Source organism: Esox lucius, chromosome 8, assembly GCF_011004845.1.
Source record: "Esox lucius isolate fEsoLuc1 chromosome 8, fEsoLuc1.pri, whole genome shotgun sequence".
Taxonomy (NCBI): domain Eukaryota; kingdom Metazoa; phylum Chordata; class Actinopteri; order Esociformes; family Esocidae; genus Esox; species Esox lucius.
The window spans coordinates 1,425,795-1,713,427 of record NC_047576.1 but is presented as its reverse complement, the minus strand read 5'-3'; the positions used below and the strand labels follow the sequence as shown (position 1 = coordinate 1,713,427).

Here is a 287,633-nt window from a genome sequence, read left to right as displayed (position 1 = left end):
CACGTGGTCAGCTCTACATGCTACCGTGTGTGTCTGTTGTTCTGTCCACATGATTCACGTGGTCAGCTCAACATGCTACCGTGTGTGTCTGTTGTTCTGTCCACATGATTCACGTGGTCAGCTCTACATGCTACCGTGTGTGTCTGTTGTTCTGTCCACATGATTCACGTGGTCAGCTCTACATGCTACCGTGCGTGTCTGTTGTTCTGTCCACATGATTCACGTGGTCAGCTCTACATGCTACCGTGCGTGTCTGTTGTTCTGTCCACATGATTCACGTGGTCAGCTCTACATGCTACCGTGCTAATCCTCTTAGTGGGAATACAGTGACACAGTTCTCTTGGTATGTCAGGCTTGACCCTGTGACCTCAGACGCCTATGTGAGCCACCTCAGCGACGGAACATTTTCCCTCCCACCGTTTTTTTTTAGCCCTGTTCCGACCCTAAACTGACCTCCTTACTCAGTCCTCTGGTCCCTGGGTTCTGGTCAGAAGTGTACACTATGTAGGGAATAGGGGTTAATTTGGAAGACATGCAGGGCAGACTGTACTTATTGTGACCTGTCATCCCAGGGCAGACTGTACTTATTGTGACCTGTCATCCCAGGGCAGACTGTACTTACTGTGACCTGTCAACCCAGGGCAGACTGTACTTACTGTGACCTGTCATCCCAGGGCAGACTGTACTTACTGTGACCTGTCATCCCAGGGCAGACTGTACTTACTGTGACCTGTCATCCCAGGGCAGACTGTACTTACTGTGACCTGTCAACCCAGGGCAGACTGTACTTACTGTGACCTGTCATCCCAGGGCAGACTGTACTTACTGTGACCTGTCATCCCAGGGCAGACTGTACTTACTGTGACCTGTCAACCCAGGGCAGACTGTACTTACTGTGACCTGTCATCCCAGGGCAGCCTGTACTTATTGTGACCTGTCATCCTAGGGCAGACTGTACTTACTTTGACCTGTCATCCCAGGGCAGACTGTACTTACTGTGACCTGTCAACCCAGGGCAGACTGTACTTACTGTGACCTGTCATCCCAGGGCAGACTGTACTTACTGTGACCTGTCATCCCAGGGCAGACTGTACTTATTGTGACCTGTCATCCCAGGGCAGCCTGTACTTATTGTGACCTGTCATCCCAGGGCAGACTGAATTTATGACTGTAATTGCAGACCTCAGGCTGTTCATTTAACCCAGAGGCTCCCCACTCGCTCTCCAACCCTAACCCTCCTCACAGCCCCAAGTCCCACTCGCATTCCCAGAATCCCTCACTTCCCACAAGCCCTGGGCCTCGGTGCACCAGATTGGATGGATCAGGATGACGCTGTTCTTCTGTTTTATTTCCTCTCGCCACCCGAGACAAAATACCACCACCTATCAAGACGCTGGACACACAAACACACACACTTGTCCAAACACACACACTTGTCCAAACACACAAACATCTCCACCCTCCATGTGTCTCTGTTATGCCACACTCACATTTTTCCAGCAGGTAGGGGGTGGAGGGATTCACTGACTGGCTAGCTGACTGACTGGTTGACTGGCTAATTAACTTACTGGTTGAATATATGACAGATTTTGTGACTGACTGATTGGGTGTCTCACTGGCTGACTAGTTGACTGGCCAACAGACTAGTTGACTGACTGGTTGACTTGTTGACTGGCTGGCTGACTTGTTGACTGGCTGGCTGACTAGTTGACTAGTCTACTGGCCGACTAGTTGACATGCTGGCTGACTAGTTGACTGACTGGCAGACTAGTTGACTGGCTGGCTGATTAGTTGACTGACTGGCTGACTAGTTGACTGGCTGGCTGACTAGTTGACTAGTTGACTGACTGGTTGAACAGATGGCTGATTGGATGGTTGACTGACTGGATGACTGGCGGACAGGAGATGGAAACAGGAGTGGTTGAGCCCTGCTGGGGCCTGTTGTCATTAGTCTGTGGAGGCCCAGGCTTCTGCTGACTCAGTTGGTAGAGTGATGAAGAGGTTGAGCTGTCTGACCGAATGGAGAGTCGGGACAAAAACACAAATCAGAAAAAGGACATATTGCAGACCTTATTCCTGATAGCATTCGTTAAGACAAATTGTCCGATTTCCGTAGAAATGTGACTGAATTATATTGCTGAAATGAGTGACTTTCAACGGGAAACATTAATAAAAAAATAAAATAAAAAAATAAAATAATAAAATACAATGAATAAAATACAATGAAAGTAGTGATTTAGCTGTTGTTTAAAGACTAATAAATACAAAATCGCTGTAATGTTATAAATATATTATTTCTTCTGCCATCACATTAAGAATCGTTTTCATATCACCCGTTTTGCTACTAGACTATCAAGTACTGTGATTCTAAGTTGGCATTGTTGCCATGGTGACTCAGTAGCAGCCTGAGCTCCTGTACACAATTTTCTTTAATTGTTATTTTCATATTATTTTCAGTATACTGTTTTGTTTCTGATAGCACTGAGCATTATATCATATATATTTATATATATATATATATTTTTACATATATATATATATATATATATATATATAAATAATATTAGTATTTTCAAGCCTGGAGATCGGCCAGTGGGTTAACAAGTTTTGGCTCGACTAGTCATTGTGTATGCTCAACCATTTTTGAACCAGGGTTATGACCAGCTGGCTGGTTATTGCTGATCTGGTTCATCACAGTAGCAGCTTTTGGTTTCAATTGGCGGCCAGTTCCTGATCTTTTGAGAACATTATTTGAGGAGTTGCCTGAAGCGTTTAGAGGAATGGAGAATAGAGGATTAAAGCAGTATTGAGTAAGAGGAATTGTAGGGAGAACGACTAGCTACTATTTATTGTGAACTTTGTGTGGTGAGGTTCTTGGTGCCCAGAGCTTCCAAGGCCTCCCCCAAGTGGGGGCCACACAGAAGAGAAGATCAGGCTGATCCCAGACCTGCCCTCTACAAGATCATCAACAGACTCCATCACCATCTTCTACCATCCTCCGACCACCTCCCTCTGCTCAAGCCATGACCTGACCCTCTCCATCTTTGGAGGAAGCAGCATTCAAAGACTTGACCTCACTTGCCTGACCTCGCAATTAAGCATTGCTTGTTTGTTTTTAGTTCTGGAAGCACATTGAAGTCCTGCAAAAATGCTCTAGTTACTCTGCTTTCGGAAAGGTTTCAGAGGCATTCACATTCTCCAGAGTTTGTTGTGTTATAACCTGAATTTTATAATTGATTAAAAATTGACATCAATCTACACAAAATGCACCATAATCAGACCAAAAACATGTTTTTAGGAATCTGTACCAAATGACTGAAAATAAATATCTGAAATATCTCGTACATGAGTATTCAGACCCCTGGTTCAGTACTTTGTAGAAGTGCCTTTGGCAGCCATTGCAGCTTCAAGTGTTCTTGGGAATGTGTCTATCATCTCTGCACACCTGGATTTGGAAAGTATATTCGATTCTGCCTTGTAGATCCCCTCAAGCTATATCAGACTGGCTGGGAAGGGTTGTTGAACTATTGTCTTCAGGTCTCTCTCCAGATGTTCAGTGGAGTTAAATGGATGTTCAGGCTTTGGCTGGGCCACTCAAGAACATTCACAGACTTGTCCCAAAGCCACTTCAGTGTTGTCTTAGCTGTGTTCTTTGGGTTGTTGTCGTACTGAAAGATGAATATTCATCTCAGTCTGATATCCTGTACACTCTGGAACAGGTTTTTTCCATGAACTTCTGTGTTTTTCTGTTCAACCTTCCCTCAACCCTGACCAGTCTCCCTGTCATTGCCGCTGAGGAGCATTCCCATAGCACCATGTTCGCAGCACCATGCATCACTGTAGGGATGAGAAGTGTCTGGTGATGAGAAGTGTCTGGTTTTGGCAAGCTGTGGCACTTGGCATTCATGCCTAATTGTTTTATTTTGGACTTTAGGTAGTGTTTCGTGTTTCTATTACTCAGGCTTCTGACTAACCAATTTCTGAGTGCTGCAGAAAGGTTTGTTCCTCTGAGAGATTCTCCTCTCTCTGCCGAGAAGCTCTGAAGATCTGTTAGAGTGGCCATTGGGTTCCTAATCACGCAGCCGACTTTAGATGACAGGTGGTCCAAAAGACTGTCTGCCAAATGTCAATTAACTCTCTATTTACCAAAACAACTGACTGACACTAAAGCATTAAAATTCATACCTCTTTTTATCATCTAGTGACTGACAATATTTCACCAGGTCGCTGATCAGACAATCACCAGCCACCATCTTAGCCCCAGAAACTAGCAGCTCTGGCCTGATCAAGGTATCCTATGTGTGTGTGTATGTGTGTGTGTATGTGTGTGTGTGTGTATGTGTGTGTGTGTGTGTGTGTGTGTGTGTGTGTGTGTGTGTATATATGTGTGTGTGTGTGTGTGTGTGTGTATGTGTGTGTATGTGTGTATGTGTGTATGTGTGTATGTGTGTATGTGTGTATGTGTGTATGTGTGTATGTGTGTGTGTATGTGTGTGTATGTGTGTGTATGTGTGTGTATGTGTGTGTATGTGTATGTGTATGTGTATGTGTATGTGTATGTGTATATGTGTGTGTGTGTGTGTGTGTGTGTGTGTGTGTGTGTGTGTGTGTGTGTGTGTGTGTGTGTGTGTGTGTGTGTGTGTGTGTGTGTGTGTGTGTGTGCCTCTCAGTCCACACAGTGTTCCCTCCGCCACCACAACGTCTGGAACGCCAGAGCTTTTTCCACCAATTTAGGCAATTACCACTTGCAGTCACGGTGCTCAAAGTCAGAGTTCTTGACCCCAAGCAGTCTGCTCTGACCGCCTATAAGCCCAGCTGTGTCTTCGTCGTATTCGATAAAGGCCAGTGCTCTTCGATAAAGCCCAGCAGTCTTCGATAAAGCCCAGCAGTCTTTGATAAAGCCCAGCACTCTTCAAAAAAGCCCAGCAGTCTTCAATAAATCCCAGCAGTCTTCGATAAAGGCCAGCGGTCTTCGATAAAGGCCAGCACTCTTCGATAAAGCCCAGCAGTGTTCGATAAAGCCCAGCGGTCTTCGATAAAGGCCAGCACTCTTTGATAAAGTCCAGCGCTCTTCGATAAAGCCCAGCAGTCTTCGATAAAGCCCAGCAGTCTTCGATAAAGCCCAGCAGTCTTCGATAAAGCCCAGCAGTCTTCGATAAAGGCCAGCACTCTTCGATAAAGCCCAGCGCTCTTCGATAAAGCCCAGCAGTGTTCGATAAAGCCTAGCGCTCTTCGATAAAGCCCAGCGCTCGCCAACAAATGTATCTTTGACCTTTGACTGACAGGCTCTCTGGTTACTGATCATAGTGACCTCCGACTGGAGCAGAAGGAATGCAGTAATGTAATGAATGGTGGTTGGTTGTTACACAGTAGAGGGGAAATGCGATTTAGCACTTTGGGTAATCGTGTCATTGCTATTGGGTTTATGTTCACGCTGATAGAACGTGAGTCTCTCCGAGACTGCTCTCTTCACATCGGGATTGGACCTGTGAACATCTGACCAGGGACCGGACAGTTTCTGTATCCAATCCCCAAGTTGGCAAGCTGAAATAATCTGTTCCGGAATAAGGCATTTTTTTCTAGATTGTTTGGATAAAAAAATAGAAGCCTCTTTATGTGTGTAATTTCCATAATGCCAAATTGATTATATTGATATACTGTAGATATTGATGCTTGGTAGTTCTCTAAACTTGAAGATGTTTCTTTATGTTATATACACCCATCAGCCATAACATTATGACCACTGACAGGTGAAGTGAATAACACTGATACACCCATCAGCCATAACATTATGACCACTGACAGGTGAAGTGAATAACACTGATACACCCATCAGCCATAACATTATGACCACTGACAGGTGAAGTGAATAACACTGATACACCCATCAGCCATAACATTATGACCACTGACAGGTGAAGTCAATAACACTGATACACCCATCAGCCATAACATTATGACCACTGACAGATGAAGTGAATAACACTGATAGACCCATCGGCCATAACATTATGACCACTGACAGGTGAAGTGAATAACAGTGATCATTTTGTTATCATGGCATCTGTCAGTGGGTGGGATATATTATGGAGCAAGTGAACATTCTGTCCTCAAAGTTGATGTGTTAGAAGCAGGAAAAATGGGCAAGCATAAGGATCTGAGAGACTTTGACAGGGGCCAAATTGTGATGGCTAGACGACTGGGTCAGAGCATCTACAGATCAGCAGCCCTTGTGGGGTGTTCCGGTCTGCAGTGGTCAGTACCGATCAAAGGTGGTCCAAGGAATGGAAAGCGGTGAAACGGCGACAGGGTCATGGACGCCCAAGGCTTTTTGATGCACGTGGGGAGTGAAGGCTGGCCTGTGTGGTCCGATCCAACAGACGAGCTACTGTAGCGCAAATTGCTGAAAAAGTTCATGCTGGTACTGATAGAAAGGTGTCAGAACACACAGTGCATCACAGTTTGTTGCACATGGAGGCCCCACCTTGCAACTTACAGGATCTGCTAACATATTGGTGCCAGATACCACAGCACACCTTCCGAGGTCTAGTGGAGTCCAGGCCTCAACAGGTCAGGACTGTTTTGGCGGCAAAAGGGGGACCCACACAATATTAGGCAGATGGTCATAATGTTATGGCTGATCTGTGTATGTATACAGTGCCCTCTGAAACAACAGTAAGCATTTTTTCTTCTTATGGCTTGATTTGTTTGTGCTTTTTAGGTGTTCCTGGTTAGTTTCTGGTTATACAGATGTGTTCAGTCACATCATGTGTGCAGGCAGAAGAGATCTGTGAATATCTAGTCTAGATTCTTACTTTGTTATTGGTGTTTGTCAGTTCAAGGACCAAGGAGATGTCACAGAAGTGAGATCGATGTATAATATGTGAGAAAACCCCCCAGAAATATAGCCAAAACCTTTAGCATATTTAAAACAGAAATGTGGAATACCTTTATAAGAAGGAATGCATTGATGAGCTCAGCAATCAGAAACAGTCTGGTAGACCAACAAGACCTTTACAGTGAACCACCAACTGATTCTCACCAAAAATTATTACAATTAAATTGCCAATTTTGTTTTTGTTGACATACCAGGAACACTGGTAGGACAGTGGTATTTAAATCTGGACCACAAAGCCATATCCACTTTTCATTGCAACCCCATAATCGGGGACACATTTAGACTTGGGATAACTGGTGTGTGCAATTAATGATGAGGTAGAACAGAAAACCGGCAGACCCCGGACCTCATAGGGTACGAGCTGAATACCCCTGCTCCAGAAGGTAGGTGTGAATGTGTCAGCCTCTACCATCCACAGAATACTCACCAGCAGGACACCAGGGGCTGGGCTGCAAGATGGAAACAACTTGTTATCAACCAGGTAACTTTTTGGAAAAAGTTCCTAAAAAGCATTGCAAAGTCTTGTTGACAGATGATACATTAACATAAACCAGAGTGCACATGAAGTTTGTAAAGAAAGAAACAAACAGTATTTTTTCTTCTCACTAATTGTTTTAGGAGAGCAATATATAAAGCATGTATTGGAGTTTTAAACACTGTTGGCTCCACTAAATAAGATTATAACAGTGACCACAGGAAAACTCACTTTATCTCCTGTTTCAGACATACAGTCTTGTTTTCCTTTCAGCTGTCATATATTTGTTGAGTTGACAATCCTCAACCAGGTCGTTAGTTTGTCTCTTTATTCTGCTGAGTTTTGCTTTGCATATTAGGGTGGAAACATTCGGCACTTGACCTACAATCTAAAAAGTTAAAAAAGTAAAGAGGATTTTGAGATCTGTATTAATTACATAGATGAGGAAGATTCATCTGAACATTACCTTTTGGGGGGGCTAGAAGCACCCAGAGACAAGAGGAGGAGCTACAGACATCCAGAGACAAGAAGAAGAGCTACAGACACCCAGAGACAAGAAGAAGAGCTACAGACACCCAGAGACAAGAGGAGGAGCTACAGACACCCAGAGACAAGAAGAGGAGCTACAGACATCCAGAGACAAGAGGAGGAGCTACAGACACCCAGAGACAAGAAAAAGAGCTACAGACACCCAGAGACAAGAGGAGGAGCTACAGACACCCAGAGACAAGAAGAGGAGCTACAGACACCCAGAGACAAGAAGAAGAGCTACAGACACCCAGAGACAAGAGGAAGAGCTACAGACACTCAAAGATAAGAGGAGGGACTAGAGACACCCAGAGACAAGAGGAGGGGCAACAGTGACCCAGAGATAAGAGGATGGACTAGAGACACCCAGAGAGAAGAGGAGGAGCTACAGACACCCAGAGACAAGAGGAGGAGCTACAGACACCCAAAGATAAGAGGAGGGGCTAGAGGCACCCTGAGAAAAGAGGAGGGGCTAGAGGCACCCTGAGACATTCTACTTGTTGTATCAGATCTTACCAAGAATCCTTTGCTTCTGCCCTTTTCTCCCATCCTCCTTCCCTCCCTCCCTGCTGGGCTGCTTCCCTCCTCTCTGTCTCTCATATCACTGTTACAGCCAGAGAGGAGGTGACGTAACTATTACCTACAGCCACCTATCCAGGCTGCTTGTCTGGCAGTCTGTCCTGACAAACTCCCCCAGACGGGTACCAGCATTCCTGGTACCACCACAGGTCTCAGCCCAGTGCCCCGCTCCCCTCTTAGCCGCGTCCCAAATGCAGTGCTGTTTTGTGTTTAGTGTGCACTTCTCTTCACCAGAGCCCTCTGATTTTTGGCGCCCCGACCGGTGAACCCTGCCGTTTGGGATTCCAGTAAAGATACTGTTTCACTGCAGGTGTTGCATCAAAGCCCTGGCCTGGATGCTACAGCCGGGCTGGACGGCATGGAGCTGCTAAACGTCTGACTGGGTTGTGAGGGCCAGCCAATGGCAGGCCTGCGTCCCCTGTGTGGGCTGTCTGTGGCTCGTGCTGCGGGGTGGTGTCATCCCCGGGGGCGTCTCGATCTGAAGCACTCTAGGGGCCCCTCTCCTCCCCCTCCTCTCCTGGCCCCTGTAATTGAAAATGTATTTATTGCAGGGCCCGAGGCTGGCTACAGGAGAGAGGGAGAAGCGGCTGTACATGGAGATGTTGCTGAGGTTACGGCCGCAGGGACTGGCTTCTTTCCTGCACCACCGACTCACTCTCTCTTCCTCCTCACTCACACTTCTTAGCGCCTGTAGTGTTTAGATGCTTTGTTTACGGGCTCCTTTCTCTGCCTCTCCGTCTCCGTCAACTTGTCTCTTCTTTCTGTGTCTCCTTTCATTTTCGGCCTTCTTCGTTCCTTTCATCCTTTCTCTGCCTTTATGTTGGTTGATTGGCCGTGTACAGAATGCATTTTAAATGCAAATCTTTTCACTGAAAGATGGAGTCGTGGTTACTGTATGGGCAGATCTGAGTCATTTGGTCTGAAGGAGGCTTGGTCCATAGTTTGTTTACTGGACTGTGTGAATGGTTTGACATTTGTGCCTTTGAAGTCAGGGAAGCCAAAGGGAATCTTCACATTATTCTCACCGTATACTTTTCTCTTCTTAATTCTCTTCTTAATTTACTAGTGTGCATTAAGAGATCAGTCACTCATAGCATTGACTTTCGCTCAACACTTTGATTTAGTTTGTTTTAGGAAAGAAATTAAGAACATGAAACAATAAAAGAAAAACAAAAATGGGTAACACTTTGTTTTGAGATTCCCAAAAGGGTTTCAGTAGATGGTTAAAGATTTTCTACAGACTATCAGTAAAATGTTTACTATCTACTTACCCTAACCTTAACATTTATACTAACCTTAACATTTATACTAACCCTAACCTTAACATTTATACTAACCGTAACCTTAACATTATATACTTACCCTAACCTTAACATTTATACTAACCCTACCTTAACATTTATACTAACCCTAACCTTAACATTCATACTAACCCTAACCTTAACATTATATACTAACCCTAACCTTAACATTTATACTAACCCTAACCTTAACATTTATACTAACCCTAACCTTAACATTTATACTAACCCTAACATTAGCAAGCTGTTGCTTCATAACAGATAGTTTGTTGAAAGTTTCTTGATAGTATTACTATCTATTCAACATCTGCAGATGGAAATTGAGTCCAAAAAATTACATATTCCATTTATACCCTCTGGATTCCTTGAGATTTAAACTACATATCCCATTAATACCCTCTGGATTCCTGTAGATTTAAACTAAATATCCCATTAATACCCTCTGGATTCCTGTAGATTTAAACTACATATCCCACAATTACCCTCTGGAATCCTGGAGATTTAAACTACATATCCCATTTATACCCTCTGGATTCCTCGAGATTTTAATGACATATCCCATTTATACCCTCTGGATTCCTCGAGATTTGAATGGTGCCCCAGACATCACCAGACAGCTGCACCAAGCCACCATTTCCACACAGTTCTTCCAACAAAGAATTCACATGGTTCAATGTGTGACTTTATATGCCTGAGGAAGTAAATGTAAAGTTCTAAAAAATTTATATTTTATATTTATACATTTTAGTAATTTACCTGAAGCTATTATCCAGAGCAACTTACATACATTATAGTCAGATGTATTTTTATTAGGGGGGATGAGCGGATGAATGATCAGAGCCATGAGATCTGTAGTTACCACAGAGAGTCACAACCCCTGTTGAACGCCTTAAATGGAAAACCCCGTGGGCTTCCACAAGCCAATTACCATTTTCCACGGGGCTTCCCGGCCACATGGTAGCATAGACGTTCCTGTGTTGTTTTTTACCCATAGTCCTTCACACTTCATCATCTGGTGACTATACCGCAGGACAGAAGACTTGAATACACCACTGGTACACTACCATAATGGACCATGCAAAGGGCCCTGGGTGATAGGTTGTCTTGGGGTTATCACCGATGGGCCAGAAACACACAGGGCGCTAGATGGAGTCCCGAAGACATCAATGTGGCAAGAACTGTGTTTCTGCCCCTGAATGTCCTGTGGTTCTGCCCCTGAATGTCCTGTGGTTCTGCCCCTGAATGTCCTTGCATGCTACCAGTCAGATTGGTCGGTTGGTGCTTCTGTTCTATTCTCCAGAGTTCCTTGTTCGCCCTGTGACACGGGACTAGGTGTGAGTTGGCCTCCGGTCTCCGGCACCAAATTAGACTGAAGCAAAACAGGCTGCAAATGGTCTCTCCTCCACGGGCCTCTTAAGGAGAACTCATAAAATGTGATTATTTTTTACGAGTTTCCCTTCTCAATCGCAGCTTGGAGCTGTCATAGGAAGAGCCCCTGTTTATCGAGACCCAGGAAGGGATGAGGAGAGGTGAATGAGGTGCCAGGCGCTTCGTCCCCCGATCCCCTGCGTGCGGTCGGAATGCACAACCTGAGGTTGGTAATTTAATCCACATGCATTGTGTTGAATTTCTACTCCACTGGTATTACACATCCCAGTGAGATTCACGTCCACTGACAAACACGAGCAGGGTGCGTATTTACATTGAAGACATATTCTGGGGACGTTCTTGACTGCAAAAATGCTTGTTACATCAAAGAGTTTTTTTTTACTCTCCCTATCTAGCGTAGCATCGCACTTTGAAAAGCACTCAGGATTTACACACACGCTAACGCTAACTGGGCTGTGGCCTTTGAACATGAAACTCCGGTAGAAGCCACCGGGCATCAGTAGATTACACAATTACTGCCTCCCTACACCCCACACATCTGCCTCAGTTTGGACCCAATCTACTCCTTAACCGCTGAAAAAGATCTGCATGGTTTCTTCAGGCACCGTATCAATGGGATTTTCCCCTCCTGAACAGAGAGGAAGGAAATCTCAGAGGAAAGGTTGCAAATGTGTCCCTTTTGTGGAGTCGGCAGGAGGGCGAATGGCGCGGGATGGCGTGAGTGGGCCCTGAAATCACCCACAAAGGGAATCCAGGCACGACACTCGCCCGTGGCTGGGGATGGTTGACTGCCCGTCGTCCTCCACTGTCACCACAGCTCAAACAGAACCACTCCGGGAATCCACCGAATCTCTGCTGGAAACTTGGAAAAGAGGATAACTGGAGGGACTCGGGAAGAGAACCACTAACACGAATGAGAAATGAGAAATGCCCTCAACCAAACAGTTGCTGGGTCTTTTTTTTTTGTCAGGTCGGCCTGAGGTGGGCTGCTTGGCTCGTTGGCAGGCAGTCAGCATGACAATGGTGAATCGGAGATAAGATAGAGAGGCTGGGCTGGGATGAAATGGTGGCTGCTGGCGTTGTCTAGCCTGAGATTCTCTAACTCCCCCTGTGACGAATCCCGGTAACAGAGACACTTGGCAGACCAAAGTGGGCCGCTCCGCAATAGAAGGGCCTCCACTGGAGAAGAAGCCAAGAGAGAGCACTTGAAAAGGAGCAGGATGTAATGTAGCTTTTATATGCTCATTCTGGGCCTCTGGTAGCAGCAGTGGCATGGATTTGCATCCCAGTTACACTGAAAGGGGCCTGATGAATTGGATGGAGCTTTAAAGTGAAGCAGAAAAAAAGCTCTGGAAAATCAGCCCTCAAAGCACATTTCAACTGGAAAGCATTTCTTTTAAGCTGTCACTCCCTGGTGGTTGACAATCCTATTATGGCACCAACTTATTGTAATTAAGGCGATAGAAATACAGAGGAAAACATCTTTCACTGGGCTGACTCAAACACAGGGCTAACTTAGTCGTTGTTTTTGTGTTGTGAGGATCTGAAAGTGCAGTGTCCAAATCGCCTTATTTTTACATTGATGTGTGATTGACGGCCAGTGGAGTGGGCCAGAACTCCTGACTGTCCATCAGTTCAGCCCTGGGAAGTGCTTTAAAGAACAGACGTAATGGAAAATAGGTTTTACGGCTCCCTTTCTTCCAGTTTGGGGTCAAGTGAAATGAAACTCTTCAGAAGAATAGCGTTGGATATAGCGATCCTTCACGCCATCCATCTCTGAGCTTAAGTGGAAATGTGTTCCGCATCAAAACGGTGCCCAGACCTTGATATGGATCTCTTTTTGAGGGTCTCGGTGTGCTTCTCCAAGTGCCACTGTGTATTTGTCTGATAATAAGAGGATTCTTTCATTCACTGGCTCTCCTTTCTCGCTCTTCTCTGGCCTGGTTCTGAGCTGTAGGACAGACCATAGATGGCCATTGAGGTCAGATGTGGCCTCCCAGGGGGACAATGCTGTCTGACCTTTGACCTTTGACACCTGGCTTACTGAGTGCCTCTCACAGATTTCAGAGGGTCACGGCAAAGGCAGGTGAGAAAAGCACCATACGTGTTTCTTGTTTTCCTCTGCTTTTTCCGCTTGTCCTGTTTTAGCAGGTCGAGTAAAGACAAGGGCCCTTGGAGTATATGACCCTCTGTAGCCCCCCTCCTACCTTACGCCCGCCCAACATCTCCCCCTGTTCTCTACCCCCCAGGCTTGATTTGTGTTAGCACCATGGAGGTGTTGAAAAGGGCAGGTAACCACGGTCTGGGGAGAAATCTTACAAATGCGCGTCTTGACATCCCATGATCCTTCTGTTGTGCTTGCATATCCTCCCACTGCGCCTCCCAACCTCACCATGGGCTTTTGAGGCCTCCTGCTGTTGGTCAGTCACTGAAAACTCAGACAGACACAGGTAGGAGCTCACAGGGACTAAGGAAACATGCTTTTAATAAACCATTCAGTCACGCATTCAGGAAGTAAACAAACACACACATGTTATACTGTAGTCCATTACCAGTAGAATAAATCTAAAATGGCCACCTGTTTGCATGTCCTGATGTTAGCTCCACAGGGAGAGAGCAGACCTGGGGAAATGAACGGTACCATGGAAACCCTGGATCTCCACAAAAACACACATAAACACACATTAAAACTCACACACGCAGACGTGCACTTAAACTCGCAAAAAAAAGACACACACTATCCTTTAACAAACACACACATACACACACACTAACCCTTAACAAACACACACATACACACACACTAACCCTTAACAAACACACACATACACACACACTAACCCTTAACAAACACACACATACACACACACTAACCCTTAACAAACACACATATACACACACACACTAACCCTTAACTAACACACATACACACACACACTAACCCTTAACAAACACACACATACACGCACACACTAACCCTTAACAAACACACATACATACACACACACTAACCCTTAACAAACACACACATACACACACACTAACCCTTAACAAACACACACATACACACACACTAACCTTTAACAAACACACACATACACACACTAACCCTTAACAAACACACACATACACACACTAACCCTTAACAAACACACACATACACACATTAACCCTTAACAAACACACACATACACACACACTAACCCTTAACAAACACACACATACACACACACTAACCCTTAACAAACACATACACACACACACACACTAACCCTTAACAAACATACATACACGCACACACTAACCCTTAACAAACACACACTTACACGCACACACTAACCCTTAACAAACACACACATACACACACACTAACCCTTAACAAACACACACATACACACATTAACCCTTAACAAACACACACATACACACACACTAACCCTTAACAAACACACACATACACACACACTAACCCTTAACAAACACACACATACACACACACTAACCCTTAACAAACACACACATACACACACACTAACCCTTAACAAACACACACATACACACACTAACCCTTAACAAACACACACATACACACACACTAACCCTTAACAAACACACACATACACACACACTAACCCTTAACTAACACACACACACACACTAACCCTTAACAAACACACACACACACACACACTAACCCTTAACTAACACACACATACACACACACTAACCCTTAACTAACACACACACACACACTAACCCTTAACAAACACACACACACACACACACTAACCCTTAACACACACACATACACAAACAGGAGTGCATACTTGGACGGGTATACATGTCTAACGACTCCATCTCCATCAGACAGACAGACAGACAGACAGGTCCTCAGACACTCCTCCAGCTCAGACAGACAGAGAGGCTGACAGACAGATAAGCTAGATAAACAGAAAGGCAGGCAAACAGGCAGAAAGGCATACAAGCAGACTGACAAGCAGACAGACAGACAAACAAACATACAGACGGATAGACAAACAGGCAGACAGACAATCAGACAGGCAGGCAGACATGGTGTACAGTGGGAACCAGTGGAAGCTAGGGGCACAAACGCCCTCTCCCCCACTCCCCCACTCCCCCACTCCCCCTGCTGACAGTGAGTGGCTGTGTATAGTGCTGATTCTAAGACAGATAAGCCTGGTCTGCACTTCCTCACACACCCCCCCGCTCCAGCGTGAGAACCGCTTGGTATAGGGAGAAAGAAATGACCTGTTTGTTTTGATGTTACCAGCTCACCTGGGTGTGGGCGTGTCTGTGTCTGTGTGGGACTTTAAACCGGCCTGAGGTAAATCCGCCAATTAACGGAGCATGCTGTAAAGTGAGAGATATGAGGAGGAAAGGCGTCTAGCAGTGGGTGGCTTTACTACTAACAGCTGGGCCAGGTGTCAGCTAGCTGTAGTCAGTGCATCAACCAACTTACACACACACACACACACACGTATACAGAGGGAGCAACACACACACACACGTATACAGAGGGAGCAACACACACACACACGTATACAGAGGGAGCAACACACACACACACGTATACAGAGGGAGCAACACACACACACGTATACAGAGGGAGCAACACACACACACACGTATACAGAGGGAGCAACAGAGACACACACACACACACACCAAGTCTCCTTCATTAGCACTATCCATGTTTAGATGAGGGGGTTAGCCAGGGTTTATATCCAGCCCGCATGCGGACCAGTCAAAAGAAGGAAAAAAAGAATGGAGAGAAACAGGGAGGGGTTGAGGGAGAAGGACAGAAAGAAGTGAGAAAAGGACTGGGGGAAAGAAAGAAAAAATTGATGAGAGAGAGGAAGAGGGAGGAGGGAGAAAGAGAGGGAGAGAGTAAAAACAGAGAGTGAGAGTAGGAGGGGATAAGGGAGGAGATAATAAGGAGAAATAGAGGAGCTGAGAGAGTTGGAAGGAGAAAGAGGAGCTGAGAGAATTGGAAGGAGAGAGAGGAGCTGAGAGAGATGGAAGGAGAAAGAGGAGCTGAGAGAGATGGAAGGAGAAAGAGGAGCTGAGAGAGATGGAAGGAGAAAGAGGAGCTGAGAGAGATGGAAGGAGAAAGAGGAGCTGATAGAGTTGGAAGGAGAGAGAGGAGCTGAGAGAGATGGAAGGAGAAAGAGGAGCTGAGAGATGGAAGGAGAAAGAGGAGCTGAGAGAGATGTAAGGAGAAAGAGGAGCTGAGAGAGATGGAAAGAGAAAGAGGAGCTGAGAGAGATGGAAGGAGAAAGAGGAGCTGAGAGAGATGGAAGGAGAAAGAGCGATGAAGAGAGTATATTGGAGAAAGAGAATGAGAGAGAGTGATGGAGTGATGGAGTGATGGAGTGATGAAGTGACGGAGAGATGGAGTGATGGAGTGACGGAGAGATGGAGTGATGGAGTGACAGAGAGATGGAGTGATGGAGTGATGGAGAGATGGAGTGATGGAGTGATGGAGTGATGGAGAGATGGAGTGACGGAGAGATGGAGTGATGGAGTGACGGAGTGATGGAGTGATGGAGTGATAGAGAGATGGAGTGATGGAGTGACGGAGAGACGGAGAGATGGAGTGATGGAGAGATGGAGAGATGGAGTGATGGAGAGATGGAGAGATGGAGAGATGGAGAGATGGAGTGATGGAGTGATGGAGTGATAGAGAGATGGAGTGATGGAGAGATGGAGTGATGGAGAGATGGAGTGATGGAGTGATGGAGTGATGTTAACTTGTTCTTGAGGCTCTGACATTCTTTTCCTGATTGTTGTGGCATTTAAACTGTTAACCGCGTTTGTTGGGTAAAGTTCCCTGGTACCAAACCACCACAACCACCAAGTGTTTCCTTCACATGCTCCCTAAATCCACATATTAAATGGGCATAGGGCCTGACCATGGGGTTTTTGTGTGGCGGTGTCAAAGACTGTGTCAAAGACTGTGTCAGTGCGGGTGCATGTTCGTCCATACCCAGAATTCCTTGGGGTTAATTGAATGGGAGGATGTTGTTGCGACGTCGCATAGAGAAAAGGATTAGTTTTCTTTATTTTTTTACCAAGAATGTAATAAAAACCCCTGTGAGTTACTCCTTTAATGAAAAGCAGTTGATGCGCAATGAAACATTGATTATATGCGTATTAGAGGCACTTCATCAGGAAGTGCTTCCCAGAGCGGACCCGCCTCACCAGGGGGTGTGTGGGGGTGCAGAGGTTTCTATGGGATTCTCCTGCAATAATTGTAATTTGGGCGATAAGGAGCTTAGGAGCCAGTGTGGGGGGAGGAAATGAGGAGCACCATGGAGGGAGGAATACAAGAGATTATCATACGGAGGGTACCCCGCTCGCTCTGGTCCTCCCTCCCCTCTCATCATCCCTCCCCTCTCCTCCTCCCTCCCCCTTTCCTCATCCCTCCTGTCTCCTCCTCCCTCCATCTCTCCAACTCTCACTCACCTCCACTTGTACTGCTACCCAGGAAGGTTAGTTACAGGTCAGTCCCTCCTAATGCTGCCCGGCCTCTTCTGGGTTAACAAAAGTGTTCCCCCTTGTCCTGTCCTTCGGGGGATGGATGATGAACATTACGGCCCGGTTCAGTGACACGCTAAAACCGCACAGGCCTTGACGGCCCAGGGGGCCGGGCGCTAATGCTGCTACAAAAGGCTGTTTTCTTTGACAAGCCTTTCATTTTCTGAAGTGTTTGAGTGGTTATCCTGACAGGAATTGGCTGAAATGCTTGTAAGGGACTGATTATCTATCTGTCTGTCTGTCTGTCTTGTAAAGGAATGATTATCTGTCTGTTTATCTGTCTACCTGCATGCCTTCCTTCTGGCCTGTCTATCTGTCTGTCTCTTGAATCGGACAACTACTAAAATACTGTTTATTATGGTATGCAGGACTATCACATCTCAATCTTTTCAATCTCAGATGGCAAAATAATTGTTTTAAGTACAATTACCTTGTTGTGCTTTCTCAGGTCCTTCCTGATCCTCGGATGAATTCATCTGTGTGACCTTGTAACCTGCCAGTTGGGGTGACTGCCCAACACAGAATTTCCTCCCAGTAAAACCTTTATATAGCCATTTGTTGTTTGTGTTGAATATTGAATGTCACAGCCACTCCATATTTCCTCCTCTGCCCTCCAATCCCCCTCTTTATCATCCTCTATCCCCATCTTTATCATCCTCTATCCCCCTCTTTATCATCCTCTATCCCCCTCTTTATCATCCTCTATCCCCCTCTTTATCATCCTCTATCCCCCTCTTTATCATCCTCTATCCTCCTCTTTATCATCCTCTATCCCCTTTATCAACCTCTATCCCCCTCTTTCCCCTTTAATACTCCTCTCTCTTCCTCGGTATCTTCCTTTCTTTATGCTCCTCTATCCTCCTATATCCACTACCCTCTTTTATCTTTCGCTGCCGTCCCCTCCTTAGCAGAGAGGAGGATATTTTACTATCCTCTGTCTTATTCTATCCTCTACTATTTTCCATTCTTATTGATCCTCATATATACATCTATATTCTCTTTCTATCCTCCACATTCCTTTATCCTCTATCCTCTACATTCCTTTATCCTCTACATTCCTCTATCCTCTGCATTCCTTTATCCTCTATCCTCTACATTACTTTATCCTCTATCCTCTACATTCCTTTATCCTCTACATTCCTCTATCTTCTGCATTCCTTTATCCTCTATCCTCTAAATTCCTCTATCCTCTAAATTCCTCTATCCTCTACATTCCTTTATCCTCTATCCTCTACATTCCACTATCCTCTATCCTCTACATTCCTCTATCCTCTGCATTCCTTTATCCTCTATCCTCCTTCCCCTTTATGTATCGTTCTCTGTACTTTATCTTTCCCTCCACAACATAATGTAATTAATGATGAGCACCTTGATCCCAACAGGTTGTCAGATGAGTGGAATTGAGCTGCAGTCATTGGTCCCCTTCAGATGGGGGAGATGAAGTATGTCTTCATGTCTACAGTGTTGTAGGTGAGCATTTGAATGTATGGGGTGAAAGAACATGACAGAAAGATGGAAGGAGAAAGAGGCTCTGTGACAAGTTGTCTTTTCCCCGAGAACATCTCTGAGGTACACACACACACATGCGTCACCCAAACCCTCTTTACGCGTACTCGCACCCCCACATCCTGGACGCTGCCCAGGGACTGTGATACATTTCTCTTGCCGTGTACAACAGTAATCTGGTTCCTACGTTTAGAGCCGTGCGAAGAACGCTCCCGAAGCCTCGCTTCATCTTTCGTGCCGGCTCTCGGTGGGGCGACTTCGTCAATGGTGTATCGCAGCGTGGAAAAGAGACGGGGCCAAAGACTCAACCGAATCCCCTCTCACAAACAACAAAAACAAACTCACAAACGCCTTCTAACTGTGACGCCCAGATGGAAAGTCCATGTGTTCTGTTTGAATGTCCGCGGAGCCCATCCCCCTTCACAGATGTTGGCGCCGTTTGTTGCGGGTTAAGATGCTACTCTTAAAGACCATTGTGCCTCTTGTGTATCCGTCGTCATTCCCTGAAGAGTTTCCCTCTCCGTGCAAACCACCGTGCCCTGAATGCTTGGCCCTGGCCACGTGGGGGAGGGGGCACTGAAAGACCTCCGGATGGCTCCTGGAGCTCCGGGGGGTCTTTCTGTCCACAGCGGCCCAGCCAAAAGGGCCTCATTGTGGGTGTCAGCAGGCGGCCGCAGTGGGTTGCGTCCTGCCGTCATTGTAAAGTTCGGATGGAGCCTGAGTCCCTCTCCGCAGTGAGGGTCAGAGGTCAGAGGGCCTTTGGGCTGCTCCGTACCTGCCCCGCTCAACGCTCCTCTCCCAGGGAGTCAACCTGGCATGAAAGGGGACTCTTGACATTAAGAGGTAGCAGAGCGAACAGGCTAATTCTCTACCCTCTCTACTTTTGGATGAATAGGTAATTCAATTAATGGACTCATAAGAGGCCGTAACGAGTGGTGAGGTCAGAGTGGTGAGGTCAGAGGGGTGAGGTCAGAGGCCTGTCACTCCGTTAAGCCCATAAGAAGTCCACACCTCAGCACTTCTTGTTGTGATGAAACCCTCATCTGTGGCCAGCAACCAAACTCTGATGGCATCTGGTTCTGTTGTTGATATGGGTTGGGAATTGTGTGTGTGTGTGTTGGGGCGTGTTGGGGGGGGGGGGGGTCATGTAAAGTATTTGGATATGCTCTTAGCCAGAACTGTCCTGCGTCATTTTATCTCTCCATCTTACCGCTCTGCTGCAGGGAATGGTGGGTCTCATGCCTGCATCAGCAGGGAAACACACACACACACACACGTACACACACACCCACACACACGTACCCACACACACGTACACACACAGACACACGTACACAGACACACACACACACACACCCACACACTTACACTAGATGAATTGTTTGGTTAAATTTAAAGGGGTAATATGTAGAACTGATTCTCCATTTGAAAGGTGAATTGTTTGGTTACATTTAAAGGGGTAATATGTAGATCTGATTCTCCATTTGAAAGGTGAATTGTTTGGTTACATTTAAAGGGGTAATATGTAGATCTGATTCTCCATTTGAAAGGTGAATTGTTTGGTTACATTTAAAGGGGTAATATGTAGATCTGATTCTCCATTTGAAAGGTGAATTGTTTGGTTACATTTAAAGGGGTAATATGTAGAACTGATTCTCCATTTGAAAGGTGAATTGTTTGGTTACATTTAAAGGGGTAATATGTAGAACTGATTTGATATTTCAAAGGTAGGTGAAATGTTTGATTACAAGGGTTAATATATAGAAGGAGCTTTGTGAATTGCAGCAAAACTGTTTGCATTTCAACGGCTGTAACTCTTCCCGTACAGTGCACATGCTATACTGACTTACAGGTTTGGTCAAGCAGCTTATTAAACAATCTCATAGGTTTAGGTTCCCTACATTACTCAGTTGTTGTTTTCTCACTTCAACAGAAATTGTTTGTTTTAGGAGGGATGATCGCGTGTCTGAATTACATCAGAGGGAGTGTTCAGCTTTTCCATTTGATCAAAGGAAATTCTACATTTTAGGATGCACATTTGTATGTACTCAAAATAATTTCTAGAGAACAAGCAACGTGAAATACTATTCCATTATTACTGCAAATATATTTTGGACACTTTCTGATATTACAATGAAAAAACAATCAGCATAATGATAATTAACTATTAAAAATGACTCTATTTAGTGTCTTGCACAGACAGAAACTTCAAAGCTCATCTTCAGAACACTCTCTTGCATTTCTCCTCAACTTTGATACATACAGTTCCACAGGTGTTGCATACTGATCAATCAGCTGTTTTTGGTTCAAATGAGCCAGGACGTGTGACTCAGTCAAAGGCCCTTTTCTGAGGCCAAAAGCCATTAACTAGTGTTGTCACTGAGAGAGAAGAGAGAGCCTCATTCCCACAGGGTCCCAGGGTTTATGACGCAGGATTTGGTACGCTGAGCGCTGCTGTCACTCGGTGATGTATGAGGGTCCGAGGCGCGTCCCTGACCCCAGATTAACAGTACATTAACCCCCCCCCAGACCGGGGCCACGGTTCCCTTAAAGCCCTGACCCCAGGCCCCTCTCACAGCCACAGGGGTTCCCCAGTAGACTCTGCATGGCCACCACATTGTCTTTTTCGGCCTGACCACTGTGTGCCCCCCCCAGTTCCTGATTGGTTCCTACATTCCTGTACTGTAACCCCCCCCCCACTTCTAGGGCACTTCGTGTCGCGTATTATTTGTCGTTGTCGTAGCCCCCCACCCCAGACGGCAGCTCTACTGGGGTCGCAGGTGTCTTTCACACAGCCTGGCAGGCGGGCTCCAGCACCCTGCTGCTGGAAATTTGTCGTCCCCCTCTGGGTCTCTTTCTGGGGGTGTCAGGTCCTGGGCCCCTGATGAGAGATTTGTTGATATGATAACTCGATTAGGGCCCCAGGATGGATGACCTGGTGGCAGAGAGCCAGCTAGCAGCACCCAGGGAGGGCCTGATCCCGCTCCTTAACCTCTCCTCAGGAGACAGTGATTAGTGCCAGTAATTGGTTAATTAGCTGGCCAGGTCTTGGTGTCACGGAATGTCCCTCTGTCCATCCATGTGTGTGAGGAAATAGAACAAGTGGCTGAATGCTAGTGCTCTACGTGGCTGGTCATTAACTTGACCGATCGAAGCGTATAGATGATCTGAATGTTGATTTGGAGTTCTGACTGGCTGTCTGAATGAGAATGTCCTGTGATCTAGGTTCCCAACAGGTCCCAGAGAATGAGTGCAGGTCTGGAGCTAGGTCCTGATCAGGCTGTTCTGGCTGTGTCGGGCAGGTTGATGACTGTGCCGACCAGGCTGATTCAATAGAGCTCAGCTTGGCTCACAAAGGACACCCACAGCACGCCCAAGAAGACCAAGCTAGATTTTGTCATTGTTAATAAAAAGTCAAAATGGGATACTTTAAATCATGCACTTTTTTATCACAAATGGTAAATGTGATTTTTTTAATTCAATAAATATATTGGTAATGTATGTGTTATTGATGGAAGAGTCTGAGGACAGTGCTGAAATAGCAATGGGCTGGAATCAAACCACACAGCTGCAGAGTGTGTTCTAGAGGCAGCAGCTTAGACTGTTAGACAGACCTAGACCACTCTAGACAGATCTGGATCACCCTAGAGAGACCTAGACCACCCTAGACAGACCAAGACCACTCTAGACAGATCTGGATCACCCTAGAGAGACGTAGACCAACCTAAACAGACCTAGACCACCCTAGACAGATCTGGACCACCCTAGACAGATGTAGACCACCCTAGACAGACATAGACCAAACTAGACCACCCTATACAGATCTAGACCAAGCTAGACCACCATAGACAGACTTAGACCAGCCTAGACCACCCTATACAGATCTAGACCACCCTAGACCGACCTATACCAAGCTAGACCACCCTAGACAGACCTATACCAAGCTAGACCACCCTAGACAGACCTAGACCAAGCTAGACCACCCTAGACAGACCTAGACCACCCATAGACACCGTAGACAGGCCTAGACAGACCTAGACCACAATATTCACTCTTCTTTTGTTCACTAATGATATGCTACGGTGATAGATATGCTTGCTCACACTCCCCTGGCTGGTGAGATCATTGCAGTCCAAGGCCCATTCTAGTTGAAATGCTACTTGCAGATAAATGATTTCAGGCCAGTTTTTAAATGCATCAGGGTGAAAAGAAACTGATTCAAATTTTCTTCATAAATATAATTACTCCAATATAATTACTTTATTGAGTTCATCAGTTGACCCTTTTTCTAACACATTACAGTTATGTATGAAAGTTTATATAAAGGAGACTTCTAAAGTTATATAACCAGAGGCATGCTAAAATTATATTAAGTCATGAACACCATTAAGTATTTTCTTTCAGTTTTCAAGATTATTTAGGGTTTTAGTTTGTAAGAAATTGATATCCTGTAACTTTGTCTCCAAGTTGTTTGAAATGAAAGACGCTGTTTTTGTGTCTCAATGTACAGTATAATAACTAGTTCTATCAATAATAATTTTAATGCAAACAATACCAGCAGTTGTATGCTTGACTTCAGTTCTGATAAAGACATTACAGTTATTTAATCACATCTGGATTGAGCTCAATGTGCAGTTTTCAGTTTAGAGTCAACATTTGACTTTGGCAGGGTTTCCTCTTGCGTCTCCACAGTGAGGGGTCGTTCTGTGATGTGGTACCTCACATTCATCCCAGACTCAATTAATGAATCTCAGTTTTGCATCTCAAACTCTCTTACGATTTTCATTGTGAAACTGGAGCTTTCTGTTGCAGCCTGAGGCCTTGCAACTTCTGACCCGTTTAACAGTGTGAATGTGAAATATTCATCCGAATGTATTCAGCTCAACAATGACGTGTCCATGGCTTTAGCCCATTGAAACCCCACATATACACATTGATCCATCAGCGACAAACAGGGAATGTGATCACAAGCTAATGAACCAGTGGACATCAATACAGATCTACTGTTATTGCAGGTGCTGATTTTGGTCATTTAATGGTAGGTCCCTTTAAGTGAACACAAAACGATCTATAGATCCTCATAACAAACTGTTCTGACATACTAGGGAGGTTTTCTGGCCACTGTGCATCATTTCTTGTTGTTGTTCTTTGGGGTTTTATCTGGTTATCTGTAAAAGCACTTTACAACTGCTGATATAAAAAGGGAAATAAATGCAATTTGATTTTAAGTTAGGGTAGTGGTTAGAGTTAATAGGTAGTTCAGCAAAACATTACTAATAGCCTGTAGATTGTCTGTTGTTAGCCTGTAGATAGTCTGTAGATTGTCTGTAGAGAATCTGTAGATTGTAGAGAATCTGTAGATTGTCTGTTGTTAGCCTGTAGATAGTCTGTAGAGAATATGTAGATTGTCTGTTGTTTGCCTGTAGATAGTCTGTAGAAATCTGTAGATTGTCTGTTGTTTGCCTGTAGATAGTCTGTAGAGAATCTGTAGATAGTCTGTAGAGAATCTGTAGGTAGTCTGTAGAGAATCTGTAGATAGTCTGTAGAGAATCTGTAGGTTGTCTGTTGTTAGCCTGCAGATAGTCTGTAGATAATTTGTAGATAGTCTGTAGAGAATCTGTAGATTGTCTGTTGTTAGCCTGTAGATAGTCTGTATAGAATATGTAGATTGTCTGTTGTCAGCCTGTAGATAGTCTGTAGAGAATCTGTAGATTGTCTGTCGTTTGCCTGTAGATAGTCTGTCGATCAGCAAATTAAGTGTTACGCAGATCAAAAACATTATTGAGAACAAACAACTCAACAAGACATCTTGGATGGTGTTGAGAGAAGTCTGTGCCACCCTGGGCTCCTGGCACCATATGCCTCCACCTGGATTGGGACAGAGGAGGATCGCTGAGCTACTCTGGAACCTCCTTAACCATCCTCTGATAAATGAATACTGAATAACTCAACATTCCCATGTAGTTATTCCCACTGGGCAGGACCTGTCCATCCTCTGATAAATTAATAAATACTGAATAACTCAACATTCCTGTGTAGTTATTCTGACTGGGCAGGACCTGTCCATCCTCTGATAAATTAATAAATACTGAATAACTCAACATTCCTGTGTAGTTATTCTGACTGGGCAGGACCTGTCCATCCTCTGATAAATTAATAAATACTGAATAACTCAACATTCCCATGTAGTTATTCCCACTGGGCAGGACCTGTCCATCCTCTGATAAATTAATAAATACTGACTAACTCAACATTCCCGTGTAGTTATTCCCACTGGGCAGGACCTGTCCAGAAGAGGAATTTCTGTCCATTCACTGGACCAAGTAGTGAAATTACGTCACTTTTTCTATTTGAGTCTTCCCCAGTCGGCTTCCATTGAGGTCTGTGGAGCCTGTCGACTTTGGTGACCTCCGACCCAAGCCCCACTGTGGGTTTAGTTCAATGTATTCAAGGTGTTACCAGCTGTGCCCCCACTCCCCCATCACTCCCCCATCACTCCCCCATCACTCCCCTTCTACAGGCGACATGCTGTGTCCAGGAGACACACTGTGTCCAGGGTTGCTGGGGTGGAAAAGTTGCTTACTGTGGACTATTTAATTCGCCTTTGTCAACTCCTCAACCCAAAAAAAGAGGCTGCGTTGAAAATAAGCTGGCTCCCTTGAAAGCACTTGTATTTGTTTTGGGTTTTCCATACATGAAAGTTAACTTGGAAGAAAATAGTTTTAGCCTCTTTAACTCTTCGAATCCGTAAGAAAGCCAAGGTCAATTTGTGAAGAAATGTAATGGCAGATTCAGAGTGTAGAAGGGTAGTTAGTGTGCTGGGTGTGTGTGGTTGTATGTGTGTGTGTGGTTGTGTGTGTGTGTGAGATAGCTTGAACTTGAACGTGAATATTAAATGTAGTTGTAAACCAGTTGTTTCAGTCCAGGGCTTCGTTCAAACCGTCAAACCGTTGTGTTTCAGTCCAGGGCTTCGTTCAAACCATCAACCATTTATGTTTCAGTCCAGGGCTTTGTTCAAATCATCAACCAGTTGTTTCAGACCAGGGCTTCATTCAAACCATCAACCAGTTGTGTTTCAGTCCAGTTTTTGGATACGTTTTTGGATAAGAGTGCATACCAATTGACTCAAATGATAGTTTTTCTCACGGTTGAGGAAGCAGGCGTGTACCGGGATGAACATCGGCAGCGTGGGCACAAGATGTTGTCTGGCCAAAAAGCAACTGCCCAAGTGCCCTGACAATGTTGGAGAAACGTCCAGACCTGCAGGTGTGTGGTCAGAGGGTGTTGGGTCTGCACACCTCATTCACTTCCTCAATGCACCTGTACAACCCTGTTTCCCAAGAAGTTGGGACGCTGAAAGAAATGGAAATAAATGCAGAATGTAATGATGTGCATTCAAACTGAGAACTGTTACTGTTTTTGGAAAAATACATGGCCCTTTTGTATTAGATGCCAGCAACACGTTTCAAAAAAGTTGGGACAGGGGCATGTTAACCACTGTGTCTCACTGTACCTCTTCTCTTAACTCTGTACGCGTGTGGGAACTGAGGAGACCCATTGCTTTCTTTTGGAAAGTGAAATGTATTCCCAATCTTGTTTGACATAGGATTTCAGATGCTAAACAGTTCGGCATCTCCTTGATCAAATTTTTTTTCAATGGGTGACAGGTCTAGAGTTCAGGCAGGCCAGTTTAGCACCCAGACTATTTTACTGGCATTATCTTGCTGAAATAAGCAAGGCCTTCTCGGAAAAATACATTGTCTAGAATACAGCCTATGTTGCTCCAAAACCTGTATATATTCTTCAGCCTTAATGGTGCCTTCACAGATGTGCAAGTCACCCATGCCATGTGCACTAACGCACCCCCATACCATCACGGATGCTGGCTTTTGAACTGTGCGCTGATAACAAGCCAGATGGTCCCTGGGTTCCTCCCTGTAATTATCTTTTAATACCCTATCATGTTACTGACATGTTGCCAATTAACCTAATAAGTTGTGTGATATTCCACCAGTTTTTTAGCATTACACAACTTTTAAATTGTTTTGTTGTCTCTGTCCCAACTTTTTTGAAATGTGTTGCAGGCATAAAATTCTAAGTGGACATATATTTTGGAAGAAACAATAAAATGTCACAGTTTCAACATTTGGTGTGTTTGTACTATTTTGTAATATCTGTACTTCACTCTCTATTTATATTTTATGCAGCATCACAACTTTTTTGGAAACTGGGTTGTAGAAGGCTTTGTTGGGTTGCACCACACCAAGGTGGTTCAGACAGGGTTTTGGGCCAAACCACAGTTCCCCTTTCAGCAATCATTTTCAGCCTGGAGGTGAAAGGTCTACAACCACGATCACCATGAGCAGACCATTCTCCTTCAGAACACAGAGTTTTCTTGCATCGCATGAAAAAAAATCTTTATTCTTTTTCAGTATTTGTTATATTTGATTTGTCAGAAAACCGATGGGTAGTCTACATAAGTATTTTACCCATTGTGAAAATGATGTATAACTGATTACCTGCAGCACTTTAAATTGTCATTTGGAAACTCCTATCTTACATTGTTTGCGCATGTATGAACTGGCTACAATTACCAAATTGAGAGGATTGTGTTTTGATTAGTTAACCATTGTATTTCACAACAAACGTAGTGGTTGATTCAATGATCTTGAGATGAAAAATATGTACATGCCAAATTAAAGCACAATAATCCTTTAAAATGACCATAAAAAAAAAGTGCCAAACTGATTTAAAAAAAACAACACTTATAAATTATTAAAAAAGTGAACATTTCATTGTCTAACATGTGATGATCTTTTTGCTGACTGATTGTGACTGATGAAGCTCAGTCACAGCTGGATCATAGTGAAGGTTTCATGTGTGTGGATTTTTGTGTCTTTTGCTGTATTGTTTTTCCGGTGTTTGAACGGATGGCTTTGACATTGCAGTGGTTTTTCAGTGAGGAAGCAGCCCTGAATCTCTTTTGGATCTCAGCAGAGTATAGTACCACCTAGTGGAAATAACTGGAATGGGGACAGTGGTGTTTTTACTCGTTTAAAAAGTGAAATTGGCCTTATTGTGGGTACTTGGTAATATCCTAACCTAGCATAAAATCAGTACACTGGCTACAGCATTAATAATGGCTATTCCCAAAATGGAATATTACACAACATGTTCAAGAGGGCCTTGAAAGACCTGCATGTCACAAGACCATTAGCGTTGCTCATCACAGCCATTAGCGTTACTCTTAGTTTGCAAGTATGATCCAATTCTGCCTCCTAGTGGCAATTCTATATGATGACGCCTGAAAGCATTGAGAATCAAGAGAATGTTAGTGATACTTATTGGACACATTTGTTTGTACTATTTGAAATGCTTGACACATTGTCATTAAATACAAAAAACTGAAATTATGAAACATATATGCAGTTAAACATCCACATATTATTATTTGGCAATATTGTATAATTTTGTCAAAATGTAGGTATTATTTGGTCTCCCACAGCGACCTGAAGGATCTGGAGAAGGGAGGCCAAAATCCCTGCTGCAGTGTGTGCAAACCTAGTCAAGAACTACAGGACACGTATGATCTCTGTAATTGCAAACAACGGTTTCTGTAACAAATATTAAGTTCTGCTTTTCTGATGTATCAAATACTTATGTCATGCAATAAAATGCAATTTAATTATTTAAAAATCATACTAGGTGATTTTCTGGATTTTTGTTTTAGATTCCGTCTCTCACAGTTGAAGTGTACCTATGATAAAAATTACAGACCTCTACATGCTTTGTAAGTGGGAAAACCTGCAAAATCGGCAGTGTATCACAGTGTAGTTGTGAATATTTGAGTTTTAGTATGGAGGGCGCTCTCTCATTGTGCCTCAGTGAGTCCTCCCTCATTATTAAAGATTCAATAGAATAAATAAATATTGTGATATTTTAACATTTTATACCATTTGAAGATGCAGCCTCTACTGAGGCAGCGTGGAAAGGAATCTCGCTCACTTAAACGACCCCCTATTCCCGCAAGCTCCTAGTCCGATGTAGTGCTCTAAATAGTGAATAGGGTGTCATATGGGACGCAACCCACGCATCCTGTGACACCAGAGTGCTGTCAACGGCCACACAGATGACAGCCTCGGGCTCCTCCAATAGTTGGAGACAGTCGTAGCTCTGCTGCTCAAGAGGTCAGGACTGGTCAACTCTCCCTCTCCTTCACCTCACCCCCCCCCCCCCCCCACTCTCTCTCTCTCTCTCTCTCTCTCTCTGTGAGTAAGGACAATGGCATCATTCATTCCTCCAATAACATGTGACGGCAGTGGCCTCTTCGCTGATCTGTACCCTCCTCTTCCTCTCTAGTTAATGAGGCTAGCTTCCTGTCCTGCACCTGTGCTAGCTGTTAACTGAGCTCCTCATAAAGGGCTTAATTGACGCATTTAGCAGTTGGCCACCAGACGCCCTCACCTCTGGGCCTTGCCCAGGCACTGACCTGGGTAACCTCCAACATAACCCCCCCTCTGGGGCTTCACTCCGCTACGTTTGTGCTGACTGATCCCCGGCCGAGGTGATTGAGAGGTTGCTTCCATTCCCATGTGTTTGTGCTGTTCTGGCGTCTGTTTTTGTCGCATTATCTGTGTCGTTAAATGTGCTCAGTGAACTGAATTCCCTTTTCAGAGCTTAACTAGTCTTTTCATACAACACCTGGGCCTCTGAGGCTTCACTCATAAACAGTTCTAATGAGAGGGATTATGATGAGGCCAATTTCAGATGATAGACGGGTGAGTAGTTTGCTGTGCTGCATTTACCACCGAATTGTCTCATGATGAAACCCCTCTCACTAAACTTTGGTACTGCATCTGAGATGTTGATGCAGTGTCTATATTTGGAACTGGTGTGTTCATCTGTAGATATTTTGAGGGCAAATTATACATCAGTAGGCCTGTCCTTCTGTAGATGGACAGGCCAACTGAAATACAACTACTTTATTTCAAAAACAGTTTGAAATAAATTGACATTTCTTTGACTGAAATCAGTGCTTGAAGTGGGGAAAAAAAAGTGCCGGTACTCTCTTTCATTTGTATTTGAGATTTTTACAGTGTCTAGCTCTGGCACACGCATTCTTTTATTGCCTTTCTGAAGCCAGGCTAACATGACTTACAATTTCAAATTCGACACACTTTTTCTAAGTTTCTAGGTTTTGGATTTCACCAGTGAAAAATATGTTTACGCTCAGGCGGAAGCCGCAGCCATCAGACAGCTCCTGATAGGCTGAACCGACTGCTTGCCTTTACGTGATTCGTCAAGATCTTTAGTAAGTCACGTATTGCCCTCTGGGTAGTGTAATTTATGTAATGTTACGTTAGGTCTTTACAAATCTCTCTGACACTGACGCTTTTTCTGTCAGTGGTAGAGTACCGGCTGCATGTGAGAAGTAGCGGTACGCAAGAAAAAGTGCAGGTATGCTTAAGAGTAAAATGTAGAAGTGCCGGTACTGCGTACCGGTGAGTACCGCCCCACTTCGACCACTGACTGAAATACAACTACTGTGTTGAACATAAATTGACCTGGATTATAACGAAACCTCTGGCGTGTGTGAGGCGAATTAGAACAGTGTTGCCCCAAAACAGAACAAACTAGATCAGACAAATTAGACAATTTAGATGCATTAGAATCTTCTGAAGAAGTTTAATCAACGCAATCCCAACAAGCTCCAACTTTCATTCACATAGAGGTAAGAGTCAACTCTTCCAGGTAAAAATTTACTTGTGACTAGAAAAATGCCAAGAGCATGCAAACTTGGCTAATTTGAAGAATCTACAATATGAAATCAATCAAATGTATTTATAAAGCCCTTTTAACATCAGTAATTGTAACAAAGTGCTTTTACAAAACACACAGCATTAAACCCCAAGGAGCAATCAACAGTAGTGTTGAATTTCAGTGGCTAGGAAAAACTACCTAAAAAGGCCCAAATTTAGGAAGAAACCTAGAGAGGACCCAGGCTCAGAGGGGTGACCAGTCCTCTTCTGGCTGTGCCGGGTGAACATATTAAGAGTACAAATTGTAATTTTTTAAATTTTTTTTATCCTTTATTTTACCAGGGGATGTCCCATTGATATAATCAAATCTCTTTTACAAGGGAGCCCTGGGGCAACAGTTACACAAATTACACAGAATCATAGAAACAGTCACAACAACAAAATTGATTTACAAAACATATGAAATTATTAAAAATAACATAAAGGGGTTATTTAAAACATGCGCATTGTTCAGATTTGGATTGCTTAAGTAATTGTTTAAAATGTTCAAGTGGAATGAAAACAGAAAGCTTCAAAACTTTTTGGAGCAAATTCCAACACCAAGGAGCAACATAACTAAAAGCAGTCTTACCAAATTCAGTTGTTACACGTGGGATATTCAGAGTCAGAATGTTATTGGAGCGGAGATTAATAATAGTAATAGTAATATTTAATAAATGCATGTGGGCTGAGTCTAGAGTCTATTTAAACTTAGTCCAGGTCAGAAGCATGACCAGATGGCCAAGGACAGGGACAACACAGTGGAGGGGGACAAATAAGCTGTCCCTCTGCAAGAGATTGTATTTCCTTTCCTTTTAAATTCTCTGGTTGGTCACAAATGTCAGGAGTTGGGGACTTGATCTTCATGTGGTTTGACTTCATCCAGTTGAAGAGTGGGACCATTCTGCAGTCACAATGCCAAGAGTTGTTGTTTAAATAGACTTTGCTGAGTTTTGGTAAAGGCTCAAATATACCCTCTGGAAGTGTCACCAGGTTGTTATGGGCCAGTTTAAGAGTGGTTAGTGATTTTAGGTTTTGAAAGATGCCTGCTTTCAATGATTCAATCTGGTTGTATTGGAGATTTAATTCTTTTAGCTCCCCAAGTCCCTCAAAAGGCTTTTCAGATAGGGTGGCAAATCGGTTTTTAGACAGATCCAACTTTGTGAGTTTAATAAGAGGACTGAACACTCCCTGAGGAAGACTTGTGAGGTTGTTGTCACTTAGGCTTAACTCGGTCAGTTTAGTCATCTCTCCAAAGAGGACGGGAGGCAGACTTGCAAGTAGATTTTTATTCAATGTCAGTGTTCTGAGAAGAGGGAACCCGACAAAAAATTCTGGAGGCAATTCAGTCAGAAGATTATGATCCAAAGATATCTTTGTAATTTTTTCTTTATGTGCGAACAAATTGGAAGGTATTGCAGTGATATTATTACCGTGTGCAGCAAATTCCTTTAAATTGGATAGATTGTTTAATAGATCGTTAGGAATGGTGGTCAGCTGGTTCTCATAAAGCCTGAGTATCTGCAGTTTGTGAAGCTTTGAGAACCAGGTAGAGGACACAGATATCAGGTTGTTCTTGGCAAGATGGAGGACCTGAAGGTTTTCCAGGTCATCAAACGCCCCGTCTTCGATTGTGGTGATGTCATTATAGTGTAACTGGAGTTCTCTCAGTTTTGTCAGACCCTCAAACAGTCCTTTCTCTAGAATACGGATCTTGTTGAGCTTCAGCAGTAGTTTTTCCAGGTTGTTCACGTCTTTGAAAGTACCTACTGACAGGGCTGTAAGTGGGGTATTGGAGATCTCTAAATCCTTGAGGTTGACCAGTCCCTCGAAGGCACCCACTTCTATGGACTCAGTGGGGGTGTTGAGGAACTCCACTTTATCTAACTGGGGGTTGGTAACAAAGGCCCCCTTTGGGATGACACGGATATCGCTTTCAAGAAAGAAGACCTCTGTGGCACCTGGTTTCAGAGTCACTGGGATTGTTTTCTGATTCCTGTTAAAAACCTCCTGGTTTTCTTTAGGGCAGGGGGTCTCGTCACAGGTCTGAGATGAAAACCCAATCAGCAGAAGACAGACAATAATGTATTCTCCAGCCATTGCCCCTAAAAAATTATACCAAACATAAATGTACAGAAATATACAGTTTTGATTATCTAATGAAGTGTATATATTCAACGGTATATTGCAGCATCACAGAACAGGCTTGGATCTCTAAATACCTGCAGCCAAATGCTTGGCAGAACAGTCAACTAACATCACATGTAACACTGACTCACTGAAGTTCCATCCAACATATAAAAAAACAGACATACCAGACCACCTCCACGTCTTTAAGCATATAACTGAGAGAAGGCACTCAAACAGTCATACAGAACTGCTCCTTGTATTCTGATCTATCTCACTCCGTCACCAAGAGTCCAGTGGGCTGTCCACTGGAGGCATCACAGGGCGTGGTTGGACTCTGGTGTCAGAGATAAGACCAAGTCACAGCGTAGTTGGCCCTTAGGATGTATACAGTAATGTAAAATACATTACAGGTCTACACAAAGAAATAGTAAGGATGTCATATTAAAGGCCAACTGAAACACAACTACTTTATTTCAAAAACAGTTTGAAATAAATTGACATTTCGTTGACTGAAATCAGTGCTTGAAGTGGGAAAGAAAAAGTGCCGGTAATCTCTTTCATTTGCATTTGAGATTTTTACAGTGTCTAGCTCTGGCACACGCGTTCTTTTATTGCCTTTCTGAAGCCAGGCTAACATGACTTACAATTTCAAATTCGACACACTTTTTCTAAGTTTCTAGGTTTTGGATTTCACCAGTGAAAAATATGTTTACGCTCAGGCGGAAGCCGCAGCCATCAGACAGCTCCTGATAGGGTGAACCAACTGCTTGCCTTTACGTGATTCGTCAAGATCTTTAGTAAGTCACGTATTGCCCTCTGGGTAGTGTAGTTTATGTAATGTTACGTTAGGTCTTTACAAATCTCTCTGACACTGACGCTTTTTCTGTCAGTGGTAGAGTACCGGCTGCATGTGAGAAGTAGCGGTACGCAAGAAAAAGTGCAGGTATGCTTAAGAGTAAAATGTAGAAGTGCCGGTACTGCGTACCGGTGAGTACCGCCCCACTTCGACCACTGACTGAAATACAACTACTGTGTTGAACATAAATTGACCTGGATTATAACGAAACCTCTGGCGTGTGTGAGGCGAATTAGAACAGTGTTGCCACAAAACAGAACATACTAGATCAGACAAATTAGACAAGTTAGATGCATTAGATTCTTCTGAAGAAGTTTAATCAACGCACTCCCAACAAGCTCCAACTTTCATTCACATAGAGGTAAGAGTCAACTCTTCCAGGTAAAAATCTACTTGTGACTAGAAAAATGCCAAGAGCATGCAAACTTGGCTAATTTGAAGAATCTACAATATGAAATCAATCAAATGTATTTATAAAGCCCTTTTTACATCAGTAATTGTCACAAAGTGCTTTTACAAAACACACGGCATTAAACCCCAAGGAGCAATCAACAGTAGTGTTGAATTTCAGTGGCTAGGAAAAACTACCTAAAAAGGCCCAAATTTAGGAAGAAACTTAGAGAGGACCCAGGCTCAGAGGGGTGACCGGTCCTCTTCTGGCTGTGCCGGGTGAACATATTAAGAGTACAAATTGTAATTGTTTTTATTTTTTTTATCCTTTATTTTACCAGGGGATGTCCCATTGATATAATCAAATCTCTTTTACAAGGGAGCCCTGGGGCAACAGTTACACAAATTACACAGAATCATAGAAACAGTCACAACAACAAAATTGATTTACAAAACATATGAAATTATTAAAAATAACATAAAGGGGTTATTTAAAACATGCGCATTGTTCAGATTTGGATTGCTTAAGTAATTGTTTAAAATGTTCAAGTGGAATGAAAACAGAAAGCTTCAAAACTTTTTGGAGCAAATTCCAACACCAAGGAGCAACATAACTAAAAGCAGTCATACGAAATTCAGTTGTTACACGTGGGATATTTAGAGTCAGAATGTTATTGGAGCTGAGATTAATAATAGTAATACTAATAATTAATAAATGCATGTGGGCTGAGTCTAGAGTCTATTTAAACTTAGTCCAGGTCAGAAGCATGACCAGATGGCCAAGGACAGGGACAACACAGTGGAGGGGGACATATAAGCTGTCCCTCTGCAAGAGATAGGATTTCCTTTCCTTTTAAATCCCCTGGTTGGTCACAAATGTCAGGAGTTGGGGACTTGATCTTCATGTGGTTTGACTTCATCCAGTTGAAGAGTGGGACCATTCTGCAGTCACAATGCCAAGAGTTGTTGTTTAAATAGACTTTGCTGAGTTTTGGTAAAGGCTCAAATATACCCTCTGGAAGTGTCACCAGGTTGTTATGGCCCAGTTTAAGAGTGGTTAGTGATTTTAAGTTTTGAAAGATGCCTGCTTTCAATGATTCAATCTGGTTGTATTGGAGATTTAATTCTTTTAGCTCCCCAAGGCCCTCAAAAGGCTTTTCAGATAGGGTGGCAAATCGGTTTTTAGACAGATCCAACTTTGTGAGTTTAATAAGAGGACTGAACACTCCCTGAGGAAGACTTGTGAGGTTGTTGTCACTTAGGCTTAACTCGGTCAGTTTAGTCATCTCTCCAAAGAGGACGGGAGGCAGACTTGCAAGTAGATTTTTATTCAATGTCAGTGTTCTGAGAAGAGGGAACCCGACAAAAAATTCTGGAGGCAATTCAGTCAGAAGATTATGATCTAAAGATATCTTTGTAATTTTTTCTTTATGTGCGAACAAATTGGAAGGTATTGCAGTGATATTATTACTGTGTGCAGCAAATTCCTTTAAATTTAATAGATTGTTTAATAGATCGTTAGGAATGGTGGTCAGCTGGTTCTCATAAAGCCTGAGTATCTGCAGTTTGTGAAGCTTTGAGAACCAGGTAGAGGACACAGATATCAGGTTGTTCTTGGCAAGATGGAGGACCTGAAGGTTTTCCAGGTCATCAAACGCCCCGTCTTCGATTGTGGTGATGTCATTATAGTGTAACTGGAGTTCTCTCAGTTTTGTCAGACCCTCAAACAGTCCTTTCTCTAGAATACGGATCTTGTTGAGCTTCAGCAGTAGCTTTTCCAGGTTGTTCACGTCTTTGAAAGTGCCTACTGACAGGGCTGTAAGTGGGGTATTGGAGATCTCTAAATCCTTGAGGTTGACCAGTCCCTCGAAGGCACCCACTTCTATGGACTCAGTGGGGGTGTTGAGGAACTCCACTTTATCTAACTGAGGGTTGGTAACAAAGGCCCCCTTTGGGATGACACGGATATCGCTTTCAAGAAAGAAGACCTCTGTGGCACCTGGTTTCAGAGTCACCGGGATTGTTTTCTGATTCCTGCCAAATACCTCCTGGTTTTCTTTAAGGCAGAGGGCATTGTCACAGGTCTGAGATGAAAACCCAATCAGCAGAAGACAGACAATAATGTATTCTCCAGCCATTGCCCCTAAAAAATGATACCAAACATAATTGTACAGAAATATATAGTTTTGATTATCTAAGTGTATATATTCAACGGTATATTGCAGCATCACAGAACAGGCTTGGATCTCTAAATGCCTGCAGCCAAATGCTTGGCAAAACAGTCAACTAACATCACATGTAACACTGACTCACTGAAGTTCCATCCAACATATTAAAAAACAGACATACCAGACCACCTCCACGTCTTTAAGCATATAACTGAGAGAAGGAACTCAAACAGTCATACAGAACTGCTCCTTGTATTCTGCTCTATCTCACTCCGACACCAAGAGTCCAGTGGGCTGTCCACTGGAGGCATCACAGGGCGTGGTTGGACTCTGGTGTCAGAGATAAGACCAAGTCACAGCGCAGTTGGCCCTTAGGACATAGACAGTAATGTAAAATACATTACAGGTCTACACAAAGAAATAGTAAGGATGTCATATTAAAGGGCCATTCCATTGACATGATCTTCCATCAGAAATATTCTTCAGGTTAAGAAGTCTCACCTTGCAAACCAAATAGTTGTTTACAAGACATGAGTGACAACTGATTCTATCCTGTTGGAACTGACAGAGCTGTGCTTCCCCCTCCCCAAACAATTTTTATACACCAGAACCTCATCGATGTCTGTGATTGGTGGTCTGAGAGAGTATTAACTCTATGTACAACCATGTTTCCAAAAGAGTTGGGATGCTGAATAAAAAGCAAATAAAAACAGAATGCAATGATATGCATTCTGAATAAACCAAAGTAGTACAAAGACAACATGTCAAATGTTGAAACAGAAATTGTATTGTTTTTGCAAAATGCATGTCTATTTCGAATTTGATGTTAGCAACATGTTTCAAATAAGTTGTGACAGGGGAATGTTTACAACTGTGTTGCATCATCTCTTCTTTTAACAACACTCTGTAAGTGTTTGGGAACTGAGGAGACTGATTGCTGTAGTTTTAAAAGTGACATTTCTTCCCATTCTTGCTTGATGTAGCTGCTCAGGTCACCTTCGTCGTATTTTCTTTTTCATAATGACCAAAAGTTTTCAATGGGTGACAGGTCTGGACTGCAGGCAGGAGCCATGCTGTTGTAATATGTGTAGAATGTGGTTTGGCATTGTCTTGCTTAAATAAGCAAGTCCTTCCCTCCAAAACCTATAAATATTGTTCAGCATTATTGGTGGCTTCACAGATGTGCAATTCACCCATGCCATGTGCACTAATGCACCCCCATACCATCATGGATGCTGGATGGTGGTCAAGGTGGTCCCTCTCCTCTCCAGAGAATAACATAAAAAAATAATTTGAAATTTAATTTGTCAGAGTCAGACCACAGGACAGTTTTCCACTTTGCCTCAGTCCATCTTAAATTAGTTTTAACTTGCATTTGTGGATACAGGTTTTTGGAAGTGTACCTGAGCACATGCAGTGATTTCCACTACAGAATTGTGTCTGTTTTTGCCGGACCGCATAAGCGGAACTGGCCTAGAAGAGCGAATGTCTCTTACTGACTGACTGACTGACTGAATGGCTGACCGACTGACTACCCCTTGTTAAATAGTCTAGTGACAACAGAATCAACAGGTCCTGCGTTAGTCTCCCCTCACTGTAAAGACATATTATGCCTCAGGATTTGTTCAGGACAGTCAAAAGATTCGCTAGCTACAACCTTCAGTAGCTACTTAATAGGAAACCTAAAATAAAACATTTCTGGTGGATATTAGGATTTGTTCAGCATAGACGAACACTTCGCTTGCTACAGGATTCTCTCACGAAGAAGTCTGTTATTGTCACCTATAGATACTGTATCAATGTAATTAACGAATGGCTGATTAGCAGTTAAAACCTGTTGTCCAAATGGGGTTTGTTCAGGATAGACAAATACTTCACTGGCTTCAATAGCTACGTTATCGGATCCTAAAATGAAACTGTTTGCTGTTATATTGCGACTATATCTTGTGGATTTTCGAATCATGTTTTAGGATTTGTTCAGGATAGTCAAACCTTGCTGCCTGCACGATTCTCTCGTCTTTTAACTTGACGAAAAAGTCAGTTATCGTCTCCTATATTGATACAGTATAGGGCTGCCATACGGGACGTATAATACGGGACTGTCCCATGCTGAAAAATAAAATGCACTGTCCCTTATAGAATCAATACGGGACTCGATTTGTCCCGTATTTTCGTGCTCATCCTACTCTAATACATGCACTACATTTTCACAAGCTTGGCTTGACATGAGAAATAACAAAACCAAAATAGTTTAATGAGACATAGTAGTATATAGAAGTAATTCAAAATGACAGGTGTGTTGTCTGTCATTCAACGTCATTGTTGCCCTGGTTACAGAGACTCAGTACCATTTTGAAGAGCGGTTCAGTTGCCACTCCTGTAGGCAGAAGAACCGCCCTCTCCGCGCGCGCAAGCTGTATGTTTTTGTGAGAGAGAAATGTAACCAATATCCCACTTGGTGGAAAGTCAAGTCACTTTTATTTATATAGTACATTTAAAAACGACAGGAATTGAGCCAAAGTGTTTTACAGTCGAGGCAGATGCAATAACATCCGCTTCAATACATGTAGGCTATACGTGCAGGCGCTTGACCAAACGTGTTAGATGGGGCTGTGATTTCAATGGGCGGGCACGTGTAGATATATTGATTGTATAAGTTAGTGAACTGTTTTAAGAAATGAAACAAAATATTAAGTGTTTGTAACTGTGTTGAAACTGAAGGTGCAAGTAGGAGAACAGGAAACCCTGTTCAAGCGGTTGCTGGGGAGAGAAAGATTTAGTATGTCTGTCTTGTGAGAAACAGGTCACAGGTCAGAGACACACACACATAGTCGGACAGACAACACAGAAACCACAAGGGGGGCAACGGGATACTTGCAGTTATCCTTATAAGGAATAGAACTGGAACTGGACCAATGACACACTTGCGTTGTTAACTTAACGCCTCTATCTTTTGGGCGTAGTTGAAGTATAAAATGATGTTTTGACTGTTGATCCTTAGACATTGTGCGGCGACACTTGTCTCCAAAAGCTTTTGTAATAAACGAAATATGCGGTACGGTAATTGACCTGATTCCTGGTGTTTTATTCTCCTTTCCAACAAACCAACTCGGGGAAGTGTTGACTTCAACACACGTTTATTCTACAAATCAACATATAATTGTAACTTCAGAACGAGGAATGGAAAGCAAAAATTGTTTGCATGCATGGCCTGCTGTGGCTGTATACTAGCAAAATGAACAGCTGTCAATGAAATTCGAAAGCTTTCAGTAACTACAGTAGTTACACATTCTTTGTAGCTTAGTGATCTAAAGCACATCTTCGATTGCATTTGCAGATGAAAGCAAGAGAGCTGCCTACATTCCCAACAGCAGATGAAGGCATGAGAGCTGCCTACATTCCTTACAGTAATTAGTGTAGTACAGTATTAGGAAGCATATTACCCAAACTATTTTTGGGGGGGAAATAATTCTCGCTTGGGGTCAATGCTGCCGGGTCTGTATACATGATTAAAGGAATAATACATAAAAGTCAACAATACATAATATAATACAATAATACATATAATACATAGAGGGCAAGACTACAATGGAAAACCCTTAAGACAACAAAAATTATTAAATCAAGATCAAAGTAATACAGTAAGTTAAGTGAAACTGAATAAAACCAACAACAGATTAAAACACAGTATGTGGACGTTAAAATAAGTCGAGTGGACTTGACCAAAACCAAGGAACAGCCTCAGACTGAACAAAAAGCAAGAGAAAAAAGGTGTCTTCAAATTTGATTTTAAATTGTCAATAGTGGAACTGGAATTCATGTGGGATGGGAGACTGAGCATGGGAGCAGCAACAGAAAAAGCTAGTCTACCCCATCCCTAGTCTACCCCATCCCTAGTCAACCCCATCCGTAGTCTACCCCATCCCTAGTCTACCCCATCCCTAGTCTACCCCATCCCTAGTCTACCCCATCCCTAGTCTACCCTATCCCTAGTCTACCTCATCCCTAGTCTACTAGTCTACCCCATCCCTAGTCTACCCCATCCCTAGTCTACTAGTCTACCCCATCCCTAGTCTACCCCATCCCTAGTCTACCCCATCCCTAGTCTACCCCATCCCTAGTTTACCCCATCCCTAGTCTACCCTATCCCTAGTCTACCTCATCCCTAGTCTACTAGTCTACCCCATCCCTAGTCTACCCCATCCCTAGTCTACTAGTCTACCCCATCCCTAGTCTACCCCATCCCTAGTCTACCCCATCCCTAGTCTACTAGTCTACCCCATCCCTAGTCTACCCCATCCCTAGTCTACCTCATCCCTAGTCTACTAGTCTACCCCATCCCTAGTCTACCCTATCCCTAGTCTACTAGTCTACCCCATCCCTAGTCTACCCCATCCCTAGTCTACCCCATCCCTAGTCAACCCCATCCCTAGTCTACCCCATCCCTAGTCTACCCCATCCCTAGTCTACCCCATCCAGGAAGGATGGGGTCATCCTTCCAGAGGGTGGGTTCTTGCTTCTTCCAAATATACCAAATAATTCATTTTGAGTCCCAATTCTTGCCCATGTCTATGAGCTGATGTTTTTATCTTTAATATTATTGATGCAACTGTTATTTAGTCTTGTTGATTCTATTTCCATGACATTCATGTTGAGAGTTGCAGAGGACTTTGAAATTGATGCATAAAAAGCACAAATTGGTGAATAAAAATTAACCAGAATGCAGGAAATGAAGTGTCTGACAATCAAAACCTCATCAGGGAGGAGCTCTACACCCCCCGGCTTTTGTGTCTCCCAGGCTTGGGGCCGCTGGCAAGGTGTCCCTTATTTTTCCACATTGAAGGTGGCAACCCTAATACAATAGTTATTGTATAAATGTCATTCACAAATAGCTAATGAGCTGTTAAAGCGGCCAGTTAAAAAGCCATACAGTTCATAGATGCTAATTGTGGTGGAGGTAAACTTAATGAGAAATGTTACTCCGTTTAACACAATGCTTAATGGTGTCTAACGAAATATTCAAACTTGGCGTGATGTTAATGTGTGACAAAATAATATAAAGTCAAGAGGCTATACTGACATCCAGCAGATAGCTCTGTGGTGTTCATGTGGGTGACCTGGGTTTGATTCTTGGGAAGGCATCAACGATCAACACTTTTTAATGCGGGCAGGCTGAACTAGGCTTACCTGGTTTCTTGTTAATGCAGTGCTGCCGGAGGGCCCGATGATCATGGCCATCCAGTATAGGTTTTCAGCCTTGTCCCTTGCTTACAGAGATTTCTCCAGATTCTCTGAACCTTTGATATTATGGGCTGTAGATTATGAGATTCCCAAACTCTTTGCAATATTATGTTGAGAAACATTATTCTTAAATTGTTGCACTATTTGTCTTGGTACTGTTTTCTTTCAAAAATATGGTTGATATTATTTGCATTTTGTGTTTATTTCTATTTTACACTGCGTCCCAACTTTTTTGGAAACAGGATTGTATTACATCTATATGTATTTTTTACATAACATTTGATTTCTTGATTTACCAATAACAAACTCAAGGAATTTGATCATACTGATTTACCAATATGTCAAGGAATTTGATCTTCCTTGACATATTAATGCTGGTGGAAAAGTTACTCCACTGAACGAAATATGTTCCTTGTGACAGAGTTGGGTCGGTCAGAGTTGGGTCGGACAGAGTTGGGTCGGACAGAGTTGGGTCAGAAAGAGTTGGGTCTGACAGAGTTGGGTCAGAAAGAGTTGGGTCTGACAGAGTTGGGTCGGACAGAGTTGGGTCGGACAGAGTTGGGTCAAACAGAGTTGGGTCAGACAGAGTTGGGTCGAACAGAGTTGGGTCGCTCAGAGTTGGGTCGCTCAGAGTTGGGTCGCTCAGAGTTGGGTCGAACAGAGTTGGGTCGGACAGAGTTGGGTCGGACAGAGTTGGGTCGGACAGAGTTGGGTCGGTCTTCGGAACACAGATTCTTGCAGTGCAACACACACTGTTGATCATGGCACTATGAGCCCTTTATCACTATCCTGTTATTCTGGTCCCTACTCACATGCACAGAATGGCATTTGATTTGGACACCAATTTACAATGTAACAGCAATATGTAACAGCAATATGTAACAGCAATATGTAACAGCAATATGTAACAGCAATACCCAGCAAACTAAATCAAGTTTCCTTCACTAAAGGCATGACATTTTAGGATGACCAAGTACAACCCAGTAAACAAAACTAACTGTGTATGAAGCTTTATTTTGGCTTGTTACAATATGTTGAGCAGGACAGAAATAATATAACAATGTATCTATGTCAAAGGTGCAATACTCAGTTTTATCCTATCATTTATGGGGTTGTACATTGGGGATGGGGGTGTTTTATGGTGGGCAGTGCTACTGATGTGTGTCGTTAAATATGCCCAGTGAACTGATTTCATTTTGGTCAAAGAGCCTTTCGGTGTTTTAAATGTTTTTTTATTGCACACATCACAAGACATCTGAAAGAACCTGAAAGAGACATTTTACAACACTGATTTTCATCAAAACAACTCCTGTCCCTGGTCTGTGATCACAGACCCACAGTCTCAGTTATCCTGACTGGACTCAGGGTGATGTCCTTCCTGTAGGAGAAGCGGATCAGGTTGACCCGGGTGTAAATTCTCTCATTGCTCTGCAGCAATCGGTACAGAGACCGGGTGAACTTAGCCAGTACCAGGGTGCACCCGATCTGCACCACCAGCAAGGCTGTGTAATATATCCCTCGGGTCCGGCACTGCGTCTCCTTGCTGCCAGCCTGACGTTCGTAGTAGGGGGATGGATGGTGAGAGGGTGGTATCTCGGGGCAGCTGAATATCCTTGGCTTGGTCGGGGTGGGTGTTGTCCCTCTCCGGGTGGTGGTTGTGATGAAGGTTGTTAGGGGAGTTGTTGTTAGGGTGGAGGTAGTGGTGGGAGTTGGGGTTGTGACAGTGGTGGTTGTCTTTGGGGCAACAGGGGTTGTAGTTGGCAGAGTGGTGGTAGTTGGCAGAGTGGTGGTAGTTGGCAGAATGGTGGTAGTTGGCAGAGTGGTGGTAGTTGGCAGAGTGGTGGTAGTTGGCAGAGTGGTGGTAGTTGGCAGAATGGTGGTAGTTGGCAGAGTGGTGGTAGTTGGCAGAGTGGTGGTAGTTAGCAGAATGGTGGTAGTTGGCAGAGTGGTGGTAGTTGGCAGAGTGGTGGTAGTTGGCACAGTGGTGGTAGTTGGCAGAGTGGTGGTAGTTGGCAGAATGGTGGTAGTTGGCAGAGTGGTGGTAGTTGGCAGAGTGGTGGTAGTTGGCAGAATGGTGGTAGTTGGCAGAGTGGTGGTAGTTGGCAGAGTGGTGGTAGTTGGCAGAATGGTGGTAGTTGGCAGAGTGGTGGTAGTTGGCAGAGTTGTTGGAGATGTTGGAGAGGTGGTAGTTGGCACAGTAGTTGTGGTTGTAGTTTCTGTGGTTGGTTGTATGGTTGAGGGCAGTGAAGTTGTAGGTGTTGTTGTGGGATTGGGGACTGTTGATGGTGTGGTTTCGGGAGTTATGGTGGCACATATAAGCTGTCCCTCTGCAAGAGATAGGATTTCCTTTCCTTTTAAATCCTCTGGTTGGTCACAAATGTCAGGAGTTGGGGACTTGATCTTCATGTGGTTTGACTTCATCCAGTTGAAGAGTGGGACCATTCTGCAGTCACAATGCCAAGAGTTGTTGTTTAAATAGACTTTGCTGAGTTTTGGTAAAGGCTCAAATATACCCTCTGGAAGTGTCACCAGGTTGTTATGGCCCAGTTTAAGAGTGGTTAGTGATTTTAGGTTTTGAAAGATGCCTGCTTTCAATGATTCAATCTGGTTGTATTGGAGATTTAATTCTTTTAGCTCCCCAAGGCCCTCAAAAGGCTTTTCAGATAGGGTGGCAAATCGGTTTTTAGACAGATCCAACTTTGTGAGTTTAATAAGAGGACTGAACACTCCCTGAGGAAGACTTGTGAGGTTGTTGTCACTTAGGCTTAACTCGGTCAGTTTAGTCATCTCTCCAAAGAGGACGGGAGGCAGACTTGCAAGTAGATTTTTATTCAATGTCAGTGTTCTGAGAAGAGGGAACCCGACAAAAAATTCTGGAGGCAATTCAGTCAGAAGATTATGATCTAAAGATATCTTTGTAATTTTTTCTTTATGTGCGAACAAATTGGAAGGTATTGCAGTGATATTATTACCGTGTGCAGCAAATTCCTTTAAATTGGATAGATTGTTTAATAGATCGTTAGGAATGGTGGTCAGCTGGTTCTCATAAAGCCTGAGTATCTGCAGTTTGTGAAGCTTTGAGAACCAGGTAGAGGACACAGATATCAGGTTGTTATTGGCAAGATGGAGGACCTGAAGGTTTTCCAGGTCATCAAACGCCCCGTCTTCGATTGTGGTGATGTCATTATAGTGTAACTGGAGTTCTCTCAGTTTTGTCAGACCCTCAAACAGTCCTTTCTCTAGAATACGGATCTTGTTGAGCTTCAGCAGTAGTTTTTCCAGGTTGTTCACGTCTTTGAAAGTACCTACTGACAGGGCTGTAAGTGGGGTATTGGAGATCTCTAAATCCTTGAGGTTGACCAGTCCCTCGAAGGCACCCACTTCTATGGACTCAGTGGGGGTGTTGAGGAACTCCACTTTATCTAACTGGGGGTTGGTAACAAAGGCCCCCTTTGGGATGACACGGATATCGCTTTCAAGAAAGAAGACCTCTGTGGCACCTGGTTTCAGAGTCACTGGGATTGTTTTCTGATTCCTGTTAAAAACCTCCTGGTTTTCTTTAGGGCAGGGGGTCTCGTCACAGGTCTGAGATGAAAACCCAATCAGCAGAAGACAGACAAAAATGTATTCTCCAGCCATTGCCCCTAAAAAATTATACCAAACATAATTGTACAGAAATATACAGTTTTGATGATCTAATAAGTGTATATATTCAACGGTATATTGCAGCATCACAGAACAGGCTTGGATCTCTAAATGCCTGCAGCCAAATGCTTGGCAAAACAGTCAACTAACATCACATGTAACACTGACTCACTGAAGTTCCATCCAACATATTAAAAAACCGACATACCAGACCACCTCCACGTCTTTAAGCATATAACTGAGAGAAGGAACTCAAACAGTCATACAGAATTGCTCCTTGTATTCTGCTCTATCTCACTCCGACACCAAGAGTCCAGTGGGCTGTCCACTGGAGGCATCACAGGGCGTGGTTGGACTCTGGTGTCAGAGATAAGACCAAGTCACAGCGTAGTTGGCCCTTAGGATGTATACAGTAATGTAAAATACATTACAGGTCTACACAAAGAAATAGTAAGGATGTCATATTAAAGGGCCATTCCTGACATGATCTTCCATCTGAAATCTTCTTCAGGTTAAGAAGTCTCACCTTGCAAACCAATTAGTTGTTTACAAGACATGAGTGACAACGGATTCTAACCTCTTGGAACTGACAGAGCTGTGCTTCCCCCTCCCCAAACAACTTTCTATACACCAGAACCTTATCGATGTTTGTGATTGGTGGTCTGAGAGATTTTTAACTCTATGTACAAACCTGTTTCCAAAAGAGTTGGGATGCTGAATAAAAAGCAAACAAAAACAGAATGCAATTATATGCAAATCATTTAAACCCTGTGAATAAACCTAAGTAGTACAAAGACAACATGTCAAAGTTGAAACTGAGAAATTGTATTGTTTTTGCAAAATACATGTCCATTTTGAATTTGATGCTAGCAACAAATAAATTGGGACAGGGGCATGTTTACCACTGTGTTGCATCATCTCTTCTTTTAACAATAATTTGTAAGCATTTAGAAACTGAGGAGACCTATTGCTGCAGTTTTGAAAGTAAAATGTATGACCATTCTTGCTTGATATAGCTGCTCAACAGTTTTCGGGTCTCCTTTGTCATATTTTCCATTTCATAATACATCAAATTATTGCAATGGGTGACAGGTCTGGACTGCAGGCAGGCCAGTTCACCACCCAGACTGTTTTACTATGGAGCCATGCTGTTGCAATACATGCAGAATGTGGTTTGGCTTTGTCTTGCTGAAAAAACAAGGCCTTTCCTAGAAACTACATTGTCTGGGTGGCAGAATATGTTGCTGCAAAACCTGTAAATATTGCTCAGCATTGATGATGCCTTCAAAGACATGCAAGTTACCCATGCCATGTTCACTCATGCACCCCCATACCATCAAGGATATTGGCTTTTGAACTGTGCGCTGATAACAAGTCGGATTGTGTCCCACTTTAGGACGCGGTTTCCATGATTCCCAAAAATCTTTTGAAATGTAAGTCATCAGACCACAGGACAGTTTTCCACTTTGCTTCAGTCCTTCTTAAATGAGCTCGAGCCCAGAGAACGCAGTGGCGGTTCTGGATCATGTTTTTATATGGTTTCATGTTTGCATGGTAGAGTTTTAACTTGCATTTGTGGATACAGGTTTTCTGAAGTGTACCTGTGCCCATGCAGTTATTTCCACTACAGAATTGTGTCTTGTTTTTAATGCAGTGCTGCCTGAGGGCCCAAAGATCACGGCCATTCAACATTGGTTTTCGGCCTTGTCCCTTGCATGCTGACATTTCTCTGGAACATTTGATTGCTTGATTAAACAATAACAAACTCTAATAATGATCTACAATAATTACACCAAATATGCTTTCATAATAATTTCTGTAATGTGTCATCAGCATCACAATCTAGCATGATAATAGGATGATAATATCCATTATGAGAGGCACTTTGTTGATTAAATCTGTTAGCAAACATTACCTAACGTTGTGTTTTCCTAATTAGCATGGTTTGGCAGCAGGTTATTGTGGTAGGTTGTACAACAAGACCACCCGCTGTCAAACAGCAAGGTGCCATCTTATGACAGTGCCACGTTTAAAGTCATTGAGCTCTTCAGAATGACCCATTGTACTGCCAGTGTTCGTCTATGGACATTTCACGGTAATGTGCTGGATTTTGTGCGCCTGTGAACAATGGGTGTGGCTGAAACACCTGAACCCAAAGATTTGTGCCGTGTCCACATACTACTGGCCATATAGTGTATGTAGGAGGAATTTGATCTTCCTTGATATGTTGATGCTGGTGGAAAGGTTACTCCACGGACCGAAATATGTTCCTTATGACGAACAGATTTGGGTCGGTCAGAGTTGGGTCGGACAGAGTTGGGTCGGACAGAGTTGGGTCAGACAGAGTTGGGTCGGACAGAGTTGGGTCGGACAGAGTTGGGTCGGACAGAGTTGGGTCGAACAGAGTTGGATCGGACAGAGTTGGGTCGGACAGAGTTGGGTCGGACAGAGTTGGGTCGAACAGAGTTGGATCGGACAGAGTTGGATCGGACAGAGTTGGATCGGACAGAGTTGGGTCGGTCTTCGGAACACAGATTCTTGCAGTGCAACACACACTGTTGATCATGGCACTATGAGCCCTTTATCACTATCCTGTCATTCTGGTCCCTACTCACATGCACAGAATGGCATTTGATTTGGACACCAATTTACAATGTAACAACAGCAATACCCAGCAAACTTATTTTGGCTTGTTACAATATGTTGAGCAGGACAGAAATGTCTAATATAACTATGTATTTACAGGGAGGGAAAGAATTATTTGATCCCCTGCTGATTTTAAATGTTTGCCCACTGACAAAGAAATTATCAGTCCATAATTTTAATTGTAAGTTTATTTGATCAGTGAGAGAAAAATCCAGAAAAATGCATGTCAAAAATCTCAATCAGAATGATGTCTGGCTCCCAGGTGTCTTTTATACAGGCAAAGAGCTGTGCTCGTTACCTGTATAAAAGACACCTGTCCACAGAAGCAATCAATCAATCAGATTCCGAACTCTCCACCATGGCCAAGACCAAAGAGCTGTCCAAGGATGTCAGGGACAAGATTGTAGACCTACACAAGGCTGGAATGGGCTACCAGACCATCACCAAGCAGCATGGTGAGATGGTGACAATAGTTGGTGCGATTATTCGCAAATGGAAGAAACACAAAATAACTGTCAATCTCCCTCTATCTGGGGCTCCATGCAAGATCTCACCTCGAGGAGTTGCAATGATCATGGGAACGGTGAGGAATCAGCCCAGAACTACACGGGAGGATCTTGTCAATGATCTCAAGGCAGCTGGGACCATAATCACCAAGAAAACAATTGGTAACACACTATGCCATGAAGGACTGAAATCCTGCAGCGACCGCAAGGTCCCCTTGCTCAAGAAAGCACATGTGAAGTTTTCCAATGAACATCTGAATGATTCAGAGGCAAACTGGGTGAAAGTGTTCTGGCCAAAATCGACCTCTTTGGCATCAACTCAACTAGCTGTTTTTGAAGGAGGAGGAATGCTGCCTATGACTCCAAGAACACCATCCTCACTGTCAAACATGGAGGTGGAAACATTATGCCCTGGGGTTTCTCTTCTGTTAAGGGGACAGGACAACTTCACTGCATCAAAGGGACGATGGACGGGGCCATGAACCGTCAAATCTTGGATGAGAACCTCCTTCCCTCAGCCAGGGCATTAAAAATGGGTTGTGGATGGATATTGACAATGACCCAAAACACACAGCCAAGGCAACAAAGGAGTGGCTCAAGTGGGACAAAATCCCTCCTGAGATGTGTGCAAACCTGGTGGCCAACTACAAGAAACGTCTGACCTCTGTCATTGCCATCAAGGGTTTTGCCACCAAGAACTAAGTCATGTTTTGAAGAAGGGTCGAATACTTACAGTGCCTTGCGAAAGTATTCGGCCACCTTGAACTTTTCGACCTTTTGCCACATTTCAGGCTTCAAACAAAGATATAAAACTGTACTTTTTTGTGAAGAGTCAACAACAAGTGGGACACAATCATGAAAGTTAATACTCAGTAGCGTCACCTTTTGCTGCGATTACAGCTGTAAGTCGCTTGGGGTATGTCTCTATCAGTTTTGCACATCGAGAGACTGAAATCTTTGCCCATTCCTCCTTGCAAAACAGCTCAAGCTCAGTGAGGTAGGATGGAGAGCGTTTGTGAACAGCAGTTTTCAGTTCTTTCCACAGATTGGGGTTTAAGGCCGGGTGTCTCTGTAAAGCACTTTGTGACAACTGTTGTTGTAAAAAGGGCTTTATAAATAAATTTGATTGATTGATCTGACCAGAGCACCTTCTTCCACATGTTTGGTGTGTCTCCCAGGTGGCTTGTGGAAAACTTTAAACGACACTTTTTATGGATATTTTTAAGAAATGGCTTTCTTCTTGCTACTCTTCCATAAAGGCCAGATTTGTGCAGTATACGACTGATTGTTGTCCTATGGACAGAGTCTCCCACCTCAGCTGTAGATCTCTGCAGTTCATCCAGAGTGATCATGGGCCTCTTGGCTGCATCTCTGATCAGTCTTCTCCTTGTATGAGCTGAAAGCTGAAAGAGGGACAGCCGGGTCTTCGTAGATTTGCAGTGGTCTGATACTCCTTCCATTTCAATATTATCGCTTGCACAGTGCTCCTTGGGATGTTTAAGGCTTGGGAAATCTTTTTGTATCCAAATCCAGCTTTAAACTTCTCGACAACAGTATCTCGGACCTGCCTGGTGTGTTCCCTGTTCTTCATGATGCTCTCTGCACTTTAAACGGACCTCTGAGACTATCACAGAGCAGGTGCATTTATACGGAGACTTGATTACACACAGGTGGATTCATCATTAGTCATTTAGGTCAACATTTGATCATTCAGAGATCCTCACTGAACTTCTGGAGAGAGTTTGCTGCACTGAAAGTAAAGGGGCTGAATAATTTTGCACGCCTAATTTCTCAGTTGTTTATTTGTTAAAAAGGTTTGAAATATCCAATTAATTTTGTTCCACTTCATAATTGTGTCCCACTTGTTGTTGATTCTTCACAAAAAAGTACAGTTTTATATCTTTATGTTTGAGGCCTGAAATGTGGCAAAAGGTCGAAAAAGTTCAAGGGGGCCGAATAATTTCGCAAGGCACTGTATTTCACTCATTAAAATGCAAATCAATTAATAAAATTTTTGACATTCGTTTTTCTGGATATTTTTGTTGTTATTCTGTCTCTCGCTGTTCAAATAAACCTGCCATTAAAATTATAGACTGATCATTTCTTTGTCAGTGGGCAAATGTACAAAATCAGCAGGGGGTCAAATACTTTTTTCCCTCACTGTATATCAAAGGTGCCATACTCAGTTTTAGCCTATAATTTATGGGGTTGTACATTGGGGAATTGGGTGTTTTATGGTGTGCAGTGCTACTGATGTTTTTATAATTTGGGGTTTATATGTGTGTATTTTTAGTGAATATAGTATCTAATGGCATGATGTTTGCAGTGCTTTATATGGTTGTTGTGTGCAATGATTAAGTGTGTAAAACTGTGCCTAGACAATTACATCGTCTGGCTTTCTCTCATTCATCCCAGTATGAGCTTTAGTCACTGTCCATCTCTGTAGGCCTGAATTGGCGATAAGACAAATGAGTATTTTACATTCCAATGCCAAATCTACACAATCTGTAAGCATTAGACACATGGAATGTATTGTTTAAAGTGAAACACCCACCCGGACACAGACTGCCAATGTCAAGGCTCTTCTGAACCCCACCCGAGACATTTTAAAACCTTAATGAACCCATCTGCTCATTCATCTTTGTGATTGCATTCTCAGGGATGCATACCAAGGATGAAAGTTAACCTCAGGTTAAAGTTGCTCAGATTCCTTCTTCCCAATCCCAAACACCAACAATGTAAATCTTCATCACTTGGATTGAATAAATAATTTTAAAAAATCAGTTGAAAGGGTTTAAGAATTTATCACATGGTACTAAGCAATGAACACATGTCAATTGAGCATTTCAGAATATCAATACTATGTAGCATATTTAACATAACATGCAAACTAAACCGGCCTTATTTTGTGTGCAGGTATTGCAAAAAACTGCGAGTGTGTGCATTAATTCGATGTGCTGCAAGACCACTGTGGTTGACCCTAATATTTTGCTGAAAGATGAACAAAGAGAGATTATTCAAAATGATTTACTATAAACAATATTAGTTTCCTGTTAAATCTGTGTATTAATCAATTTGGTTGAGAAACACATGATTATGTATGACTGAGTCAACATTCTACAAAGATTCAGTACAAAGGAAACTATTAACAAAAAAGCAGCAATGTTCATCTCCAAGTCAAATTTGCTAACAATAGCAAGCTACCTCAATGTCTGTGAATGTTTCATATCTGTATCGACCTGTCCTGTTAATGTACAGTTAGATTTAGGCTAACTGTCTGGCATGTCTGGTGGGGACAGACAGAATTTAGTTATATGTAGTGGCTTGCGCTAAATAACACGCCCTGCCGGTTTAGTCTGCATGTGACAGTCAATTTGATTTTGATTTGATATGTCTGTGTCTGTAGAGCATAACCATTTGGAGTGAGATACCAAAACATCTACTGAATACTGCAATTAGCCACAATGTAAAAAGGACAATATAACTAGCCTATTTTGAGTCATTAAATAAAATCATAGGGGGAGAAGAGCTTGTCAGAAGGCATTTGATCAGAATATATGTAGAACATTGGATTTGTTCAGTAAGACATTTCTTCCAGTAATGAAAGGAAAAAACATGGATGGCATTCTCTGTACATGATCTGTGCAATTCCCCGGTAATTACAGCTTGTGAGATACTTTTTGGTTCTTTGTGCAAAACATTGTTCAAACCTCAGACCACAGCAAAATTGCTAAAGAGCTTTAAGAGGGACTGGGCCAACGGGCTAAAGACAATAATATTATGGGATCCCAAGCGCAGCATCTTGTTCCATCAGACTAAAATACCCCAGGGGTCAGGTCACAGCTAGTCTGCCTAAAGACAGACATTTGGGAAAAAACCTAGATGTCTAGAGTCTAGATGACCGAGTTGTTTTTGTTCCTACGGCTCAGGTTGCGGCTGCCTCTCTTGTTCTTCCTCCAGCAGACACAGAAGATGATGAGGCTGGTGATGACAGCGGTGCAGACCACCGCAATGATGACGATGTTCGTGTTCCTGGACACGGCCTCGCCATTCCCCTGTCCACTGCTGGTGTCCTCCCCCTGTTCCTGGGTGGGTGTGGCCTGCGCAGAAGGGGAAGGGGTGGTCCTCTTGGGAGGAGGGGTGTGGGGCTTCCTCCTTTTCTCAGTGGTAGCCAGTTCAGGGACGGCGGTCATGGTGGACAGCTTCAGGTCGTGGTCCGTCAGGTCGGCTATCCTTTCCCCGTTGAGGGTGGTGGGCGTGAGGCACACCACACTGCTAAGGTTGGTCTTGGTGGGGTGAAGTGTCAGCCAGTCCCTCAGCGGCACAATGTCCTGGTCACACCTCCAGGGGTTGTCGGCCAGCAACACCTCCTTGGTTCCTGTAAGCGCGCTGAGGAGCTCTGATGGCAGATTACGAAGTGAGTTGTTGTGGAGGTCCAGCTGGCCGAGGAGGGACTGGCCTTGGAGGAGCCTGTCGGGGAGAGAATGGAGGAGGTTGTGCTCCAACGAGATGTTGACCAGCTTGGGCAGCCCCTGGAAGGTGCCCTCCTGCAGGCTGGTTAGGAGATTGGTGTGCAGAGAAACTTCTCCCAGCTCGGCGAGCCCACTGAAGGCCCCGGGGGACACAAAGCTGATCTGGTTCCGGCTCAGCACCAAAAGGTGCAGCTGGGTAAGGTTGCTGAATGTGTGGGCCACCAGGCGGGTTAGCTGGTTATCATAAAGCCACAACTCTATCACAGGCATAGGCCCAAATACCCCTGGGGAAAGACTCTGGAGCCTGTTCTCATACAGGGAGATCTGAGCCAGGTTAGGGAGTTCGAGAAAAATTCCCTGTGGGAGGGATGTCAACCGGTTGCTCGAGAGAAAGAGCTTCTGTAGGCCCTGCGTCTGGGAGAACAGGTTCGCGGGGAGGTAAGTGATGAGGTTATCTTGCAGAGAGAGCTCCTGCAGGCTCACCAGGTCCTCCAACATTCCTTCAGGGATTTGCCTGAGAGAGTTCCGGTTCAGTCGCAGGGACTTGAGCTTGCTGAGACCCCTGAAGGAGTCCCTGGAGAGGCGGCTGATGTTGTTCCTGGCCAGGGTGAGATGCTCCATCTCAGCGACGGAGCGAAAGGACTCCTCGGGCACAGACATGATGAGGTTCTTGCTCAGGTCCAGCTTCCTTAGTGCACCCAGGGAAGAGAACCAGACAGGACGAAGGACCAGGAGCTTGTTGCCGCTAAGAGTCAGAGATTCCAGCTTCAGCAGATTTTGAAACAGGGCTTCAGGCAGGTCATTCAGCTCAGTGCCTGTGAAGCCCAGGGCTCCTAGGTTATGGGTCAAGTCAAAGGTGCCAGGGAACACCTGTCTGATCCCAGTGTCTTTGACCAGAAAGACACCCAGTGCCTCCGCAAAACCAGTCAGGTCATCTGGTTTGAGCGCTGTGATGTTGGTGTTGGTGATGTAGAAGGTGGTGGTGGAGCCAGGCACTGACGGAGGGAACTCTGTGATTGACCTGCCTTGGCAGAGGATTTTGTTTTCTCTGCACTTACATCCATCTGGGCAATCTCCAAGAACTCTGCTGATGGCAAGGAGCAGAACCACGGTGCGGATTGGCAGGTCCATTTATGTCCCTAATGAAAGCAGAGAAAAAGTTGTTTGCTATCATTAGATGCCATGGACATGCTCAGGCACACAATTCATAGGATTCAATGTATATGTCACTGAAGAAAACTTCACGTTAAGTCGGAGTAAATCCTCCTTCTAAAAGAATAAAGCTTTGTGTGAACAGTACTTCCTGCTTTGGCTTGTCCCTCCCCCACTCTTCAGCAGGTTTTTTAAACATTATCCCGGTAGAGTGACTGGGTAATGCTAACTAGCAAACTAACTTTACAACACACAACACATAACATTGCCTAGAAGGATACCTTTAATGGTCATTTAATGGTGATACCAAACCACAGATATTTGAAACAGATCTTTCTACTGACAATGTCATGGTGAAAAGCCTGCAAATATAGATTGAAGAATGTATTCACTAATCACATTTGGACAGTTTTATCCAAGACGCCAAATAAGTTATTGAATTTGTGCTTTGCCAAATAAGCAAATAGTGGCTATGGGAATTGATAGGTACAGTAGGTTGAAAAGCTACAGTAACTACTAAAAGAATATTTGCTTGTTGAATCTGTCTGTAATTCCGGCTAGTTAGTGTGAACATGTAGTTGGACAAAATGTGCTGTCATTCATTCAACAGATAACTACATTTAAAGTGTAGTTGAAAAAGCATGACTTTGTCAAAATACTATGTAATTGGAATAGTTGGAATAGATTTTTTTTTTGTGTTTACCCGTGATATGTGTTGTTGTTGTTGCTTATGGGTGCTGTGTGGGCTAGGACAAGGCAAATGAAACGTGAAAGAGCATTTTTCTGTGTTTGATAATAATTAGGAAATCCAGACACAGAACAACACATGGGTGTGATTAACATGGGGGGTTTCACATTTTTTATTTTTCTCCTAAAAATTATTATTGCATTCTCAGTCACCATTTTGTTAGGAAGGTGGAATCTAAAGTCAGGTAAAAAATATAATTGCATACTTTTGTCATTTTGGCATGGTGTAGTATCATATTGAATACACATTAGTTGACCACCCAACATAATTTAAATAAAACAGACTAGACACAGACAACAGCTGAAATCCACAACTCAGGGTATATCTGTCTTGTTACACACATTCTTACCCAAGTCATAGTAAAGGGTGTGCTGAATGTTGTATTCTCTGTAGGAATCCTCTTTACTCTTTCCAATTAAACAGGCTTCCAAATTAGCATTGTTTCTTTCATTAAACACAGACACAGATTAATTAGGGTTTGTTTAGGCAATATTTTCTTTCTTTTTTTCTTTACATCAGAGAGACATACAATCATTCCTGGTGTTTCCCAGATGTTACCCATTAAAGAGGTTTTCTGTTCTGTGAATGTTTAGTCTTAGATTTTTCCTCCATAAAGCAGCAGATACATAGCTCCAGTTCTATACATAGTGTTTACATTCATTTTTTGTTCTTTATTGATAAGACATTCAGTATTAATCTGCCTCCTGGACACACAGCAGTTGTTTTTGTCAGAGATTGTTCCACAGAAACAGTACTATACCGTTCAGTAGAGTGCCATGCTGTGATCTACTGTGTTTATTGCAGTTACTGTAAATACAACATCCCTGAAACCTAAATGGAAAACACATGTATCATATATAAACCTTTTTAAATCAGTAGCTGTCACAGTTATACGGACACCAAGCCTAAAATCTGTGAGAACAGTCCTGTTTATGTGTTTTTGTGCCTCCTCAGACTAAACCAGGTCTCTGATATAATCTTTCCCAGTCCCACCAAACCACAGTCTGGACTGGGCTGGAACCTTCCACAGCACTGGCCTAAGGGCTAAAACATTTCTGATTCATCATTAATTGCTGTGATTTTCCCCCTTTCCCCTGGACTGAAGCGTCAGCACTCTGTCACAAAAGATCTATCCAGCAAATTAGAGGGTTGGTAAATGGGGAGAGTTACAAGACAGTATAGAAAGGAATCATCAAAGTCTTTCTGCCCTGTTACACATCATTTCCATGCAATATTCAAACAGTACAGTTAATTTGTGGTGACAAAAACGATTATTTCTCAAATATATATTTCTTATACAATTGCTATGATGAGCTTTTGGTTTTCTTTGGTCCACAAGTCTGAACTTTCACATGCAAAAAATAAATAAATGTTATCATTATCTGATTACCATTACAGATATCATTTTGTGTCAAAATGCCATGGTATTTAGACTTCAGATAGAGCTCACCTCACAGTGCTTGGCAGCTGAGTGACCGGAGAAATTAGTTGGTGAAGAGCAACCGTTATCTTTTATAGTATCTCGTCTCTCTCTCTTTTTTTTTCTCTGGATGACCGTTGGACTTTTCCAATATGATTTGTTCTAGAGATTCCAGTATTCCCCAAAACCGCACATCCTCACATTGTCCTGCTGTTCGTCGTCAAGTCCTCATCAATCTTTTCCACGCTGTTCACTTGAAACTTGTCAGTCCTCTACTGAAGCTCAAACTACCCCGTGCTCGATGCCGTTCACTCTCTCTCACACAACACACATTTTTGGGAAGGGAGGTGGGGTGTGGTTGTGTGAGGGGAGGGAGTTACATCCTCTCTATTAAAGGGTTTTTGTTGGTGTAAATGAGTTGGTGTAAATGTGTTACCGGCACCACAAGCACAGACGTTTGCTCAGTCTGTTGGCCCACATCGTCAGAAAGGGATCACTGCTTTCATGTCAGTTCAGTTGGTGTGTCAGAAAGCTGTACATTTAGATAAACGGAAGATGGGCGTGTCTAGATTGTGAATCTGTTGCGTGTCTGTATCTATGTATGTGTGTATAGGATTGCTGAGAAGGCAGCGGAAATAATATTCTGAATGCACATGCATGGTTTCATGCGCCAGCATGGCGGTTGGTTCACGTGTCAGGCATTGAAATGCTGATAATGGGGTTTAGGGAAAGGCTTTAGGTTGGAGGCTGAAAGGCTTTAGGGTGGAGGCTGAAAGGCTTTGGGTTGGAGGCTGAAAGGCTTTAGGGTGGAGGCTGAAAGGCTTTGGGTTGGAGGCTGAAAGGCTTTGGGTCGGAGGCTGAAAGGCTTTAGGGTGGAGGCTGAAAGGCTTTGGGTCGGAGGCTGAAAGGCTTTAGGGTGGAGGCTGAAAGGCTTTAGGGTGGAGGCTGAAAGGCTTTGGGTCGGAGGCTGAAAGGCTTTGGGTCGGAGGCTGAAAGGCTTTGGGTCGGAGGCTGAAAGGCTTTGGGTCGGAGGCTGAAAGGCTTTAGGGTGGAGGCTGAAAGGCTTTAGGGTGGAGGCTGAAAGGCTTTAGGGTGGAGGCTGAAAGGCTTTAGGGTGGAGGCGGAAAGGCTTTGGGTCGGAGGCTGAAAGGCTTTAGGGTGGAGGCTGAAAGGCTTTAGGGTGGAGGCGGAAAGGCTTTGGGTCGGAGGCTGAAAAGCAATGATGTCCCAACATAGGGAAGTAGAAGGGAGCGTCTCACACATGTCTCAGAGACACACCATCCACTAGACCAGGGCTCAACATACCAACTGATGCAGATCGTAACCACAGAAAAGGAAGCAACTTTAAGCTCTCTTTCTGGATTAGAAATTGGCTAAACTCAATACCCATTTTGCTTTAGTAGAGGAAATCGTCCGCTGTCAACATTTTATTAAAATATTCCTCTCACAACAGTCACTCTTATCCCATGACTAACAGTTTGTGGATTCATCTTAAGCTAGTAACAGTAAGCAAATGTAATAAAGCAAAGTTGATTGCGACAATACAGATTGTGGGTGGGTGGGGGGAATTGTCTGTCAGAGATTATGTTGGTTTCGTTATGATTTTATTTCTCTCAGAGGGAATGAATGTTCCTCTCTGCTACGGTCAGAGTGCAACCCATGTTTCTCAGACTGATCACACTCCTACTCTCTAGAAGAGAGCAAGGCAGAGATATTATTTTTATTTTTTATTTTTTTTATTTATCCTTTATTTTACCAGGGGATGTCCCATTGAGATAATCAAATCTCTTTTACAAGGGAGCCCTGGGGCAACAGTTACACAAATTACACAGAATCACACAGTGCAGTGGAAAAACAATTTTCCGGGGGAATATTTTGCTACTGACTGTTTTCAGATCTTCAACCAAATCCTAATATTGAACATTGGGAATCTGACCCAATCATTTTTTACAAACAAAGATGATGCAATTGGGTTTGCGTGTGGTCATAGACTAGACCTTTTCTAACCCTCAGGTTCAAGGGTGTGAATATTAGGTTTTGGTTGAAGATATGAAAAGGTATTCAGAAAGTAGAAAATGGTGCCAACCAAAATATTTTCACAAAAACGCATATAAAACCTTTAAAAACACCCATAAGATTTGTGACTACATGACCACTGACCAGCATTGGGAAATTACTAAGGCCTTCCTGTTAGTGAGAACGGTAACTATTGTAGCTAATGGGTTGCGCACGATTTTGAATGATACATTTTTCTTCGGGGGCAGTTTCACTAACACAAATGCTGTGCTTCTTTTTTGGCGTGAGTAAACTGAAATGGTTGGATTGGCCACTAAACGACCTCTTATTCACTGAAATAATTTGAAACAAGGCTTTGACTTAAAACCTAATCTTGGCACTGTTTTTAGGAATTACTTCTCAATCGGTCAGTGTTGCTGTTTCCTGTCCATGTTCTCCCTCTGTTCACCTCTGGTCACGTGCTTGATATGAACTATGTGAGTCTGTGTGAATGGGGTGACATTCAGACCTGAGTTATGTTGGCTCAGTCTACTGGAAAGGCTTAATCAACGGTCTCCATGGTGATGAACTTGGATGCTTTTCAGAAATTCATTCTCTTTTGTTTTCTGTTTGCTTTACATTCATCACTTCACTGAATTTGTGTCATTGGTTATATTTTTTTATTACACTGAACCTGCAGTATGTTGTTTTATAACTCCTCACATTGATGCTGATTTTGTTTAATATCCAGTCTGTACAATTTACTATTTTTTCAGGCAGGCCTACATCTCAAACTACTCATAGAGAATGGTAACTATGTGCTGGTCAACATGGTGTTTTTTTTTGCTGGTGGTTTGCGAAATAACTGTCTCCTGTTTTGAAAGGAACATAGTAATGATGTTAAAATGCTTCTACAGTATGACAATATGCCTTAGTGTTGATCAATGGGAAGGAGGTTGAATCAGACCTGGGCTAAATTGTATTCCATGAATTGTAATTACTTTATTTGAAAGTATTAGTAGTTATAATATAGGTTCAGTGTCTTGTAGGGAACAATTTGGCATTTATTAATTTTTAAAATACTTGACATTGGAAGTATTTGAAAAATAGTATATCTACATTATTTAGAATTGTATCAGAAAACACTTTTCATATAATAGGTATTATTTAATAAATGTATGTATCTTTTCAATGACAATATGCTGCCTATACATAACATCAAGGTTGTATTTAAGAGGACAAGATGTCATGTTACAGTATAACATTAAAACCTTTACACACATTTGGTCTGAAAATACAGAGGATGCTGGGACTTGTAGGCTGTCAGCAGAAACTCACTGTTGTGTAAGTTTGACAGTGTGTATCTCAGGATATTAAAGGATCTCTAGTAGGAGGAAGATGTCCTAAAGTCCTAAAATACTCAATACATCCACTTTTTGTTGTAACATTTATCATATTCATCTCTTAGAGAATAACAGAACCGGGATTGAAAGTGAATTATTGAACATGTGTTAATTATTTGTGTATATCTATTCATTAAAATGTATACCGTAAAACTTCAAATAATAGCCCGGGCGTTTATTTTCCCAAATCTGTCGTTACACCGGGCGTTTAAAAGAGACAGGCGGCTATAAGAGACCGGTTTTTAATTTAGTGTTGTTGATGTTCATTTAGTGTACCGTAATCATATCCACAGAATATAGGCTGATAGACAAAACATGACAGAAGACGTTTACCACAATATATTATATTTTATTTATAATTTGAATGTGTTTAACAAATCATTTAAAGTAAGAAATGTCTTAGATTATTGGCAGCATAAAAAAAAGAAACGATGTGCCAGCAATGGGCAGAACGATTTAAATTACTGCTAAACGAAAGCGTTTAATAAATCCTTTAATTTAAGAAATGTCTTAGATTATTGGCAGCATAAAAAAAAGAAACGATGTGCCAGCAATGGGCAGAACAATATAAATTACCGCTAAAATCCATCGTACCGGTATATGAACTTGTTGCCCAAAACACATCAACAAGAAAGAACGAATTCTACACTGTAAAACAACTGCAATCATGTGATAGAAAAATATTTTATTCATCACTTTCATCATCCCCGCGATCCTCAATGACAAGTTCATTGGCAAATTCCTCCTCCACGTCGCTCTCCACTTCTCCCTCTCCAGCCTCCGTTAACTCTGCAGTTGTGCGTCTTCTGACTGAAAAGTCATTGCGCTTCGGGAATTTGTCCAGCCAGCCAGCGCTCGCAGTAAATTTATTCCTCATCCCTGCCGTCACTCACTGTTGCATACACTTCTTTTGCCTTGGCCCTGATCATTTTACGTGAGACTCTGAGATGCTTTGCCCGCATGCTGTGGATCCACTCACACACGCTCACCTCAAGCTCTTCACTGACCTTCTTCCTCCCTCCACCTCGCAGTCTGGCCCTTTTGTTATCTTCCTCGGACAGACGTTGCAGTTCTGCTTTAAGTTTACGCCATTCTCGCACTCTCTTAGGATCAATCGAGAAATGTCTTGCCGCTGCTTCTCCCGAATTTTGTTCGGCAAATTTGACAACTGTCAGCTTAAACGTCAAATCATCCTTTTTTTTTTTGGTCTCCATGGTGGTATTGAGAGAATTACGGTAAGAAAAACTGAAGACTAAAAGAATGTTTGTTAACCTGTTTGTTATGTTGCCATAGTGATGAGTTTCTGAACGGTCGCGTCTGTCACGTGAAATCAAATCAAAACATAGAATAAACGATCTGACGGGTTTAAAAAAATCAAATACAACGAAAAACAAACAAACAAAAAAAAAAAACAGGCGTCTATTTGAGACCGGCGTTTATTTTCCCAAATCTGTCGTTACACCGGGCGTTTAAAAGAGACAGGCGGCTATTTGGGACTCGGCTATTATTTTAAGTTTTACGGTATATAACTTTTGCAAAACATAATGTTAAAAACATATATACATTTGTATATACAGCTCCAAAAGAAATTAAGAGACCACTGCACATTTTTCTTTCCTTTCCAAAAAAGTTGAATGAGGAACAGAAGCGTTCAATTTGCAATATTTTAAGCCTTCTGTTCCTCACTCAAAACCTTCCTTTTCGACCTTTTTAGAAACCACTACACACTGTACACATTTTAAGGGGATTTCACAAACTAAAATCTAATCATTGATGAGTCTCCACCCCTATTTGAGTTAAGCACAAGCGGTTGCAATCTTAGCAGTATTTTGGGACAGGTCTTTACCAAATAAATGTTTCTTGGCCCACATGTTATGAAACAACAGACCGTTAGCTCACACCTCAGCTAGCTTGAAATGTTGCCGAAAGAGAGGAAGAATGCCAGTTGCATTTACCTTTGAGTAAGAAAAGGCTGCATATCTTATATCCCACAGCTTATCTATTACCCCTCCCCACATATATAAACAACCCTCAACTGGACAAAATCTTGCAACTGACATATACTTTTATTTAATTTTTTTATTAATGCACAGTCAGCTATTCCTATGCTCTGTGGACAGTCTGCTATTCCTATGCTCTGTGGACAGTCTGCTATTCCTATGCTCTGTGGACCGTCTGCTATTCCTATGCTCTGTGGACAGTCTACTAATCCTATGCTCTGTGGGCAGTCTGCTATTCCTATGCTCTGTGGACAGTCTACTCTTCCTATGCTCTGTGGACAGTCTACTATTCCTATGCTCTGTGGACAGTCTACTGTTCCTATGCTCTGTGGACAGTCTGCTATTCCTATGCTCTGTGGACAGTCTGCTATTCCTATGCTCTGTGGACAGTCTACTATTCCTATGCTCTGTGGACAGTCTGCTATTCCTATGCTCTGTGGACAGTCTGCTATTCCTATGCTCTGTGGACAGTCTACTATTCCTATGCTATGTGGACAGTCTGCTATTCCTATGCTCTGTGGACAGTCTACTGTTCCTATGCTCTGTGGACAGTCTGCTATTCCTATGCTCTGTGGACAGTCTACTGTTCCTATGCTCTGTGGACAGTCTACTATTCCTATGCTCTGTGGACCGTCTGCTATTCCTATGCTCTGTGGACAGTCTGCTATTCCTATGCTCTGTGGACAGTCTACTGTTCCTATGCTCTGTGGACAGTCTGCTATTCCTATGCTCTGTGGACAGTCTGCTATTCCTATGCTCTGTGGACAGTCTACTATTCCTATGCTCTGTGGACAGTCTACTATTCCTATGCTCTGTGGATAGTCTGCTATTCCTTGTTGTGAAACTTAAATAAAACCTTTCTGATTCTGTTTAATACGTTATCAAACAACACAAATTTGCCTGGATGAGGAGAGGCTACAGTTTATCTTTCTGTTTCCTGTCTGACATGTGTTTCCTGTTTGTGAGTACTGCTCCTAGGTCTTCCATTGCCTGGTTGAGCCGGTACATCCCATAAATGGCAGCCAGAATCAGAGCAACGCCGGCAGCTACCAGCAGGATGTGGAAGGCCATGAGAAACCCGGCGAATGCTGGGTTGGGAGGGAGCGTCCACACGTAAGTCCAGCCATCCAGGCGGTTGTTGTGCACAAACTCTGGACGATTCTCAATCACCAACCAGTTGTGGAAGGACGGGGACAGGAGGTGGTCGTCACTTGGTGCAAGGGGGAGGGGTTCTGTGCTCTGCTGCATTAATAGGTGTTCCTCTTCAAAAATGGCCAAAAGGTCAGTGGTTGGTGTGGCAGTTGGAGTGGGTATGAACACTTCTTTTGTGGACCTGGCCCTGACATCTGTGTGTCGGGTTGGTGGGGCCTGGAAGGTGGGGGTGGTGGGGGTGATTTCTACAGTCTCTGTCTCTGTGGGAGTTGGTGCTTCAGCTGTTGTAGAAACATAGAAAAATGTGGTCAAAGAAGTAATGGTTCGCCTACTGTATGTGGCAATACCGCAGTCAAACTCTTCCTCTCTTAGGGATCTGATTGGACGGTGTATTAAAGTCTGTGGATTACTACATTTCACTTCAGCCAGATCAGTAACCACACCTTCATTCTGCTTCATCCAACGGGCAATGTCTCTGAAGTCACACCTGCAATCCCACAGGTTTCCACTCAGAGTGACAGTCTGCAGCCCCCGTACTGGGGAGAAGACTTCTGACGGAAGTGTCTGGAGCAGGTTGCTCTTCAGGTCGATGATTTCCAAGCTGGGATTGCCTCTGAAGATGTCCCTAGGGAGGGCACGGACCTTGTTGTCATTTAGGAACAGAGTGGTCACAGTGGCCAGCTTGGAGAAGAGATCTCCGTGTAGATCCTGGATGTCGTTGGACTTGAGGGAAAGCTTCTGGATGTTGGGCACGCAGCAGAACAGGTCTGGTGGCAGCTCCCTCAGCTTGTTGTTAAGGTGAAGGTGGAGCCGTTCCAACGCGCTCATGTTGGCAAACAGGTTCCAGGGCACTGTGATCAGATTGGTTTCGTACAGATAGAACTCCGTCATCAGAGGCATTTGGCCCATCAGCTTATCAGGCAGTGACACTAGAGGGTTTTTGTAGATGGTCAGCTTGGTAAGTTTTGGAAGATGGTAGAAACTCTTTTCTGGGAAGCCTCGGAGCTGGTTTGAGGACACAGTGAGGGTCCTGAGGTTGCCCAGGGCCCAGAACACCTTGGGAGGTATGTGGGAGATTTGGTTGTTGTGCAGATGGAGCTCCAGGAGGTTGGCCAAGTCATTGAACGCATCCGGCTCCAGAGCTTCCAGACGGTTTTTGTAGAGCATGAGGTACTGCAGCCATGTCAGTGACTGGAACACGGTAGGAGGCAGCCGTTGCAGGGAGTTCCTCCCCAGGTTGAGGAAGCGTAGGCTGCCCAGACTGCGGAAGACGTTGGGGTCAAGGTGAGTGATGGCGTTGCTACTGAGATCCAGTTCGTTCAATTTGACCAGACCTTCAAACAGCACAGAGGCGATGGACTCCAGGCGGTTGCCGTTCAGATGCAGCTGCTCCAGGCTGGTCAGGGATCTGAACACCCGTGGCGGGAGGCAGAAGAGGCTGGTCGAAGACAGCTTGACGGAGAGGAGTTGCTGGGCCACTTCGAAGGCATCAGGGTGGACTGTTTCCAGGGGGCTGTGACTGATGCTAAAACGAAGCATGTAGGGAAGCATGGCTAGACTCTGTTCGTTCAACACCTTAATGTCGGTGGCGTTGAGCTGCAGTAGGTAGGTGTTATTAGGCATGCCTGTCGGGACATCTGTGATGCTCCCCACACATTTGACGGCTCCCTCTATGTTGCACCTGCAGCTTCTGGGACAGTTCATACTGAGGACGAGTGGAGTTTGGACAAGGAGAAGCAGGAATATATTCCACATGGTGCCTTTTGATGTCAGAAATATATGAATGTCAGGTCAATCCATGTCTACAGCTGCCTAGTAAAGACATTAAGCCGAATTCAATATTTTACAATTTCAATTGAATTGCAGTAAATAAATAAAAAAGGGAAAACATGCCATATTATATTTAAGTAACAATACAAAACTTTACTTTTAGATTTAACTTTTAGGTTTAGATTTTGTAAACGTTAATTTGGCAATTAAAAGAACATGCTTGCTAGTCCCTATAACCTGTAGTGGTTATTTACTAGCATCTAAAGGGAAATAAGGTTGGTAGGGGTGTTACTAAAATGCTCCTGGTCCATATATTCATTTCTTAGTGAGGAACTATGTAACAGTACTTACTAAAATATTCACAATTTCATCATCATCAAGAGTATGTTTCCCTTTCTACCGCTGGGAAATCATTCATATGTAGTTTCAATAAACAATACATTGTTATAAAGTTATGCATTATTTTGGCAATGACCAGAATAAATGAAAGAATACGTAGATTAATGTAATTGTTATAACTACCTTTCAAACGAGACCAGCCACAACAGTCTTCTTCTTGTCCTGAAGCTGTGCTTCCTTATATATCGAATTCTGGGAATGCGAACAACTCAAGAGGATGCACCCCTATTTCCGTCAAACTTATCTAAGCAGGGTGCCAGCATTGGCCAGCCTGTGTTTCATTCAACAGGCCCCTGAACATGGGCAGATAAGACCACAGCATGTCAGTTATAGTGAGGCTGTGTATAATAGATAATGTGTAATAGACAATGATGCATAGAAAAGTTGACACCAGTAATAAACCATGATAGACAAAAGATAGATGAAGAAAGCATCTATGTGTGAGGTCCTGTTTTGTTCTGTTTGGGTTTTGCTCTTGTTCTTCGATGTAGCCTGTACTTTTGTCATTATTGTTTACACCTGTGTCTCCTTAGCTCCCTCTATTTTAGTTCTGTGATTGCACACACACACACACACACACACACACACAGTTAAGCCCAAAAGTATTCATACCCATTGAGCCATAGTGAATTTTTATTTGACCAATAGGTTTCTTCTGGCTGGAAATGACAAACAAGTGACAAAACACGGTAAGACATTGTGCTGGAGATACAAATGAATAACATAACTATTTCTGTTTTTAGTCATGACTTGCAGTTGACTAGTAACTGACTAGAGAACTACTGCTGTTCAGCTGTTCTCAATTTATAGGTGATTAGAATGCTCTCTCATGGTGGAAATTACAAGACTGTTTTAAATGGTATAGAAACATGCATTTTTAATAATTTTGAGCTTAAGTGTGTATGTATACATGAAATTACTTAGGAGTTATTTTTATGAATGAGGGGGCATGTGTAATCACTACGCAAGCTGTCCACCAACAGCACCCCCCCAGCAAAAATTAAGAAGTGGTATATTCGCATTTGTGAAGCCGATCCTGACATGTGATTGTGATGACCGGACCAGGTCTAATTAATATACCATCTGCTGTATATGTGGGGAAACAAAACTGGGGGGCACACATTTCTATCTGAGGGGGCAATGCCTCCTTTTGCCCCCCCATGGCATGGGGTCTGCCTGAATGGTTCTGTCTGGTCTGGGTGTCCACATCAGTGAGCGATTGAACAGGTCTCAGAACACACCTGCCACGTCCTTGGGGGCATTTCACAACGTGGTTCTGTTATCTGAGCTAGTGGCTTGGTTGACTGGGTTTCAGACCAATCAATATCCACCCTTTCTGCTTCATCTGTTACCACATGTGCTTCCCATCATGCTAAAGAATGTTTTCAGCTCAGTGTGCCTGGAAGCTTAGTCATTTGTTCGTCAGTTCTTCATTGACTGGATTAGGCATTTGGGCAATGAACAGTTATCAGCTCTTCTACACAGCTGCAGGCAGGTCAGGAGTGCTTCTAAGCTGCCATTCACCAGTTCATTCACAGGCTAACAGGTTTCTCAGAGGCCTCCCTACAATCTGTGTGTGACTCAGACAGAACCCTGTCCGCTCGTAGTTCAGACCCAGGCCAAGACTCAGCTCTCATTCCACAGCCACAGAGGAGAGGAGAACCCAGAAAAAAAGCAGGGCTGTCTTTTGAAAACACGGTGTCACAACAGCAATGTGCTGCTTTTTTATTGCAAGTAGTAATATAGAGTGGATATAAAGTCTACACACCCCTGTTAAAATGCCAGGTTCTTGTGATGTAAAAGAATGAGACAAAGATAAATCATGTCTTTTTCCACCTTTAATGTGACCTATAACGTGAAGAATTCAATTAAAAGAGTCACCTTTTGATTTTATTACAGCACTCAGTCTTTATGGGTAGAAGTCTTCTTTGCAAAAGCGCTCCAAATCTGTTAGATTGCGAGGACATCTGTGCACAGCCCTCTTCAGATCACCCCATAGATGTTCAATTGGATTCAGGTCTGGTTTCTGGCTGGGCAATTCCAAAACATGAATCTTCTTCTGGTGAAGAATCCATGCTTTTGTGGATTTGGATGTGTGCTTTGGGTTGTTGTCGTGCTGAAAGGTGAACTTCCTCTTCATCTTTCTAACGGACGCCTGAAAGTTTTGTGCCAAAACTGCCTGATATTTGGAACTGTTCATAATTCCCTCCACCCTGACTAAGGCCTGGGTTCCAGCTGAAGAAAAACAGCCCCAAAGCATGATGCTGCCACCACCATGCTTCACTGTGGGTATGGTGTTGTCTGTGTGATGTGCAATGTGGTTTTTGCACTAAACATACTTTTTGGAATTATGGCGATAAAGTTCAACCTTGGTTTCATCAGACCATAACACATTTTCCCAGTTGCTTTTGGGAGACTTGATGTTTGTTTTTGCAAAACATGTTGATGTTTGTTTTTGCTTGGATGTTTTTCTTTGTAAGAAAAGGCTTCTGTCTTGTAACCCTACCCCATAGCCCATTCATATGAAGAATACAGGAGATTGTTGTCACATGTAGCACACAGCCAGTACTTGTTAGAAATTCCTGCAGTTCCTTTAATATTGCTGTAGACCTCTTGGAAGCCTTCCTGACCAGTTTTCTTCTCGTCTTTTCATCAATTGTGGAGGGACGTTCAGTTCTTGGTAATGTCTCTGTTGTGCCATATTTTCTCCATGTGATGATGACTGTCTTCACTGTGTTCCACTGTATATCTAATGCTTTGGAAATTATTTTGTACCCTTCTCCTGACTGATATCTTTCAACAATGAGATCCCTCTGATGCTTTTAAGCTCTATGTGGACCATGGCTTTTGCTCTGAGATGCAACTTAGAAAATGTCAGGAAAATCCTACTAGAACAGCTGAACTTTATTTTTTAGTAATCAGAGTCACTTTAAATGATGGCAGGTGTGTAATGACTTCGATTTAACATGAGTTAAAATGTGATTGGTTAATTCTGAACACGCCCACATCCCCAGTTATAAGAGGGTGTGCACACTTATGCAACCAGGTTATTGTAAGGTTTCTATTTAACATTTATCCCCCTTGAAGATTTCAGTTTGTTTTTCAATTTAATTGTTCACATTATAGGTCACATTAAAAGTGGAAGAAGTTCTGACATGATTTATCTTTGTCTCATTCTATTACATCACAAGAACCTGGCATTATAACAGGTGTGGAGACCTGTTATAATAATACATCACTGTATGTATTACCCTTCTTTACTCAAGTAGGGATGCAAAAGATACATATTTATCTGGACTTACAGTAAATCCTGTATTTATCATACAGGTATACATTTATCACACTGGTATATATTTAATGTATTGGTAAATATTTATCACACTGTATTTATCGTACTGCGACATGCTGAATTTATCGTATTAATACATGATTATTTTGAGTTTGGGTCTTCGACTGAGTTATAACCATGTTCAAAATTATCCTCATTCACTATGTGAAAGTTGCATGTCTTGTCACTACCTCCATTTAACACTAGATGGAGACAAACTCAACCTATTGACAAGGGGATTTAGCCTTGGGTGTCAGCAGACACACTAGCAGGACCTTGTCCCATCAATTATCCTTCAGTAACATCTGATACAGTACCTTCCAAACAGATGATTAGTTGTTTCAGGTGATATACATTAGCAACACAACACAGACACTCAAGCGCACCCTGATGTTAGCCGGACTGTCAAAGTAAAAGTTTCACTCAATCATGACTTGGGAGACCGATATTAGAACTGATGCGATTGGTTGAATCACCGGAGAGGGCCGGACATCAAGTCAGTCCTTCTCCCAAAACCTTGGTGTCACAGACTTATTCAGTCATTTTCATTTTAGTCATTTTGCAGACGCTCTTATCCAGCGTGACCAACAGGAGCACTTAAGGTTAATTGTCTCGCTCAAGGACAGAATTACAGATTTCTCACCTTGCCAGCCCAGAAATTTGATCTAGCAGCGGTTTTGGTTAGTAGATACATGCTCTAACCACCAGGCTGTCTCTGGTTCAGAAAACAGCACAGAGGCTATGTAAATGTGATGTAATGAGAAGGCTACATTATTACAATACATATCAACGATTGCCGAGTTGTGTTCATGTGATTGTGTCATTGGAGGAAGCTGCCGTGGTAGGCGTGGTCACACGCAGTACTTCCAGAAACAAGCTGTGGACGCAGAGCAAAACTACTGTCAGTTATTCTTTTATCAGGGGAGGCGTCTTTGCAAGGCAAGAAGATACATGTAAAATAAAATGTTTCAGTCAATCATTTCCAGCATCAGTAACTTACGCTCATTCCTTTTTCTTTGTACTGGCTTGTCTTCCACTAATGCTTGAGATGACAGCCCTTTTCCTTGTTGTAAATCCTCCAGCTGCAAAAAAAGAACACTGGTTACAGACTGAAAACCAACACGTTTCAATCTGTCAAAAGCAAACTGGTCATAAACTGTAAAAAAAAAAATAAAAAAAAGAAAATGTCAAAAGAAAACTTGAAATAAATTTGTTATGAGCTAACAAAAACCAGTTACAAACTGAAAAAAGAAACAGGGTACATTCAATAAATGCTGGGTTGGTCTCAGATAGTCAACTTCTCCCAAAAATGAGTCATTTCCAAGGCCATTAATTAGCCCCCATTCTAAGCTCTCCAATTTGCACCACCATCACAAAAGTCACACATTTGCAAATTAATCTCACAGGGGGGATTTTCCAGGGAATTTACAGACAGTGTCTGAGTCAAGTAGAAACATTTGTTACTAAACTACAAGAACATACAAAAATGAAGTCAGAGATTTACCTGTTCCAGTTCGGCAAGTCTGTTGGCCAAATCTAAATCTGCAGGTAAGACATCACAAGAGAATGCCAGCTGGGTATCACACACCATCCTCTATTAACTGACAATGTTAATTATATTTAGGTGGCCTAATGTAGGTACTTTACCTAAGGCATCTTTTCTTTCAACAGGTACAAAGCTTTTATGTAGTAACAATGCAAGAATCTTGGTTTGGAAATCTGTGTCTTCCCTCGGGTGATAAACTTGGCTTTCTGAAAAGGAGGAAATGACAATACATTTGTGATTACTATAAAAAGCTTATTGTAATGGATGGGGAAAGGGAGAGGGAGAGAGGCTGGTTCCAAATGCAGAGCAGGCGGTTTATAAGGGAGACAAACTCCCAGTAGGGCAAGGCGAAGGACGGTCATACAGAATCATGGTCATTCAGAATCACGAGATACAAAACAATCCAAAATCACTGGGCTAAAGACAAAGTCAAGGAGCAGATCAGGCGAAGGTCAAAACACAAGAATCGATATGGGGATAACACTAGGCACCGGCAAAAAGAGAAGGCTCAGTAATGAATGACGGCGTGACAAACTATACCTCACAAAGGGCAGGGAGAACTGAACCAAACACAATAGGGGCATAAACTAGACACAGGTGGAGGCACAAGTGCTCAGAATGAGGGTGATTAGGATCTGATGACTGGGGTGCGTTCGTGAGAGGTGGAGTTAGGGGTGCGTTCATGAGAGGTGGAGCGTGGAAGCGGGTCTACGCCGGCGGAGGACGTCACACTTAGGCCATGCTAATTAAATGTACTGTTTAATGCATGCCCATGAAATGTATTTATTCATATATTTTATTTAAATATAAAAACTAGTTTTTAAAAACATAAATGTTAACAACATTTGAATCCATATGTGCTATTCAACTGACATTCTAAGTAATAATTACATTATAAAATATGTGAACCACATCAACAAGTGAAACTGCAATATTCTGACAGGTTTTACAACTAGACAGTACATCCAAGCCAGAAATGGAAACGAGCGTTGAGCCTCCTCAGACTGACAGCTCCACATGGTCGATCTCTCAGCAGGTACACTCAAGAATCAAGCACATTCCCCAAACCTGCAGACTCACCGGTGCTGAAGACGCGTCTCCCCTCCACCGCGAGTCCCGCTTGGAGGAGCAGGAAGGCCGGCAATACCTGCCAGACGTTCACAGAGACGACCCTGGCCATGACAATGAAGCAACAGTTCCTAAGAAGTGCTTACTCTCAAGTGGTCTTCCACCAGTTCAGGCGATACACTGCCATTGGGCCATCCTAGACATGCTTTTATCTCATCAGAAATGGAAGGAGCGGACGGGGGGTGCACTCAACCAATAGTTAGTCGCCATGGTTTCTGTCACTGAACCAGCGGCCATGGTGAGAAGGAAGGTGTAGCGGCTGACAGAAATATGACGAGGGTGAGTGGTCCTTCATCATCATGACAGGTCCAGAACCAGCAGAGTGAGGACTATGTCAGTGGCACGTTATTTACGGACAGTCAGATGTTGTCTCTCAGGACCAATATATTTTCCCCTCGATGCACCCTGACCTGTAAATGTTGTCCTCCAGGGATTGTTTACCAAAATTATTGAAATATTAACAAAACGGGCCACTGGGATAAAGTTACACCAGCCACAGGTGGACATTCTGCCCCTGCTCTTGGCACATTTAGGCTTTTTCTTATACAACCCCCTTCCAAATAAAGTTGGGACGCTGTGTAAAGTGTGCATGATGAATGCAATGATGTGCAAATCATTTAAACCCTATATTCAATAGCAAATGGTACAAACACAACATATCAAATGTTGAAACTGAGACAATTTGTCTCTTGAAAAATACACCAATCAGCCATAACACTCTGACCACTGACAGGTGAAGTGAATAACACTGATAATCACGTTATCGTGGCACCTGTCAGTGGGTGGGATATATTAGGCAGCAAGTGAACATTCTGTCCTCAAAGTTGAGGTGTTAGAAGCAGGAAAAATGGGCAAGCATAAGGATCTGAGTGACTTTGACAAGGGCCTAATTGTGATGGCTAGATGACTGGGTCAGAGCATTTCTTTATTTTTCTTTTTCAAAACAACAGCAGTTGGTCTCAGTTCCCAAATGCTTATAGAGTGTTCTTAAAAGAAGAGGTCCACAAATGCTATTTAAAACTCTACCATACAAAGAAGAAACCACATATAAACAAGATGCAGAAACGCAGTCACCTTCTCTGGGCCCGAGCTCATTGAAGATGGAAAACTGTCCTGTGGTCTGATGAATCAAAATGTTTAATTATTTTTAGGAATCATGGATGCCGTGTCCTCCAGACTAAAGAGGAGAGGGACTATCTGGCTTGTTTTCAGTGCACAGTTGAAAAGCCAACATCTGTGATGGTATGGGGGTGCATTAGTGCACATGGTATGGGTTGCTTGCACATCTGTGAATGCACTATTAATGATGAACAATATATAGAGGTTTTGGAGCAACATATGCTGCCATCCAGATAACATCTTTTTCAGGGAAGGCCTTGCTTATTTCAACAAGACAATGTCAAACCACATTCTGTAAGTATTACAACCGCATGGCTCCGTAGTAAAAGAGTCTGGGTCCTAAACTGGCCTGCCTGCAGTCCAAACCTGTCACCCATTGAAAACATTTGGTCATTATGAAACAACAAATATGACAATTGAGACCCTGAACTGTTGAGCAGCTGAAATCCTATATTCTGCAAGAATGGGAGAATATTTCTTTTTCAAAACAACAGCAGTTGGTCTCAGTTCCCAAATGCTTATAGAGTGTTCTTAAAAGAAGAGGTGATGCAGCACAGTGGTAAACATGCCCCTGTCCCAACCTTTTTGAAACGTGTTGCAGGCATCAAATTCTAAAATTTCTCAGTTTCAGCATTTGATATGTTGTCTTTGCACTATTTTCAATATATTTCAAGATAAATGATTTGCACATCATTGCATTCTGTATTCATTTGCATTTTATGCAGTGTCCCAACTTTTTAGGAAACAGGGTTGTACATTAATTAGTTCCTTAAGAACTTATTTAGAATATTGTACTTGAGGTTGAAAGTGAACTAATTCTGTCCATAGGAAGTTCACAGAAATGCGCTCTTAAAATTTGGTTCTAGGACTGTCTGGGTCAAGCAATGTGACCTCTGGCCTGTCGATTGCATATAGAAATGAAATGCCACACCTCTGTCTGTGTAATAGCTTCAGTATTTCTGTAGACTACTTTTAGTTTAATAAAATGCCTGGTACTGTTTTTCTCATCAAGCTTCCAGGATGCTATTTCATTGATACTTTTTGTATTCAGTTGAGGACATTATAAATGTCTAGTTGTGTCTCTTGTCCAAAAAACAAACACATTCATCTCCTGGTGAAACGTATTTCAGAGCTCGATGACTTGGCGGAGTGAGTCACTGTGAATAAACCTTGTCACATCAAGGAGATATTGCACCTTGTGAAGGAGATTGTCATCTTGTGGAGAACCTGATCAATACTTTGATGGATCTCCAGGCGTGACTCGTATTGAAAGGGTGTGTGTGTGTGTGTGTGTGTGTGTGTGTACATCAGAGGCAAACGTTAAACTGTTACTGACGTTTGATCTTGTAAAACGAACAGAGAGATTGTCACAGGAATTTCATGCTTGTTTTAAATGGATTTAATTCGGTTAACAAGGAGTTCCTAAGTTGATAAGGGTTAATCAATCCCCTCGCAAATCTCTAAAAGCAATACAGGAGAGTGGACGGGCCTACAAGCAAGCTGATCTGAGAAAACACATAAGGTTGACATTCATGTAGTGGGCTGTCTGTGGCAGGGCTTAGGTAGTGGTTATAGTGGTGTAATTTGCTCCTGTATTCAACAGGGGGAGTAACTGTCATATCCGTGCAGAACGAAATGTTGACATTTCTTGCTATAGATTTAGCGTGTATGTGTTATTTACTTATGAGAAGTAGAAATATAGCATTCCTATGGTAAAGTCAAGACCATTAGCGGCTCCTTGCTTCAAAAAAATCTTGACGTTAAGGCTAGGTTTTGAGGTTAAGATTAGGGTTACAATAAGATTCTGGTTTAGAATAAGGATTAAGGGTCAGTGGGCAGATGTTGGATTTGGAGTTTAGGTTAGGATTAAGAAGGATGAATATCCATCACTATGAAAACTTATAAGACTTTTTGCTTGACTAGAATGTTTGTTTAATTTTATATAACGTTGATATGACACTTATGTTTGTATAATGTTGACACTCATCAATTTTATCATCTTCTACATAAATAATATTTTCCATTCCCCATTCCCTGTTCAGCACGACACGATTTGTATGGCCCGGTATGCTATCCGTAGCTGGCCGACTAGCAAGTTACTAGCCCAAAAGCTAGCTAATCAAATCCACAGCTGCAGAAGACCGAGGGAGGGGTCAGTGGGAGGTATGCGCACAGAAATCTGATGGAGGGAGTTCCATTAAGATGATCTTCTCTTTACCGGGCTATGGCGCAAGACTTGAACAGTCGAAAGTGTTCTGAAATTGAACGGTATTATGCGTGGCTTTTTCATGTTGCTAAACATATGTTTGCCTGTTCCACCTTGCGTCCATGGAAAACTTAGAAAGAGTAAGACAATTATGTAGCCGGGCACCTGTCTGACCGTCGGAAAGAAGTCCGGATCGGTGCAAACTCCTCCCACCGAAACACAGGACAGAAAATCAAATACCCTCACAGGAGACGCGAGGTTTCGAGGTGGCTAGCTATACCGAAACTAATCAAAGCGACATCCGTAGTACCCTGACCATCAATCGGTTTTATGACATAAACACAATCACTCCGACTCCGGTAACCTTCGGGAAATCGCGAAAGAGTAATTCCATCTCAACGGCTTTGACATATCGCTGACATCATGGCTGAATTTAGCATCGATCAGAACAAACTGCCTGGAGTTAAAGAAGGTAACGTTTGATAGCCAGCAAGCTAGCTATACATCTGTAGCATTGAACATAACACCTTACCTGTCCGCGATTGGCCGGGTGGTTTTTCCGCATTACCTGCTGTGTCAAGTGCGTGCATACTCTCATATTTGTTTGTTTCCTGTAAAACAGTTGCCTTTAGTTAGATGGCTACTTAGTTTGTTAGCTAGCCAGCCAATTCAATTCACCAAGCTAACGACTGTAGTAGGCGACTAACAGTGTTTTACAAATAATGTAGCGAAGCCAGTGTAACAATAGCTAGTTAGCTGTGACACATTTGCCAGGCACCTATAGCTAGCTTACAGTGTACAGTCATGTTAAATTGGAAGTTAAAATAACTGATACTGTACATGGCAGTTACAATAACAAAAACTCGGTGGAGATTTTTGAATGAGCCTTTTTCACGGTGGTTTACGTGTCTCTTTTATTGATAACATTAAGGTCTGGAGAGTTAAAGTAAATATGTTATGGGCAGCCTGAGTGATTTATCGCGTGTCCCCACCTGTTATGAGTTTTGAGTCTGTTCTGTCGTTTCGTTGACAAGCACAGATTGGATGCGTGGTCTTTTGTCCCGCCAGTGTTGTTAAGACATTTGTCATTCCCAAACCTTGATTGTGAGGAAAGCAAAATAGTTTTCTCAGATAAATCATATTGTTATTCAGGAATGGGAGTGGGGGAGATTTAATTACTCCTAGCTAAACCAGTAACACAAATATTTACATATTAGGTCATGCTGGACAGACCAACAAATGGATCGCATCGCACTTCAGTTTAGTAGTTTGGTTGTCTCAAGCAAGTATGTTGCTCTCGATGATTTCAATCCTCTTTCAGTGGTGAAGTCTTCCTGCCAGTAGGAAACAGATGCTCTAATCCGTCTCCATGGAATGTTTGAGATGCTATTCTGGAAGAGAGCCTGATGTTAGAATGTCTTCTGCTCCGCGGCTGTCGCCAGAGGACCGTGATATGTAGGGTTGTTGGTGATGGTTCCCGTCTCCCCCACCCCCGGACCGTATTTGTTTGATTCTCTCAGCTTATACAAAAGGATTTAAATTCACTGGGGAAGAAAAATAGCTTATTGGCAGCATTGGTTAAACCACAAGATTCTGTTATGGTTCATTTTTATGGACCATAACAGAATCATTTTTATGGTTAATTTTTTCTGTTTGCGTGCTTGTGGTGATTTGCACTTCTTTTATCTGTTGTGTTTCCCGGTTTTTATTATTTGTAGTACTTTTTCATTCATTGTTATTGCACTGAACCGGCAATAACAATGAATAGGTACACAGGTAGATGAATGGTCCTTGTGCTTCCTGTTCATATGACAATAGTACTGGAAGTGCTGCTTTCAGAAGTAATTTTTCCTGGCCTGTAGCTGAGTGTGCAGCCCCTGAACATTTCAGTCCAGACAGAATGACTCCTTCACTTCGTTTCTCCTCTAAGGACCCACGAAGGACCCACAATGAAACACAAACTAGGCCTGGATGCCCGTTAACGGAGGAAGGTCATCGGTAGGCTTATGCTAGACGGGATCCTCCTGGAGTTCTTAGATAAGTAGATTAGCCATATGGTTGCAACCTGGTCAGTGTTAATCAACGTTTGTGAGCCGTGGGGAGCCGGTGTCACAGCCATCTCTGCAACCCTGGCTCATCCTTTACCAGTGACACAGCCCTTTGCACAACAGTGACCAATAAAGGGCCCATTAAAAACAACTCAAAGTCACTGGAAATGTATAATGTTGCTTTATTTTCAGGCATATGCAAATGCTTTCATTTGCTTACAGAAAGTATGGAACATTTGATCTGGTTTCAGGGCAGATGGTGGGTGTGTGGGGGTGGTGGGGGGGGTGTTTAAACATTTGTGTACCTATTCTGGTTTCATAAGTGCTCCAAGTGTTGGGACTGCTTTTGCGATTAATTATGAAATACATGGATGAGGTAATCTGTTCTAAAATGACTGGCCTGCTCTGCTGAAGGATGCTGTAACAGGCTTGGCCAGATTACATTCTTTACTGTATCAGGAGGGGGGGGTGTGGGCCTCACAGAAAATATTCAATGCCTATGTTCAAGAGGATTTGTGAGGCTATTTCAATATAATTTTAAAGAAACCTAGGAACCTCTGATGTGGTAGTAAAATGAGTTTGGCAGTTAGCCAAACCACTAGTCACGCTTGAAGATGTGGTTAACTACATTGGATGGGTGTATTCACCTTGCAGGTGAATCTTTTGTTTAGGTTATCTCAAAGCCATTTAATTGCATTTTATATTGATTCCAGTTCAACAGAAAGCACTTCATACAGTGAGTCTGCCCTGCCTATGAAACATGCTGAAACCCAGCTCAACTTGAGAATGATCTGTGGAACCGATAGCACCTGGGTTCTGGATAATCCTTACCCGACTGACAGTTAAATACAGAAATTGTAATAACTCTTTTGGAATAATCCTGTGCTTGTTGGCTGTTGAATGGGTGGTGCAGGTTTATGACCGCTTCCTTGAACCTCTGTTTCACTCAAGCCAGTTGGCTGTACTGTAAAGTGTGTTAAATGGCTGGTTTGTTATGACTGAGTTTGAGGTATTTGGGTTATGTTTTGTGGTTGATTCTCCTAAATCAGGGTTTGTGTTTTATAAGCATGTCTTGAAAAGATGTCTGAATGCCTCCAGAAGCCAGAAGAAGATCATGATGAAGGTTTTTATATGAATGTTGCATTACCATTTTAATGTTGGCTTACTCCATGTCAGTTGGTTGACATTTGATGCCCAGTTTGGTCTGTGGTCTGTCAGTGTTGGGTTTTTGTCTGTGGCTCCACTGCCAGTTTGGTTTGGAGCGCACACAGCCAGCCAGCCCCGGAAAAAATTAAGAGACCACTGCACCTTTTTCTTTCCTTTCCAAAGAAGTTGAAAGGGAAGGTTTTGAGGACTCCAATACGACAGGCGATCTGCCCCAGTCGTATGTGAGTGCTGTGTATCCGAACTGTGTTATGCACTTCATTTAATACCGTAGTTTGTAGATGGAGGTGTTGCTTTTCATTTCATTCAATCTGTCTAGCCGGGTTAATATCAAACCGACAGAAAACCCTTGCATGCTCAACACTCACCCACAGTTTCACTTCATGCTTTTCTATTTCTAAGTATTTTATCTTTTGGAACCAATTTTACACAGAAATGTATTTAGTGCAGGAGTTGACCACATCAGACGCATACTTCCTCAGTGTTGGGGTGATGTGCTACACTACTGTTTATTATTATTGCCATTATAAATCATTATTTCTAACCATGTCAATGACTATATTTCCTATTAATTTTGCTATATTAACTATTCAAACTAATTTCACGTATGTTTTCATGGAAAACGGGGACATGTCTGTGTCCCCAAAGTTTCGAATGGTAATGTGTATGTGATGCATTGTGTCGCACTGCCTGGGGATCTTGTGCTGGTGTTGCTAGGGTGAGATAACTATTCTTGTTTAGTCTTTCTTGCTCTGTTGAAGTTTGTTTCCTGTCCTTGGGGCCATTTTTGTCTTATGTGGAAGGAAGAGTAGCAAGCTGAGTTCATACAGTGTTGACAGAAGCTTTTCAGTTAGTGTTTTGGTAAATCTGTCAGCCGCACCGCCTGGATGTTGGGTCAGGGCAGACTGATCATTTGTTTTGCAACAAAACGGTCAGAAGTTCCAGATGGTGGGGTAGTAGTGTGCTTTCATCAAGGACAAAATTGCTGTCTTTCATTTACTTTGTTTTTCTATCCTTTTTCAAGTATGTTAACAAGAGGCATGTACTCTAGCATGTAACTGCACAGAGGACCTCATTCCATCACAATAAGCCATTAGTAAATCTCGTTCAGAGCCGTTTCTTAACCTTCTGTCCTCCTTTGGTTCTGTCTGCAGTTGTTCGGGACTTTGCTGTGCTGGAGGACCACTGCCTGGCCCACAACCTGCAGGAGCAGGAAAGTAAGTGAACATCCATCACTGTCACATCCCTGTTGGTCCTGGGTCGTCTTGGCTGTTCCCAAAGCAGTGCTCTTTGCAAAGGACCACAGGGAGTGCCTGCTTGCTTTGGGATCTGTTTCAATTGGTTCCACTGGATGTTTTCATTTAAATGTGGATGCAGCCAGTCAGATTCATGAGCAGTTCACCCATCATTACCAACAGAGGCACTGTTTCAGGCCAGCAGCTCCTCTGGTATAGGGAAGCGGTTAAGTTTCCCTTTCAGCATATTTCTATCTGCATTTCCAACATCCCATTTTGTGGTTTTTACAGCCTATCGAATGTTTTCCATTAATTTGGTGTTGGAAATGTCAGTAACTAATACGTCTGACAGCCTAAACTGCAGCATCAGCGGAAACGTGGATTCTTAAAACCAGAAGCCCTGCCACCCACCGGGCTTCAGCTAACAGGCTGCTGCACGAGGCCTGCTGACCCACACAGCGTCTCAATGGGGCTGCGCTGGGTGTTGACGCCCTGAAGCAGGCATTCCCAATGTGTCTGGATCACACTGTTCTGCTGTAAGGCAGGTCACCTCCAGCAGACTGGAGGCTAGGCCTCAACAACTGGCTTTGCAGGGATTCTGTCACTGGAGTATGTTGTGTGTCTGGATCAGGCTTATTCTCTCATTCCTGGATTTGAGTGGTTTTACATAGATGTCATTTTTCTGTTTCATGGTGACTGCCTTTGCAATGTCCCTCTTCAGTTTCACGCTCAGCGCCTCCTTGTGGTAGGTTTGGCACCTGTAATTGTGGTTGTTGACTGGCTAATGCAGTCACCTCAAGTGCAGGCTTTCTGGCTTAAACTTCCTGGTTGAGGAAGCAGTGCGATAAGTTTACATACTCTCAACCTTGTATCTAACCCTAAAAATGAAAAGTTCATATGTATCCACCTGTCATCTAGTGGAACACAGGCATTGCAATGTTACTGACTGTCTTGGGGGAATGAAAGGATCCTGCATATTTCTTCAGTCTTTAAATTTTAATTTAAATCCAATTAAACATGCGTTTAATTTGTTGATGAAACCTGACTCAAGAAAAAGACCTCAAGACAAACAACTGAAGACTGCTGCAGTTCACCTTATCACTAGAGACCCAGCATCTGGCGAGCTCAATGGTTCTCAAACTCTAGGCAGTTTTTGCATGCAGAAGGATATGCAGTCAAATAGTGCTGCCATTTGTAAATGGTCTGAAACTAACATTCCACTTAAAAGCTAACCTTTAACCTCATAATAGTTGTTCAATTTCAAATCCAAACTTTTGGAATTCAACAGCCAGATAAAAAAATAAAAAAACAGGCTTCACTGACCCAGTATGTTCTATGACGTGTTTGTCCCAAAAACATTTGTGAGGCACCGTAAACGATTCTCACAAAAATATATCAGCATTGTCTTAAAATCGATGTCAGCATATTGGATTTTCCTTCACATCTCCGAGATATGCCGCTTCCTCTTATTGTTGCCTCACAATCTCAGTGTGGGAACTTAATGGAGCCTCTCCAGTAAATGATGGCGTAGTTTGATCCTTTTAATGTGGAACCGAAGATCAATAGCCAGTCCACTGGTGCTGAGTGAGTATCTAGGGAGTGGGTGAATCCACACCTATTTTTGGCTGATAGTTCATCATCTGAGGATTCCGAGCCGGGCCTGTCCTGGTCTATTACCCGGCTCGGCAGTTGTGGCCTTGGATCAGCATCTTTTAATGTAGATTAATGTGGGTTAGCTCGTTGTAGCCGCGTTCCACGACTCGGGCCTTGTAACTTCAGGGCCAAAGGCTCCATGTTGTTTAGCTCCTAAAACCGGTGTCGTTTATAAACAGTAATTCTTCTTCTCTTCTCAAATTGTATGTCCAAACTACCACGTGTAAATATCCAGTTTAAGTGCTGTGGTTTTAAATGAATAAACCTCGAACGGAGATGCATCAATAATGGTACCCTATATGTCATATATAGTGCCCTACTTTTGACCGGAGTCCTATAGGCCCTCTGTAAAAGTAGTTCATTATGTAGGGAAAAGGGGGCCCTTTGGAAGGCCTGTTAAGAGATTGAACTTCCTGCTTTGGTTTGTTTACTGGTTCTCAGCGCAGCGTCTCCTGATATGTTTCTCCCCACAGTTGAGAGTCACCTGGCGTCCAACATCACCAAGAGCCGTCTGGTTCAGCAGGACGTAGCTTTGGCCAAGCAGCTACAGCAGGAAGAGGACCGCAGGGCCAAGGCCAAAGCCCACAGACAGCAGAGAGACATGTGAGTGGCCGACAGCGTGACAGTGTTTCGCCAGACACTCCGCCCTGACACACGCCGTTTCGCCAGACTATGCCGTGAAACAACACAGAAACAGACATGTGGTTGTCAGATTTGAGAGAACACATTCACAAACTCGCTGCTGCCCTTTAGATGTGGCCCCGAGACACCCTAATATTATGTAACGCCCCCCCCAACACATTACCCAAGTTCATACACTTCATACGCCCGCAGAAACCCAATACACTGTTGGATTTTAAATGTAGAAGAAAATGCTGTACTGGTTTCTTTCTTTAATAATTTTTCTAACCAATATGCTGACCGACGTCACAGTAAAAGTTGAGCTGTAAAGTCAGCCGTTGGCTCCCACTAACTAGCAGCATGCCAGAGTCCCCCACAGAGAAGCCAGATGCTCCACCACCCTGACAGCACAAGCTAATGCAGCACTGCATGCTGGGAGCTCCTGCTGTCACCCTCTCTTCCCACACCAAAATACCTATCTCACACAAACAATATCGCCACGTCTTCACTGGCTTAGGAGAGTGTGCGGTGAGATGAGGACATCTCTGGCCTGATGGCTTGGTGTTGTAATCTGGAGCATGTAGGGTGGACATTCCATGTAGTGTACTGAACCCAAATTGATATGGGACCCCTAAACTAATTTCATATGAAAGTCTATTTTACAATACATCAGGGCCTCTGTTCATAAAGCTTCTAGAATGCATCAGGGCCTCTGTTCATAAAGCTTCTAAAGTACATCAGGGCCCCTGTTCACAAAGCTTCTAGAATGCATCAGGGCCCCTGTTCATAAAGCTTCTAGAATGCATCAGGGCCCCTGTTCATAAAGCTTCTAGAATACATCAGGGCCCCTGTTCATAAAGCTCCTAAAGTACATCAGGGCTCCGATTTAGAAACAGTACAGGTGTTTGGCTGGCGAGAGGATGTTACAAATCTTATGGTCTAATAGTGTTTTCTTTCCCTCTTTTATTTGTTTCCTCCTCTGTCAACACAATGTCATACACACACCCAACCAGCGAGCGCAGTGACAATGAGATCGCCCAGGAGATTCAGGAGGAACTGGTCCGACAGGCGGAGCAGCAGCGGATTCAGGAGGAGAAGGATGCAGTAGGCCCCCCCCCCCCCCCCCCTTGTTAAAATATGAACACTAGCATGAATATCCTGATGTTTCTTCTACCTGAGGTTAGGGCTGCACGATTTGGATAAAATATGGAATCGCGATTTATTTGACAAATATTGCCATTACGGTTATGTGTGTAAACAGCTTTGATAATCTCACTTAAATAGCCTACATAATGTTCGATTAAACGGAATAAAAATCGAGTACAAGTTCAGTGTTTTTTTATTTTACATACATTACCAAATTGAAGGTGCAGCCTGTGTCGAACTATTCGTTTAACTGCTCATTTAATGCAGTGGCGTTTGCTATGTTTGTGCCGGTCATTGCTGGTTAGGCAAAATGTCTTAACCCTTGAGGTATATTTTCTCGCATATCAAGTTTTTGTAGGCACCGACATTGAAGCCGAAACTTTTAATAACCATTCTTTGTGTGTGTGGGACTATCTTGGTGCTACTCGCTAACTTGAAGAAGACGAATTTGCTAGCAGTTGCGGTGTTAACTCAAACTAGCATTGAAAAACCATCAAGTATTTAAAAGGAATTAGTCCACGTATTTAAGTAATCAACAAAAATACTTGTATAACGCCCGCAAGAAAAACAATTACGGACTTAGGATGCATGCCCGTTGACTTGCGTGACGCGCATATCATTCACCTTTGGAGCTGAAACGTTTTGATATTGCACATGTCATCATCGCAATTTCGATTAATTGTGCAGCCCTACCTTAGGTCCAACAGTAGATGCTGTTCACACTACAATCATTTCATTTACATGAATGGAAAAAAAAGAATGTAAACAGGAAAATATTTTGTATTATTAGTTGTTGGCTAGCTACCTCTGTCACAAGTTTATGAAGATGTATATTCAATGCCCCAAAATGTTCTAACAATTATGTAACGCTGCTCTGAGAGTGATTGTCTGAGTGAAAACTCACGTCTGCTAGCCTAGCTAGTTAATCACACTGCAGTAACCTAGCTTGGCTTTGCCGTGCAGCACATTCGTTTTCTTAAAACGTGTGTGTGTGTGTGTGTGTGTGTGTGTGTGTGTGTGTGTGTGTGTGTGTGTGTGTGTGTGTGTGTGTGTGTGTGTGTGTGTGTGTGTGTGTGTGTGTGTGTGTGTGTGTGTGTGTGTGTGTGTGTGTGTGTGTGTGTGTGTGTGTGTGTGTGTGTGTGTGTGTGTGTGTGTGTGTGTGTGTGTGTGTGTGTGTGTGTGTGTGTGTGTGTGTGTGTGTGTGTGTGTGTGTTCAGGCCATTGCTCGTAAGCTGCAGGAGAAAGAGATGAAGGAGGAGAGGAAACGTCAGAAGCAGCTGGAGGCCAACTTTGAGGAGGAGTACTATGAAGATAAAGGAGGTGAGAGCTAGAGGGCCCCTTGCCTGGAATATGGATCTCTGTTGGACTGGAAGCTATTGGGTTATAATCCTCTGTTGTAGGGAGGGATATTGTGGCTGGGTGAATGGTAGCAGGGGTGTATAGGAGTGTGTGTGTGTGTTGACGAATCCAGTTGATTTAGGAGCAGGATTTGACCTTAAGGGAGGCAGTGTGTGTAGTAGAGACGTTTGTCTCCTCCCTCCCTCTCACAAGCTGCGCTTCTGGTCTGTAGTGAATTGAGACGTTGCAGGATCTGCAACAAGGTTGTATTTTAAACCGTGAGAAGCTTGCTTTCTGTCGGCGTAACTTCAGGGATTCATTTGGTCGTCCTTCTGACATGGTCTCTTCCAGCTCGCTGATCCACTGGCCAGGATTAGACTTGTGGCTGGTTGATGAGCCAGGGCTTTTCACTCTTTGTCAAAAAGTGCATCACTTTAATTGGCCACTGTATTAATGTTTAAGAAGATGGTTGCTTTTTTAGCTCATCAGAAAACTCATTCAAGTTAAGGCCCCGTTGTTTGGTGATTTCATAATTTTTTTTGTAAAGACCTTTTTGCATCAACAGTTATAAAGTCTGTGTACTGTCCCCTGGCCTGAAACCCCGAAAAACAACAGGAAGTTGAAACACAGTGAAACTACATATTTGCCACTCTGGGTGAAGTACCTTCCGGGGTTTTTTCCTGTAAACATACTGGGCCTATATGACTAGTGAATAACATGGTGGTGTCAAAATAAATGCGTTGCAAGTCCGTTCATTTAATTTGAGACCAGGAATGTAAACTAACTCCCCGAATGAGTTAATCTCTATGAAACTCGGTGATTGGATCGCCCTAGTGAATTCCCTTAAGTCACAGTGTTCCAGAACCGTCTGTGATAGATACTGGCTATGTTGCAGTCCTGCCTTTCAGCTAGATGCAAAAGTCTGCTAATATTTCCCAACATGTCCGGACGGGTGGGTTGGCCTGGTATTAAAGCGGGGTCATGGAACAAGAGCATATCAGAGAACTGTATGCAGGAACACGTTGGAGGTTAGTTGGAGGTAGTTTAGACACAGACCACACCACACAGAGCAAAAGTCTTCTTCCTGGAGACATGCAGACAGCCAGTCACCCGTATTCATAAAGTGTCTCTGGGTAGGACTGCTGATCTGGGGTCAATGGGGCCATTCATAGATCACAGGACAAGACTCCTTGGAAAGTGGCAACCAGATCCTAGATCAGTGCTACTGTTTTAAATCTCAGATGCCTCTCCAGTCACGTATGTTCATCCACTCTTATCTCCATCCTGGTGATCGTGTGATTGGTGGTTCCTTTCAGGAAATGAGGGATCTGCCTAGTGGTCACGTCTTAAAGGCTGACCGTGGGCCAGAACCTAGAATAACAGTTCAGAACGTGTCATTTGCAATGATGCCTTCAAACCCGAGTCAGATTAACATGATACTATGATAGTTAGTGAATTTTTAACTAAATGTATAAAATGTCCTTTCTTGGCAATATGAGTGTACCACAGATTATACCATATCTGATGAGGGACCAGCAATGAGCCGTCCACGCCACTTGGTGACGCTTCCGGGCATGGCCATTCCTATCTATATATCTATCTAACGTTCATATAAGTGAACAATGGACCCCAACTCCATGACATTGTTCATGCCAAACCCTCATGGTCATCACATGACTAACCCTCTCTACTTACTAATCATCCCATCTTGGCTCACATTCCTGTCATTGTCTTGTCCCGTCCGTCCATGTCTTCCATCACTCCTCCACCTCCATCACTCCTCCACCTCCTTCACTCCTCCACCATTACCTCCCGTCAACCCAGCTGCCAGACCCCCTCTGGACCTACATGAAAAACCCAGGAGGCCAGCCCCTCGCCCGTACTCCCCCCTGTTAGAGCCCCTCACGCTGGGCTCACGTCGTGGCCACTCCCCTGAGTACAGTTCCCCTGAACGGGGTGCTCGCTCGGAGTACTGTGTAGAGCGTAGGGCAAACCATGGAGACTGTTACCCGGACAACCACCCCCCAACTGAGGGCAGAAGCAGAGGGAAGGGGGGCCAAAGGAGCAGAGAAACCCAGGGCCTGGACATCCAGGAGCACAGGAGACACAGAGACGACAGAGGAGAGGAGGCTGACCGGACAGTGAGGAAAAAAGAGGGACCTCCTCGACCGCCTCCACCGTCCCACATGCCTGTAGAGAGAGACAAGACCTGGGAGAGAGACAGGCTGAGAGAAAACAGGAGGGACCTGGAGGAGATGGACACCCAGAGACCCAGCGAGCCATCCCGAGACCGACAGCACAACAGACACCAACGACGGGAGAGGACTCGGAGCAGGGAGCTTGACCTGGATGAAGACCTTGAGCCCTTCCAGGCTAGCCGCAGCCGCCCCGGGCCCGGTGGTGGTGAGCGGGGCCCTGGGCATGCAGAGGTTGAGGAGGAGGAGCAGTCCAATGCCCATCTGAGGCTCCACTCTGTCCCCAGTGAGCTGTGGGAGGAGCAGGCCAGGAGGAGCCCAGGGAGGGAGAGAGGGGAGAGGAGGGCTCACAGAGACCCTGGGGAGGGCCCCAGCACAGGCAGGGTTCGCTCCCACAGTCACCCCACTCCCAGAGAGCAAGGTACGGCCTAGCGCCGGGTCCCGGGCCTGTCGTGTGTTGGGGAGCTTTGATGTGCCCATTCCTGGGAACTGGTGGTGGTTGAATCTGGGGAACTGTGGTGATCTGAGCTGACTCTGGTTACATCAGAGATCGTAACCGTACAGATCGCTCTTCCACTTTTCTTTCTTCACCCTTTCTTATCATTGGACTGCAGTTCTAATCCTCAAGGGCTTCTATGTCCGTCTGTCGTGTGATCTTTTGTCTGTGTCCGTCTGTCATTTGATCTGTCTCTTGTGGCCTTCTCACCTCAACTGATCAAATACAGTTATTGATTTAACATCGACTTTTCTGCAAACCTACCAACTCCCACAGACCATAAATCGGGTAAATTGATTAATGATTGATTACTCCAGTGATTCATTGTAGTCCCTGCACTAGAACTGGGGATTCCTCAGCTATGACATCCCCTCTTCTGAATGTAATTTCCGTGTGTGTGTGTGGCGCCACCTGCAGGTCGTATCGTGCAAGGAGGACCTGGAGGTCGTGGACCAGTGTTGGCAGGAGGGGAGTACGGGTTGGGCGAGGCCACCCAAGGCATCACTAAGCTGGACCTCAGGGAACAGGAGCTCCTGGACATGGAGGTGGCCCGGAAGTTACAGGAGGAGGAAATGAAGGTGAACACCCGACATCGTAACCCTGTTATACAACATTGTAAAAGAACCAGATACTTTGCTAACATACTGTCCCCTATTTAAACACAGTAACTGCAGCATTATAACTGTACATGAATGTTCTGTTCATTATTAATTTTTTTGGTCTAATCATAATTTGTCAATTTAATTTAAAACAACATCCAGAGTAGAAACCCAATAAAAACTGAAAGGGCAAAACTAAGTTTAACCAACTTTTGTTGGTCCCAACATGTGGTCTCTGCACGCTGTGCTCATTAGTGCTGCATTGAGCTCCATTACTTTACAGTCTATTGAGTTTGTGGCAGAATCTGAAGTGATCCGCTTCCCCTCCAATGCCTCAACAACACTCACACCTCCCACATTGAAGATGATAGAGGATGTAGAAGCAGATACTCTCCAGTCACATCTCCCGTGAACCTGTAATGATTGCAGCCGTTTAACAGTTGTATCTCCCGTGTTTTGTGATGACAGTGGCCAGGGAACAGAGTGTTCTTTTCTGAGATTAAATGTGACTCAGTTGGATTTAAATGCATTCCCTTCCAGGCAAGCAAGATGGACAAACGTGCCGCCCAAGTAGCTCAAGATGAGGTGAGTGGGTGGACCCTACCTCTCTGGCTGGAAATGTCTGGCTGTAGTGACTCTTGGTAGGACCCTACTAGCAGTTGGTCAGTAGGCCAGAATGCTAAATTACAATAATGACAAATAATTTTTCACTGCCAATTGACAACTACACCATAGCCATTATTTTTGAAAATATAAAAGAACATATCTACATTAAATTGACACATGTCTCAATTATATTTTGTGGGAATCCGATTTTTTTCTTGGAATACCTGGCTGTGATTAACCGTGTGGTGTTGTGGTGTGAATGACCAGCACTGTTTGGGTTGAGGGTTAGTTTTCCATTTGGGTGGCTTTGCCTCACTTCAGTGACACCTTGTGACAGTATCTGTGGTAGAAATCTGTGAGAGGGCCTACCTTCTGGCTTGTAAGGATTCTGGTGGTCTTCCTGGTAGAGTGTACATCATATTAGGAACCAGAACGGTGCTGGGATATCCTTGGCAAGACACATTATTCAACATCGACTGTCCCAAGTCCGCCGGGAATTGCTGCGGTGAAGTAAGGCCTTTATTATGAATTGGATCTCACCAAATGTGGGCAGGGCCTTTATTATGAATTGGATCTCACCAAATGTGGGCAGGGCCTTTATTATGAATTGGATCTCACCAAATGTGGGCAGGGCCTTTATTATGAATTGGATCTCACCAAATGTGGGCAGGTCCTTTATTATGAATTGGATCTCACCAAATGTGGGCAGGGCCTTTAATATGATTTGGATCTCACTGACTGTTGGCAGGGCCTTTATTATGAATTGGATCTCACTGACTGTAGGCAGGGCCTTTATTATGTATTGGATGTCACCGACTGTAGGCAGGGCCTTTATTATGAATTGGATGTCACTGACTGTAGGCAGGGCCTTTATTATGAATTGGATGTCACTGACTGTAGGCAGGGCCTTTATTATGAATTGGATGTCACTGACTGTAGGCAGGGCCTTTATTATGAATTGGATGTCACTGACTGTTGGCAGGGCCTTTATTATGAATTGGATGTCACTGACTGTAGGCAGGGCCTTTATTATGAATTGGATGTCACTGACTGTAGGCAGGGCCTTTATTATGAATTGGATGTCACTGACTGTAGGCAGGGCCTTTATTATGAATTGGATGTCACTGACTGTAGGCAGGGCCTTTATTATGAATTGGATGTCACTGACTGTAGGCAGGGCCTTTATTATGAATTGGATGTCACTGACTGTAGGCAGGGCCTTTATTATGAATTGGATGTCACTGACTGTAGGCAGGGCCTTTATTATGAATTGGATGTCACTGACTGTAGGCAGGGCCTTTATTATGAATTGGATGTCACTGACTGTAGGCAGGGCCTTTATTATGTATTGGATGTCACTGACTGTAGGCAGGGCCTTTATTATGAATTGGATGTCACTGACTGTAGGCAGGGCCTTTATTATGAATTGGATGTCACTGACTGTAGGCAGGGCCTTTATTATGAATTGGATGTCACTGACTGTAGGCAGGGCCTTTATTATGAATTGCGTGTCACTGACTGTAGGCAGGGCCTTTATTATGAATTGCGTGTCACAAAGTTCAGGAAAAGTAAAAATAATGCTAACCCTGCCAACAGACTGGTTGATGTTATCAAGGTGGCATTACCATGGTAACAACAGGCTTGTTGTTGTTGCCAGGAGATTGCTCGTCTGCTAATGGAGCAGGAGAAGAAGGAGTATAAGAGGTCCAGAGATAAGGAGAAGCAGGCGATGAGGCCAGAAGAGAGGAGGAGGCCAGAGGAGCGGGGGATGAAGCCAGAGGAACGTGGGTTGAGGACAGAAGAGAGGAGGAGGCCAGAGGAGCGGGTGATGAGGCTGGAAGAGAGGAGAAGACCAGAGGGAGGAGACTACAAGGTAACTCCCTTTTCTCTGTCTCACCCTTTTGGGGATTTGTGGCCCAGGAATGCCCAGTGGTCTCAGCTGGTGCTTCTGACCTACAGGTTAATGTCCCAGGTTTGTGTGAACTCATTGACTGTTTCCCAATAATGTTTTCTTTTATATCTGTGTGTTCTAGCCCATCTCTGAGGAGGTTGTTCGGCCGAGGTTACGAGAAGAGGAATACCAGAAGCCCAGGAATCCCCAGAAGCCTACTAGGTACCTGCTGATCTAGTAGACGTGTACTCTAGTACCACTGAAGAACACTGTCATACCATTAATGAATGTGGTCCATCATCATGCTGTTGGGAAACCGTGACAGTAAATCATAAGGTTTAGGTTAGATGTAACATCAATTGAAGAAAAACTGTTATGTTTGTCTGTTTCAACTAGTGACAAACCCTGGTCAACTTAGCAACCTTTTGTTAATGTCCCAATTACATAATCACTGGTGTATCTACTGCCCCTCATAACATCAGCAACATAACAACAGGAATTCACAATTATGAATGCACCCCATCAGTATACCCCATACAACATTGTAACAATCTATGTGTCAACATTTAAAGAAATCCCTAATTACACCATAAACAATTTATTTGAACAATAAAGTAAGACACATTTTCCTCTGTCCCTCAGACCACCTCAACCTCATCCACAGATCTATGAGAACGTGGATTCCACCTACAGCTACTCAGAGACCCACTACATGTCCCGCACCCCGGCCAGGCCTGAAGCCTCTTACAAAGGTCAGTATAGCTACCCGAGGCCCAGGCTGACTTCGGCCTTGACCTGGGCATTTGTGTAAACTCTATGAAGATTGCATAAACAATGTCTAGCACATAACCACATTGACCAAGAATACTGCATTCCTGGTATACACAAAATATAGTCCCTAGGGAGCTCATTCCACTTGGTGATAATGGGATGTGGGTATTAATGGCATCTGACGTGTATTTCTTCTCCTACAGGTGCATCTTACCGGCAGTGACCTCACCTGTCTGTCCTGTGTGTCTTTTGGTTCTTTTTATTTTTACTCGTCCTTGCTGTATTTTCTCAAGTCGCTCATCACCTACCGACCAAACGTTTGGACAGTGTCTCTTGTCCTTGGCAGTGGGGTTCCCTAACTGGCTCCAAGTTAGCAGGGTTATGCTAAGCTCAAACCTGCCCTCTCATCCATTTATTTACATATTTTACCTTTTTTTTTTATTGGCGCAAGAACCAAGACAACCCAAAGTAGATGCCCCGTGACGACATCCTGAATCCCAGCTCAACTGCTGATGATGGTCATGAAGCTAAAGAAGATGAAGGAACTTCATCTATGTCGTCATTGGTCCTTTTTCTCATGGCCTTTGCTGGCTGTGTAACTGCAGTCTGTTGCTCCGTCCTTCTGGTCTGTCATCTCGTCTGTGGGACCTGCCTGTTCTTCAGAACTGTCCTCGCATCGCGCTGCGCATCAAGGCTGAACACGTCCTGTCAGGTCCGAGCTACTGTGCATATGTAATGCCCCTTTGGAGGAACTCGTTTTTATTCACAGAAGAAAACCTACCAGTGGTATATCAGGATGCTGGGTGTTCGGCTGTGCGTTAACTACTGTCCAGTCCTGACTGGTTCCTTGCTGTAAGCTGTCTCCCAGTACACGTATTTCCCCTGTGTCTTTCTGAGGTTTTTTCCCCACTTGGAATAAGGACCAGCGGTGGGAAGCGGCATGTTGTGGGACATACTGCTGTGATTGGGTGTTTTATGTGCATGCTTACTGAAGGTGTGCTCTCCTGTACGCTGTCATTGTTTTCTCCGCAGAGTTGACTGACATCCTTTCAGTCCACAAGAGGCCAAGCCACCGCAAACTGCCGTCATTTTTTGGGTTGGATTGATTAAATATGCTATTTGAAATATTGCCCTCTATGTTTAATAAAATGTTCATCAGTATTTATCTTCTGTAATTGCGACCCAGAACAGGTGGACCAGGAGGAACTGCAGACCGATTTCCGGTCAGTGCCAAACATGAGACTGTGCTTGTCCCTTCAGGGCTGTATTCATTGTCAGACCAATGGGACAAAACAGGATGTGACCAGCCAGAATGTGTCCAGTGGCTGGAAATGTCCCCAGGGCTGTTTTTCTTACAAACCATATGCATTGGTTGAGTGGTTGCCAGTGCCCACTAGTGGACATTGTCTCAATTACTGGTCCTATGTTTTATTTTAGTTTTCTGTACTTTTATTTAATCATTATATTTATATCAGTTTTTTTGTAGGGCATTTCTTGTTTCCTGTATGTTCCATTCCAATTGAAATGCATTAGCTTTCTGTCTCACACATTCTGAACTTCTCTCTCTGTCTCTCACGCGTACACACACACACACACACACACACAGTAGAAAGGCATGAAGGGTAGTTTCATCCACTGAGCCAATAGGAAAGGTGAGAATGTAATGTAAAACCTCACAAAGGGACCTATTGACTGCTGCGTGATGAGGTCACTGTTCCTGCTCAGATTAGTCATTAGTTCTGTATTAAGGAGAGATTAGAATAACAGACCAATTTCCGTCATATCCGACCTAATTATATTTATATTTTAGTACATTTTGCAGAGGCTGTTATCTGGAGCCACCAAGAGTAGCAGGTGTATATATGTTTTCATCCCGGCCCACTGTGGAAATAAAACCCACAACCTGGGCATTGCCAGCGTCACGCTCTACTGACTGGTAACCCTAACCCCGTTGTAAAAAGGGATCTGTGCTGCATCGGAGTGGGGATTTAGTATGGACTGTCCCAAATGGCCCCCTCCTCCTTATGTAGTGAACTACTTAGGCCTTGGGCAGAACACTTGAACTGGGTTGGAAATGTGTGCGATTTGGGACACGCCCTACTGCAAGTAGTGGCAATATTATGTTTTACAGTTCATGTTTATTGCACAGATATAAGAAGGGTAATCCAAAAGTTTGGTTTTACAATCATATCTCAATTTTTCTGCTGCGTAATAATCAGTCTTACGATGGTGTTTTGTTGATGTTGATATGCTTTGTCCTAATTGGTATCATCTGCCTCGTTCTGCATCTGAGTCTTTCTAAATGTTCAGACTGTTTGCTGGTTGGCGTTTGTGCCAAATGTATGATTTTGTTTCCCAGGGACTTGTAGATAACGGGGACTTTCGGCTCTTAGGTCTGTTGAGATGGATTGGTGTAGAATCGCCCTCATCTGAGGAATTTTATATCCTATTGTGTGATAATGGCTCCATCTTGTGGACATACTGAATATTTAATTAAAACTCAACGTGTCTGATCAGAGGGTGAGTTCATATTTGTTATTGCTGTATAACCTACTGATTGGCGTCCTATATGCTTTGAGTGCAATCTGAACTGAAATCAAGTGTAAATGTTATCTGTTCTCCCATCCAGAGCCTGAATGCAACCAAAACAAACCATGAAGGCACCAGTGTTGGTTTTTGGCCCTTACTGTAACAGACTGTTTTGTATCTTGAACTGAACAAAGGTTTTGCTTTTGCCATCTCAGAAACAATACCAACATTTTCATATTCGCCAAACTGTTATGTCCAGTTCTGTGGTGTCACTAGTGTTCAAACTGCAGGCCCAGGTTCTGTGCAGTATCTCTGTCAAGACGCTCCTGCACTGAGAGATGAGTCAGAGCACCAGTGAATTGTTTATGTATGGCCTTAATGTGCATGTGGTGCCGTTGGCTTCTTCTGAAAATAAATCAAAACTGACTCTTAGTCATTTGAATGTGTCATTTATTCATTCGGTCACAGGTCTCATTCGCAGATATTTCATCTCCTGACTGGCGGAATATCATTTAACTGGTTGTTCAACAGCAGTGCTGCTTTTAGTTGGCAATCAAACCCATGTGAATACTGGGAGGCTGTTGCCACACATCAGCCTGAAGAAACACAGGACTTGTTCTGCTACATTCCATCTTCAGTTTTCTTAACAGGTGAAAGGTTCTGTGTTTCCTGTGAGACAGAACATGCATAGTAGCGTTCTGTGTTTTTCCTTAGAACACACAGAAAATGAGTTGTGTTTTTAGAGGGAAAGAATAATAATTTTAGGTTTCTGTGTGGTGCATTTGCATGACACAACAGCAGTCTTTAAACAGGCCGATTACAAATTAATGTAATGAAATAAGTTGAATATAGAATGAATAGCACAGGCTTGGAATCTCTAACCACATCAGTTTGACTATAGAAATGTACAGAATAGAACAGGCATCCCCATTTAAATTGATAATGGTATAGTCAATTATTTATTACAGCTAAACTGCAATCATCCAGAAGGAATCATTTCCACTTAAAGGGTTGACCTAGGGAATGAGGTGGGTGGAGCTAAGCAGGTGAACTTCATACCTGATTGGGCAACATTGATGCGTTCTACCATATTTCTGTTATGAATCATTAGGAAACGCCCAGCCCTCCCTGCACATTTTTCATGAATTAGCCAGAGTACAGTCAGCAAAACTGTTAAAAACGTTATTTTGTGACATTAAATGTTTAATCTATGAGAAAATCATCATGGTTCCAGGTCCATCTCTCTCCATGAGCTTCCAATCCCAGTGGGAAGTAGACATGATGGCTTGGTGCTTACGATGTACACAGCAGAGGACTGCCTGTCTATGGGCCAGCAAACATTGCAAGTATCCTCATTCAAACAAAAACGATGTTCAACAATTCAAGACAGAAGGAAAAACGCAAGATTCCAACTCCCATTCAAAACACAAATTAATTGGATCAGTGCCAATGCTGGATTCTACAGAATTAGTTTTGTACACACTTAGATAAAAAAAATTGTTAACAAGTCTAAATTTACAGAATAAAACTAAAGTGGTTTTGCTGGGTTTGCTTAAGTTACAGGAAAAGTACTGCATTTGGGTTAATTTGGTGAAATGTCTGGTTACTGTGGCATAATAGCATCCCATTTGTCTCAAACTTAACTGGTGAAACCTGGGAAACTGTAGTAAAACCTGGGCTCAACAATACAAGGTTAGGACGAGATGGATTCTACTATCGCATAATTCATTGTGCCACCAATCAGCACAGGACCAGCAAACAGATGGTCTGACTGGACTTGAATACCACTCCTGCCTTATGCTGTTGTTCTAATATCCTCCATGGTCACATATCCTAATGTCCTCTGTGGTCACATGTCCTAATGTCCTCCGTGGTCACATGTTGTCTTAATGTCCTCCATGGTCACATGTCCTAATGTCCTCCGTGGTCACATGTTGTCTTAATGTCCTCCGTGGTCACATGTTATCCTAATGTCCTCCGTGGTCACATGTTATCCTAATGTCCTCCGTGGTCACATGTTATCCTAATGTCCTCCGTGGTCACATGTTGTCCTAATGCCCTCTGTGGTCACATGTTATCCTAATGTCCTCCGTGGTCACATGTTGTCTTAATGTCCTCCATGGTCACATGTCCTAATGTCCTCCGTGGTCACATGTTGTCCTAATGCCCTCTGTGGTCACATGCTGCTGACGAAACCCCAAGGGTGACTACCACAGTATGGGGGGGTTTATTAAACACATCAACTCCGAGACAAACTCACAACTTGAATGATGCAATTCATGGTTCACTTTAAGTTAATAAAACAAGCAAAAAATGATTGTTTCCAAATCCCTCCTATCCATTTTAGAAGACATGAATCGTATTAACATTTCATTCAGGAGGTATTTTGTATATGTGTTAAGTCTTGAAATCATGTTGTATAATTATAGACACTCCTATCCAGTCTTTTGTGTGAAATTGCGCAAGCACAAATATAGCATGGTGTCTAATGGGATTCCACTTAGTTCTTGGAAGCATGGGTGCATACTCATTGCAAGGGGCTGCAGCAGGCTCTATTAGCCCCTACCCTCATTTATTTTGATTCCCTCTGTTTTAGGACACTCGTGCAAACGGCAGAGGCTTGTGTGAACATGCAAATGGAGTATGCAGGAGAAAGGCTTAATTGGGGATTAGATGTGAATGGTAGCTGCACAAAAATATTGTCATCAAGGTTAAGAATTACTATCAAATTGCCTGTGTCACAATTCCGGCCAGCCAATGCCTTCGATACAACTGTGACATGCCCACAGGTCTTGCGTTATTGCCCACGGGCCAGCGTTATTGCCTGAGTTAAGAGCTCCAAGCCCCGTCTGTTCATTCTAACTTCAGAGATTGATAAATCAATCAGTGGAAACAGTGGCTTGATATTGAGATGTCATAATTTCCATGGTGCAGTGACATGATTCTAACTGAAGTAGCGATGTCACTTGAGTTGATTCAAGCGAGGTAACACTTTAGACTCAGTAGACTGGGGTACGAGGTAACACTTTAGACTCAGTAGACTGGGGTACGAGGTAACACATTAGACTCAGTAGACTGGGGTACGAGGCAACACTTTAGACTCAGTAGACTGGGGTACGAGGTAACACTTTAGACTCAGTAGACTGGGGTGCGAGGTAACACTTTAGACTCAGTAGACTGGGGTGCGAGGTAACACTTTAGACTCAGTAGACTGGGGTACGAGGTAACACTTTAGACTCAGTAGACTGGGGTACGAGGTAACACTTTAGACTCAGTAGACTGGGCTACGAGGCAACACTTTAGACTCAGTAGACTGGGGTACGAGGTAACACTTTAGACTCAGTAGACTGGGGTGCGAGGTAACACTTTAGACTCAGTAGACTGGGGTACGAGGTAACACTTTAGACTCAGTAGACTGGGGTACGAGGCAACACTTTAGACTCAGTAGACTGGGGTACGAGGTAACACTTTAGACTCAGTAGACTGGGGTACGAGGTAACACTTTAGACTCAGTAGACTGGGGTACGAGGTAACACTTTAGACTCAGTATTTAGATGCATGGGGAAATAGTTTCACAGGTCAATAATCACAAGGAGGCAAAACAAAATATACAATTCGGCCTGAACATTTATTTATTTATTTTTTGGCCAATTAAACAAATTGATCATAGATTTAAACAAAACTTCCTAGAAACACAGTATATATAGTCAAACCCAGCATTATCCCAAAGAATAAGCGTTTTGTAAGTGGTTTACAATTGACATCCTACCCTACTATCTTATTCCACAAACAGGCTACTTCAGATATCTCCTCCACGTGCAGTAGAAGAATGTCAAACGTTTCAAACACAAATATATTAAAAGATCTTCAAGATTCTGAAATCCAAACATCAGAGACTCTTGAACATTCTGCTTTGTGTCCTGCATAAGAAACGCTCACCTCATAATCCACCAACAACACTGTGTGAAGAGAAAGGGGCAAATATTGCCACACTATTGTCTGTATAGGTCTGGTCAACTTCTAATCCAAGTTAATAGTAAAAGACTAAGCCTTGTTTCTTTGTTCTGACTAAACTCTTCTGAGTAATTAACCAGTAAAGGCATGCTGGACTGATCAATATTTGCATTATAAGGCAACGGTAAAAGTTAAGTATCAACTTGCCACTAGTGAAACCTGTTTCCACACTTCAGGTCTACAACTGTTTGCATATACAAAGTTGGGTGCTGTGGGAGAAATGGTGCTTTGATCACTGAAATGACCAGGAGCTGGTGCGTTATTTGCCCTGTTTAAACAATGCAATTGGCTCACTTTATTTCCCATTTTCATGTCAAGAGACATGTAGGCGCTGCACACTGTAATCCAGTGTTTCTCAAACCTGCGCCTGGGCCCCCGCCCTGCACGTTTTAGATCTCTCCCCGCCCTGACACACCTGATTCAAATGATCATCAACTGACACAACACATGTCTTATATCCCTGTGACTTGAATGAGGAAGGAGGCTTGAGTGCTTCAGTTAAGACAGAGCTGGTTCACCAACATACCTGAAGTTGTCCTGGTTTGCTCGCATTCGGCAACTCCACCGACAGTGCCCAGAGTAGGCCTTTGTTGCGTCACATCCAAGGGTTGGACATTACAGTACCAGTCTTAGAAACGAAGGGCTGGTCTCCCAGGTGCAGATTAATGCGGACTAAAAAGAACTTTCAATGGAGATTCTCCATTGACTGTGCTAGTTAATCTAGAGCTAGTTAATCTAGAGCTAGTCTGGGAAACCACGTGCACTGGCACCTGGTGACATGACTGCTACACACACTACCAGAAACAGTGACTGAAATTCCTTAGCACATCTCAGACAAGGTTTCTGGCTGTGTGGGCAACTTGTGGAAAGGTCTCTGTGCGGGAGGTAGGCTGTTCTGGCTACCGGAAGACTGGAGACATGTAGTTTCAATGGCTATAGGTTGAATGGTGTTACTGACTGGAGGCGTGTATCTTCACTGCATGTCTTATCACGCATCGTGGTCTTGCCACTCTGGCAGAAATATGTTTGTTCATTCCTGTACATTATATAAACGTATGAAATACAAGTCCGCGGTATTGAACAACAGACATCGAAGTAAGAAATATTGATGATATCAATGCAGTGTCTGTTACAGGTACAGAAATGATGCGGGACTTTAGCTTATGTTGAAGTCATGTCGTTTGTAATAAGCCGTGGCGTCATTATGTGATGGTCAACGACAAGCTATTCAGGTGTGTAACCTACAAAACGTTTCATTCCGGCGTATAGATTAACTGTCAGCAGAGTCACACACTTGGAAATACCGGTACTCTTACGGAAAATGTATCGTTTACTATATTTTTAGAATGCACAGCAGTATGAACTCAGAGACAAGTGAACGAAGATCGTATGAGAGGTAACATCATATAGGCCTACGGAAATGAACATACCGTCTACTGACAGGTCGATGCAGTGCGTAGGCTAACTCACCTGTCTCTCGGGGTCATCAAATACTCAATGTAATAAGCGTATCATAATAACCAAATAGAACAATTCACGCAAATCTTAATATGTAGGTTTTTCTCCCGGAGTATTCACTGATGTTACGGCTTACCTGGGAACTGAAAGTAACTGCAGACGTTCCGAAACACGCCGTGTTGAGATATGGAAAAGAAACCGCCCACTTGAATCAGCGCAACTTTCATGCACTCACCTGGAGGCACGACAACTCCTAAAAAATTCACAGTGCTTGCAGTATAGATAAAGCATCAGTACGGAGTAAAGCATCAGCATCATAAATAAAGCATCAGTACGAAATTCCTTGCAAATCTAAAGGCGGTAAACCCCTCGAAACTTCAGTACCTTATCGGCTGGGGTGTGTTCATTCGCCGATTCTAATCCGAAACGTTTCTAGTGCGGAAGCAAATGGAACCATACGAGGAGGGACTTAACTGGAATTTCTCTGTAAATTTTTACTATATAATTGGCAGAATGAATACACCTCTGGGCGAATCATCAGGAAAAACCGGTAAAAGTGGTCGGTTCGCTGGCAGAAAGGAGGTGTTAGCCAGACATGAACTTTCCGTGAAAAAAACAATATTTGAATGAATGTGAAATCACATAAATTTTGGACAGTAGATATAATATCCCTATATAATATACAGTATTGGTCACAGGTTTGGATGCACCAACTCAATCAAGAGTGTTTCTTTAGTTTTACAAATAATTTTCACTTTGTAATTAAAAGGTATTGTGTGTAGGAGGTCAACAGTCATATTTAATCAATTATAAATTAAGTAAAACAAATTGTGAGAATACAGAGAAAGTGAACACACTGTATGCATATAAATATAAGTTTAGGCACACACAAAATTGTTTTCCAGGAAATATAACAAAATGAATAGGAAATGTAGTCATTGACAAGGTCAGATATAATGATTTTTAATTGAAATAATAATTGCCCTTCAAACTCTGCTTTCATCAAAGAATCCTCCATTTTCAACAATTACAGCCTTGCTGACATTTGGCATTCTAGTTGTCAATTTGTTGAGGTAATTTGAAGAGATTTCACCCCATGCTTCCTGAAGCACCTCCCCACAAGTTCGATTGGCTTTATGGGTAGATCTTACGTACCATATGGTCAAATTGCACCCAAAACAGCTGAGTAGGTTTGAGATTAGTGACCCCAAACTGACCCCACCAAACTAGACACTCTGATGTATTTGCCCTCTTGATCAGTTGTGTAACGGGCCTCCCACTCCTCTTTCTATTCTGGTTGGAGCCAGTTTGCGCTGTTCTGTGAAGGGAGTAGTTCACAGCGTTGTACGAGAGCTTCAGTTTCTTGACAATTTCTCGGAACAAGAATAGACTGACGAGTTTCAGAAGAGTTCTTTATTTCTGGCCATTTTGAGCCTGTAATCAAACCCACAATTGCTGATGCTCCAGATAATCAACTAGTCTAAAGAAGGCTGGTTTTATTGCTTCTTTAATCAGCACAGCAGTTTTCAGCTGTGCTAACATAATTGCAAAAGGGTTTTGTAATGATCAATCAGCCTTTTAAAATTATTACATTTTCAAATGTAAAAGTTTATTAAAAAATCAGCCATTTCCAGCTACAAATGTCATTCACTGTATTTCCTGTATTTACTGTATTTCTGATCAATTTGATGTGATCTTGATAGACAAAAAAATGCTTTTCTTTACAAAACAAGGACATTTTTATATATATATATATATATATATATATATATATATATATATATATATACGGTAGTGTATATATATGATCATCATAGGTGTACAATATATAATCTACAGAAATGTTGTGGTCTGTAAAAAAGAATTATCTATAGAAATGTTGTGGACCGTTAAACATATTTTTCAACAAAGACTGCCAGTTCTGACATGTGTGGTAGCTGTTCAGGAACCATCTAAGGATTATATTTTCATGGATGGTTGAGTATTCAGTTTGTCTTCCTCACATTTCTAAATCATGAGACAAACTGAGGCCTACAGCTTGGAAAACCTATGCACTGAAAATTTAAGAATAATTTAATATCCAGAAAGACATTTCATAATCCATCCCTAAAATGTATCATTAGAAAAACAGCTAGAGTTAATATTGTCCTGCAGGTATGACTTAAGGTGATAAAGGGTAAAATCAGAAGACAGATGAGATAACAAAGGAAGGTTTATTTAACAGGAATGACTCCACGTTCCCCTTTCAGAAGTGATTTCACAGGGAGTTTTCTCTGAGTGCTGACTGGACTGATGAGTGATTGTGGCAGTGGGCCGTGCCCTTTGGGCTTTACATTTGAAGGCTTTATTAAATACACCTGCTTCCGGCCTTTGGCTGATAGCCTGTTAAACTATATGAGTCCTACTTGCAGAACCAATTTGACAGCCAGTGTAATCACGTTTTACGCCAGTCCCTCGGACAGAGTGGTGACTGGAAAACACCAACCTGTAAGGTGATTCAAGCCGCATTGTCAGCCTGTTGAATGCCAGTTTTCAGGCTGAGGTCGAAACAAAGCAAACATTCCCATCGTTGGGTGTCAGTTATAAACAGACAGGAGGCGGTTTGGCCCGAGGCGCTGTGCAATGTGGGCTGTGTGCTGTGCCTGACGCAAGAATGACAACAGACTGGTTTGCGAGCGGCATTAGTGTGGCCTGCGCTCAGAGGGAGTCACCTTTCAATACCAGCCTTGACAGTGCTGCGAGTGCCTGCAGTCAGGCCTCTTTTATCGGAGTCCCAAAAGCACGAAGAGACCATTATGGAGCCGATCTACCGGCTCTGTGTTAATAACGTTGTGGATGTTTTCCATCATTGGGAGCCACTGCGTGACCACGGACAACGCCAGAGCTCTTGTAAATGCAGGAGAAATATACTGTGATTTATAAGTTGACCAATAATTTGATTTTAAAAACGTCTCAGGTGACATTTATTCCAGGGTGATCGAAGTTTGCATCCATGTGTTTCTCTAGGCTTTGTGGTTTCAGTAACATTGACTTTAAAACCTAACAGATGAAGAAGATGACTTAAGATATGATTTGATTTGTTAATTGCATTGCCAGGCTTTTCTAAATTAAATGCCTTGTAGATCTAACGCTACGCTGGTTTCATTAGCGGACGGTTTCCTAGACAGATGGAGTGAGATTGCTTACTAAAGGGCCATCTCGACGAAGGTTCCCAGGCCATTCCTCGTTCCAGGTCCCATCTGCCCGGGAAACTGGCCCAGTGAGGAAGAAAGTAAGGTCAAGTTCAGCTTTGAAATGCATTTCTGAAAGAAGGAAAATGCTACATTTGGTTTAGAACATGATGGGGATATTTCCGGCCCTGTCATTTGTAGTGTCTGAAGGTGTCCACTAGGTGGCAGCCTCCCCCCTACAGATATAACGTTATTTCTCAAGTCAGGGTTGTATGCGTACTTTCCTGCTACAGCTCATTCCCAGTAACCAGCCCTGAGCGGAACAGCTTAGACCACCTCCTCGTCCTGCTTTTGTGTGATTCCTGAGAGCTTCCTGCATGTTAGTTTGTTATGGCCTGCCTACGTGTCTATTTTCTGGTGCCTGTCTTCACAGAAATCCTCAACCAGGACCTAATCATTGGATGTGTCCCCTCTTCAACTCAAACTAGCCATAGTCACACCAGTAGTTGGAAAAAAGCTCGGTTCTAACCCTGTCCTATCAAAACCGGCTCTTCCTGAGTAAGTTCCTTGAATTTCTCATTTCTGACCAACTCCAAAATTGCCACTCACAACTGACTCAAGCTCTTCCAGTCAGGGTCCAGGGCTCGACAGCACAGAAACAGCCTTAACAAAAGTCATAAATGGATGACAGATGACCTCCTCGTCCATGCTGACTCTAGGACGACTGTGATTTAGGCCTACCTTAGCACAGCATTTGTCAGACAGGCCCCACCATCCTGCAGGTTGGCATGCAGAATCTTGAACAGCATCAGCAGCTACAGCCTCTGTCTCGTCTAATGTGGCCTCCTGAAATTGTCCTTTTTGTTGGTGTCTCTGCCCAGGGCCTGTGGCCACAGAATGTCCAGAACTATGCTGCACGTACATCACTAGGCTTGTTCAGCTTCCACTGGTTCCACGTACCCACCAGGGTCGAGGCCCAAGCATCTGTCCTACCTAATGCTGCCTTCAGACATTCCATGTAATTATTCACCAACTCCAGTCAACACTATAGATCCTATGTTGCCTTTATGGGAAGTATGTGACATTCAGACCATGAGTGCTGGAAGACTGTACACTGTTCTCTTTGGTCCATTGGCACTGACATAGCTCAATCAATCAATCAATCAACCAAATGTATTTATAAAGCCCTTGTCACAAAGTGCTTTACAGAGACACCCGGCCTTAAACCCCAAGGAGCAAACAACAGTATTGTTGAATTTCAGTGGCTAGGAAAAACTCCCCAAGAAAGACGAATTTTAGGAAAAAACCTAGAGAGGACCCAGGCTCAGAGGGGTGACCAGTCCTCTTCTGGCTGTGCCGGTTGAGATATTAAGAGTCCAATTGGAATAATTAATAAATGTATCTGGGCTAAATCCAGAGTCTATTTAAATTTAGACTAGGTCAGAAGTATGACCAGGTGGACAAGGACAGGGACAGCAACGGGCCCCTCAAACCAGGTACTCCGCGGGTGTGGACCAGGACCTAATGTCCTCCTAAAGTTAAAAACGAGAGGAGACTAGGAAAATTCAGAAAATGCATTCCTCAGAGCTGAGTCAGTTTACTGTAAGTTCTTGACATATACCCCCCCCCCATACATTTCCCAGAACACCTTACAATGTCCATATGGGTGTGATAAGATTTGAGACCCATACAAGTGCATGCTTTCCATCTGCCTCAGAGCTAAGTCGTAAGAGGTCCGACGTGCGTTTAACAGAGGGTTTAAAGCGATGACAGTGATGACAGAAGTCAGGACCGTGTCCTTACAAAATGTCCCACAACTCTCTAAGGTTCTGACCTAAATGATTCACCTTTCGCATTCTAGTGGTCAAATGCATTGCATGCACAAGGCAAACTACACTAAGAACTGTAACTTTTTTGGAAAGGAAAGAATAAGGTGCAGTGGTCTCTTTTTTTCCGGAGCAGTATATTTTCAGGGGTCTCAGGAATCTTGGGTAGACCCCTGCATCCAACTGTGAATGGCTTGGTTTCAGCTGCCTCCCTACACATTCATATGATATTTTAAATCAGGACTTCACAATGCTTTTTGGAAACTTGTTTAACACTTCAGAGTATTTGATAAGAAAATTCCACAGTAAATTAATCTGAAGAGTTACATAAACCATTCTTACGTTCTCAAAAAAAATTATACAGTTTCCTCTATATCACACCCATCCATTACAATCAATTCCCATCATTTTCATTGGATAGATGCCAGCAGGAGCCAGGAAAACATGCCACAGAAGCAGAGGCAGACCCATGGCAGCCAATCAGAAGGGCCCACAATAAGTTTATCTTACAGTTGAAAGAATTATCGCAAGCAGAAAAGAATGATGTCATAAAAGCTCTGACAATGTAGTGACACAGAATATAATGTCTGATCCAGGTATATGTGGCCATCCCAGCTGACAGACAAGGAAAGGTGCAGGCCAGTGAGAAAAGGAAGTGTATGAATGCACTTGATCAGGGTTAAGAAACTGTACACTTGAACAAACTGGCTAAATGCTTTGTGCTTCACTGTAGTTGTAGCTTATAAGGCAGTATGTACCTTTCAGATAATTATTTTTAAACTAATTTATTTACTCTACTGAAAAGGGCAGCAAAGATAGTGTCTTTGAAAGTGGCAGTTCTATTCAACAGGAAAGAAAGAAGGTATGTTCAAAAGGATGACCCCATCCTTCCTGGATGGGGGTAGACTAGGGATGGGGTATACCTTTGGATTGGGTAGACTAGGGATGGGGTAGACTAGGGATGGGGTAGACTAGGGTTAGGGTAGACTAGTAGACTAGGGATGGGGTAGACTAGGGATGGAGTAGACTAGGGATGGGGTAGACTAGGGATGGAGTAGACTAGAGATGGGGTAGACTAGGGATGGGGTAGACTAGGGATGGGGTAGACTAGGGATGGGGTAGACTAGGGATGGGGTAGACTAGTAGACTAGGGATGGGGTAGACTAGGGATGGGGTAGACTAGGGATGGAGTAGACTAGGGATGGGGTAGACTAGTAGACTAGGGATGGGGTAGACTAGGGATGGGGTAGACTAGTAGACTAGGGATGGGGTAGACTAGGGATGGGGTAGACTAGGGATGGGGTAGACTAGTAGACTAGGGATGGGGTAGACTAGGGATGGGGTAGACTAGGGATGGGGTAGACTAGTAGACTAGGGATGGGGTAGACTAGGGATGGGGTAGACTAGGGATGGAGTAGACTAGGGATGGGGTAGACTAGGGATGGAGTAGACTAGGGATGGGGTAGACTAGGGATGGAGTAGACTAGGGATGGGGTAGACTAGGGATGGGGTAGACTAGGGATGGGGTAGACTAGGGATGGGGTTGACTAGGGATGGGGTAGACTAGGGATGGGGTAGACTAGCTTTTTCTGTTGCTGCTCCCATGCTCAGTCTCCCATCCCACATGAAGTCCAGTTCCACCATTGACAATTTAAAATCAAATTTGTAGACACCTTTTTTCTCTTGCTTTTTGTTCAGTCTGAGGTTGTCCCTTGGTTTTGGTCAAGTCCACTCTACTTATTTTAACGTCCACATACTGTGTTTTAATCTGTTGTTGGTTTTATTCAGTTTCACTTAACTTACTGTATTACTTTGATCTTGATTTAATAATTGTTGTTGTCTTAAGGGTTTTCCAGTTTAGTCTTTCCCTTTATGTATTATATGTGCTATTGTATTATATTAAGTATTGTTTCTTTTTATGTATTATTTTTTGTAATCATGTATACAGAGTTAGATTCTTCCAAATACTGTACTACACTAATTACTGTTGGTAATGTAGGCTCGCTCTCATGCCTTCATCTGCTGTTGGGAATGTAGGCTAGCTCTCTTGCCTTAATTTGCAAATGCGATCGAAGATGTGCTTTAAGTGATGTGATCCCTAATCTGCAAAGAATGTGTAACTACTGCAGTTACTAAAGCTTGCAAATATGATTGACAGCTGTGTATTCAGGCATCATATGTGACTGCTACGGGAGTCGGGACGTTGTTTCGTAGCCCGGGTCTCTAACCACTACACTATTTAACAAGGGGTAGTCAGTCAGTCAGTCAGGGACGGACGGACGGACTCAGTAAGAGACATTCACTCTTCTAGGCCGGCTCCGCTTACGCGGTCCGGCAAAAGTGGAATGTCAAGTCACAAATTTTTCTCACACATACACACACAGCAAGTGCGTGCGGGGGGTCGTATCTTCTGCTTACAGAACTGTCCACCTATCTGGGAGAACCGCACTGCTGATGTTACCGTGCGTCTGAATCTCCCTAACCAGGGCAACGATGACGTTCAGTGACAGACAACTCGCCTGCCATTCTGATTTAATACTTCTCCGCTATGTTTCATTAAACTCTTTTGATTTTATTACTTCTCGTATCAATCCAAGATTGTATTCCCCCTTGCTTGAAACTGCTCCTGTAATTTTAACGTCAGATCTATCTTTCTCATGCTTCAAATCGCCTCCCGTATTTATTCTGAAAGGGACAGTGTATTTTATTTTCCCCGTATTATACGGGACCGGTGGCAGCCCTGCTAGGGCCCCCAAATCACTAAAAAGGCCTCTCATAGCTAGCAGGGAAGTTTCGTAACTGCATATTACGTTTTGCTGTAGCTTAATAACACGTTTCTGTTCATCATGGTAGATTAAACATACGTATTTTGGGGGGAGAATAGTATTACATAATAATGTTATTTGCCTCTATCTTTTAGTTGTGATATCAGGTAGCAATAATAGGACTTTGCGATTGGTGGGGGCCTCCGCGGCCAAGGGTTCGTACTCATGGGAAAGCTAAGCTCCGCCTGCACAGAAGATTCAAATAGCCCGGAGTGGATGCTCAAAGTAACGCGTTGATCACCGGTGCAACTCACTGAGCGCGGGATAGCGGTCTACACAGCGGAAAGAATTGAGTTCAATATGATTAGTTGTTGAAAATAAATAACATTTGATTACATTTAGTGAACACTGTATCAGCATTTCGTTTCTACTTTTGATTAACTCACATTTTAGCAGCCTTTTTTATCTTAGGTTTGTCATCTCTGAATAAAATGACTAGCTCGGGGGTTCAACTTTTCGGTTATGCTCTTGCTTTGATCGGCGTGCTTGGGTCAGTGGTAGCCACTACTATGGTCGAGTGGAAAAGGCACTCTTACACGGAGAACACTATAACATCCAAGGAAATCTACCTGGGTCTATGGAGTTCATGCACCGTTGACGTCACCAGAAACACGATGTGTGCCACTTACAAGTCAATCTTTCACCAGCCAGGTAAGCTTTCCAAAGACTGTGACACCCTCATCGCGGTGAAGCTGGTTTGAGATCAGAGATTGGCCAGACATTGGATTTTCTCTGCTTTTTAACGAAGCGTTCAGTTAATCAAATATCAGTCTAGTAGTGCTAAAAAAAAATGTGTGTACGGTGTTGCACAGTCCTTACTGACCCATGTTTTAACCAAGCAGAACAACTTAAAACCACGAAGAATTAGCCGCTGTGTATCGAGCAGACAAGACCAGATGGATGCGATTTCAGATCTGTTGCTGGTACTGGGCGCGTTCAATTCGTCTACAAAATGCAGCCTTCTTCTAACTTCAAGCTTCCAAAGTTTGTACTAGGTGTACCAGTGCCATGCTTATAAAAAGTAAATATTCTTGATCGGGGTGAGTGGGGAACAAATACACACATTTTATTGAAAACTTGACAGAACTTGTAATTTTAATAGCTCTTACAGTATATGCATGCCATGACTATACAAATGATATATTCTTGATCGTGGGGAGGGTGGATCAATGTAGCTCCGATATACAGCAGCTAATTCTCTGTAAGCTTGGTTAAAACATTCCCGCAATGTCAAGAAAAACCAATTATCAAAATGATTTGTTCGATAAATGACAAATAATTTGTCAGGGTACATCATCTTTCTTAAGGGTATTTAGCTCATTGTGCTTTTTTTCTGCATGCGATTTGAGAAACACGGATCGCGTCCCAGAGGAAACACTGGTGTGCATTATTCTCCAGCCTCCCCCAATCAAGAATATATACTTTTTATAGTCATGGAATACTTATTGTAAGAGCGTTTGATGCTTCAAGTTAGAAGGCTGCATTTGAACGCGCCCAACACCACTAAGCTATACACCGGTTTCAGCAGCGGTTAGTTTCTCCATGGCTAGACATTTTAATGTACGGTAAAAATATGGGTAGATAAGATTTTAAAAAATCAAGTTACAAAAGTAGCTCATTCAACAAAATAAATACGTATTTTTTATTATTCTATTTTTTTTAATGTTTTTGTATTTTTTGAACTTTTTTTTGCTTCCCTTTTTTTGCCGGAGTGACTGACTGACTGACTGACTAGCAGACAAATAGTATATTGGTTAGAGATGCGGGCTCCGGATGATCAGATTCCGCGTTCACCTCCCGTAACAGCCGAAACGCGTTATGCCTGAGATTGGAGACAGACAAAAACTTCGGAAGCCTAAAATAAAGCAGTTTTGGTTGGTATTAGGCTTTGTTCAGCATAGATAAACACTTCGCTGTCTAAGTGATTTTCTTATTTTTTTTACTTGACAAAAAAGTAACTTATCGTTAGTGATGGCCATTTGAGGCTTCATTACCGTTCTCCTAGCAGCAGGATATTATGCTAGCAGTGCTAACTCAGATTTTCAAAATAAAACCCAATATTGAAATATATAAGGTAATATAGTTACCAATCTAGTCTGTACATTTTATGTTTAATGTCTGTTCCAATGTTATTCTTGTCTGTTCTTTTTCACAGACTAGATTGTTAACTATATTGCCTTATACATTAAAATGGTAATAATGTCTTTATTGTGATAAATAATGCCTTTATTGTGATAAAGAAAATCTGAGTGCTGCCAGCATAATATCCTGCTGCTACAATAAGGCCAATGAACCCTCGAATGGCCATCACTAGTCGTCACCTATATTGATAGATCAATGTCATTCACGAATGGATGTTAAAACGGCCAGTTGCAAAAGAGGATTTGTTCAGGACTGACAACCTCGCTGGCTACACGATTCTATCGTCTTTTCACCTGACGAAAAAGTCCGTTATCGTCACCTATATTGATACAGTAGTTATTGTATGGAGGTAAACTTTTCGGCCCAACACCGTTCGGCATTGACCTCTCCGCCATTTGTCATGTTCAGCTGAGATTCTGGCGACCCGAGTGGTGATGATCCTCAGCATTATGTTGTCAGCGATTGGGTTGCTCCTCGCCACACTGGGTGTTAAATGCACCCATTGTCTGGAGCCAGACGAGAAGGCTAAGAGCAGAGTAGCCGTCGTCGGGGGAGTGTTCTTCATCATTGCAGGTACAGTCGAAGACTTAATAATGACACTTGTAACTGTTTGATCGATTTAGCTCTGAACGGTAACTACATGTTGTGAAATTCCACGTTTTATGGTCTGACATTACATATATGTTCTTTAGTGCAAGCAATGTGTGGTAGTGTAAGATGCTGCTTTAATCACTAGTAAAAATGAAAAACCAATTATAGTTTTGAGTGCCAGTCGCTGATAATCAAAGTGTGTTTAATAATATTTCTCTTCTCTGTAGCTGTCCTGGCCTTGTCTGTGACTTCCTGGTTTGCCAACACTGTTGTCAAGTCTTTTGAATTCTCTGAATCATATATCCCCTCATATGACAGGTATTACAGCATATACTGTGTAATATAGCATGCTTAAGGTGGGGGGGGGGGGTCATCTTAGATAGTCCAGAGATAATTGGGAATATCTCAGGCACTTAGTTTTCTGGTCATTTCTGCATGTTTGTAGGCTGGTAGTACAGTAAAACATACGGCCCATTGAAAAAGAATCCCCTACACAGCTGTAGTCAAATGGCACACAAAACAGGGTGTCAATTCTGCACTAAAACTTTAACTGCACCTGGCTGAAATGCACTTCACCTAATTCCACTGGTGGTTGTTTTCTGCGTGTTCTTCTCTCCTCTGCAGATTTGAGTTTGGCAATGCGGTGCTGGTGAGCTGGGGTGCAGCCTTCTGCTCTCTGGTGGGTGGATGTCTCCTGGCCTGCCAGCTCCCAGGGATTTGCAGGGAGGGGCCCGTGACAGTCTCTCACCCCAGAGTGGACGGCTTCGCCAGGCACCATAGCGACTACGTTTAAAGCCAGCAACCTACCGTCAATACTTCTAATTATTGACATAAACATGACACATACCCATGATTCTCCTTTTCTGGTGTTTTTATGCTTTATTCTGCACAAAAGTGAGGACACTTGCACTGTTCTATGGATTTGACATTAGTTACAATTCATCAGACTAGAAAGCCTGAGTACGTGTTTGATGCCAGAATGACAGATTAGTGAAGAAAATAATCGATATCTGTCGATAAGTTACTGTCAAAAGTTACTCAAACCAGTGAAAACGAGAAACCCAAGGACGCCGAGATACAGTTTTATACTTAATTTAATCCATGTCTAACAGAGTTATGACCATATCCTAAATTCACTCCCCGGCTGGCTTCAAGTGTTGTGGATGTAGAAATCCAGGAGATACCTTTCTAAGCACTAAATAAGTCAGCTATCTATCGATAACTATCTAGCTTGTTTACCTGCATGTAATCCGTTCTTGTGGTTGTTCTCAGTGGCGAACTACAAACAAACTTTCGAACAAAATTTCGAACAAATTGCTGACTGCGAGTTTTTCACAGTGGCAGTGGCACAAAGTGGGCGTAAGTCGTAATTTAAGTGACTATAAATATCACTTTTCCTGGACTGAGCCTCGTTGGGTTCTGTTGGGGCCAAAATGATGATTTTTTCCTCCCAGAATGACTCAACTGTCACAATATTATATGTAACCTGTGACCGGAAAATGCACCTTCCAGTCAATATTCACTTTATGAATTAACCAAGGTTTTCATACACACGTGGATGGTTTGACCTGTGGAGGAGATTGAACTTCCAAAGCAAATTCATTTTCAATTGTAAATGTGGAATATGCTCTTGAGGACTTACTGCACTGGAAGGTTCCTTTTATTTAGTACTTGATGTATGTTGTCTACCTGTCATAGATCTGCTGTATTGTTTCCCAATTGATATGCATGAAGATACTACTAAAACAACAAATATTTTGTGCAGCCTTCAGATTATGTCCTTTTTACTAGAGTTATTTCATTAGTTCTTTTTGATTGTTTTGAGTGCTTTTCAGTGTTTCATTTCAATGTTCTAGAAAGAAAAAGATTTCTACACCAAATATTTCTGTTCAGTCATCTCGTCAGAGAAAGCATGTTTAACAGCTCCTGCTATTTAAGGAAGTAGTTTGATTTAATGGACCGGTGCTCTGGATTGTTTTCACAAACTACAACAGTGGATTGCTGCTCAGTGGAAATGTTTTTCCTCCTCATTGTTTTGATCTAGATAAATGTCATGGAATTTTTTATTTTGAGATTTGGACCCTGCTTCAAACCTGTTTAAGAATATTATTTCTTTAAGTAACTGTCCAGTGTTTCCAGATTTCTATATATTATTACCTATTCTTACCCATTAATACTGCTGTTATTTGTAGGAATATGTGGCCATATACCGGTCATAAATATTGCTTGCCCAGTTTGTGTGTCTTGTCTTCTTAACCTAAAACGAGGATACACAGCATTTCTTAAGCGGTTTGAGACAAGTTGGAAGTGATGTTTTTTAAATGTTTTTACACTCAATTTTAAACTTCTTACACGTACATTGAGGAGAAATAGTATTTGATACACTGCTGATTTTGCAGGTTTTCCGACTTACAGAGCTTGTAGAGATCTGTCATTATATCATAGGTACACTTTAACTGTGAGAGACCGAATCTAAATCCAGAAAATCACATTGCATGATTTTTAAGTAATTAATTTGCATTTTATTGCATGACATAAGTATTTGATCAGAAAAAGCAGAACTTAACATTTGGTACAGAAACCTTTGTTTGCAATTACAGAGATCATACGTTTCCTGTAGTTCTTGACCAGGTTTGTACACACTTCAGCAGGGATTTTGGCCCACTCCTCCATACAGACCTTCTCCAGATCCTTCAGGTTTCGGGCTGTCGCTGGGCAATACGGACTTTCAGCTCCCTCCAAAGATTTTCTATCTTTCTACAATTTTATCCCTGATGTCCTTACACAGCTCTCTGGTCTTGGCCATTGTGGAGAGGTTGGAATCTGTTTGAGTGTGTGGACAGGTGTCTTTTATACAGGTAACAAGTTCAAATAGGTGCAGTTAATACAGGTGGAGAACAGGAGGGCTTCTTAAAGAAAAACTAGCAGGTCTGTGAGAGCCTTAATTCTTACTGGCTGGTAGATGATCAAATACTTATGTCATGCAATAAAATGCAAATTAATTATTTAAAAATCATACAATATGATTTTCAGAATTGTTGTTTTAGGTTCCGTCTGTCACAGTTGAAGTGTACCTATGATAAAAGAATTACAGACCTCTACATGCTTTGTAAGTAGGAAAACCTGCAAAATCGGCAGTGTATCAAATACTTCAAATCCACTGTATGTGGATAGGTCAAGTCAAGTTACTGTACAAGTTTAATGTAGCCAGGAAAAGCTTGGCCAAACACATAGTTTTCATACTCAAAGGTATGCTTATTGTTCTCCAAAGATGTATCACAGCAATCTCAACCAGTATTAGGTATTAGTGGTTCAGTGAGCATTAACATATTTTTTTTATTGTTTCCTAAAAAGGAGCAATTGATTGGATGAAGTAAAAGCCTACTTGAAAAGATCCAAGATTATCCTATATTGTAATGTATGTGGGTTTCATTGCTTGTTTTTAATGCAAAACAGTGATATTCTAGTTGATGTCCTGTGCGTTAGTATGTTTTAGAAGTCAGAATAATCACTTCAGTATGTAGGATGGTTGGCTCTAGTTTACGTTTAAAACTCTGTTGTACCTCAGAGTGTGAAGGGATGTAGAAGACACTAAGATGGGAGCTGTGTTTTAGCTCCGGTCCTGTTGTTAGGATCTCAGCCTGTCTCCAGTAAACTGTCCCAATAGTAGAGATGTCTGTGGACTCCAGAGAAGAGCCAGTCGTTAGGAGCCTGATAGGAGCTTCTCCTGTTGATCCCCAATAAATCAGTGCAGAAGACGGGACACCCATATCTCCCCTATTAAACATGGCTTCATTTTGAAAGGTCATTTATACAATGTTATTTGCTGGCTCTGAGGGTTCCAGGTGACACCATTAACAGTTAATGAAGCTTTCAGGTTAATGTACTGTTCTTGAGGTGACAGCAGTGGTTCTTTAGAGCAGTGGTTTCTCAAACGTCTCCTGGGGACATCAGTCCATGTATAAGATGTATTCTAGCTGAATCAATGAGTTAAGCAATTCCCAAGCCCTCGACTTCTTCATTCAGAGGAGCTAGGCTGCAGCAATGTTGTGGGAGGGCAGGGGGTCCCTAGAAAGGTCAGCAAGACAGTGGCTTCCAGATGAGGCTCACTTGAAGGCTGTGGTTCTTGCCTATGGAGCAACAGGAGGAGTCTCTCCTCCCAACCTTCAGGCAATGATCAAACCCACATCCCTCAAACCAGGGCCCTTTGGTCAATCACTTTGGGGCTCTTGGCTGTCCCACCACTTTGGGACAAGTTCCCAATTCACACCATCAAAACTCTTCATTGGTTCTGACACCTTAATTGTGGAACAGCTTCCCTTGGAGATTGGTACAGCAGAGCAGACGATGACAGAAAACATGGCGGACATTATGGTGTCATATTTTAGTTATTTGAGCAATTATTGTTGCTGCCTACAGTGATGATGTACATGTTTTCTCTCAAATAATTTGTTTGATGTTGTCTTGTATTTGGTTTCTGTCTGCTGCCAGGATCTATTTGCTGCCATGGCGTTAAATATTATAAATAAATATTGCAGTTATATAAATATAACATATATGTAAATATTGCAGATAAATATAACAGAAGTCAATCTTAGCCTAGTTGTCAAGGTGCCAGATAAACCGGTCAAATTCTGCATTAATATTGCTCAATAAAGCAGCCAAGAATTTCACACTCAATTTAACACACACTTTCTAATAAAACACTGTATACTTATTGTGATATTGATATACAAACATCTCTCCATAATCTGTTGAAATGTGGAACATTTTGTTATTTTCTGTGATAATCCTCAACAAGTGAAGTAAATATTTTGGGTAGAGAATGTCTTTAGTGGTTTCAGTAACAAACTGCATCTTAATTATAAATAATAAAAAGATTGTTCACAAAAAAAAAATTGTCAAATGGTGTTACTTATTTTGTTTACAAATGACTAACAGTGCACAAGTTTGGTGTTTTGAAAATATAATATCACTGACAAGTATTTATCTAGCTTTTTAAAATACTAACAAGACCTGCATTCTAACACTGTACCACAAGTGGAGCTAAGAAGAGCACACCAGTCACATGACTCCCTGATTGAAATTGCTAAGCTCTTTCAAATGATCTCATCTTGTCTAAAAGCATACCCTGTTCCAGATATATCTTCCCCTCAATCCCAATCAGAGAGAGGTGTGCAGCAGGTTGATTTGGGAAATGTTTAAGAGACCTGAATCGTTACTTTTTCTTCTAAATCACTGGTTTATTTAGAAGGTGGGACTTTTAAGCTAGAAAGAGATTTTTGTTGGATGAACACCAGACTGCTCCTTTAATGTCACTCCCTTAACCAATCAACCCACAGTTTTCGTCACATGTATGGTGGTTTGGCGGAGTGCAACAAAGAGATTTGCATAAGCTTCAACTTGTGCAGAACAAAACTGCACGCCCAACTCTTCACGCTTCATCCAGTGTACATTTTCAGGGCATGCACAAGATCTCTCCTGTCTAATCATTGAGAACAGATTTATAAGTAATCTTCTAGTTTTCTTTCAAAACATTTGTACTCAAGCTAGACCTAAAAGCTTATACTTTAAAATATTAATGACAGACAGTCATACTACCAGACAGGTAACACACAGTAATTCCTTCATGTGCAATACAGAGAACTGTAAGGTAAAGGGCCACCATTCTGTGGAACATGGTACCAGGTTCCTTAACAAAAGCTACTAGTAAAGATTATTTTAAAAAGCTGATAATATGATCTTGCTAGTTTCTTTGAAGAAGACGTATTTTGCCGTCTGACATATTACTGTATATCACTGAATCCTATTATCACATTGTAGCCCTTCATCTGAATTTTGTTCTGTTTGGTTTAATTTGTGCGGTTTGTTTTACTTTGTATCATAGACAGTTTTTCTTTCCTTTGGTAAAACAAAGTTTTGTTATGTCACATTTTATTTTATTTCTTGACTTGATCTTACGTTAATTTGTTCCATCTCTTGTGATGTTATGTGGCTATGTATAAATGGTCTAATAGGTTTAGTGACTTCCACTTGATCAATTTATTCATTAACATTTCTTGTTGTTAATGGTGTACATCATTATTGGGTGGGTATGACCGGATCTGGGAGGGCACTGGGAGAGTACCAGGGAGATCTGGGTTGTGGGTCAGAGGTATGGGATCTAGTGAGGAGAGAACTGCGTGAGTACCAGGGAGATCTGGGTTGTGGGTCAGAGGTATGGGATCTAGTGAGGAGAGAACTGCGTGAGTACCAGGGAGATCTGGGTTGTGGGTCAGAGGTATGGGATCTAGTGAGGAGAGAACTGCGTGAGTACCAGGGAGATCTGGGTTGTGGGTCAGAGGTATGGGATCTAGTGAGGAGAGAACTGCGTGAGTACCAGGGAGATCTGGGTTGTGGGTCAGAGGTATGGGATCTAGTGAGGAGAGAACTGTGTGAGTACCAGGGAGATCTGGGTTGTGGGTCAGATGTATGGGATCTAGTGAGGAGAGAACTGCGTGAGTACCAGGGAGATCTGGGTTGTGGGTCAGAGGTATGGGATCTAGTGAGGAGAGAACTGCGTGAGTACCAGGGAGATCTGGGTTGTGGGTCAGATGTATGGGATCTAGTGAGGAGAGAACTGCGTGAGTACCAGGGAGATCTGGGTTGTGGGTCAGATGTATGTGATCTTGTGAGGAGAGAACTGCGTGAGTACCAGGGAGATCTGGGTTGTGGGTCAGAGGTATGGGATCTAGTGAGGAGAGAACTGCGTGAGTACCAGGGAGATCTGGGTTGTGGGTCAGATGTATGGGATCTAGTGAGGAGAGAACTGCGTGAGTACCAGGGAGATCTGGGTTGTGGGTCAGAGGTATGGGATCTTGTGAGGAGGGTTTCATGTTTTTATGTGGATCCCAGGAAGAATAACCACTACTTTCATTGCTGCTAATGGGGATCTGAATAAACAAATGTACAGGAATATAATACACACAGTTTATTTTAATGGGGATCTGAATAAACAAATGTACAGGAATATAATACACACAGTTTATTTTAATGGGGATCTGAATAAACAAATGTACAGGAATATAATACACACAGTTTATTTTAATGGGGATCTGAATAAACAAATCTACAGGAATATAATACACACAGTTTATTTTAATGGGGATCTGAATAAAAAAATGTACAGGAATATAATACACACAGTTTATTTTAATGGGGATCTGAATAAACAAATCTACAGGAATATAATACACACAGTTTATTTTAATGGGGATCTGAATAAACAAATCTACAGGAATATAATACACACAGTTTATTTTAATGGGGATCTGAATAAAAAAATGTACAGGAATATAATACACACAGTTTATTTTAATGGGGATCTGAATAAACAAATCTACAGGAATATAATACACACAGTTTATTTTTTAACTATATTTTTCACTGAAACAAATACAAAAAACGTAGTGTGCAAGTAATTCCAGTAACTCAGGATATCCCAGGGTTTTCCACTGACTTCCCCTCGATCCGCTGCCTGGCTGGTCTAACTTTCACTGATGTGTTTTTACGTGAGGAGAAACGGTCACTTCCAAGGAACATGAACAAAAGCAGGGAATTACAGTAACCTCAGCCTCATCATAGGGCTCACTGCCCTTCAAACCACACCTGTTACTTAGTAACAAAACAAACAGCAGACAGGCAGTTCACCTAGGAGGAACCAATGGGCAGCAACACCAGGCTCCAACAGGAATCCTCCCAAAACATTCCCTTTCTCTGTCTGAGATTTACTCATTGTCCATAACATTACCAAGGACATGAAAGCAGGAGTGTGAACAGGATTGTGTTCACATTTCTTAAGAAACTGTTGTGCAGATATTTCTCAGGACATTTCTGGAAATTAACTAGTGTAAAATGTCCTTGGTGGTATATTAAACATACATTGAAGGTACGGGGCATGTATAGTGCCTTCCGGAAGTATTCAGGCCCCTTCACTTTCTCCACATTTTGTTGTGTTATGAACAAAATGTATAACTCATTACATTTTTGTTTTGCTATAAATGTACACCAAATACCCCATAATGGCAAAGTGAAAACATGTTTTTGAAATTTGTGCCAAGTTATTGAAATGGAAAAACTGAAGCATGTATTGTACTAAAGTATTCATATGCTCTGCCATGACACATCAATGTTCTTCTCTGGTTCAAAGTTCTCTGGTTTATCCTGTGTCCTTCAATCATACTTATTGTCTTTAAAACTTAATTGGAGTCCATTTGTGACAAATTCAATTTAAACATTTAATGATACTGAGTTTTTATGATGCTGAAGGTATTATGATCATAGTAGAGCTAGTCAGGGATGTAGTCACTTCATCAACAAACAGAAACATCCCAATAAACCCGGACATCAAGGTTGTGACAACATACACTACTTGGCCATAGAGAAAATGCAGCTATACAGGACAGATGTCTCAGTCTTCTGAGTATTACATCAAACAATAAATTCATTCGGTTTCTTCTTGATGTTCGCCAACTACAAAGAAACAAAGCCGACTTCATAGCTGGACCACCCGGTGTAGTTGGTGCTATAGATGGGACACATAATTGCACAAATTATTGCATATATCCATCAAAAGATGAACGTGCATTCCTTTACGAGCTGCCAGACATGTAAGAGGCTGACAATTAGCTGTACATATCTGGACTAATCAGTATATCGTTAATTAGTGACACTTAGCCTACATTTTTATTTGAACATCTTTATTTCAATTTGGCAACATGACACATCCTTTTACAGTGTTGCTACAGTATGATAAATTCACTGACAGAGACCCCTTCCCTATCAGCCAATCACTGTAGGCATAGCAAGGAAGCTTGTTCATGGAATCTGACATCATCCATAGCAACAGGGTCAACCCCGCCCTTTCTCTTAGCTTAAGATTGCTTCCCATTCCTTAGTAAAAGTTGTGCTCAGCATCTTTGTGCATAGGATTTAAGAGGAAACTCTTGCTGTTTGGGAGTCCTCTTTGTGGTAAGATAAAATGTTTTGTAAATACAGACCCTTATGTTTAAAGCAGGTAGCTCACACCCAAGAAGTATCAAAGCAGCTGTTGCTGCCAAAGGTACTTCTACAAATTACCATATGGTCTATATACTGGAGATATGGAGGAGACCAGAGACACCAGAGAGGCAAGAAGAATGCCAGAGACACTACAGAGAGACATTTTCCCACCTCCCCTTTGCTCAGTATTGATTAGTGTGTTTCTCGGGAATGCTAAACAAATCTCCTGATTACACACACAGGGAGAAATGGAAGCTGCTGTTGGCAGCCTGAACGTACTGCTGTCCAGTATGCACCAACTGGATGATGCCGCCGTGTCAGCTTGAGCGAACATCTCTGTGGAACGTCTGTGACACCTTGTAGCGCTTAAGTAAATACTTGGTGTTCTTTTCACATAATCTTCCTAATCGTACTTAGCGCCCCCTGCTGGGGCCCCGACAATAGTTACGGCATCATTAACAGACAGCGCAGGTCCAAGATAAAAGATTGTGTTGCTTATGTTTACTAGCCTACAATTGTGTGCCATGATAGCCACAGAGTATTCCAACTGGCCGTATTAGTGGACATGTAAACAGGGAATTGATTGGTGTCCCTGGTGCACATCATGGGCCAGTGGACTGAAATCCTGGGCCTCATGGTTTCGAACGGAAAGTGAACTTTCGCATGTTTTCATTGACACATGGACATGCTGTCTTTTGATCATGTTGGTCGAACGATTAAACAACAACAATGCATTGTAGTCCGTCACAATGGTTTTATTATCGGCAGAGAGGCTCATTTGCTGCCCCCTGACCTCCATCGAGGTGCCACATGTCTGAAGGAGAAGGACGCGTGCGGGCAATATCATTGCAGACCCCTTCTGTGCACTGTGCTGTACTCAAACTGTCCATCTCCCTGCATTCAGATGTACTACACGGAGACTGCAAATGTGTACATCAATTGTAATTCCATACTGACTGCTTGTATCCCATTATTTTATATGTTCACCAGCCACTATATTAAACAGACCATATGTCGTCTGTTTTTATATTCCATCCCTATGTGTTGTCTACTTCTTGTGGAACCATTAGACCAAGTGTTAGACAAGTTATGTGTACAGTTAAGTGCTATTTGGATTCTGATGCTTTTGTCAAAGGAACTTGAAAGTACTGGAATTAACATCTGCGACCAGCAGAGGGAGATGAAGTCGTGTGAATGAGAATATCAGAGGGGGTTACTAGGTGAACTGAGGTACAGTGGTGTGGTTCAAGACTTCTGTGGAGATCACAGAATAAAAACCAGTGTAGAAAAAGGTTATCATGACTTACTCTGTTGCTAAAATGCTACATTATTGTACGCGGTACTATAACCTAAACACAACTGTGTTATAGAAGACCTGCTTAAATATTGACTCTTCAAACAGTAGGTCCACATCGGTTCATAATTTGTGTTGTGAAGTTGTCTGGGGTATTCCACACATCAAGCACGGCTGTATGTTGCTATGTTATTTTATTTAGTGCCAGAGGGACATTCATAAACGTAATAGGCTAACTTTAAAACTGTGTATGACACGGCTAATGTAATAATGAAGATAGATGTTACTACATTTGATTTCCCTGAAGAGGGGAGGAGTTAGAGGAACAAGCATGGGGGGTCATTACAGAAAATGTGTCCCTGACTAAAGTACCCCCCCCCCCCCCCCCCCCACACACACACACACATACACTACACAAGGCCACACAGGGACTCAAACCTCATTAAACTCATACGGAACTGTCACATCCTTGTATCTGGTCTCTGCAAGCCGCCCTGTAATTTTTATCTCAAGACTGGAGATTGTGTAAACTGCAAGCTTGCGCGTGAGTATTCCTGTGTCCCACCAACGAACTAACGCTGAAGATGGATGTTCACTTTTCCATTGGTAGTATCCTGCCAATTGTCCTTCAATCGCTCTTGTTGTCATCTTCATATGGTTCGTTGGAGCCCTTCGACCTTTTATACAACAATGCCGTCGAAGCGTTTTACAGAAGTGAATATGAAGATGTTGTCCGATTCATGGAGGGAGCACTCAGCAGCTACGCAGAGGTCCGCCAATCGAAAGTCCGATGTCGGATAGGATGCCAAGACCAGCACCGGTTTGATTCCGTTTCCACGGACCTTCAGTTCTTTGACGTGGTTCTGAAAAGAGCCAGTTGTCAGAATGAGTGTATCGAAGAGAAAGTTGGAACACAGTCCATGCACAAAGTCAGTGAGGATGTCATCCAGGATTTCAACAGACGAATCCCGTACAACTATCTTCAGTTGGCTTATCAGAAGGTACGATTCTTTTTTTGTAAATCAGGCCGTCGACCGTAGATAATGACGTTATTTATATTAGTTAGCTTTACTAGGCTACAAGTCGCCATTTATTGTCCCATTGAGGCTACTACGATGCGATCGTGCGCAGCTGTATTTCCCACCAGCTGTTGCTGCTGCTGCTGAGCAACGTGACGCAGTGTGTAGTGGTTGAGCGAAGTGCTTCGGTGTTACGGTTTCAGGGGCGACTTCGGGAAACATTCTATGTTGCGCTCAAGTATATTTGATATAGCCTACTTTTCAAGTTTCATTGAAAATAATATATGGGAGCCGTCTTCTTAGCTTGATCTCTTTCCAAAATCCTGTCTTGGATTGCTAGCCTAAATGTCAAACATAGCCGGTTAATGTAGCAAATGTTAGGCGGGTTGTACTAATGTGTTTCTATTAACTGTGTGTTGTACTAGGTCTACTGCAATGTGCCTGCGTGAAGAAAGCAAATTCCGAGTGTTGCCTTCAGGTTGGACACAGGGGAATTACTTGTATGAAGGGTGCTCACAAAAAGTGATATAGGCCTACCACATACATACATATATTCGTACATACAGTCTGTGTAGTTCTACATAGACAGCTGGCTATAAAATTGAAAGATCTAGAAATAACCCCTCCCCCACTCAGTAATAGCCCCTCCCCCAGCCGGTGTCTGCACCCATTCATAAAGTTTACCCGACAGTGCCAATTCTATTTAATCAAAAAAGGTACGCACAACTCTGCGCTTGTTTTCCGTCTCAGACAATTTCATGCTTATTTTTTTATGACCGGAGAGTGTGTCATGCAAAACCACAAAAGTGTGTGCTTTGGCTCCAAGTTCCTCTGGGTTTTCCAGTACATTCCACAGAATCAACCCAAACCCAGATCTCTTGCACTTTGTAGTGGACTCTCTGGAATCACAAACATACCTCAGGACGTCAGTGTTGGTGAATGTTTCTGTTATCCAACCTAGAGCCCCATCACATTCACTATGTGGTGTTCATTTAATTGTGAAAGAATGAAAGCAGAAATACCCACAATTTAACTTAACACCAACATCACAGCACCCTTGTCTACATTTAGAACGATATCCCCAAACTTTCTTAAAAACACTTACTGTGCTGCTGTCCAACTGGAGTGTGAGGAATAGGAAGTTAAAAGTGAAGACCTTTATTGTCCTTATTTATAGTCTGCAAATTGGTTCATTATGTTCAAAGCCTGCCGTTAATTTTATGTCTATTTAAAGGGGATGTGTGTGGGTCATGCAATTAAATAATGTGCGTGTGTTTGGCTTGAGGAGAACAAAATGTGGATGTGGTCACTTGTTTCTTGTGAATGTGTGCCCTGAGACATCCAGTTAGAAGTGGCAGATAACCGATTGAACACATCACTGTCTGCAGGCACATATAGTTCTGTTTCCCCTTTTGTTATGTACCAATGCGCCAACTACTGAGGGTTGCAGCTAGAAGGACAATGCTAGAAGGACAATCTGCAGCACACACAATTAGGTGGCTTCAAATGATAGTTTCCGTACAGAATTCAAGCTCAAAAACCTGGCGGTACTAGGGACACCATGTCTGTTTTTCTGATTGGCTTCTGGCCTGCTTTTCCCTGGCGTGTTGACAACTTGAGGAACTGGCTAACATGGCAGCAGATCAAGGCCTGGAGGTTCAGTGTTGACCTAACGACAGGTAGAAGGGGAGATTTGAGGCGTTGCGTTTGGCTGGCCAAAGGCGACTACATCAGTAAGAAGACAAACAGGCTCTGTAAATGTGGGGGCGTTTGTGAAAACATTCCGTTTAACATTCCAGCTCGCACACACCCACTTCTTGACCAATCCGCTGGCTTGATCATGCCCTTTGGCTGGGCAGAAGGGCCCACTGACACCAGCACTGACACCAGCAAAGACACCAACACCATCACCAGCACCGAGAACAGCATAGACTCCAACACTCACACCAGCACCAACAACAGGAAAGACACCAGCACTGACACCAGCACAGATTCCAGCACTGACACCAGCACAGACTCCACCACTGACACCAGCACTGACACCAGCACTGACAACAGCACAGACAATAGCACTGACAACAGCACCGACAACAGCACAGACACCAAACAAATGGCAACTGTTCTTCTCTAGTCAGCCTGATGCATCTGTCCTCAATTCGCCTCCCATTTAGCCACGCAAATATTATTTTTCCTGTTGTGAGCTGTTTGCTTTTCTAAAAAGAGAGACACACCATGCTTGTGCAGGAGGTGAAGGGAGTCTGTTGTGCGGGTCATGGGCCTGCCCTTAGTAACCCCCAGAGGTCCTTGTTGGTTGGGCAGCGCTGGCTTCACAGCAGAATCAAAGGCCCTCAGCGGCCCCTGCCCTCCTGATTTCCTTGAACCTGGGCTATCTCCAAGATATCCTGGAGAGTGTTTGCCGTCGATATCTAAGAGGGTAGTGAGATGAACTGACGTCAACCTGAACCTGTCTGTCTCTCTCCCTTTCTCTTCAACCTGAACCTGTCTGTCTCTCTCCCTTTCTCTTCAACCTGAACCTGTCTGTCTCTCTCCCTTTCTCTTCTTGCCCCTGTCTCACTCATACCTCCTCTCTGTTTCTCCCTGGTGGTGAGCCAGAAATAACTCTAGATGTTATTTCTTTAGACATCCACTCAGCAGCTTTTATTTAGTATTCAGCTTTGATATGCTAAAAAACAAAGTTGTCATAGAAAATTATTTCATGAAAGATCCTCAAGGATAAAATCTGAGTTATGTATTTCCCTAATGACCACAAATCCTTTACATTTAACAAGTACAGCAGAATGAAAACCATGAACTAAATGGGAATATACTATTGTTGTTTACAGTTTTTCCTGGATTGCTAACACATTTCTTGAATGTGTACTACCCTAAACGCACGTCTTGATACTCACACCATTTTGGCCAAACCGTTGGAATTCTGACCCAAAAGTAAACATTGTCTAAACTGTATTATCTCTCATAGAAACCAAACTTTGCAGTCAAGTTACACACATAACCATCAAATACAATCAACCTTCTGAATACACTTTACACACTGCTGGGAGGAATTGAAAAAAACGACACTTCTCAAAAAAATTAAGGGAACTCGTAATCATCACAGTAACACCAAGTCAAATACATTTCAGGGACATCAATCTGTCCATTTCGGAAGCATAAGCGATTGTGGATTAATGTCACCTGTTTTGGTGCAAATGAAAGTGACAACAGGTGCACTGGAGAAGCAACAGCAAGACAAACCCCAAAAAGGGAATGGTTTTGCTGGTGGTTGCCACAGACAACTGCTCTCACATTATCCTTCCTGACTGATTCTTCTCTAGTTTTGCATTTTGCTAGTGTCCCTGTCACTACTGGTAGCATGCGGCGGTACCTGCAGCCCATTCAGGTTGCACAGGCAGTCCAGCTCCTCCAGGATGGCACATCCTTACATGTCATTGCACAATGGTTTGGTGTGTCTCCCAGTACAGTCTCAAGAGCATGGAGGAAATACCAGGAGACAGGCCGTTACACAAGGAGAGCTGGATAGGGCCGTAAATGGGCATCAACCTAGCAGCAGGACCCGTATCTCCTCCTTTGTACGAAGAGAAAACAGGATGAGCAATTCACAGATGAGAGCAGGTTCACACTGAGCACATGTGACAGACGTGAAAGAGTCTGGAGATGCCGTGGTGAACCTTATGCTGACTGCAACATCATCCAGCATGACTGGTTTGGTGGTGGGTCCATGACACACTACTGAGTCACATTATGAGTTGGAACAGCGTGTGGTTTCAATTGTTTACTTTGATGGTGTGAGTTTGAATTCAGCCCTCAAGCAGGTGGTGATTTTTGTTTCCACTGACCGTTGTTGCATCATTTTGTTCTCTATGAATTACACAATGTTCAGTAAAAATGTCAGATGTTTCACTCTATAAGTTTGATACGATGTGAATCATACAATCACACAAATACTACAATTCCACTTCTTATTTTCCATTCAAACTTACAATACTGCAATTTCTTGTTGAACAATAATGTTTGTCACTGTAGTGGTTACAGTAATGTACTGTAAGTCACCAACACAAATTTGGAATTTGCATAAAACAATGAAGCCTAAGAAAACACGTAAAGAAACAGAGCATTTTAACGTAGGTAAGAGGGTTAGAGTATGCCACAGTACTGCAATAGCTGTTACAGTTCATTCTGGGTCAGCGTCCTGTCTCCGACCAGGGTCAGACCAGAGATGTTCATCAACATTCCCTAGCCGAACAGCAGGGGAAAAATGCCCTGGAACGCCTGAGCCATCCCTGACAGGACTCTACAACAATGTTCCCACAAGCTTCCTCCATGGCTTGGAGAATGTTGTTCTGTACATACATGTAGGGATTTCTGTCATTGACCTTCCACCGCCATGCTGAGAAAAACTCCTCTATCAGAATGAGGAAAGGGGAGTACGGTGGCTAATGGTTGATATTTACACACAAATTATGGAAAACGTAAACACATACTTGGACATATTGGAAACACGGCTCTTTCACACTCTCTAGGTTCCTCTCAAATGGAACCCGGTACACTTTTTTCATGTGCATATGGTTACGCCGAAGGCTGCAATCAATTGTTGAAATGCTGACTGACTATAATTTGGAAAATGTAATTGTCTTCAATAATTCTTGCCTGGATTTCTCTGAGGCATGTGAGGTTGTTTACCACAACCATGTTCTCGATGGTGCTGATTTGGGCCTCAGAAAAAATACTTTATCTACCACAAACAACAGTGTTTGACATTGTCACACATTACTGACAATAGGAATCCTCAACTTCATAATTTTCTTGTATTATCTGCTTCTGTTACTGTAATGCATGTAGTTTCATGTTACATATAGTACAGAAAAGTACTTCATAGTATGGTAGGCCTACTGTATCTGTTTTCATCCCTGAAAGTCTGGACAATCGATGCAACACTGAAACAGATCGGCTTCCCCTATAATGTCAAAAAAATGATGGTCAAATATGTACTATTGTGTAAACATTTTATTGACAAAAAATGCGTTAAAACACGTTAATCTCTAAAACTAGTTAGTTCAGAATCAGCTACAGGTTGGCTGACTCGATTTTCTTCTCATACAATCCCGCAGCGTCACAGTGCATTTCCCTGTTGAAGCCGAGGGTCCATCGACTTCAATGGGACTGCTTAGAACAGTTTTTTTCAGTGCTCCGAAAGTAGACGGTGATTGGATAAATGCTGCGATTATGTCCCGTCCACGGAGACTCTGCGTCTCTGGGGGTGAATGAGGAGTGGGCTGGCCCGGACTGATTAGAGGATCTGACTATCTGTCAAACTGCATCTCCTTTTGACTGACAGCGGTCTGTACTATAAGAAGTCACTGAAGCTATTTTGCGCTCAGTCCCATCGCGGATTTCTCAAGTGTATTCGAAAGACAAACTGCTGCAAAATTTCTTGATATTTGTTTGGTGAAATTGCTAGCCGATTTGCATCATTTGACACAATTCTAGGCTACACCACAATCCTTGTTTCAGTTTTACAAAGTTATTATTATTTTTTATATAGTTCATTCATTCATATACAGTAGTAGGCTAGGCTAGCGTCGTACGCGGGTGAAACTGTGCACGATGGCAGACAGTGCTAATATTGTCGACCTGATTTTAGCAAAGCCATTTGGAAGTCATCCTTCCAAGTCTTCCTTTTATAAAGGGAATTTATAATAGGCTTTTGTAAAAAGCCTATTTAAATAAATATTTATGTATTTATAGAAATTTTAAAGATATCATAAATCCTCCAAAATCTGCACAAATTTTGAGTAAAAACATTAATAAGCAGAGTAAACTTATATTTGTAAAAATAAATAAATATATATATATTGTTCTGTTACAAAATTAAATGTTATTGTCTGGGGTCCAAAAGACCCCAAAGACCCCGAGTGTCACTACAAATGAAGACCATCAGAGGGTTATAATGTAGACCGAAAATGAGCTTCCCCTCTGTGGAAGACCAGCAGCCGCCACTGATTCCTACCATTTCTCACAACTGTGTCTCATTCTCCAATGTTTGTATCCATGATTCAGACACACAGGTGAGCTTACCTGTTGCCCTTTTCATTCATTCCCATCTCCTGATTGCTTGTTGAGTATTTTTGGTAGTTTACACCTGGAAAATGGTTTGTTAAGGGAATATGAATTCCACTGGTTTGAGTTTACTTACTGAATGTCAGTGTTTTCTAAATGACAACATGGTGACAACTGTGTGTTAAAGTGAGAGGTATGATGTAAAAAGGGTTTTAAAAATGTATTTGATTGATTGATTGAGGTGTGTTTAGACTTTGGCAAAGAAGTGTGAATGGACCAGAGAAATGTGGCAGAAGGAGTGAATAGTGTTTATAGGCTGGGTAACATGGTCTTTCTGCTGGAAATTGGCAAAATGGTTTACACTACCAATTTTTGTGTGTCAGCAATTATGAGAAACTGTATTTATTTAAATAAACAACATTTTGTTGTTATTATTGTTGGGATCTGACTGTCTCCATAGATCTCCTCATAGATTATTTGGACTGGAACTTTGCCTTGACAAGAGCATAGGCAGGTTTGTGCATGTAAAATAGTTTTTCCTCAACTATAACAAGGATTCACTTTCCAATGCGCCTCCTGTAGTGATCATCCTCTGTGTCACTGGTAGAATCACCACGCAGATGCAGCTAGCAGACCGACTGACATGAGCGTGTGAAAGATGTCTGCGGTCTGGAATCCCCAAACCGTTGAACCCCTGTCTAGGAATGTTGTACGTTGGAAGTAAACCTTTTTTGAGTGAAAAATAAAATCCACATTTGTGTTCCTCCTAATACGGTTGGAGCACAGTATGTATCTGGCTTGAGGAGAGTGTATGCTGTCGTTGCATCTGTTGGCGATTGAACAGCTGAGGAGAAGAAAGAGGTCAAAGGGCTGACTATTATTTACATCCAACAGAGATATTACTCAGTACTGAAGTATAGGACCTTGGATGAAGCTTAGACCGTTATCAGATGTGGAGTGGGCCAGAATACAACCTTTTGTTTCCAATTTCTTATGTTTGACAGGCAGCTTTAGTCCACAGATTCAGGACCAGTAGTTTGTTCCTTTCTTCCTAACAAAACATTTAAGTTGCGAAATGATTCTTCTACTGAAGCAAACAGAACTAAACTATTTTGTCAAATAGATTTTGTATTGGGTGAAATCAGGTAGGACCTACCTTGTCTCCTTCTGTTTACTTCTGCTTCCTTCTGTTGAAGAATAGTTTTTACATCTAAGCTGTTTTCATTGACAGACTGAATACTACTCTGGACTGATGGAGATCATTTGGAGTGGTGTTGCAGGCCTAGTGATGCAGGTGGTAAAATAATGTTCCAAAATGCTCATGTTTCTAAAATGTCCAGGTTTCTAAAATGCACATGTTTCTAAAATGTCCAGGGTTCTTAAATGTCCAGGGTTCTTAAATGCCCAGGTTTCAGAAATGTTCTGGTATCCAGGTTAACAGAAAAGTAGGTTTCTCAGACATTGGAATTGTGTCACCTTTTGCAGGGCTATAGCAGGGCTAATGTATTGTTATCAAGTTTTTGATTGAGAAATAGAAGAAGTGGCATGTATTAGCTGTTCCTTGTGAAATGGAATTTCTGTCAGAAAGACACGTTTCTTTCTTGTCCTGAAACAAGACAGGTGTGACAGGCCTTAATTGGTTTGCGGTTGTTTCTTTCATGAAATATTTTTTCATCCTCTTCTGGTCGACTGTAAAGTATGCCGTAACCATTGTTTGGATATCAAACCACACATTTTTTTTTTAAACAAATTTAGTCATAGTCACTGCCTAACTTTCATACACCTACTGTCATCCTAAAGAAACTGTGTCTGAGTATCTGCAAGCTAATTTACTCTGCCCTTGGTGAGAGTTGCTGGATCTTTGTAGACAGAGAGGAACAGGACTCTGCTAAAGACCCTCTGCATGACTGCCTCTAAGCGGATAACAGAACAGCAGGAATGTGGGTGGATTCTTTCTAATGAACTGTGTTCAACCTCCTTAACAATCAGAAGGACGGAGCAAAGGATGGAAGACATCTGGAGGGAGGGCCTAGATGACTGCTGTGTTTGTGAGGGGAGATGGAGGATGTCTGGAGGGAGGGCCTAGATGACTGCTGTGTTTGTGAGGGGAGATGGAGGATGTCTGGAGGGAGGGCCTAGATGACTGCTGTGTTTGTGAGGGGAGATGGAGGATGTCTGGAGGGAGGGCCTAGATGACTGCTGTGTTTGTGAGGGGAGATGGAGGATGTCTGGAGGGAGGGCCTAGAAAGCTGCTGTTTGTGAGGGGAGATGGAGGATGTCTGGAGGGAGGGCCTAGAAGGCTGCTGTTTGTTAGGGGAGATGGAGTACGTCTGGAGGGAGGGCCTAGATGACTGCTGTGTTTGTGAGGGGAGATGGAGGACGTCTGGTGGGAGGGCCTAGATGACTGCTGTGTTTGTGAGGGGAGATGGAGGATGTCTGGAGGGAGGGCCTAGAAGGGTGCTGTTTGTTAGGGGAGATGGAGGACGTCTGGTGGGAGGGCCTAGATGACTGCTGTGTTTGTGAGGGGAGATGGAGGATGTCTGGAGGGAGGGCCTAGAAGGGTGCTGTTTGTTAGGGGAACTGGAGGACGTCTGGAGGGAGGGCCTAGATGACTGCTGTGTTTGTGAGGAGAGATGGAGGACGTCTGGTGGGAGGGCCTAGATGACTGCTGTGTTTGTGAGGGGAGATGGAGGATGTCTGGTGGGAGGGCCTAGATGACTGCTGTGTTTGTGAGGGGAGATGGAGGATGTCTGGAGGGAGGGCCTAGAAGGCTGCTTTTTCTTAGGGGAGATGGAGGATATCTGGAAGAAGGGCTTAGAAGACTGCAGTGTTTTTTGGGGGGGGGGGTGGACATCTGGAGGGAGGGCTTAAAAGACTGCAGTATTTGTGAGGAGATATGGAGGACCAATGACCAAAATACTAATCCCATTCAAGTATTTGTGATAGCTTTCAATTGCAATTTATCTTATCCTATTCTGTACCTTCGTCTGAGCCTTTTTGACATATGCACTTGTATTTTGGATTTTGCCTGCTAGTATACATAGTTATGTACACCGATCAGCCATAACATTATGAATAGTGCCCAAAGCATCACACTGCCTCTGCAGAGTTCCCTTCTTCCCATAGTGCATTCTGGTCCCATGTGTTCTCCAGGTAAGTGACGCACATGCACCCGGTCTTCCATGTGATGTCAAAGAAAACATGATTCATCAGACTAGGCCACCTTCTTCCATCGCTCCATGGTCCAGTTCTGATGCTCACTTGCCCATAGTAGGCACTTTTGGCAGTGGACAGGGTTCAGCATGGGCACCCTGACTGGTCTGCAGCTATGCAGCCCCATACGCAACAAACTGTGATGCACTGTGTGTTCTGACACCTTTCTATCAGTACCAGCATTAACGTTTTCAGCAATTTGAGCTACAGTAGCATGTCTGTTAGATCGGACCACATGGGCCAGCCTTCACTCCCCACGTGCATCAATGAGCCTTGGCCACCCATGACCCTGTCGCCAGTTTAGCACTTTCCCTTCCTTGGACCACTTTTGATTGGTACTGACCAATGCTGACCGGGAACACCCCACAAGGGCTGCAGCTTTGGACATGCTCTGACCCAGTCGTCTAGCCATCACAATTTGGCCCTTGTCAAAGTCGCTCAGATCCTTACTCAGATTTGCCAATTTTTCCTGCTTCTAATACATCAACTTTTAGGACAGAATGTTCACATGCTGCCTAATATATCCCACCCACTGACAGGTGCCATGATAACGAAATTATCAGTGTTATTCACTTCACCTGTCAGTGGTCATAATGTTATGGCTGATCGGTGTATATTATTGCTGTACATGCTATAATATCTATAATATTCAATTAAATTGCTGCTAGTTTACACTGTTATGTGCAGGTGCATCTAAAAAAAAATAATATTGTGGAAAAGGTGACACTTTCATATATTCTAGATTAATTACACTTAATGTGAAACATTTCAAGCCTTTTTTGTTTCAGTCTTGATGATTATGGCTTACATCTCATGGAAATAAAAAATCCAAACTATCCCTTTAATATGAGCATGTCAAAGTTGATATGATTTTGGAAATTGCATAGGGCATTTCCATCGGTAGTCATTGTCTGAGAAGTTTCTACACAAAACTAAATGTTCCTAAGGTTTGCAAAGGAATCATGTCAGTTTATTCTTTCAATTTGAAACTAAATTGTTCTTTGAGAACCCTTGAGGGGTTTTCATACTGAAACTGTGTGGCAATTCTTCAAGAAATAAATGCAAAATGCTATTTCATAGAACTACAGTTAACAACAAATCACAAAATGTTATTCCAAATATTCTCTGAGGATCTGTTAAAAATTTGTTAATTTAACTTTTAGGGTTTCCCCCACAGAAGAACGCCTGAAAGATCCTCTTGGATTATTTTCTTTTCAGAGTGAAGTGTTTTCAGCCTGACTGTGTGCTTTATAAATCAGCCGAACGTTCATATTTCCTCATTCCTATATGCAGTATTCCCCACCCCAGGAGTTCTGGAGTGGGGAAGTATTTAGGGTGAGACCTTGAGTTGGGGTGACTGTGAGGAAGTACATGATTTGTAAATATTTGGAGAATAAGGACTTTGAAATGGTCACTTGTCTTTATTTTGACTGATGAAGAGAGATTTCAACAAAACATCAAGAACTTATTATTTCAGTTAAGCGTGGACCACTGGTTGACTGTACATCTGATACACCCAGTTGCAGAGATTAATCCAGCTAGCATGTGCTCAGTGTTTAGGCCAGTCATGCAATGAATTGGACTCTGTTCTAGTAAATTGGGTTAAAACGTGACTAAAATCCTCTGTAGAAGCCCACTGTAGAACTGAGCTGGCTTTGTATGTGCCTGAATGGTATACCAGGATGCAGCCCAGTTCTCAACTGTCGGAGCAGATTCATATGTCACTGATTAGGCTACCCACTGGGATTCAATCAGCGCTGGCGGCCACACAGCCGAAACTGATCCGGGGCCTGTGTTGTGCAAGCTGTATCCAATCAGACTGTGGTTCTTTATGTGTTTCTATGAACAGTGTTTCTGTAAACTTGCAGTATTTCTATAATTGCAAAATGCAGTGTTTCAATAGACTTGCTTAGTCATTGATGTCTGAAATAAACATGGAATTCTGAAGAACCTGAACATTCTGTGACCTAATGCTCTGCGGACTTCAGAAACAGTTAATGCATTTTCAAGTTTCCACATCATTCCCAGCTCCCGCTCACTAACCCTGAGGCCATGAGGTCATTTCCTGTGAAACTCTATTAGAGGTGTTGATTGTTTACCCCAGTGTCTTTACTGTCATCAACCCACTGACCCTGTGTTCCAAGGTGACAGTATAACCAACGCATGGTTATATTACCATGTGTTTTTGTCTGTGTATGTGTGAGACATTTCAACACTCTGGAAGAAATAATTTAGTCTTTTTTTCAAACTAGTCTATCCACCTCAAATTTCCTCGTCAGACAAATCCAAAACGTCCATTCACCGCAGATTAAAATTACATAAAATAATACGATTCCAAGGACTAAACCATCAACCGACAGCAACCGTCATCTTGCCTACCGGTGGTCCCTGTTCAACCCACCGGTGGTCCCCGTCCAGCCTACCGGTGGTCCCTGTTCAACCTAGTGGTGGTCCCTGTTCAACCTAGTGGTGGTCCCCGTCCAGCCTACCGGTGGTCCCCGTCCAGCCTACCGGTGGTCCCTGTTCAACCTAGTGGTGGTCCCTGTTCAACCTAGTGGTGGTCCCTGTTCAACCTACCGGTGGTCCCCGTCCAGCCTACCGGTGGTCCCTGTTCAACCTAGTGGTGGTCCCTGTTCAACCTACCGGTGGTCCCTGTTCAACCTACCGGTGGTCCCCGTCCAGCCTACCGGTGGTCCCTGTTCAACCTAGTGGTGGTCCCTGTTCAACCTAGTGGTGGTCCCCATCCAGCCTACCGGTGGTCCCTGTTCAACCTAGTGGTGGTCCCTGTTCAACCTAGTGGTGGTCCCTGTTCAACCTACCGGTGGTCCCCGTCCAGCCTACCGGTGGTCCCTGTTCAACCTAGTGGTGGTCCCCATCCAGCCTACTGATGGGCCCCGTCCACCTTAACATTGGTTCCTGTCCACCCTACCACTGGTCCCTGTCAACCCTACCACTGGTCCCTGTCAACCCTACCACTGGTCCTCGTCCACCCTACCACTGGTCCCTGTCAACCCTACCACTGGTCCTCGTCCACCCTAACACTGGTCCCTGTCAACCCTACCACTGGTCCCTGTCAACCCTACCACTGGTCCCTGTCAACCCTACCACTGGTCCTCGTCCACCCTACCACTGGTCCCTGTCAACCCTACCACTGGTCCTCGTCCACCCTAACACTGGTCCCTGTCAACCCTACCACTGGTCCCTGTCAACCCTACCACTGGTCCCTGTCAACCCTACCACTGGTCCCTGTCAACCCTACCACTGGTCCTCGTCCACCCTACCACTGGTCCTCGTCCACTCTAACACTGGTTCTCATCCACCCTAATGGTTAGCGATGGGGCTAATATGACAGTGAAAGAGTGTTGTGCAGCTGGAATGAGCTTCACCAACAAATGTCCATGTTGTTAACATTGAGGAGACGTAATCTTCCTCCAGTCATCTGAACAACAAATGTCCATGTTGTTCATCATGATCAAGATCATGTGTGGGCTGCAAATGTCAGACCATCGCCATGGTAGCATCCTCAGTCTTTGTAAAAAGTAAAAAGATTTTAACAAAAGCCTCTGTGGCTTTGGTTAAAGAATGACTGTGATTGGGAGTTACAATATTTGGGAGTACAATGTTTTAACAATGAACTCAGTAACCAAATATCCAGGCTTTCCAGACAAAGTCTGAGGATTTTATTTGAGACCTATTTTATGACTACTGAGAATCATTGTCCTTCCTCTTCTCTAGACAGACTGCTAAAAATGTATGTTGAAGTCATACATCTGGCATGGTCAAACCTCTTCACTTAAGCAGTATGGGAGTTTTGCTATTAACAAAATTTTAGGCAACACAAGTGGAAATTGTCCGATATAGGGATCGCTCCTATCACAATAGCACATTTTGTACTTTGTCTATTTAATCATCAAGTAACTTATTCAGTCGGATATACTGTTGGCTGTACTAGCATGTGGGTGTAAATCTACCCCCCCAACAGTTTGGTCCTGTTTTTCCTTTTGTGCAAAAATTGTGAGAATAAGCAAATATTCTAGAATCTTGCAACCAGGATTTTGAGATAACCTGGTGGTTTTAGGGTAAAATTACAGGATTTTTCCTACTAAATGTACTATATGTCATGATGCTCACAGAAAGGGAGATATATATTGTGCTTGGCTTCAACAGCAGCCTGACCAGCTAATCCTGTTGATGGATGGGATGTGGAGGGTGTTCAAGGAGGGGGTAGTAGTGTAGTGATTCCAAACTGGAAATGGAAATCTGACTGGGCCAGTGTGATGAGTTATAGTACCGTCGAGTCGTAATGCCGCTGACAATCAAATGCCTCAGACTGCTTATTGCCGAAGTCGCAAGTTAACTGTCTGCAGATGACAAAGATGTGTTTGGATAGGTAAGGTCAATCTTGTTTCCCAGGTCTATATGAAAGGGAAACCTGAAATTTCTCTCCCTGGGTGTCTGGCTGGGTTAATGATCCATCTCTGTCTTCTCATCTTTTTCTCCTCCTTTTCCTTCATCTTCTTAACCCCAGTTCAACCTATCAATGATTCCCTAAGGTAACCTGAGTGGCCTCTCCATTCAAGGCCATAATGGTTAACTACTCCATGGTCTCTCCTCCCTGAGTGCAGATGACCTTGACATGACCCTGGACAGCTCCGTCTCCTGGATGTTTTCCTCCTCCTATGTGTCCCGTGTCCTGAGGGGCAGGAGAGGTCCCACAATGTCCCTTAGCTGCTGCATCTTCTTTAGGTTCTTCCAGCGCCCAGAGCTGCTCTGCCAGGGTCTTAATATACCCTCCCTGACGAGGTCCTGATGGGAGGCAGCTGAGCAGGGGAAGAGCAGGCAGAACGTTCTAGATCCTGCCAGCCTTTTCCCCTGGGGGCGTTGGTGTGATGCTGACTCAGGAATGGGCGAGAACAGTGTTTTTAATGAGTATTTTGTTTTGTCTTTGAAACTGCTGTTCTGCTATCAGGTTCCCACAGCAGTGAGCTTCAGTGGAACACTGGCTTGAGTAGAGAGCTGTTCCAGGCTCTCAAGGCCGCAGGAAGTGTTTTTTAGTTTTACTGGTGGAAGTCTATATCAGCACGAGCACATGCTTCAGCTTTGCCTTGACATCGTTTTTTCTTTTGTGGAAAAACATGGTTTAGCTGTTTTCTTGGGGATCCCATTTTCACAGCATGTCCTCGTTCTAACCAACTTAGATATTTGTGCATTTTCCAGGTTGAAGACCCCTGGAGATTAATCCATCTCACTACCTCAGCATTGAAAACAATCATTGGGGCAGTTGTCTGGAAGAACGCTGCCTGCTGTCTGGTAAACCAATTTAGAGTCGAAAATATGGAAGTGTCATTCTCCAGAATGTGGGAACGTTTTAGTCTTTTTTGGTCTGCTTGGTCACAAAGATGCGTTAAATTACCTTTCTGGAAAGATTTCCAGCTTATTTATTACTACCCACGTATACACTGAGTGAATAAATATTAATTAGGTCTAGATAGTAAGATGCAATAACAAGTCACCTGTTTTAGGCTGGTTGCTAAGCAGTGCTGAAACAAACAGAAGAGCAAATGAGGGGTCTAGTTCTCTGAATGGGGACGGCAGGCATCTCTTCATCAGGGAGGAATGCCTTTATGGGGTTGAGCTAGCTGCTGGGGAGACTCGCTGTTGGCTTTGTTGGAAGATGGCTAACTTCTGACATTCCAGATTGATACCAATCGACATTTAGGTAAGAATCTTCCTACCAGACAGATTGAGTCAGAGGTCACAGTAAAGTGGTCAGTACTTGCTCCAATCTTCAATACTGAAGGGTCTCTAGAATTGTTATTCTGTGTGAGTGTGTGTGAAGGACTCCTGCATTTCATCAAGTAGGCTTGTAAAGTCGATAACGGTTGCTCACATCCCTTTAAATGTCAAGTTGTAAGTCTGAAGAAGCATCTCTCTCTCTCTGCTCCTTCTCTTTCCTCAGAGCTTACTGAAATGACAATGTGGTGGTCCTTTACTTTAAGTGCTACCTCCCAGCCAACAATAACGACAGCTTATTTTCTTCACCTCGCAGAGCGTGTTTTGGTCTTTGGAAACGTGCAGGCATGTAATAGGCTCCTCTGTTTAATGATTTCCATGAGCTGTGTCTGGGCCTGCACAGCAGAGCTGGGTCGTGGCACCAGGCCACCACAGTGGTTCTTCGACCCATCAGGCTACTGAAAGGCCAGAGGGGTCGGCCTGCGCTCTGGCTGCTGGACTGGGAAGCACAGCAAAACACTTTGCAGGATGGAAATACCCCCCACAAGAACTGGTTCTGAATCTGTCCCAGTTATATGCAGCAAAACAAACCTGAGCCCAACGTTGCTCCTGGGGCTATGCTCTACCCACCACACCCTCTTCAAAAATGACAGAACTGTTTGGAAATTAACTTGTCTATCTCTAAATCCTATGGACTGTGTATTTCCAATCAGGGCCTCCTGTCCATTTGTCTTCTGGATAGTAAAAGACCTGAGCTTTGGTTCACCTACTTTCTCTTGTGCTCCCAGATTTGTAAGGACTAAGAGGAGCTTGGAAATGGTTTGGAAACCAATTCAATCCTTGGGCTGAAGTGTCTGTGTGACCAGGCTGGGATTCTTTTCCCATAGCCTATTGTATGTGAACAAAAGGAGCATCTCACTCAATTTAACACCAGTTTCAAAGATATTCTATTAGCTGGTTGACCGTAGAAAGGAATTTCAATGTTTGAAGGCTTTAGCGAAGTCTTCAGTCAGGCCCACTACTTATACCTATCATGGTTTTGTGTGAGAAACATATTCAGAACAGACTACCCTCTACATGCCGGTATTCTGAAAGTCTTTGTAACCGCTGTTTACTCCGACATGGCTGTGTGGACATCCTGGTGAAAGTTGACCGCGTGGACACAGTGGGCAACTAACCTGTCTGCCCTAATCCGTAATTAACCATGGAATTTACCCCCCTTTTGCCAGATTTTCTTACACTTTCCTTAGTTACTCAAACCGCTTACCAGCACAATCCACACATTCACACATGCTGGCACATAGCATTTGCCATTGTGACAGCTTTTTCTCTCTGTGACACTGAGCCATGGAACACAAATGATTATTCCATATGGACTGGCTTTTCCCTGCCATTTGCGTTCTTCGCCACATGCTATCTGGACCCCTGGGTTACTCCATGCTCGGCAGCCATTACCGTGGAGAAACATGAGCTATATTTAGCTTTCGTCCCAGGATTTTGTGTGTCAGTCCTGGTCCGGACCATATCGAATGTTCCTAATGGAAGTAGCAGACAGACCAGAGAATGCATCCGGGGCTTAGTCATACCAAGTCCCCTCCTCCATAGTAGTGATGGGAGGCAGGGACTTCAGATTCAAATTGAGACACTTTCTGAGTTCATGTCAGGGCTGCATTCCCAGGCACAAGAAGTGAGGTCAATCACTACTTGGGGAGTTAGGGGGAGACCTCCTTTTCCACAGCACTTCTAATGTAACGCAGATGAGGCATAGAATAAAAATTCGAAACTAGCTTCTTAAGATACTGGCAAAGAAAAAAAAAAATCTTTCTTCACTGTTAATCCAATCCAGTGAGCGTGAAAGACGAGTTAAGATGAGTGTTGCGTTGTTAACATCAATAGTCGGGTTTTCTATTTCCCTTTAAGAATATTGATTAATCTAGTTGCTGCCTGCTCTGCAGAGGATGGGTTCCTTGCTGACCCAATCCTAGAGGACAGTCACAGTATTACCCAGTTCAGTTGTTCAGTTGTCCATGCCTGCCCCTGTCTGTTATTGCATGGGGGGATTATAAAGAATCCCCCTCCAGGGATCTGTGGGAGGTCCCCAAGGATCCTGTTACTGGCTCTGATTGGCTGACCCCTCTCGGCCGACTCCTCAAGCTGAAAGCCAGGTGGTGATGATGCTGTGGCAGCATTGGTGTGAGATTCCAAAACCCAGACTGCTTTGTGTGCGGAAGCTTGTTAGTGTTTTTTCCTCCACCAGCCTGCCTGGGATTGCTGGGGATTTCCTTTCCTCCCTGGGGATGGACACCTCTCCTCGATGTGCTTCAGCCGGAGGAGTCCAGCTCTGTCGCACTCCTTTAGTCTGGTTTTAATTTACTCCTTTTGCAGATTTGAAAAGTAACACGTTAAATAGATTTCATTCCTCATTAGCTGGATACTAGTTTTCACAATATGGCTTACACTTGTCTAATTCCTTTACAGGAGATATCAATAGTGAGTCCACAAGGCCGAAGGGAAAGGAGCTAGCTATCTGATTGGAACAGTGCCGGTCTGTAGTCATTCACTTGACTCAGAGGCTGTTGAATCATAGTTTGACTAGAGGGATAGCACAATGGAACGGAAATACTATAAATAAATACTCACCCTTTATCCTGCAGGGGGGTACAAAGGCATCCTGTTGATAGAATTATGCATCCTGTCATCCATCATGCACTTTCTCATCTGTTGTCAGTTTAGTGTCACTGAGGCATTTGACTTTTGAGCCCTTTAAGGCTTGCAGTACCATGGGATGTGTGTTTACATGAAGAATTTGAATGTCTACCCAGGATTTGGGGAAAATATTTTAAATATGTTGTAGTACATTCATCGTTTATGAGCCTTGGAAAAACCCGTAAACCTGATGAACTCACTGAAGCTTTTAACCCTTGAAGGTTTTGTTGTAATACTTTGTGTGGATTATTTTACTTAGTCTTGATTTTCCTGCCAGACTCATTGACATAGAGAGTTTAGCTTTTATTTCAGAGGGGTCCTCCAGTGGCCACGAGAGTCTGGGCCTTCCCTGACATGTCTTGTTAAACAGGAGAGTGATTCATGTTAACCCCCTTGGAACGCCTTGTCTGAAGTCAGTCGCTTCCAGGTCCTACCACTGATGGAGAAGGAAAACCCTGTAATTGGTAAACTTGCTGACAAACTAACCTCCCGAAATCCTGAGTGATGATGTAATGGCAGATATAAACCTCATCTTATGAGACTATCTTGGCGTTTCATCTCTTGAACTGTCTCTGACACTCCTTCTCCCTGCTATTTCAGACCAAGACTTCACTGTTCTTGCCCCAAAATCTGTTTCCAGGTGGCCATTAAAATACACTCCGATGCTTAAGACTAAGTGCTTGGTTGAGTGATCTCACCATAGTTTATCACCTCAACTGAAGACGTGACTTCGGCGATCTTCCTCTATGCTACAAGGCAAGTAAGAAACACATGTCCAAAGATAGTTGTTCAGATTACATCTTGATAATAGCTTTCATTCATTGCCAGGCTATGACCTCTGGGAGCAGCTCTGCTTTGCATCAACCAGACCTTACTCAGGGGTAATTAAAATAATTTATTACAGTGTAGGCTAATAACAGCTTGGCCAACAGGGAAAGTGAAAATGTTGTTTCCTTCAGGTCTTGTTAAACAGCTGCTTACAGTGAAATGTGACCTGATCATAGGCCTTCGATTTGGATAACATGACAGTTTGTAATGTTTCCCTCCTCTCAGCTTGGATTAGGGAACCATCTCTGATTATCACCATTAATCAGATCAAGAGATGTCAGTTGTTCATTTTGTCTCCCAAACCTAGTTAGTCTGTTGTTCCCTAACTTAGCTAGTCTGTTGTTCCCTAACCTAGCTAGTCTGTTGTTCCCTAACTTAGCTAGTCTGTTGTTCCCTAACCTAGCTAGTTTGTTGTTCCCTAACTTAGCTAGTTTGTTTTTCCCTAACTTAGCTAGTTTGTTGTTCAATAATCTAGCTTGTCTATAGAATACCTGACCTAGCTAGTCTGTTTTTCATTACGTCTTTCTAGCAGAATCCAAACCAATTATGTCACGGTCTGACCTCAAGGTTTGTTGGTAAAATGAATCTTCCAGATTCACTATCAAACTGACACTTTTATTTTGTTTTGTGTCTCTATGGGGATGGCGATTTGCAATATTTCAGAAATGTCCTTGTTTATTCTTGTTCTCTTGCCCTCTCTCTCATGTATACACAACCACACACGCCCTCTCTCTCATCTATACACAACCACACACACCCCCTCGCTCACTCTCTCTGTCAGAACAGGGAAGTCACATGTGGACGAGACCATCTTGCACCTTGTGATCAGGGCAGGTGGCTGGGTAATGTTATCATGTCTGCTTCTGCCTTCTGCTAGACCAGGGGTTTTCAAATAGCTCCTCTGGAATCCCCCACAATCCAGGGTTTCATATCCAGTGCTTGCACAACTGACGCAACTAATCCTCAAGCCCTAGAGAAGGTCCATCCAGTGAGCTAGTTCAGAGCTACAACACAGCATCTGGGTCTCCAGAGGAGAGGTGGAACTACCACTGGGCCAGAAAACATTCAAATCTAGCTCACGCTCTTATCCAGAGGGACTTACATTATTGACTGCATACATTTAGTACATATAGTACTTTACCGTTTATCCATTAATTTCCATGTATTTATATTTTATGTACTTTTCACTGGGAACAGACGGGAACAATGAGCCACTTGGAAGTTGGGCATTAAGTGGCTGTGATGGAAGGACAGCCAGACTGAATATTAAGCCAGGACACCTGGGTTAACAACCCTTACTCATCCAATCAGTGTAATGTGATCTTCAGTGGCCGCAGAAAGACTGGACATCCGATGTAAATCCCATCCTAAAGACATTGTGTGTCTGCCTTATACTTTATTATAGGTATGTGAGTGTCCCCAGTTAGTCTGGGATATATTTTCCTGCCCACTGTGAGTGTCCCCAGTTAGTCTGGGATACGTTTTCCTGCCCACTGTGTCACCAGTTAGTCTGGGATATGGTTTTCCTGCCCACTGTGTCACCAGTTAGTCTGGGATACGTTTTCATGCCCACTGTGAGTGTCCCCAGTTAGTCTGGGATACGTTTTCCTGCCCACTGTGAATGTCCCCAGTTAGTCTGGGATACGTTTTCATGCCCACTGTGAGTGTCCCCAGTTAGTCTGGGATACGTTTTCCTGCCCACTGTGAATGTCCCCAGTTAGTCTGGGATACGTTTTCCTGCCCACTGTGAATGTCACCAGTTAGTCTGGGATATGTTTTCCTGCCCACTGTGAGTGTCCCCAGTTAGTCTGGGATACGTTTTCCTGCCCACTGTGAATGTCCCCAGTTAGTCTGGGATACGTTTTCCTGCCCACTGTGAGTGTCCCCAGTTAGTCTGGGATATGTTTTCCTGCCCACTGTGAGTGTCCCCAGTTAGTCTGGGATATGTTTTCCTGCCCACTGTTCTGTTAGAGAAGAGCTTACGCCTGATATTACCTCAGAAACATGCAACATAAACGTACTTCTTCCATTCTTCTTTCTCTTTTTCTCAGTGTATTCTTCTTATTTATAATCATATTTCTTCTATCAGTCAGTAAGCGTACTGGTCCTGTTGAATCCCCCAGGGTCCAATATGTCTGTCAGAACCTCCTAAACCTAAGGCACAGAAAGGTCTTCAAGGTGACCCGGAGGAACTGGGAGCGGTAGCTTTCAGGATGAGTGCAAAAACAGGGCTTTTCCGGAAACCCTTTAATGATGAATCACTACAAGGCTTTTGGGAACGGCAGACTCTGGCTGATGAAAGCTGGCATTTGTCTGGTTTTTCACCCAGTGTGGCTGGCACCAAGCCTCACACACTCGTTTAATTACCTTATAAATAGACCTGGCACTACCTCTCAGCCATCTCAGTAGTTCAGATGTTTGTTTTCAGCTTTTTTATTGCCACTATTTTACATTTAACAGTTTTGGTCAGGTGAAAAATATATTTTATTGAAAGGCTTTTTATAAACTATATAAAGCAGTGCTACCTCAGAGCAGTGAACTTTTCATATAAAAGCTTTTGAGGAAGTTGAACTAAGGAATCAAGTTGATGTTGCCCTTTTAATCAGACCTGATTCAGACAGAAAAACCTTGTGCTAGCATGTCTTTAGTTGACATTTTTTTGTGTCATTAGTTGAGACGTTTTCTTGCAATGTTAATTGCTTATTCTTTTTTTAATCTGACTTCAAAGCAGTGGGGATTGTTTGGGGTCTCTAAATGACCAAAAGACCCATAATTTCTCCAAAAAAGTGGTCGCATGTGAAGTGGCCCACATTCCTTAATGCCTAGTGTACTATTTTTGACCAGACCGCCATGGGCCCTTGTCTAATAAAGTGCTCTACATAGAGAAAAGGGTGTCATTTGTTCAGCAAACCTTGTTGTTTTACACTGATGTGTCACTGCTAATCTTCTCTTTGCCTTACAATGCTATATCGCCTCCACATAAAGCCCTGTGTATTCTGATGACAACGGGCGGGCTGAGGTAAACTGGAGATGTTTATCTCTCTCATCTTTCTTTCCTCTTTTATCACTCTCCCTCCCGTTCTCTCTGTTTCTGTCTGTCTCTGTCTGTCTCTGTCTGTCTCTGTCTGTCTGTCTCTCTCTGTCTCTGTCTCTCTCTATCTGTCTCTATCTGTCTTTCTCTGTCTGTCTCTCTCTCTATCTGTCTCTCTCTGTCTGTCTCTCTCTCTATCTGTCTGTCTCTGTCTGTCTCTGTCTGTCTCTGTCTGTCTCTGTCTGTCTGTCTCTATCTGTCTCTCTCCCTCCCGTTCTCTCTGTCTGTCTCTCTCTGTCTGTCTCTCTCTGTCTGTCTCTCTCTGTCTGTCTGTCTCTGTCTGTCTGTCTGTCTGTCTCTATCTCTCCCTCCCGTTCTCTCTATCTGTCTCTCTCTCTGTCTGTCTCTCTTTGTTTGTCTCTCTCTGTCTGTCTCTCTCTCTCTGTCTCTCTCTCTCTATCTGTCTCTCTCTGTCTCTCTCTGTCTCTCTCTTTCTCTCTCTGTCTCTGTCTGTCTCTCTCTCTCTGTCTCTCTCTGTCTCTCTCTTTCTCTCTCTGTCTGTCTCTCTCTCTCCCACCACCCTTTCTTCAGCTCATTATGAAGTAAAGTCTATCCCAACAAAATCCTAAAATACTTTTATAGCTCCTTAGTCCAAAGCTTACACTCTGAGCAGTCATAAAAATGTCATGGCTGTATTGTGTATGGTCACATTCATAACACTGGAAATAGTTCTGAGTTGGCGAGTACAGAGTGCCAACGTTGCCGTGTCTGAATGGCTGGAATTCTTCTAGGAGCTGATCGTCTGCCTTGTTGTGAGGTGAGGCAGCAAAACACCCCAGCAGACTGACTGCAGGCGAGGGAGGGAGATCTGAGGAGAGAATGTCCAAATATTTAGAACGCCTCTGTGCTCTGCGTGAGGGTCAGCGTTGGCGTTATTTATTCCCTTTGCCCAATTAGTTCTGTAAGTCTTTAACCTCAGACTTCCCTTTTCTCTCAGCATGAGGACAGCCGAATGAGGTGTTTGAATCCAACCTGTTTTTAAATGTAATTCATTCTTAACTTTTGTTTGGCGTGTTTATTCGTCATGTTTGCATTCGTCATGAGCTGTAAAATACCTTATTCCTTTGTAAACTGATTCTTACTGACTCCTCAAACCTCCTTCCCCTGATGTCTGACATGTGCTCTTATTTGTCCAGCCAGTAGTCAACCGCACCGCACCGCTGAGGGATTTGCCCCACCAAAACCAGGTCCAGTCGGATCTAGTGTGTGTCACAGGGGGATAGGGTGCCGTTTGTGCCGATGCCGGACAGTGGGACTGTGTAGATGAATAAGTGCTCCAGGATGTCCGGAGTTAGAAGCAGTACCAAGCTGCAGTCACTCGTGGTCTATTGATTTGCACCAGTCAGGTGTACTGTCCTTATCCTGCAGCCGCCTGTACACTAGACTTGTCTCAGATGGTGACGGCAGACGTTTTTATTTCTTTGGTTTGTCCCAGTGCCTTGTCAATGTGCTGGAGCACTTAACTTCTCCTACCAGGACAGAACCTCTCCTACCAGGACAGAACCTCTCCTACCAGGACAGAACCTCCCCTACCAGGACAGAACCTCTCCTACCAGGACAGACATGGGACTGCTTAACCTCTCCTACCAGGACAGAACCTCCCCTACCAGGACAGAACCTCTCCTACCAGGACAGACATGGAACTGCTTAACCTTTCCTTCCAGGACAGACATGGGTCCCTCCACGATAACCAGTCAGATCCTTCAATGAGAGCCAGTCAGATCCCTCCATGAGAATTAGTCAGATCCGCCTACAGTATATTTCAAAGCCAGCATCTTACTAGACCACTGAAACCATGACTAGTGAACGTGACGTCAGTGTAATGATAACAGAGTGATGAGCCGGAACCAGAGCAGTACACATTCATCTGCCATCCATTCAATAAAACACAACCACAAACAAGTAAATAACAGAGCGCTCCCTCCTAGACCTGTGGGAACTTTCCTTTAATCACAAAGAGAGAAATAACCCTCCCTTTTCTATATCAGGCATATAAGAATGTGTAACTAGTCATCAATACAATGAGATCATCCCTTCAGATCTGCAGCTGTCAGCCAGACAGACATTTGACCTCGGTGCTAAAATAAGCAGCTACCCCTCATGCATATGGATAGATCAGCAGCTACACTCGTATGTGGTGGTTTGAGAAGGCTGCACGCTAGGAGACACCAGCCAGCTCTGTCTCCACTGCTGTCTCCATGATAATGTCTGTCATTAGAGGCATTTCAAAATCTATCAGTCCCAAGGTCTTACACTGCGATACTATTGAGCTGGGGGAGTAGGGTCAGTTCTCCTTCCCCACTAAGTTCTCCTTCTCCACTATAAATCGTTGTTGATATGAGGAATGCATTTTCAGAATTTTCCCAGTCTCCTCCCGTTTTAAACTTTAGGAGGACCTGAGTTCCTGGCCCACACCTGCGGAATACTTGGTTTGGGGGGCCCGTTGCTGTCCCTGTCCAAAATCCTCCTGGTTGTGTTGCAGATCAAGACAATACCTGACGATTTCAGCTGCCACAGTGCTGACACCTCCTCCCTCCCCTGTGTTGTCCCTGTCCTTGTCCATCTGGTCATGCTTCTGACCTGGTCTAAATTTAAATAGACTCTGGATTTAGCCCACATGCATCTATTAATTATTCCAATTGGACTCTTAATATTTCACCCGGCACAGCCAGAAGAGGACTGGTCACCCCTCTGAGCCTGGGTCCTCTCTAGGTTTCTTCCTAAATTTTGGCCTTCTTAGGGAGTTTTTCCTAGCCACTGAAATTCAACACTACTGTTGTTTGCTCCTTGGGGTTTAAGGCCGGGTGTTTTTGTAAATGCACTTTGTGACAACTGCTGTTGTAAAAAGGGCTTTATAAATACATTTGACTGATTGATTCCATTACTGGGACTAGTATTTTAATATATCCATGGAGAGGGAGTGAGTCCAACCTCTGGATTATGGTGCAACCTCTGGATTCTGGCAATTCTGGCATAGACTTCCTGGTTGAGTGAGCAGCTTGATAAGAACCTGAACTGCATTGGATGTACTTCAGAAGACACATATCTCAACATCAACTGTCCTGAGTCTGATGGGAATTGATACAATGAAGCAGTGCATTAATTAATTGGATATCACCAAATATGGTGTAAAGCCACAACAACAAAATGTAATGAATTACCAGACACAAATCTAGACAATGTTGTGTATTCTGCATTTTGAACTGAGATGGTTGCGTTTAGGATTGAGAGAAATAGGAAATGGTTCCTCGGCGTGCACACGGTTAACAGAGTAACCCCTGTGGGGTGTCCCCTTGTGACCCCCCGACTGAGTCACGGCTGGGGAATGTCTGGAATGTAACAGCCCAGGATGTCTTTCCGTCAGGGTCATCAGTCAGCCTGTGACATGACCCGACCCCACACAGTCACACTTTCCCCTGACAATCATATCATGCTCATTTGGCTCAACATCGTCTCCGGCAACAATGTGGATTAACATGTTATTTGTATGGTTCCTGCTCGCCTGGACTGCCCTGTCTTTCATACTCAATCCAACGACAGGGGTACTCCAATACACAGCTGCTGAGCTCCTGCAACAACGTTTCCACCTGTCTGATCCACCATCGGCATTACATCGTTGTCTGGACATTGTTCGTCATTCCCGTTGGAAGTATATCCATCGTGGTCCCCGTTGGAAGTATCACATCGATGACTCCAAACCAATACAATCCATCTGGTCTTCAACTCGCCACCACCCAAAAAACTCCAGACTGAAAGTTGACCACAGTGCCATAGCCAGCCTAGCCAGGTCGGCTAACACCACCATCCAATATGACCACAACAACGTCAGCTTGGGATTATTCAACATCTGCACTCTTACGAACAAGGGTCCTCTCCTCCAGGATCTGTTGTGTGATCGTAAGTTTCACTTTTTCTGTTTGACTGAAACATGGCAACAACCTAACGACTTCTTACAGATGAATGAATCTACTCCTCCTGGGTTTGTTTACATCTGTCAACCCCGTGAATCGCCATGTTATATCGTGAGAAGTGGAAGGTTTCTCCTGTCTCTGTGTCTGTTCATGCTTCATTTGAATCCATCTTACAGTTGAATGGGCCTACTACTACTATCATGGCCACTGTCTGTCATCCACCCAAACCCAATAATGATTTTATAAACGAATTCAGCGCCTTTCTTACCCATATTTGCTCACTTTCCCCTAATATTGTTGGGGGATTTTAATATACATATGGATAATGTCAAGAATGCTTATACAAGGTCGTCGCTTGGAACGCCTTTACAAGAAAACTGGACTCATTGTGCACAAAGAAATGTATAAGGACCACATTCTAGATTTACAAGGATGCTCTTTCTCCAGCCAAATCCACTTATTATGCAGGTTTAATTAGTTCTGGTGAAGGAAACCCCAGAGCCCTGTTCTCCATGGTCAACAACATTTTACGACCACCGGACTCTCTTGCACCTCATCTGTTCTGAAATGCCTATTGCAACTCCCTAATGTCATTTCTTAACACCAAAGTTGATAAGATCCACCAGCAACTGACAACTACTACCTCTCACAGTCTGTCTCTGTTTCTTCACCTCTGAAATCTGCTGCAATAACTCCTATACTTAAGAAACCTGGTGCAGGCCCCAACAATTTCAATAACCTCCATTCTATTTCTAACCTGCCTTTTCTATCTAAAATCTTTGAAACAAACAGTTGCATCTCAGGTTCATGTACACTTCTGTGACAATAACCTCTATGAAGAATTCCAATCTGGCGTCCGCCCCTGCCATAGCACTGAAACAGCACTGGTAAAAATCACTAATGATCTTCTCATGGCAGCTGACTCTGGACAATTAACCATTCTCATCCTCCTTGATCTGAGTGAGGCCTTTGATACCATCTCTCATAACATCCTCCTCAACAGACTAGTCTCTATTGGTATAACTGACACACCTTTGGACTGGTTTAAATCCTATCTCTCTGGCCGCACTCAGTTCATCCAACTCAGAACATTCAAATCACATCCATCTCCTGTCATTAGCTGTGTTCCCCAGGGCTCTGTCCTGGTATTCCCCAGGGCTCTGTCCTGGTGTTCCCCAGGTATCTGTCCCGGTGTTCCCCAGGGCTCTGTCCTGGGGCCCCTTCTGTTTATCATCTATCTACTTCTTCTTGGTCATATCTTTCGTAAATTCAATATCCATTTCCACTGCTATGCGGATGACAACCAGCTATACTTGTCAACTAAACCTAACTCAACCCTCCCACCCACATCTCTCTCTGATTGCTTAACGGAAATCAAATCCTGGTTTTCCTGCAACTTTCTCAAACTTAACAATGACAAAATCGAGGTTCTCCTCATTGGCACCAAATCCACTCTGACAAAACATGACAGTTTCTCTCTTTCCATAGATAACTCCTCAGTTTCTCCCTCCCCTCAGGTTAAGAGTCTGGGTGTCATCCTCGACAGCACACTTTCATTTCAAGCTTCATTTCAAGACTCGGTCATACATCCATTTACATAACATCAATCGTCTCCGTCCGTCTCTCACACCCACTAGTACAGCCATTCTCATTCACACCCTGGTTACTTCCCATATCGATTACTGTAACTCTTCTCTTTGGTCTTTCTCTCAAACTTATACACAAACTTAAACTGGTTCAGAACTCTGCCGCTCGTATCATCACCAGAACATCTTCTATTAATCACATCACTCCTGTTCTTCAGCAGTTACATTGGATCCCTGTAAAGTACTGCATTGAAAGGTCAAAGTCCCTCCAATCACACGTCAGATTATAAACCGGTCTATATAACCATCATGTACTCACTCAGTCGGTGTTGAGCGCGTCCTAGCATGCGGGTGCACGTCCACCCCCCACGCCTGCCTTCACCTGTTAGATTCTGTGTTCCTTGGGGGGGGGGGGCGGGGTGGGGGTCGGTACTGCATTCCTTGCTCAGTGCCATGGGAATTGCATAAATAATAACAAAATTGTGTTATCGTGGTAGTTTTGTATTCATGATCCTGTTATGGCAATTAGTTACCCTAAAGGAGCTGAACCTAATGCATAGACTTGCATGTACAGGGCTGTACATAACTTCTCTAATAAATGTTTAAACTCATACTCATTATTTATTACTGATTATTTTCTTTTACGTGAGAAAGATGAAAATATAATAAATTAAAGGTTATTAGTCTGAGGGGACCGGGTTTCTGAGAGTCAAAAAATAGGGCCTTCGATATAAAGGTTAGAATACCACCGATGTAGCAAACAGGAAGCCTTGCTCCACATGGGAGTCTGTGAGCTCTTGTAGATTAGGACCATGGATACGTTATGCCATTGATAAGACTGGAGGGCTGCTGTCATGTGAGTCACATTGTATTCCTGGCCAACTTTAGAGAACATATGTTTGGCAGTTTAATGTGGAGAATGTGGAGACTCCCCCGTGGATCACATACTCCCAATGTCTTACGCAACCCCATTTAGAGTTATGGCCAAAGCAACGTTTTTTGGGGTTTATTCTCCACACACACACGTGCACATATCGTTTTGTCCTTCTGGGGACAACAGAAATTCAGAAATAGCTTCACCGTCCTTGTGAAGCACATCCCAAGACCACCAAGGACGCCAGCAGACTACCAACCACCCTGAGACAAGGCCAATCATTTAGAGTTCTCTTCCATTACACAAGGTCAAGATTTCAGGTATGGAGAAAAGCTGGACACAATATGAAGTGTCCTCTTGGAGATGGCATGGAGAACATGAGTAAGTCAGTGACTCAACCCCCATAATTGCAATGGAGAGAATGCTTCCCTCTCTGCTCAGTGGTGAGAGAAGCCCATCAGGCAGAGACAGCAAGGGTGGTTTGTAAATCAAATTCCTTGCCGTTCAGCTTCATGCCCCTGGGCCAGACTACACTAAATGATAGACCCTACTGAAGAGATTAGTCTTCAGCAAACACTTAAAGGTTGAGATTGAGTCTGCATCTCTCACATGAATGGGCAAATTATTCCACAAAAATTGAGCTCTACAGGAGAAAAAATTCCATCCTCCAGCTGTTTGTTTAGAAATTCTAGATACAGTAAGGAGGTCCGTGTTTTGTGGCTGTCGTGTACTTATAGGTACTGTTTGTGTAGCAGTAAAACCTTGAAATCAGCCCGTAGTTGAAGGCCAACACTGGAGTTATGTTATAGCTTTTTTTGGTTTTGGTTTTTTCAGATTATTGTGACCGTTTTAAGCACTAGGGGACATATATTCAGTGTCTTATTCAGGAAGCCAGAGAGAGAAGCATTGCAGTTATCCAAGTGACATAGCAAAAGCTGTTTAAGAGGCACATTAAAGTTGTGCACAAGAGACTGGGGTTCTCGGAGGACTGGGCATATGTCCCAAGCCAGACAGACTAGAGATGATCCTTTAAGGGCACAGTAACCCTTCCCTGGACAGTCTCAGCTTTTCAGGATGTTTGGGTGGGAGTATGCAGGATCTAAGATTAGCCCTGCAGCGTTTCCACTGCTAGAAACACCACTTAAGGTCTCGGCGGACGACAGACGTTTGTCAGTTTCCAAGTACTCTGTAGAGTTGTAGCAGTAAGTAAGCCAGCGCTTAAAGTAACAGTTCAATAATCACGTTGTAATGCGCTCATTAATTAACTGTTGACAAATTAACAAAACATAGAGGACTTTCATTACAAATTGCACCCATATAAAAGGCATTTTACTTTTTGCACTTTGTAATGCCAAATATGAAAGGTGGAAAACTGTAATGTTCAGTTATTGCAGCTACAGTTGTTTACGGATCTCCATGAGTAAAGAGCAAGCAGCAGAAAATTGTAACCATAACTTGCACTTATTTACATTCATTAGTATAACACCTTAGTTAATATTACATTTGAAATGCATTTAGTGTGTTGTTTACTTTCAGATTAAATTTTTTACTATTTTCATTTAGTCTTACTATTTCCTTCTGCTTCGGAAATGTTAATAAATTTTTGTATTGCCAACATTTTTGTATTCCCTCAGAGAAAGAGGGAGGAAGAGAGAAGAAGCGAGGGAGAGGTAGGGATTGGGGTGAAACGAAAGAGAGTGATTGAGAGGAGGGCAGAGAGAATGAAAGGAGAAAAAGAAAGGACAGAGGTTAAGAGGTCTTCCTTTGCTAGGTTTGGTTCCATGTGGAGTCGTCTGCCAAGAGAGCTGCCCGAATACTATCAGCCCGAATACTGTCAGCCCGAATACTGTCAGCCCGAATACTATCAGCCCGAATACTGTCAGCCCGAATACTATCAGCCCGAATACTGTCAGCCCGAATACTATGAGCCCGAATACTGTGAGCCCGAATACTATCAGCCCGAATACTATCAGCCCGAATATTGTCAGCCCGAATACTATCAGCCCGAATACTATCAACCCGAATACTATCAGCCCGAATACTATCAGCCCAAATACTGTCAGCCCGAATACTGTCAGCCCGAATACTATCAGCCCGAATACTGTCAGCCCGAATACTATCAGCCCGAATACTGTCAGCCCGAATACTATCAGCCCGAATACTGTGAGCCCGAATACTATCAACCCGAATATTGTCAGCCCGAATACTGTCAGCCCGAATACTATCAGCCTGAATATTGTCAGCCCGAATACTGTCAACCCGAATATTGTCAGCCCGAATACTGTCAGCCCGAATACTATCAGCCTGAATATTGTCAGCCCGAATACTGTCAGCCCGAATACTGTCAGCCCGAATACTATCAGCCCGAATACTATCAGCCCGAATACTGTCAGCCCGAATACTATCAGCCCGAATACTGTGAGCCCGATTACTATCAGCCCGAATACTATCAGCCCGAATATTGTCAGCCCGAATACTATCAGCCCGAATACTATCAACCCGAAATTGTCAGCCCGAATACTGTCAGCCCGAATACTATCAGCCTGAATATTGTCAGCCCGAATACTATCAGCCCGAATACTATCAGCCCGAATACTATCAGCCCGAATACTGTCCACCCGAATACTATCAGCCCGAATACTGCCAATCCAAATACTGTCAGCCCGATTATTATCAGCCCGAATACTGTCAGCCCGAATACTATCAGCCCAAATACTGTCAGCCCGAATACTATCAGCCCGAATACTGTCAGCCCGAATACTATCAGCCCGAATACTGTCAGCCCGAATACTATCAGCCCAAATACTATCAGCCCGAATACTGTCAGCCCGAATACTATCAGCCCGAATACTGTCAGCCCGAATACTGTCAGCCCGAATACTATCAGCCTGAATACTGTCAGCCCGAATACTATCAGCCCGAATACTGTGAGCCTGAATACTATCAGCCCGAATACTATCAGCCCGAATACTGTCAGCCCGAATACTATCAGCCCGAATACTATCAACCCGAATATTGTCAGCCCGAATACTATCAGCCTGAATATTTTCAGCCTGAATACTATCAGCCCGAATACTATCAGCCCGAATACTGTCAGCCCGAATACTATCAGCCCGAATACTGTCCACCCGAATACTATCAGCCCGAATACTGCCAATCCAAATACTGTCAGCCCGATTACTATCAGCCCGAATACTGTCAGCCCGAATACTATCAGCCCAAATACTGTCAGCCCGAATACTGTCAGCCCGAATACTATCAGCCCGAATACTGTCAGCCCGAATACTATCAGCCCGAATACTGTGAGCCCGAATACTATCAACCCGAATATTGTCAGCCCGAATACTGTCAGCCCGAATACTATCAGCCTGAATATTGTCAGCCCGAATACTGTCAACCCGAATATTGTCAGCCCGAATACTATCAGCCCGAATACTATCAGCCTGAATATTGTCAGCCCGAATACTGTCAGCCCGAATACTGTCGGCCCGAATACTATCAGCTCGATTACTATCAGCCCGAATACTGTCAGCCCGAATACTATCAGCCCGAATTCTGTCAGCCCAAATACTGTCAGCCCGAATACTATCAGCCCAAACACTATCTGCCCGAAACACTGTCAGCCCGAATTCTGTCAGCCCGAATACTATCAGCCCGAATACTGTCAGCCCGAATACTATCAGCCTGAATACTGTCAGCCCGAATACTATGAGCCCGAATACTGTGAGCCCGAATACTATCAGCCTGAATACTATCAGCCCGAATATTGTCAGCCCGAATACTATCAGCCCGAATACTATCAACCCGAATATTGTCAGCCCGAATACTGTCAGCCCGAATACTATCAGCCTGAATATTGTCAGCCCGAATACTATCAGCCCGAATACTATCAGCCCGAATACTGTCCACCCGAATACTATCAGCCCGAATACTGCCAATCCAAATACTGTCAGCCCGATTACTATCAGCCCGAATACTGTCAGCCCGAATACTATCAGCCCAAATACTGTCAGCCCAAATACTGTCAGCCCGAATACTGTCAGCCCGAATACTATCAGCCCGAATACTGTCAGCCCGAATACTATCAGCCCGAATACTGTCAGCCCGAATACTATCAGCCCAAATACTATCAGCCCGAATACTGTCAGCCCGAATACTATCAGCCCGAATACTGTCAGCCCGAATATTGTCAGCCCGAATACTGTCAGCCCAAATACTATCAGCCTGAATATTGTCAGCCCGAATACTATCAGCCCGAATACTATCAGCCCGAATACTGTCAGCCCGAATACTATCAGCCCGAATACTGTGAGCCCGAATACTATCAACCCGAATATTGTCAGCCCGAATACTGTCAGCCCGAATACTATCAGCCTGAATATTGTCAGCCCGAATACTGTCAACCCGAATATTGTCAGCCCGAATACTGTCAGCCCGAATACTATCAGCCTGAATATTGTCAGCCCGAATACTGTCAGCCCGAATACTGTCGGCCCGAATACTATCAGCTCGATTACTATCAGCCCGAATACTGTCAGCCCGAATACTATCAGCCCGAATTCTGTCAGCCCAAATACTGTCAGCCCGAATACTATCAGCCCAAACACTATCTGCCCGAAACACTGTCAGCCCGAATACTGTCAGACTCTGTCTCAGACCCCAAAATAACAACCCTTTAGTACACATTTTAAGAATTGTTGTGGAGACACAAAGTAATCCCCCTTGAAAATCTTAACCCCAACCTAACACTATGGGCTTACTTATATAATGAGAGAGAGAATGAAACGCTAAATATACATGTTTTGTTTGCATAATCATCTCCATAGCTTTTCATGTAGACTGGCATGTTTGAAACGTACCGTGCCGGATTGTGTCCATCAGCTGAGGGAATAGTGAGGGATGCATATGCATATGCACTGCGCAGAAATCTGGTTCAGTTCTGACAGAATTTTCTTCACACTTGCAAAAGTCTGGAGGGGGGGCTTTATCCAAAATGTGGCGCACACAAAATAATATAGCGTCTCGATTCTTCAGTACTCTCAGAAAATGCTGTGTAATGTAAACAAATCCTAAGAGCTGATCCAGGATCAGGTGCACTGTGTCTTCTTATTCATTGTGATCTAAAGTATTCAGGTGATCCTAAGTGAGTTTTCCTACTCTAAGACGCTTGTCTCTAGATCATGTCTCTCTCTACTCTTTGCAGCCTGTCCTTAACCAAACACTCTACTCATTCCAGCCTGTCCTGGACCAAACGCTCTACTCATTCCAGCCTGTCCTGGACCAAACGCTCTACTCATTCCAGCCTGTCCTGGACCAAACACTCTACTCATTCCAGCCTGTCCTGGACCAAACACTCTACTCCTTCCAGCCTGTCCTAGACAAAACACTCTACTCCTTCCAGCCTGTCCTGGACAAAACACTTTACTCCTTCCAGCCTGTTCTGGACAAAACGCTCTACTCATTCCAGCCTTTCCTGGACAAAACACTCTTGGACGGCATGTCACCTCCTCCGCTGAGGAATGTGACAGAATGTAGATTTTGTTTTATGGAGGAATTTTGTTTTTCTGTTTATCTTTGTGGCTCCTAAGCACTGTCCAGTAGGAAACCTGCATATACAACTTTCTTGTGTACTCAGCCTTGACTATTGTGTGCTCTGTGACTATTAAAAACCTCATCTAGGTTTCATTGTTGAGTGTTCTGTGACATTTAGTGAAAGGTTACACATGAGAGGGGTTTGGTTGACTGATTTATTATCATGATCCTCAGGAAGGAGAGTCTGCCTGGCTGAACATAGAGCAGCCGTGGAGGAGGAGACAGATCTTTATCAGAGAATGGATCTGGAGTTTTAGGAACAGAACCGGGCCTGTGGGGGATGAATGTTCTACTCTGAAATGGAAACGGTTGTGACTTGTAGTTCTTAGTAGTGCTCTTTGGAGAGGGTTTGTTCGGGGATGTGGATATAATGATGCATTCATATAAAGTCGTCCCGAGCACCAAACAATGTTACCATACCAGGTGACATACCAGTAACTGGAGTATCCCCATTGGCAGGTCTGCTCACAGCTCCCACAGGAAATGTGATGTATTGCAATATGTGTATGTGACATGTTGTTGACATTCAGCCCCGGAGAAAATGAAGAGACCAGTGCCAGTTGAACGCTTCCTTTCCTCACTCAAAACTTTCCTTTTCAACTTTTTTGGAGAGGAAAGAAAAAGGTGCAGGGGTCTCTTCAATTCCCCCGGAGCTGTATGTCAAAACGTACGAGAATTGGCCGTTTTTATATATGTCAGATTTAAATATGTAATTAACATATTTGGTCGTGTATTTAAAAATATATGTTATGTCTTATAATGTATATGGCCATATATTTGATTTCCATATGGGGTAAAAGTAACGACTTGTCGAATGCAAATGATGTATGATCCATTTCTGCAGTTCTGTTGGTTGGATGGGTACACTGTGGGTTTCCTGCTCTGTCCTGGATTTATTGTGCCATACTAAGACCATACGACTGCTCTCACTAACAAACATCAGTATAGCCCAAAGCTGAATTCTGAAATCCTAAAGTGGCCTGTGAGTTCAAATGCTTGCCCACCCATGGTATGTTATTCCTCGAATAAGGAGGTTTGAGCGCCAAGCCGCTGCTGTTCCTTCCATCATTCAGCGTAACCGTGTGGTCTTGATGATCTGCTCTCTGTTTAGAACGGGAACCATTTGTACAGCTGGTGTAAGACCAAGTGAAGGATCCATTCATTTCAGACTGCTTTAAGTCGATCTGGAATTCCTGATGTATTTGAATGTGTTTGCTCACAAGCTTTTCAAATGGAAACGTCTGATACTTCCGCCCATGTGTACAGGCTGCCTTCTGACAACCTCTTCTGACTTCACCAGCGGATTTATTTCAACATAGATGAATACATTTCATATTTCTCCGTGGAGGGGTGGGGTTCGATGGGGGCTGGGTGAATGCTGGCATTGTCTGGACAAACACACAAGACCAGGCCCTCCTCTGTGTGAACAAAGCGCTGGGCTGATTTTGATTAAACCAGAGCATTGAAATCCACCTCTCTTCTCCTGTCTTTGCATTTTACAGCCAAGAGCAAAACCCCTGACCTCTGGCCTCAGACGGCTCTGTCAAAAATGTTTCCCAGGTAACGTGACGTGCCTTCTGGATGAAACAGTTTATCGCATTTAAAACTAACTTTGAGTCCATTAAGTCCTTGGTCAGTTTGGATCTTGGATGGGAACAATGGTTACCAGGACGACCCGCTGGCCTTTCTAGGGCCGGTGCCCCAGCCTCTGCTTGACCAGCTGAGGAATGACCTAGAGCAGAGGTCTGACAGTCAGGCTGTATAACATGCCCCTGTTTAGCGTGCATGCAAGCACTGACCAACACAAACATTGAGCTGTAATAACGGACAGGCACAAACAACATCAATTGGGAACATTTTCTGGTGCAAATAAATCATTGTAAATGTTTTCAGTTTTCCGTAGAATAGACTCCTTCATGGAAACCGCGGGTGTTTGAAACTCTGGGTGAAAGCAGTTTAAGAATAACAGCGACTGTTTTTAGAAGCTCCTGGGAGAAAGGGGAGATTGTTACTGTACACAGAAAGAGGGAGGGATGGAGGTAACGTGAGAGAAATTTGAGGAGGACATTTCAGGCTCTATTTTCCACTCTGTCTCATGCTTCGCACGCCCTCTGTTTTCAGGGGGCCACAAAGCGAGCCTTGTGCAGGAAAGTTTAGCTGGGTGATAACTGGGTGAGAGCTGGGTAATAGGTGGGTGATAGCTGGATGATAAGTAGGTAATAGCTGGATGATAGGTGGGTGATAGCTGGGTGATAACTAGATGATAGGTGGGTGATAGCTGGGTGATAACTGGGTGATAGATGGGTAATATCTGGGTAATAGCTGGATGATAGCTGGATGATAGCAGGGTGATAACTGGGTAATAGCTGGATGATAGATGGGTAATAGCTGGATGATGGGTGGGTGATAGCTGGGTAATAGCTGGATGATAGCTGGATGATAGCTGGGTAATAGCTGGGTAATAGCTGGATGATAACTGGGTGATAGCTGGATGATAACTGGGTAATAGCTGGGTAATAGCTGGATGATAACTGGGTAATAGCTGGGTCATAACTGGGTAAAAGCTTGGTGATAGCTGGGTGATAGCTGGGTGATAGCTGGGTAATAGCTGGGTCATAACTGGGTAAAAGCTTGGTGATAGCTGGGTGATAACTGGGTGATAGCTGGGTGATAGCTTCAGTACCCAGTGTTGCCTCAGAATATCAGATGAGAAATGGTCTAGTCTTTCACTGAGTGATTTGACAAGAACGCCCATGAGCCATCACTCAGGAGTCCTAGAAAGGCGAGAGAATTCTCTGTCCTGGCCAATCACTGCCCTTCCGAGGGGATAAGGCCACACACTGGACCAGTTACAGATAATGACTGCTAAAACTGTAATAAGCGGATCTCCATGTCAGATCTGTCCAATCCCAGATTTTCATAATGAGACCGGCATCTGAGATTTAACCTCATAAAAGGTATTAATGTTGTTCCATTTCCTGACAGAGCCTTAGTGGATTCTGATCAAAACCAGCCGGCCGGGATCAGGACCCGACCACACCACCAGGGAAGAGGTTTAAGCACCGTCCGTCCTGCTCCTGTGTACAGTGGCAAGATTACCCCACAACTTCTTTCCATTTGATCACATGCAGCCTTGACAGGCCTTTAGAGGAGAGGGTGTTGGCCATTTCTCAGGCCGTGTTGTCCTAATGAAAGAGCCTGTGTGTGTGGCTGGCTGCCGGCGGGGCTATTAAAGGCATTCCTCAGACATTACCTTATTGGATGACCACGCGTTGGGCTCAGGGTGGGGTTGGGACAGCCAGAATGGGGCCAGTGTGCTGAACTGTCAACAGGGAGGAGACAGAGGACAGGGAGAAAGAGAGGGTGAGTATAGAAGGCTTGATGAGGGGCCGATCTTTCCTATATGACATCACATAGGAAAGATCCCTTTTCACAGTCCCCTTATTGAGACCTGTGTTTCACTGGGATGTGTGTTTAAAGGATCATTTCACCGTTGTCCTCCGAAGGGATGTTAAATTGTTCCAGAAGTATTATCACTAGACCAGTTTTACGAGTATTAGGAGTATTACCACTAGACCAGGAGTATTATCACTAGTCCAGGAGTATTACCACTAGACAAGGAGTATTACCGTTAGACCAGGGGTTATTACCACTAGACCAGGAGTTTTACCACTAGAGCAAGGAATATTACCACAGGACCAGGAGTATTACCACAGGGCCAGGAGTATTACCACTAGACCAGGAGTATTACCACTAGACCAGGAGTATTACCACTGGACCAGGAGTATTACCACTAGACCAGGAGTATTACCACTGGACCAGTAGTATTACCACTGGACCAGGAGTATTATCACTAGACAAGGAGTATTATCACTAGACAAGGAGTATTACCGTTAGACCAGGGGTTATTACCACTAGACCAGGAGTATTACCACTAGACCAGGACTATTACCACTAGACAAGGAGTTTTACCACTGTACCAGAAAAAAAAGTGAAATTCTCCTTTAAAGTATTCTATGCTCTTGCCTATGTAATGACCACTGGCTAATTTCCTTCTTGGTGTTATTGTGAGTTATATTCAAGCACTTGTGTGTTAAAGGGTTGTGTGCTTTAGTGGTGCTTTAGAAGCTGAGGGAAAACCAGCCCACGTCTGCTTTGTTTAACTTGTTACTTGTTATTCTGACTCAATGTACAGTAGCCTACCAACACTGTCCTCTCTTGTGTAGAGTGAAGCAGGTCAAATTTAACTAGGTCATAATGAACAGACCTAATGGAAAACTGCGAAAGGAGGCTGATGGAAAGGTTTATTTGGAGGAACAGTTAGGTTTCCTTTGCCAAGTATCTTCAGACTTACGTCACATTGAGGACTGTTCTGCCCTGAGTACTGTATGAATCAGTGTGTGAGAGGGAGGGACAGGCAGAGTGTCTTCTCCTTTGACCCTGCCAAAGGCTGCCTATTCTAATATTACTCATTTTAATTTTGACCAATCACAGCAGTTAAGTTATTCAGTTATTTTTAAGAGATAATCATATTTCTAGTTTAGCTTTCCTTGCCAAACTCTGGTAGCAGAGCTACTAGAGCTAGCAATGCCTGTTTTCACAAATTAAATGGTTTGGGATGCGCCAGTGACTATATTTCCAATTTCTTTTATGGGCAAATGGAAGGCCAATCATCCTCTCATTTGTTAATTATTTACGCTATGAACTGTTGAAAGAGAGTTGTAATCTTCTTGGAAGTTTTGCCAGATAATTCTATCAATGTGGCAAGCAGGGTTTATAATTGTTTTCCTAAGCTTTTCAGAAGCATACTTCAATGCTGGAAAGTTCACAGTGGAAAATGTGAGAATTGGTTTTAATGCGTGAACAGCCTATATCACAGACATCTACAGTATTACACTTGTAGTTGCACATGGATCTGCTTACAGTTATCTGGGTATGGATGGATCTGCTTCCAGTATCTGGGTATGGATGGATCTGCTTCCAGTATCTGAGTATGGATGGATCTGCTTCCAGTATCTGGGTATGGATGGATCTGCTTCCAGTATCTGGGTATGGATGGATCTGCTTCCAGTATCTGGGTATGGATGGATCTGCTTACAGTATCTGGGTATGGATGGATCTGCTTCCAGTATCTGGGTATGGATGGATCTGCTTCCAGTATCTGGGTATGGATGGATCTGCTTCCAGTATCTGGATTTATAATCAGTATGATCTAATATCAGTGAAGTAAACAGATGTGCTATTGTTCTGAAATGTTGGGTTTAATAGAATCCAGAGCTACCTAGATATTGCCAGTCACGGTATGCTCCAGAGCTCACTGTTATGCCTAAATTCAACCCAAACCCAACCAGGGAGCCTGTAGTGTGTTCAGTTCTGGTTTTATGGAACCATGTCAGGCCCGCCTCTTAATGTCAAGCACATTGAACTCACCATAAATGAAGCATCCGAATTTGTAAGATGTTGACCGTAACATCGTGATCTGACATTTTTTAGATGTTCTCTCCGAGAAGCAGAGACATGATGTATAAGAGATATAATGTAGAAGAGACATGATATAGAAAATACATGATGTTGAAGAGCCATTACGTAGCAGAGACACAATGTAGAATAAACATAATGTAGCAGAGACATGATGTAGAAGAGACATGATGTAGAAGAGACATGACGTAGCAAAGACATGACCTAGAAGAGACATGACGTAGCAGAGACATGATGTAGAAGAGACATGACGTAGCAGAGACATGACGTAGCAGAGACATGACATACAGTAGTAGAAACAGGATGTAGCAGAGACATGATGTAGCAGAGACATGACGTAGCAGAGACATGACGTAGAGGATACATGATGTAGCAGAGACATGACATAGCAGAGACATGATGTAGAAGAGACATGACGTAGCAGAGACATGACATACAGTATTAGAGACAGGATGTAGCAGAGACATGACATACAGTAGTAGAGACAGGATGTAGCAGAGACATGACATACAGTAGTAGAGACAGGATGTAGCAGAGACATGACGAAGCAGAGACATGACGTAGAAGAGACATGACGTAGCAGAGACATGACATACAGTATTAGAGACAGGATGTAGCAGAGACATGACATACAGTAGTAGAGACAGGATGTAGCAGAGACATGACATACAGTAGTAGAGACAGGATGTAGCAGAGACATGACATACAATAGTAGAGACAGGATGTAGCAGAGACATGACATACAGTAGTAGAGACAGGATGTAGCATGACATAACATCGTTGCCTAGACGGAGGGACTGAGGACAACATTCTGCTGCCACTGTCAGACTGTTAACATGCCTTTCTACTCATTGCTCTGCTCTTCTCTTTAGAGCCATTTTACAGCCACTCACACACAATCCGCACTCATCTATACACACTCTCAATGCACACATTCAAACACACACTCAACCACACACACTCTCAATGCGCACATTCAAACACACACTCAACCACACACACTCTCAATGCACACATTCAAACACACACTCAACCACACACACTCTCAATGCGCACATTCAAACACACACTCTCAATGCACACATTCAAACACACACTCAACCACACACACTCTCAATGCGCACATTCAAACACACACTCAACCACACACACTCTCAATGCACACATTCAAACACACACTCAACCACACACACTCTCAATGCACACATTCAAACACACACTCAACCACACACACTCTCAATGCACACATTCAAACACACACTCAACCACACACACTCTCAATGCACACATTCAAACACACACTCAACCACACACACTCTCAATGCGCACATTCAAACACACACTCTCAATGCACACATTCAAACACACACTCAACCACACACACTCTCAATGCGCACATTCAAACACACACTCAACCACACACACTCTCAATGCGCACATTCAAACACACACTCTCAATGCACACATTCAAACACACACTCAACCACACACACTCTCAATGCACACATTCAAACACACACTCAACCACACACACTCTCAATGCACACATTCAAACACACACTCAACCACACACACTCTCAATGCGCACATTCAAACACACACTCTCAATGCACACATTCAAACACACACTCAACCACACACACTCTCAATGCACACATTCAAACACACACTCAACCACACACACTCTCAATGCACACATTCAGACACACACTCAACCACACACACTCTCAATGCACACATTCAAACACACACTCAACCACACAAAGTCCCCATGGAGACATACAGAGTCTCTGTTCTTTTACACTCAACACACCTAAACATTCCATCCACACTTCTGTCACAGGTACATTGTAAACACCGGATTCATTCTTTTTATATCATGTTTACATGATTTTTGCATTAATGTGTGTTATGTTATTGTTATTGCTCAACTCTTTCCTAGAATGTTCCATTTTAGTTCTAGTCTGTTCGGTGACCATAAAGCTAACATTATTCCTCAAGCCTGTTCTAGAATGTTCCATTTCAGGGCCAGTCTGTTCTAGAATGTCCTATTTCAGGCCCAGTCTGTTCTGGAATGTTCCACTTCAGGGACAATCTGTTCTAGAATGTTCTGTTTCAGGACCAGCTTGTTTTAGAATATTCAGTTTCTAGAATGTTCCATTCCAGGGCCATTAGGTTTAAGACTCCTTCAGAGACAAAAAACTCAGGGAATAGCTGTACATATTATGCCTGGTCATGTATAAACAGAAATTGTTCCATTTTACTGTGATAATGGATGTTATATCAATGTTTCCTCATAGATACATTATCGAGCAGATGCTTACCTCCAAGCGCTAGTCAGCAATGCTAGGCTACTGTGCCCTCAGAGCTCTTACAGTTTTTTACAGTCGCTAGGACACATTTCCCAATACTTAGGTCACTTTTTCAAAACTCTTCACATAGTTCTCCAAACCAACTTTCAGCTCGGCACAGCAGTTCATTTCAATTTCAAAATGCACTAAAACTACCAAATCACTTCATACATGTCTCAAATCAACTCATTCTTCCAGAACACTAGCAAAGGTTGACAGACAACAAACACACTTTGTCACCCACAAAACAATGACCTAAAAAACACTAACAACAGGTAGCATTTTACAATGTTTTCTTGTGTAAAACAAGGACACATCTCTGTTTATAATTCACTGCAATGTATTTTACTGGAATGAATCAGACATGATTCAGAAAGCCACAATATGTTTTATGTCTTTCATTAATTATTTATTTTCTGCAGTAATTCCAAAATACAAGAATTTGTATACACACCATCCACTGATACAATGATAATGCTAATCTACTCGGTCTTCTCCATTTGGCCACAGGTTCTCATCCACATCATATCTTATGTCATCTAGGGCAATACACCTAGGAAAGAATCTTCTGGCATGCCTGATCCATCCCTGACAATCTTTTGCTGATATGTCCAGGCATCCAGCATTCATTGCATCCAGAAGGGATATTTGATCATGTGGATGGTGGTCATAAACCTTCCACCTCCATGGGAGAAAAAGTGACACCATTCTGGGATGGGCTGCAAACCACTCAGTGACTGCACGGGAGTGGTGAAATTCCACATTGTCCCATACAATTATAAATGTTGGCTGATTTCTTCTCTCCATCCCTTTCCTCACCTAGCACAACCCTTCCATAGAGGTCATGCAGGAACGCAAGGAGACGTTCAGTGTTGTATGGCCCAATTAGTGGTTTGTGTAACAGCAGTCCATATTGCTGCGCACATTGTGATGTTGGCACTCCTCTGGCCCGGGACATCCACTGTGGCTCTCTTCCCAATCATGTTCAGAGTTCCTCTTAAAAGGCACAGTGTACAACTGTTTTATCCTTACCTGATGTTTTTTCAGGACTCTAGAAATAGTTGTTATGCTTACACTGTGAATATTTGCAAAAGTAACGTTGTCTGCCAAGACTCTGTCTCGAATCTCAATGAGTTTTATGTCATTGTTTCTGATGACCACAATGGCAGTTTCCTGCACATCAGTGAACATCCTTCCTCTCCCACCTGTGTGAGGTAACCATTGAGTCCTAAGCAGTTATGCAAAAGCAATTACACACAAGTCTATTTACCTCTGTAATGTGCAACTCAGTCAAATGCCCTTGCAGAATACAAGTTATCTGTTGGTTTGCCGGAAAACTCTAACAATAGATGCCACTGTTGAGCGTTGCAGATTTGGCTGAGATTTGGCACTCTCTGACCATGATTTACTACATGATCAATTACAGTAGCTCTGATCTCATCTGAGACTACAGCTCTTGATCTTCCTCTTATTCTTCTTCCACCACACATACGTGTTCTTCACCCCCTCCCAGCCACTCTTCTTCCTCTTTCAGCCACTTGTCTCTTTCTGGCTGGGTCCCTTTTCTGGCTGGGTCCACATCACAATGCAAAACTACTCAGCAGTTGTCTCCTTTTTGTAATGAAATTGAAAGAGTAACAACTGTGTAGATATTCATCTACAATGAGAATCATTTTGTGCCAAAGCAATGATAATTGATCCTCAGTTTAGCCCACTTATACTTCTGTTGTGCTCACTGTGTGAAGAGTTTTGAAAAAGTGACCTAAGTATTGGGAAATGTGTCCTAGCGACTGTAAAAAACTGTAAATCGTTACTGGCTGCAGTGGTTATCACATCGCTGCTGGGATTTGTATGATGTTAAGTATCAGGGCTGAGGAGCTAAGTGTACCTTACTTCTCTGAGGGAAACCATAATTGTTTGAAACCACTTCTTTGCAAAAGGTCAGACTTGCAAGTGGAGGATTAACAGTCGATACACAGAGTTTAATAGCAGTGGTGTGAAGTCATAGCCTTAGACATACATTGGACACCCCAAACGCCACATGCAAAATGTGCTGTTGTTGTAGTCAGGATTTTGTTAATCTAGAAGTGCCTACTGATAGCTCATTCGCCCATAATTCATTGTACTGAAGATATGATCCAATCCATCAAGGTGCAGGCAGGCCTATTTGTGTGTCCAAACCCTTTGTTATGACGACCCCTAGCTCCACCTTAGCTCCACCTTAGCTCCACCTTAGCTCCACCTTAGCTCCACCTTAGCTCCACCAGTCTGTCTCCTAGCCCGCCTCTCCAGCACATTTCCAGGGACACTCATTAACCCACCTGGTTGGAGGAAGCAATACTGTAAAACCCCCAGACATTTCCAAGAGTCAGGTTTTCTTTCAGCATTCCTGCCCTCCTAGCTCTCTACCTTTCCTGTCCTGGCTCTTCCAGTGGCCCAGTCACTCTGAGCCTGAAGCCCTGGTGTGTTCTAGAAGGCTGCAGATTTGCTGCCAGTTCTTCCCCAGTTTCTCCCAGTCTGTGAAAGGGTGGCGACTCTTGACCAACACGCCTGTCTCGTGTCCCCCATGGCCCCGCCCGCCTGTGGGCGGTCAGCTCCGTGCTCATCGCCACGGCGCCTGTGCCTCGGCCTACAGCTCTATTTACACGTCTGGTGATGTGAGGGAGAGAGACATGCAAATGGCCGTTTGACTTGGCTCCTTACGTCTCCCAAGAGGTTTTTTTACTCAGTGACTGGCAGAGCAGCTCCACCGTGTCTGTAACTCATGTTAGGCAGAGTCTGGGCATTTAATGGGCGCTGGTTATTTCACTCATTACAGGTGTTCCTTTGAAATTCATGAGGGGGAGAAACGTGCTCCGTTTGCCCTGCTATAGAAGGACTCTGTGTTTCAGGGCCAGGGGGTTAAGAGAAGAATAAGAAACAGGTGGTGTTTGAGTATTTTCTGCAATGAGAAAATACTCATTTTGTTAAGGAGCTGTAAAATAGGGTCGAAAGTATTCTTCATACATTTTGGGTGAACCCAATAGAAGACGGTTTGTTTCAGCATGGGTTTAATTCTGTGTGAATCAGTTCTTACTTCCCCAGACTCAGGTCACCAGGTCAAATCTCCTCTTTATTTAGCAATAGACTGTAACCATGGCAACTCAACACTGCCAGAGAGTTGTCTATAGGAGAGATTTTCATTGTGGGAATCGTCATGTCATGTTATGTCATGTCATGTTATCAGTACAAGTCTTTCTGCCTGAAAATGGGAAGAATGACATCACTGGATGAGATCCATATGGGCTCAGTTCTAATGGGGAAATCCCATGCTCAACACGTTTCACAATGTCATTTCGTTAATATTGATTGCTCAGTTTTCTAAAACATGTAAGCACCCTAGGATGCTTTGTTTAGAGGAAACTACTTCGCACATACATTTATGCAAATGTCTTCAAAAACGAACGAGGATTGGGGGAGGACTGGAGGAGCACTGGGGAGGACATGGGGAGGATTGGGGGAGGACTGGAGGAGGACTGGAGGAGGACTTGGGGAAGACTGGGGGAGGAATGGGGAGGACTTGGGGAGGAATGGGGGAGGACTGGAGGGGGACTTAGGGAGGAATGGGGGAGGACTGGAGGAGGACTTAGGGAAGACTGGGGGAGGAATGGGGGAGGAATGGGGGAGGAATGGGGGAGGACTGGAGGAGGACTTGGGGAAGACTGGGGGAGGAATGGGGGAGGACTGGGGAGGAATGGGGGAGGACTGGAGGAGGACTTGGGGAAGACTAGGGGAGGAATTGGGGAGGAATGGGTGAGGACTGGAAGAGGACTTGGGGAAGACTGGGGGAGCACTGGGGGAGGAATGGAGGAGGACTGGGGAGGACTTGGGGAGGAATGGGGGAGGACTGGAGGAGGACTTGGGGAAGACTGGGGGAGCACTGGGGGAGGACACTCTTTCTTGGGAATTCCACAACCTTGCCCTTGGCTCCAGCCCTCATTGTAGAAAAGTCTGTCAGAATTCACTGTGATTACTGGAGAAGTGGAGGTCAGCAGTTGGAAGGGACAGAAATATGCCTCCTTATCCTGCTGACAGGCTTCTGGTCCAGGCCAGGCAGCAGGGGGAAATGTGGACAGGGCAGGAATGCAGTCCACACAAGTTCACTATCTAGCCTTTCAGAATTAACCAAGCATGCCCTCCAGTTTTCCCTTCCTCTGTCCTCTCTGTTGGAGATGAAAGAGGACGACCGTGGCTGCTTTGCAAAGAAAAAGGGGTTGGAAAAGATTAGAGGAAGACTGTAAAACAGGACAGCCCCCAGATTAGGGCACTGTGGCTTCCTGTTTGGGACAGATTTGGAGCTTGGTCTTCAGTATCAGGGCCTCAAAACAGCACCTGTTAGTAACACACTTTAAGAAAGATTTAAAGTAATGTTGCTTCACCTGAGATCCTTAATGTCTCAAGGTTACACTACCATGGATAATAATGTCTCAAGGTTACACTACCATGGATAATAATGTCTCAAGGTTACACTACCATGGATAATAATGTCTCAAGGTTACACTACCATGGATAATAATGTCTCAAGGTTACACTACCATGGATAATAATGTCTCAAGGTTACACTACCATGGATAATAATGTCTCTTCCTCTCTCCAGCACTCGCTCCCCCACCCACTCTGTGAAAGTTTTATTTGAAGGCATTGAAGGCTTCTTTTTCTCGGGAGGACAGCGAAGATGTTTCCAATTTCAGGACACTGATCAGATCAATTAGCAACCTGAAATGTCTGATGAAATCCGCACAGGATGCCGCAGAACCTGGATCAGACCATACCTTGACTTCCTCGTTTGACATGGTCCACGCTCTTTAATTGGGATTCCTCATTTTATATGGCAGTAGAGATAAATATTCAGAAAAGGGGGATTTAAAATGTCCCCTTAGTGATTCAAGATCCTTTGATGTGAATGAAGAAAGGAGGGATGTAGATTTGAGCTAAACTGTTGCCCCCCAAAAAAAATACTGTTTTGCTTTGTAGTTTTCCCACATCTGGAGGTTCTCACAGAGTGCCTTGTACAACAGCCCACCTGTGCTTCCTAAGTGCAGCAGGGCTTTTGACGGCTGGATAATTAAGATCTCAGGTTTCACAGCACTGGGGGAATCCTATGTGTCTCTCAACCCAATGAGAAGGGGGCTGCCAGACCCGTCACTGGGTCTCCATCTGCCGCGGGGCCCCGCGTGATATTGGTGTGACATTTCAGAGGAAAGCAACAACATGAGAAACAATTCAAATCCAATGTTGTGAAGAACATTCTAAAAGCTTGATTTCTTTTTCACCCAAACAGTATGTAAGCCACTGCCTTGGATTAGTGGCTTACCCTTTAACATTATATTCATGGAGAAATCTGAGCATCCAACTGACTCTCTGGTAGTCAATGAGGTCACTAAAAGCAGTCGTATGGGTCGCTGAAAGCACTCGTATGGGTCACTGTAGCAGCGTTGCTCTGTTCTATGACTAGTTAAAAACCCTAGACAGAGTTCAGAGTAATGACTGTGTCTTCAGAGATCCAAGTCTGGGAAACAACATCTGCTGGCTTTTAAATGTTTTACCATGAGCTAATTTGGAGCCGCTTCTGACTGAGTGCGACCTTTAAAGACCTTACCCACAACACATGCCACAGGCCTTATAAGCGCACATCAACATTTCAAAAATAATTCATAAGGGTATATCATACTCTACAAATGATTTATGAATGGTGACCCAATCTAGTTTGAATTTACACTAAATGTGACACAACACCATAGGTATGTTTATGTTTTCAGGAGGAGATAGTGGATAGACTTTAGATTTTTTGTTATTAGTACAAACAACCAATTGATAGCTATGGTGAACTTATTTACCACAGCTTTGTCGGACTATAAATGACCAGCCCACTGATTTTGAGAAGATCCAGCTAGCAAGTCCTGGAGACTTCCAGCAATTGCGCTAAGCTAACAATTTGTGCTTTTCATCTGTCTGGATAGAGAGACATAAATGGTATCCATGTGTTTGTCTGATGCTGGGGAAAAAGAAAAGGCTCCCCAAAATCCCCAAGTATCTCTTAAAAGTGGAGCCGCTGTTTTGGACCGGATGGCTCAGGATCTATACAGAATCTGTAGCCCCTCTGTGCTCTGATTGTCTGGTCTAGAAGGCCTCTAATAGGAGTTTTAGATGTCTGACAGGCCGAGCTTTATCCTGTGTTTATTCTAAATGCATTTTTCTATAATGGAGACAAATGTTTGGGATTGGGATAATTATTTCACGCTAATACACCCATATTTATGACTACCACATGTTTCAGGGTAGCAAATCCATCATTTGGGTGACATTAATCTATGGAACGGATGACGGGTTTCCATTCAGACAGGATGTGGATGAGAACAATGTGTCCTCAAAGTCACGTCGCCAACTTTCTACTGATCTCCTGATCAACCAGGACCATTAATATTACAAACTAGATAACTGAATGAGAGAGAGGTTTCCTTCAGCCATGCTGGTCCTGTCCTCAGTAGCGCCCTGCTGGAGGATCTGGAAAAGAAACCAATGAACAGCTTTGTACTAATGCTTTTACTTTGGTTGCCTTGAGTTGTCTCTTTTATGTGGAATTTGCTACAAAATGAACTCAGTCTTGTGACTCTCCATGAATTGAAAGAACTGGATGTCTTCTGGTTGGAGGGGCACATGCTTGCTTCTGATTTTGTTGTGCATACCACAATAACCCTAAATAACACACTTCGGTTCAAAACCATTTCAGTTCGTGGGCCAAACTCATTAAGTTAATCAGCATAAATTGCATTGAAGACTTTGTATTCAGGTCCTGCAGATGATTACAGGTGTTTTGAGTGAAGTGATCAACATCCTGTGACCAACTTGTCTCAGCATTGGAGTCTGGGGGCAGATTTTCAGGTCTCAGTGACTGAGACTGTGTGTGATCTCAGTGTGAGATCACTGCCCTCCTCTGCTTTCCATGTTAACAGGAGGGCAATGAGTAGGCTGGTCCGGGAGTGTCTCTATGTCCACTTCCTGAGGTGAAAACTGTCATTAATATAGTCTCCTGTACTTAACGCCACAGTCATCCTGTCTAAGACTGCAGACTGGACAAGGCCACAGCATGGGGGGTCTTGTGGCTCATCTTTCTCTTGGTTTGTTTCTTTAGCTGTTGCTTGATGAAATCGACCTGGGGAAAGCAGCTGTTTTTAGCCAGATTCAGTTGGCGTTCGCTACGTGTGGTAATCCTCATGGTTATGTGTTCTCACGTCTCCTCCCCTCCCTCCCTCTGTCCCCCCTCTCTCTCTCCCTCCCTCTCTCCCCCCTCCCTCTCTCCCTCCCTCCCTCTCTTGTGTAGCTGAAGCATTCGGACAAGGCAGCAGCCGCTGCCCACACCTATTTCCAGGCCAACCCAGAGCACGTGGAGATGGATCAGAACCTGGAGCAGTACAAGGCCCTGGAGGGGACCGACCTGGACCACTTTGTGGACCGAGAGGCCCGACCGCATCAGGTGAGTGGACCTGGGACCCCTCTGGCCTGTCAGTCGGATACAGTTTAATCAGGGTCATTTCATAATGGATTATTATTTCAGGCTATGATTTAATCTGTTTCCGAACAAACTGTCTCTCGGTGAACTATAAACTGTCTCCGACCCATGAAACGTACTGAGCCCCGGTGTGATTACTTTTCAAGTCGGGCCCCGTTCCAAAACGTCCAAACAGACTCATTCATTGTCTCTTCCATGATTTACTAATCGCTAATCAGATATGGCTGGATTGGCAGCAGGGTGGCAAGGAACCATGCTTCTACTTGTACAACCACTTATGGGTCAGTAATTGCGTGTGGGAAGTGAGAAAGGAGACATTTTAATGGACTTGGAACATTTCCTGAGACACACAGGGCCCACTCACAGCATTCCATACCATTACTTTGGCACGATCAGGCAGAGCTCTTTCTCTCTTTCTCAAAACCCTCTTGCCTCTTTCTGCCAAACAGAATTTGCTTTACAGTCAGTTGAATATTTTGGTCATGCCAGGGGTATATAACTAGGAACCAAGAAGAAGTAAATGGAATAAAACTGTGGGAGATATCTCATTTGAGCATCAAGTCTCCAGTAAAGTCAATATATATAGTCCAAACATTCGGTACCAGTGAGGTCTTTCACCTTCTCATGGACACAGACATTTTTCACAATTATGTGGCAGCCCTGAACCGACACAGCTGATTCACTGATCAAGAGCTTGATGATTAGCTGACAAGTTGAATAAGGTGTTCTAGATCTGGAATGGATCACGTGGAATGGCTTCATGTCCCTGAGGAGAGAGTTGAATACCTCTGCAGAACCAGATGGCTGAAAGGGAGTCTTTTTAACATGTTTTCTGCAGTTCTTCATTTTTTTATTACCTCTCTATTTGCCCATTCTAAATGAAATCCCTTTCATTCACCCCTCCCTCTTTGAATCGATCTTTGTATTCAGTAGTTATTCATCCAGATCTTGAGGATGGTCATTGAATGAGAAAAGCCACGGTTAGGAAACTGACTGTGACTGCCTGTGTGAAGCTCATAGAGCTCATAGAGGTCAGACTGTGGAGAGACGTGTTGATACTCACTCCTCATAGTGCCAACGCAGTGCCTGACTGCCTGCCTGTCTCTCAGACTAGCACATCTGGTGTTGGTCATTTAGCACGCCGATGCAACTTCTATTCAGCACTCAATGTGACTGTCTGCATGGCTGCAGTATGTGTAGGCCAATAGTCCTCAGGTAGTTCCAAGCCTAGTAGTCCTCAGATAGTCCCAAGGCTAACAGTCCTCAGATAGTCCCAAGGCTAACAGTCCTCAGATAGTCCTAAGGCTAACAGTCCTCAGATAGTCCCAAGGCTAATAGTCCTCAGTTATTCCCAAAATAAGCCACCATATCTATCTCTTTCTTTTTCACTTTCATCACACCCTCCACCCCCCTCTTTCCCCACTCTCCACTTTCGCCTTTTCTACTCCCCCCCACAGAGGTCCTTCTCAGCGGGGGTGAAGCTGTATGACAGTGGAGACTATGAGGGGGCCATTGCCATGTTTGAAGAGGCCCTCCAGGAGTACTACAAAGCTGACGTGGAGTGTCGGGCCCTTTGCCTAGGCCCCCAGAGGTTTGAGGAGCAGGACCACCTCCTCTACCGCTACAGCCTCTCAGAACTGATCTCAGGTTAGTCTCTATGTAGCTCTATGTAGTCACGAGGTAGGGTCTATAACTCCTATTTAGTGTCTATAGCTTTTATTTTATGTCTAGTTAGGGTCTATAACATTTACGTAGTGTCTGTCTGGTATTCATAACTAGGGTATATGATACATTCTTTAAGTAAGGATTATGAAACCAATTACATGTATATTGTATATTTAGCGCCTGTGTAAGGTATATAACACTGGTATGTAGTGTCTACACTGGTTCTAAAAAACAGATATGTAATATACAGCTCCGGAAAAAATTAAGGGAACACTGCACCTTTTGCTTTCCTTTCCAAAAAAGTAAAAAAGGTAAACGTAGGGTCTTTACCTTCTGTACGAGGTGAATATGTAGTAACTCTAACACCAATGTGTAGTGCCTATATTGCTACCAATGTAATATATATCCTACAAATGTGATAGTTTTACATATAGAGTGTATAACTATCATGTAGTTTCCATGTAGGGTATATAACTATCATGTAGTTTCCATGTAGGATATATAATTATCATTTAGTTTCCATTTAGGGTATATAACTATCATGTAGTTTCCATGTAGGGTATATAACTATCATGTAGTTTTCATGTAGAGTATATAACTATCATGTAGGGAATATAGCTATCATGTAGTTTCCATGTAGGGTATATAGCTAGACGGTTTGCAGCCGAGTGTGAAGCGGTGGGGATGAAAATCAGTACCTCCAAATCCGAGGCCATGGTCCTCAGTCGGAAAAGGGTGGCTTGCCCGCTTCAGGTTGGTGGAGAGTGCCTGCCTCAAGTGGAGGAGTTTAAGTATCTAGGGGTCTTGTTCACGAGTGAGGGAAGGATGGACCGGGAGATTGACAGACGGATCGGTGCAGCTTCTGCAGTAATGCAGTCGATGTATCGGTCTGTCGTGGTGAAGAAAGAGCTGAGCCGCAAGGCGAAGCTCTCGATTTACCAGTCAATCTACGTTCCTACTCTCACCTATGGTCATGAGCTTTGGGTCATGACCGAAAGGACAAGATCCCGGATACAGGCGGCCGAAATGAGCTTTCTCCGCAGGGTGGCCGGGCGATCCCTTAGAGATAGGATGAGAAGCTCGGTCACCCGGGAGGAGCTCAGAGTAGAGCCGCTGCTCCTCCACATCAAGAGGGGTCAGCTGAGGTGGCTTGGGCATCTTTTTCGGATGCCTCCGGAACGCCTTCCTGGGAAGGTGTTCCGGTCCCGTCCCACCGGGAGGAGACCCCGGGGAAGACCTAGGACACGCTGGAGGGACTATGTCTCCCGGCTGGCCTGGGAACGCCTCGGTGTCCCCCCGGAAGAGCTAGAGGAAGTGTCTGGGGAGAGGGAAGTCTGGGCATCCCTGCTTAGACTGCTGCCCCCGCGACCCGGCCCCGGATAAGCGGAAGAAGATGGTATGGTATGGTATATAGCTATCATGTAGTTTCCATGTAGGGTATATAACTATCATGTGGTTTCCTTGTAGGGTATATAACTATCATGTAGTTTCCATGTATGGTATATAACTATCATGTAGTTTTCATGTAGGGTATATAACTATCATGTAGGGAATATAGCTATCATGTAGTGTCCATGAAGGGTATATAACTATCCTGTAGTGTCCATGTAGGGTATATAACTATCATGTAGTGTCCATGTAGGGTATATAGTTATCATGTAGTTTCCATGTAGGGTATATAACTATCATGTAGTTTCCATGTAGGGTATATAACTATCATGTAGTTTCCATGTAGGGTATATAACTATCATGTAGTGTCCATGTAGGGTATATAACTATCATGTAGTGTCCATGTAGGGTATATAACTATCAGGTAATGTCCATGTAGCGTATATAACTATCATGTAGTGTCCATGTAGGGTATATAACTATCATGTAGTTTCCATGTAGGGTATATAACTATCATGTCGTGTCCATGAAGGGTATATAACTATCCTGTAGTGTCCATGTAGGGTATATAACTATCATGTAGTGTCCTTGTAGGGTATATAACTATCATGTAGTGTCCATGTAGGGTATATAACTATCATGTAGTGTCCATGTAGGGTATATAACTATCATGTAGTGTCCTTGTAGGGTATATAACTATCATGTAGTGTCCATGTAGGGTATATAACTATCATGTAGTGTCCTTGTAGGGTATATAACTATCCTGTAGTGTCCATGTAGGGTATATAACTATCATGTAGTGTCCTTGTAGGGTATATAACTATCATGTAGTGTCCTTGTAGGGTATATAACTATCATGTAGTGTCCTTGTAGGGTATATAACTATCATGTAGTGTCCTTGTAGGATATATAACTATCATGTAGTGTCCATGTAGGGTATATAACTATCATGTAGTGTCCTTGTAGGGTATATAACTATCATGTAGTGTCCATGTAGGGTATATAACTATCATGTAGTGTCCTTGTAGGGTATATAACTATCATGTAGTGTCCATGTAGGGTATATAACTATCATGTAGTGTCCTTGTAGGGTATATAACTATCATGTAGTGTCCTTGTAGGGTATATAACTATCATGTAGTGTCCATGTAGGGTATATAACTATCATGTAGCTTTCCATACTGATTTTTGTTCATTTTCTATGAATGCAACATGTTATAATGTAATATACAGTATCGGTGGAAGGATTTGAAGTGCCTGTCTTGGCTACTAACTGGGGCTCCTTCAGAACACTGGTGTCATTTATTTTGCCCAGCTATTTCACTGCACTGGGGAGCCTTTCAACAGCCAGTAGTGATTTTATAAAACAAACATGGCTGTCTTTCCAGTGGTGGGTAACAATGTTGATTTCTCCTGTGGTCCAAAACGCCATTCTCCCCATCTTCAAAATAACACAGGGTTAAGAAACCGCACCAGATCATGTTTTCAAGAGTCAGTTAACCATGGGATGGGAGGCTTTTCTTGGCATTTAAACATTTTGATGTGTTTATTGTCTTAACGTGACTTTTCCTGCAACACTGCAAATGCAGTACAGCCAAACCTCGTATCTCTCCTCCTGCCATGCTCCGTTAGCCTTGAGGGCTCCTGCTCTGCCTGCCCGGGACCTGGTCCTGATGCCATGCCCACTGAGGGATTTACCTGCTGTCAGCAGGCTGAAAGGGCACATGAGGAACAACATGCAGAGAGAGAGGGGGCATTTCAGGCAGAAAAACGGTTGTATTAGAAGTCCATTGCCTGTGTGTCTGTCAGGGTCTGACAGGGTATATTAATAGTGACTTGTTGTGGATGTCACGCTTTTGTGTAGATAAATCTGATGCAGTCATACATCTGAACATATAAATCTGACTGCCATGATTTGATCATTATTTATTGAGCATGAAAAAATATGCAGGGAGTACACACATTTCATGGAGAAATATCTCTATGCAGGGAGTTCACACATTTAATGGGAAATATCTATATGCAGGGAGTTCACACATTTAATGGGAAATATCTCTATGCAGGGAGTTCACACATTTAATGGGAAATATCTCTATGCTGTACTTCATGTGGTTCTGCCGACCTATTTCCTGTAAAAGATTATTTTTTTGGGAGAAATTACTTTCCCACCTGGACTACTTTATGGTCATATTCAAACTGCCCCCCTTTATCTCATTTGGAAGCTCATGGAAAACATCTGACAGGGCTTTAAACTCCAACGACTCCTCACAAATATTTGTTTTTTTTGGGTTTTTCATGTGTAATATCTTAGTTGTTTCAAAACCAATGTCGTGGTTATGTCTGGGCTTCCGGTGCTTCACTCCAAGGTCTTTTTGGAGTAGCCCCGGGTCTTTTGATCCAATTCCAGAAATAGATATCATGTTCTGATGATTTTGCGTAACCGTATGCCTATCTGTGTGAAGATATCTGTTTGTTTTGTGCACTAACATTAACACAGCTGGGATGGTGCAATGAAAGGACTGTTGCATTTAAAACCCCCAGAATGCTTGAGCCCTGAGGCTGTTGTATTTAAAACCTCCAGAATGCTTGAGCCCAGAGGCTGTTGCGAGTCCAGTGATTTTCTGGTTGCCACAGTTCTCAGGTCCAACGGGACACTGAACATCCTGATTGGACCTCTGGAAGGCGGAGAAACACAGTTTATGTTCTTTCATCTTCTGAAATCATTTTCCGACTTGTAGGCAAATGCCCTGCCTCTCTGGGTGAATGCCCCGCCCCTGTAGGTGAATACCCCGCCCCTGTGGGCGTGTCAAGCCACTTAAGATCTGTTGCCAAAAAGACAACTGGGTGAAATAGTGTCCATGTTTAGTGAACTCATGGCCCTGGTCAGCTACAGTGTTAAAGCCTTAGTCATTAAGCTACTTTAACTTATTTCTCCATTAAAGGCTGGTCAGTGAACACTTATACATTAACAATGTAAAAACTACCCTAAGAAAAAGTCGTCTGAAGAGGCAGAGCGACAAGCCGAGGAGGCAGAGAGTCAGGCCGAGGAGGCAGACCGTCAGGCCGAGGAGGCAGAGAGTCAGGCCGAGGAGGCAGAGCGTCAGGCAGAGGAGGCAGAGGCAGAGAGTCAGGCCGAGGAGGCAGAGCGTCAGGCCAAGGAGGCAGAGAGTAAGGCCGAGGAGGAAGAGAGACAGGCAGAGGAGGCAGAGAGTCAGGCCAAGGAGGCAGAGAGTCAGGCCGAGGAGGCAGAGCGTCAGGCAGAGGAGGCAGAGAGTCAGGCCAAGGAGGCAGAGAGTCAGGCCGAGGAGGCAGAGCAACTAGCCGAGGAGGCAGAATGTCAGGAAGAGGAGGCAGAGAGTCAGGCCGAGGAGGCAGAGCAACAAGCCGAGGAGGCAGAACGTCAGGCAGAGGAGGCAGAACGTCAGGCAGAGGAGGCAGAGAGTCAGGCCGAGGAGGCAGAGCAACAAGCCGAGGAGGCAGAACGTCAGGCAGAGGAGGCAGAACGTCAGGCAGAGGAGGCAGAGAGTCAGGCCGAGGAGGCAGAGCATCAGGCCAAGGAGGCAGAGAGTCAGTCCGAGGAGGCAGAGAGTCAGGCCGAGGAGGAAGAGAGTCAGTCCGCGAGTCGGGCCGAGGAGGCAGAGAGTCAGGCCAAGGAGGCAGAGCGTCTGGCCGAGGAGGCAGAGAATCAGGCCGAGGAGGCAGAGAGTCAGGCTGTGGAGGCAGAGAGACAGGCCGAGCAGTTACCCATTAGGCTTTGTTCAAGGATCAGGTTGTTTCTTTGTTGTGTCATGTTTGTTATGATCTAAAAGTGTAAGCTGATCCTGGATCAGCTCTCAGAGATGCTGTGTGAATGTGGACGCAGCCCTGCTGGATCATGTTGGATGGGGGACGGGGGTGTCTGGCCGGACACACCCCCGACACTGAAAAACAATCACGCCATCATGCAGTTACCCACACACAGACTGAGTCAGACCTGTTCATGTTGACATAAGACAGTCAGGGTTCTTAATCCAGGTGGTCAAGCAAAGCTAGGCTGATGCCAGGTGTGCTTTGTCTCATATATCGTTGTGCAAACACGGAAACTGGGATAACTTTTTTTGTAAATGTCTAATCTAGCCAGGATTTATTTTTCCATAGCACTTGTCAAATCTCTGCTATTGTAGTTTCTTTGATCCTTGGCCGTGTCTATACAGTTCCCTACTTCGGTGCCCTGGAGCAAGGCTGTTGGGGGCTGTCTGAGGGTTGGGGCTGAACAATGGTGCAGATGAGGGGATTTAGGGGGTCTTTTTAGAATAACAGGTGTTCTTCTCCTTCCTCAATCAGAGTGTGGTTTTGTGACTCCATTCTTGTGCTCAATCCCAAAGGCTGAACAAACACACACACACACACACACCAACAAGCTCCATTCTCCTCTTCCCACTGCTGTACGTGGCTGGTCCAGACACAAATCAGGGAAAAACTAGATTCATGTTTCCCCACTGCATCATGAAATAAATATATAAATATAAATATAATGATCGATTGATAACAACAGGCACTTGGTTTCTCTGTCCATGTGAAGGCAGGAAATACAAATAGGGACTGAACAAATAGACTGGCCGGGAAGGACACGAGGAAGTGTTGGTGCATCTTAAATGAGACAGTTTTTGAAGGAGTTGATTGGTTGCTGTGAGATGTGAGTCGTCATGTGGACTGTAATGGATGATGAGGGAGGATCACCAGGTGTCATGTGGTGTGTCTGTCTGTGGTGGTTCATAGTAACACAGATGATGAGGTAGGATCACCAGGTGTCATGTGGTGTGTCTGTCTGTGATGGTTCATAGTAACACAGATGATGAGGTAGGATCACCAGGTGGCATGTGGTGTGTCTGTCTGTGATGGTTCATAGTAACACAGATGATGAGGGAGGATCACCAGGTGTCATGTGGTGTGTCTTTCTGTGATGGTTCATAGTAACACAGATGATGAGGGAGGATCACCAGGTGTCATGTGGTGTGTCTGTCTGTGGTGGTTCATAGTAACACAGATGATGAGGTAGGATCACCAGGTGGCATGTGGTGTGTCTGTCTGTGATGGTTCATAGTAACACAGATGATGAGGGAGGATCACCAGGTGTCATGTGGTATGTCTGTCTGGGATGGTTCATAGAAACACAGATGAAGGCCGTCGGCTCAAACCACCATCGGGTTTTACAATAGAGATGTGCCCTCAGAGAGTTCTGGATTTCCTCTTAACTGTTCTAGAAGGGAAAAAGTGGCATATGGAATTATATATTTTCCTTTTGGTCACACAAAAGACCCTGAGATGACATCACAAGATGATCTCATTGGAGTTTGTGTGTGTTTGTGGGTGTGTGTGTGTGGTGCATTCTTACTGTAATTGTAGTACAAATGTAGTGTTTGTTGAAGCCACAGTGTCTCTGCTAGAAGCCATTGGTTAATGTCTTAAGAACGATTACTAGTAAGTAGAGTACAGTACATTGTAAAGTAGAGTACAGTACATTGTGAAGTAGAGTACAGTACATTGTAAAGTAGAGTACAATACATTATATACTACAGTAGAGTGCAGTACATTCTGGAGTATAATATATTCTAAGGCAGAGCACAGTACATTTTAAAGTAAAATACATTACATTGTGGAGGACAGTGAATGCTAATGTTAAGTAGAGTACTGTAAATGCTTATGTAGAATACAGAGATTGTTAATGTAGAATACAGTAAATGCTAGAGTAAGAATTCATACATGGCAGTATTGGATCCATTTGAATTCATAGTTGAACTAAGACATTTCTACGTTGTTTTCTTCCAGAATCCAGCGTGCATCATTCATTTACGGTCTGTTGTGTGTTTCAGACCATTTCACCCAGGTGCTGTACTGTGAACACGAGTGTGTGAGGGACCTGGCAGTCCGGCCCGGACGCCTGTCCCCCATGGAGAACTACCTCCCACTGCACTACGACTACCTGCAGTTCGCTTACTTCCAGAGTGAGTGCCCTCATGTTGCTTCACCTCCTCTACACAGTCTGCATGCAATATGGCTCCCATTTCCCCTTGGGCCCTGGTCAAATGTTGTGTGCTACAGAGTGATTAGTGCGCCCTCTTCGACTCAAGCTACGACTAGTGAGTGATTCAACCTTCTTTAACCTGAGTAGCCTGCATGCAGACAGGGTGTGGTGTTCAGACCCAAGGAATGGCCTGGAGCAGACTTGTCACTGGCACACCCAAATCGCATGATCATTAATTAGGTAAATATTCACCTGCTGACTCATAGAAAGACGGAGATCTGGGTTTGAATACGACCAGGGCCAGTGTTCATAAAGCTTCTTAGAGCAGAGAAAGATCAGGGCCTGTGTTCATAAAGCTTCTTAGAGCAGAGAAAGACAAGGGCCTCTGTTCATAAAATGTCTTAGAGCAGAGAAAGACCAGGGCCTGTGTTCATAAAATGTCTTAAAGCAGAGAAAGACCAGGGCCTGTGTTCATTAAGCTTCTTAGAACAGAGAAAGACCTGGGCCTGTGTTCATTAAGCTTGTTAGAGCAGAGATAGACCAGGGCCTGTGTTCTTTAAGCTTATTAGAGTAGAGAAAGGCCTGTGTTCTTTAAGCTTATTAGAGTAGAGAAAGGCCAAGGCCTGTGTTCATTAAGCTTTTTAGAGCAGAGAAAGGCCAGGGCCTGTGTTCATTAAGCTTATTAGAGTAGAGGTAGACCTGGGCCTGTGTTCTTTAAGCTTATTAGAGTAGTGAAAGACCTGGGCCTGTGTTCATTAAGCTTATTAGAGTAGAGAAAGACCATTGCCTGTGTTCATTAAGCTTCTTAGAACAGAGAAAGACCAAGGCCTGTGTTCATTAAGCTTATTAGAGTAGAGAAAGACCAGGGCCTGTGTTCTTTAAGCTTGTTAGAGTAGAGAAAGGCCAAGGCCTGTGTTCTTTAAGCTTATTAGAGTAGAGAAAGGCCTGTGTTCTTTAAGCTTATTAGAGTAGAGAAAGGCCAAGGCCTGTGTTCTTTAAGCTTATTAGAGTAAAGAAAGACCTGGGCCTGTGTTCATTAAGCTTATTAGAGTAGAGAAAGACCATTGCCTGTGTTCATTAGGCTTCTTAGAACAGAGAAAGACCAAGGCCTGTGTTCATTAAGCTTGTTAGAGTAGAGAAAGGCCAAGGCCTGTGTTCTTTAAGCTTATTAGAGTAGAGAAAGGCCTGTGTTCAAGTAGGAAGTAGGGTGCCTAATTAGGTTGAAGGTTTCTATTTGGGACATGTCCTTTGTATAGCTGGGATGAAGGGGGAGGGAGGCGTTGGCAGGACAACACAGAAGATAAGGAGGAGGAGGGCAGTGTAATGAATTACTGTGATCTCCTCACATTATGTCCAAGGCTTCTGTGGCACATGGGACTAATAAACCAAAGGAAAAACAGTTAAATCAATCATTAGGCACCTAAACTTGACCCATTCTCTGTTTGGGCCCATTCCTTTTATAGTGACTATTTTGACCTTGCTTTAACCTTTCCAATAATAGGGCGGTGTATTCTCTCAGCCCGACCCACAATCCTTAGCCTAACTGACCCAATGTTGGTCTCTGGTTTCTGCTTGATTTGGTCAATTACAAAACGACATCTTAGAGAAATACAAGTGTTCTCTCTGCGTCCAAATACGAGCTTCCCTCATGGCGCTCATGTCAGCCAAACCACGTAAGAGCAAGCTAGCTACCGTCTGGAAAATGAAGCTAGCCAAGACAACACAAACAAATTGACTCTGTTATACAAGTAGGTAAGTTTATGTACAAGCTGGCTTTACGAAACAAGTACAATATTTTACCTGTGAAAAATGCTTTCCACACACTGTTACATGAACACCTGGCACCCACAATCACACTATCCTTCACCAAATAGAAAAAGTTTCTGTTTGTGCAGGTATTTTTATTTTTGTACACCACAAATCAACAAAAAAAATTGCTTATTCACAGCGGGGGGGGGGGGGGGGGGGGGGAGAAGACTGTTACTTTCCCCCATTTTGTGGGCACAGTCAAGGAGAATTCCTTCTCATGAATACAGGCTCACTGAAGCAAAGAGGGAGTTATTTACTACAACTTAACTATAAATAAAACTGTGAAGGTCTGATAGGTCATTCTGTGCTGTGCAGTTTAAAAGGTAACTTGTAAAACACTGTTAACAATGGAAATAGGAATGTGTTATTTACTATTATCTTTTTGATGTCAATGATGACAGTAAAATAAGAACCACATGGAGAGTGAGATACGGAGTATCTTAAATGTAACAATCCACTCCAAAATGTAAATGCAAAGAAACAGAGAGAGAGACTGCAGTCACCCATCAATGGCTACAGAGAGAGACCGCAGTCACCCATCAATGGCTACAGAGAGAGACCGCAGTCACCCATCAATGGCTACAGAGAGAGACCGCAGTCACCCATCAATGGCTACAGAGAGAGACTGCAGTCACCCATCAATGGCTACAGAGAGAGACCGCAGTCACCCATCAATGGCTACAGAGAGAGACCGCAGTCACCCATCAATGGCTACAGAGAAAGACCGCAGTCACCCATCAATGGCTACAGAGATAGACTGCAGTCACCCATCAATGGCTACAGAGAAAGACCGCAGTCACCCATCAATGGCTACAGAGAGAGACTGCAGTCACCCATCAATGGCTACAGAGAAAGACCGCAGTCACCCATCAATGGCTACAGAGAGAGACCGCAGTCACCCATCAATGGCTACAGAGGGGGGTGTATGTTTGTGGTGTGTGTATGTGGGGAGGGGGTTGTGTGGAGTGTGAGTGGTGGTGGTGGGGGGGTTGTGTGGGGTGTGTGTGTATATGTGTGTGGTTAGGGTTAGGGTGTGCGTGCCTGCGTGTGCGTGCGCTTGTTCCCATGCAGTCTTGTGTCCGTATTTCCACTGTCTCACTCAGACCTCCGACTGCCTCTCTCTCTCCGGTGTGGTCATGACCCTGGAATGTTCAGCCACAGTTCCAAAAGTTCCAGTTTCTCGTCTCTATGGAGATCCTGTTCTAAATTGTAATTCAATGATCATCTCATAGACCCAGTATTGAAGTCAATGGGCAGGCCTGTGCATTCCATCCCCGACTTGAACCCAAACCTCAGCCCCAACCTTAGACCCTCTGAGGTAATACCTTAACTGTTAACCATCAGAGCAGGTTTCATTTCAATCCTGTTAACCATGCTAAAGGAGCAGAGACAAAATAGGTTTAAAAAAAGTTTGTCCAAAATATGTGACATTTTTAAACAAAGGGCTGGTGCCGTACAGGGGCTTTCAGAGGGAGTTAATAACGATGAGGTGTTGTTCCGACTGGACCGTAGAAACATGCCTGTTTTTAAGCGTTACCTGTCGACAGATTCCGTCAACACAATGTCATTGTTATTACCTCTGTTGTTTGATCACTTGTCTCTTCATCCTCTCTCTTAATAAATTACATTGAAATTATTTAATTGCCATCAAATAATGGGGTGTTGAAATATATTATAACATCATAACATTTTAGATTGTCAACAGGACAATCAGTAGAACAAGAAACAAGGGCAAAAAAGAGGTAAACATACAGTAGTCACTGAATATGGCATGACTTAGGAAATGTAGTGTTTATTAGTCTGTCAGAACCTGTCCCTGATATAATGACAGACAGTAATGTAGTGTTAATTAGTCTGTCAGAACCTGTCCCTGATATAATGACAGACAGTAATGTAGTGTTAATTAGTCTGTCAGAACCTGTCCCTGATAAAATGACAGACAGTAATGTAGTGTTAATTAGTCTGTCAGACCCTGTCCCTGATATAATGACAGACAGTAATGTAGTGTTAATTAGTCTGTCAGAACCTGTCCCTGATAGAATGACAGACAGTAATGTAGTGTTAGTTGGGTCTGTCAGACCCTCAAACAAGCTTCATTGACACAGGAACATATAAGGGCAGAACATTCACTTCCTGGTGTGTCCTGTCTTCGTCTCTCCAGTGAACATGCTGGAGCAGGCTCTGGAGTGTGCCCAGTCTTACCTTCTGTTCCACGAAGCCGACGACTTCATGACTGACAATGTGGAGTATTACCAAGAGACTCTGGGTCGTGACCTCAGACCCCGGGAGGTAAGATCATGGCTCCAGTCCAAATGATGCCCTAACACTTTACAGCAGGCACTCTATTACCACCAAAGCAGTGCCTGCTGTAAAGTGGAGGGTGGTCTTTATGACCCACACCACTGTTGTTTACTTTGTTTACATGTTGGAGGTTTATGTGTTCCGTTCCTGGTACTTTTTCCCGTTCTGCGACCCTGCTCACACGCCTGTTGTCCTGGGAGATGGCAGAATAAATGTGGCACAGGTTGTGTGTCTGTGTGTCTGTGTGTGTGAGTGAGTGTGTGTGTCACTCCATTTATTAACATTTACATCCCACTGACATTCAGAACTTTGCGAACTGCACAGAAACTTGAGAGAGTTGTAAAACTGTTTACACAACAAAATGTATCCAGCATATCGAGTCTTCTTTGAAATGTCTCAGAAAAGGTAGCGTAATGTAAATAAACCCTTTTTGAGCTCCTCCCCCTCCTCCCCCTCTCTTTCCCTCTGTTTGTCCTCACTCCCACTCTTTCTCCTCCTCTCGCTCCTCTTTTCCTACCTCTCTCTTTCTCTCTTCCTTTCTTCAGACCTCATTTACTCTGCGTGGAGTGGCAGAGAGCTGGGGCCTGCCTGCCAAAGTCCTGTCTTTTAGGAATAGGGAGGAGGGGGAGTATAACTCTCACTGCCCACAGAAACTCGCTGAAACAGTTCAAGAGCAGTTTGCATGACGGGTGGAAAAAAGATTTTTCCGGCAACCGCAAATGCTACTGGCTGCTTGGGTTTCATAGCATAGCATAACATAGCATAGCATAGCATAGCCCCTTATAATATACTGCAGTACATCTCACATGGTTTCCCTCCTCACCTCTCTTTCCCATTCCTTTCCTCTCTTCTTCACCATAATGGATATCCAAGATCAGCTCTTTTTTCGTGTCCGAACAATATTTAAAGGGCCACTGTTTCACTTACTGCCAAGTTCTCAAATCTCTTGGTGAAAAGAAAAGATATCTTTGGTTGAACTTTGTGTGGTTCATAGTAGGCTTATACATGCCCTATTATCAATGAGGTGACTTTATACCCTCGTCGCTGTAGACATTAAACGAACCAGCAGCGTTAGTTGAACAAACAGCACTCCCCACTGTCTGAGGGGCAGAGAGATGCATCATGTCTGCTGAAATAAGCTTATTTTCTTTCCCAGTCACATTTGTAAAGGCCCTGTCAGGAAGAACCAGTACTAACTGTGAAATGCTAAGAGAGGTCAGCAAAGGAGAGGATATTGAGTCCATCACTAGGACAAGGAGAGACTTAGCTGTCCCTGTAACGGGTCCCTGTAACGTGTCCCTGTAACAGGTCCAGTTTTGGGCTGCAGGAGTCTAGAGATACTTGGTTCCTGTGAAAAGGAGTAAAATTCTGTAGTACTACCGAGGGGTAGGTTGGTGAGGGACGTTTTCTTCACGCCTTTTGCGAGATTCATCAGCAAGACAAGGTGATGTACTGTGAGGTCCTCAAAATGTTTTTGACTCTTGGAGATTAAGGGGGCTGCTTGATTCTCTGTGTCCCCAGAATGCTGAGTGGTACCTGAGGCGCCACAAGCTGGAGACGGAGCTTCTGGTGATTGGCAGCGAGAACCTTCGAGTTGAGTTCACAGAGGGGGTGAGTACAGGAACCTGATGACCAATGGGAACTTAGCCTCTTATTTTAACTCTTTGGCTGCCTCGGAAGCTCAGTAACATGGTTCACTCCGCTATTTATAAGAGGAGGGCTGTTTTAGATGACATTTGAAACAATGTCATCCAACATGAAACAATGTCATCTAACAATGCCAGAACTACAGCTGTATGATGAAGCGTCTCAGAGAAGGAATGCTGATGTAGGTTCAGGGTGGACTGTAAAATAAATACAACTGGGGAGTGAGACTTCATCCGATCCTACATCAGTGCTTGTATTCTGAGGCGCTCGATATGTAGTGTGAACAGTAACAGGTGCCTAGTCACGGACCCATAAACCCCTCAGCCAACAGCCCAACCTATTGGCCACCATGGGAATTTGTTTGCATGTCACTATTTCAGTACTGGAATAAACACCTGGAATAAACTACCAGAAGATCTTAGACGTGCCCCAAACGTATCCATTTTTAAATCCAGGTTAAAAACACGTCTCTTTTCATTTCGCACTTAAATTTAACCACACTGTTTAGCCTTACAGCTTCTATAGCTTCCTGTGTTTTTATCCAGTTTTTATTCTATTTCTATTTTCTTATTCTATGTTTTATTATTATTATGTTGTTTTGATGTTTTCATTTAAGTATTTGTTTTTATGCTATTGTATTATTTTATATAAAAAAAATATTTGTAAAGCACATTGAATTGCTTCTATGCTTGAATTGTGCTATATAAATAAACCTGCTTGCTTGCTTGCTATCATGTTTCTTGATTTCTATCAACTAATTATTTCTGGAATATTCCACACTGTCTTACTTTGTTTTCTGTAGCATTACTGGACCAGTACAGGCGGCAGAGAGGATTCTAACCGGTAAAATACAATGTCCAGCTAACCCTGGAGAACAGGGTTCAATCCCCTCTCCAACCTTCCCAGTCTCTCTGTCCGAGTCTGTCTCACCCGTCTTTGAAATCTAGATAAAGCAACTTAAGAAATTCCACTGAAACCGAATACACTATCACATCATACCATATCACCATCATACCATATCACCATCATACCATATCACCGTCATACCATATCAACAAAATACCATATCACCGTCATACCATATCAACAAAATACCATATCACCGTCATACACTATCACCAAAATACCATATCACCAAAATACCATATCACCGTCATACACTATCACCGTCATACCATATCACCAAAATACCATATCACCAAAATACACTATCACCGTCATACACTATCACCGTCATACCATATCACCAAAATACCATATCACCAAAATACACTATCACCGTCATACCCTATCACCGTCATACCATATCACTGTCATACCATATCACCGTCATACCATATCACCGTCATACCATATCACCAAAATACCATATCACCAAAATATCATATCACCGTCATACCATATCACCAAAATACCTTATCACCAAAATACCATATCACCAAAATACCATATCTCCATCACATCATAAAAAAACACTTTGCACTGGGTTTTCTTGGACGTGGTGTGTTTTACCACGGTTATAAATTAAACTATGCGTCATAATCATTTACCGTGTGATACTTCAAACTGAAATACTTCTGACATCCATTGACTAGTTGTAGTATCTTCCTGTAGTTATAGCTCCTTACATTGACAAGAGGCCCAGAATGGGTTTAGCTGTATTGATTGTCTCAGCCTTACTTAAATGCAATGTACAATTTAAACAGAGGCTGAAATAAGTTATTTAAGGAAGTCTTCAAAAATAACCCATTCTATTGGTTCTTCAAGTGTCCTTTTTGAGAGGTAGTTAAACTTTAACTTTTGGAGGGTTAGGGACCTTCCTAATCTTCTGCATCCATTTTCCCAGGATTCCCTCTGGTACAAATGGATGGATGGAGTATGTTCCGATCTCAGAGAAGAAGAATATCTCCCTGTTCCCCCCACAGCAACTCAGGGAAGGTATGATGACCAATGTTCTCCTCAGAACTACTCCTATGACTGTCTCCTCCATCCACTGAAGTTAGAAAGACACAAGAAGAAATAGGTCATGTCCAAACCTTCATCAATTCATCGCAAAAGTGAAATATGAAGGATTGGATGTAAATAACTGCATCCCAGATGCAAGATAACATGTTGCCTAATAGGTGTGTGTGTGTTTCTTTGTCTCTGTGTGTGTGTGTGTGCCTGTGTGTGTGTGTAGGAGGCCCTCTGGTTTATGATAATGTTCAGTTGGTGCAGGACTCTTTGGCCCTGAACGGCAGTCAGAGGGTTCTCCTGGATAATGTCTTAACTGTGGAGGAGTGTGCTGAGCTGAAGCACCTGGCCCACGTAAGATAACGGATATTTAACATTAACTACAGTGTTGTTTAATACTGACACTGCGTACCCATGTGTTATAACGGGTCTGCATTCACTACATTGTCTTTGTATATTGTCATAATGGCAGTGATAATGTCTCTGTGTCCCCACAGACCGTGACCATGGCTGGAGATGGTTACAGAGGGAAGACATCTCCTCATACGCCCAATGAGAGATTTGAGGGAGCCACGGTGCTAAAAGCGCTGCAGGTAAGAAAGCACCGGGTATGAAAAGGTCACTGGGTATGAAAAGGTCACTGGGTATGAAAAGGTCACCGGGTATGAAAAGGTCACCGGGTATGAAAAGGTCAACCATGTGGTGCTGTCAGACAGTGAAGGAAGAAACACTGTTACCTGTATTCAGAGAGACATTTTTTGGCTGGGAAAATGAACTTTTGTTTGAGAATAGATTACAGTGTTTGTTATAGTATGACCAGTTCATTTACATTACCCTTTTTATATAGGGATTTCTTTTTATATAGGGATGTCTTTTTATATAGGGATGTCTTTTATATAGGGATGTCTTTTATAAAGGGATGTCTTTTATAAAGGGATGTCGCTGATTCAGTTCCTTAGTAAGTATTCAGAGAATTGTTTGGTTCCTTACAAGGCAATATGCTGAGTACGTTTTCCTTTTTTCAAGATTTGTTTCACTGTTTTTACTGTGTTTTACTGTATTTTCACTGTGTTACTACTGTGTTTCATCTATGTTTCTACTGTGTTTTATCTTCAGTATGGATATGAGGGCCGTGTCCCCCTAAAAAGTGCTCGTCTGTTCTACGATGTCAGTGAGAGGGCCAGGCGTGTCATTGAGTCTTATTTCCTACTTAACTCAACACTCCATTTCTCCTATACACACCTGGTGTGTCGAACAGCAATCACAGGTGAGATCTGTTGGTGATACTGAGGTTAACAGTGCTGAAAGTCCCTGTCCATCAAACCATTGGTAATATCACCATTATACCCGATCACCATATCACCATCATACCCTATCACCATAGCACCATCATACCCTATCACCATATCACCATCATACCCTATCACCATATCACCATAGCACCATCATACCCTATCACCATATCACCATCATACCCGATCACCATATCACCATCATACCCGATCACCATTTCACCATCATACCCTATCACCATATCACCATATCACCATCATACCCGATCACCATATCACCATCATACCCGATCACCATTTCACCATCATACCCTATCACCATATCACCATAACACCATCATACCCTATCACCATAGCACCATAATACCCTATCACCATATCACCATCATACCCAATCACCATATCACCATCATACCCGATCACCATTTCACCATCATACCCTATCACCATATCACCATAATACCCTATCACCATATCACCATCATACCCTATCACCATAGCACCATAATACCCTATCACCATATCACCATCATACCATATCACCATAGCACCATCATACCCTATCACCATATCACCATCATACCATATCACCATCTTACCCTATCACCATATCACCATCATACCATATCACCATAGCACCATCGTACCCTATCACCATCATACCATATCACCATATCACCATATCACCATCATACCATATCACCATAGCACCATCGTACCCTATCACCATCATACCATATCACCATAGCACCATCATACCCTATCACCATATCATCATCACACCATATCCCTATCACACCATATCACCATCACACCATATCACTATCATACCATATCAGCATCATATCCTATCAACATCATACCATATCACCATAGCACCATCATACCCTATCACCATATCATCATCACACCATATCCCTATCACACCATATCACCATCACACCATATCACTATCATACCATATCAGCATCATATCCTATCAACATCATACCATATCACCATAGCACCATCATACCCTATCACCATATATCCATCATACCATATCACCATCACAACATATCACCATCATACCATATCACCCTATCACCATATCACCATCATACCATATCACCATATCACCATTATACCATAGCACCATCATACCATATCACCATCATACCCTATCACCATCATACCATATCACCATCATACCATAGCACCATCAAACCATATCACCATCATACCCTATCACCATATCACCATCATACCATATCACCATATCACCATCATACCATAGCACCATCATACCATATCACCATATCACCATCATACCATAGCACCATATCACCATCATACCATAGCACCATCATACCAAATCACCATATCACCATCATACCATAGCACCATCATACCATATCACCATATCACCATCATACCATATCACCATATCACCATCATACCATAGCACCATCATACCATATCACCATATTTTCATATAACCATATAATTTAATATTAGATCAGTCAGTCACATACAGAATCAATGCTCTCTAACATAGCTGTTGATATTTTAGTGTTCATATTTGGTATCTCTTCTTATGCTTTACATTATAATGTCTCACAACACTGAACATTGTTGAGAGTGTTGGGTTTTTGTTAAATGTGGTTTACGTTAATTTAACTTAGTCTTGTTGCAGTTCTGATGTTAATGAGGAATGTTTTTTAATAAAACAGATCTCCATTTCTTATAGGGCAACAAGATCATAGGAATGACTTGAGTCATCCTATCCATGCTGATAACTGTCTGTTAGACCCAGAGGCCAACGAGTGCTGGAAAGAACCACCAGCATATACCTACAGAGACTACAGGTCAGAGTTTAGTCAGCCTATACCTACAGAGACTACAGGTCAGAGTTTAGTCAGCCTATACCTACAGAGACTACAGGTCAGTGTTTAGTCAGCCTATACCTACAGAGACTACAGGTCAGTGTTTTGTCAGCCTATACCTACAGAGACTACAGGTCAGAGTTTAGTCAGCCTATACCTACAGAGACTACAGGTCAGAGTTTAGTCAGCCTATACCTACAGATACTACAGGTCAGTGTTTAGTCAGCCTATACCTACAGAGACTACAGGTCAGTGTTTAGTCAGCCTATACCTACAGAGACTACAGGTCAGAGTTTAGTCAGCCTATACCTACAGAGAATACAGGTCAGTGTTTAGTCAGCCTATACCTACAGAGACTACAGGTCAGAGTTTAGTCAGCCTATACCTACAGTGACTACAGGTCAGTGTTTAGTCAGCCTATACCTACAGAGACTACAGGTCAGTGTTTAGTCAGCCTATACCTACAGAGACTACAGGTCAGAGTTTAGTCAGCCTATACCTACAGAGAATACAGGTCAGTGTTTAGTCAGCCTATACCTACAGAGACTACAGGTCAGAGTTTAGTCAGCCTATACCTACAGAGACTACAGGTCAGTGTTTAGTCAGCCTATACCTACAGAGACTACAGGTCAGTGTTTAGTCAGCCTATACCTACAGAGACTACAGGTCAGAGTTTAGTCAGCCTATACCTACAGAGAATACAGGTCAGAGTTTAGTCAGCCTATACCTACAGAGACTACAGGTCAGAGTTTAGTCAGCCTATACCTACAGAGACTACAGGTCAGAGTTTAGTCAGCCTAAACCTACAGAGGCTACAGATCAGTGTTAAGTCAGCCTATACCTACAGAGGCTACAGATCAGTGTTTAATCAGCCTGTAACTACAGAGAATACAGGTCAGAGTTTAGTCAGCCTATAACTACAGAGACTACAGGTCAGAGTTTAGTCAGCCTATACCTACAGAGACTACAGGTCAGAGTTTAGTCAGCCTATACCTACAGAGACTACAGATCAGAGTTTAGTCAGCCTATACCTACAGAGAATACAGGTCAGTGTTTAGTCAGCCTATACTTACAGAGACTACAGGTCAGAGTTTAGTCAGCCTATACCTAAAGACACTACAGGTCAGAGTTTAGTCAGCCTATACCTACAGAGGTTACAGATCAGTGTTTAGTCAGCCTGTAACTACAGAGAATACAGGTCAGTGTTTAGTCAGCCTATACCTACAGAAAATACAGGTCAGTGTTTAGTCAGCCATTACCTACAGTGACTACAGATCAGTGTTTAGTCAGCCTATACCTACAGAGAATACAGGTCAGTGTTTAGTCAGCCTATACCTACAGAGACTACAGGTCAGAGTTTAGTCAGCCTATGCCTACAGAGAATACAGATCAGTGTTTAGTCAGCCTATACCTACAGAGAATACAGGTCAGTGTTTCGTCAGCCTATACCTACAGAGACTACAGGTCAGAGTTTAGTCAGCCTATACCTACAGAGAATACAGATCAGTGTTAAGTCAGCCTATACCTACAGAGAATACAGGTCAGTGTTTGGTCAGCCTATACCTACAGACACTACAAGTCAGAGTTTAGTCAGCCTATACCTACAGAGACTACAGGTCAGAGTTTAGTCAGCCTAAACCTACAGAGGCTACAGATCAGTGTTAAGTCAGCCTATACCTACAGAGGCTACAGATCAGTGTTTAATCAGCCTGTAACTACAGAGAATACAGGTCAGAGTTTAGTCAGCCTATAACTACAGAGACTACAGGTCAGAGTTTAGTCAGCCTATACCTACAGACACTACAAGTCAGAGTTTAGTCAGCCTATACCTACAGAGACTACAGGTCAGAGTTTAGTCAGCCTAAACCTACAGAGGCTACAGATCAGTGTTAAGTCAGCCTATACCTACAGAGGCTACAGATCAGTGTTTAATCAGCCTGTAACTACAGAGAATACAGGTCAGAGTTTAGTCAGCCTATAACTACAGAGACTACAGGTCAGAGTTTAGTCAGCCTATACCTACAGAGACTACAGGTCAGAGTTTAGTCAGCCTATACCTACAGAGACTACAGATCAGAGTTTAGTCAGCCTATACCTACAGAGAATACAGGTCAGTGTTTAGTCAGCCTATACTTACAGAGACTACAGGTCAGAGTTTAGTCAGCCTATACCTACAGACACTACAGGTCAGAGTTTAGTCAGCCTATACCTACAGAGGTTACAGATCAGTGTTTAGTCAGCCTGTAACTACAGAGAATACAGGTCAGTGTTTAGTCAGCCTATACCTACAGAAAATACAGGTCAGTGTTTAGTCAGCCATTACCTACAGAGACTACATGTCAGAGTGTAATTTCTTTCAAACTCCTGAAATCCCGTTTGGACGTGGCCACATTAATGGGGAGGCAGCCGTGAAAGCTGGTAGTTTGGGGAAAATGCCCGGATCTGGCAGACCTAACTGTAATATCCCATTAGCTAACATTTCAGTTGTGTTCATTTCTTCTTAGTGCTCTGCTCTATCTAAATGGAGATTTTGAAGGAGGTGAATTCATCTTCACGGAAATGGATGCCAAAACAGTCACAGTGAGTCCTTGTCTCTACATTTAAACTTAAATGTGGGCAAACTGATTGAAATAATAATAAGCAGGTCAGTACTGAACCAGGTCTCTCCCATTCTTCTTTCCCCAGGCGCAGGTGAAGCCAAAGTGTGGTCGCATGGTGGGCTTCTCATCCGGAGGGGAGAATCCTCATGGTGTGAGGGCCGTCACCAGGGGGCAGAGGTGTGCTGTTGCCATGTGGTTCACTCTGGATCCCCTCTTTAGAGAGCTGGTGAGCACTCCGCCCACGGCTCCATTACATGGGATGAGGTTACACTGTATTTGGGTTCAAAATGACAATGGGTAGATGCTCTAAAGATGTACATGCTATTAACAAACTATCGAGAAACAAAGTAAACCCTTGCTTAGGGTCAAGTTAGGGTTAGGTTTAGAGTAAATGTTAGAGTTAGGGTTGGAGAACGGGTTCAGGTTATGGTTAGGGTTAGGGTTAGAGTAAATGTTAGAGTTAGGGTTAGGGTTAGGGTTAGGTTTAGAGTAAATGTTAGAGTAAGGGTTGGAGAACGGGTTCAGGTTAGGGTTAGGGTTAGGTTTAGAGTAAATGTTAGAGTTAGGGTTAGGGTTAGGGTTAGAGTAAATGTTAGAGTTAGGGTTAGGGTTAGGGTTAGGTTTAGAGTAAATGTTAGAGTAAGGGTTGGAGAACGGGTTCAGGTTAGGGTTAGGGTTAGGTTTAGAGTAAATGTTAGAGTTAGGGTTAGGGTTAGGGTTAGAGTAAATGTTAGAGTTAGGGTTAGGGTTAGGTTTAGAGTAAATGTTAGAGTTAGGCTTGGAGAACGGGTTCAGGTTTATTTGACTGTCCAAATAAAGTGCTACCTGTGATACTGCTCTTGGCTCTTCTAGTGTTACCGTGATCATCATTCATACCATCGTCGTCTGTAAAGAGTATAATTAATCCGGTTGTCTTGGTCAACATTGCTGCCATGTATTGTTTGCTTGTATCAGGTTTGGGATCAGTTCCATTTAGATTCCTGTCAAGCCAGGAAGCACAATGATATTCCAATTCCAATTGTCTTCAGTTCTTTTCAATTTGGATAATTATGATTTCCATTTGAACACTAGTAGACATTCAGGAAGTAATTTCTGACACAACCCATATTTCCTCCCCTTGCCTCTCTCAACTCCAGGAGCGCCTGCAGGCGGATGAGGTGATCCAGGCATTGGACAACCAGAGCAGCCAATCACACTGGGACACAAGCCTCAACATTAACCCCAAGGATGAGCTGTAGTAGCCAGCCACACATCCTGCCCAAATCAAACACCCCTCCTTAAGTCTTTATATCAATCTATTTATTTGATGACATTTGGTTCAAAAACATTTTATTTTTGTACTATTTGAAGTGCAAGGTTATATTGTTGTTTTTGTTGTCGTTAGTCTTTTTTTGTTGTTTACGTGATTGTGTGTGATGTTTATTCCTGTACATATCAGTACTTGAGTTCACAATTCAGTCATTCTTAATATTGGCTCTCTTTCTGTTTGGGCTGAAACGCAATCGTTGTGCATCACACTTTAAAGGTCCATTTAAGTTTCAGGTGACTTTAAAGAGACTGTTCACTTTCTGATGACTTTAAAGAGACTGTTCACTTTCTGATGACTTTAAATAGACTGTTCACTTTCTGATGACTTTGAAGAAACTTTTCACTTTCTGAAGATTTTAAAGAAACAGTTCACATTCTGATGACTTTAAATAGACTGTTCACTTTCTGATTACTTTGAAGAAACTGTTCACTTTCTGAATGCCTTTAAAGAGACTGTTCACTTTCTGATGACTTTGAAGAAACTGTTCACTTTCTGAATGCCTTTAAAGAGACTGTTCACTTTCAGATGAATTTAAAGAGACTGTTCACTTTCTGATGACTTTGAAGAAACTGTTCACTTTCTGATGACTTTAAATAGACTGTTCACTTTCTGAATGTCTTTAAAGAGACTGTAAACTTTTGAATGAATTGTAAGAAACTGTTCACTTTGTGATGACTTTAAAGAGACTGTTCACTTTCTGGTAATTTTTAAGGTCCTGATTACATTCAGATGATTATGAAGTTCCTGGTGACTCTCTAATGACATAGTGTGGCAGGTTGTGATGAATAAAAGACCTGTAATGCATACAGTTCTTACTGCACTGTAAATAACTGAAACAACGTCAGTTTATAGAAAGAAAACTGTGTTGGTAATGACACAATCAGAAGTTGGATTCTTAAAAAAATATAGTAAATATGTTTTATCTATTTATTCTTTGACACATTAGCTTGAACATCTGCAGAGAGAATGTTGGTGGGCATATTTTTCTTTTACAAATAGGGAACTATAATCATTTTCAGTGATAATAATGGTTGATCTTATCCATCATTCACATTTGACCTGCTTTTTCTTCTTGTTTGTAGTGTGATAAAGGGAGATCATAATTCACAGCCCCCTCAGCTCTGGCCAGTGGTTGTGGTAATCTGTCGCTACTCTTACTAACACCATGGACCAGATCAGTCCTTCTAATGGAATCAAACAGCACGAGACAAATGTTTACAAGTTGGCTGACTCAAGGGCAAGGTGTGTGTTAGTGCATTATTTGTGATATGATAGACAGCTGCTATTGCAATTGTCTGTATTTGATATTAGATCCTTTTTAATAAGAGGTAATTTATTCCTGTTTAAAGGAATTCTTATTTTAATATGGTGTCTCGGTGTCCTTTCCTTTTAAAACGTCCTCATTTCCTGGGTCAAAGAAGATAGGCAGGCACACTGTTATAGTCCAATGAAAACAGAGTGCACCGTGTACTGTGATATTTCGTCGTGTACTGTGATGTTTCATTGTGTACTGTGATATTTCATTATAAAACTGCTGACTACATGGAACTTAAGAAGTTAAAGACCACAGCTTTATCTTTTGATAGGGAGGATGGCCACTTCCTTTTTTTTCACTACATTTTAAATGATTTGTTGTAACACAGATGTATCCATCTCTTTTGTAATGTGTACTTATAAATTAAAAATATTACGTAAAACATTAAACTGCATCTTTCATTATTCAGGAATGTATAGATAGTTTGCAGTTGGCCAACACATTGTACAGTCTGTAGTACTCATTATGATTTTAGAAACATTTATTTGAAGTTTGTGAAAATAGATCTTCAATATTAAACAGACATTAAATCGGAATGTTCTGCCTGCTAATACGTCAGGCCTTGGGTTCTACGGAAATGTGTAAAACTTAAAGTGCATTTGCAACAATGGAGAGACAATGTAGAGTGCAGGCACCAGTAGCATTGAGCAAACAGAGTAAATATTTCTGAACACAGCTGTTGAACTGGTTACCTGTGTTACAATCACTCACCTGATAAATAATCTTCATAAACATCGAGGGTACAGTATACATCACTCTGTTTCATGAAATAATGTTTAATAAAATCTAATTTCTAGTGCCTCATTTTAAGTGCTATACTAGAATGTCTATTTAAATGCCCTTCTTTAGGCTGTGACCACATTAACAGCTGCAGTCCAAACATTGTAGACATCTTTTGTTTGCTCAAGTCATTGAATGATTTATGACAAAGAATATGATTGTCTGACAAAAACCAACTGACCGGATGTCTGTCTTCTTCCTGTATACAACTCGTAGTCAAGATAAGTTTTATTTACAGTAAAAAAAACAATGATGTACATAGTCTGCGATTTCATCCGCAGCATCTTCAGAAGCGGTACGCCAGGTGTTCGTTAAAGCGAAAGGTTTTGGCCTCGTTAATGCTGAACATGAGGTCCTGGATGCGCCGGGAGCGCCGCTCCTCGAACACCAGCCTGCGGGAGCGCTCCCGGGCCGCCTGCTGCTCCATCCTCTTCTCTTCCCGCTTCTTCTTCAGCCACCTGAGGAGAAACACAGCAATGTCCTGAGGAGAAACATAGCAATGTCCTGAGGAGAAACACAGCAATGTCCTGAGGAGAAACATAGCAATGTCCTGAGGAGAAACACAGCAATGTCCTGAGGAGAAACACAGCAATGTCCTGAGGAGAAACACAGCAATGTCCTGAGGAGAAACATAGCAATGTCCTGAGGAGAAACACAGCAATGTCGTGAGGAGAAACACAGCAATGTCCTGAGGAGAAACACAGCAATGTCCTGAGGAGGAACAGCGATGTCCTCTAGGAGGAACAGCGATGTCATGGTTACGTGTGACCTGAATACGTCTCCGGAAACTATTAAGATACCACTGCACCTTTTTCTTTCCTTTCCACAAAAGTTGGAAAGAAAGGTTTTCAACTTTTTTGTAAAGGAAAGAAAAAAGTGCAGCGGTCTCTTAATTTTTTCCGGAGCTGTATATTAGTATGAACCCTTCATCCAGACAGCTGAGTTGGGACTCACAGTTTGAACGCCCCTTTTACACTCCTCTGAGTTGGGACTCACAGTTTGAACGCCCCTTTTACACTCCTCTGAGTTGGGACTCACAGTTTGAATGCCCGTTCACACTCCTCTCGGTGGCGCAGGTAGAATCCACTCTCTTCCTCCAACCGTTTCATCTCCTCCAGCTGTCGGTCTCTCTGCTGCTGCTCATGTTTCCTCTGCAACCAGGACTTAAAGGCCTTGTCTGGGTCACTGTGCTCCTTCTGACAGAGGAGGGACAGTGAGGAGTTAGGTTTTCAGGTCAAAATGATTCCCAGATGGCCTGTTGGAGTCTAATGCACGTTGTGCAACCCTAACTAAAATATACAGCATATGACATCATTAGAATTAAACCTTATGATTAGCTGCTATTGCCAGGTTTGTGCGGCGTCACCTCTGACTGCAGCTACATAAGGACCATCCAGGAACCATCAGCATAAAAAACATAACTGCTTCTGTTGTTGTCTGTTTTGAGCCTATAACCAAATTGACAGTAGAAAATGCTATGTTGTCTTTCATGAAATGTGGTTTCTCTAGCTCTACTGATATCTAAATAGGTCCTGTCTCTACCACTGCACAATGACTTTTCATACCCTGCAGTTCATCCTCTCCATCTCCTGGGCTCTGTGGATCCGTCTGTCCTCCTGCCGCTGCTCTGTCTTCCTCCCCAACCAGGCATGGAAAGCCAGCTCATTCTCCTGGCGCTTCTGCTCCTCCTCATCCCGCTTCCTCTGCTCATCCTTTGACAGATGAGGGGCCAGGGGGGGAAGGTGAGAGGGAGCAAAACAAAGAGGGATGAGAAGACAGGAGACAGACATCATCAGTGAGCGATGGGAGGAACGTGAGAACAGGAAGACAGGAGAAAACATGACCCTGGAAAAGAGAAACGGAGGTTCCTCTGCCTGTGTGCTCCCCACCTCTCTAGCCAGTCTCTCTCTCCTCTCCTGTATTTTGTTCAGGAGCCCTTTCTGCTGTGGCGACAGGCTGAAGGTTGACTGCCGGGACGGCGTGCTGTTAGCTGACTGCACACGGCGCTTGGCTACCCTCCGCCCGCTGCCCCTCTGGCCGGCCGAGCTGGGGCGGATCCTGGGTTTGGCCGGAGGTCTGGGGGAGCGGAGCTGCTTGTCCCCGAGGGACAAGGTGTTGGGGATGGGACGCAGTGGGGAGGAAGTGGGGGTATAGCTGGGGCTCCGGTCACCCGGGCGGGGGGGAGAACGGGTGTTGTCGCAGGGGAGACTGGCTAAGGGGGGCAGCATAAGGCTCTGGCCCTCCACCTCCTTCACACAAACCAGGTCAAACTTGCCGTCTTTTTCCACCAGGACTCTACCCTCTCTCTCATGTCCGACCTCCAAACTCCTATTCACAGCTCTGGTCTCAGGCTTGGTCCCCTGCCCTCCCCAAGCACCTCCTCCCTCCTGCTGGGAGATCTTCAGATCAGACAGCCTCTCTGACACATCCCTGTCTACCTCCATCTCCTTGCCGTTGGCCGGGCTGTGGTTGACCTGCTCTACCAGCCCCGAGCTGTGGTTGACCTGCTCTACCAGCCCTGAGCTGTGGTTGACGCTGGTGTTTTTCTCATACTCTACTGGGGGAACGACCAGATCCACCAGCGTGTCTTTAAAGTGAAGGCGGCGCCGGCGTGTCATGTCTGGCGCTTCCTGGTCCTTTAACCGCTGATTGGCCAGCTGGATCTTCTCCAGGATGTACTTCTTTTCCTCGTCCAGTTCGTCTTCCAAAGCTGGAGGGGGCGGTGCTACGGGGGAGCCGCCCTTATATGGACTGTCTCGGTCGGAGTCGAACTCCAAAGGTTCCATAGGTGAAGGCCACCTCTCCTCCTCTGGCTGCTCTGACTCACTGGATGCCTTCTCTTTCTGGCTTTTCTTGACCACCTTTTTCCCACACTCTTCCTCCTCCAGCTCCTTGTCTATCTTAGCTTCAAGATCCTCATAATCGGTGTCCTGTCCAGGAGAACGAAGAAGGCTCTGTTTGTTACTGCGTTTACAAAAACGAATGTGAATCAAAACCAAAGTTCCAAATTCACAGGTTTGAATGGTTTGCTCTTTTTTCAACCTGGTCTCCCAATAGGTCAAACCAGCAAAAGGTATGCAAATGAGGTACGTTGATACTTTGTGGGAGACGAGACGACTGAGTGTGTGTTTGTCTGAGTGTGCGTGATTAATAATGTATCCAGTGAAGAGACATATTCCCAGGCACAGTGAAAGTGAAGTGCCTGGATGTGTGTCAGTGGGATGGATTTCACACACAGACAATGAGCGATAGTGTAACACAAAACCAGTCCAGCTCAGAGGATATCCCCCCTGATGGGATATGTATTGTGCAGGAGTTTAACAGAACAAATATACTGTAACCAACAACGCCCCCTTTCTTTCTCCTCTATGTTCAGGTAATCAGTAGCGACCTACCTGGCCTTCACTTTTTCCCTCCTCGCTGATCAGCCAGTCTAGGTCCTTCTCAAAGTCGTCCTCGTACTCCTCCTGGGTCCTTGTGGTTGTCATTACCTGACTCATCTTTTCCATGAAAAAGGTGGAGGAAGAACGACAGCCCGTTATTCACCTAAGCCTGGGATGTACAGGCCCAATTTAGAGGATTGACCCTATGTCATACTTAAAACGGTACCAAGGCCAAAGTCCATTGTATTTCAGTAAACACCAGTTTAGGACATCTTGTGCTTTGACAGTCCCGCAACACTAAATCTGATTACAATTCCCAAATTCTGCAATACAAATTAAGCGGTTTTCAGTCTCACAAGTGGAACTGTTTTCACTGTGACTCACGGTGGCCCTCCACTGGTCTAAAAAGGCATGGCACACGATAACAAATGCACCGTTCTTTGCATTTTGTTATGACAAATTTGCGAGAAATACGGTCTGAACTTGGGTTGTAGTTAGGCTACTGGCAGATGTTTTTCAGCTTGTTAAAATGTAACGATAATAAAACAGCATAAAGTGACAGCGAGAACGACGTATAGTTAGGTTTCTAGGCTTCAAGTGTAAACAGATTGGGACCGTACTCTATGTGCAAAAAATAACTGGCTACTCTATCTACAAACATGATGGTCTTTACGCTTCGGAATATGACAAAATCTGAAATGAACACGACGTACGCAATTTGCATATAGACATGCAATGGAAGGCGTAAAGCACAATATCCAAACGAGTAACTCACCGCACTAGCAGAAGCTTTTGCGTCTCCTTTTACTTGATCAAGAACAACAAACACAATATTAATATATGTTATATTACATATGGATACTGTTTTCTTCCATTTATTGTCCTACATTTTCAGACTTAGCCGGCTGGAGCACCAGTCCTGATAATCTCCTGAGCCTCTTCTCTCCCCCGCTCCATGACTTTAATAGTCGTGTTGTCATAGAGACCTACAACACGCACATGCGTAAAAGAGAAAATAGAAACCACGCAGACACACACTACACACACATACATACACAAACACACACATTACACTGCTACATTACAACGGTATGTTGGGTTGTAATTCGTACAGTATAATATAATAATAAAATAGGTCGAATATTAATGTAGCAATTCCAGATTCTCCCAAATGTATTGGAAGTGACATTTTCTGAGGACTCTAATGTAAGATTTGGCTTTGTGTTACAAAATTACAAACATATATAACACACTTTTAAATTAGCTTCACTGTAGTAATAAGAGAATAAAACTATCAGTATTATCAACGACTCTCTTGGCAAGGAAAGCATATAGCAACGAGTGTTCTGTCACGTTCTTACTAAGAAAGGCACGCCCCTAGAAAAGCAAAGGATTATGGGTCACGTTGCTTGCTGTAGTTTCCCCTCAGTCAAATAAACCTGAGATGACAAAAGAAGAACACCATTACCTATAATCCCGCGTAAATTCACGGAAAAAACACGTCTCCACGATTTACAGAAGTGTTCCTCCACTGCACTCAACTTGTGACAGCATTTGTTTTAGATGTGTACGAAGTGAACATCTAGGTAATTTATTACCCATGGCGACCACCGTTCTTTGGTCCATAAATAGGACTGCACGAGCCACCGCAAGAAAATGTTTTCTTCCCTATTCAAAGGGAGCTTTGCCTGTGGACTCGCAACGAGCTCTCTTCCATAACATATCAGTCCATAGCAGGTTAACCTCGCTTCCTACAGCGAGATGGGCTCCCAAAGTTACCGGAGTTCGGTTCATCTCCCACGGGACTGCAGGCAAAACAGCACCTGCGCGGACCACGAGAGGGGCACTGTTATTTGCTGGAGCAGCAGCGTCAGTTGCGGGTTTTCTGGCTGGCGTTATTCACTTTCAGCGGGCTGAAATGGCATCGGTGATTCCCAAAGCCGGAGAAGAGGACAACACGGAGATAGCGGCCAAATGCAAGACATTCATGTCTCCGCCGTGTACCGACGTCAAAGTCCTGCAACAACGGAAAGGGGAGATGAGCACAAGAATGGAGATGCTGATCATGGAGACTCAGGCGGAGTTCTGCCGGGCACTTGAGGAGGTAGACGGCGGCAAGTTCCAAGTGGACCGGTGGGAACGGAAAGAAGGCATGTATTTCCGTCTGGCGCGTGCCGTTTGGTAGTTACTTGTGCCTTAGATAGTCAGTATATCTCATACAAGGCCAGAGAAATTAGCATCATACCGAGGCGTACTTAGTGGCATCAGTCAACACTGACCAATTGAAAAGGACACGAGCACAAAAAATGAGTAAAATTAATTAATAATTTCCAAAGCTTTTCCAGCCAGTCCAAAAGCCCAAGGTCTCGAGGAGTTGCGCCCAGCCCCATTCTGCAGACTTGTCATTGTATCGCCGTTTGTACTTTGGTCCTTTCTTGCAGGAATGAGCTGTTAGAACTAGAACAGTAACGGAAAGGTGGTTCGATCAAATCATAGGAAGGTGTAGTTGTGTTTCTGCGCAGGGCAGGTAACCCTAATTGCTCACGAGGTCATTGCTGAAAATAATGAGTTTTCGTACCTAAATAAATGGTAAATGGATTCTGCTTGTTAGGTGGAGGGGGCATCAGCTGCGTGCTGCAGGACGGAAAGGTGTTTGAGAAGGCTGGTGTCAACGTGTCCGTGGTGTTTGGGAACCTAACAGAAGAGGCTGCCAAGCAGATGCGTAGCAGAGGAAAGGTCCTTAAAGGGAAAGATGGTGAGCATTTAAGCCTCCCGTTCACATCCATCTTATACACTGCATCAATATGTAAGTATGTTGACTCATATCGCCTTAATCATCCTGTTTGTCACTGGTCACTACTATCCACAGGCTGACCTTAAATATGCCCCCCTCCAACATAACATGGTATCTCGTTCGTTTTCTAAAACACAAAACTGCCCGATACAGATCTTAATGCCCTTCTGACAGGCTGATGCTTGAACAGATTTGATCTGGGACCGGATGACCGGATGTTTTCTAGTGAATTGTACTGTGTTGCATTACCAATTATGGTATTAAAGCATTACCGCCTCTCGCCAGGCAAGCTGCCATTCTGTGCCATGGGTGTCAGCTCCGTCATCCACCCCAAGAACCCACATGTTCCCACCGTGCACTTCAACTACCGATACTTCGAGATCGAGGAGGAGGATGGTGAGTGTGTTTGTCAGGCTGTGACCTCACGCCATTCACGTGTCAGAGCTGAGATGATGAATGATCACTGGTCGTGTGTGTGTGTGTGTGTGTGTGTGTGTGTCCCAGGAACTAAACAGTGGTGGTTTGGTGGGGGCACTGATCTGACTCCTACTTATATCAACGAAGAGGACGCCGCCCAGTTCCACAGCGTTCTGAAAGAGGCCTGTGACAAACATCATCCCCAGTACTACCCCGACTTCAAGAAGTGGTACGACCCATTAATAAGACAAAAGAATGGGTGGGTGGGAGTGTCCATCACTAATCTGGGTGGGTCTCTACTGTTCAGCATTGATAAGAAGACGCTTGTCAGTATTATCTGCAGCTGCTGAATGACCGTTTGGTCCAGTTACAGTTCTGACTGACTAATTGGGAGGGTTAGTGACTGAGGGAGTGTTTTTACCAAAAGGGCACATTTGTGGGAACAAATTAGAACTCTTTGGAACTACATAACTTTTGCGTTCCTGAGTAAATAGCTCCCTAAATTCAGTCTGATCATCATCTAAGTCATACCAGTAGATCAACTTTTTGATTCAACAAAGAACACAAATGTTATTTTACATTGCCATTTAAAACAAACAGCATAGGCTGAAAAATGTAGTGATGGGACGTGTGAAGCCAACGCTTCAGAATTGCTTTAGAATTTCAACCCAAAACGCCCAAAATGAAAAGGCAGATGACGTTTAATGGGGTTATTAAGACCTGGTGCTTTCCAAATATCTAATGGGGTTATTAAGACCTGGTGCTTTCTAAACATCTAATGGGGTTATTAAGACCTGGTGCTTTCTAAACATCTAATAGGTTATTAAGACATGGTGCTTTCCAAACATTTGAAACTAAGCTAATCTACAGTAAATTATCAAGAGATTCACAATCCGGTGAATGTCAAGACGTTTCTGTTACACATCATTATCAATAACAAAAGGGTAGACCCAATACTGTAGACTATTGCTAGAAGAGTCTTATTTTTGTAGAGATGTCAGCTGGTCGATAGCTCAACATGTAGAGCTGTGGGTGGGTATGTAGTTGTTTTAGAAAGCCGGTTCGAGTCCCATTGATTGCTTTTTCATGTCATTTTGATGAAAACACTGGCAACACTGCGTCCGTGAGGAATATGTCTGTTTTTACTATCACATGTTAAATTGGATCCACCATATCTTATGAATGTTTAACTCTGGCGTTTTGCTCGTAGAGATGTATCATTCAGATGTATAATCGCCAGGTGATTAATGAAGATTTGTTTGATCCCATGCCTGTTTTAAGTGGACTGTCAATATCAGCCTCTACTGACTGGCACCAGGGCTTTCCTCCATGCCAAGTTTTTTTACACGTGCTTCCCATATATTGCACATAATCTATAGCTAACGTTAAGTTGGTAATTAGATTAATAATCTGACATCACTGTCACAGTGTTGAATCCAGTCTTAGTTAAAATTTTATGTCACAGCACCCTTTCTGAAATAATTATAGATATTTTTCGTATAAGTTATGTTAATAATAATACCAAGGATGTGTTTTTTAATTATTGTTGATCAGGAGATTTAACTAAATTCTCCCATCGAGGCTTGCTTGGAAATGTCCACCCATTCTAAACCATGCGAAAGGGCAGAAGCTTGCATCGATGTAATACCACGTGAAAGATGACGTCCGAGGCTTCGTTTGATCAAGTGCTTTTTCCAAAACCTCATTTATTTAAAAAATCCATTGATGGAGCAGCTGATAGCTTACCCGACTTTCATTAGTTTTTTCTGGCTCGTGAATCCAGGCCAAGTGTAACTATTTGAGTGCTAACGATACAGGTTTTAGTTGTTTAATTTTCTTTTCTGTATCGTATGACACTCTTGCCATAATAATACCAAACATTAGAACCGATGCATAGTTGAATAATGTTAGCTGGAAAGGCAAGAAGAATGTGCGATAGGAACCGGGAATTCTAGTTTGCGAAGCGCATGCCACTGCGTCACGAAGTCTCGCAGGATACTACGGAAAAGACGTCTATATAAACATTCAACTTGTGATATTTATTCCTGACCAGCAGGTGGCACCATTTTGCAGTGAGTTTATAATCCTTGAAAGAATGAACCGTTTTTCCGGCCAATTTCACGAAAGCCTTGAATGCTTCAGAAAGCCTTGATTTCCCATCACTAGAAAAAAAGTATATGAATCCCTAAGATGAGAACTAATTTAAGTCAGGTGTTGCAATCAATGAGATGACATTTAGGGGTTCCCTGTTGTGTATATAAAAAGCCAGAAAAGTTTGCTTATTAACAAAGTGTGACGCTGGAAACGGATCAGTTAAATTAGAAAATGACCTGGTCAAAAGAAATGTCAGAAGACCTTGACTTGTCGGGGTCCAATAAGCTAGAAAAGCATTCTGACCTCAACCCCATTGAAATGCTGTGACATGATTAAACTGTTCATGCAAAACCTCCCAGGAATATGAATGAACTGAAACAGTTCTGGAAGAAGGAACGGTACAAAATGTCTCCTAACCATTTTCTGATCAGCAATCATGGAAAGGAATTGTGTTGTTCCATGTACCAGTTTTTACAATGTCATTTTGCTTAGAATGTACATGGTATTATTATTCCTGCTGGTGTAACATTTAAAAAAAAGTCTCACCAGAACATGAGCGGTATATTTCCATCAGTTCGTCCGACAGCCTTTCCATCCTCCCGGTTCTGTGGCTCTAGGTGCGACCGCTACTTCTACATCCGCCATCGAGACGAGACGCGGGGCGTCGGTGGCATCTTCTTCGATGACCTGGACTCTCCCGGTCAGGAGGAGGCTTTCGCCTTTGTGAAGAGCTGTGCCGAGACCGTGGTGCCTTGTTACCTGCCCATCGTCTGGAAACACCTCGACGACGCCTTCAGCCCAGAGGAGAAGGACTGGCAGCAGGTGCGGAGAGGAAGGTGGGGTCACACGGTGTGTGTGTCAGACACATGTGCTGAAGCTGTGTTAAACATGATTATGTTCTCTGGGAACTCGTGCTAACATCACACGTTGGCCTTTGGGATCTTAATCTCAGATGTGATACCTATATGATACGTTACAACCTGCAGAAGAAAAGTCTATCTTAGAAATGGGAGACGAAATTCATTTGGATAACAAAGTGCATAAAACTGACATTTTTCATATGATACGCTCTGTGAAATTTCAATCAGTAGTTCTGACAAAGGCTTGAGCTCCTGACTGGGGCAGGGGTCACGATGCCTGGAGGTCCAGCATAAGATGCCGCAAATTGCTCTGAGAAAAATAGCCAGAATGTATCTTGTTGATACATTTGTCCATAGAACCACCTCACTGCGTAAGGTTCCAAAACCCTGGGCTCCTCTTCCAGCCAGGTTCTGCACAGCTGGAGTTGATGCACATTTCTTCATTATTTCCATAATAGCAGAGGGTTTTTTTTTTCAGACATTGTCATAGACATTGCTTAATTCATGAAGTTCAACATCCTTTCTTCCCCTTTGAAGAGTTCCAGATTAATCAGATGAACTTAAAAATATATCAAAGGGAGAAACTTTTTCCTAGGCGTGTAAATAATAAAACATTTAATTTATAGATTAAGATATTTTTTCATTGAACAACTTTACCTCATTTGAAGGATAGACATCTCTAATATTTTTCCTGAATTTTATCGTAATTATGTTGTGAATGTTTTAACCATTAACATAATTTGATTTTCTTTGACTTTCTACCGGAATCTTTACCATTCAACCCAAGAGTCAACAGATAAAATAAATTAATTGTAACATTTTTAACTCTTCTGTACTAAGGGGGTCAACAGTTCTTGAGGGGCACTATATAAATATGTGTCAATTTTACAAACAAGACTCTTAACACAGCTGTTACTGCTATGCTTAATGCAGTTGGATTGTGTTTTGTTTCAGGTATGTGGAGTTTAACCTGGTCTATGACAGAGGGGTCAAGTTTGGATTGGCCACCCCTGGTTCCAGGATTGAGAGTATCCTCATGTCCCTCCCACTCACAGCCAAGTTAGTACTGTCAAGCTTCATCTTTCCTTCCACCTGTTGTGAATGGATTGTGTTTGAAATGCTAGTCAGTCCAACCAATCAATCAGGGTTCAACCATTCCATATCGTGGTTGTTCATTAGAAAATGTGTAGTGGAGCCAAAATAACATACAATAAAACAATTGAACAAATAGCAATAAGGAGTGTCAACAGCTATGAGATGTGAAGTCATATTGGGAAAAACTTCATTTACTCAAGTTGTTGTCAGGATGTGCACACGGCACTGGGTCGGTCGCAGCTCTGTCGGTCGCAGCTCTGTCGGTCGCAGCTCTGTCGGTCGCAGCTCTGTCGGTCGCAGCTCTGTCGGTCGCAGCTCTGTCGGTCGCAGCTCGGTTACTGATCCACAGGATGTACATTTGTGCTGACCCTCTTGTCTCCTCCCAGGTGGGAGTACATGCATGAACCTCCCAAAGGCACCCGTGAGGCAGAGATGCAGGAGGTGTTGAGGAACCCCAGGGAGTGGGTCTGACCCGGGAAGTGCCATGTTTACAAGTTACCATGGAGAGGCCAACTGGGCATAGCCTCCGTAGCAAGAAGCACTATGACCCCTGACACCGCTTTGGGTACCTTCCCACTGCAACCAGAGCAGTCAATCCTCTTTCATTAGCCAACTGGATACAACCTCACCACAGATGCTATTAGCTTGTTTTCACTGTCAAAGACACAATCGTATTGCTTTCGCAGTCTTTCATTTTATCGCCTGTCATAATATTGTCTGTCTTTATTGCCTTTTTCTGATCAATCGTTTTTGTTTGGTTAATGAATATTTACTCTGATACTCGCTGTGTACCGACAGCTCAATGTGCTTGCTCTGCTAGGATGTGACTGTCCTGAGTCCACTGGTCTCTAAAGCAACCCAGAGTTGTTTTTAGTAGGGATTCAAGCCACCAAACAGAAAGAGAACATGAACAGACCTCCTGGACATATTTTTTACCACTGTTTTCTCCAATTTATTTGTGCTGAATTTGATCAAGGATCTGAGGGAAAGACTTGACCACTCAGGGGGGGTGTACACTACTGATTTAAGACCAGAATAAATGTTTTGTTGTATTTCCTCTCCGACCTTATTCCATATCAACCCACACACACACACTCCATTCCAGTACTGCAGGCCACCACATAATCCCCAAGTCCAAGCGTAAAGGTTTTGGTGACGGGGCATTCTCAAGGGTTGCTCCTAGGCTCTGGAACTCTCTCCCCATCTTCCAGCAACACCTGAAAACTCATCTGTTCAAAATCGCCTTCCCCTGGACATTCCCAATCAAATTAATTTATTCCACTGAGCCAGTACGATCCACTGAGCCGAAAAGGAGAACTGTGAGATCAGTGTTCTCCATATTTAAAGCTTTTTACGGATTCATTTGGAATGTTATTAGATCAAAATTCAGGCTAAAGTTGGAAAACCAAGCTGGCAGTTTGTAGGTTGCAACATTTGTACTGCCTTCTGAAACATGTAAAGTCAACCCACTGACCTGTCGCTAAGCTCTGCTGACTCCTAGCATCAGTCAGTCATTCACATAGTGATTCAGATGAATGATAACCAGAATTGGTCAGCAACGTTAGCTGAAATGTCTCCAATATGAGGAAATTCAAGCATTCAGGAATACATGGTCAAATGTTTAGGCCTGTTTATGAATGGTAAATAAATCACTACATGGTTAAGTTTGAAAATAGAACATTTTCACAGGGTTGCTTCTGGTCTGCCAAAATTTTACTTTTTTGGTACATTTTGTTAAAGTTTTTATTAAAAATTAATTATTCTTGTTTAACATTTATTTAGAAGCACAGTTTTGCTTAATAATAAGGCATTGTAAAAACAGTATTTCAAAGGTTAACAGTGTAATTGTCACTGGCCAAAAACCAAACAGCCCAATCTACATGTCAGAGTCATTCCATAACCAATCAAAACACGTTGCTGTCATAACATTACACCCTTCATGTCATCATCTGAAATCCACATTTCCACTCAGGAGAAACGATCACCATACTCAGGTGTTTCTGTATAGAATATGGTGGGGGGGGTAGTCATCCAGACCGAACCATATAAAACCATTACGGGCCACTTCAATCATTCTAGACAAGTTATATGGACATCTGGACAAATGCCAAGGATCCACAGGTCAAGACAAACACCTCTGTGCTCTCAATCTGCCGTGAACAGATCAGAAAGCCCATACACCAGGGGTATTCAGATCTGGCCCTTGAGGCTAGTTCCACTCCATTTTTTAATTGCCACAATGTCCCTAGTCAGGGAGTTATTCAGATTTAAGACACCAGGTGGGTTGGAGAGCCCTGCCGTACACATTCACTATCCTCACAAATTAGAAACCCACGGGTTGTGGAAAATGCAGAATGACTGTGTCAACATTATCCAGACAAAGGCCAGGATGTCACCCGCGGAGAGCGGGCGACTGTACATAAGAAAACCATGTTCCCACATTGGCCTAAACAGTAAACCCAGCAGATGTTGGGCCCAATCGGAAATTACTTCTAAATGTCAAGAAACGTTACTTGCCAAATTTTACATAGTATTACAAAATATGTAATTAGTGTCTTAACGGGTGTAAGATGTGAGGTAAATCACTTGTAAATCCTATATACCTACAGGGCCACGTTGATATGTCATATCAATAATGCTAAACATCAGGCAGAGTTCTGCCTAGACGGTCAGCAGTTAGTCCCCCAGATGACATTATTGATGAGCAATGTGCTGGACAGAACCCGACAAAACAGACTGCATTGAGCCTGAATACTACAGTTGGTGAGTATTCAAGACCAAAGAACTTCGTTTGGACCTCAACAGAAAGTGCAAACAGTCAAAGCGAATACACTACATCGGTTCTAATGTAGTTACTGTCGTTATCTACAGTAAAAAAAGAAGCACTATCACTCAAGCCCACTGACACGCACAAACACACCATATTGCATGTATTCCCAACAAACATGACAGCTTCCGGTTGCTGCTCCATGTTCTTCAACTTCCATTTTCACGGTTCCCACGCAGGCCCAACAAGGCCACTCCTCAGGAGACACACGGGCTGGTACCCAAATGACGTCTTGTACCCCAGAACCCATAGGGATATGGTAAGAAGTAGTGAGCCAGGGGACGGTGTGGCATTTGGGACTTGAGGAAAAGGGTCTGAGAATCACAGTCTTGAACGCATTCCCTCTCTTGGACATGGAGCGTGTATACAACATGTGGCTAAAACATCACGGCAAGCAATTCTCTGTACGCGACACAACCTTGTTTCTCCCGCCGTTATTTTACACAATACATTACCCTGGCGTAAATGTATTGTACATTACCACCACACAAATGTCATGCGGCATTCCCATGCAGGCCCCTCCACGGCGGTCAGAACACACAGCTATGGTGGAACAGAGGAAGCTACGAAGGAGGAAACTAAATGTACATTTTGGTTTTGTGAAATCAAACTTTTGCTACTGCCCCCTCCATGGCTCCACCTCCTCCAAAGGTCAGCACAAGCCTGGGCGTTATGGCCTCCGACAGCTCTACGTTAGTGTAGTGTAGTAACGGGGGTGGGGGTGACGTAGCTGGGTGGAGCTGGTGGGGTGCGTTGAGACAGGGCCCGGGTTCGTCCCGTCACTTCCCCGGGCCAACGATGTCGTCGTACTGAGGCGGTGGCTCTGTCTCTACGTGCACGTCCATGTGGCCGACGGCCTCATCATAGGAGGGGGGCGGGTCTCCCCTGCTTCCTCGCGTGGACGTCACCCCTGAGCCCGGGTAGGCGGGGCCGCTGTCGACGCTGAGCTCAGAGTGGTCGTGGAGGTCCCGCCCCAACTGGTCCATGGAGACCACCGACAGGGTGGGGTCTCGGTGGGAGTGGCCCAGGGCGGGGCCGCGTTCCGAGCGCTTGCGGGAGTGGCAGCGCCACACGGTGACGGCCACGGCGGCGATGAGGAGGAGCACGAGGAGCAGGGGGAGGATCAGGTAGAGGGAGTGGACTCCTCCCACCACAGACTGCAGCCCGCCACTGGGGCTGCTCTCCCGCACGTACTCGTCCCAGAAACGTTGCTGCAGCCAATCAGAAAGAAGAGAGATATAACATCAGACCAATCCCAGGATAATCCCGCCTCCTAGACAGTGTTCCTTATCTGTCAGACACTAGGTTGTTTTGTAGGCCTAATGTTCAGCCTCATAATAGCTTCCTTGAAAAACACGGACACCTTGGTGATTCCCATACTGACAGACAAAACTCAAAGCCTGGAATAAACAGCAGACATCGACAACTTCCGTCATGTTATTTGATGCATTAGATTAACCTGTCAAGTCAATTGTACAAAATATGTATAAAACATGTTTTTCTACCCGGTGAAACCAATAAGTACAAACCTTCGAATAAAAGCTGAGAATCTATACTTTTTCTAATACAAACATTAAGTATAGTACAAAATGCACTGTCCTAATAATTACAGGCGGTACTGTATGGCCAATACTCCAAATCAAGGATAATCCAGACACTACGTGTTGCCTAAGTACAGCCCTGGATACATGTGCCACTCCCTCGACCCTTAAATAAGGCAACAAATGTCCATGTTGCAAACTAACAACAGTTCACTCTAAACTAAACGTGCGGTTTAGAAATCCAGAAATGCCAATTTCATCTGCAACATTCTGAATGTCAGAGTGTGTGTGTGTGTTGCATGAGCGCCTGACTTCCACCCCTGCCAACAGCTCCAGTAATGACCCTCTCCCTCATGGGCAGAACTCTCCCAGGGAACCAGCTGCACTTCCTGCTGATTGCCATCAACACTCCCAGAAAAGCAGGAACATTCCACAGGCCAGCGCGCCCGGAGTACGATTACACATGTTTTTGTCATGGAGCGTGTGTATCAATTAGGGGGCAGAAACACTACAAAGACCATAGTCCACCCGTGTGTGTGAGCCAGTGTTGTGTACAGAACAAAGGGTCATTACAATTTCATTTCCTGAATAGGCTGAATTAAAATGGAACTGAGCCTGTGCGTGACTCACAGTTTTCTCGTCGTTCTCAAAAGCCTCCCTGGCCTCCTCGTAGGTGCAGATCTCCTCCCTACACTCCCTTTGGATGTTTCCCTGACGGATCTCCTCCAGCAGGTAGCTGTTGTCCCTGCGCAGGCGTTTCAACACAGAGTTGGCCTGGTCAGACTGCACAAACACTAGGAGATGGATAGGAGATACATGGGAAACAGGTGGAGAGAAAAATGAGAATGGAGGGCGTGAGAGAGAGACATGTGGAGGGGGAGAAATGGAGAGAACGATGAGGGAGGAGAAAGAATGAGAATGGAGGGTGGAGGAGGAAGTGGGGAAAATGGAGAGGAGGAGAGGAGAGGTTGATCCAGAGCCAGTAGCAATGAGGGAACTGCCTACTAACTGCATATCTGTATAAAACAAAAGCTTCTTTGATTAGGACAACCAAGCCTGGCCAGAGAAAGTCAAAGTAGCACTGGAAATGAAGGGGACAGAGTAGCCCAGTGTTCAGCTGATCTGGGATCAGAACGGAGGAAGTAGACAGGACTTGGTTTAAAAAAAGGAACATCTGATAAAACTCACTGAAGAGAGTCTGTCAACATATGTATTTTTCAGGACAAACCAATGTACTCAGATAGCGCACATTAGACCTAAGGATAGCGCACATTAGACCTAAGGATAGCGCACATTAGACCTAAGGATAGCGCACATTAGACCTAAGGATAGCGCACATTAAACCTAAGGATAGCGCACATTAAACCTAAGGATAGCGCACATTAGACCTAAGGATAGCGCACATTAGACCTAAGGATAGCGCACATTAGACCTAAGGATAGCGCACATTAGACCTAAGGATAGCGCACATACCACTCGCCATGATTTCTGCTGCTTTTTTGCTGATGGCAGGTAACGGTGTCTGTAGACAGAAAAAAAATCAGTTACAGAAAATCGAAGTTATCAAACAGTTCTTTACTTCAGTCAATGAGAAAAAAAATGAGAGTTAGGTTAAGTTCTATAACAGGTGATACAGAGTTGTACATTATTATACATATAAAAACTACATAGTATACGGTAATAATAACTTACATGTTATTTAGACCACTTTTGCCATTACAGCATCTGAGTTGCCGTAGATAGAGTAGCTCACACTATTCCTCCTGACCGATACCTATTTCATGGAAATGTCCGTCACACGCAATGCACTGTAAACGTCAAACATCCGTAGCCAGCTAAAAGCTGAATGACCAAACGCTGACCAGGACTTCAGGGTACTGTTACGACCGAAATAGAACACCAGCACGACGAAAAAACAAAGCGTTGTACACGCCCGTCCGTTCTCTAAAAACGCGGCACAGGATGTGAATTCCCCAGCCTTTAATTACCAGAACAATAGTTACATAGCTAGGCCAACGTGAGATTGACGGCTTTATCAAATACATGGGTAGTCGTGGGGTTAAATAGTATACCTACCTAGATATATATTTGTGGATATGAGATTTCAGCAGGCAAGCTAACGTTCAGCTGGCTGCCAAGCGGAATTGTAAATTTCCCATGACGCTTAACCACATGAGTGCCTCCTATAATTTCAATGATTTAGAATTCCGCTTTAACAACGCACGACATAGTCAATTAATCAAGCTAATTGTCAAATCAAAATGGTAAATAACGGAACTTTATTTACCTGTTATCCTCGAATGCGGTCTAGGCTCCGATATCTGCTCGATGCTCAAGATGTTGCTACGCGTGCGCACAAATCTGTTGGAAAGAGGTTCGTTCTCCAGTTTAAAGGGACAGTCAGCATAACTTGGAACCAACGATAGATTTGTGTCATGACATTTTACTGGAATATAATCTCTTTGAGGTGTTATTTCTACACAGTATAGTTATTACTGTTAAAAGTGTAATATAAATATACCATACGGCTTCCTCAGGTGTCCTTATAAAGGAACCTAAGAGCAAACCGTTGTCCTTGCTAAATTCTCAACCAGACCCTTTTCCCATCAAGACCACCTAATTATCTCCCTTGCTCTAAATTGACTACCCTACTAACCTCTTCACATCACTGCTGTATGTGGTGAGCGTTCTGGCACGAATTGGCAATTGTGCAACTCCCACGTAGCTGCTATATTGGTGGTGGATGAGGTGAGATTCCTCTGTAATATGTGAACCACCTTCTGTCTAGAAAAGTATTGCATGAATCCAATCTATTATTATTATTATTTATTAGGAATTTAAGAGCCTGAAAACTGTTTGGTGCACAGTTACTGCAGGAGCTGATATATGTAGACCACCTTGTGTTGAAGGGATAGTTAAGTAAAATACATACACTGGTTTCCTAATTCTGTATGTATACGATCAACACAAGGTACAACAGCAAACAATTCTTGAGTTTAGTTTACCTGGCAGTGGCTGGCTCTGTTTGCAAAAGCAAATAGTTTTGCATTTGGGCACAAATCCCATTTCAGGTCATAAGACTGCTAAAACGAAGCTCTCGATTTACCGGTCAATCTACGTTCCTACTCTTACCTATGGTCATGAGCTTTGGGTCATGACCGAAAGGACAAGATCCCGGATACAGGCGGCCGAAATGAGCTTTCTCCGCAGGGTGGCTGGGCGATCCCTTAGAGATAGGGTGAGAAACTCGGTCATCCGGGAGGAGCTCAGAGTAGAGCCGCTGCTCCTCCACAGAGAGGAGGAGGGGTCAGCTGAGGTGGTTTGGGCATCTGTTTCGGATTCCTCCGGAACGCCTTCCTGGGAAGGTGTTCCGGTCCCATCCCACCGGGAGGAGACCTCGGGGAAGACTTAGAACACGCTGGAGGTACTATGTCTCCCGGCTGGCCTGGGAACGCCTCGGTGTCCCCCCGGAAGAGCTGGAGGAAGTGTCTGGGGAGAGGGAAGTCTGGGCATCTCTGCTTAGACTGCTGCCCCCGCGACCCGGCTCCGGATGAAGCGAAAGAAAATGATGATGATGATGATGAAGACAGCTATAAGTATATTTAAATATTCCTTAATAATTCATTACTACCTTTGCTGAGCTTCACAATATATTTGAAAAACTTGTGGAAGATTTGGACATGATATGCAAAAACATGATTTTATTTGATCCAATATTTGAATGGGATTTGTGACTTGTGAAGGAAACAAATCCAAGAAAGCATGGATTGCCGTCATATCTTGTCTATACACTGGTTACAGGATAAGGACACAATGTGCAATTTGGGTGAACTACCCTTTTATTGATTAGATGCACCAGGAAGCATGGCCTATCAAATCTGATTTACTGTGTTTCCATGGTCTTGCACACATTGATTTCTTAGTCTATTTCAATCAATGCATGCACTTCTCTTTAGTTTAGTCAGCATGTATTGTGGCCTACCTGGGCACTGAGCAGTTGGATGTTTTGAAGGTACAGGTGCTTTGTTTCCCTGAAATCATGAGATAAATATCACAGTACCATTAGAACATTGACCAACACATTCACCTGTAGTAGCTAACATAACACTGACCAACACATTCACCTTTAATAGCTAACATAACACTGACCAACACATTCACCTTTAATAGCTAACATAACATTGACCAACATATGCACCTGTAATAGCTAACATAACATTGACCAACACATGCACCTGTAATAGCTAACATAACATTGACCAACACATGCACCTGTAATAGCTAACATAACATTGACCAACACATGCACCTGTAATAGCTAACATAACATTGACCAACACATGCACCTGTAATAGCTAACATAACATTGACCAACACATGCACCTGTAATAGCTAACATAACATTGACCAACACATGCACCTGTAATAGCTAACATAACATTGACCAACACATGCACCTGTAATAGCTAACATATCATTGGCCAACACATTCACCTTTAATCGCTAACATCAGACAGGCTAAACGTGGCGCATTTCAATCTTCTGAACTCGCTGCACTGATGTCAGAAGTAAGATACTACTCCCTTGAGGCCGGTGTGTGTGTGTGTGTGTGTGTGTGTGTGCGTATGTGTGTGTGTGCATGTGCGTATGATGTCCCAAACAGATGTTGTGATTGATGTTTCGTGTTGTCGGGACTCGGGGGGCTTTTGTTTTAGTGTGTGATGCTGATCCACTGACTACCTTGTTGTTCCCCTGAGAGCCTTCTGATTAGAATCTATAATCATCAGAGATGATGTGGAAAGACTTTGCCACAAGGCCCAGTCGTCCTAGAATCCTAAAACACCCAGAAACAACACACAAAGATAAGTTTACACACAAAAAAGTGTAAATATATGCATGTAGTCAATGCCACGCATACTCAGAGACATTGGAATTCATACATTATTTTAAGCAAAAAACTAACTAACACAGGGCCCTACTCAAAACACTCACGTTTACATACTTATGCTTTAACTTGGTGTGGTTCAAACCTTAATATCAGACTTTGGGTCACCCCTTCCACTGTTATGTATTAGTTCAAACTTTTTCCTTGTTAGATATGAGGTATCATTCATGATGCATGAAAGCTTAGAAAAAGTCAATTCATTTTAAGACTTAAAAATATATATTTTTAATTATATTCAAAATGGCTTATTAAACATCTATCTGATGAAATATTTAGTATTTGGAATTGACACACAAGCCATTGCCCATTAGTTTAATACACATGAGAGTGAAATGAACCATGAATCATATCAAATAATTGCCCTCATCAGAAACCAACTTGTTGATTGCAGAATTGCACTTGAAATCAAATTACAGCTTTAGAACTAATTGCCTCCCACAGTACGAATCAAATGTCTTTAGCAATGGGATAGTCTTTCCCTCTCTAAAACAAATTATAATACCTAATTACAGGAAACTTCCTTGAGGAAATGCATATTTTAGGACAAATTATAAAAATGGGTTTGCGTCCCCTGTATCCAACTGAGAGTCAGAATACTATTCTAGCCAAAATACACTTCATGGAAAAAAACACCACAGGAAATCTTCATCTGGAATTTAATAGAAATGAACCGTACATGCACCAGCTGGACGTATAAAAGTTGGTATTTAATGCTAGGTTGAGCATGTTGGGATTAGAACTGACACCTGTTGCACCAAATAAAATAAAAACTATTAGGCTAGATAAATCTGGGGTAAACAATGCGCGTTCATGAGATCAGGAGATTTCCGGTGATAGTTGCTAGGCAGCGCTCTTTGCTCAGATACAATTTGTTCCTGACGAACACTGGACCAAAACGGGATAGCTAGCTAATTTATTAGGTGCAATGGAGACAAAGAAAAGCAAAAAAATTATTCAGACTCGTAAATAACGAAAATCGTAGAGCTGTACAGTAAATATCGCAAAATCCTGACATCAAAAGTCTTACATCCTAACAATCAAAAATAATACCACTTCAAATCGAAAGAAAATAGCCCATAGCCCCGTTCCCACCTACAACCAACGCACTGCGATACACAAGAAGTTAATTCATTTCTAATGAAACGCTAATTGGCTTACAGCATACAGTACAGAATCAGTTGCAGAATGTTTGGCCTAATGCAAGCGTTAGATTTCAATACTCAGAACGCATTGATTCTCAACAGATGTTGCATGCTGCTTTTTATAAAATGGAGAATAATTTTCACTGAACATGTTTTGTGTCAAGTAGCTACCTACACAGGATACCAATTAATGGCTAGTTTTCATATAATTATGTTAGCAAGCTGCTAGAGCTTGCTAACATAATTATATGGTTTCCAGACTTCATAGACTTTTCATCCCTGTATTAGTCCCATTTCTCATGAAAACTCAACTACATAAGATGGCCTTTATTACAAGCCCTTTACTTTAGATTGTTTAGTTCCTAATTCCAGTTATGGTATTAAACACTACAAATCGATTACATTCTTCTTACCAGAGACAAATGACCATGGGCGTTCAACTTGACAAATGAAATCCTGTTACTTGGTGTCCCTTTTGGTCCGTGGTCCTACCATCTGGAACAGTTGGTCGTATTGGCCTTGCTCCAGACAAAATTAGCTCCTAAAAGTTTACCTGGCAGTGGCTGGCTCTGTTGGCAAAAACTAAAAGCAGAAGCTCTTCAATCAGTATGTGAAAATCCCTAACCTGTTTTCAGGACACAGTTGCTGCAGGAGCTGATATATTTGTCGAGATTCCTTTGCAGGCAATGACGGCTTGATGTCTGGAATCCATGGACATCACCAAATGCTGGGTTTCCTCCTTTGTGATGCTTTGACAGGTCTTTACTGCAGCTGTCTTCAGGTGTTGTTTGTTTGTGGGTCCTTTTGCCTTAAGTTTTGTCTTCAGTAAGTGAAATACATGCTCAATCGGGTTGAGATCAGGTGACTGACACGGCCATTGCAGAATATTCAACTTCTTTGGGTCATTGTCCATCTGTAAAGTGAAGCGTCATCCAATCAACTTTGCTGAATTTGGCTGAATATATATCCCTATGCACTTCAGAATTAATCTGGCTGCTTCTGTCTTCTGTCACATTATCTATAAACACTGGTGACCCAGTGCCATGAGCCGTTCCAAGGCTTCTCCAAACTTTTTTCTTCCCATCATTCCAGCTCAGGTTGACCTTAGTTTCATCTGTCCAAAGAATGCTGTTCCAGAACTGAGCTGGCTTTTTTACATGTTTTTTGGCAAAGTGTAATCTAGCCTTTCTATTCTTGAGACTTATGAATGGTTTAAACCTTGTGGGGAACCCTCTGTATTTGCTCTCATGAAGTCTTCTCTTTATGGTAGACTTGGATAATGATAATCCTACCTCCTGGAGAGTGTTCTTCATTTGGCTGAATGTTGTGAAGGGGGTTTTCTTTACCATGGAAAGAATCCTATGATCATCCACCACTGTTGTCTTTCGTGGACGTCCAGTCCCTTTTGTGTTTTACTGAGTGAGTTCTTTTTTTCTCAGAATGTACCAAATTGTTCATTTGGCCACTCCTAATGTTCCTGCTATTTCACTGATGGCCTGTTTCATTTGCATTGAGAGCTCTTTTGACCGCATGTTGTGGGTTCATAGCAACAGCTTCCAGATGCAAATGCCACAACTGGAATCAACTCCAGAACTTTTACCTGCTTAATTGGTGAAGAAATAACAAAGGAATTAGACTGCACTTTAAGCCAATATTCATTATTTAACTGTAACTTCAATATATTTTGGTAAACAGACCAAATAACAAAACTTGTGTCAGTGTCCAATTATTTCCGGACCTATGTATACACTGATAGATGATATTGATAAAATCTCAGCATCAACTTCCAGTAACAACATCTGCATGAAATGTAAACATTTTGAGTGTTGTCTTTATGGACATCAAAAAAGAATCTGCTACAAACATCAGTAAGACTAAATTGACAATGGATTGAAGGCAAACATCTGCGCGAGCAAGTCGAGGTAATGGAGAATACAGTGCGTGAAGGGGGTACCATTCTGGCAGTGGGCCGGTACCACTATGCCCACCAGATCCATGTCTTTTACCCCAGTGTGTTTCTGGGGCACTCCCGAATTACAAATTAAGCTGTGGGTTTCACCTTAGCTGAATACTTCCCTGTGTAAAATATACCAACTGACTCCAAAATTAGACAGTGAATGGTTCTAAACACATTCTTCCTGCTTTAAGCTGCTGTTTTTCAGAGAGGAGAGTTACTTCTGGAAAGAGGATCCCGTGGCTGTTTCAGGCACTAGGACCCTGCAGGTATCGCTCTGCGATATTTCAGTAGCGCGCTGTGCAGTAGCAGTACAATAGCTGCAGCGGCGTCCCTGACGCGCAGAGGATGCCCACCTTCAACTCACGTAGGGGCAATATTCACAAATTCCTGTTTTGCGACCGGACAAAAAAACGGTGTTAGGAGAAAGATACTTCATAGGTACTTTTGTTTATTCCAAACTCCATCCATGGCTTCATCCGTGAGTGGAGCGGAGGAGGTGCGCGTGTCGGCGTTGACGCCCCTGAAGTTAGTGGGTTTGGTGTGTGTCTTCCTTGCGCTCTGCCTGGATTTCGGGGCTGTGTTGAGCCCTGCTTGGGTGACGGCGGATAACCAGTATTACTTGTCTCTGTCGGAATCCTGCTGGAAGCCTGTTACCTCGGACACATGGCAGTGCCACACCACGCTCGAAACAGGTGAGACCTGTCACATGCTCCCGAAAGTCAACAAAGTTGTTAGTATGTTGTTACTGTTCGACATGCCCACGGGCGTCTATACTGGGCTTTTGTTAAGGAAAAAAGTAGTAATTATGTTTTGATTTTGAGTACGAGTTTACCACAGTCACATTAAAAAACATCCACTGAGATGCATAGGAATTCAGGGATGACGGGACCCCTGCTACCCAGTCGGCTAGTGCATCAGCACAATTACTGTTTTTCTCTTTGCGCAACAAATAATTTATGATCTGCCTAAAATTTTGCAATAGCAGGAGCATCGTTTTTCTTAATATAGATCTTCCCCATTCAGTCGAGTTGGGTACGCTGGCTCTTTAAATATTAAATAGTTTAATATAAAATGTAAATGAGTCATCCTAATTATAGACTTTATAAACTATGAGCATATAAAATAGTTAATTTAGTTAACATCTTTTCTATTTGCCCAGCGCGGCAGTAGAGGATGTGGGAATTTTGCCTGGCGAGCGGCGGTCCAGCTGGGGTTTCATTGGGCCTTTGTTGCCCACAAAATAAGCCTTTGTTGGGGTTCCACTGCCGGCCAAAGAGCGAGGGACACTTTGTGAAGCAAACTCCCCCGAGATCCAAATGCTGGAAGATTAGTAACCAGGGAAACGAGTGGGACATTTAAGAAATGCTGTTTTCACCCCGAAAACGAGGACTTCATGGAAGCTTTTGTGAAAACAAGCTGTGTTTTTGTTACTACACCTTATGTGTTTAATTTCTCCCTTCATCAATCTTTTGGCTTCGGATACTTGTCTCCTGTGTGTTATGGAGGCAGTGATTGAGTGTTTTGGTTTCTGTGATTAGGAACTGATGGGTCATTTGGGTCCCTCTCCTCTCGCCTGTCTCTTTGAGTCCTTATAAAGTAATGCAGTCTCTGTGTCAGCATACCACACTAACTGCAGACAGAAAACTGCCCATTTTCTCAGACTGGCTCTGCTCTAGACTCGGCCTACGCGCTGTACTGACTCCAGGTAATCGGTCAATTTCTCCGCTATTTGCCTGAGAGTGTCACTCACGGGGCATTAAAATGTGTTGTTAGTACTGAAATGGCCCTCTTGGTAAACTGAATAACAAATTCTACTGGGCTTTTGTGAACAGACCCAACAATTCGTTGATACACTCAGCACAGGCTTTTTCCAGGTTGACATGCTTAAATGTTGATACCATTTAATTTAGAGGGCAAATTGACATGGATGAGACATGCATACACACATCACCCCCCCTATTCACCATCTTTATTAGACATGAATACACACATCACCCCCCCTATTCACCATCTTTATTAGACATGAATACACACATCATCCCCCCTATTCACCATCTTTATTAGACATGAATACACACATCATCCCCCCTATTCACCATCATTATTAGACATGAATACACACATCATCCCCCCTATTCACCATCATTATTAGACATGAATACACACATCATCCCCCCTATTCACCATCTTTATTAGACATGAATACACACATCACCCCCCCTATTCACCATCTTTATTAGACATGAATACACACATCATCCCCCCTATTCACCATCTTTATTAGACATGAATACACACATCATCCCCCCTATTCACCATCTTTATTAGACATGAATACACACATCACCCCCCCCTATTCACCATCATTATTAGACATGAATACACACATCATCCCCCCTATTCACCATCATTATTAGGCATGAATACACACATCATCCCCCCTATTCACCATCTTTATTAGACATGAATACACACATCATCCCCCCTATTCACCATCATTATTAGACATGAATACACACATCATCCCCCCTATTCACCATCTTTATTAGACATGCATACACACATCATCCCCCCTATTCACCATCTTTATTAGACATGCATACACACATCATCCCCCCTATTCACCATCATTATTAGACATGAATACACACATCATCCCCCCTATTCACCATCTTTATTAGACATGCATACACACATCATCCCCCCTATTCACCATCTTTATTAGACATGCATACACACATCATCCCCCCTATTCACCATCATTATTAGACATGAATACACACATCATCCCCCCTATTCACCATCTTTATTAGACAAGCATTCACACAGGGTCGAGTCAAATGCGTAATGGGGTTAACGTTTTCTCAGGAATGTGGAGTGTCTGTGTGAAAGGTTTTGCCCTGACGCCAGGTCAGTGAGAGGGAAGGAATCAATGTGGAGTGTCTGTGTGAGCACCAAGCGTTGCATGACCAGTCATTATTAGTGCTACTTACACCTACTTCAAAGGTGATGGATGGTGGTGGAATATAGAGAAGAGGAATAACTGTCTCAGGACTCAGCAGTGAAACATTTATTCCCTTTAGGGCAAGGCTGTCAAACTCATTTTGCCCCAGGCATTTGGCCATCAACAAAGTCTGGTGGGGCTGCACTGGAAATGTATTTTTGTCAAAATATGCTGTCAGTTGTCGTGTCCACACTGTCAGTGCTCCCTGACTTTTATGTCTGTGATTATTACTGATCTGGACAAAGGCAAAAGAAAACATGAATGTACGTCTATTATCGTTTCTACAGTTGGAAAATGTTGACGGGTTCCTTAATCACTTCCCTCCCCACAATAAAGTACACAAACATTTTTATAACCCAAAGCACCAGCTGGCCAGGCTGGACCCCCTCAGTCTCAGGCTGCACCCCCTCATTGGCCCGATGTTTGAGACTTCCGCTCTGTGGTGTTAGACTGAGAATACCCCTGAAGACCAATCTAAAATAACGTGAACAGTTCAATTGAAAAACAAACTGACATTTCTGAGAGAATTTTTTTTTTTTTAAATCACAACCTGGTTGCATTAGTTCAACCTTGATTTCATCAGACCATAACACATATTCTCATGTGTTTTTGGGGGACTTGATGTTTGTTTTTGCAAACTTGAGCTGGGATTGGATGTTTTTCTCTGTAAGAAAAGTCTTCCGTCTTGCCACCCATAGCCCATTCATAGCCCATTCATATGAAGAATACGGGAAATTGTTGTCACATGTAGCACACAGCCAGTACTTGCCAGAAATTGCTGCAGTTCTTTTAATGTTGCTGTAAGCCTCTTGGAAGCCTTACCAGTTTTCTTCTCGTTTTTACATCCAGTTCTTGGTATTGTCTCTGTTGCACCATATTTTCTCCACTTGATGATGACTGTCTACACTGTGTTCCACTGTATATCTAATGCTTTGGAAATTCTTCTGTACCCTTCTCCTGACTGATATCTTTCAACAATGAGATCCCTCTGATGTTTTGAAAGCTCTCTGCGGACCATGGCTTTTGCTCTGGGATGCAACTAAGAAAATGTCAGGAAAATCCTACTAGAACAGCTGAACTTTATTTGTGATTAATCAGAGTCACTTTAAATGATGGCAGGTGTGTAATGACTTCTATTTAACATGAGTTTGAATGTGATTGGTTTATTCTCAACACTGCCACATTCCCCAGTTATAAGAGGGTGTGCACACTTATGCAACCAGGTTAAGGTTTTAATTTTAAATTTTTCCCCGTTGAAGATTTCCATTTGTTTTTCAATTTAATTGTTCACATTAAATGTCACATTAACAGTGGAAAAGGTTCTGACATGATTTATCTTTGTCTCATTATTTTACATCACAAAAATCTGGCATTTCAACAGGGGTGTGTAGACTTTTTATATCCACTGTATATTACCAAAGTGTTGGTGTTTCGTCACCATCCCCATCGTATTATTTTGTGTTGTCTTATCTCTTTTTTTCTTTATATTAGTTTACTGCTAGCCAGGAGTTTTCCTGGGGAAGCAGAGATCCAAGTAGCCTACTCTCTATTTAGAACTGTGTGCTGGGAGATTTAATTAACGATCAGATTGGATCTCACATATCTCCATCCACCATCACACAGGACATTGGCAGGCTCCCAAAAATCTGTTCCTTTTTACCAGAGCTCAAACTTTACTGCACTAGATAGGGAATAGGGCACATTGTGGAGACTTAGATTAATAGCTGACGCTTCCTGCCCTTGCAACACTGAAGCTCCAGGGTGTATTTCTCACAGGGTCAGGGGTTAGGGGTTAGGGATTAGGGTCAGGGTCAGGGTTAGGGTCAGGGTTAGGGTTAGCATCTGGGCCTGTTCCAAACCTCTTAGCCTCTGAGTTTGTGTTCTGCTTCCTCAGGACTGATACAGACTGATAATGACTGCTTGTAGGTCCTGACACTGTAGTTCTTGTCTGATGGCAAAAAAAACAAATTCCCAAAATTATTACAAGATGACTGGAAAGACTATTTAGAAATAGAAACAACCAGAAGGTTGTGTAGCTGTTGGAGAAGCAGCCGATGAGGTTGCTTCTCTGTTGGAGAAGCAGCCAATGAGGTTGCTTCTCTGTTGGAGAAGCAGCCAATGAGGTCACACCACATGAGAGGTCGCTGCCATTCAGTACCTCGTTATTAAAGCACTGGGGTTCTGCTTTTTGTGGGTTCCCGTCAGCTTCCTGTGATGACAGGTCCAAGTTGTAGAAGCCATATTTAGTCAAAGAAGTGAATGGTTGTTTATGCTTGAGCAGCTTGGCATGTAAAATGAAGTTCCCTCTGACAGGAGTGGTAGTTTAAGCAGCTTACACACTTATTATCCAATGGTTTGGTGATTGCTTTGCAATAGAGACCAATAACTTTTATCCGCTTAGCTGTCATTGTTATTGTTTTTAAATGTCCTCTTTCTAAACATCGTGTTCAGGCCAGCACTCCACTCACTTGTATTCCAGAATTAAGTTTTATAATTATAAAACAACTTTGGTAATCAACCTCATAATAACCTCCCTTGTTTGTTTACATGCACCCCACACACAGCCATTACAGATGAACTGCAGTTTAGAGACCTGTACTGGCAACTGTTAAACAGTTAGAGGTACAGGATGTCACTCAGTTTACACGCCAGCAGATATATAAATCAAATCTGATGAAATCTAAACTTTAGAAACTTTTCCGACAACTCAAATCCAACATATGTTTATAATGTTCCTTCACTGCAGCGTGATGATCAAATTAAGATAATTCATTGCTAGTTTTATCAGTAGGCAGTCCATCAGTCGAGTCAACCAGTTTATACTCTAAGGTCTTTTAAGACCACGTGGAAGCCAGTGAGAACTAGAGCACCTTTCATATTGTTTAAGTTGTTTGAGACGAGCTAGCTCACTAAGGTTAGGATTGGGGTAGGAGATGCTGCTCCTTGATCAGCACCTATGGGACAACATCCAATGAAACATATTGCCATTGCCCTACCATTTCCTTCCACATACAGTATCACCAACTAGCTTTAGACCCCTCCCAGACCCCTCCCAGACCCCTCCCAGACCCCTCAGTCTCTGGCCCCCATTGACTGTTATGGCTGCTAGCATTCCAGCCAGGACTGAGTGCTATTTCTAGTGTCATCTTAGAAACACTAAGACTTCTGATGTCTCTGGACCAGACAGACAGAACAGATACCTATAATCAGAGTCCGACAGATAATATCCAATTCTGCTGCTTCACTGGGATCTGTTGAGACGCCTAGCAGTGAGATATAGTGTGTTTTTGTACGTAAGAAAAAGATGTGTGTGTGTGTGTGTTAGTTTTGGTCTATTTCTGCTGTGTTTGGTATGTTATTGCAGCGTAGGGTTAACATTCTTGGACCGTATGCTGTTCTGTTAACATGGATCACCAGGCTAATAACCCCACGAAAACACTTTCCTGGCAAACCACTGAAAGATTCTCAAAACACTGTTCTGTGGGATGAAAGCCTGCCGTTACAGAGGGGGGGTGCAGTGGGATGAAAGCCTGCCGTTACAGAGGGGGGGTGCAGTGGGATGAAAGCCTGCCGTTACAGAGGGGGGGGTGCAGTGGGATGAAAGCCTGCCGTTACGTAGGGGGGGTGCAGTGGGATGAAAGCCTGTCGTTAAAGGGGGGGGTGCAGTGGGATGAAAGCCTGTCGTTACGTAGGGGGGGGTGCAGTGGGATGAAAGCCTGCCGTTACAGAGGGGGGGTGCAGTGGGATGAAAGCCTGTCTTTAAAGAGGGGGGGTGCTGTGGGATGAAAGCCTGCCGTTACGTAGGGGGGGTGCAGTGGGATGAAAGCCTGTCGTTACGTAGGGGGGGGTGCAGTGGGATGAAAGCCTGCCGTTACGTAGGGGGGGGTGCAGTGGGATGAAAGCCTGTCGTTACAGAGGGGGGGTGCAGTGGGATGAAAGCCTGCCGTTACGTAGGGGGGGGTGCTGTGGGATTTTTCACTTGAATGACGGTCATGTAAGTGATTGTGTCCATTTTCACTTGCTCGCCGTGTTGAAAGGAAAAGGCTCTATTCCACGGCATCCGGGTAACCGACATCTTCAAAGCAAACTCTGTGCCAAGGGAAACTGTAATCCCCGTTCCCTGTTCTTTAAATGGCTATTGCCAACATCAGCTGACTTTAGCTACCATGAAATGGGGCAATTTCAAATAGAGGTGCTACTGTAGACCAGTGGTTCCCAACCCTCTCCTGGGGCCCCACAGCCATTCCATCTATTAGATGTATCCCTCAGCTAGCACACCTGAATCAACTTAACAGGTAAGTGTTTGTTAATTCGTTGAATCAGGTGAGCTAGCTCTGGGATACATCTAACAGATGGAATGGCTGTGGGGCCCCAGGAGAGGTTTGGGAACCACTGCTGTAGACAACTGAGCAGGGCTTTCTGAGCCAATTCCCTCTCACTCCCCCTCTCTCTTTGTTCCTGTCTGTTTCTATCTCTCTGTCTCACCCTCCCACTCTCTCTGTTCCTGTCTCACCCTCCCTCTTTCCCTCTCTCTATGTTTTCATCTCTCTGTCTCTCCCTCCCTCTTTCCCTCTCTCTCTTTTTCTGTCTCTCTGTCTGCCTTTCAGACTGGCAGATTGCCACGTTGGCTCTTCTCCTGGGTGGTGCTGTCCTGATCCTGTTCTCCTTCCTTGTGGCCCTGGTGTCAGTCTGTGTTGGTTCCAGGAGCCGTTGCTACAAACCCATCGCTGTCATGCTGTTTGCAGCAGGTATGGTATAGTATGGTTTAGAATGGTATAGCATATATGTTAAGGTATGATATAGTATATTATGGTATAGCATAGTATGGTATATTATGTTATAGTATAATATGGTTTAGAATGGTATATTATGGTATAGCATAGTATGTTATGGTGCAGTTTGGTATATTATGGGACAGTATAATATGGTACATTATGGTGTCTTTTACTGATCTTAATGGAAGCATTCGCTCCATGGCTGGTGTCTGTCTCTGCTTCACTAACACCTTTCCTCCTAACAGTGGTACTTCAGGTTTGCAGTCTGATCCTCTTCCCTGTCAAGTTCATTGAGACCATCAGCCTGAGGATATACCACGAGTTCAACTGGGGCTACGGCCTGGCCTGGGGGGCCACTATCTTCTCCTTTGGAGGGGCCATTCTGTACTGCCTGAACCCCAAAAACTATGAAGACTACTACTAAAACCTGGCAGGACGAGGAAAGGAAGAGTGCCCTGACACACCCTCATGTTCTTCCACACTCAATGTGATTGAAAAGCAGAAGAGAAATCACTACCCACTTGTTCCCTTCCAACATTGTGATAGACAAATGGTGTCTACACAACTTGATATTCCCACACATGCACTGTGATAGAAGAGGACTACGCAATTTGATGTTGTCTTAATAAAATGTCCAGTCTGTTGACACCCACAGACTGGAGATGCAACATTCAGACTGCCACAATACCCTAACATAGCAGATGGTTGGCTTACAGGCTTCTGACTAAACACAGTGTGAGGTTGCGGTGTGGTTGAGAAGCCAATCAGGCCGTTCAGTGGAACGATAATGACCAATCAGCTCCATCAGTGAAACAATCTGAGCCAACTGTAAAGCTGCCTTAATATGAGAGCTCCAGCAGGAGTTGGCAGGCACAGTGCAGTGTTTTTAATACACCCGAGAGGACAGACGGAATACCTGACCTCACTGACGACAGGGACAACCAGTTGACCAATGAAATAAGACTGTTGAGTGATGGAAACACACACACACAAATCAGAGAGGAGGGTCCAGATGGAAAGTCTTCCTGTGGAGAAAGGAAATTGGGATGCATGCCATTACCTTCACTGTGATCGTCTTTGCTTGTGCCTCAGCTCATATCTGAAACAGGACTTGGTAGGTTAAGGAAGGAAGCATTTAGCTAGTAGGATTTCTTTCACCAAACACGCTCCTACTAAATCTTAGATTAATGCAGCTGAAAGGGGACAAGGACATGAACCCCCCAGACTATTGTTTCTCATCCTGGTGTCACTAAAAGCTCGGCATGCTGGGTAAGGCCCTTAGAGAAGCTTAGAGGATGCATTCCTTATGTATTTCCCATTACAGAATCTGCAAGGGTTTTAATACAGGGAAGTGATATGATCACTCTGCATGTACTCGTGATGCCTCTTACTCACTTCTGTTCATCCCAAACAGCACACTATTCCCTACATGAGGCACTAGTTTTAAATGAGGATCCCTGGTGGAGTTGCGCTACACTATATAGTGACTAGGGGGCCATTTGGGACAATAGATGTGGAGGTCTCTTAACACAGCAGGATTGTAGAAAACAAGTAGCTCCAGAACATATGCTCCTTTCTCAGTTTTACCCAGTAGGGGCTTCACATTGGGTGCAGTAATATCCACAAGGGTTGAGTGTGTCCCCGTGTTTGAGGTAGAAGGCGTGAGTGTAAAGGAGTGTGTGTGTGGATTGCATGCGGCACTCTTCTGTCAGCTACTAAACACAATAAAACAGATAATGAAAAAGACAAGTCAATTGTGTACGCTTCTCAATTGTGTGTGGGGGTGGCAAAGTCCAAGCAAACGATAATGCATGAAATGAAATGCCACTAAAAACAAACTACAGTAAAAAAGTTTTTCATGAGCCCCCAGAAACTACCGGAACTACAACATTCCAAATATAAGCATCCGTCACATAGAATCAGCTCCTTTATTAGGTACAGCAACATGAGGCATTTGCAACAGGGAAAAATCTACATCTTCATAACACATAATACAGTGTGAGCAATGATACACATAAAAGTACCAGGAATATATTCATTTGCAAGTCTCTTTAGTGTTCTTCACTGGATGAAGGAAGGAGCTCTTGGTACAGAGCCAATACAGTGTATAGTCTACTTCAGGATTAGTTCATTGGACTCTTTCTTTTAGCCATTGTCCCCCTGTCAGAGTGCAGCTCAGCTAAACGGTCAGGACGGTGGCACTGTCCGCCAGTGGGAGTGGGAATGTGATCAGTCCTGTAAACGGGGCAGTCTCGGTCATTCTGCAACGGAATGTTCACTCGGTACGCCATACCGCCTCGTCCTCCATACTCTAAAAACAACAGTGCCTCATTTGTCGTTCTGTCGGCTCACCCGCTACTACCCGATAGCCAGCCCTTCCCCTCTCGGGTTGCCACGGGAACAGTCACCCGCCATCCTCCTGTGAAAATGTCTTCCTGTAATCCAGACGGGTCAAAGTGCATGGGATGGTTGCGGGGGGGGTGTGGGGGGGTAGTGGCTCTTCCTCAGCAGGTGGGAGGGGTAATATCGATTGACAAAGGAGGGTCACACAGACGTGGGTGGGGAGCCAGCGGGAGGAGGCGTGGTTGTGTGGGCCGGGCCGGGCTCAGGTGCAGCGCGGCATCTCACATTGCTCACAGCGGTTCAGTGCAGGGTGGTTGAGGAAGGTGCATTCTTCACAGCTCCACTGGGCTCCCTCGAAGTCTTCATCTCTCTGCGGACCAGCAGAGACGGTCTTGGGCTCTGGAAGACAAGCGCACACGTTTAGCATCACCAGCCAACACTGGGCACCCAGGAAAACATTTACCTCAGGACACTACAAAATATGCTGTAACTTTCCCTGCGTAAAGTCTTTGCATCATAACAAGAAACAAATATAGTTTGCTTTTATAGGGAAGACTCTAGAAACACTCTAGATAAGTTGGTTTAATAAAAACGAGAAGGCCAGACTACTTTCCTAGAGCTCATGTTAATGTGTTGCTTGGGACCGTGAGCGTCCTGATACCGAACACAGGATTTTCCACTATGCTTGTTTCCATGCCAACGGGTTTTTGTAAACAAGAGCCAAGGTCACCAGACGCCAGGGAGTCTTGGATGACCAGTCAGGCAAACGACCACTGTTACTGCACTATTGATTTATTTGATATACCTTTATTTAACCAGGTAAGCCGACAGAGCCAACTGTCGTTTTCAATGATGACCTTGTGAGGCAAGACTGAACTGTTTCACAAGGGAGCTTCTGCGTTCAGTATCACTATGAATGATGCCAGCGACAAAACTCATATTTTGGGTAACTGATGGAGCATGACAGTCAGATCATCACACATTAAGATGTTTTGTTCTTCACGAATTAAGGGATGATCAATTGATTATAATAATACTTATAAAATTATTTAAAAAATGTACACTTCATTCTAATATTTCCCCTTTAAGTGAAGTTCGTTAACAGTGACAGGTTACAGGATACGTCTCACCTTTCTGTACCACCTTGGGTGGAATCCCTGGACCGGGCTGAATGTCCTTATAAAAGCTGTTCTCGGCTTTTGGATCAAACCTCCCTGTTGAAATGATAACACATACAGCAACTGATGTTTGATCCTGATTATGGGCTCCTGTACACAATCTTCAAAAGATGGTTTCCTCAGGTGATGGTGTGTGCGCGTGCGTGCGTGCGCGTGCGTGCGTGCGTACCTCTAGACTGCAGTAAATCTGTCTCCTTCAGGGTGCAGTCGATATCAATCTGAAGCTGTCGGTTCAGACTCCGCAATCGGGTCATCTCTTCAGGCTGGAACAGGAAACACCAGCGGTTTGGATTAAATGACAATAAACCCAATATAAGATTTCAACCAAATCAATACCCTGCATTGATTTACCATCCCTAGTAGGACTGGACAACATATATGGCACATTTACTATTTCGCCTAAGAGTTTGACTTTCAGCACACACTATATTTCCCTCTATCTTTAAACAATCAAACTGTTTGTTTGCGCAGTCTGTCTCTTTAACAGTTATAAATGTAGCTAGTGACTAAGTACAATGTTCAGTTCCTATGTCATCCCAGGCTGTGTGCTCCTCTTTCAGTAGGCCTGTTCCCCTGGGGATGAGGCCGTGTGCTCCTCTTTCAGTAGGCCTTTTACCCTGAGGATGAGACCGTATGCCCCTCTTTCAGTAGGCCTGTTCCCCTGGGGATGAGGCCGTGCGCTCCTCTTTCAGTGGGCCTCTTCCCCTGGGGATGAGGCCGTGCGCTCCTCTTTCAGTGGGTCTCTTCCCCTGGGGATGAGGCCGTACGCTCCTCTTTCAGTGGGCCTCTTCCCCTGGGGATGAGGCTGTGCGCTCCTCTTTCAGTACATCTCTTACCTTGGGGATGAGGCTGGTACTGTTGACCCGTCTGAAGCGTCGCTGCAGAGCGTCGTACTCCTTGTCGTTGACGTCTGCCTTGAGCTGCTCCAGCTTCTGCCTCTCCATGAGCAGCTCCTTCATCAGACGTTCCATACGAGCCCTCTGGTGCAGCAGGAGAGCTGAAGGTCACAGTGGGAACACTTCAAACACATGGAACAGGACCAGCAAATACATGGGGAGACATGCAGAACATGCATACATCTGGGATTCTGTGCACCTACCCACCCACACAATGATAGTGAAATACATTTTAGAAAATGAAATGAAAATGAAAAACATGGACAGGAAACTCAAATTGAGCTTGGATTCATCCCTATGTCTTTTGATCATCCCTGAGTCTCTAGAACAATTTAACCCTAACCTGTGGTGGATTAAATTGATTGGACATTATTTAAAAACGGCAGCCTTTATTAGGGACCTATGAAATCCATTTTATTTTTTCCAGAATTCCATTTCATTTTTCCCTAAAATCTTTTTTCCATTTACATTTTTCTTAATTCTGTGTTTTGCAATTTACAATAATTGTATCATCAGAAAGTGTGTCTAACTATGTGAATGAATACAATTTCAATTATTTAATATAACAGTACATTTGTAATGATGAAACACAACATTGCAATAAGTCATTTACATTTCAAGGGTAAAAACACACTATATACACACAGGGATGGTTAGCTTGAGGGAGAGGCAGGCAGCGGCTGACGTGATGCATCGCTATATTTCACCACGATAGCTCATCGTTTGGAGTATCACAATTTGCATGCCTATAAATCACATTGCAGAATGTAAATGTAGGCTATTTCAACTGAATATTAATAGGCTGTTTATATGTTGGTTGTCGACCATTGGTCGATAACACGGAGGAGCGTATATCGGCAGACCGCAGGTTAGGGGCATTACTTAATGCGGGGGTTCCTTAATATTAAGTTAGACCCATTGACGTTTGCCATTGGTCTGATGTTTTTGATTAACTGCTGCATTTATGAAGGAAGAATTACAGGGTCAATGACGAAGACTTCGGTAAGTGCTTCCATGTGACAACCTCTAGCTACATATTTAGGGATAGGTAACGTGTTCACTAAGATCGCTTATCTACTAAATTCTTTATTTGAATCTGAGATTCGAATAGCTTACTAGTTGAAAACCCGACAACCTAGCTACGATTAAAGATAGATAGCTACGCTACGAGGTAGGCTACTTGTTAGGGTTCATCTATGAATTCGGCTGTTAGGGTCGATGTTTTTTTTTTTGACGACGACTTCTCTTCCTCGAAGTGACAGCCAAGTTGTGAGGTAAGACCGATCCCCCCCCAAAAAAAACAATCGGAAACAGAATGATTTCTCTTGGCCTATTTGTCTGTCATTTTACAATTATGAAAAAATTTAGTTTACTTTTGATTATTTTTTTAAATCAATTTCCACCACATTATGGAAAATTCTGCAATATTCCACGTTTTAAAGTTGATTCCATTTTTATTACTAAATTCTGCGTTTCCGCATCCGAAATCATAGGGCCCCAAAACCTTTTGCATAAGGTGTCACACTTCACAGTGCATGTCAGAACAAATACCAAGCAATCAAGCCCAGGAGCTCTAACATAGAATTGTGGGGCCCAGATCTGCAACACACTTCCTAAAGTGCCCAAACTAATTAAACAGGCAAGAAGGGCCTTGGTCAGGGGGGGTGATCAGAACCCAATATAACACAGCTTCTGAGTTTCTCTACAGAGATGGGAGAACCTGCCAGAAAGAGAAGCATCTGTGCAGCACTCCATCACTCAGGCCTTTATGGTCGTGGCTAGAAGGAAGACACTCCTGAGTAAAAGAAATGATATGTCATCTGAAGAACTTTGGAGCATGACAACAAAAAAGATTCTCGGGTCTGATGAGACCAAAATTTTACTATTAAGCCTGAATGCCAAGTGTTACGTCAGGCGAAAACAAGGCCCACTCTTCATGGGAGCATCATGTAATGGGGATGCTTCTCAGCTGCAGGGATTGGAATGCCTCATGTATTTACAATAAATTGGCACATTCCTAAAAACCTATTTTTGCTTTGTCATCTTGGGGTATTGTGTGTAGATTAATGGAAAATATATAACACAACCAAATGTGAAGAAAGCGAAAGGGTCTGAATACTTTCTGAAGGTTTACTGCATACTGTGGCCTACATCTGTGTGGCCTACCTTGGGTGTAAGCATAGTCGTCAGAACCCGAGCTGGACCGGCGCGGCATGCGGTTGGTGATGTTGCAGGAGATGTTGGCGGGCAGGGCAGAGATGGGCAGGATGGGGGCCGGGGCCAGTGCATGTTGCTCCCCCTGATCCACCATGTTGAGCAGAGACTCAGGAGGAGAGGACACAGGAGGGGAGCCGGAGGGGGGCCTCTGCTGCAGGGCCTGACCCGGGGACACTTTGATCTTGACGGTGTAGCCCGGCTGGCTGCCCGGCTGCGGCGAGGAGGCGGGTCTTGGCCTCGCGGGGCCCGGGTGCATATAGACCCCGGGGTGGAAGGTGTTGGGCCCCCCGCCGCTCAGACTGAGGGCCCGCTGCGGTGAGCTGGGGGAGGGGCTGCTGGTCAGGTACAGCGACTGGCCCTGGGGACAGTGGACAGGGGAGTTACTGCGAGGCGGCAGGCCCTCCAGGGTTATCTCGATCTGGTTCTTCAGGGTGCTCTTTGGCAGGTAAGGCCGATAGATCTGCTGTGACTGGTAGGGCATGCTGGCTGGGGTGGGTGGGCTGATGGGCAGAAACACATGAGTCTGCTGGGGCTGGTGTTGGGGCTGGACCTGGTGTTGGGGCTGGACCTGGTGTTGGGGCTGGACCTGGTGTTGGGGCTGGACCTGGTGTTGGGGCTGGTGTTGGGGCTGGACGTGGTGTTGGGGAGAGCTGTAGGGAGAATGGTAGGTGGGCGTGTTATAGGGCGAGGCTTGATACCCAGGTTGCCCGGACGACGGCCAGGGGGAGGGCTGAGGGCTCTGAGAGGGCGAGGGCCGGGTGTAGAGGGCGCTGCCACCACTGCTGCTGTAGTGACTGGCGGGGATTTGCAAGGCAGTGGGCAGGTTCTGTGGGAGGCTGACCGTGATGGGGTTCATCGTGTAGCGGGGGACGGGGGCGTAGGTCGGAGACATTCCCGCCATTGGAGGCGGAGTGGGGGTGCTGGCAGAGCGCCCCGCGTGGTCGTTCATAAAGAAGGGGTTGTACCCCAGCAACGGAGCAATGTTGGCCGGAGCCGAGAGGGGCTCGGAGAAGCCGGCCCGCTGGGGCTCAATATGACCGTCACTGGAGCTATGCACCAGCGACCGGCCCCCGCCATTGGACTTGCCCTCCGAGGGGGGAGGGTAGTCCAGCTGGATGTGCAGCATGTGGTTCCGGCTCAAACGGACCTCCTCCGGGCTGTGGTACTCCCCATACAGGTACCTGTTACTCTCCTGAGCCAGCAGGTGGCAGCATATATCCAGATTATTGTTGTTCTGGGAGAGCAGACAGAAGGCAGGACAACAGAGGCTCAGTGCTGAAGGATACAACTGTCCCCAAACTGTCGACTGTAGAAACACTAAACCTCACTATCAATCAAAATAGAGCAACCAAATCTCCAAAACAGCTGTCAGTGTTCAACAGTTAACATGCCATATGTGTAAGCTTAGATAAGTGTTACAACATGCAGGTATTAAAATGAGAGAAAAGGTGTGTGTCTGTATAAGTAAATTAATCCAAAACCAAACAGGCACCCCAATTCCCATACAGCACTATGTGGTGTTTTGAACACGCACCACATGCTTTAATGGCTGTCTGGCTCCATAGAAATAAACTGAATAGAAAAGTCAAATTGCCAGGGTTAGAAGTTGTAGTGTTCGGTCTGTCTTGTTTGTATGCACTGTGGGCTGCAACCTACCTGCAGAAGGTACTGTGAAACCACGCCCTCTGGGATCTCGGGGAAGCGCTGCTTGAGGTCCTGCAGAATGTGATAGTCTAGCTGAGGGCCTCCCTGCGCCATCCTGAGCCCACAGAGAGTTACTAAGCCCACAGCCCTGAACGCCGCTGCACCGTGGCTCCTCTCATCCCCTACACATACAAACAAGCACATCAATCTCTGAGCATTACAAAAGCCACGTCGGCCCGTCCACCAGAAATAGAACCACGAGTCAACGGAAAGATGGGTTTCCGCAGCTTTGTTCTGCCGCAACCACACAATAAGTTGACACATATGTTAGACAGTTGAAATGCCCTTACAGACAGACAGGTCGATCAAGCAGAAGGGGGGAAAAAAAGCCAGCCTTTAACTGGTCAACAACCCGGCCCATCCAACAATTCACACAACAGGCAGATTTGGCTAAAACGAAGGCACGGCATTATGGAGATGTTGTGTTTGTTTAGTCATCCAACTACACTAAGCAACGGCCTGAAATCCAAGACAGCTAGCGCCAGTTAACATGAGTCATCTACACATTGTTGACAGGTGTTAAATTAGCTACCTACCGTTAGCAAGCTAGTTCATACTGATTAAACGTTGTGCTGTGGCTAACGATAGCCAAAATAACAAAGCGTTAGCATAATCATCGAGAAAGTGGCATTTTATCCACGTAAGCTACAGCACAGTAGCTAGTAGGCTGTATTACCAAACGTTATCAAGCTGCAGTGGATAGAGGTCTGACTGTCATGTGTTAACAGAGCTACTTACCGTTACGACGTCAACGGTAACGAAACTACGACAGGTTCTTACTTAGGGTATAGTTAGGTAGACATTGAGCCAAATAAGAGCAGTTATTAACCTTACTTACCTAAACAAGCTACAAAATCATCATACTAGTGACTAGCCAACTAGTTTTCTGGGTAGTCGGTATAACCTATATTACTGTAACCATGTTGGCTAGATAGTGTGGTTTTCGATAAGCGCTACAATAGCTACACGAGATGCCTACTGATGATTGTTAACATTAGCTAACGTCGTTAGGTAGCAAGCATAAGTGTCTAACTAAAGAGATTAGCTGGCGTCCAACTATTTTAAGAGGAAAGGTTGATCAGAAAGGAACACAACAAGCAAACTGACATAACACGAAAAGCTAATAACATTAGCCATTTAGCCACTGTTCCCTGCAGTATAAATTGGATTTCTAGCTACTGATGTACATACAGTAGCAGCCTAGTACAGTATATCTGCAAAGGAGCTTATCTGTTTTTTCACAGATCAGATCGAAACCATTTAAATGCAGACAAAATATATTGCCTTTAACCTTAGATAATCAGTAGCTACAGTCAGTATTATCTATTTATCTAGCTGTACAGTAACTAGCTAACGCTAACTTGCAAACGTTAGCTACTTCGACTTACCATGAGTTTACTAATTCCTGTCACTGGCCATTGTACAGTTTCATAAAAAAAACACACTGATGATATATTTTCCGAAAGTGGCAAACAAATATTTCTTTCACTCTATTTGGATAAAGCGATTATGTACATTCCAAGACAAGGCCGTCGTCCATAAAACGTCAGAAATTTCCTCTATCGCGATAGATGTCATCCAATCCAACCAGGAAGTGGTCTATAATCGAAATTAATGTACTGCGCATGTTTGTTTTTCGCGCCCCTTTGAAATCAAATCGTTTGAAATAATTTCAGGAATAATAACAATAAATGTAAATAAAAGTATGAATAAAATACACGATCTTTCTTATCCCAATCATGTTCCTTAATACATTTTCCCATAGTATTTGTGTTCAAAATATTATGGGAAAAAACAGTTTTTTCTCCGGGTAGTCGGGATATACGCTACATGAAGAGCCCTTCATAATTATTGGCGAAGCCTCATAGATGAGCTAGAAGGCAATAAGAATGTAATTGTTTTATGAGCTTCATCACACAACTCAAAATATGAGAGAAAATGAATCTTTATTTTAAGCAAAACTGTTCAAATTAAATGAATGAATTAATAAGAAATACATTTTTGTCCTCAAAACAAGCGTCAACTGTTGATACATAGATGTTGAGCGAGCTGCTTTCGTCATTGGCCACTAGAGGTCAGCAGTTACTTTTAGGAGAATTTAAAAAATGTGGTTTATCCCGCCGCGTCATTGAAAAATTAAATGCACATAACTGAGCCAACCGGGGCACGGCTGCCCCTATAACTGCACCCCACACTCACCCTCCCGATAATTTCTTCAGCTAGAAAATACGGGGGAAGGCAGGGCACTACGTTTGATAGTATAAATATATAGTTTATATTATAGCCCAAACACTAACTGATAAGGTGTATGTGTACTTCAGCAGGGCATTAGAACCAACTTCCCACAATAGGCAATAAGTACAGGTGGATTTACATCTGTTTCTATGCAGTACAGTGTATTTAGAAAAGATTCAGCGCCCTTCAATGTTTCCGCATTTTGTTGTTACAGCCTCATTCTAATAACCTCATCGATCTACATGCAACACCCCATGTTGACAAAGCAAAAGCAGGGTTTTAGAATTTCTTGCTAATTTATTTAAAAAACCTCCCTTTTCCATTGATTGGATTTAAGAAGTTTCTAAAACCTGATTGGGCACCTGTGCTAATTTCAATTGATTGGACATGATTTGGAAAGGCACACACCTGTCTGTAGAAAGGTCCCACAGTTGACAGTGCATGTTAGAGCAAAAACCAAGCCATGAGGTTGAAGGAATTGTCCGAAGTGCTCTGAGACAGGATTGTGTCAAGGCCCAGATCTGGGAAGGTATCAAATATATATGCAGCATTGAAGGTACCCAAGAACACAGTGGCCTTCTTCATTCTTAAATGGAAGAAGTTTGGAACCACCAACACTCTTCCTAGAGCTGTCCGCAACTCAAAGTGAGTCATTCTGACAGAGTTCCTGTGGGGAGATGGAAAAACCTTCCAGAAGGACAACCATCTCTGCAGCAATCCACCAATCTGGTCTTGATGATAGAGTGGCCAGACAGAAGCCTCTCCTCAGTAAAAGGCATATGACAGCCTGCTAAGAGTTCTTTATGTGCCTTTTGGAAGACTCCAAGTGGGCTTTTAAGTGCTTTTTACTGAGGAGTGGCTTCCGCCTGGCCACTCTACCTTCAGTGGAAATAGGATGCACCTGAGCTCAATTTCCAGTGTCATAGCAAGTGGTCTAAATACTTATGTAAATGTGATATTGCAGGTTATTTCATTATAAAAACCTGTATTTGTCAACATTATAGGGTATTGTTTGTAGACTGATGAAGAAAACTGTCTATTTAATAAATGTGGAAATAATGAATGGGTCTGAATAATTTACAAAATGCAGTGTAATATTTTACATAAGATTTGCTTTTATGTAAAAAGAGTGTGAAGAAGGGATCTTTATGATAGTGAGCTGGATTTCTGATGACCTCATTGGTACACTGAAGTTTCTACAAAATGACATTTATATGGAAAAAAAATATACAGTGGATATAAAAAGTCTACACAGCCCTGATAAAATGCCAGGTTCTTGTGATGTAAAAGAATGAGACAAAGAAATCATTTCAGAACTTTTTCCACCTTTAATGTGACCCATAACATGAACAATTCAATTGAAAAACAAATTGAAATCTTTGAGGGGGAAACATTTTAAATTAAAAACACTCAATAACATGGTTGCATAAGTGTTCACACCCTTAAACTAATACTTTGTTGAAGCACCTTTTGATTTTATTACAGCACTCCGCCTTTTTGGGTAGGAGTCTATTAGCATGGCACATCTTGACGTGGCAATATTTGCCCACTCGTCTTTGCAAAAGCGCTCCCAATCTGTCAGATTGCGAGGACATTTTCCTGTGCACGGCCCTCTTCAGATCCCCCCACAGTTCAATTGGATTCAGGTCTGGGCTCTGGCTGGGCCATTCCAAAACATTAATCTTCTTCTGGTGAAGCCATGCTTTTGTGGATTTGGATGTGTGCTTTGGGTCGTTGTCGTGCTGAAAGGTGAACTTCATCTTCAGCTGTCTAACGGACACCTGAAGGTTTTGTGCCAAAATTGCCTGGTATTTGGAACTGTTCATAATTCCCTCCATCCTGACTAAGGCCCCTGTTCCAGCTGAAGAACAACAGCCCCAAAGCATGATGCTGCCACCACCATGCTTCACTATAGGTAAGGCTTGGATGTTTTTCTTTGTAAGAAAAGTCTTCCGTCTTGCCACCCTACCCCATAGCCCATTCATATGAAGAATACGGGAAATTGTTGTCACATGTAGCACACAGCCAGTACTTGCCAGAAATTCCTGCAATTCCTTTAATGTTGCTGTAAGCCTCTTGGAAGCCTCCCTGACCAGTTCTCTTCTCGTCTTTACATCCAGTTCTTGGTATTGTCTCTGTTGCACCATATTTTCTCCACTTGATTATGACTGTCTTCACTGTTTTCCACGGTATATCTAATGCTTTGGAAATTATTTTGTACCCTTCTCCTGACTGATATCTTTCAACAATGAGATCCCTCTGATGTTTTGAAAGCTCTCTGCAGACCATGGCTTTTGCTCTGGGATGCAACTAAGAAAATCCTACTAGAACAGCTGAACTTTATTTGTGATTAATCAGAGTCACTTTAAATGATGGCAGGTGTGTCATGACTTCTATTTAACATGAGTTTGAATGTGATTGGTTTATTCTCAACACTGCCACATTCCCCAGTTATAAGAGGGTGTGCACACTTATGCAACCAGGTTATTGTAAGGTTTTGATTTTTCCCCCTGGAAGATTTCAATTTGTTTTTCAATTGAATTGTTCATGTTATAGGTCACATTAAAGGTGGAAAAAGTTCTGACATGATTTATCTTTGTCCCATTCTTTTACAATACAAAAACCTGGCATTTCAACAGGGGTGTGTAGACTTTTTATATCCACTGTATGGTACCGAAGCTAAAGGAATCACCAAATACTAGAAATCCTAATTGTTTTAGGTTATCGTATGGATAAACCAGCAGCAGTGCTCTGATTGTAATTAATAATTAATTTGGAAGTGATCATCCATGACATCCTTTTCCACTGGGGTATAAATATGAGGTGAAACACATACCAAACTAGCTATTTCATCTAGCTATTTCAGATGTTACTTGAATCTTGGGCTCTCCAAAACTACAAAAGGATATAACCTCCATGCCAACAAGCTATTTGGACATCTTGCTAGAGGAAAGCATCCACTCTCAAGACAAATGTCAGTTTAGTAAATGTTATTGGAACTTTGGGGCCAAGTTCTATGGTAATATGTCTTGTCTTAATGATAGTAGAGACATCTAGCATTCCAAATGTATTAGATCAGCCATTTATTGTTACAGCAACCCTAGAACTGGCCCAGTTTTCTTAACTGACCTTTAACCGACATGAATTGGAACGCCTGTTGTATTCATATTATTTTAATGGTTATTTTGATATCATTAACTTTAATCAATACCAGGATGTTTGCCAAAAATGGTATTGCCTCTGCCAGAAGGTAGAAAATTGCAGATCTTCCATAACGCCTAGCAGATATCAAAATGAACAAAGAAATTGTTATTTGGCCACAAAACCTAAATGTTGCAATGGAAATTTCATTCTCTGACAGTTGCTACTTAAAATCCAAGGGCAATATGAAAAAAGTATGACTAGTTTACACCCTGACCAGGGTATTTAATCCAGTGCCATTATATCTCATTCCTGAGCATTTAGCAGAACAAGCAGCATAGTATTTGTTGTATTTTACATAGTCTTTTTGCAAATCTTTTCAAGGGTTTGATAATACCAGATCTGACTAGAAGCACAAACTGGTACTAAAGACATTCACTGCAACCATTCTCTAATTAGATACTCTTTTTATAAGTCTTCAATGACAGACATCCAAAGTCAGATTGTCTCTATGCTGGCCACAGCTTGGCCAGAGACTGACACTTGTCACAGAGGCTGGTCGATCCCCCTGCGAACAAAGCAGCAGAGCTCACACCACAGCTGGGCCTCCCCTGTGACATGCCGCGGAAACAACATTGTCCCATGGATGTTGTAGTCCTTTGAGTTGCCGTAATTTTGTTTATTGAAGCACAGCAACAGCATCAATACCCCGTAACGGTTTCAGATATAGGTATAATAAAAAAGGTGATGATGTCCATTTAAAGAGAAATGATCACCTCTTTCACCTAACACACATCGCGAATTCAAAAAAGTAATCAATCCCAGTAGGAATAATTAATGATAATATGACATAATGTGAGATAATGTGATCTGCTCTCTAGGTTTCGGGGGTCGTGCCACCTCAATAGTAACACACTTGTCCTCAGGTCACAGCAGTTAACCTCAAGGACAACACAGCTGCTGGAAATGAAAGGTCACAGAGGTCATGACATGCCAGCCTGGTCAGCGTACACTTGCACATGTGTTGTGTATTACTGCAGACATGCCAATTATAGATCTATCCATGCGGATATCTACTTGTGGGTTGTTTTCTCATCTAGACATCCTTCTGCATTGTACCAAATCTATATTTTTTGAGAAAAATTGTGTACATAAAAAAGGTATTATTTATTGGCTTTTCCTTTGGTAAGGGTATCGCTTTATATAACACATTGTTTAAAGTAAATGTAATTATCCCAATAGCCATCACTTGACCCAGCTTAGTCACTGCTGGAAGAGGCCATTCCAGTACTGGACAAAGGGGTATATGAGTCGTACCACTCCGAGGATGGCCCAAGGGGTATTGGGCAGTTCCACAACAGCTGTAGCAAAGGCCTGACCTGACTTGGACCAGCTTTCACAGGACTTGATTGGTTGTCACAGCTGTGGGACTATATAAGGCGGTTCTCTTGGTGTCACCACCAGCTAATGAGTGTCTGGATGGGAATAGTGACTCCATCGTCCACCATACATTCCCCTGCTCCACGGGAGGATGTGGATGGATGAGATGAACATTAGTGGGCAGCTCTACGACACTGGCTCTTTTTGTGATTTTGACATCATAGTAATGTATACTCTTAAACCTTCCGTAATGACCTGAGTCAGTGAACCTGTGTCTCCTTCGAAGAGGTCTTCACCAGTGTCCTGATCTGTAACCAGAGCAAAGTCTTCCTGAATCCTTTTTGTCAACACAATGGTTTTAAACTGACCACTCTAATCTCCAGTAAAGGTCCAAAACAGTGTCTCTCTACAAGGGATGATGCAGGAGAGATGCATTTTGGTCTGGTTCTCATATTTCAGGTCAAGATATTGGCCAGAGTCTTGGCCTGCTGGGGGCTTTCCCAATGAAAGCTTCACTCACCTAGAACTTCAGTAGATAAAAATGGCATGTCTCTGAGATATTGGCCACACCGAACAGGAATTATGTACATGTATATTAATTTAAAACAGTGTGTTCATTTTCTTAGCCACTCTACTCAGAGGCCTAAATGTTTGTTTTAGTGTTCATTTATTGCCTGGTCACTCCCTAGACGATCTAGAACCATGCCCAGTGTGAAGCCAGACGTTTTAGTCCTACTGATCTAGAACCATGGCCAGTGTGAAGCCAGACGTTAGTCCTACTGATCTAGAACCATGGCCAGTGTGAAGCCAGACGTTAGTCCTACTGATCTAGAACCATGGCCAGTGTGAAGCCAGACGTTTTAGTCCTACTGATCTAGAACCATGGCCAGTGTGAAGCCAGACGTTTTAGTCCTACTGATCTAGAACCATGGCCAGTATGAAGCCAGACATTTTAGTCTTACTGATCTAGAACCATGGCCAATGTGAAGCCAGACGTTTTAGTCCTACTGATCTAGAACCATGGCCAGTGTGAAGCCAGACGTTTTAGTCCTACTGATCTAGAACCATGGCCAGTGTGAAGCCAGACGTTAGTCCTACTGATCTAGAACCATGCCCAGTGTGAAGCCAGACGTTAGTCCTACTGATCTAGAACCATGCCTTGTGTGAAGCCAGACGTTTTAGTCCTACTGATCTAGAACCATGGCCAGTGTGAAGCCAGACGTTTTAGTCCTACTGATCTAGAACCATTCCCAATGTGAAGCCAGACGTTTTAGTCCTACTGATCTAGAACCATGGCCAGTGTGAAGCCAGACGTTAGTCCTACTGATCTAGAACCATGGCCAGTGTGAAGCCAGACGTTTTAGTCCTACTGATCTAGAACCATGCCCAGTGTGAAGCCAGACATTTTAGTCCTACTGATCTAGAACCATGGCCAGTGTGAAGCCAGACATTTTAGTCCTACTGATCTAGAACCATGGCCAGTGTGAAGCCAGACGTTTTAGTCCTACTGATCTAGAACCATGCCCAGTGTGAAGCCAGACGTTTTATTCCTACTGATCTAGAACCATGCCCAGTGTGAAGCCAGACGTTTTATTCCTACTGATCTAGAACCATGCCCAGTGTGAAGCCAGACGTTTTATTCCTACTGATCTAGAACCATGCCCAGTGTGAAGCCAGACGTTTTATTCCTACTGATCTAGAACCATGCCCAGTGTGAAGCCAGACTGACCTCTGACTCAGCAGTTGACAAATGTGACTGAATTGATTTCAACTGACATCCTCCATCACACAGAGAGCTACTTCCTCATAGCAGTTCAGAGGAGGACTATGAAGCGCTAACTGAGTTAGAAGACTGTGTGATCAAGTCATTCAGTAGGGAGGATCCAGGTAAAATGTCCCCATCTCGTTAAAGTATTTACTGGGTTCTGACATGACCTAGCATGACTGTAAACAAGTTACTGTCTGACCCTTGAGACACTGATATATAGCCTTGGCCGTTAGCCGTCGTTGCTTAGCACAGTGACAGTGATAGCAGGGTTTGTAGACCGCATCGGAAAAACGAAGGCAATCTGCTTTCTCTCATAACAGATAAGCTTCCCTGTCTCTCACCGCCAACAAGCGCCTGCTTGATAATGCCTTGTTAAAGGCATTCCAAAAACCCTATTCAAGTTATAAAAACTTGGCAGACATGAGATGTTGACTTATTGAGTTCCAGATGATCCAGTCTCTGCACCTATAATGCTTTGATAATAATTAGGTCAGTACTGTGCAAGTAGGTATTTTTTGTAAGAAAAAAGCCACAGTATGTTCAAACCGCCTGTTGCATAAAGGAAACAAGGCAAGGACTGGTGAACTGTTTATTAAATATTCCTGGGCCTAAACCAACTAGCGAAATTGTGTTAGTATTCTCTCAATATATAATTTAATTTGACTGAACGTTTTTGGAGGACTGCAGCTGTACATGTGAGGAGAGAACAGGAAGAAGCCTGCGTATTTCAGGCGACAGCTGAACCTGGCGCTGGCGCGCTCGGAATGCGGTGAACGGCAGAAGTAGCGGGAGGCCTACTACTTTTTATGGAAGCTGCCCACTGACATGTAACTTCACCCATTCGACTTTGAGCCGTCCACAGCGAACCGGGCGCACGCGTCTCCTTGCTTTGACAAGTTCGGATTTCTGTACGCGGTTTTAGATTTGATTTTATCCACTGCACAGACAACTCTTGTGGTAAGGAGGACATTCCAGTGAAACAGGTACCGTTTGTCCAGACAAAACTTTCATTTAAGATATTGATAGGTTGTTTGTTACGTGATTGTGTAAATTCACCTGTTGGGGAGTGCAGCTTCTAAATGGTAGGTTGGGTTTGGAGATATTTGAAAATAAGACATATGTGCTATTTGTAAGAGTTGGTAAATTATAAGTATGCTTATCGAAAAGTTTTAAGAAATATAAAAGGTACAATTAGGCTTAGTTGATTTCGTTTTGTCATTCCAGCCATTGTATATCCCAGCAAAAGCCTACATCTGTTTTATTAAGCTGTAAAATAAATAATTCTTCCTTTCTAATGTAAGTCAATATAAAGGGCCTAGGATCAAAAAACCCTTTTTTTATGTCTTAACAAACTGACACATTTCATTTCACTCGGATTGTTCTAGCATATTGTCGTATTTAGCTAGCGGCAGCTGGGTACATGTTCCCAAAAATAGGACATCACTTTTGGCCTGGCCAAAATGTATTGGTGAACGATGAGACGGCAGTTCAGTGCAAACACATGCGTCAACTGTGGGGGTCAAAGGACATCATTCATGGCTGTACGACTTACTCCAATTGAAGTACATTTGGGAAGCTCATCTGCAATACTACAAAATATTAAATACGTTTTTCTTATGCTATTGTGGTGGCGTACAATTAAATTAAAATAATTTAGCAGAGATTCTTATCCAGGCCAATTCCTGTAGTGTAGGCCTTCCAATTTTTATCCTTAATACTTTATGATTATAGTGCTTTGACAATTAATTGGATTTATATTTAGGCCAAGGCCTGTCAAGTCTTTGTAAAGATATGAGTTTGTTTAATGTTTCCCAAATGTCTGGTTACAGTGGGAAATGGATGGAAAGTTCAGAATGTTTAGGTAAACTTTGATAAAATTAATATTTCTGTGGGGAATTATGTAATTTTACATGATTTTTATGTACTTCAGATTATTATGGGTATGTGTTATTATCTCTCGTGCTCAGATGCCTTGTTGCTAGTATCATGTAATCGATGAAAAGCTGTAAACCATTATCTTAGAAACCTTCCACTGTGTGAATACCATTTACAATATAATAATTTCAGCATTACATCTGTTAGTTATTTTACAATGTTAATATATTTTTTGCTGTTAATGTTTTGGAATCACACTCTTGGCAACTGTGAAAAAATATCAAGAGCTGGATGAGCTGCAGTGATAAATAAAAATGAAGGTATTGATATTAGAAGCTTCTTTAATTTCTTGGGATTTATTTTCTCCTGAACCATATGGTCTAAATTGATAACTGTAAAATGTTACGTAATTATGATTTAAACCGAGACAGTATTGCGACAAGAAAGGTATAAATTGAAACATTTCGAGTCTTTATTATCGTACCTGCTATCTTTTGGACAGAAGAGGTCAGGGGTCACTGGGAGCTCTATGGCTGTGATAATGAATTTTGAGACTGTATTGACAATGTGGACTGGCACTAGGAGAACCAGGAAGTAGTCTTGGATTCTTCATATCTTGGTAGCATCCAGTTAACAACCTGTGAGGTTTGTTTTCCACCTTTAGACTGGGAATCCATACCATCAACAACATAGTACCGGTTGTTGTCATAGCAGTTCATATGTGCCAAGAGTAGAGTCAGCCTACATTTGGCCAAGGTTTCATACCACCCTTAAGCCCTATAGGCTTCAAACCATGAATCAATAAAATCCATCACATTTTAATCGGTTGACCTATTACAGCACCGTATACTTCAGTATCATTACCAAGTGAAAGGCCACTATTTACTCTCTGGTGTTAGGCACAAAGATCTCTCATGCCATTGTCTGGTACTAGGTCTGGCTGTTTGGTCAAGGGTCTGTTGGGCGACGTGTCTGGTTGTCTGGTCCTCCCCCACCCCCCGCTTCCACCACATAACATCAAAAATAGCCATGATCACATGGCCCGGACACTCCAGCGGGCTAAACTTAGCGTCCTGACCTGCACATTGAGCTGCGTCTCAGCATACTAAAGGAGGAGGTGTGGGGGGGCACCCTTCTCCTTCCCCAAACTGAAGCAGCCAGCAGCCAATCAGCTGCCCTGAGAAAAATGTACCGACTTATCATGTGATTGGGTGACCATCAGACACATGTAAACTCCCTCACAGTATCAGGGTATATGTTTGCTTCACATCACAACATGTAGTTAATTAGCTACAGGTATTCAGCTTTGGACATACATAGGCTAGTCTTAGACCAGGAAGTGCTGTGGGTGTGTTGTCGTGTTTACCAGTAAAATCGTTTTGCATGAAATATAGTTTAACAAAATAAGCTAAATTAAAAGATGATTTATTTCAACTGTTACCTGAACGTAGCACATATTAAGCATGAATGAGAACAATTTGCATAACATTTTTCTTGTATTTTTGTCCTTTATATTTTGATTACACAGAGGCCTCGTAAAACATTTGAGAGAAATATAACTTAAAAAAAGAAATAGTACATTATTATTTAAAGGGAAAGATGCTTGTTGTTATTGTCCCATACTGAATGTTAAATATTTATTTTGACAGGTAACATTTGAAAAGGGCTCCGTCAATCTGTCAGAGTGGCACAAACATGACCGAAGTGGCGCAGAGTATTGGAGATGCCGCGTATGATGTAACACAGGATGTGGGACAGGATGTGGGACAGGATGTGGTCAATGTAGCACATGAAGCAAGTGACAAGGTGCCCAATGTGACTGATAAAGCTCAAAGCGCCAACGTGAAAACGCGGCGTGGCCTTGTGGCGCACAAGAAGGATGATATGGCGCACAAGAAGAAAGACGAAGAACACAAAGACGCTGACGAGGAAGTCCACATGGGGCCTGAGGAGGACGAGGAAGATGACAAAGAAAATACGTCAAACGACATGCTAAAGCGAAGGTCAAGATTGAGAAAGAACATGGATGACAAGGCACAAAATGGTGTGTCCCAGAACAAGGATGATGAAGAATGGAACAACGAAGAGGACCAGTCACAAAACATGTCTGAGGTGGCCTTAAAACAAGAGGTGAGCCAGAACCCTCAGCTGTATATCACAGTCAAGAGCTGTCTAAGCGCTGTCCAGGCTTTCTGCAATTCGCTCTAAGTCGTTGTTTCGGTCGTATACCAGACCCCTTCATTCCTTATTGGTTAATTATAGCAGGTTTTTGAGCCAATCACCGATGTTACATTATGGTTTGACTGCATTTAGGTCTTTCAGGAAGTTTCTGTAACTTAATGGAACTTTTCATTATTCATCTTTTAGTTTAAGGCTCTTTTGAGTATGCGGTCTCTCCGCCATGTGGATTCTACTCATATAAGTCTCTGTAGGTATCCCTTCCTCCCAGCCAGAATGAGTCTCTGTAGGTATCTCTTCCTCCCAGCCAGGATGAGTCTCTGTAAGTAACACTTCTTCCCAGCCAGGATGAGTCTCTGTAGGTATCCCTTCCTCCCAGCCAGAATTAGTTTGTGTAGGTATCCCTTCTTCCCAGTCCAGGATGAGTCTCTGTAGGTATCTCTTCCTCCCAGCCAGAATGAGTCTCTGTAGGTATCACTTCTTCCCAGTCCAGGATGAGTCTCTGTAGGTATCTCTTCCTCCCAGCCAGGATGAGTCTCTGTAGGTATCCCTTCCTCCCAGTCCAGGATGAGTCTCTGTAGGTATCCCTTCCTCCCAGTCCAGGATGAGTCTCACATTGAACTGTGTGTCCTTGTCTTCCCTCAGAGACTTCTGCGCTCCAAGCCGGTGGCCAGGAGCTATGTGCCCCAGATCGGTAAGTCTGACGTGAAGAACAAGTTCGAAGCCATGCAGAAGGCCCGGGAAGAACGCAACAACAGGAGGAGTGAGGAGGAGCACCAGAAGAGGAAGGAGCAGTACATCAAGGAGAGAGAATACAACCGCAGGAAGCAACAGGTCGGAGGTCTAAGAGATAACCCCAACTAACGGACCTGCATGGCATGGAGCATGTGTCCACAACATGAGCAGTGTGGGTGTATTAAATAACTCACCACTCCATCACAACACATCACTTCATTTAAATAGAATTATTATGTGGTAGGTGTGCTGGGCTGGTGCCTGCGTCCAAGCACATATTCAGAACATGGGGATACTTGAGAAATGCATATTGAATCGATTGTTCATTTTAAACATGACCCTTGACCCTCATCAGAAGCTCGATCACAGAAATCCTTTGGGTAAAACAGTGTCTGATACAAGAGATTAACACATAATACAGGAGGAGCGAAGGCAACCCACAGCGCTCACTACACACTGATCTCCCCTATGTCACAACCGCATGATCCAATCAGAGGCTTTGCTTTGAGTCACATGCACGCACTATTACCCAGGATTAAGGCCTTGATGCCTTGCTGGGACCAGCATGGCTCGTGAGGTGGCCAGCGTGCAAAGCAGATGATCCCAGATAAACGGGTCACTGTTCTGAAGTGCGCTTTGTTTCGGTTCACCGCAGATAAAAGAGCTACTTGCCTCCAGTGATGAGGAGGAGGAGGTAAAGCCAGCCAAGGTAGAGAAATCCTACGTCCCCAAGATCACAGGTAGGACTTGGGGGGCGGGGGGGTTGGGTGAATTGTTGGGGGTGGGATGAGAAGGAGGGCTCTGTTTTAATCTTACCCCCTCAGATGTAGTCAATTGGCAGCTGGACTGAAACAAGGAGAGACTACCAGGAATTATTCAATAAGGAACATTCATTTTCGTATCCTGTTTCACTTTTTTCCCCCCAATGTTGTGACCCCAAAAGATCACTACCCTGGTGTTTATGCCACGATCTCATCCTAATCATCAATAACATGCAGGGCCTGTTTTCCGCAGGCAGCGTGAAGGGGAAGTTTGCCGAGATGGAGAAGCAGAGACATGAGGAAGAGAGGAAGAAGATGGAAGAAGAGAGGAAGAAACGCGCCGCCCAGGACCACATGGAGAAAGCGAAGATGCAGAAGGAGCTGGCCAAAAAAGCCGCTGAGGTAATCTTGGCTTATCCCTTTCTTGGGGACAGAGTTACGGTGTTGTGTCCAGTCGGAGGTGTGACACGGGGGCTGGATAGTCCACTGTCTGCGTGGGTTGTTCAGGTAATCCTCAGCTGCCTCCTGGATGAGTTATTTTGAGTGTCATTTGAAAGGCTAACAGTTGGTGTGGGCTGAAGGGAAATCCTGCGGTGGAGTTCAGTGAAGGTGCAGTCTGTGCCGTCCGTCTTCGTCCCCCCAATGGAATCTGGACTGTGAAACTGAAATGGGCAGACAGCACTGAAAACACTCTGGACTAGCTGTGCGTTAGTGCCAGGTCAGATGGGCTCTGTCACAGGCTTTATGGAACCTGTTGGATGACGTGAGCAAAGCCAACATATCGAAGTTACACTGTGCTAGCTGTAGCCAGGCCAAACTGGCCTGAAGCCCGTTCCTTATGACCAGATTGAAGGTCTTAATAATGACACACTCATGTTCAAAACCAGGAAGAAAGGCACTTAGAGGTGATTTCCAAAGTTTGAATAACAGTTTACATTCTGTTAACGTTTTTTATTTATGAATATCAAACTTTCTTGAAAATAAAGTTTGAAAACTGTCAGTTTTAATCTTTAGCCATCTAAGGATCAAATGTTCGGGGATCATTCAAAAGTTTGGGGTTACGTAGAAATGTCCTTTTTCTTTAAAAACATACATGAAATCAATTTAAATAGAAAACACAGCAAAATTAAATAGTGATTTTGTCCTTCAAACTTTTGTCAAATAATCTTCTCAGCAATTACAGCCTAGCATTCTAGTTTTCAATTGGTTGAGGGCATTGAAGAGATTCCACCCCATGCTTCCTGAAGCACCTCCCACAATTTGGATTAGCTTGATGGGCACTTCCCATGTACCGTACGGTCAAGCTGCTCCCACAGCAGCTCAGGAGGGTTGAGATCCGGTGACTGTGCTGGCCACTCCATTATAGACAGAATACCAGCTGACTGCTTCTTTCCTCAATAGTTCTTCCATAGTTTGGAGCTGTGCTTTGGGTCCTTGTCTTGTTGTAGGAGGAAATTGTCTCCAGTCAAGTGCTGTCAACAGGGAATGGCATGGTGTTGCAAAATCCATACAAAAATCAGTTGTTTCCAGCTACAATAGTCATTTACAACATTAACAATGTATACACTGTATTTCTGATTAATTTCATGTTTTTGTAATGGACAAGGACATTTCGAAGTGACCCCAAACCTTTGAAACAGTAGTGTACCTTTAATGCAAAGCCTTAAATTATATAGGGCTTACTACTACTGGTCTAATTATATATTAATTCAATTAAAACAAGCGTGGTACTGAGTGTACTTTCTAATTTGGCACCAGCGAGGCTGTTACAGAGGTTTTCCAATCACGTTATTTCGGCTTAGTGTTTCTCAGTGTTTCCTAACCTGTGGACGTGGGGTTTCTGTTGGATGGATAGGTGAATAGATGTTGTCTGTTGATCTGTGTTTTTCTGTTGATCTTAGTTCTAAAAGGACACAGTATTCAGTCTTTCTCCACCCCTGTGGAGGACATATTGAAGTCTTCCTGTTTTACTGACTGAGGGGGATAGGCAGGCAGAGGCCGAACGGTGAAGACAGAAGCCGCCACTCTCACATGTTCTGCTGTTTCTGATCCCACACCCACTGGCAGGTGGAGACAGCATGTGACTGGCAACTGTTTCCCACACCACTGACAGACTTCATTAGCCCCTGACCCCATGCTAGCTAGCGGACCAAATTAGACTCTCCTATCTTAGGGACAGCCCCACCCCAAATGGTGGCCATTAGGCCAAAGGAATGTCCTCTTTCATGGACTGTTATCTAGGGTCATTGTGTGTGTATCTGTGGGTACATTTGATTTGTTTGTATATTGTAATTCTATATTTAGTTACATAAACACATGCACACATTTGAATTCATAATGTCTGAATGTATAAGAGAGTTACTGTGCCGCTATGACAAGTTTTTTCTCCTTCAATGTCAGGAAGGAGATGACACCATCCTGGTCCGTGTTGTGCCGGCAAAGCCATCTAGACCTCCTGGTAGGATCACAATGAACTTTGAAGACCTGGAAAAGAACCGTGAGGAAGAGCTGAAGAAAAGGACAGAGGAAGAGAAGAAGAAACGCTACGACGAGAACAGGCGCTCCTTCCGCGATGCCAAACGACGCTCTGTTGTACAGGTAATGAAAATAATAACTAGATAGAAAACTTAATGAGTAAAACTCCTTCTTGCTTTTACTCTTTTAAAAGTTACTTTACATTTGAATGGCAGAGAAGAAGACTTCCCACTTTCTCTTTGTGTAACTTTTTGGAAAGGTAGTCAAAATTCCAGCTATATAAAAAAGTTATATATATGTGGTTGAATTGCCGGACAATATTTTGAATGTAATAAAATTGACCGTCTATGCCAAGTTTCTGGGAGATTTGACCAGGTTTGGTACTGGGTGAAATTAATGATTATGTTAGCCAGAACAGGTAGAATAGTCTCATAGGAAATTCTCCCCTGCAGACTAAACAATTATATTTATTTAAACTTTAGCAAAGGCTACATTACATTTTCCACTTTTGGCAACCGAAAACTGCATTGACATCAAAAGTTTAATTGATGAGAAAATCGTCTGTCTAGTTCCACTGCTTCGTTATTCTATTCAGTCACAGATGTTCTCTAATGTAGACAGTTTCATTAAAGTTATTCTAATCAGTTACTGATGTTCTCTAATGTAGACAGTTTCATTAAAGTTATTCTATTCAGTTACTGATGGTCTCTAATGTAGACAGTTTCATTAAAGTTATTCTGTTCAGTTACTGATGGTCTCTAATGTAGACAGTTTCATTAAAGTTATTCTATTCAGTTACTGATGTTCTCTAATGTAGACAGTTTCATTAAAGTTATTCTATTCAGTCACAGATGTTCTCTAATGTAGACAGTTTCATTAAAGTTATTATATTCAGTCACAGATGTTCTCTAATGTAGACAGTTTCATTAAAGTTATTCCGTTCAGTCACAGATGTTCTCTAATGTAGACAGTTTCATGAAAGTTATTCTGTTCAGTCACAGATGGTCTCTAATGTAGACAGTTTCATTAAAGTTATTCCGTTCAGTCACAGATGGTCTCTAATGTAGACAGTTTCATTAAAGTTATTCTGTTCAGTCACAGATGTTCTCTAATGAAGACAGTTTCATGAAAGTTATTCTGTTCAGTCACAGATGTTCTCTAATGTAGACAGTTTCATGAAAGTTATTCTGTTCAGTCACAGATGTTCTCTAATGTAGACAGTTTCATGAAAGTTATTCTGTTCAGTCACAGATGGTCTCTAATGTAGACAGTTTCATGAAAGTTATTCTGTTCAGTCACAGATGTTCTCTAATGTAGACAGTTTCATGAAAGTTATTCTGTTCAGTCACAGATGGTCTCTAATGTAGACAGTTTCCTTCAACACAGGAGGAGGAAGGGGAGCAGCCAGCTGAAAGGGAGCAGGTGACTCCTGGGAAGCTGAAGTTGACCTTTGAGGAGGCGGAGAAGGAGAGGCAGGAGCGGCTGAGGAAGCAAGCCGAGCTGGAGGCCAAACGACGGCTGCAAGAAGAGAAGAAAGCCTTTGAAGAGGCCAAGCTAGAAATGGTGACTAATCTGAAGTTTTTTTTTAGCAGATTTTGTATTTGTTTATTTGCACATCAAATTTCAATGTCCTGTTCTTCCCTTGGTGAGAGCTGAGATGTTCATGACGTGCTAGATTAACTGTGGAGGTAAATTAGCAGAGTGGCGCGTGCCAACCCTGTACAACCCCATTCATACATACTTCTGCCAAGTGCTTTTTTCTTGTTCTTCTGAAGTGATGAGATGAACAAAGACATTAGCTTTTCTTTATAAAGTATACCAGCATTTCCCAAACCCTGGTCTGCGGACTGGCTGCACGTGGTGGAGCAGGGACGCTGACAAGAATCAAAGGGCCTGGGACAGAATTTATCGTTTAAAAAATAAATAATTGTAATGCTATTACTGTGCAAAAAACTGGTCTTAAACATTTTATTGTTTATTGTTTTAATTCATAGCTAGGCCACATTCAAATACCTTTGTTTTCAACACAGGTAATTTATTATGTTACATCTTTTCAATTCATAATCTACTTAGTCACAATCAGCCATTACTAAAGTGCTACACATATTTTGACCTTCTTTTAAATTTCCTGTTCCAGAAAAAGCGCTAACTCAAGAATTTGATGTTCTTCATAGCCTTGCTAATGTTAGCTTTGGGATCCTAGTGTCTAGCTATAGAGGGTTGGTCTAAGTCTTCTTTTGCTTCTTTGCCTCTTTTGTAGTGTGTGCTGTAGTAGACAAGGGAGGAATTGACAGTTTGTCGTCCTGGTCTCTGGCTGCTATTATAGTTTCTTACCTTAAGCGAACATTGCTCCGTATGGCGTACTATGCTATATATATATCATCCAGGTAAAACGTGCAATTGCTAGCGAGACTGAAGATTAACTTTTCACTGGCAAAGCTATTTCATTTCATGGCACAACAACGCTTATTTTCCTTTCAGTCATGAATGAAATTGATACAATAACTATCAATATAGATGACGATAAGTGACTTTTTTGTTTAGTGAAAAGAGGAGAGAATCATGGAAACCCATCCTCTTTTACTGCCCAAGGGGTTGTGATCTAGGCTATATTACCCCAAAAAGCAAGCACATATTCGTACTTCACAAATCCACCAGAAATAGTTGCAATATAACCATAAATAGTTTTATTTTTGGCTTACTATAACAACATTTCTGAAGGTTATGGCCAGCCAAGATTTTGTCTATCCTGAACAAATCGTAATGTGTCATTTGCTTTGACTTCCTCGAGGCTCGAAAACCAGTCCCCTGAATGTTCTTTCCAAATAGCTTGAACACCGGGCCCCTGAATGTTCTTTCCAAATAGCTTGAACACCGGGCCCCTGCGTGAGAGTGAGCATCTCTAACCACTACGCCATTTAACAAGGGGCAGTCAGTCACTCAGTTAGTGACATTCGCTCTTCTTTGCCGGCTCTGCTTACTCTGTCCGGCAAAAACCCCCAGCAAAGAGCAAAAACATGAATCCCTTCATCAATGCAGTTCTTCTGTTTAATAACTGTGCAACGTTCTCGATAGTACTGAATACCAACATTGAGTGACTAATAAATCATTATATTTAATCCAACCAAATGGGCTCCCCAGGCCTGGCTCCTGGACAATGTTCATGGCTTGACTCTAGCTTTTAAATGGTTTGAGCCATTAACAGTTATGAACTCTGTAATTAATTATGCTCATACGCTTCAAAGTAAATGAAGAGCCTGTGGCAGAATTGCTGTTTAAAATAATGCATGACTTTTCTACACTTGATGATCTTCCTTAACATATTCACTTTCCTGTGTGTCAATTTCACATTGATGCACAGCTTTCTGGCCTGGATATCTGTATAAACACTTGCTGATGTTATAATATACATTTAATTTGATTGATTCATTATTACAGCATTAAAATATAACATCTATGTATATATATATATATATCAGGAATTTATAACGGTATAGGATAATAATCTAGTTCTAATAGTTATTTAAAAAGGTATTTGTGTGTAACGTAAAATCGTATTTTCAGAGATTCCTCTGGACAATTACCCTTCCATGTTTTTAATAGGCCTGTGTTCTATCCGTCTGAGCCAAACAGTCACCAGACTGCTGTGATTTAGGATCGTTGTGTCCTTACAGGGCGAAGACGATGAGGCCTCCCCAGGAGCACAGGTTGAAAGGGAGGTGATCCAACCCGGCAGATTGAGGCTGAGCTTCGAGGAGCTGGAGAAACAGAGGGTGGAGAACGAGCGCAAGGCGGCCGAAGCCGAGTACCGAAGACGCATGGAGGAGGAGAGAAAGGCTTTCGCAGAGGCCAGGAAGAGCATGGTCAGTGTTGGGCCTCCCCTGCTGGTCCCAGACCACTTTGTGTGGCCTTTCTGACTTCTACTGCCAATGCCGTGCCAAGCACTTCTTATGAGTGGGCTTCATAGAACAGACATGTTACCAGGCTAATGATCGTTGTGTTTAGAGATCCTGTGGTCACCCCAGTTTTACAGTAGTTTGAGCTCTCTCATGGTTCCCTCTCACTGCCCAGATAGTGGACGAGGATGACGAGGTTCTCCTGGCCATGCTGAACCTGGAGGGCAGTGAACCAGGGAAGCTCTGTGTCAGTTTCGAGGACAAGGAGCGCCAGAGGAGAGAGGCGGAGGAGAAGAGAGCGGAGGAGGAAGCCAAGAGGAGGCTGGAGGAGGAGAAGAGGCTGTTTGCAGAAGCCCGCAAGAATATGGTAGGACTGGTTAACAGACCTGTAACAGTCCTACAAATCACTTGTGGAATTTGGAATCCTAAAAACCTAATGAAAAACTTGCCATCATGGTGAGGAAACTATAGTATACTATAGATGAACTATAGTATATATTCAGTATACAACGATGCATTTGTGAATTATTGGATCTGTATGTCTGTATAGACTGCATACGCATGTCGCTAATGAATCTCTGTGCTAACACATAGGCTACGTTCAGAAGGATTTGCATGTGAAAAGATTAACATCATTTTCTTGGGTAAATATTTTTGTGTAAGTCACAAACAAATTTGTTTTGCACTCTGATTGGTGTTGTCCGAGCAAATGGTCAATGTTATGGTCACATTTTAAACCAACTATCAATTCCATTTGCTTATTCAGGTCTTAATGAAGTGTTTACAAAAGCTTCATTATGCCTTTATATGTCAATAAGATTAAATGTATTTTCATTTTATAATGTTTTTTTCATGACAGAGACAACATAGATACATTGTCATTACAAAATGAGACAGTTGTAACATGGAATAACAGAGTTATGACCTATTTACAAGTCATGACATAGATATTGAACACATTAAAGGACTCAATCATAGTAAATTTAAAGTGTGACCAATGTTGCTGTAATCTGCTGTAAACTAACACCAATATTAACCTTTGAGCCTGTATTAAGTGAAGGAACTCGATCTCTAATTGGACTCTAATTTGACATAGATTAATCCTACATGATGATGTAACGTAATCGGAAACTGAAATGGTACACATGCAATTCCTACTTTCAAATTATCTCTTTAAAGAGCCCCCCGGATCTGGAAAAATCTAAGACTTCATATCGAGATGGAGAAGTAAGATCTTTTCACTTTCAAATGACAATTGTACACTGACTTAGGAAAAATAATAAGGCTTCCCATAAAATGATAATGACATAATGAATGAATGTGAGTGGGTTTTAGGAATGGAATATTCAGTTGGCATAATAATACTGCTGGCTTGCTTAATAGTGTCTTCCCTTTCAGAGTGTAATAGTTTGTCCTGAACACTGAGTTTACAATTACTTATAAAGGGGTTATAAACGGACAGAAATTTAAAGTTTTTACAAGATCTAATAATTATGTTAATTGTAATTGAATTGTAATTGGTTGCGTTAGCTTTTCTGTTTTACATCATTGTGATTTCCCTTGGGTGCAGAGATTAGTTATATTGGGCGAGTTGAATCAGTGGGTAATATTTGGATTGTAAGCTGATATGATACAATTATAGATTTTTAATTACAGTTAAATGATATGTAACTGATTGGTTTATTGAAGAAATCACACAGTGATTGGTCCATTAAAGAAATCACACAGTGATTGGTCCATTAAAGAAATCACACAGTGATTGGTCCATTAAAGAAATCACACAGTGATTGGTTCATTAAAGAAATCACACTCTGTGCTCTTGTTCTGCCAGGCGCTGGAGGAGGACGAGGAAGGGATGGTAAAGAGTGAGTCTCAGGAGGCGTTACACCCTGGGAAATTGGAAATCAACTTCGAGGAGCTACTAAAGCAGAAGGAGGAAGCCGAAAGGAGGCGCAAGGCTGAAGAGCGCAAAAAGAAAATGGAGCAGGAAAAACAGGAGTTTGAGCAGCTCAGACAAGAGATGGGAGAGGTCAGTCATCAACATAATGTCAGTTTCACAATGTTATTACAGACACAATGTGGGGTCTCTCAGGTGGCACAGTAATGTAAGGTGGTTTTTAGGAGCACCAAGCTGACCACCACAATCGAGGCATGACTGTGCTGCTTGCTTCAGGCTCAATGGGAATCCCCATGGGGGAGGTTCCAAATGCAAATATTAGCTTCTTAATTTATCTCTATTAGCTCCTTCTCAACCCTTTTTTGTCCTTGAGCAAGGCAACTCTAAGTCATTGAGGTGAATCTGATTTGGTTTCCAATCCATTTACCAATTTAAAATAAAAAACAGAATGCTGTGAGGAATTGATGAAATACAGTATAATTTCTTAAAAAAGGAGAGCAATTGATGACAATGTTGTGTTTAAATCCTGAAGACTAGGCCTCGGTTGTGTTGTAATCAGTTCAATGTGTTTCTCTTTTAAGGATGAGGTGAATGAAAGTTCGGACATGGTGAGTAACGAATACGAGGAGCTGAGCAAACTCAAGAGGACCGGCTCCATCCAGGCCAAGAACCTCAAGTCCAAGTTTGAGAAAATCAAGCAGTTGAAAGACGAGGAGATCCAGAAAAAGATTGAGGATGTGAGGGCACAGAGAAAGGCCATTGATGAAGAAATCAAAGAGAGAGAGGAAGAGCGGATCCAGGAGGTATTTATTTTATTATGAGCCTTAATAATTGTAATGGATTTCAACATGTTATGTTGAAATCACTCACTTAAAGGGCTATGTTTTCAGGAAGATGATGAAGGCAAAAAGCACACAGAAAAGGGGCCCGAGGAGGCTCCGTTCAAACAGAAGGTGGACATGCGCGCGCGGTTCGAACAAATGGCCAAAGCCAGAGAGGAAGAGGAGAGAAAAAGGGTGGAGGAACAGAAGCTGCAGAGGATGCAGTTTGAGCAGCAAGAGATCGATGCCGCCCTGCAAAAAGTAAATCCCACTTTCCTTGGTTTCAATTACCGTGTTTCTCGTTGTTGAACACGTGGACGAAGTCCCCAGCATGCATGCCACTCTTACAACACGTTACAGTTCCTGTCGCCAGACTGCTGGTCTTGGGATGGTGAGGGTTCACACATGTGTCGTGTCTTTGGCAGAAAAGGGAAGACGAGGAGGAGGAAGAGGGAAGCATCATCAACGGCTCGGCAGCCTATGAGGACGAGGAGGACCACGCCAGGTCGGGGGCGCCGTGGTTCAAGAAGCCCTTGAAGAACCAGTCGGTGGTGGATGCCGAGCCTGTGCGGTTCACGGTGAAGATCACCGGGGAGCCCAAGCCGGAGGTGACGTGGTGGTTTGAGGGGGAGATGCTCCAGGACTGTGAGGATTACCAGTATATAGAGCGGGGGGAGACGTTCTGCCTCTACCTGCCGGAGACCTTCCCCGAGGACGAGGGGGAGTACATGTGCAAAGCCGTCAACAGCCGGGGCACCGCCGCCAGTACCTGCATCCTCACCGTAGAGAGTAAGACAACGTCCGTCTGACCGCCACTGCCTGCCTGACACCACTTCCTGTAGATTTCTGATCTATGATTGGATGGGATTGTATGCTCCTCTTTCTGTGATTGGATGGGATCGCATGCTTCTCTTTCTGTGATTGAAAATTATGGCATGCTCTTCTCTCTTTGATTGGATGGGATTGCTTACTCATCTATCTATGATTGGATGGGATCGCATGCTCCCCTTCCTCATTGGCTCCGCTGTGGGTAACCGCCTCTTCTGTTTCTCTTTTCTAGCTGAGGACTACTGATCTGCTCCTTTTTCTGGAACTTTCCCTGTCTCTCGCACTCCTTTTGTAAAACTTCATCTCTCATGGTAGGGCCAAAAAGAGGAGGAAACGGCAGTATGCTCGCCATTCCTTCTAGGGATACACAAAATATTAAAAAGAGATCAGATCATGTTGTTTACGTATTATTTACGTATTGTACATCAGTAAAGCTGCACTCGAGTGTTTAGGAGGAAACCTGTGCCAAATCACTTTGGTCCCATAAGTGACTGCTGTTATGGAACATGTTCAGATTGGTTTTGTGATAGTAACATAGATTAATAATATCTGTGCATCAGAGTTCATGTCCCTTTACAAGTTCCATTTGAGAATATGGTGCAACCCAATTGAAATCCCTATGAAATAGACATAGCAGTATGCACAATAAATAAATAAATAAACAACAAAATAATTATCTCTCTAGGATTTTTTACTATCTTAATAATTAATAAAAGGTTTCTTTGTACACTCTTAGAAAAGGGTTCCAAAAGTTTTTTTCTTATTTCTCCATAGCAGAATTATGAAGTGGACACATTTGGTTTCCAAAAGTGGTCTATCTGGACTAAAAGGGCTGTACTTGGAACTAAAAACCTGGAACCTCAAAATGTTTATTTATAAAGGACAAAGACAGCCAAATAACAATTTTTTCTAAGAGTGTAATGTACACTGAATATTTTTAATGTCCCAAATATATTTTGAACTTAAACTTAAAGTACAGTTTTACTGGAAATTCCTCACATTGGACAGTGTTGTATGGTTTGTGATATAGTGACACAATTGGGTTTGACTAGTCTGAAATTCTGTGAAATGTTTATTAAGGTTTAATAAAATGTGTTGAATACCAGTCTCTGAAAATGTTCCATTGTCTTTACGAATCATACATGCTATAACTTAAAGAAGAGTTGATGGAAGGGCTTGTTCTACTGTATTCTTTGGTATAGTTATTTTAATAAATTGTTGTAAGGCCATTTAAAAACATGTCTGTCCCACCCCTAAGAGCTAATCTCCTACCTGACACCCCAAACATGTCTGTCCAAGCTACTCTCCTACCTGACACCCCAAACATGTCTGTCCAAGCTAATCTCCTACCTCACATCCCAACAATGGAAACAGCTGCCGTTTGAAGCTAGGACAGCTGACTCGCTTCATATTTCTGGAAGAAGTCTGGAACTCTACTTTTTAAGGATTCAAAATTTTCACATCCTTTTGAAAAGGTGCAACTGAAAATATTGCAGGCCTGCAGTAAGCTACAGATGGTGACAACTTAAAGGAAAAACCTGAATTATGGATCCATACAGTGAGGGGGTCTAGAGGATGTCTTGTCATGAGGGGCATTTTCCTGACATCTTCCTGTGTCCACTCAGCCCCTGAGAGTGAAGGGTCACTGCAAATCATACAAAGGCTTTGAAGCTGTTCTGGTGGTTGCTTTACCTTACTGAGACACTTTCGGTTTTATTTTTCTTTACTGCTTTTCTTTTGAAAACAACAACAAGTGACCCCAAACTTTTGAATGGTAGTGTACATGTACATGTTTTCAAAAACTTCCAGTGTTGAGTCCCACAGTTTGTGCACAAACAGTTAGGCCTATTTAAGTTATTTGTGATTATATTGGCTCTATTTTTATCTCTATTTATCTCTTAGGATATCTCTATTTCGTTTTGGAGGAACTACAGTCAATGATTGTGTAGTTGGTCTCTATTTCATGTCTGTGCAGATAAGAAACTTGTTTTTGCCAAGCACTAAAGAAATTGTTGCAAACTTTTCTATCAGGCAATAAAACCTTCTGGAACTAAACGTTAGCTAATATTTACCTATTTATTTATTAACCTTTGTTTAACCAGGAAAGGACTCCAAGAGATTATCTCTTTTACAAAAGTGTCCTGGCCAAGACAAGAAGCAGCACAATTAACACAGTTTCAGACATAAAACATATAACAATGTACAATGAAAATACATAATAAATTACAGGATCATAAAATATCAAAAGATATTGATCAGTGTTTGTCACAAGTCATCAACATCAAGGATCAAACAGATCCATCAGTCAATACATCTACAGCCAGATAAGCCTGCCTCCATGTCATTTCAAATAACTTTAAAAGCATCCAATGGGACCAGATTCTGGTGTTTTTGCAAATGATTCCAAGCAGAGGAAGTAGCATATTTAAACACCCCTTTTCCCAATTCAGTACGTACTGTAGGGACAGATGGTAAAAATTAAGCTCTGGGAACGAAAACAATATCTTCCCATTTTTTCCTCATGATTATAGAGCTAAGATTGAAGCAGACCAAAAATAGCTTTATAAATAAAAATATGCCAATGATTAAGTGTACGGATGGACAATGCAGACCATCCAACCCGAGCATACAAGGAGCTATGGTGAGTAAGGGCTTTAGAATTAGTAACAAAACTCAGTGCTCCATGGTAAACAGTATCCAAGGCCTGTAGACTGCTTGGATGCATGCATATAGGTGAGAGCGAGGTGTGTTGTCACACTTTTCACACTGTGTTACATTTACAGGGCACAATACATCACAATGCTAGAAATGTCATTCCAGATGAAAGAAAGAAGTCTTGGGCACATTTTGTATTCATTACCTCCTCATATCTTATTTCAGTATGGAGTTGTAGAATAGAGAGTGTGCACTTGTGACCATTTGCCCCATCAGCGGGTAAGTTGTCACACTATGTAGGGTAAGTTGTCACACTATGTAGGGTAAGTTGTCACACTATGCAGGGTAAGTTGTCACACTATGCAGGGTAAGTTGTCACACTATGCAGGGTAAGTTGTCACACTATGTAGGGTAAGTTGTCACACTATGTAGGGTAAGTTGTCACATTGGATAATCAAGAAATAAGAACACAACTAATTCATTGTGAATATTGATTTTAAATTCAAACCAAATTCAACTTCATTAAAAAAAAAATCGTGCCTAGAGAATCTGGCAAATCATGCCTGTCAATCAAAACAATAATGCTGGCATAGCAACTGCATCTTCGCTGGCAACTTCAACCTCACAGCCTTTAATATTGTCTGGTGGTGTGCTGTCATTCTGTCTTTTTTTAAATAATTTATAAACAGTCTTTCCTTCTCATCTTTTTTTCATTCCTTCCTTCCTTTCTTCTTTCCTTACAAAACACATTTCCTCGTTGCAATTACATATTAATTACAGGCTTATTACGCCCTCCTCCTGTCTACTATCCTTGTTTCCACAATGCAATTCATAACACCACACTAAAATAATGTCACTGTATGAACTAGTGTATGTATGGATATACTGTCTCATACAGAAGGCAAGTAGTGTGTTAGTAGACACACACAAACACACAGACATGCCAGAGCCTGTCTTATGTTGGCTAGTCTAGGGATATGTCAGCTGCTTTAAATTATACGTATATATAACAATCAATTAACAGTAAAATTTTATAATATTATCAGAGCTGATTATACATTTTTCTGAGCATGTTCTATGTGTCTATTTATACCCGGGCAAGTTGTCACGTGTGAAAACTTGCCCTTAAACTGACATGTGTGCTAATGTTGGCTAAATCTCAAGTTTAGCTCAACATAGGACTGCAGATAAAGTCTCAAAAGACCTGTTATTGTCTCCTCTACTCAGTGCAAATGAAATTTAAATTTCTACATTCATACATAAGATTTTCTTGCATAAAATTTAAAGTGGCAATTTTATACTTTTGAAGAAGAAAAATAAGAAACTTGTGCTTCCCTCAGATTAGTGTTCTTGATTCTCTTGTGAACAGGAAGTTGACCGTAGTCACACAAAGTAGCTATTTGATTTTTGAGAGAGCACCTCTGGTGTTGGAGATATGAGCAGTGTGATAACTTACCCATGTGACAACCTACCCCGTTCTCCCCTATATAAAATCGCACAGACTTGGTGGCAGCAACAAGTCTCTTTTTAGAAAACAGAGCCATGGTTCAGTGTTTTGTGCCAGGCTGTAATCATCCCGATGGAGTGAGTAACAACAAAGCTAAGAAGCGTTGGTGGATCAGACTGATGAGGTAGTGTCAGTGCCACTAAGGCTAATGGTTATTGTCGTTTTTGGGCTCTTAGAAAAACAGAACTGAAGAACTCAACGAATTTCTTAACACAATCTTGACAAAGAACATCTACATTGCACAGTAATCTCGGAATTCTTAATATTTTATATCTCTGGGGCTCAAAACAATGGATATTTTTCTTATGGAACCTCACTTTCCATCCAAGTGTACAAGGCCACACAGAACCTAAAGAGGCTGCCGTCAGTGTTGCCAACTCTCGCGAGTCAAACAAGCAACTGCAGCTTCAAAAACAAGCCCAAAACAAGCCCAATATTGTTATAGCGTGTTACGGTCAATTAATGAGCCTGTAACCGTTTGAAAAGAAAAACATGTATTTTAACATCAACAAGCAAATTATCAAAAATTATCAAACGTCAACAAGGTGTATATGGAGGGCAGGACCATCCACTCATCTCTAATCATCTGCTTTCAAAATATGAGAGGAGAGATGCAAAACGAGAGGACAGGAGCACAAAGGGGGAGCATAAAATACATGAGTACCATATGTATCTAGTATTAGTAGGCTATATATATACTGTAATAATAGATTCTGCTTTGTAGTATCTGCACAGAGCTTTACTGTCATCATGGACCACTTGATATTCACAGTCTGTTGCACTTTTTGCCATACTTGGACCACTTTGTTGGCGTCATCGTTTGTGGAAATGTATGTAGTGCGACGCCATCTAAATGTATATTATTGCCATACTTGCCATAGGCCTATGTATAATTTCAATACCACCACCAATATTGCTGCTAGTTTACAGTACTCTTTTTTTTTAACTGCTGCTAGTGTACAGTGTTGTATATTATTGCTTTCTCTTCTTGATATACTTTTACTGTGTATATATTTTTCTTCTTAATTCTCACTACGTAGTTTAGCTTATTACACTCATATATATATATCTATACATTTCAATAATTTTACCAAATTGCTGCTAGCTTACACTGTTATGTGTATTACTGCCTTACTTGCGATATATATAATAAATAATAGGCTAATACCAGATTGCTGCTTGTTTTCAGTACACTCTTGGCTATATTTTTGCTTATATATTCTTCTTAACTCTCACTAAATTGTTCTCGGGTGCCATGTCACAATAATTTAATTGTTCAGGTTGACGCTGTGTTGCTCGGTTCATTTGACAAATAAACGTTGAAACTTGTAACATGGTTTGGAATTCTAACTTGATTTTTCGCCAATGGGAGGGAGGTGGGGGCGGGAAAGATCCACGGGGGGATTTGTGGTAGAGCGAATTACACTACAGCACTTACATTATTGTGAGGCTGTGAGCAGACAGTGTCAATCATGCATAGGGAAAGGAGCGACAACAAATGTACAAAAACGAAGTCGCTTGTCAGATAACAAGCGACCAAAACTTTTAAAACAAGCCCAAAAAACCGCCACCCGTGATTACTTCAAGCGACTTCAAAAGAAAACAAGCCCAAAGTTTCGTATTATAAGCGGACTTGCCCAACTAGAGAAGGGAGCCACAGCAAACCAGCCCCATCAGCAACACGCATGCACCGTAACCATAGAAACAGACCGTACTGCGCCGTAAACTAGCTGGTTAGCTTGCCGATTAGCTAGATATTTTTTGATTGTAAATCTGTTATAAATGCCAAACATTATGCCTGTAAAAGCAGAAGAAGTCGCTGCATCGCTTGTGCGAGAATTTCTCAGTCGGAAGGTACTGTAACTTTAGGTGGGCTGCTGTGCACATATTAATCAAATTAGCAATAGTATCTCAGTACAGAAGATACTGTACTATACCTGGCTGCTAACTACCTAGCCACTACACTATGTAATCTGTGCTAAGTAGCTACCTGCTAGTTAGCTAAATGTGTGCTTATTGTCAAGCGTTACATGCACATCGTATTGTAACATTATTTTAGTCTAACGGTAGCTACATATACTATAGTATATAGATTCTGCGGAATGTATTCCCTTTGTTAATGTTTGTTTACACTTACCAACTACAGGGACTCAAGCGAACGATTGCTTGCATGGATGAAGAACATCCCCGTACTGATGCAAGCATTAACAATAGATCTGACCTGCGACATATTCTTCACCTTGACAGTTTATATAAGAAAAACAAGGTAATATAGCCAGATAGTAAATAAAACAAAACCAAATGTGAGTTTAAACGCTTTGTCTGACAATGTTACACGTACACAACTTTAATTTATTAACGCATACACACGTTTTCTTCAATGATAGGCTCAAGACTGTCCCTTAAAATCAATGCTGGAGATCATTGTAAGACATCATATTGAAGGAGATAATGACAGAACGGGTTTCAACAGTAATGTCATCCAGACCAGATCCACAACAGAAAAGTCTCCAACATTGACACAAAGAGTTTATGACAGCCCTCGGTCAGAAGAGAACACTACAGGATTTTTTTTCAACAAAACCAATGTGTCAAGGTATTTATGGCCATAATCTAAACATAGGCTACTGGGCAATCCTGCCAACTGGAGCTAAATCTCAGCTTTCATAAAAGCTGCTGCCCATGTCTCTTTGGTAATATGCATGGATCCTGTTTCTAAGTAGCCTTTATAATTGTTTCTGTCACAGGTCCATTACAGAGGTGGTCTGCCCATCTCATGGTACGTTTTCATCATTTGAATCATCAGACACTCCCCCAACCACTACCCCAAGACAAATCTGGAGCCAAAGCCTTTCCACAGAGAACCTGCAGGAAAGACAACATGTAACTTCATTCTTAGACAATGACAGATCTGCTAAGAGTGACTCCTTTTCCGACAAGAACAGGACAAGCCGCCTCCGAAGAGGAATGATGGCAGGTCCTATAGCTAGTTCCGCCCAGGTACAGGTGTGGATTTCATGAAAATTGTGTTCTGGTGATTAGTGTACCCATTTTTATTTCACAATCTCAATTTACGTTTCCAGCCACTTATTAGTCCCGAGAAAATACAACCTTGTGTTCTTGTGAAAGATGTTATAATTCATGACCTCAGTATTTTGTCAGTGAGATGAGCTGACATGGATCCATCTTGACTGTTGTTCCATCTTTAGGAGCCTTTAAAGTCTGACAGTTGTCTGTTACGTAGCTACATACTTTATTTTATTGGATGCTTGTTTGGTTTAATGTTCAAGTGCTTCAAGAGTTTTTGTAATGGCAGGTGCTATAGAAGCTGAAAATATTATCGTTATTATTACTTCAATCTAATTATTGTGATACGTTCAACCGATAAACCGCTCACTTTCTTTGATCATGTTGTCTCTAAGGAATCGAAGAGAAAACATCAGACTAGACGAATGGCAGGGGCCAATTCTCTACTGTCAAATTATGAAGACAACAGAAATACCAGAGATGGACCTCCATTGGTTGTCCAGTCACACAGCATCGTTCCAGGCCTGAAAGGTCTCTCTGCTGCCGACCCCCTGAGGGCAAGCCAACTGCCCAATGGCACACTAGAGAAAGGAATAGAAGTAGGAAAAGAGAAATCCAGGATCAGCAGGTAAGATTCCTCATACCATTTTACTGATTTGGACATTTTAGATATCCCACTGTCGGTTGTATAATAAAATAAATATGTCGTGTTTTTGTTTTACCCAGAACAAAGTCAATGGCCATTCAAAATGTCGACGTGCATATGTCGGAGATGATTTTGGGTAGCTATATTAAAAAAGATGATGCTGAATGCAACTTCAATGTCCATTGTTACCATACATCAGCACGGCTGTTGGTATATGGTATGATGTTGTCCATATCTTCTGTTGCAGATGACATTGATGATGACGATGAATTTCGTAAGCTGTCCAGAGTGTCCTTCCACTCCTCTAGCTTCCCTCAGCCCAGTTCAGAGGGTGAACCCATGGACCAGCACACTGCCAGTGTATGTAATCAGACGGGCCTTGGTTAACAGGTCCATTGAGACTCCCTGGAGTGCTGGGCTGGAGGCAGATGTGTGTCATGGTTGGAATGAAAAGGCTGTGCTGATGTGTTGACTTGTGTTTTCCACCAGGCCCTGAAAGAGCTGATCCTTGGCTCTAGAAGTAGTTGTTTCAACGCAGAGTGGAGGAGTCAGAGTTTCACCTTCTCAGATATACCGGATCTTAGTTATGGGATTGTACAGAAGAAGGTATTCTTGGATTACCTTCATAAAACTATAGTTATACCTGATCTGAGTAGAGTCCTTAATTGATTTTCATTTTGATTTTTACTCTCCATCCCAACTGTTTTATGTTCGTGAGACAAATTTAATGGACATTTAGACTGGGTGTCTTTTAGGACACATTAAATGCAAGTCCACTTTCAGGGGATGCCTTTCAGAATGCATTTTACCTATTTTCAATTTACACCCCAATTGTTTTCATTTTACGCTCCCAACTGTTTTGATTTTACACTCCACCTGTTTTTATTTTCCACCTCACCCGTTTTCATTTGGCACCCCACCTGTTTTCAATTTATACCCCACTTGTTTTGATTTTTCACCCAACCTGTTTTGAGTTTACACCCTGAATGTTTTCATTTTACACCCCAACTGTATTGATTTTGGGATTTTCAATGATTTCTTGGTTACTTCCCTTATTTTTTCAGTGAACTGATTATTGTTTTGTTTTGTTATTAGGGACTGTGACATTTATGTTGTTTTGGGGCATGTAGTAATATAACTTTATTGGCTTTCCAGGGTGGTCCTTGTGGAGTTTTGGCTTCGGTGCAGGCCTGTGTTTTGCAGAAACTCTTATTTGAGGGGACTGGTGCTGATTCAGGGTTTATGTAAGTACAGTGTTAATTCCTGTTCTCTGTCCAATGTACTAGGCTGGGTGCCAATTTGTGTCCCGATCCATCCTAAAGATGCTACTTTATTCCAGGGTTTAGAATGTAGTGCGATATACTAAAGGGAATAGCATGCCAGTTGTGATGTAGTCTCCATTAGAAACTGAATGTTCTTCACCAACCAAAAATTGACAGCATGAACTGCTTTCTTGATTTATAGCAGTTTGTTTAAAGTCATAAACAATTCTGTAGATTCCATTCATAAATTCCATCTTGACTTTTCCTCATTTCCTCACCAGGAGATTAAGACCCTCTGGTGCTGCAAGAACAAAGTGCCTGGTGTTGGCCACTGCGGAACTCCTTTGGCGGGCAGGGGAGGGGAGAACGGCTACTATTGCCATGTAAGTTAACAATTCTCTGCTCATTGTGTGAATCCATCCAGAACAGTTAAATTTACATTGTATAGGGAATGTAAACCTGAGAACACATAAATTCACCAGGCACTACAGCGGTTTTTAATAAGAAACTACGATGTACATTAGTAAATAAGACCCTGGTTTAAAAGATGCCAAGGTTACCAGATGAATGTTACCGATGTTGTCTTATAGAACATCAGGAAGAAATCACTTCACCCCGACAGGACATGGTCGATCCGATGGAATTCTAGAAAAGGTACATGCATGTTAGGGATGTATTACCCTCACACTGTATCTAGACTGTATCTAGACTGTATCTACACTGTATCTACACTGTATCTAGACTGTATCTAGACTGTATCTACACTGTATCTACACTGTATCTAGACTGTATCTAGACTGTATCTACACTGTATCTAGACTGTATGCAGGGTTAATTTTGGCAGTTATTTTGTAATTTTGTAATAGTCTTCTATAAATAGGGGTCGTATTGGGCTGGAGCTCAGCTGTGGTCAGAATAAGGACTAGGAGGAGCTGAGCTCCGGTACTTCTAATGACCAGCAGTTAAAATGTTAGATACAACAGGCGCTATTTTGTGTTGAAATGATTATGGTGTGCTCCAGTCTGTGGTCACTGACACTTTCTCCAATGGTGGTTTTGATGGACAGCTGTATACTTCAATGTGCATTTGTTTGACAGCGTTCAAGTTCAGAGACCTTGACGAGTTTGTAAATTCCCACTTGACGCTGCTCTGAAAAACGAGTGCTGCAGTTAGAGCCCCGTGGTATTCTGTGTTTATGAATTTACGAACATCCCAGAATGTACTCTTACGACTGAGAACTGGTAGCTGAAACAATTAAAAAGAACAAATAGCAGTCACACGTTATAATGTCGGTCAATACAGTATCCTGAGTGAAAAATATCAGTATGTATCTAGCTAACTTTTGTTAAATAATGCAAATGTAAGTATATTGCTGTCTGTCTAAGAAGCCATTCCATGAGATGTGGTATTCAATGTCTAAACTGAAATTAGCTAACTAAGGAAGCAAGCAAATAATACTCTCTTCTAAGTAGCTGTGCTAACGTTAGCTAACTTTCTGTGAAATTGCTTTGGTTAGATGAGGGGGGATTTTTTAACTCCACACTCAAGATGGAAAAAGAAGCTTTCCATGGGTCCTTGAAATCCTTGAATGTTTGTGATTTTGAGAGAAAAGAATCAAAGCCTTGAAAGTTTGTGAATTTGAGAAAAACAAATCAAAGCCTCGAACGTTTTTGAATATAGACATAAATATACATGAGCCATTGTAGGTTCTTGAATGTATGTATTTTGTGCAAGAATAGAAATTGAAGAGACCACGTAGTCTGCCATCATTGTAAATCCCAAATTAACTCCAAAATCATTTAACCAATGATTAACTCTAAAATTATCATTGTTATTCAACCGTCTCCTGGGGACCCCCCCAGCCATTCCATCTATTAGATGTATCCCTGAGCTAGCACACCTGAATCAACTTTTTAACTAATTAACAAGCCCTTACCTCAGGTGAGCTATATCAGGGCTGAAACTAAACTGTGAGATGGCTGGGGGGTCCCCAGGAGAGGGTTGAAGACCTGTGTTATAGACTATAAGGACAATCGTTTAGTCATTTTCTATTTTCTATTAAATAATGCCTATTTAGGCTAGCCATTAACCTCCCACCATGTGCACAAACAGAAGGCATTGTCCAACTAGCTTGGGGTTGTTGTCCAGAGTAAAATATTTGATGAAATAAACATAGCAGACTTCAGTCAATTACATTAAGTTTCCTAGATACCTGAATATGTGAGAGACGTGAATATCTCTCTTGTGAGCTGGTTTTCAGGATGAGGTTCTGACATTGTTTTAATCAAAACCTGACAAATGTCTTTCCCTAAACATTTACTGTAGATCATACGTATTCATGTTGATAATCTGAAGGACCTTCAGTTGCTTGTGGAGCAGCACATACAACAGGTACGATTAACCAATCTGAATGAATGAAATGGTTCATATCCTAATGTGACCAATGACGAAAAGCGTTGATCCGCTTTGGGTGCTTGGGCTGGTTTTGTACAAGGCTGACTGGTCTTGTATTCTTTTGTAGTTTGAGTCCGGATCTCTAGGATGTTTATTGCTCACCATCTCCGTTATTCTCTCCAGATCTATCGGCTTGTAAGTCTGTGACCTGACACAAGGCATTAGGACGGAACATATAAAGTAGACATACATTCAGTCACTACTTTCAACACACCACACTTGGTAACCCTCATCTGCTCTTCCTCAGGGTTAAAGGTGATATGGACGTCCCCACCACTGCGCTTATCGGAGCCCATGGCTACTGTACTCAGGTGGGTTTCCTGGCTAACGCATGAAGGCTGCGTGTTTGCCGTGTGTAAGGGCTGTGTGTTGGCCGTGTTTAAGGGCTGCGTGTTGGCCGTGTGTAAGGGCTGTGTGTTGGCCGTGTGTAAGGGCTGTGTGTTGGCCGTGTGTAAGGGCTGTGTGTTGGCCGTGTTTAAGGGCTGTGTGTTGGCCGTGCGTATGGGCTGTGTGTTGGCCGTGCGTATGGGCTGTGTGTTGGCCGTGTTTATGGGCTGCGTGTTGGTCGTGCGTAAGGGCTGTGTGTTGGCCGTGCGTGTGGGCTGTGTGTTGGCCGTGTTTAAGGGCTGTGTGTTGGCCGTGCGTATGGGCTGTGTGTTGGCCGTGTTTAAGGGCTGTGTGTTTGCCGTGCGTAAGGGCTGTGTGTTGGCCGTATTTAAGGGCTGTGTGTTGGCCGTGTTTAAGGGCTGTGTGTTGGCCGTGTGTAAGGGCTGTGTGTTGGCCGTGCGTATGGGCTGTGTGTTGGCCGTGCGTATGGGCTGTGTGTTGGCCGTGTTTAAGGGCTGTGTGTTGGCCGTGTGTAAGGGCTGTGTGTTGGCCGTGCGTATGGGCTGTGTGTTGGCCGTGCGTATGGGCTGTGTGTTGGCCGTGCGTATGGGCTGTGTGTTGGCCGTGCGTATGGGCTGTGTGTTGGCCGTGTGTAAGGGCTGTGTGTTGGCCGTGCGTATGGGCTGTGTGTTGGCCGTGTTTATGGGCTGCGTGTTGGCCGTGTTTAAAGGCTGCGTGTTGGCCGTGCGTAAGGGCTGCGTGTTGGCCGTGCGTAAGGGCTGTGTGTTGGCCGTGCGTAAGGGCTGTGTGTTGGCCGTGTTTAAGGGCTGTGTGTTGGCCGTGCGTATGGGCTGTGTGTTGGCCGTGTTTAAGGGCTGTGTGTTGGCCGTGTTTAAGGGCTGTGTGTTGGCCGTGTGTAAGGGCTGTGTGTTGGCCGTGCGTATGGGCTGTGTGTTGGCCGTGTTTAAGGGCTGTGTGTTGGCCGTGTTTAAGGGCTGTGTGTTGGCCGTGTGTAAGGGCTGTGTGTTGGCCGTGCGTATGGGCTGTGTGTTGGCCGTGTTTAAGGGCTGTGTGTTGGCCGTGTTTAAGGGCTGTGTGTTGGCCGTGTGTAAGGGCTGTGTGTTGGCCGTGCGTATGGGCTGTGTGTTGGCCGTGCGTATGGGCTGTGTGTTGGCCGTGCGTATGGGCTGTGTGTTGGCCGTGCGTATGGGCTGTGTGTTGGCCGTGTGTAAGGGCTGTGTGTTGGCCGTGTTTAAGGGCTGTGTGTTGGCCGTGCGTATGGGCTGTGTGTTGGCCGTGCGTATGGGCTGTGTGTTGGCCGTGTGTAAGGGCTGTGTGTTGGCCGTGTGTAAGGGGAGGTAGAATGGGAGAGGCTGTCCTTGAATCTTCACAGTCTAAGACTAGCAAGTGAGTTGGCCCTTAGGCATGTTGTTCTCTGCCAACTCCCAGGTTGAGTCAGTCTGTTTGGAATTGCTGCCATAAGATGTGATAGAATTGGAAACTCATTCCACTGCATTAAATGTAAATTGGCATTCTTTGTAAAATGAATAACATACATTTATAATAACCTTGAGCAATCAATGTTTTGAGAAAAAATAATGATTGATTTGTGTGTTGTAAAACTCCTGGCTCCCAGCCAGAGACCTGCAGCTAATTCTAGTATCTTACCTTCAGGTTGTTCTGAACGTTGGATATTTGAATGTTAACTGTTATTCTTTCCATAGGAGTTGGTTAATTTATTGCTGTGTGGACGGGCTGTTTCAAATGTCTTCAATGACAATATGGAGCTGGATTCAGGCGATGGAAACCTGACCCTTCTCAAGGGGATAAGCAGTCGCTGTGACATTGGACTGCTGTCCTTATTTGAACATTATAATATCTGCAAGGTAAGAACACTGTACGTGACATCTGCTATTGTAAATATAGTTGTAAATATCACCAATCATTCATTAAGATTGTCTTTTGGATTAAATCCATGGTAACATGCATCACTCTGACAGCTAAATGGTTCCATAGACCAATTTGAGATTTTCCTCAATCAAGGTTACCATCTCCTCCAGATACCTTTTTTGTTAATATTAACGATGGTGTGCTACTGTTTTTAAGGTTGGCTCCTACCTGAAGACTCCCAAGTTCCCGATCTGGGTGGTGTGCAGCGAGAGCCACTTCAGCGTGCTCTTTGGTCTGCGGAAGGAACTGCTGAGTGACTGTTGGGAGGTCCGGGAGTTTGACCTGTACTACTACGACGGCCTGACCAATCAGCAGGAGGAGATCTGCCTCACCCTCTGTATGTACGGAACCCTGATGATCAGGGTCGGTTTGATCACCTTGGCAACTACACAGATGGTGTTTGGAACAATCTGGGTTAGGCTGGGCCTGATCAGGCCTTGTCTTTTGTAGGTTGAATGATAAAGACTTCCTTTTCAATCATTTGTGTGGTGTTTCCAGCCGTTCCAGGTGCCTCGGGTAGAACCGATGCTGACACGGACCTCGTTCCCCCTCTGGAACACTGCATACGGACCAGGTGAGTGAATTCTTGAAACACACCTTTCAGGTAGCCCACGCCATAGTAATGAACAAAATAGTTCTTAGTCACACAGAGGATTTCAATTTGCCCAAGGGGCTGGTTCTTTCATGGGGAATAACATGTTAACAACTAGGATTCTATTTTTTTCCACTTAAATGATGTGTTACTGTTAGTGACAAGTGTCTTTATTTACCTTGACTGGCCCCTTTCAAATGAGTGTTATTATTGTAGGATTTTTACTGTGATTTTTGTTATTGACTTTTCAGGTGATAAGTTTTTTGTGTGTATTTTCCTAGATGGAAAGATGCCATTGTCAGTTGGAATGACACTGAGCCCATTCTTTGATTGGCTAGTGGTTCGAAGGTGAGGACTAGTTGGGACAAGGCCTATTCCTTACCTGGTGACACAAACCGCTGTGTTGGCACAGCTTAAAAAGATGTGCTTCCAGATAAATACCTGGATATTATTTCTGTTATCAACAACCAAACGGACATGATTGTGGGGCAGCAAATAGCCGAGTGGTTAGAGCATCTGACCAGTAACCAAGAGGTTGCTAGATCAAATCCCCTCGCTCGACAGGAAATCTGTTTGGTCCCTGAGAAAGCCAGTGAACCCTAACTGGACCCAGGTATTTGCTGTAAATGAGAATGTGATGCAGGACATTTTATACCCAGACGTGTTATAATGAGAATGGGATGCAGGACATGTTATACCCAGACATGGTTTTTACAAGGATGTGTCCGGAATCGGTGCCTTGATTGACATTGGTTATAATGTATTACAATAGCATTATTATATGTTTCTATCAATATTCTTCTAAATAACATTTATACATACCTAACCATTTGATTATTTGTGGGATGGACATGCTGTGTGTATTTTATATGGTTCGTTTTTCTCTTTTATTAAGAAAATGCTGTCAATTAAGATGTTTTATTTGGTTTTCTGTTAACTGCAAATAGGTATGCAATACCTTCATCGTCCTCTTGCGGCCACTGTTGAGTTGTAAATGGCTTTTGAACACTCAACATTGCTCCTTGGTTCCATTGACAAATTATATTGATGTTTTATTTTCCTTAAAATAAATCAGTGGATTGTGTTACAAATATAATACATCTATGTCTTTAATTTACAGCATTGTAAAAAATAATGTTACTGAGACATTCAGCAATATTTATGAAGGTATTTCTTATTCCAGAAGAATTCAAAAAGGTGGAGCCTGGCTTCAGTCCATTTGGCTTTAGGGGAAATTGATCACAGTTTCCCCTATCATCTGTTTGCAATGCATTTTAATTGATCATGGTTTCCCCTATCATCTGTTTGCAATGCATTTTAATTGATCATGGTTTCCCCTATCATCTGTTTGCAATGCATTTGAAGTTTGAGTGATTGCAGTAATGTCTCTGCCTACCCCATGTTATGGTGAATGACTGCTTTAACATTGGCCTCTAGCCGGAGCAAAACCTTGATCTTATACTTTGAACTTTAAGATATTTCTCAACGCATGGTCAAACCCACATCACACAAATTGCTAACATATGTCAGGTATTTGCAAATGGGAGAGTGGTGATGTTTTTCTGAACATACAATTTCCTTTTTCAAAATCCTTCAAATGCATTTCATTTAAGGCAGATTATGGATGCTAATGATTAATTGCAGTTGGTATTTTATATTTCAATGTTTCCATTGCTATTTGTAATAGGAAAATTAATTTTTACATTTGTTAGTTTGTCTTCTTTAAAGGTCCAAATATGTCCAAATAACACTCTGAAATTGTAAAATGATAGTCCCTGTTTTTGTGTAAATCCTGGAATTTCTGATCTAATTATAATAGGCCAATGAATTTTCATGTACTTATGGGGGTGGGCTCTAGACAGTCCAATCAGCCAATTAGGGCTGTCTGTAAGTATCTTAATCTGTTTACTGATGCCAAAGGAGGGAATAAATTATTTCAAATCTGCTTAGTAAATTACTGTAATTAAATAAACATCAGATGATTTTATTAGACATACAGTGACTTAAATAAAATGACGACGGCAGCATGGGGTCTTTCAATATACGTATCACATCATAATCATCCATTTCTCTTCTTTTAGGGCACAAAATGGCTTCAGCGCGTCATTGATAGTGAGACATTGTTCATATTGAACCTGACAGACAGTTCTGGGATGTGATGCAGGCAGGGCGGGGGTGGAAGAAGAAGCCGTTTGCCAACACCGCAAGCGCTGGGGATGAGAAAACACTGCAACTGGCACCGAGACAGAGCCGTGTCACCTTTATTTACTGTGAAACCCGCCTGATGGCCCCTCGCGTTGCATCCCAAGTCTCTCTTCATTCACAACCCAGCGGGCTCAGTCTTACCAGAGTGGCCATTTTAAGTGGTCAACACCAGGGCTCAAAAGAAACTCTTAGTAATAGAAATAGAGTGAAAGGCAGGGATTTCTTCTCCGTCTGATCTCAGCTTTCTAAAATGTACTTGTTTGACCTTGTCGATGTGTAGCTGGTGTAACGGAGGTCAAGAGGATTTCCAGACGGTAGCAAGGGGTTCAATCTTTGAAGTAACCTAACAGGGAGAGGTCTCCATCCCGGTTTTACATCTCTTCAGCTTGTAACTTGATGTAGGTTCTCCTGACAATGCTTGACGTGTTAGTCATCACGTCTGGATGTGTGCTTTCAAAACGCAAGATACCATGGATTAATCACCAGGCCACACAAGTGAATCGTGGGGCCCCCTGACAGAAACGTGTGTGGGCATCTTGAAGATGTCATGCAGCGATCTACATAAATATAGCATTAGCTATAAATGAAAGTGTTTTTGCTCACAGGCCTTAAGGATTTTTTAAATTGGATTAAAGCTTTACGTTTTGCTGCAGATAAATAATATTTTGGCTGATTTCTAAATGCACGTCACGTGGAGTCACATGCAGTCACACGCAACCGTTGTAATGATTACTGAGAATACCGTGTGGTGGTTTGTCCTCTGTGTCACTATTGCTGTTGAGTTGATGTAAAAAATGGTCACCTAGAGAAAGATTTCATCAGTCCCTGCAGGGGAGGAAAGGTACAATCACTCTGTCCCAGCCGGGGACTAATAAAGGGCCATTTTACCATTCTATGTAGATAATGCTACTGACCATACCATCACTGAGGGCCAAATACAGACCAGAAGAATGGCAAGCCATTCCAAATAGAATCAGGAAGACTTCAAGGCATAAACATATTGGGCCCCGCCGCTCCCCTCTCTCAGTTGGACCTCTATTACCTAAATGTAGTGCACTAATGTTGTGCCATGGCCCCCAGAGTGGAGGGCTCTGTGAAGGGGGTTGAGTGGAGGGCTCAGTGAAGGGGGATGGCTCTGTGAAGGGGCTTGGCTCTGTGAAGGGGATTGAGCGTAGGGCTCTGTGAAGGGGGTTGAGTGGAGGGCTCTGTGAAGGGGATTGAGCGTAGGGCTCTGTGAAGGGGGTTGAGTGGAGGGCTCTGTGAAGGGGGTTGGCTCTGTGAAGGGGCTTGGCTCTGTGAAGGGGATTAAGCGTAGGGCTCTGTGAAGGGGGTTGAGTGGAGGGCTCGGTGAAGGGGGATGGCTCACTGAAGGGGGTTGCGCGTAGGGCTCACTGAAGGGGGTTGAGTGGAGGGCTCTGTGAAGGGGGGTTGGCTCTGTGAAGGGGGTTGAGTGTAGGGCTCTGTGAAGGGGGTTGAGTGTAGGGCTCTGTGAAGGGGGTTGAGTGGAGGGCTCTTTTGAAGGGAGTTGAGTGGAGGGCTCTGTGAGGGGGGTTGAGTGGAGGGCTCTGTGAAGGGGGTTGGCTCTGTGAAGGGGGTTGAGTGTAGGGCTCTGTGAAGGGGGTTGAGTGTAAGGCTCTGTGAAGGGTGTTGAGTGGAGGGCTCTGTGAAGGGGGTTGAGTGGAGTGCTCTTTTGAAGGGAGTAGGGAGCCTGAAAGGATGCCACCTCTGTCTCTCAGCTGACTGGTCCTCCTGGCTCTTCAGACAGAGAGGATATGACCTGGCTTTGCCTCTGTTTATCTCAGAGCCTGTCGTAGGAGGCGCTGGGGGGATTCAGCAGGGTTGTGTGTGATTGTGTTAGGGGCTTCCCACACTCGCTCCCTGGTGCATCTTCTGTCTCCTCCCTTAATCTGTGTTGTTTGTCTCCAGATAAGTGATATCCTCCTTAGATTGGGATCCGGTGTCCCTGCCCACCCACCGACAGAGAACGAGATCCCCACCGTGGCTCTGTGAGGACCAACCCCTTATTTATAGCACCCTAATCCTTTTATGCCGCTGGCACATCCACCAGACCGCGCCGGTGTTAATTGTGCCGGGTAACTATGATACAGCAATGACGAGCTGTATAAAGATTATCATGATCGATGGTGCCATTGATGATCTGAAGATATGAAGAGCAATGGACAATGAATTGTGTGGAAGGGTCATTTCTGTGGTTTGGTTATTGGTTCCATCTTTTCAAAGAGTGTGTTGGTGGTGCGTTTGGTGATGGGGGATGTGATTTGTGAAAAGCCAATGGTATGACAGAGGCTCATGCACCCTCAGGACCAGTGAACCTGACATCCATTTAGATGGAATTGTAAATATTGTACCAGCCGTTCCTCTGGGGAAAATAACAAATGTGGCCACAGGAAATGTAGTCCTGAAAGTATCACATTAGTTAGAGAGCACTGATGTCCACTTTTCAAAGCTCTAGAAGTGGAAGCCACTTTTCAAAGTGAGCCGTAGCACAGTCATGAAGCATTTGCTACAGTGCCTTTAGAAAGTCCGCACCCCATTGAATTTATTTTCTTGACACTTAGTCATGACAGCACTTCATAGTTTCATGCATTTAAATTAGGATTCTTTCCCCTCAGTTATCTACACATCGTACTCCATAAGGGGATTTTTACATTATTGAGTGGTCGAATTATATATTCAAAATACAAAATTCATAATTGGTTTCCTTAGCTGCTCCACTATAGCATTGTCCACGTTGAAAGGTAAACATCCCTCCCAGGTTCAGCGTTCTTGAAAAGGGCAGCAGGTTTTCCTCGTGACTTGTCTGTACATCTATACTATAGTGCCATAATCCCTGACAAGAAACAACCCCATAACATCATGCTGCCACCACCTTGCTTCACAGTAGTGTGTTCTCAGGTTGTGCTGTGTTGGGTCTGCGCCAAACAACACTTTTCATTTAGGCCAATGCATTTTAGTTTTGACAGATCACAGACAAAAATTCAAATGTTGCCAGATGGCAAAAGAATTCCAAAAGGATCCAATGTGGGCTTTTAGAACCCCTGAGGTCTTTTTAAAGCTACTTGATAATCATGGTTGAGTTGTTTGCTTTGCAGTTCACTATCCAATAAAACAAGAGAGGGAACCTGCAGAAACTAATGAATGTATCCTGTAATCTTGTTATTCAATCATGTATCGCATATTACACAGTGTTTATTGTGGAACCAGGATAAAATAGGAGAACAGCTTTTTGGCACAAATGTAATTGATGGAGAGGTTAGATATCTCTCCATGTAATCTCTAGTGAAATAAAGGGAGATTACTCAGAAGAGAGCCTATAGTTGGTGGACTTTCTCCAGCTAATGTCACAGATGATGTTGCGGGCTATAGAGACATGCGGGCGTGAGAATTGTAGAGTTGTAATGTTTGGCCAAGTGCATATTTGTTTAACATTCAGTGATTCCAGTCTTATGTCTGTTTTTCATCACATAAAATCAAATCAATGCACAGCAAACTGTTTTGCTGACATATTTGGAAACAATGGAAATAGCAATATAAAATTACTATAAACAGTAAATATAAATAACATTTTGGCAAAATGAGAACTTGTTTTGGGAATTTCATGTGGCTTCATTTAACAAATGTATGTACAGTTAGGTCCAGAAATAATTGGACACTGACATAAGTTTTGTTATTTTGTCTGTTTACCTAAATATATTCAAGTTAAATAATGGTATTCACATCCAAATTGGAGGAAGGTTTTAGGAATTACAGCTCTAATATGTAGCCCCCTCTCTTTCAAGGGACTAAAAGTAATTGGACAATTGACTCAAAAGCTGTTTTATGGACAGGTGTGGGCTATTCCTTTGTTATTTCTTCCTCAATTAAGCAGGTAAAAGGTCTGGAGTTGATTCCAGGTGTGGCATTCACATTTGGAATCTGTTGCTGTGAACCCACAACATGCGGTCAAAGAAGCTCTCGAAGCAAGTGAAACAGGCCTTCCTTCGTCTGCAAAAAACCAGAATCCATCAATAGCAGGAGCATTAGGAGTGGCCAAATCAACAGTTTGGTTCATTCTGAGAAAAGAAGAACACACTGGTGAGCTCCGCAACACAAAATTGCCTGGACGTCCACGGAAGACAACAGTGGTGGATGATCGTAGGATCCTTTCCATGGTAAAGACAAACCCCTTCACAACATCCAGCCAAGTGAAGAACACTCCAGGAGGTAGGCATATCATTATCCAAGTCTACCACGAAGAGAAGACTTCACAATAGCAAATACAGAGTGTTCACCACCAGATGCAAACCATTCATAACCCTCAATAAAAGAAAGGCCAGATTAGACTTCTCAAAAAAAAACATCTAAACAAGCCAGCCCAGTTCTAGAACAGCATTCTTTGGACAGATGAAATTAAGATCAACCTGTACCAGAATGATGGGAAGAAAGAAGTATGGAGAAGGCTTGGAACGACTCATTATCCAGAGCATACCACATCATCTGTAAAACCTAGTGGAGGCAGTGTGATGGCATGAACATGCATGGCTTCCAGTGGCATTGGGTCACTATTGATGATGTGACAGAAGTGTATATGGATGTATTGTCTGCTCAGATTCAGCCAAATTAAACAAAGTCGATTGGACGGCGCTTCACTTTACAGATGGACAATGACCCAAAATATACTGCGAAAGCAACCCAGGAGTTTTTTAAGGCAAAGAAGTGGAATATTCTGCTATGGCCAAGTTAATCACCTGATCTCAACCCGATCGAGCATGCATTTCACTAACGGAAGACAAAATTTAAGGCAGAAAGACCCACAAACAAACAACAACTGAAAACAGCTGCAGTAAAGGCCTGGCAAAACATCACAAAGGAAACCCAGTGTTTGGTGATGTCCATGCATTCCAGACTTCAAGCAGTCATCGCCTGCAAAGGATTTTTAACAAAGTATTAATAATGAACATTTTACAAACCTGATTCCAAGAAATGATGTGGAAGTTTCAAATTTCTATATTTTATTCAGAATACAACATAGATGACATATCAAATGTTCAAACTGAGAAAATGTATCACCTTAAGGGAAAAATAAGTTGATTTTAAATTTCATGGCAGCAACCCATCTCAAAAAAGTTGGGACAAGGCCATGTTTACCACTGTGTGGCATCCACTCTTCTTTTTATAACAGACTGCAAACGTCTGGGGACTGAGGAGACAAGTTGCTCAAGTTTATGAATAGGAATGTTCTCCCATTCTTATCTAATAAAGGCTTCTAGTTGCTCAACTGTCTTAGGTCTTCTTTGTCGCACCTTCCTCTTTATGATGCACCAAATGTTTTCTATGGGTGAAAGATCTGGACTGCAGGCTGGCCATTTCAGTACCCGGATCCTTCTTCTATGCACCCATGACATTGTAATTGATGCAGTATGTGGTCTGGCATTGTCATGTTGGAAAATGCAAGGTCTTCCCTGAAAGAGATGACGTCTGGATGGGAGCATATGTTGTTCTAGAACTTGGATATAACTGTCAGCATTGATGGTGCCTTTCCAGATGTGTAGGCTGCCCATGCCACACGCACTCATGCAACCCCATACCATCAGAGATGCAGGCTTCTGAACTGAGCGCTGATAACAACTTGGGTTGTCCTTGTCCTCTTTAGTCCGGATGACATGGCGTCCCAGTTTTCCAAAATGAACTTCAAATTTTGATTAGTCTGACCACAGAACACTTTTCCACTTTGCCACAGTCAATTTTAAATGATCATTGGCCCAGAGAAAACGCCTGCGCTTCTGGATCCTGTTTAGATACGGCTTCTTTTTTGACCTATAGAGTTTTAGCCGGCAACAGCGAATGGCACGGTGGATTGTGTTCACCGACAATGTTTTCTGGAAGTATTCCTGAGCCCATGTTGTGATTTCCATTACAGTATCATTCCTGTATGTGATGCAGTGCCGTCTGAGGGCCCGAAGATCAAAGGCATCCAGTATGGTTTTCCGGCCTTGACCCTTACGCACAGAGATTCTCCCAGATTCTCTGAATCTTTGGATGATATTATGCACTGAAGATGATGATACCTTCAAACTCTTTGCAATTTTTCTCTGAGAAACTCCTTTCTGATATTGCTCCACAATTATTCGCCGCAGCATTGGGGGAATTGGTGATCCTCTGCCCATCTTAACTTCTGAGAGACACTGCCACTCTGAGATATACCCAATCATGTTGCCAATTGACATAATAAGTTGCAAATTGGTCCTCCAGCTGTTCCTTATCTGTACATTTAACTTTTCCGGCCTCTTATTGCTACCTGTCCCAACTTTTTTGGAATGTTTAGCTCTCATGAAATCCAAAATAAGCCAATATTTGGCATGACATTACAAAATGTCTCACTTTCAACATTTGATATGTTATCTATATTCTATTGTGAATTAAATATAAGTTTATGAGATTTTTTAATTATTCCATTCCTTTTTTACTCACAATTTGTTCAGTGTCCCAACTTTTTTGGAATCGGGTTTGTATTTGTGATTGTGTTAATTTGTCCAATTACATTTGAGCCCCTGAAATAAGGGGACTGTGTATGAACATGGTGGCAATTCCAATTGCATACAATATTATTGTTCAACCCCTTGAATTAAAGCTGAAAGTTTGCACTTCAATTGCATCTCGGTTGTTTCATTACAAATTCATTGTGGTGGCGTACAGAGACAAAACTATGATACTTGTGTCAGTGTCCAAATATTTCGGGACCTAATCATATATTCAAAATGTTTAGCTATAGGGACAACTAGAGTAAGTCCCTATTGGTTTCATTGGTTTTTACATGGTAGGCCAGTTGATATATTTACACAAAAGTGAACTGACATTCATAGTCAGATATAGTGCCATTTAAACTATACTTTGGATGGGAGTGTGGGGCTCATGTTAAAAGGGCATTTACCTGCATTCACATTTTCTTTTATAGATTCATCCTTTGTTGGGTCTGGGTGAACAGTGTAATCTCTTTTATTTATTATGTTTATTATTACATTATTATTATAGCCTAGGTTTTTCTTAAATACTGAATACTGATTGGATAATGGTTGTGTTTTATGAGACTGTATACTGCAGGTATGGTATTACATTTAACCAGGTTATAAGTGCCTATATATCACGCAATGCGTTGTCTATGAACAGCTCTTAGCTGTGGTATATTGGCCATATAGCATAGGCCTGATGTCATATTGCTTAAATATATAATTGTGATTAAGGTAACAATTTTACAGCGTAAAATGTAGCTTTGTATTTAATACACCACTTTGATAATCATATTACCTAAGATTATTGCAATCCTAAAGGTTGAACACATCGATTAAACATTGGATTAAGCTAGTTAGCCAAACCAACAGTTCTCTGCCATAGCACTGCCCACATAGAGGCACGTATGTGCACATTTCCCTATAGGGGGCGCTAAATGCCAATCCGAGGCTTAGCTCAAAATCACTATATCAGGTTGGGCTCAGTGTGATTTTTCTTGGATCTGTATCAAATCAAGTTGGCTTTGGGTCAGGGTGCATAGTGATTATTAATCACTGATCAAATCAATGATCAAAGTTCATACTTTGATCAATTATAATAATAATTATGCACAATTTGACAAAATAGGATGTACAATCTGTTAATTAGTATGTACTGATTTCTTTGTTTATGTAATGACTGTTTTTGCTTCTGGCTTTTAACCAGACAAAGAAGAAGAAAGTCTCTTTTACTGACTATTTGGTTTTATTTGAGTTGTTTACATTTCTGCTGTCCAAATGTCCATGATTGCACTGAGTGCTCTCAAGAGACAAACAGAAACATTTGCACGTGATTTTGAAACCAAGTCAACTACTGCACATTCAGTAATGCTGTTGCTAACACATTGAGGAGAGGATTTTGGAAGCATTTTTGTCCCTAACACTTGAAGTAACCCACTGCTTTGAAGTCCTGTCAGAAGTAACCTGCTGCTTTGAAGTCCAGTCAGAAGTAACCCGCTGCTTTGTCAGGTGAATAAAAGTTAAATAATTGTTTTCCTTAAACCCGGGCATCTACCAAACAGTATAGTCCTTACTGAAAGTGAAAGACATTTCACATTAGTGTGTTGAAGTGACTGACTGGCTGATGTTCAGATGGAAAAGCATCATCCTATTGATGCTCCTGTTTCCCATGTACACTGCTTCAGCCAGGTCCCACATTAGTACAACCCATCAGGCGTTGCTTTCTCGAGTCTCCCAGGATCAGAAACCTAAGAGACGTTTCCCTTGACATGCTCTTCCAGAATAATTTCAAAGCTGAGGTGCTTCAATAATTTTTATTGTTCAGTAATGCAGGGCATTATAACCATCGTCGTCACTCAACATGTTTTCATTGTTTGAAATCATTCAAGTGCCAAATTAAAGGCAATGGAGACATTGACAGTGAATGACTTGATCCAGACATGGTGGCAGGGCTGTCTCAGAATGTAATACCAACCAAGCAAATCATATCCAGTGAGATGAATTCCCACATGATGAGAAAAGACATTTCTTCATCAGATGAGAACTTTACAAAAATAATCATATTTCTGTATCATTGTGAATAATTATATACATACCATTTCAATAAATAAGTATATTCAATATTAAATAAAGGTTTTCATTAAAAAAAAGATGCATGAGGATAAAAAGCGAATCTATTTGATGTAACTCATTCTGTCAGCATTTTTATACACAACATCCACATCCAGTATCAACAACAGAAATAAAAATGCAATGAACAATTAGAATACCATGATCTTGAGGTGACCACTGGGAATTGAAGGCACTTCCTTGGCAAAACACAGATCCCTCCTTCAAAGTTTTCAACCTGAAACACAGAAGAATTCAAATATAAATATAACATCACTGTGAAGATGAGCATGAGGAAATATTTCTGTAATAAAGTAATAATGAATTCCTTAAATTGTTAGTCAGGAAAACCAAATCTCCCATCTAGAAGAGAGACATACACAATTGGTGTACTGAGGCTTAGTGATGTCATACAGATTATGTATCTTTCTACTTCTGAAATGTACAAACGTTCTGGTACCCAAGTACTGACAACATACACCAGGCCCCTAATAAAGACCAAATTACATGTCACATGATCAAACATTTTCAGAACTTCCAAATATCAAGTTCAAAGGCACATAATCTTCATGTACATATAGATTACATACATTATATGCAGACAGAGAAACAGAAATGTTAACTGGACACAGAACATGAAAAAAATATATAGGAATAAAATAAACATGAATACATAAAAAAACTGAATATGGTGCTGAGGAGGTAGTTCTAGTTGAGGAGCAAATTTATTAAGCTCCTCAGCTCCATATTGTGGTTACATGTTTTCTGTTTCATTCATGTTTCTTTTATTCCAATGTGAAAATATTGGACAAACAGGCTGACCATTGTGTGTCAGTCCCATTTCTTTTCTTTACACTGACGATGTAAAGAAAAGATTGTGATTGTGTCCAAAATGTTTTTCCTTTACTTTTGTCACTTTAGCTTTTCGCACCATGCACATCATTTTTTTTTAGGGAATGACTGAATAAATATTTTTGCATTTGAGCCTTAGTTCGGACTCTCAGAAATATATTCATACTAAAATCAGGTTTCGGCTGCTCTTCAGCACTTCCTTAGGGAGTAAAGGTTAAACTACCCTATATTATTAATAGCACTAGATTATTCAAAGGACCAGATGAATCAATCAATTGGACTAATAGGCTCTTTAAGGTCTTTGAGGACTTCCTGTTAAGTCTCTTCATAAAAACCCTGTCTCAGCTGAGCGACCTCTCATTAAGGTTCGGACTGGACATTAAGAGTAAAACACAATGACGACTGCAGAAACTGAAAAACGGCTAATGCGCCAGCCCACTCAATTTTCCAATCAAGATGACACTCCAACTAAAGTGGTGCTTGTAATGGGCTATTCGTGGAAGGCTTCATTCATGTAAGACCATCTTAAGGCCTATAGGTGACATCACCTGACATGGGGTCAGTTTTAAGTGAGCCTGAATTAATGTTGCCCACAGAAATCCCTGCTGTCTTCAGCGTCGTCAGGTAGAGACAATAGACAAGTGTAACAAAGGGTTATCAACTTACCACCAATGACAGCTTCCTAAATTTGTGGACCAAGACAATCCAGTCATTTCTGATTCACTGTGTGACCATGCAGAGAACATTTAACATTGTGTGACTCAAATGTTACAACACACTTGGTTTCACTTCATAATGACCCTTGTTCTCATCACATTCTTACGATGGGGCCTATCTTGCAGACTTCTAGCGGTTGGGTTTACATGGAGGAGAACTCTCATTGCTCACTTGTTGGCTCAGTTTTTTTTCACATGTAACTTTGTCATGACTGTCAATTCAAAATTCACGTTCACGGTCCCTGTTTCTATAGAATATGTTTATAAAGGTACTGGCTACTATTACATGTTGTTCTCTCAACTAGCCTTCAAAACGGGGTTTTTGGAAACATGGTTTTTGGAAATGGGGTTTTTTGAAACAGGGTTTCCAAAGTAGATCCCTATATTTAATTGAAAATATTACAAAGACCACATATTAAATGTTTAACCAGAGGAATGTCATGGTTTTTGGGAAAATATATGCCCATTTGGAATTTGATGCCGTTGGGACAGGGGAATGTTTACCACCGTGTTGCATCTTCTCTTCTTTTAACAACACTCTGTAAGGGTTTGGGAACTAAGGAGACCAGTTGCTGTAGTTTGAAGGTGAAATGTTTTCATGTTCTTGCCTGATATTGGATTTCAGCTACTCGACAGTTTGGGGTCTCCTTTGTTGTATTTGTCATTTCATAATGCACCAAAAGTTTTCAATGGGTGACAGGTCTGGACTGCAGGCAGGCCAGTTTAGCACCTGGACTCTTACTATGGAGCCATGCTGTTGTAATACGTGCAAAATACGGTTTGGCATTGTCTTGCTGAAATAAGCAAAGCCTTCCCTGAAATAGTCATTTTTCTTAAATTGTTTCCCTATTTGCCCACGCAGTCTTTCACAGAGTGGTAAACCCTCCCACCTTTACTTCTGAAAGACTCATCCTCTCTGGGATGCTGTTTTTATACCCAATCATGTTACTGACCTGTTGCCCATTGACCTAGTTAGTTGTGAGATGTTCCACCAGGTTCTCTTTTGTATTACACAATGTTTCTAGTCTTTTGTCGCCGGTCCCAAATTTTTGTAACGTGTTGCTGGTATTCAAATTCATTGGTCATATATTTTTCAAGGAACAATAACATTTGATATGTTGTCTTTGTACTATATTCTATTGAACACAGGGATTAAAAACTATTTGCACATCTTTGCATTCTGTTTTTATTTCCATTTTATATATAGTGTTCCAATGTTTTTGGAAATGGGTAGATCAAAAGAATTAGCCAGACAGCAATCATGCATACATTTATTTTGACAAACGTTTAAGGCTAATAGCACAGTATCACCTTATCTTAAAAGATATACAGTTGGAATGAAATAAGGGGCCTAATAACATCCTCATGCGCTTATGAATGTAGGAAAGAAACTCCTGGAAAACATGGATATGATTATGCGAACATAATTTTGAATGATTACAGATCACTTGCAGATGTCACAGACATAGCTTAGAATAACACTGAGCAATCAATAATGTATATCTTTCTATGATTGGTATCACACATAAACAAAATGGCTGACCTGAGAATACAGCCAACTATTCTAGGGGAGCAGAGACTCTTCAACTACAATGCTTTTTCAAATGTTTTTCCTTCACTGAGCTGCTTCCCTGAGCTGCTTCACTGAGTTGCTTCACTGAGCCACTTCCCTGAGCTGCTTCACTGAGCTGCTTCACTGAGCAACTTCATTGTACTTACTACTACTAAGATGCATGAGGGGAGAAATCAACATAGAGTAATGCCTGCGTATGCTGATTAACCTCCGGGGCATTTTAAAACCTAAAAGGGACGTACTCACATGAAGTGTCTACGACTGGGCGCAGAGTGGACTCATTGCTAGCCGTGTTAGCAATCTGGCACATCTTTTGTAGTCTGTAAAATGATAAAAACAACATTTTATTAGTACTGATCTGTGGTTTCTATGTTCTGTCTGTGGAATAGATTAAATGCTTAAAGACAGGTTTTCACAAAAGCATTTTAAGGCTTTAAGTTCAGTAGATTCATCGTACTGTTGTTTGCCAAACCCATGATAATTAAGTTGCAATTGGAAACACTTCTAATTTTATTACTGCACCATACCATTCTTGTCTGTCACTTCAAAATGAAATCAGGTACCATTTTGCACTTCCTTTTGTACACAAATTATAATTTGTTCATTTGGTTCCCTATCAGCTCCTGTCTCGGCAGTAGCTACTTTTTCTGGGTCCACAAACAAAATAATAGAAACATGCAAATAATAAAAATAACACTGATAAATTGACATATAATGATGGTCCATGCATTGAATCAACAGGTGTTTATCTGTCTCTGGTGAACTCAGAAGACTTCACATCAAAGCTAACTAAAATTACAAATGTTTCAAATGAAAACTGAAATGAATTTAAATAGTGTATGGACTATAGTATATAGACTACATAACCTAGGCCTATATCATTTAATAATACTGATTTAGTAATTTAATTTAGGTAATGTTTGACTAAATGTATTTAATGATGTCTATATACCATATGTAGAAGTTCATTATGTCATGTGCAGGCCTGTTGGTAAAGTATCACACTTACAGTGCCAAAGTTGTGGATTCGATTCCCACGGGGGCCAGTA

At 43.0% G+C, this 287,633-nt stretch overlaps 14 protein-coding genes and 3 long non-coding RNA genes across 30 annotated transcripts in view; 7 read left to right on the top strand and 10 right to left on the bottom strand.

Moving 5' to 3' along the window:
• Positions 1-31,266: 31,266 nt before the first annotated feature.
• Positions 31,267-36,766, bottom strand: LOC109616016 (carboxypeptidase N subunit 2). The gene is made up of 2 exons (XM_020048869.3): positions 36,758-36,766; positions 31,267-33,137 (listed from the first exon to the last, which is right to left on the bottom strand). Exon 2 carries the CDS (start codon positions 33,130-33,132, stop codon positions 31,744-31,746), a length of 1,389 nt encoding a protein of 462 aa, XP_019904428.3. The 5' UTR covers positions 33,133-33,137; positions 36,758-36,766; the 3' UTR covers positions 31,267-31,743.
• Positions 36,767-43,143: 6,377 nt separating this feature from the next.
• On the bottom strand, positions 43,144-44,131 carry LOC117594806 (histidine-rich protein PFHRP-III-like). Its single transcript, XM_034293832.1, has 2 exons — positions 43,349-44,131; positions 43,144-43,245 (listed from the first exon to the last, which is right to left on the bottom strand). Exons 1-2 carry the CDS (start codon positions 44,129-44,131, stop codon positions 43,144-43,146), a joined length of 885 nt encoding a protein of 294 aa, XP_034149723.1.
• Positions 44,132-51,398: 7,267 nt separating this feature from the next.
• On the bottom strand, positions 51,399-58,162 carry lrrc15 (leucine rich repeat containing 15). Its single transcript, XM_034293812.1, has 2 exons — positions 56,437-58,162; positions 51,399-54,225 (listed from the first exon to the last, which is right to left on the bottom strand). The coding sequence occupies exon 2, from the start codon at positions 54,215-54,217 to the stop codon at positions 52,508-52,510; it is 1,710 nt and encodes a 569-aa protein (XP_034149703.1). The 5' UTR covers positions 54,218-54,225; positions 56,437-58,162; the 3' UTR covers positions 51,399-52,507.
• A 4,557-nt stretch (positions 58,163-62,719) lies between these two features.
• On the bottom strand, positions 62,720-64,608 carry LOC117594805 (platelet glycoprotein V). Its single transcript, XM_034293831.1, has 2 exons — positions 63,400-64,608; positions 62,720-63,237 (listed from the first exon to the last, which is right to left on the bottom strand). The coding sequence occupies exons 1-2, from the start codon at positions 64,577-64,579 to the stop codon at positions 62,720-62,722; spliced, it is 1,698 nt and encodes a 565-aa protein (XP_034149722.1). The 5' UTR covers positions 64,580-64,608.
• A 3,683-nt stretch (positions 64,609-68,291) lies between these two features.
• On the bottom strand, positions 68,292-75,149 carry uts2d. Of its 2 annotated transcripts, none has more exons than XR_002197105.2 (5): positions 74,985-75,149; positions 70,101-70,205; positions 69,958-69,995; positions 69,454-69,535; positions 68,292-69,330 (listed from the first exon to the last, which is right to left on the bottom strand). It is a non-coding gene; the product is annotated as a urotensin 2 domain containing (long non-coding RNA). The 2 variants fall into 2 exon arrangements; XR_827549.3 differs by lacking the exon at positions 74,985-75,149 and adding an exon at positions 71,080-71,219.
• Positions 74,407-93,180, top strand: ccdc50 (coiled-coil domain containing 50). 2 transcript variants are annotated; one of them, XM_010866382.5, is made up of 12 exons: positions 74,407-74,924; positions 78,819-78,881; positions 81,026-81,155; positions 82,187-82,277; positions 83,537-83,639; positions 85,482-86,273; positions 86,766-86,926; positions 87,488-87,532; positions 89,211-89,426; positions 89,587-89,666; positions 90,087-90,196; positions 90,419-93,180. In XM_010866382.5, the coding sequence occupies exons 1-12, from the start codon at positions 74,876-74,878 to the stop codon at positions 90,436-90,438; spliced, it is 1,860 nt and encodes a 619-aa protein (XP_010864684.4). In that variant the 5' UTR covers positions 74,407-74,875; the 3' UTR covers positions 90,439-93,180. The 2 variants fall into 2 exon arrangements, with proteins under 2 accessions (XP_010864684.4, XP_028977382.2); XM_029121549.2 differs by lacking the exon at positions 85,482-86,273 and having other exon boundaries at positions 74,417-74,924.
• Positions 93,181-106,281: 13,101 nt separating this feature from the next.
• Positions 106,282-111,141, top strand: LOC105007442 (claudin-1). The gene is made up of 4 exons (XM_010866381.3): positions 106,282-106,688; positions 108,588-108,752; positions 108,998-109,088; positions 109,395-111,141. Exons 1-4 carry the CDS (start codon positions 106,469-106,471, stop codon positions 109,561-109,563), a joined length of 645 nt encoding a protein of 214 aa, XP_010864683.2. The 5' UTR covers positions 106,282-106,468; the 3' UTR covers positions 109,564-111,141.
• An 8,343-nt stretch (positions 111,142-119,484) lies between these two features.
• Positions 119,485-194,650, top strand: p3h2 (prolyl 3-hydroxylase 2). The gene is made up of 15 exons (XM_029121639.2): positions 119,485-120,104; positions 168,924-169,076; positions 170,570-170,759; positions 178,019-178,150; positions 182,141-182,268; positions 183,802-183,891; positions 184,730-184,770; positions 185,774-185,865; positions 186,107-186,234; positions 186,378-186,473; positions 186,997-187,147; positions 188,902-189,019; positions 191,542-191,617; positions 191,723-191,863; positions 192,774-194,650. Exons 1-15 carry the CDS (start codon positions 119,688-119,690, stop codon positions 192,873-192,875), a joined length of 2,055 nt encoding a protein of 684 aa, XP_028977472.1. The 5' UTR covers positions 119,485-119,687; the 3' UTR covers positions 192,876-194,650.
• Positions 194,651-194,727: 77 nt separating this feature from the next.
• Positions 194,728-199,988, bottom strand: ccdc181 (coiled-coil domain containing 181). Of its 4 annotated transcripts, none has more exons than XM_010866766.3 (8): positions 199,893-199,984; positions 199,312-199,461; positions 199,200-199,231; positions 198,437-198,541; positions 196,931-197,971; positions 196,607-196,753; positions 196,080-196,237; positions 194,728-195,499 (listed from the first exon to the last, which is right to left on the bottom strand). In XM_010866766.3, the coding sequence occupies exons 4-8, from the start codon at positions 198,539-198,541 to the stop codon at positions 195,328-195,330; spliced, it is 1,623 nt and encodes a 540-aa protein (XP_010865068.2). In that variant the 5' UTR covers positions 199,200-199,231; positions 199,312-199,461; positions 199,893-199,984; the 3' UTR covers positions 194,728-195,327. The 4 variants fall into 4 exon arrangements, with proteins under 4 accessions (XP_010865068.2, XP_034149684.1, XP_010865069.2 ...); XM_034293793.1 differs by having other exon boundaries at positions 196,931-197,515; positions 197,546-197,971; positions 199,200-199,461; positions 199,893-199,983; XM_010866767.3 differs by having other exon boundaries at positions 196,080-196,234; positions 199,200-199,461; positions 199,893-199,988.
• Positions 199,989-200,024: 36 nt separating this feature from the next.
• On the top strand, positions 200,025-206,736 carry cpox (coproporphyrinogen oxidase). The gene is made up of 7 exons (XM_010866769.4): positions 200,025-200,574; positions 201,036-201,179; positions 201,504-201,614; positions 201,723-201,864; positions 204,347-204,565; positions 205,544-205,648; positions 206,071-206,736. Exons 1-7 carry the CDS (start codon positions 200,025-200,027, stop codon positions 206,153-206,155), a joined length of 1,356 nt encoding a protein of 451 aa, XP_010865071.2. The 3' UTR covers positions 206,156-206,736.
• Positions 206,737-207,299: 563 nt separating this feature from the next.
• prrg1 (proline rich Gla (G-carboxyglutamic acid) 1) lies at positions 207,300-212,424 on the bottom strand. Of its 3 annotated transcripts, XM_010866772.4 has the most exons (6): positions 212,340-212,392; positions 212,129-212,235; positions 211,745-211,826; positions 211,526-211,574; positions 210,683-210,846; positions 207,300-209,722 (listed from the first exon to the last, which is right to left on the bottom strand). In XM_010866772.4, exons 4-6 carry the CDS (start codon positions 211,533-211,535, stop codon positions 209,291-209,293), a joined length of 606 nt encoding a protein of 201 aa, XP_010865074.1. In that variant the 5' UTR covers positions 211,536-211,574; positions 211,745-211,826; positions 212,129-212,235; positions 212,340-212,392; the 3' UTR covers positions 207,300-209,290. The 3 variants fall into 3 exon arrangements, with proteins under 3 accessions (XP_010865074.1, XP_010865072.1, XP_010865075.1); XM_010866770.4 differs by lacking the exon at positions 212,129-212,235 and having other exon boundaries at positions 212,340-212,424; XM_010866773.4 differs by lacking the exons at positions 211,745-211,826; positions 212,129-212,235 and having other exon boundaries at positions 212,340-212,405.
• A 5,982-nt stretch (positions 212,425-218,406) lies between these two features.
• On the top strand, positions 218,407-227,619 carry tmem47 (transmembrane protein 47). Its single transcript, XM_010866774.3, has 3 exons — positions 218,407-218,788; positions 225,708-225,848; positions 226,121-227,619. Exons 1-3 carry the CDS (start codon positions 218,563-218,565, stop codon positions 226,297-226,299), a joined length of 546 nt encoding a protein of 181 aa, XP_010865076.1. The 5' UTR covers positions 218,407-218,562; the 3' UTR covers positions 226,300-227,619.
• A 165-nt stretch (positions 227,620-227,784) lies between these two features.
• On the bottom strand, positions 227,785-235,802 carry tab3 (TGF-beta activated kinase 1 (MAP3K7) binding protein 3). Its single transcript, XM_010866775.4, has 7 exons — positions 235,602-235,802; positions 234,166-234,335; positions 232,459-233,743; positions 230,233-230,393; positions 229,566-229,659; positions 229,349-229,432; positions 227,785-228,617 (listed from the first exon to the last, which is right to left on the bottom strand). Exons 2-7 carry the CDS (start codon positions 234,265-234,267, stop codon positions 228,481-228,483), a joined length of 1,863 nt encoding a protein of 620 aa, XP_010865077.2. The 5' UTR covers positions 234,268-234,335; positions 235,602-235,802; the 3' UTR covers positions 227,785-228,480.
• A 7,354-nt stretch (positions 235,803-243,156) lies between these two features.
• On the top strand, positions 243,157-259,308 carry nexn (nexilin (F actin binding protein)). Of its 3 annotated transcripts, none has more exons than XM_029121803.2 (15): positions 243,157-243,694; positions 246,262-246,742; positions 247,436-247,624; positions 248,181-248,265; positions 248,540-248,688; positions 250,687-250,884; positions 252,148-252,324; positions 254,436-254,624; positions 254,833-255,024; positions 255,837-255,884; positions 256,489-256,686; positions 257,136-257,357; positions 257,445-257,636; positions 257,801-258,164; positions 258,436-259,308. In XM_029121803.2, the coding sequence occupies exons 2-15, from the start codon at positions 246,308-246,310 to the stop codon at positions 258,447-258,449; spliced, it is 2,652 nt and encodes an 883-aa protein (XP_028977636.2). In that variant the 5' UTR covers positions 243,157-243,694; positions 246,262-246,307; the 3' UTR covers positions 258,450-259,308. The 3 variants fall into 3 exon arrangements, with proteins under 3 accessions (XP_028977636.2, XP_028977637.2, XP_028977635.2); XM_029121802.2 differs by having other exon boundaries at positions 243,158-243,720; XM_029121804.2 differs by lacking the exons at positions 255,837-255,884; positions 258,436-259,308 and having other exon boundaries at positions 243,157-243,720; positions 257,801-258,428.
• Positions 259,309-263,828: 4,520 nt separating this feature from the next.
• mindy4 (MINDY lysine 48 deubiquitinase 4) lies at positions 263,829-275,991 on the top strand. Of its 5 annotated transcripts, none has more exons than XM_020048764.2 (19): positions 263,829-264,219; positions 264,512-264,631; positions 264,753-264,961; positions 265,113-265,365; positions 265,788-266,020; positions 266,119-266,174; positions 266,286-266,398; positions 266,528-266,644; positions 267,194-267,282; positions 267,582-267,683; positions 267,891-267,954; positions 269,626-269,691; positions 269,822-269,889; positions 270,002-270,065; positions 271,806-271,967; positions 272,188-272,394; positions 272,530-272,605; positions 272,905-272,971; positions 274,705-275,991. In XM_020048764.2, the coding sequence occupies exons 1-19, from the start codon at positions 264,148-264,150 to the stop codon at positions 274,754-274,756; spliced, it is 2,190 nt and encodes a 729-aa protein (XP_019904323.2). In that variant the 5' UTR covers positions 263,829-264,147; the 3' UTR covers positions 274,757-275,991. The 5 variants fall into 5 exon arrangements, with proteins under 5 accessions (XP_019904323.2, XP_019904322.2, XP_019904326.2 ...); XM_020048763.2 differs by having other exon boundaries at positions 265,113-265,371; XM_020048767.2 differs by having other exon boundaries at positions 263,829-264,234; positions 265,113-265,371.
• Positions 275,992-283,134: 7,143 nt separating this feature from the next.
• Positions 283,135-283,686, bottom strand: LOC117594790. The gene is made up of 2 exons (XR_004576035.1): positions 283,605-283,686; positions 283,135-283,378 (listed from the first exon to the last, which is right to left on the bottom strand). It is a non-coding gene; the product is annotated as an uncharacterized LOC117594790 (long non-coding RNA).
• A 3,185-nt stretch (positions 283,687-286,871) lies between these two features.
• The window catches only part of LOC105030865, a 10,276-nt gene continuing 9,514 nt past the window's right edge, over positions 286,872-287,633 (bottom strand). The window contains exon 4 of the long non-coding RNA XR_829643.3: positions 286,872-286,904. This is a non-coding gene — a long non-coding RNA (uncharacterized LOC105030865). The remainder of the gene's footprint in view (positions 286,905-287,633) is intronic.

What these genes read in the sequence shown, in the direction of transcription:
- ccdc181 (XM_010866766.3), bottom strand. Translation starts at nt 198,541, where the DNA reads ATGAGTCAGGTAATGACAACCACAAGGACCCAGGAGGAGTACGAGGAC. An exon ending in GAGAGAGACTGGCTAGAGAG is followed by an intron (nt 196,754 to 196,930) that starts GTGGGGAGCACA and finishes CATCTGTCAAAG; the next exon opens with GATGAGCAGAGGAAGCGGGA. An exon ending in TGGAGAGGATGAACTGCAGG is followed by an intron (nt 196,238 to 196,606) that starts GTATGAAAAGTC and finishes CTCCTCTGTCAG; the next exon opens with AAGGAGCACAGTGACCCAGA.
- lrrc15 (XM_034293812.1), bottom strand. Translation starts at nt 54,217, where the DNA reads ATGGACCTGCCAATCCGCACCGTGGTTCTGCTCCTTGCCATCAGCAGA.
- prrg1 (XM_010866770.4), bottom strand. An exon ending in TTGAGAACGACGAGAAAACT is followed by an intron (nt 209,723 to 210,682) that starts GTGAGTCACGCA and finishes GATTGGCTGCAG; the next exon opens with CAACGTTTCTGGGACGAGTA.
- cpox (XM_010866769.4), top strand. Translation starts at nt 200,025, where the DNA reads ATGGCGACCACCGTTCTTTGGTCCATAAATAGGACTGCACGAGCCACC. An exon ending in TACCCCGACTTCAAGAAGTG is followed by an intron (nt 201,865 to 204,346) that starts GTACGACCCATT and finishes CTGTGGCTCTAG; the next exon opens with GTGCGACCGCTACTTCTACA. An exon ending in CAGCAGGTGCGGAGAGGAAG is followed by an intron (nt 204,566 to 205,543) that starts GTGGGGTCACAC and finishes GTTTTGTTTCAG; the next exon opens with GTATGTGGAGTTTAACCTGG.
- tmem47 (XM_010866774.3), top strand. Translation starts at nt 218,563, where the DNA reads ATGGCTTCATCCGTGAGTGGAGCGGAGGAGGTGCGCGTGTCGGCGTTG. An exon ending in CCACACCACGCTCGAAACAG is followed by an intron (nt 218,789 to 225,707) that starts GTGAGACCTGTC and finishes TCTGCCTTTCAG; the next exon opens with ACTGGCAGATTGCCACGTTG. An exon ending in TGTCATGCTGTTTGCAGCAG is followed by an intron (nt 225,849 to 226,120) that starts GTATGGTATAGT and finishes TCCTCCTAACAG; the next exon opens with TGGTACTTCAGGTTTGCAGT.
- LOC117594805 (XM_034293831.1), bottom strand. Translation starts at nt 64,579, where the DNA reads ATGCCTAATAACACCTACCTACTGCAGCTCAACGCCACCGACATTAAG. An exon ending in TTGGATGAAGCAGAATGAAG is followed by an intron (nt 63,238 to 63,399) that starts GTGTGGTTACTG and finishes TTTCTACAACAG; the next exon opens with CTGAAGCACCAACTCCCACA.
- ccdc50 (XM_010866382.5), top strand. Translation starts at nt 74,876, where the DNA reads ATGGCTGAATTTAGCATCGATCAGAACAAACTGCCTGGAGTTAAAGAA. An exon ending in TACAGGAGGAGGAAATGAAG is followed by an intron (nt 86,927 to 87,487) that starts GTGAACACCCGA and finishes ATTCCCTTCCAG; the next exon opens with GCAAGCAAGATGGACAAACG. An exon ending in CCCAAGTAGCTCAAGATGAG is followed by an intron (nt 87,533 to 89,210) that starts GTGAGTGGGTGG and finishes TGTTGTTGCCAG; the next exon opens with GAGATTGCTCGTCTGCTAAT.
- nexn (XM_029121803.2), top strand. Translation starts at nt 246,308, where the DNA reads ATGACCGAAGTGGCGCAGAGTATTGGAGATGCCGCGTATGATGTAACA. An exon ending in CTACGTCCCCAAGATCACAG is followed by an intron (nt 248,266 to 248,539) that starts GTAGGACTTGGG and finishes TGTTTTCCGCAG; the next exon opens with GCAGCGTGAAGGGGAAGTTT. An exon ending in TCAGACAAGAGATGGGAGAG is followed by an intron (nt 256,687 to 257,135) that starts GTCAGTCATCAA and finishes TTCTCTTTTAAG; the next exon opens with GATGAGGTGAATGAAAGTTC.
- LOC117594806 (XM_034293832.1), bottom strand. Translation starts at nt 44,131, where the DNA reads ATGTGCCACCATAACTCCCGAAACCACACCATCAACAGTCCCCAATCC. An exon ending in GCTGGCAGCAAGGAGACGCA is followed by an intron (nt 43,246 to 43,348) that starts GTGCCGGACCCG and finishes CGATTGCTGCAG; the next exon opens with AGCAATGAGAGAATTTACAC.
- tab3 (XM_010866775.4), bottom strand. Translation starts at nt 234,267, where the DNA reads ATGGCGCAGGGAGGCCCTCAGCTAGACTATCACATTCTGCAGGACCTC. An exon ending in CGACTATGCTTACACCCAAG is followed by an intron (nt 230,394 to 232,458) that starts GTAGGCCACACA and finishes TGTGACCTTCAG; the next exon opens with CTCTCCTGCTGCACCAGAGG. An exon ending in ACCCAAGGTGGTACAGAAAG is followed by an intron (nt 228,618 to 229,348) that starts GTGAGACGTATC and finishes CTTGTCTTCCAG; the next exon opens with AGCCCAAGACCGTCTCTGCT.
- p3h2 (XM_029121639.2), top strand. Translation starts at nt 119,688, where the DNA reads ATGGATGTTCACTTTTCCATTGGTAGTATCCTGCCAATTGTCCTTCAA. An exon ending in GGCAGAGAGGATTCTAACCG is followed by an intron (nt 184,771 to 185,773) that starts GTAAAATACAAT and finishes CCATTTTCCCAG; the next exon opens with GATTCCCTCTGGTACAAATG. An exon ending in TGGATGCCAAAACAGTCACA is followed by an intron (nt 191,618 to 191,722) that starts GTGAGTCCTTGT and finishes TTCTTTCCCCAG; the next exon opens with GCGCAGGTGAAGCCAAAGTG.
- LOC109616016 (XM_020048869.3), bottom strand. Translation starts at nt 33,132, where the DNA reads ATGGCTGGAGAATACATTATTGTCTGTCTTCTGCTGATTGGGTTTTCA.
- mindy4 (XM_020048763.2), top strand. Translation starts at nt 264,148, where the DNA reads ATGCCAAACATTATGCCTGTAAAAGCAGAAGAAGTCGCTGCATCGCTT. An exon ending in CTAGTTCCGCCCAGGTACAG is followed by an intron (nt 265,372 to 265,787) that starts GTGTGGATTTCA and finishes GTTGTCTCTAAG; the next exon opens with GAATCGAAGAGAAAACATCA. An exon ending in GATTGGCTAGTGGTTCGAAG is followed by an intron (nt 272,972 to 274,704) that starts GTGAGGACTAGT and finishes CTCTTCTTTTAG; the next exon opens with GGCACAAAATGGCTTCAGCG.
- LOC105007442 (XM_010866381.3), top strand. Translation starts at nt 106,469, where the DNA reads ATGACTAGCTCGGGGGTTCAACTTTTCGGTTATGCTCTTGCTTTGATC. An exon ending in GTCAATCTTTCACCAGCCAG is followed by an intron (nt 106,689 to 108,587) that starts GTAAGCTTTCCA and finishes TGTCATGTTCAG; the next exon opens with CTGAGATTCTGGCGACCCGA. An exon ending in AGTGTTCTTCATCATTGCAG is followed by an intron (nt 108,753 to 108,997) that starts GTACAGTCGAAG and finishes TCTTCTCTGTAG; the next exon opens with CTGTCCTGGCCTTGTCTGTG.